Source organism: Argiope bruennichi, chromosome X1 (genome assembly GCF_947563725.1).
Source record: "Argiope bruennichi chromosome X1, qqArgBrue1.1, whole genome shotgun sequence".
NCBI classification, from domain to species: domain Eukaryota; kingdom Metazoa; phylum Arthropoda; class Arachnida; order Araneae; family Araneidae; genus Argiope; species Argiope bruennichi.
In genome coordinates, this window is record NC_079162.1 from 13,636,998 (window position 1) to 13,901,831 (window position 264,834).

General features: G+C 29.9%; 3 protein-coding genes across 8 annotated transcripts; 1 reads left to right on the forward strand and 2 right to left on the reverse strand.

The window, feature by feature from the left end:
• Nucleotides 1-204: 204 nt before the first annotated feature.
• LOC129958150 (leucine-rich PPR motif-containing protein, mitochondrial-like) lies at nucleotides 205-124,137 on the forward strand. Of its 6 annotated transcripts, none has more exons than XM_056070376.1 (36): nucleotides 205-276; nucleotides 7,555-7,742; nucleotides 10,294-10,413; nucleotides 15,001-15,122; nucleotides 16,779-16,837; nucleotides 20,700-20,786; nucleotides 26,452-26,490; nucleotides 31,291-31,483; nucleotides 33,576-33,749; nucleotides 54,138-54,243; nucleotides 54,521-54,558; nucleotides 60,361-60,424; nucleotides 61,148-61,272; nucleotides 62,676-62,763; nucleotides 67,149-67,246; nucleotides 67,639-67,690; nucleotides 73,075-73,154; nucleotides 76,451-76,522; nucleotides 77,142-77,192; nucleotides 80,326-80,373; nucleotides 80,837-80,899; nucleotides 84,023-84,162; nucleotides 84,392-84,477; nucleotides 98,365-98,581; nucleotides 101,881-102,005; nucleotides 103,753-103,859; nucleotides 105,175-105,243; nucleotides 111,155-111,245; nucleotides 112,433-112,643; nucleotides 112,731-112,816; nucleotides 112,906-113,211; nucleotides 113,738-113,850; nucleotides 115,467-115,532; nucleotides 115,646-115,742; nucleotides 120,399-120,553; nucleotides 123,927-124,137. In XM_056070376.1, the coding sequence occupies exons 1-36, from the start codon at nucleotides 242-244 to the stop codon at nucleotides 123,945-123,947; spliced, it is 3,792 nt and encodes a 1,263-aa protein (XP_055926351.1). In that variant the 5' UTR covers nucleotides 205-241; the 3' UTR covers nucleotides 123,948-124,137. The 6 variants fall into 6 exon arrangements, with proteins under 6 accessions (XP_055926351.1, XP_055926352.1, XP_055926354.1 ...); XM_056070377.1 differs by lacking the exon at nucleotides 205-276 and adding an exon at nucleotides 320-571; XM_056070379.1 differs by lacking the exon at nucleotides 205-276 and adding an exon at nucleotides 5,172-5,190.
• Nucleotides 124,138-144,501: 20,364 nt separating this feature from the next.
• On the reverse strand, nucleotides 144,502-192,798 carry LOC129959065 (inner centromere protein A-like). Its single transcript, XM_056071861.1, has 10 exons — nucleotides 192,573-192,798; nucleotides 177,816-177,964; nucleotides 175,446-175,977; nucleotides 174,313-174,503; nucleotides 171,223-171,412; nucleotides 167,916-168,028; nucleotides 164,411-164,474; nucleotides 148,705-148,901; nucleotides 148,494-148,612; nucleotides 144,502-144,764 (listed from the first exon to the last, which is right to left on the reverse strand). The coding sequence occupies exons 1-10, from the start codon at nucleotides 192,576-192,578 to the stop codon at nucleotides 144,595-144,597; spliced, it is 1,731 nt and encodes a 576-aa protein (XP_055927836.1). The 5' UTR covers nucleotides 192,579-192,798; the 3' UTR covers nucleotides 144,502-144,594.
• A 35,581-nt stretch (nucleotides 192,799-228,379) lies between these two features.
• LOC129958060 (ubiquitin carboxyl-terminal hydrolase 22-A-like) lies at nucleotides 228,380-231,957 on the reverse strand. Its single transcript, XM_056070225.1, has 2 exons — nucleotides 229,777-231,957; nucleotides 228,380-229,224 (listed from the first exon to the last, which is right to left on the reverse strand). Exon 1 carries the CDS (start codon nucleotides 231,808-231,810, stop codon nucleotides 230,269-230,271), a length of 1,542 nt encoding a protein of 513 aa, XP_055926200.1. The 5' UTR covers nucleotides 231,811-231,957; the 3' UTR covers nucleotides 228,380-229,224; nucleotides 229,777-230,268.
• Between the last annotated feature and the right edge of the window lie 32,877 nt (nucleotides 231,958-264,834).

The window sequence follows — 264,834 nt, forward strand, 5'->3', positions numbered from 1 at the left end:
TAAATCTTCAACGTAACAGTATCAGAAATGAAACAATTGCGTCAGATGTTTTAGGTACTGTATCGTGAATAGTTACGAATTTTGTTACGACTGTAGTTAGGATTTTTGTCACTAAAACGTGCGAGCGCTGCTAAAGTTTTGAGTGTCTATATTGATATTATCTCTTATTTATTTCAGATTTGTTTTTTGTGTGTATTAGTCTTCTCTACTAGCGTCTCAATCGCAACGTAATCCCTATGGGATGGGCGAATCCATCATGAACCGTACTTTTCACAGGTAGGTACGTTTGCCCGAGAGGGGCAGCAGGGATAAACGTTGGCTTTTAAATGTTGAGTTGTAGCTCAACGCTTATCCCGTTTCAGTTGAATCGTTTTTCGTTGATCACGAGGGAATTCGTTGTCATTACTTTAGCATGTGAATGTGGATATAGTTTTCCTCTCTATTAATGTCTATTTTTAAATCACTATTTTTTATCTTTGAAAATGTTTACAAACTTGTTCTTGTGTTGCATTTCATAAACGGATCATATATAATTTTTAGGAATGTATAAAATTACATTGTGAATGAAGAGGTAATGTGATATTGATATTTAAGTTTCATAGTATATAATATGTAAATAAAGCAAATCATTAACCATTTCATTATCATACTTGTTGATTTTTTTTTTTTTTTCATTATATTACTCTCGTGCTTTGTAGTTTTAAGTAAATGCATGTTAAATTCTTGTAAAGATAATAAACTAACAGGAATGAAATAACTTATTGAATTTAAATAACACGTTTTGTGAGTAGAAGACATATAACCAAAACTTAATGATCTAGGTCATCTTTATTCTTAAAAAAATAAGTAAAACAACTTTTACATAAATTTAGAAAAATAATTTTATAAAGTGCTTACTGTAAAAACAACTTTGTCACAAAGTTTATTTCCTACTCGGGCTTCATAGAGTAATAATAGACATAGCATGTTGAGTAGGTATATATTGTAATATTTATTGTATATCAAGTCAAGCCTTTATTCAAGAAACAGTTTTCTTAAAAGGATTCTGATTTTATTAATGTTTGATTGAGATTTATTTTACTATATTATAAATTTCTAAAATTTTTATTATCACAAGTTATTTTCCTCTTCTCAATAAATAAAACAAATTGAGTTTTATTACTTAACAGATAAATCTCATTAAATGAGCTATAAAAATATGAACCTTTTTAATGCATGAAATAAAACTATTTTCAATTCATGTTTTATTGATAATTTAAGTTCTTTTGTAACAACTTAGTCCTACATAAATGACACAATTGTAAATATATTTAAAATATTTTCATTTGATGAAGTTATTTTATTAGTTCAATTAGTATTATTTGAAAAATAACATTTTAATAATGTCTGTTAGCAATTTAAAGTTGCAAAGAATTGTATTTTATAGTGATTTTTTTTAAGCATAGGACTATTTAAATTTAATTTTCTTATGACAAGTATAAGATTATATTCAATTACATAAAAGTATTAAAATGTAACTCCCTGCGAATGCTTCGGAGGATATAAGTTTTTTTTTAATACTGGTTTTCTTTAAATTAGGGTTTGTTTTTCTAGTTATTAAGAAATCATGTTATATAGAGTTTCATGTTCATACTTGCAGCTTCCTCAGTATATTTCAAAATATAAATATTCTTGAAAGATTAATATAATGGTCTTTTAAAAGATGTTCAGAATATTCTCAATATTGCAGCCTGTTACTGACATTCTGAATATAGGAAAGGAATAAATCTCTATTTTTAAAAAATGAAACTACTAAATTTTCCACTTAATAACTGAAAAAGAAGTGATATTGAACTAATATATTATACAAATATAGAAAGCCTGAATGTTCAGCATGTCACATGTTCTATTTCTAGTAGCACCAATATGTTTCCATGTGAAAACTTTTTTAAAGAGGGTTAGTGGAATTTGGCTTCATTCTATTTAGTTGTAGATGCCTCCAAATGGGGAAAGTTATTTTATGGTCACCCTGTAGTTTAATTGCACAAAATTATTGAAATATGGCAAAATGAAGTTTTAAAAATTCATTTAAAAAAAGTAAAAATTGGAGCAAAAAAATTATAGTTAGGAAAGAATTAATTTTACCTGCTAAATCATGCAGCAGTTATTTTTCTCATGTTTAGGAGTATGAATATAATATCCTGAAAATTCTACAATTAAATAACAAGCTAATATTGAATTAAGCAATAACACTTGGAAAAATAGAAATATAGTCAAATATCAAATTCTTATTGGTTTAACAGTATAATATAAACAAATTAACATATAAAATAAAAACTAAAGAAAATAAATAATATATAGCACTGTATTACACAATTTTTTGACTAAACTTTAATAAGTTAATGTCATAACTAGGCAGTTTTTAGAGTGATGAAAAATATAATGTATCGATTGTTAGCTTTATACAGCTATAAAATGTAAATAAATGTGTTCATGGTAATTTTTTTCAGATTGTTGTTCTGTGACATAAAATCATATTTACAGTGTTTGGGAATGAAGTAATCGTGTTATCTTCCTTTTGTGAATAATTGCAATACTTATTAATTTATTTGAAAAATCTTGGTTGATTTCATTATAAGAGTCATAAAAAGAAATAGCTATAATATATATAATCCTTATGATGAGAAAGGTTTTATTTGATTTGTCAAAATTTTTCTCATCTCATCTCATCTTAATGCTTATCTTATTGAAATGATAGTGCAAGTTTACACATTACTAAAGTTTCTACTATTTTAATAACAAAACAATGACAAAATGAGATTCTCATCTTACTGTTTATCAAATAAAATACAAAGATATCCTTACCAAATATGAAATCATGATAAAAAGAATTAAATAATAATTAGCAAGTTCACTTGAATCACAACAAGGAAAACTAAAAGCTAAATTTAGAAGAGCCTACAGAAGCAAATTGTTTTTTGAGATGTAATCTAACTGACATTGCTCACAAATGGTAAAATGTTTAGTATGTAATAAAGTTAAATATAATAAAAACGCAATATATATTTATTACGAAAACATTGTGTAATGAAACAAACAGAAAATGGATTAATATTAGTATGAAAGAGAATACTATGCAATATTGAAACATGACATTGTTTTCATATTTGTTATAGTCTGTTCCATCATTCTGTTATGCATTTCATAGTATATATATTCATACTTGTCACATCAGGTGACCAGTTTGTTCATCAGGAACATTGGTTGTATTTGTTTTTAGATAAATTGTTTAGATATAACTTCATATCAATGAGTCTTATCAAATAGTTTAGCATTAAAATTGTGATTTTAACTGACTTACTTAAATATTCTTATTTACTATGTGTATTGTGATCATAAACTTTTCTGATTGAGACTGTTACTTGACATCATGGCACTGTTGAAAATGTAAATAACCCTTTCATCTATCTTCTAAATTTGAGGTATTGTAACTTCACTTTTTCTATTTGTTTTATAAATTGCTCAGATATTAAATATAATACTTCTTTACTTGACTTTCAATAATGGGCAAAAACCATGCGATTAATTACATGATGAAAAAATGAAAACGATTTGGATTTCAGGGTAATAATGTAACATGAAATGTGGGGAGGGGGATATTTTTAAAAAAAGCAAATATTCGTTCTACAATTCAATTGATATAATTAAAAAAATTTCAAACAATGTAAAATTTATGTTTGTGCAGTGATATTTTCAGAAATTATCATGGAAAAATGGCAAATTTCAGCTTAAAATATTATTTAAAATTTCTAAAAAATCGATCCAAGGTGCACACATCCACCATTCTACATATGTGTCACATTTGATACATGTAGGTCAAATATTTGGCTTGTAGAGCACCAAAACACACACATTCAACTTTATTATTAGTATATAAATATATTTGTTCCACTTTTTTTATAATTAAATGTTTCATTATTCGTTTGTTGAAGCAAGTTATGTATGGGGTGGATTAAAAAAATGATTCCGTTTTTATCTTTATAATGTATTAAAATAAAATAGATAAATATAATAATACTAAATATATATATATATGCAAGTGATACAATAAATGAGTTTGTCTGCATTATCTAACCAATAAAAAAAAAGATATTTACATAAATACTACAGACAACAATTCTGTGCACGATGACTTGCAATTCTGTTATTTGGTTAAATGTTACAAACTGTATTTTGGTTTATATATTATAATTATGCTAAAAACTAGTGAATCTGTAGAACTTCAGCTCTCAAGAATTGAATAAATTTGATGATAGTTAATAGATATTTTATAGAAACTTTTAATTTAATAAATTTAAATAATAATATTTTATAAACTTTCTATAGCAAACAACTTTTTTTTTATTATCTTTATTGAATATAGAATAAGAAATGAAATACTTTTTTCACTTAATATACAAATGAATCTAAATTTTTCAAGGCAGATTTTTTAAAAATTTCAAATGCAATTTAGTTTCTCCATTGGTATATTGTATCTAATTATTAAAATATAGCATTGTAGTTTTATTAGAAACAAAGAATTTTTCAAAAGCATAAAATATATTTCATCATTTGAAGAACTTATTGTGCTATTTGACTTTAAGTGGCAGAAAAAAAACTTAACACAAATTAAAATAATATAATGAAAATAGTTATTTCCATTTTTTTATTATTATTTATATAAAAATATGTTATTTTCTATGAGAAGAAATATTATATTTCTATAATTTTATATTATTTATTTTATTGTTTTACAATAAAAAAAATAATAAACACAAAATAAAGTTGGATGGACACTAGAAACAAAGTCAAGGAAACAAAGTAAACAGAATGAAAGTAATTTGATTAAAACTTGTTTTAAATATTTACATAACAGCTCATTTTTGTGAGGCAGTTAAGAAAATAATATATTTGTTTTCATTAGGTTTACTTCAAAATCATTAAGGAAACCAAAATATGAATGGCTGATAAACATAGATAATATACTCTCAATTAGCATTGGAACCATTGTGCATTATATATGTAATTTTCATAATTGTGCTATAGATATAGGAAAAATATTTATTCACTTAAAATATAGAAATGTTACAGTGTTAAAGAATATAGTAAAAATATTTACAGATTGGTTACAGAAGGCTACACTTAGCTGAATGCCTGCCAAAAATGTCTTTGGTAAGTGGTTAGTGATTAAAAAAAAATAACTATAATTGGTTATTTATTTATGGAATTATATAGGTAATTCTCATAATTTATAAGACTAACAATGAAAAACATTTATACATGAATATTTGACCGAGTTAGTCCAACAAACATTGATATTGCATAATAGGAGATGCTTTGGATGTAGAATATTTTACTATATAACTTTCAAAAATCAAATAATAAAAACAGCAAATTATTTAGCCTGTAACTAAATTGAAATACTAATATGAATTTTTTTTTTGTCTATTGAATTGATATATTTGGCTCTAATTTACAATGTAAAATTTTAATGAAAGGAATTAACATTATCAAGAGGGTTTTGCAATGAATAGACACATATTAAATGCACAAACTACATATAAAATGCTAAGCAAAATGTGTAAACTTTATTAAGAATGAGAACAACGCATAATATAAAAAAAATATTACAACTGAAAAACATAGATACCATAATTACAGTTTCAGGATCAATAAAGTAAAGAAAGCAACAAGAAGGAAAAATTTACCTAAGTATTTTAAACACTAGTATATCTTCTCACAAATCATGTGATGTGTCGCATTTTATCGTTAAAAAACGTTCCAAGATTCAAATTGCCAATACTACAATTGATTTTGAATACTTAGTACATTCTAAAAGAGACACTATGAATCTATGTGTGCAATATTTTACTTGGATTTTTTCTTTTTAAAAAGAATTTATCAAAGCATAATTATTTTTAGAAACTATATAACTGCAACTGGCTAATGGAAAATAAATGTAAAACTTATGAAGTTCCCAAATAATGTCTTAAATTGTGTTTTTATTATATGAGAACACGATATAGTTTTGGGAATGAAATTTTTATTTCAGAAAAAAAATTGGCCAGCTATATCTTTAAATTGGGACTGCAGAAAATGCAAAATATCAGAAAACATTCTAAATCCATTCCAAATTTATTCTTTTTGAGTTTATATTCTGAATTAACAACATTCTAATCATATTATAGAAAATACTTCTACAGAAAGATTATATCAGGAAGCGTATTCTATTTAAAGTATATATATTTCAGATGCTTCAATTTGTCAATGCCTTTTGTGACTATCTATGGTTTAAAAATCCAAATTTTAGTTTATATTACAAAATTGAAATGTTCTCACGTCATATTTTAAATTTAAAAATAGCAGTATACATTTTTTTTTTTCAGTTCATGGTAACATATTAAGACAAATAGAAATGTGAAGTTTAGGAATTATAAAAAAAATAGATATACACTGTTCTGGGAATGTAAAGGCAAATATAACCATTGGCAGAATATTTTTTTTCTCAGACTATAAAGATATTATATCCATACAATCATATAATAGGCACATCTTTTTTATTTACTGCAGAAATAGTACATGTTAGATGTAAATGAAAAATATGTTTCCATATTATTCAGAAATTTTTCTGTAAAGGAATGTTATATTACAATTAAATTTTTTTCAAAATCAGTAAATTACCAGTTTTGAAGATGATGTATTAATGGAAACATTCGTCGGGTCAAATGTACTTTTAAATGATTTCAAGATTCATTAATATCAGGAAATTCAGAACCCTATAAAAACAGAATTAGTAATAATAATAATAAAAACAGTAGAAAACAAGTAAAAGCCACCTGAAAATGAATTGTCTGAAATATTGCTTTTGGTAAAATAAATGGTATTTGTATTAAATATCCATTGAATAAGATGAAGGTCACTGAAAAATATGTTTAAAGCTAATATGTCGACAGCTTGCTTGGAAAACGCATCCTTCCCCTCCAGCGGAAAACGATTCAATTGAAGCGGGATAAGCGTTGAGCTACAACTCAACATTTAAAAGACAACGTTTATCCCTGCTGCCCCTCTCGGTCAAACGTCCCTACCTTTCGAAAGTATGGTTTGGGATGGATTCGCCCATCCCATAGGGATAGACGTTGCGATTGAGACGCTAGTTTTGACCGGTCAAACAATCTCGTCCTTAAAAAAGGAGAAATTCTTCAGTAAGAACTAATCAATTATGTCAACGATTTTTCGAAAAAATCTAAGTTTGAAAAATATTCGTCGGCTTAAAATTTTATTTCGAAATATAAACCATGAATGCCGTATTTCTCCTCCTAATTCATTTTTGACCAGCTCTGTCTCCCGTCATCAGTAATGTCTATTTAATAAACATTCTTTGTTATAAATACGAAATTTTTGTATTGAAACATAATTATTCTTAAAAGTAAATGTAGTTGCTTAAGATTATAACTTTATTTGATATTAATTTGTGATAATATTAATAATTATAATTTTTTTTCGTGATAAATAAATGCATCTTTTTTTATCACACAGATGTTTTGTCACTGCTGCTCTCCCTCAGCATTATGAAATTAAAGATAATTTTGAAGAAGTAAGCCTGGATAATGTAACTCTGCAGGATGTGGACAAAGCATTCGTGGAGATGGATTATGCCGTTAAACGAACGGGACGATGCTCCAAAATAAATGTAAAAAACATATTATCTTTGATCGAAAAACTTCGTAAGTCGAATTCCTGTTTTATTAATTATAATTAGTATTGTAAAAGTAGCCTTTTTATGCTTGCTACAAAGCATCTGTTTTTTCTTCAAATGCTTTAATAGAAATTCAAAGAAAAACATCTTTGTAGCAAAACGTGTCTTATGTCATTATATCCTCTATATTCTCTAATATTACTATTCTATTTTTCTAATTATATATTGTGTAATATTTGGATTTCCTGAGGACTAAAATGCATGTTTATTTCTTGTAAAGAAGTAGTTTACAAACTTCTATCTTTTTATGCACTTTATTAAAGCATTGAATTATGTCTATTAATTTATTGAATTTGTTTGTAATTTATAAATGTTATGCTAATAAATAAAAGTAAACTCTTGAATGGTAAAAAGTTAAAGTATTGCCTTGCATATCATCCTGTATTAATGTTCTTTTTTATCATCTTTTGGTATCACTAGTCTCAAATCAAAGTTCTGTGCTGGAACATAATTGTCAAAATTTTTCATCTGGGAAAAATCAATTTTATTTATTACATATTATGTGAATAATTTTATTGTTCCTATTGATCTAAAGATTTTTAAAATTTGTATCACATTTATATTATGTTTATGTCTCACTAATTCCTCTTTTACTTAGGATTAAGGAATATATTCTTTATAATTTAGATTTATTAATGTATAGCACTCGATTTAAATGCTAAACTTTAAAAAAATGTAATCCAAATTTTTGGTGTAAAATAAAAATCTATAAACTATGACTTTATAAGATAAAAAATGAGAGAGTATCTAATTATGTTACTAAATTAGTTTGTTTATTGGTAACCATCCACAAAGTATATTGACCATCTTTTCTTTCATTTTTATCATTTAAATTTTATTAAATTTATCAAGAAAGGTTATAAATGCTGTTCTTTGTGACAATTGTATGCATGTTAGATAACTTTAAAGTTGAAGAGCAGTCTAAATTTTTTAATATTTTATTATATCCATTAAAATTATTTTCAAAATCCACATATGACCATTAAAGAAGTTAACAGAAGATACCATCTGATCTGCATCTTTAAAGAGAATATTACCTCTTATAATTTCCAGACAAAAGTTTGATGGATTGCTTTAACAAGTTTAGTTTGCAGATTGAAGCTAGCAATTGAAACATATAATGCTTACATCAGCAAGAGAAGAAAAAAAAAAAATCAATGCATACGTTAACAGCTAATGTAGTATTTCATGATATTTGTTTTACAGCAATAAAAGAATAAATGATTCTTATATAAAAGATTGAAAAAGATATTTGTTGAAAAAATTTTGAAGCAGGCCTGTTATTGAATTTTTCTGAAATGAAAAGAATTATGTAAAGCTCAATTTTTCTGTATTTATTTAATGTCTCGTGCTTTGTACGTCAAAACTTTTATCAGAAATTCTGCTTGATTTGTTATTATTAAAATATTTTCCAATTAATTAGCATATTGAAACATTTTGTATTGGAATCTAACATTGTGTCTGTTTTTTCTGCTTTGAGTAATCCTAGAAAGTATATCTTCTACAGTCAGTATTAGTATTCTTATAGTATTATATTCATTTAAAGTCTAATAGAAATGTTATTCTATGTATATGCAAATTTCATTCTAGTCTCCTTTTGTTTTAAGAAATTGAATAATATTTTTGTTGTTGTTTGTTTGAACGTACAATGAATGATAACAAAATAAGGAGAGATCCTTCAGTCTTTTTTTATATGCTGTCACTATACAGAAATTTAGTGACAACAAATTTAGGTTAAATTCTATATACTTTTAATAATAACTTTTAAAATATGCCCTTTCAGTAATTTTTATTTGTGAATATAATTGTGAAAAAGTTGGAAGCTGCTATTTTAAAATTTTGTAGTTGATACTATTTAAAATATTTATGCTGAAATAATGCACTTAATGAATTGTTATAAATTGATTTTTTTTTAATATGCATACTGAAAAAAAGCTGCCTCATTTTCTTAAATATTTTCCAGTCTGTATAAATATTTCCACAACAATAATTTGTTTTCTCTTGTTTACAATAAGTTTGTATTAGTATTTGCATAAAAGCTAAAATGACATTGGTATATTGATATGGAAAATTAAAATAGATCTTAAGCAATTAAGATTTTTTTTTATTCTATAAAATTTTAAATATTTTTTAAACAGTTTATTTACTAATACTGTTACATGTAGAATAAATCAATAATTACAGCCAATTATATAAAATGTTATGTAAAATTACTAAGTATGAAATGACAAGACCAAAATTTGCGAAAGGATATTAAAAAAATATTTAATTGAATTGTCTTGAAATGGTACAGCGAAAGAATATATAAACTTTTACAGATGAATGAATTTTTACTTTCTTTTTTTAACTTTTTAACTTAAACTTTTTGGCTAAATATTTCAAATATGCAAATTTTTCCTTACTTCATGTGTTTTATTTTTCCTGTGAATACTCTGTCCATGCTATACTTTATATGGGTATGAATTTTTTCAAACTTTTATTGTTCTCCAATTGTGATATTAAAAATTTTTTGTCCTTAGATTCTTTTTCTGAAGTTCATGGTCTTTATCTTTTGCGATGTTGTGGATTGATGTATATGGAAAAACCTGCTGAGCGAGTGCAACTTGCCAATGAAATTTGGGAGAAACTTCATAAATTAGGTACAAAGATAATTTCTTTTTGTTGAAAAATTGCTACTAATATATTAAGTTCTTTATAAAACAGAACTTCTTAAACTGTTGTTCATAATCTTTAGAGTTACAAAGAAAGGTGGTGGACTTATGAAAACTCTTTTCTAAAAATTTCTTCTCTAAAGAACATCATCGTGACTAAATGTATTTCATTTGAATTTCTGCAGTGAATGTTTATATTATATAATAGTTTTCTTATTTATTTTCCATTCTCTCTGAGATCACTTCTGAATTTTATATTTCAAAATGTAGGAAAAACTAAAAAGAAAATAAATAAAAATAAAATAAATAGAAAAAAAAAGATTATAAATAGAGAAAGTTTAAGAGAGCCTTGCATATAGAGTGTCCCCACCAAATGGAACAAGTATTTATTTCCTTTACTATTGCAATTAGACAGATAGTTCCAGTTACGAAGTTTCTCAAAAAAGTACCCAAATGTATGAAAATACTTTGGCTTCTGTATAGAATGATTATTAAAAAAAAACAAAAAAACTGCTGGCTGGAAGGAAAAGACAGATTGCTTTCTATCTAAGTTACTGTTTTCTAATCCCCTTCAATCTTTTAGACAAAAACCAATGGAAATGATTTTCCCAAAGCATTCCCACATACCTTCCAATTATTCTCCCCTCCCCCCACATAAAATTATGGACATTGGATGAGACTGCAAATACCTTGCATGTTGTTCACCAATCAATACAGATTTTGTAATAGTTACAAAATGCAGATCATGGGCATGAATCTAACAGTTTACTGAATCTATTTTCAGAATGTGTGTTTAGGTGCCTTTTTACAGACCAATTTACACCAAAATTTGACACAGAACTATGATTGTAGTCACAAGGCAACATGTTGAATTTCACTGATTGAAGTCATTGCATTTATTTTCATGCATGAGAAAATATGAACCGACGGATGGTCCACTACTTGACAAATTAGGTTCGAACTTGATCAAAACGGATAACAGTCTATATTTTAGATGCTATACCTATGTATTAAATTGTATTTACATAGTTCCTTGCATTTTGCAATTATTGAGTTCATTTGTACTCAAGCAGCCAGACATTCTTAGAATGGATTTTGCTCAACATTTGATAGAAATCTACAAATTTGGTGAAAAGATCGTATTTGAAGTTGCATCCATCTATCTCAAATTGTTTTTGAATTATCTTTGTCACAGACAGCAATAATGCTAATATGTTTTTCGAACACAGGGATCATCAAAACCTCGAGTTTGAATTTTTTGACGATTACAATATTTTCTCTATACTTTGTATATGATAAAGTAACCAGCAGGAGTGGTCTTCCCAAAACTTTTTTGCATACTCTCTAATAAATTTGTCATGCCAGAGAATGTCTTGCATGGCATTGGCATACAATTATGAAGTATTAACTTTTGGCATGAATATAACATTTCACTGAATTTATTGTGTCATCCTCAGCAAGTGTTTTGACGATTAATCCCTGGCATACAGTTAATAGCATCTGAAAATCGAATTTGTGTTTTCTCTACCGATTAAAATAAAAATTTGATACAAAACTGCACTTGTAATCATAAAATACTATACCATAATTATATATTTTAGTCATTGCAACTTTGAGTTATTGCATTTACAGGTTTCTAGTTGTACAGACTGGCAGATAGTCAATCCCTCATTGGATTTGACTCAGAATTTGACAGGTGTCTACCATATAAATGTTAAATCTGTGTACGAAAATTTAATCATCTAGCTATCTTCAATTTGCAGTTAACTGTTTTAACATATATTTAAACAGACAGACTTCCTCAGATATAGATTTTGCTCAGAATTTAATGGAAATCTACAAATTTGATGTAAAGACCATATACCAAATTTCATTTGTGTAACTTGAAGTATTTTTGAGTTATTCTTACCACAGACAGATAAACATTTTCCAAACATGTGTTTTGCGAGCTCAGGGAATTCTAAAATGTGGATATTCTCCAAACTCTCAAGTTTGAAATTTTTGTCAGTTACAATACTTTCTCTATAATTCATACGCAAGAAAGTAAGAATAAAATATTACATAATGAAACAACATAGGTAATGTTTTTATTGCTATCGAACAATTTAGTATTCATTAGAAAATAAATAATATCAAAGTACAAATATTATAAAGATAATGTACAAATCTAAACTTATTACAAATTTTATTTCACTGAAAGCTAGCAGTTTTAGCTAGTGCCAAAAGTTTACAGTAGTTTCCAAGAACTGAAAGTTTATCTCTATTTTAAACATATCTGAAGGAATTAACCATCATTTGCAAATAATCATTTTTCAATTAAATGCAAACAATAATATTTTATGATAGAAAGCATGAATTTATTGTTTAATTTGTCATTTATATTGATTGTACATTATTTTTTTTATCTTCCTCTACATATTAATCCAAGAGGAAGAAAATATCTTCCTCTTTTCTTAATTAATAGTAGAATTAGAATCTTATATGTTGTGCATTGAAATGTTTCATTTATAACTATTAATCGGATTAAAGGAAAGTTATCCTTGATTTTTAAATAAATATATTATTCGGCACTTATGTATTAACTACATGCTATTGGCAAATTTCTGGCTTAATTGCATGTCATTGGCGAACATAGTCAATAAACTAATATGATCTCCTTGTCGATCTTTTTTTGCAAATTAATTGCTATTAGTCGATTAATAAAAGTACTTATACTTGGGTTGGACTCATAACTGTTGTCTTTTATCTTTGTAATATTTTTAATACTTTTATATTCTCAGTAACATAGAGATATCCAAACAAAAGGCCATCAAATGAACAAAAGCTCCATAATAAAGAAGTTCATTAAAAAAATGTATTCAAAAGAACAGGGAAAAAATGCAGATTGTTGAAATTAAGCAATCATTTTCGCATAATGTTGCTATTAAATCATTCTCCTCCTTTATTTTTATTTAATTAGTTTTATACAAGCTTTTAATCTTTCGTCCATGTGCATTTAAACAACTTTAAAGCATGGAAATTGTATATAGATAGAAGTTTTATTTCATTTTTTTTAAAGCTGACAGTATAAATTGTTGATGTTAGAAACAGTCAAAATTGGAGGTTAGATCATGCTCACTATGTCATAGACTCCTTAGACTCCTCTCCTTGTTGGTTTTGGAACCAACAGCATAAAGATTCGTTTGAGCATGGTTTGGTTCTGAACCAAATGTTTGTACAGGAGCCTAAAGGTAGCTTGAAAAATAAACCAAAATGTCAATTTCTATATCACATGTATAAAGTCGTATCCTCCCTATTCCTTTCTTTGAAAGTAAGGAACCTGTAGTTTGTAAACATCTAAACCACTCTGAGTAGACACTTTCTAGAAGGATGCCAGGTATTTAGAAAACAACATTTGTATTCTTATACAGATAATTAGCATTACATACCACATGAATCATTGACATTTCCAAACATTTGTTACTGAGTTAAATCATTCTTATAGAAAGCACACAATTACAAGTTAAGAGTTTTATTTTTTTCTTCAGCATTCCATTACTTCTCCAAGATATCTTAAATGCTCAGTCTCCCTTGCCTTTTTTATAAAATTAAAGTTGCAACTGTCGATTAATCAAAGTGAACAACATTATGTGTGATGAGCAAATATCTTTTAAGTCACAATGATTGGATGATGTACTCTTAAACAAATATTTGCATATGACTGTTCGCTGAATAAATTTGCACTTCTAAAATAAATATCACTTAACTTTGTAATAAGTCTCTCTAAATTTAAAAATAGCCATATTTCTGCAAATTTTATTGGTAGAAATTTGAAACTTAATGTATGAATAGATGATGAATATAAGAGAAAAATATATTGCATATTAACATTTGTAAACAAATGGGAGTCATACAAAAAATTTAATTTTTTACTATCATCCCTCACAGAAGCCAGAATGATTTCATACAATTGCTCACTTTATTTAATGAAACTTTATAATTGAAAGTATGTGCCTGGATGCAATATTCAAGGAAATAAATGGGATATCCTGTATAGGCATGTTTTTTTAAACTAACATGAAATAAAATTTATGTTTCGTTTTAAGCTCTTGATAAAACTATGACTTCTCAGAAATGAAAGTACATTTGCTGTTTTTAGAATTTAATGAAGCGAAGAAATCTTGGTGAAACTGTATAGTAACATAGTATCAAATATGGAGTTTTGCACCCTATGGCACATCTAAAATTTTAATGAACTGGAATCGCCTGAAATTTCAACTAAATACATTAAATGTGTTGTTTTAAATCATTGTCTCTTTCATCTTATAAAAACTATAGCAGAATACTTGCAGTTCTTTTCATATTTCATTCTTTTCATAGAATTATTTATGCCAATTGCATTATAAAGTAATTGTTTATAAATTGATTGCTTTATTCTGTTTAGCTTTTAATGCTCAGATTACTGATTTCAGCGAATTTAATTTATTTGCTTTATATGAAGTTTTTCATACTTTGTGTATTTAATCAGCTAATAAAGTATTTGCTATAACAATGTTTATCTCTGCCTTGTTTTAATGTTTAATCATTTATTTCTAGATGTACATTTAGATGTCAAGCATTATAATTCACTTTTAAAAGTCTTTGTGGACTGTGACCATCAGTTTCTAACTTCTGAATTTTTAGCATCAATGGAGAGTTCAAAAATTGAACCAAATAAGGTAAATCAATAAATAGATAAAAACATTTTAAATTTTATTAAAATTATTTAATTATTGATTACATTTGGGTAGAGTTCCAGCTTATCTATGCATCAAATTAACTTTTAAATTGGCTAAAGTTATTCTTAGAAAACTAAGGAAAATTTATACTGTTTATAAATAATGAAAGTTGTATTGATTATGAATTGAGGAAGAAACAAGGGGAGTTATGTTTGCTTTAAATGGATGAGTAAAAAATTTTAAAAATAACTAGTATCAAATGGTAAGCCAACTTTTAAAAAGAAAGAATTGTATTTGCTTTGGAATAGATGGAAAAGAATATATTTTGCTGTGAAATTTTCACTGTTATTAAGTGCTTGCATTCACAGCAAATAGAAAGAAAAAAAATTGTAGGAAATAAAATTTTGCTTCTCTAAGAAACCTTAACAGCAATCCCAATGGCTCAGTTGGTAGAATATTCGTTAATCAATATGTCTGGGAAATGATAATGTCAGGGAAAATTTCTTTAAAATCCTGGAAATGTCGGGGAAATTCAAACAGCAGAAATGCTGGCCACCCTGACATTGCTACAAGTATTCTAATCTAAGAAACAGGAAATCACCATTCTTTTTTTAGATTTGAAAGTTATTGTAAAATACAAACGCTGTACAAATTTTGTTCCAAAAAAGGGGTCAAGAAAATTGGCCATTGAAAAGTGTTTGATATGAGGAAAACTCACATTTGCAAATTTCAGGGTAGTGAAATTATTTAAATTACATTGCATTCTTTTTTTTCTTTTTTTTTTCTGAAGTTCTGTAAACAAGCAGAAATTGAATTAAGCATATATGAAATATCAATTGATTACTTTGTGTTTAGTGAAGAATTTATTTTTTTTATTTACATTGATATCTGAATGCATTATTATTGATGGAAAATTGTTGTTATCCATCGCACGTCATTAGTATAGCATAACCTTCCTCCCAAGAATCAGAATCTTGAAGATTTAAATTTCTATTTAAACCTGTTTTTGAAAAAAATACTACTGCCCCTTGTGGCATAATTGCAACTTCATGTTTTAAAGTATCTTTGTCTGAAGACCTGACTCTTCCACAGAAACCACAATGTATGCAAGTCCTGTGCCCATTGAATCGCTCGAAAGCATAGGTCAGGACCACTAGTATGATGTAGAAGTGTGGAGAGCAGGCATTATCATCATTTGACTGTGGTTCAGAATTCTAGATCTGTCCTCATGTCGTTTCAAAACAAGACTTTAATTTTCGTGAAGTAATTCCATTTAATGAATTGCATAATATCAACTGTGATACAACATCTGGCATTAATAAAGGTTAACTGGTACTTGTGAAAAGGGTTGAGAAAGGGAATGACATTAAAATTTTTTTTGAACATCCATTAAAATATCTTGAGATTGATCAAGTGTTGCTATATTTATTTGTCTTTCTGTATGACAACACTAATTGACTGAAAGGGAATTTCCCTTTCAGTTCTGTCTCAAATTTAACAAACTTTATTCAGATTTTCAACATGCCAATGACATTATCTTTGAAGATGAAAACAATATTTATCCCCCTCCCCACCCATTGAGATTTCTTTTGGATTTTTTGAGATTTCTAGAAAATACATTTATGTTGATGAATAATTGTCTTTTTATATTTATAGGCTACATACCTCCTTTTATTACAAAAATACTGTAATGACGGTAATTTGAGCGGGGCAGGGTAAGTTGTATTTATTCAGGAAATTTGTCTGGTATGTGTTTATAATTATTTATCATGCATTATCTAAATTGTCATAAATTGTTATTTGCTAAGTTGTCATATGACTTGAAAATAACGCCATTAAGGTTTTTTTTTTTTTTTTTTTTTCATCTTTTTATAAGTGTTAGTTCTTCTGGCCATTTGCTTGATGTATTTAATAAATGAGATATCTTGTTAAGTATATTGAAATGCAGTTAAACCATAATGTTCACATTATATAATTTGTACTTTTACTGCACAAATTATCATATAGAGATAACTTGAGCTTGTGGTTGCCACACTGAGTTTTATACTATTATACATTTTCAGTTTTCCATGTATGATATGCAAGTCTTAATAAGTCTTCAGGCTGAGATTCTATACTGCACTTGTTTTATATTTGTTTCTTTGGTTTCCTCAATCAGGAATATTTTATAGTTCACTTGTATTAGTAAAAGCGATATTTAAAATTCAACTATGGCCTATCTTACCTAGACGGTGAAAGTATATTTGGATTTGATCCAGATTATACTTGCAATCGTTACTTTTACTTACTCATTACTTTTAAATTTTTACTAAGAAGTATTTACTTTTCTTAATCATGTTATTAAATTTTAATAACATAAATTACTACTGTGATATTTAGTGTTTCATAAATTTGGAAAGGTGTTAATTCTGATATCCCAAAAGTGGTGTCCCATGAACTCTAAATATAGTAGTGCTACAAAAGATTATTTCGACAGTGCTGAAGTTCATCCTTTCTTTAAAAAGTGATATCATCCTTTTTCAAACACAGGATGTGTAGTGTCATGAAAAGTGCTTAATTTTGGGAAAAGGTCCTGAAAATTTGAGGAAAATTTGAAAATAGAGGATAGTGAATAAAAATACAAATCAAGATCAAAGATATTGGAGATCAATAATTTGTGATTTTCCCTTTGATTTGAGATGTATTGTGTTCTTTGCATTTCCATGCTATCTTTATTTAACGATCCTTTTGTCATGCTCACTAAAGCATATTGGGTATTGATTCAAACTATAGCATATTGGTTCTCAAGTAATTAATGCTTTTAATTTCTATTTGCGACTTTGCTTTTACTTGCATTTTGATTTTCTTGGTTGTGATCAATAATTAGTTTAATGTATGTAATACAAATGTTATGAAATATACAAATAAGTAAAATTTTCCAATAAATGCAGATGGATGTTCAAACTTAATAAATACTACATTCTTGTTTTCTAACTTGGATTTAATGTCAACAGGTATCTTGAGTTCAAAGACAATAAGGCATGTGAATAATTATGCAGATTTTCAGTTTCCCTCCAGGCACATCCATGCTACTGTGACTAATTAACAAGTCCATTTCTGATTTTGTGACATATCCAGTTTGTGAGAGTTTGCACCATGATATATTCATTGTGGGATCTATTTTGTTTGCTTCAAATTTTCTGTATTACTGTCTAAAGTTGTCCAATCATTCTAATGCACCCTACATCGAATGAAAATGGAATGGGATGATTATTCTTTAGGGTAGAGTGAAAAAAAAATCAATTGTTCAAGTATTGTATTCAAATATAGCTCCAAAGTTGAGTCTTGAAATGCTAATCAACGGAAAAATATTGAAAACATTATTTTTTGATTATTTTCGGTTTGTGCAAAGAGCCAAATTTTGAGAAATAGGGCGGGGAAAAAAACAAAAAACAAAAACCCTAAGATTATCACTCTAAATATAAAGTTCTGAAATGGGGGAAAAAAAATTCAAAGATTAAATTCTAATTGGAATAACTCTGAGAAATCGCGTCCTTGCATGTTCTGTAATAAAAAAAAAAAAAAAAAACATTTTCTAAGTGTATCTTGAATTTTCAGTTTCAGCAAAAGGCATAAAATCTGGAGGAAAAAAAAAAAAAACACATCCTTAAATTTGCCTTTAACCAAAAAATATGCAGACTTTAGTTTTTGATTTCTACTTGCTTCTAAATATTTCATTTCCGTTGCGTATTGACAAAAAATATATTCTTGCATTAATGTTAAGATGTTCAAACTTGTGTAAAAAATCTGGGATTTACCGATATTCAGATTTACAGATTATTTTATTAAACAACAGGTTATATGAAGGGATATTAATTTTCAAGAAAAATAAGGAAAACCAAAACTGGTGACCAATATATCGGTTTTGTTACATCAGCATATGAAAAGATAATGAAATAGCCAAGTGCAAATGAAGTAGCTAAAATATTATAATATTTATGTTAGTGACTTGGAAAAACTATTAGCAACAAACAAAGATGGAGAAATGGTATTACCTGCAACATAGAGGTTAACATTCAGCACCCATTGCATTGATTCATTTGTTTGTTATTTGTTCCACTTCAATGAACTGCCATTCACATATTTGAATGATTGGGTAGAGAGATGATGAAAACAATGTCATTCTCTTAGAAATTTAACTAGCAATTGCAATGAATTAGCAACATAGAGCTTGCATATAGGTTCTTTTTTAAAGATTCTTAAACAATTATTTACCATTGTTTGATGGAAACAACCTGAAATTCACACATTTATTACTCACAGTTGTAAATTATAGTAGAATTTGATGATAAATCATTTTGTCTTGTACCCTGCAATCCTTTACTATGTTATGGAATTTTTCATTTCTGAGCGATGTTCTTTCACCTGATTTTTTTTATTTGCATAATTCTAAAAACAGCCCTCTTTTGGACATATTTTTGTTTTCGTTTGGTATTTACATGACATCCAAAGAATAAAGGATTTACAAGCAAAACTACCAGAAGAACTATTATAAAATATAATCATATTCCAACGATTTGTTTTCCTTTTATAAACAGTGTGGCAACCAAACCAGAAATCATGGAAAAATTGGCTAATTTTATCGATCAGGAAAAGTCAGGAAATTCGTAACAGTATCTAAAAATCAAGGAAAATTGCCGACGAGAGCATTTTGCGACAAGCATGCGTGCGAGTGGCGATTTCGCGCTATCATTTCTCTGCCTCCGGACCCTAATGTCGCCAAAGCGATGATAGTAACAGCAACCCAGGGCATCATTATTTCGAGGGTATGGTGACTTTTTAGAATTCCATTTCTTAATTAAAGTGATAAACTGATGAATTTCGCTTATAGCAATCCTATTGAAATTTTCGGAAAGGTCGGTTTTCACAGAGAGAGAGAATAAATTTTGGTTCAATCTACTTACAACTGAAAGTTGGATTGATGCCATATCAATGCGGAAGATGATAATGATACTTTCTTATGGAAAGAGTAATGTTGAAAGAGGATTTTTGATTAAAATAATATTCTATGGGAGAATATATAAGAACAAACACTCGTTACAAGAAGAATTGTTTATGACAGCATTCAAGCAAATAGTAGACTAATAACGGGAGGACACGAGGTTGAAAATTGAGTTCGGGATGAGACTTCGTACAATGGTAGTAAACATATATAATGTTCATTCATGAAAATATTAAATCCAGTCAATTTTGAGAAAATGGCTCTCAAACTGTTAGCATAGCTTATATACTAATAAAGTGTAGCTGGGGCCGAGACTAGAAAAGTATGGTGGATGACTGGCATTGCATTCATGAGACCCGAGTTTGATACTGGGCTAATATTTTTCACTTTTTTACTATTTTTTTTCTTCCTAAATTATTTTAAACTGATTTAAAAATTTACAAACAAATTTAATTAATATGTTTTTTCTTTTTTTATACAAAAATAAATATTTATTCTTCCAATTCTCGATTATAATTTAATTTTTAGAAGAAGTATAATTATAAATATTCAGAATTACTTAAATTAAATTAAATAGTTTTTTGTGTTACTTTCAGAGAAATACTTCAGTGTTTAAAGGAGAAAGGACTTCCCATTAATGAATCTGTGTTTACTATACTTATTAAAGGACATATGAGAGCAAAGTAAGATTTAATAAGTTTTATATCTTTCTTTCAAATTAAGTCCCCCCCCCTCAAGCAAGGCTACCTATTTTATAGATTGGTAAGCTATTAGTAGGTATTTCAGGTATAACAGGTAAGACAGAAGTTTGAATTGAAATTACGCACATGTTCCAATCAACATGTATTTTATATGCTGTTTTTATGAACAATTGTATATTTTAATAAAGTATTGTCCTTGCCATTTGCTAATATAGATACTGTTAATTGCATCATGCATTTTATCATAAAATTATTAATAAATTTTTGTAATACACATTTTAGTTTAATATATCACATTTGGTCGCAATATAAATATTGGATCTTTTATACTTTACTAAAATTAGTTTTATCTAAAAACAAGCATTTGATGTAAGTTTTTTTTAATCTTTTTATTTTTTACTTATTAAAAACGTCAAATGCAGATAAGTTAAATGAATTCCGAGGATGAAGAAAGATAAAAGATGCCAGTTTTCAACATCTGGGAATGTTGAACACTGCAGTATCCTGATTACTTATGTTCATACCTAAACTGAAAGTCTATTGTTGGAATTGACTGTGGGTGTAGCTAACATTTGTAATATCGTGTTTCTTTTTTGAAATGAACCGTGCGGAGTAGCTAAATCAGGAGAAAAGCTCATTTGGTTTTGTGGGGGGGGGAGAGGCAGAAAGAGGTGATATGCTGGGATACCAAATTAAACAGGAGATTGCTTAAGCACCTCCTGTTGAAAAATTACAGGTTGCGTCACAACCATATTTTGAGCATACAATCTCTAGAGTGTGCGGTCTTGATTTCAGAAGAAAAAAAAAGTTAATATTTTAACCTATAGAAAGGGAATGGTGCTGCTATACTAATAAGATATTCATTTTTAACAGGTATCAACAACAACTATTATTGTTCGTGTTTGCACAGTTCTCTTTAGAACATTGCCAATCAAGAAACGTAATTAGTTCTGTTAAATATTAATTTATTAAACAGGATAAACAGCAGACATTTTAGCATTACATAAATAATAATTTTTAACAATAAAATGGAATTCTATATACATTGCACAGTTACTATAACAGTTATAACAATTTACATCACAATTATTGTTTTCATGACATCCCTCTTTTATGTTATAAATTATGCAACATAATCATTTAAATAAGATGGTAATATACGGACATGGTTACTTCTTCTTTGGACTTTATAATCTTTCCTGTTACTATCTTCTTTGGATGGTATAATCCTGGATTTTGAGAATTTAAGAGTACTTCTGAGTACTCTTCTGAGTACTCTTAAAGTATTCATTATATCATCATTAGTATTTGCTTCTATATTAAAAGGTATCTTTGATTTTTTTTTATGCTTCCTATTACATCTTAGAATTTTACCAGACTGGTATCTAACAACCTGGAACCTATGATGCAATTTATACTCTGAAATTATTTCAGCAGGTTCCCATATTTTGTTTTTAAAATTCAGTATTCTAACATTTTCTTTTAGCTTCACTCTCTGACTCTTGAAGGTAATCAAAATCTAGTAGTTAAGGCCAGATTGGGCCAGTTAGTAGTGAATGGGTTAAGCTCAGACAATGGACGAACAATTTTGACGTAAAAGAATTTTGGAATGTTCCGTCTCTTAGCTAACTTTTCCTGATTATTATTAAATAATTCAGGTTTTAATATTTTATTAGATATTGATAATCTAATTTAATAAGTGAGGGCTAATAAAAGCATAATTAAAGTTCCCGTCTTCTGCTGGTTTCTTATAAATATAACTATTAAATGGTATGTTATCACAGTTATACAATGTTATGAACTCTAAATCTTAAAAAAACTAAAGTTTATTTATTACCTCTTCTGCACTTTTATTTGCAAGTTCATTCATTTTTATTCATTTTGAGTAATAAGCCATTACAGTCAGATCCTTTACATCCATATACAAAATTAAAATATTGCTAATTGATTGAAAAAAATATTGCTAATAATATTTCTTTCTCAGTCTGTGCATAGTTTTTTTCATGATTTATTAAACTTTGTGAAATAAATGACACATGTTGCCTTTTTGGATTAAACAAGATTTCAGTCCATCTTTTGAAATATTATATTGTATCATTATTTCAGTATTAGCACTGAAAACTTAAAATTGGGGGTTTAGACAACAATTTGTTTTCAAATCACACTTTCTGTTCTTTTTCCCGATAAAATCTTTTTCGTGAATGATCTTTTAATTTAGTGGTAACTTTAGATACATTGGGTGTAAATTTTTAAAGAAAATTTGTCATGCCTAACAATCTTCTAACTTTAATTTTTAATTTTGATGTTGTCATTTCAACTGTTGCCTTTATGTGATCTGGATCAGATTTCATTCCTGATTTTGAAATAATTTGGTCAACATATTTAACTTTTGATACACTGTATTGTAGTTTATCTGTTTTAAACTTTATATTTACATATTTAGCTCTTTTGAGAATCTTTAACATGATTACATTGTGTGAGTTATCTTTCCCTACAACTATAATGTTATCAAATTGAATCTACTCCCTCATTATCTCTAAAAAGCTTTTGACATCTTTTCCGAAAAATCTCAAGTGCAGAAGCTATGCCATATGACATTTGATCCAATTTTCATCTTTCAAATGATGTGTTAAATGGACTAATTTCAATGCTAAAATCTTTAGTTGAGTCATTCATAGCATTCAATCGTTTATTCCTCATGCTGGATGTATGAAAAAAATTTGTCATTCGTATACGACATTCTACCGTAATGAATAGAATTATTCGAATTTCTTTAGAATTTAGTTTATTTATCTGTATTATCAGAAGGTTTAAATTTAAACGTATTAACGATTTCCAGTCCTTCACTGCCAAGTAAATTTTGATTTTATCTATGCGCTTAACTTTCTCAATGGTGAAAAGATAATTTTCAGTTTCTGTTTCATTTTTCTTTCACGTTCTAAAAAGTAGATAGTCTGAATGCATCCATCATATACGTTATTCAAAGAATGTAGATTGCACTCATTAGAAATCCAGTTTCGCCGAAAATCTCTATGACAACTTGTTATTGCTAGTGTTTGTGTTGTGCTTTTCAGAACACTACCAATGAAGAAACATCACTTCCATTAAATATTAATGTATTAATAGGATATACAGCAGGAATTTTATGTACAGTATACAGTTACAGATATAACAGTTTTTAAATAGCACATGCAATGCTGCTGTTATTTGTAATCTCAATTGTTTCTTCATCAAGTACTGTTGCAATTTTTTCACTTCTCTCAAACTCAATTGGTTTCACTGCAAAAGTTCATCTCTTCAAAATGCAATATTTTTTATTGAAGATTTTTAATGGTAAGAAAAATCTGATGCAAACCTTTTGCCTACCACAATGCCTAGAGTGCAGCAGTAGATTATTATTTCTCTGGCCAAAGAGTTTTTACGAGTAACAGTTATTAATCTTGTAAAGTTGAGATCATAGTTACTAAAATCGTAGTTAATGACAAAATATCTTCATATATTCATTATGTAGACTGAAGAATTACTATCATCACACAATTATTTTACTTCTATTAAATAACGCATGCACTTTTTGAAATCGAAACTGCATACTTAGAAGACTGTGAGTAAAATTTGGTTGTGATCCTGCAGTGCTTTTTGCAAAGATGTTGCCTTAATCATTGTTAAATCTGTTTAAATTGGATCACCTTGTATTATGAATTCCTGCAAGATAAATATTACCAACAACATTTAATGCTTTTTTGCTAAACATTAAGGCAAAGACGTTTGAAGTATTTCAAATCACTTAGGAAGACAATATTAAGCTGCATTTTGGAAAACTTATTAAAAAACATTGAGCATTTGTTTAGAATCTCATTTGCTCTATTCACAAGATGTTTCTTCTTCTTGCAAGCTGTAAGGTACAACATTACAGAGCTGCACTTTTGTTCTTACAAAAATTATATAGAGATTGTCTGCTCTTATCATGACTCAGTAGTTAATTTCTAAATTATTAGAGATAGAAATTAGAAGAATGGTAAAAAGAACTATTATTTGTGCTGTTTGAATCAAGGAATATATTTCTCAAAATAATATGAAATCTAACTTTTTCTTTTGCTGTTCCTCAATCCTATCAATCATATTTAGAAAAATATTATTGACATTATAACAACTTATGTATTATAAAACCCCTCATTCTTGTGCAAATAAAACCAATCAAGTTATGAAATGTTGAAAATCACCATTTTAGACGAATTCTATTGATAAATTCGTGATTTTTTTTATTTGTGATTACAAATTAAAATTCCATGGAATTTTAATTTGTTGAAATAGCTTTTTCTCCATAAATGGAGAAATACCCTCATCTCTTCTTGGATATGTTTCATTAAGTAAAATAAAAAATTATATGAAAATTACTCTTAATTTGAATCAATGTTTTTGATTTTTAGATTATAACAAATATGGAAAACCTTCCAAAAAATTCTATGGCAGTATGGCTATAGTTTTTAATCATAAAATGTTAATATAGATCATTTTCTCTTATGTGCATCAATCAAGTAAGGTCAGAATATCTTTAAAGATAGCATATATATTTTTACGGAACTTAATTTCCACTAGTGCGTAAAGTCACTGGGTTTGTTTGTAGTGGATGTATGGTGTGAAAACAATGAACAGGCCTCAGTAACGAACGACGACTTTTATTAAACGCGAATACAATAATACAAAGATAACAAATACACAGTCGAGACTAATACATGACAGCACACTACAACACACAGTAGCCCACAATTAGTAATATGTAGCAATAACAAACACATCAGACAAAGCGGTCCGACAGAATTCAGCAGATGAGGGAATCTTTGTAGCCTCACTTTACGGTCTCTCCAAATGGCTGCTATTCCCCACTGTCTGCTCGCTTTAGCTGTATCCAACTGTCGACACACTATTACATGACTAGCTACTCCTCAGAGGACTCGATGCTGCTTCCACAATAAACACCAGGACTCGGCACACAGCTCAGTTCGGTAGTCGCTTGTGCTCCACATGACGCTTACTCTTCGCTATCCTCTCGATACTTGACTGATTACGACTCCAACTCACTGCAGCTTGAGATTGCCGGCCTTTTATAGTTCAGAGAAGGTTCTGGACCAATCAGGCGTATCTCGGTTCCTATTGGCTGGATTGTTAAAATTCTGGAAGTTTCCAGTAATATCTATTTTGTCGCCAAGCTGTGAGATCAGAAATCACTGACGCTGTACCCGATCAGCACCCAACAGAACCGATCGTAAAATGGTCTTTCCAGTGATTGAACTAATTGTGCTGGGAAGCAACATTACAGGTTTATAACAACATGTTATGTTAAAAAGATAAGGATATTGCCTGAGAAAATTACTAAAATGGACATGTTTGTTTATTGTTGTGTATTGATTTTGATAGAGTAGAGTTCTTTCAGTGTTTTAATTCTTTTCAGAATAAATTGTTTTGCCAATGTGTGAGAAAATTTTAATGCATAATTTTTGATCAAGTGATTATACTGTCCTTCTCTTTTACTATCTTTTTAAACTTATCATTTTCTTTAAAATTGTGTATGAAATATATTTAATTTATAAATTTGATTAATTCTTTAAATACAGTAAATAGTTGAAAAATCTTCTAATTTTTTTTCCAGTGATGTCTCTGGAGCTAAAGATATTTTAGAAGTTATGAGGTGTGTAATTTTTTTTTTTTTTTTTCGTTTCTAAGCATGTGATTATTTTAAAAAAAATTAAGATAAATCTTAATTTTTTATGTAAAATTACTGCTGCCAAACAAATTGTCTAAACTAATAATTTTTAACTGCTTTACTCAATTCGATTATAATGTTTGTCATGCATTTTATGCAAATATTTGTGTTTAGCATTACATGGATTGATAAAAGGTTTTTCTAATCAACTGTTGAATTTAATAAGACGCAGATTTGATTCAAATAATGTATTTAAAAATTAAGTAGCTTTGTTTTTATGCATTTCTTTAATTAACTTCAGTTGTTTCATGTTTATAAAGAATGAAATAAAATTTACTTAATTCCTAATGTGCTAAAATTTTGCAATTTTGTACACCTGTGTGTTTTTAATGTGTTATTTTAATATTTTCAAAATTCAGTAAATTGATTCATTTTATTTTATTTTGAATAATGAATTGTAATAATGAATTAGAGAAATAACTGATTTCATGATTTCACTATAGTTATAATAATGAACTATAAATTAAAGCCTAAAAAGAAGAAAGTAATAATATATTTTTTTTAAATCTACTTTTTAGCTCACTAGTAAAATTTTGTTTATAAAAAATTTTTATTACACATTTTGTACATAGTAGATGCAGTAGTAAAATTTTATTTGAGGAAAATTTTTGATTTTAACATAAGATTAATTATCTCAACTAGTGAAAAATACTGAGGTGTGAGCTCCTTCGGAATTACTCCATTTGTTTACGGCACTCTTCTACGTACCTTCATATAATTTCTGAAAACTGTCTTTTGCAATTTCCTGTGGTGTTTCATGAGATGTTGCTTTTACTTAATCGTATGATGCAGAAACATTTAACTCCAAAATTAGTTTAAAAGCATTATGCCCCCCCCCCCCATGCAGGATGTGAGGTGCACTCTTAAACATACTTTCTGTTTTCTTTGTACTGTATACTATACCTACTTTATCTCACTGGCACAGAAGTTGTTAAAATGTTTTGTGCTAAAATAATCTAACCCTCTTTGCTATATTTCAAACTGCTCTGGGACGAATGGAATCTAAATTGTATAGACAGTACTTGTTCACACTTCTAATCTTGTGAAAATATTTTGAGGGAAAAAACAATTCCTAAATCCATTAATGCCTTGACCTACAAATTTATTTAATTTCCTAATTGGATGAACATTTCCTATTTGAGATATTTAATATTATTTTAATTCCTATAATAATATAAGAGCATTTGAAATATTAAAGCGTTTAAATGCGATTTTTCAATTATAAATTATTTAATAATTTTGCTTAACTGCAGATTTAAAATTAAAAATTCAGTAATTCGATGCACAAGTCAAAACTTGTCATTGCATGTGAAGAGGCTAACCCTTCTACTGGGTTTCCCTTTCCTGAATTTTTTGTAGCTTTATATTAAACAAATAATATTAGTAATAATTTTAATGAAAATTGTCTTTGTCAGTTATTTCACATAATATCTTGTAGCGTTTTCCCTCTTTCCCTTACCTGGTTAATGGCATTCAGACCATATGTAACGTCTCCCATTTTTCCACATATAGTTAAGTGCACGTGCACATCTAGATATGGATCCTTTACACTAGGAGAGTCATTGTGTCTGGTCTACTGTTACTATATCCAGGTGTAGGAAAACAAATGTGTCTGCTGTCGTTTCAAATAGATTCATCATGTCTTCAAGGGAGAGGAACGTCAAAACATCTAGATGCTAAACTTTTTTTCCTGTATGAAGAGACTCCTCAGTTATCAAGAACCGATCAATTACCACCAATCATGGTCATTAAGTGTCAAACCTAGCTGCATTTCTGCCGGCGTTAGCTGCGAATTGATTGTAATTGACATATTCTCAAGAGGAGGTTGGTCATAAAGATAGTTCCTGAACAGACACTCCCTCGGTTGTGTTTAAACTAATGAGGAAACGTTGCTGAGCTACTATTGGGTGATAGGGAACTGAAGTTCACTAATGGGAAATCCGGAGGTGGATATATAATGAAAATAAAATGCGTTTTTTTTCCCCTCCCTCTAGAGAAGGGGGAGATAAAGGCTTTGAATTAGAATTCGGAGAGACTTCAGAATGCGGAAAAGTTGTTCCTGATTTTTTAAGAAGCTCCGTGTGATTCGGCATTCTATGTTAGGATTCACCCGATAAAGATCGGTGGATTTCTGGAGCGGCCCTTGAGTAGCCATTTAGAGCTAACAACCTGTTAGCGGTATTTTGGTGACTTATTTTATGATTTGATCGAGGAACTATTTCTTGATTGAACTGTTATATGATTTTTGTGAATAATATTAACCTAGATGAGAACAAATTGTTGCAAATATATAGGGCTGTAAATAAAATAATTATTTGATCGGTCTTGATCAAGATATTATAGCCTTATATTAATTGGTGGCAGCGGTAAAAGATAGAACTTTGTGTTGTACCTATCATTAGATAACTGGACTTGCGTTTGGGACCCAGAAGATTTCTAGACCGAGAAAACTGTTACAACATCTAAGTTGGAAAAAGTTATAAGAATTTGCGCAGTATCTGCATATATATAACTGGACTTGCGTTCCGGACCTAAAAGATTTCTAGTCCGAAAAACTTCTACAGTGCCTACGTTGGAAAGAATCTACGGAAACGACTAGCCCAGAGCATCCATCTCTTTCAAAAGAAACCAGCCCCAAGGAAGCCAGTAGAAGACCGAGTAGCTTAGAAAACGATGAGATTGGTTATTTTCTTCTTCCACAGGCAATTATCAGGTTTTAGAAAAAAATATAGTGAAAAAATATTTCTAAAAATTCAGGAAATTTTTATCACTTTGGTGAAATTAAATTTAAAAGTTAAATTTCGATTTGTCGATTAATTGTTTATTTATTCTCTACTGAGCTTTGCAAAATTGTTTGATTGCTCTATGGATTTAAGTACTAGGTTTAAAAGTTCACGATTCTGAGAGTATTTTTGTCGGTGACATATTATCGAGTTTAAGCAAAACTTTATTGAGAAATTATTTATTGTGTTTAATTGAATTGAAATTAATAGTAAAATATTTTCATGCAGATTAGGATAAAATTTGATAGTGATTTATTTTTTTGAATTGTACTGTGTATTTTTGTCTAGTTGAATAAGAAAGTAAATTTAAGTATGCAATGTATGTGGTAAATTAACATTAAAAACTTCAGATTTAAAGATATTTTAGTTGTAGGTTTTTGTATTGAAATAGATTTTGAAGAGGAGTTTGTTAAAAATCAGTTAGAAGTTATTGTTCAGGAACGTGAAACCACTGAAGCTAAAGAAAGTCCTAGGGCCAGAGAAGCTGTAGCTGAAGAAAATGCTAGAGCTAGTGTTAGAGAAGAACTGACGTACGAATTAAAAAATTATAAATAAATAGTGCCTCGGCAACGGTTACTGAAGCTTCGAACCGAAACGAAAGTAGTAAAAACCGACCCTGACTAAAAAATCTTACGCAAAAATTTGATGCACGAGTCATCGATATTTCTTTATATCTGGCTTTATTTGAGTGCCAAGCTCGCATGGCAGAACTTGAGGAATCTGAATGTTTGCCGTAACTTATTTCACTTTTGCCATTAGATCTGGCACAAATTGTCGTTAAAGAGCCGGAAGAAAAAATGCAGAATTATTAAAACGTAAATGAAATTTTGCTAGATAGAAACCAGAAACCCTTATATTAAAATTCATTCAGAATCAGAAAAAAACCGGCACATTATGGAAATAATTAGTTTTCAAACTTCGAAACTATTTAGAAGGTTGGTTAGATGGAACGGAAGTTAGAGATTTTGTAAGTTTAAAAAAATCTAAGGATCCTTGATCAGATTAAACGTCGCGTACGGAGTGAGGCGAAAGACCATTTGCTGGTCGAATAGGGAAAGTTGGTGATCCCAAAAATTGATCAATACGTATCGGTCAGGATTAACGTCAAACCGAATAACTTTAAAATTCCCAAGTGGAAACCATTAGAAAGGGGTAGGTCGGTTTCACGGAAGAAGAAAATTAAAAATAAGTAGAGAAATCCGAACCGCAATTTTGGAAAAAGTCAACCTTCAAAGGAACAATTATTAACTCAGTTTACATAGTAGAAAATTGGTCACTTTGAGTAAAGTATTTACCGCAAATTCAAAGCTATCATCTGGCCTATGTAGAATCTTCTATGATTTATGGGGAAAGAGTAAAAGAGATATATATATATAATATAATATGGTTAATAAAGATTAGAGAGATGTTAAAAGGGACACCATTTTGTATTCATTTAAATCCTGTGTAACTGTCATAGTTTGAGAAATTCTGCTATAATTCCTTTCCTTATTTCTTAAATCAGTATATTTAAAACTAAATCTTTCACTAATTCCTTTAATTCAAAAAGTTAATGAATAGTTTTTCGTCTACAGAAGAAAACATGATTTAAGCATTTAAAGCATTGGCAACAAACTTAATTCAGCAGTAAAACTCATAATAAGAATGTGTTTGTTTCGTTCCACTTGTAACAAGAGCAGAAGTAGTATAAGCAAACATTGAACACTACAAAAACTTCAAATTGATGTGTTGTGTACTTGAATTGCCATAATTTTTTTTTATTATTATTATAATTTGCCCGTTTTCCTTTATGGCAAATTGCTGTCATTTGCTGGGAAAAAATAACTGCCCCAAGCCATGCGTTTTTGATTGCTACTGCCTTTGTATATGCACCCTTTATAGAATCAAGCCTGATCACATCACATCATTGAAATTCATTGTTTAATACTGAGTTATTCTATAGGTCAGCGAATTTATCTCCAACTGCTGAATCATATGCAACTCTTTCCTGTGGCTTTGCAGAGAGAGGGGATATAGATGGCTTAAATTCTGTTTTGGCTGAAGCAAAAGACAATAATATTGTATTATCCAATAAACATTATCTTGATATAATATCTTCTTGGTCTAATGCTGAAAATATGAAAATCGTTGATGAAGTAAGTAAACCTTTCCCTTAATATATCATGTTTGTCAGGTGATTAAAATGAGAAATGGTTATTATAATTGTGTGTTTAGAGGTTAAGAAAAGAATATGAATTTTCAGTATTGATTGAAGATTATAAGCCAACACAGCTGAAACTGGAACCATATTCCATCGCTTCTCATTAGATTAAAAGGGAAAGCAGGTCTAAATAATACATGAGCACTGCTGCTCAAAAAAGGTTGTTTTATTTAAGTGAGCTTATAAACTATCTTGAAAAAGTGACAAGAACTAATTTAGAACTCTAGTCCTTTTATGTTAAAAATGCTTATTTTCCTAGACATGGTATTTATTATTTATTCAAACAAACAAACAAAAACATGAATTGGACGAACACATGAACAGAACAGACACAAAAGAATTTACAAATAAGATGCATGCATGTTATTGGGGAAATTCTGATGCTTGAAATACTCTTAATTGATTTCAAATTCTGAGATAACATTATTTGAACTTTGGAATATTTTAACTGTGATCAGAATTTTTTTTTAGATTTTGGAAAACAGCAACATGAATAATATTTGTCATAAAATCTATTGCAGAATTTTCCAACCTTTTGTAAAACCATCTTTGCTAAGAAAACAAAATTCTTACAGCCCTTTCTTCCTTAGTATATAATCATACCAAGTATTAAATTATTGTTGCACAATATCTCTAGCTATTTTATTTGCCTTATCTATTAATAATCACGAAATAGAAATATGTATCATATGTAATAAAAAATTGTTTATTAAAAATCAATCAGAAAATAAATTTTAAAAAATTAATGAGATGATTGATGCTTGTAAAGATCAAGCAGTTTCTTAATACTGAGTTCCAATTTCATTAATATCAGTTGCAAATTGCCAATCAATGATGCAAATTGCTAATCAATGATGTACAATCTATTCCTTTTCTTAGACAGTAAATAAACTTTTGAATTGAACTCACACTCAGCCAAATACAATGAAAAAGGAGCAATTAAGCATATCCAATTCCCAGGTAGAGAGATGGTATTGATTTTTAAGGCCAGAATTCTTTGCATCCTTTTCCAAGTTTTTCTCTTAGTTATTCGTTGATTATGAATTCTATGAATTCATCTTCTAAATTTGACTAATTTACAGTATCTGTATTTGTGATAGAATCTGAAATCTAACTCAGTCATTTAACTGCAGCTGATATTTAGATCTACTAATTCAGGTATACTAGATTACCGTGTATGTTATTTAATGTGATTGTGGTTAATGTTACCATTTGCTTTATGAAAATCCTAGTTTTGAACTGATGTATTAAAATATATACAAAAATATTAATTAATGTGATAGCTACATGGTTTAATTTTATCAGTTTTGAAGTAGATAATTAATCGATCCTTCATTCTTAACCAACATTAATAATTGACATTTGTGGAATTTTTTGCATAGCGCCCTCGTAAATAAACATTTGAAAGTTATCTTGCATATGTCATGGGCTTCAATTCCCTTGTCGAGATTAGAGCAGGTGGTCTAGAATGGTCTGAACGGATAGCTTAGCTGTCAGATCTGATTAGAAACTGTTAAACTTCCATAAATCTCTAACTATATTATGGTGCCAAAATGGATAAAAAAACACATTTGAATTTTAAAAACAAAATTGAAGTTCGTAACAGGTATAAAAGCTTTACCTAAAATATGTAAAGGCAATACTGCAGCGCATTTGAAAATTTCACAAGCTGTTATTTGTTAAATTTTAAAAAATCGCGAACTTTTTGTGAACAAAGTTAAATAATAAACGTTGATTCCGACGAGGACGTATGTGTTGAAGAAAACCTGCCAACGAATGCAAGAAATAAATCAAGCACTTAATATTTTGAAACCCAGAGTGTAATACTTCTCTGCCTGATATATTTAGACCTTCTTGATTATCAACCATTCCAAAAACACATATTCTGATAGACCATCCTCAGAAAAACTATCTTCTAAATGTTACTTAAAATATCATGAATGATATTCTAAGCTCAGCAATCTCACTTGCAAATATTAAAAATTGTTAAGCATTTTTTATATGTTATGTTTTATTCTTTCCATAAGATGCTGGAAAATATTGTTGATGTCAATGATTGGCGACAAGAAATAATAAATGCCATGTTGGGTTTGGTATACAAAGGTATGGATGCCAGTGCTTTCAAGTTGCTTCTCAGAATAGCAAATCCAGAAAACAACTTTACCAATGTTTTTTTGAAGGCACTGCTGAAATGTGACACAGTAAGTATACCATTTTTTAAATTGGTATTTACTAAACTAAGGAAAAGAAGTTTTTTAAGTTTATAAGATTTCCTAACTAGTTTTAGCATATCAATATTGGTGATTGTACCCATTCACAAGAATTATGTTGCAAAAGAGCAAATTGTAGGAAGAGTTTTTTTTATCTCCAAAAATTTTTCATCGAATCTCTTGCTGTTCATACTTTGATAATATCTATGCAAATTTTGGAAATCTTTTCTCAATTTCTCAATTATATTAAAAAGCTTGTAATACATTTTCCACTTCTTTTAATTACTATAGAAATCAAGTTGCAGTTGGTTTCATATTCGCCATATTCAGTATTGTAATTCTGTTCCATTTTGTATATATTGTTTTAAAAAATGGCATTAAAGTTTACAATATTGCTTTATTATGTAAGGTTTTTGAAATTATGAAAAGTTCTTCTCATTATAACCAGTTTAATCTGTTTTTGGAGAGTTGGGGAAAACGCCTGGCTTCGGAAATAAATTAGAGCAAAGCTAGAAATTCTTTTGAACCCTTCAGTTTAACTGAATGTACTAAGTCCTCATCTCCCTCACATGCACACCTCCTCTTGTTAGGTAGCCTTTGTAGGCAAATTTGTAGTTAAAAAAACAGTTTAGAAAAGCGATTAATATTGCAGTATCTCAAAAATTTAAAAAAAAAAAGTTATAAAAATTTTACTTGTGCAAATGTTGTAGATCGTGAAATTCCGAGTAAAATGAATATTGACACAAATTTTGTTTTAATTCAGCTACCTGCAAATTTTAAAAAAATGCATCTTTTTTGGATAGTATTAAACTTATTTAAAGATAATTGGTAAAAAATGGGAAAAGTTTATTATTTCTGATATTGTATTAGAAATGAAAATAGAAGTACTGATGAAAGAGATTAAAGAAAGGGGAAAGATATAGAAAAGTATACCAAGTCATCTGCGGAAACACAAGTCAACCAATTACTGACTCCCGAAGCCAGAATGAAATGGATTGACAGTTAAACTGTGTGCTCAGTACAATTGTATGATAACTGTAATGAAGCAATTTATATATGCAAAAAAGGGGCAGTGGCGATTTCTTTCTAAAGTGCTTATAAATGATGCTCCTTTATTTTCTCGCTATTGATTAATTCTTATATTCTAAATCCTGCTACCGTCGTTTACAAGATCTAATTGGTCTGAAATGATGATTTAATCTGAGTGAATACAACAAATTTGAAAGATTTTTCGCAATTTGGATCTTCCGTTACGTTTTGGTCCGGTCTGTGATTACAGAGACGACAGAAAGATGGCATCTGAAGCCTACAAAGTGTTAGGGCATTTCCGACAGTATTACGTTTAAGTGGATTCTTCGATTACTGTTTTTGTAAAGATTGTTCTAAAAATTGAAGAATTTTGTAATTAATCATTAGCTTCACGAACATGTTGGTAAGGATCCTAGAATTTCAATAATTAGTAAACTTGTTCTCATCTTGTGACCCATTTCCATAATATGAATGCCTTACATTCAAAGCAAGTGGTATTGTGATAGATGAAAGTATAAATTTCCATAATGCTCTTAAAATTGTAGTTGATGGTTTGTCAAAAATTTTTGATAAACTTTGTTGCTGTTATGTTTAAATGGAAAAGCAAGTAATGTCTATTTGGGGTTTCACTTCCAATGTCCTTGGTAAATTAATTCTAATACCATTTTCAGATGAATCCTTCTTCTTTTCCATTGTAATTGTTTGATGAAGACGGATTGTCCAAGCTTCACAAATCAATATTTTATGATCAATTTTCTACTGTAATATTTTCAAAGACACCCAGGGCATATATTAAATGAGCATCCCTTTTCTTCTGTTTTTTATAAACTGCTGTCTGCGTACTTCCGAATGAATTGTTATGAAAAAAAAAGTTAATACAAAAACTAGAATTAAGCTTGTATAATAATAAAACATTTTTGAACTAATTTTATTGTTTGTTACAAACTGGGTGCCTTTAGTGATCTGCTGATTCTCACGTCTAATTACCTATGTGGATTTCATAATGTCAACTTTTAATTTATTTATTCAATCCATTTAATTTTTGTTTGTTAATTGTAACTATTTACCAAGCAATCAATTGGAAACTACTCGAGAGGGGGGGACTATTCGAAAAATGCATTATTTTTTATCTAAATTTTGATGCTTAAGAAATGAAAATGTTTGCAGTTTTGTATTGCATTTAATTGTAATAAAAGAGTTAGACAAAATGGCATTTTAAAAAGATGTGAAATTATTAAGATTATTTAACATTGGTCAAAGATAATTAAATTAAATTTAAGTTTCAATTATTGTAAATTATATTGTTAATTATAAAATATATATTTAAGCAAATTATAAAACACATCTGTACAGAAAATTAAATTATTTAGATTCTTTTATCCAGAAAATAAATGAAATAACTATCTTATAAAATGTACAACTAAATATATCTTAAAAATTTTTTTTAAAGGATTGGAACCATCTAAATTACTCATATCCATATTATTTACATTTTATGCCAAATATAAATTGTTGTAAGCTAATAATAATAACTGAACATTTATAAGCTTTAAAATATCTAAAACATATTTAATCTATTGGTATTGCATAAATGAATAGTATAATTAAATACATACAGATGTTTTTTTTTTTTTTTTTTTTTTACATTAGGTTGCCTTTTTTTTAATGAAATGCACAATAAAACGCATTCATTGCTTTAGGTGTTATAAAAATCTCTTAAATAATTCATACAAATTTAATAAATTGCACATAACAAATCCAATCCTGGATTATAATTTTCAATTCGTTTTATTTAAATTGTCATAAATTCATTTGATTTGCAAAAATCATGTACTGGAATTTATTTAAATTCAGATCAAGTATCATTTAAATTTCAAGATGTTATTCTCAAGATTTTTGTTTTCGTGTTTTCAAATTTTAATATGGATTGCTTCATTAATTTCATAGATATTATAGAATATTTTATCAAAATATTTAAAAATAAATTTTATATTAAAAAGTTTGGAAGTTTTTAATAAAAGTTCGCTATAAAATTTTTAAAGATTTTATGCATTCTAATTTTAAACGCTTTGTCAGTTTTGCCGTGTGCATTGATTTATCTCATTTACAGGGTGCGACAGAAAAACCCGGACGAACAATTTTTAATATAACTTGATTAAAAATAAGTAAATTCACAAAATATAATAAATAATAAAAAGAGTAGACTACTAATAAATAAATTTAATTTGTTTCAAAGTGGCCGCCTTGTGCTGCGATACAGAGGCGAAAACGCTTATTAAAATTTTCAGCAAAGGCCCACAAGTCTTCTACCTGTAATCTATCCCATTCCCGCCGAAGCCATTGCTTTAGAGAGTCCAAACTTTTATGCTGTTTAGTGCAAGCCCTAGACTCCAAAATGGACTATATACTGTAATCATTAGATTGAGATTCGGCGAGTGTGCCCATTCTCCAGATGATATAAGGTCCATAAAATGCGCCTTGCACCACTCTGCTGCCTTTTTCGCCTTTTGAGCTGACGAGGAGTCTTGTTGAAACTCCCACTTTACATTGCCGAAGTGCCCTAGGAAATACAATAGCTTTTAGAATGTCCCGTTGGTTCATTTTCCGATTTATTTTAACGCCCTCATCCACAAAAACCAGAGATGTTTTGCCTTTTGCCCAAATTCCGCCCCAGTCCATGAACGTCTTTGGATTTTTGCGATGTTCACCAATTGCTGAAGCCCTCGGAGCGTCTACAGATTAATTCCTATAGTTCTAGGAGTTATGAGCTTTTGGACGGTAAAGAACTTCTCATTTGTGAAAAGAAATCTCTCAGCGCTGACTTACGGTCCGTCTTAAAAGTTTTCGGTATCTTTGGAGCCACACGTGTTTCTTTTCTTCAGTCAGAAACTGAACTTCTTGGAACTTGTAGGCCCAAGCTCTGTTTTTGCCATTCGCCGCATTAATCGGTTACTTATTTCCATTTCACGAGCGATCTTTCCCATGAGAACCTACGGATTATGCTGAGAATACTCAGCACTGCCACTGTAGTGAAAGGCTCTTTTTAAAGCGTAAAATTGAATTCTACAAAATTAAAACCGAAGGGTTATTAAATGCAATCCAATTTTATTTGGAAAGTAGATTAGACACAGAAAGCCAGGATTACCACATCATGCGGCAAAACCACCAGGAGTCCCTTGAACAGAAAGGAGCACTAGAGGGTGAGTTGGACATTCTACCTAATTGTTGTGGCAAAGGTAGAGCTAAGATAGTAAACCAGAAGAAATTTACCCTGTCCCCAAAAAGAAAAACAGCTCGCCCAGCCCAGGAAAGCAAAATTAATCTTATTGAAACTACAAACAAATTTAAACCCCTAGAAAAAATCAACTCACAAACTGAGGAAACAGTCATCCCAGTTAAAAAACTATCCCCAATAATGCTTAAATACTGCCCAGAATACGCTGAAATACTTGTACAAATTAGGAGAGTCTGTGGTCCAACAGACAACAAACTAGCTAGCGGTTATGTTAAAATCTTCCCCACCGATGCAGAACAGCATAGAAGAATAACAAACTTCTGTAAATCCCAGGGCTACGATTTCTACATCATTAAGCCAAGAGATGAGAGGCCACTCAATGTAGTGATCAAAGGAGTACCCCATGAACATAACTCTGAAGAGCTAAAACAAGTCCTATTAATCGAACACAATCTACCTGTCACTAAAGTATCACAACTTACGCAACTTAAATCAAGACGCCCCCTCCCATTCTTCCTTATTGAGTTAAGAAGAAATAATGAGGTGCAAAGAGTTTTTGATATTGAGCATATAAACTACCTAAAGATCACGGTGGAACCCTTTAGGGGTAGGAGAACTATCAACCAATGCTTCAAATGTAATCTTTTTCACAGAATGTTGTGAATGCAGAATGTTATGAGATCAAGCCCAGATGCTTAAAATGTAACCAAGAACACCTCACAAACCCGTGCTCTATTAAAGAAAAACTGGAGGAACCTATATGCATCAATTGTAAAAAAGTAGGTCATGTTGCATCATATAGGGGCTGTGTAGTCTTCCCCAAGCTACCTAATAACAACAATATCCGTGATAACTACTACTCCTAAACCAGAAAAAATATAAACAACCAGCAGGCATATATTCAGGAAAATAAATCTTTCGCTGATCTCTTTAATGGCAACGCTCCTCAACAGAGGGTGCCAAGAGACTACCCTCCTGTTATTGTAAACAAAAACAATAGTCCAGACAGCATCAATCTTACAACAATGCTAGGCGATAGTTTCATTAGAGACATCGCTGAAGCAACACATGAGTTAAGAAAATTAGTTAAAACCTATCCCAATCTTTTCACAGCACTAAAGCAACTAAAATATACAAACTCAATAAAAGATAAACTTAATAGAAGATAAAGCCACCATTAAACCAATTATTAATGATGGCTTTTGAAAGCCCTGAAACTCATACAACTAACTTAATTCAGTCTAAATAGTTTAAGCATTGTGTACTGGAGCACAAACGGGATCAAGAATAAAATAAACGAATTCAGACTGTTTGTAAATAAGTATAACCCTGATGTTATCCTAATTCAGGAAACACACCTGAGACCACAAAAGAAAATCTTTCTAGCAAATTACATGGCTTACTATAGTTATCGCCAAATTACAAACCCCAACCAAAACGCAAAAACTATATCCCCCACTATGAATTAATTACCCCAACTCTTTATCATGTAGAAGCTACAGTAATAGTAATTAATTTTAAAAATAAAGAACCTATAACACTAACCTCCATTTACATTCCCCCCAAGTTGACACTTCCCTCTTTACATTTGACATTGAAACACTAATACAAATTAGCCCCAATCAAATAATAGCAGGAGATTTTAATGCTTATCACAAAAACTGGGGTTGTCAATATAATTCAGCCAGAGGAATTTCTCTCAACACCTTTTGCAATAGAGCTGGCATAGATATTATTGCACCCACCACCCCCACAAGATTTGGTATTTACTCTGCAAGTACAATAGACCTCACCCTTGTTAAAGACTTCATTTATCCATATGAAATAATCTCCATCCCAGAATTAAGCTCTGACCACAATCCCATATTATTAAATTTCTTTATTAAATACACCCTACCAGACAAAACAGTCAAAATTAAAACCAATTGGACCCTATTTAAAAACAACCTAGCTAAAACTAAAAATCTTAATTTTATAAATATTGACACAGAAAACAAAATAGATAAGCAGTTAATACATTGGAACAACTAATTAACCAAAATAAAATCACCGCATGTAAACCCATCACTCCAACCAAATTATACTTTGACCCAAAAATTAAGAATCTGAATAAAGAACGTAATTATGCTAGAAAGATGTTTCAACAAACTAGGGACCCAGCCTTCAAGAAAAAATCACAAATAAACTAAATAAAGAAATTGCTAAACTAAACAAAACAATTGAACAAAATAATTTCATTGAAAAAATAGTTAATGTCAATACAGAAAACAACATTATATGGGAGCTAGTGAAACCATTTAAAAAGAAATACAAAAACATCCCTCCACTAACAGACACCTATACACTTGCACTTACAGATGAAGACAAAGCAGAATTGATAGCCACTAGCTTAGAAAAACAATTCCAAAACAATGACACAATTGACATAGAAACGGATAGAATTGGGCTACTGTTTCATGGTTAATGAAACAGTAGCCCAATTTAAAATTCTATAAAATTCCCCTCAAAGAAATCAAAACACCTCCCACCCCTAGTGAAATTAAAATAGCAATTAAAAAACTTAAAACAAATCCTCCGGTCATGATGGAATAAATAATAAAATGCTCAAAAATCTCCCAGACAACACTATCTTCGAAATTACAATACTAATTTACAAAATATTAATTATTGGATATTTCCCCAATAGATGGAAAACAGCAACTGTTGTGCCGATACACAAACCCGGTAAAGACCCAACCAACCCCACAAATTACAGACCCATCTCCCTACTACCATCAATAAGCAAACTAACAGAACACATAATACTTAAAAGACTAAACACTTTCCTAGGATAAAATAAAATTCTCATACCCGAACAATTTGGTTTCAGGAAAAATCTCTCTACAACACATCAACTTTACCGTGTTACCGAATTCATCGAAGAAGCTTTCCATAATAAAGAAAAATCAGCAGCAGTGTTCCTAGACATACAAAAAGCATTCGATAGAGTTTGGCAACATGGTTTAATCTATAAATTAATTAATTACAGCACCCCCAACTATCTAATTCAAATAATTTATTCTCATCTCTTAAACCATAAATTTAAAGTCAAAAATGCAATTTCCTCAGAAAAAAATTATACAAGCTGGTGTAGCCCAAGGCTCTAAAATTGGCCCAGTTTTGTTTTCCATCTTCATTAACGACATTCCCAAACAGTTCAATACCATGTTATGGATCTTCGCGGACGACACAGCAATACTTGCAAAAAAATAAAAGCCCCAACTACATACAAATAGCACTAAACAGGCACCTCAAAAAACTTGAAGGCTGGTTTGAAAAAGGGAAAATTACAATCAATGTCACGAAAACAGAAGCTATTATTTTTCACAAATCACCTGTAAATAAATCTTACTCCCAGCTAAAAATTAACGTCAAAATTATCCCGTGGTCTCAGAATTGCAAATACCTCGGAGTAATTATAGACAGGAAATTAACATGGAAACCCCACTTTATCTACATCAAAAATAAATTCCATGAACTAGCGCGAAAATTCTACCCCCTAATATCATGGAATTCCAAAATGAAGAGGGAAAATAAATTACTTATTTACGCAGCCTATTTGCGTCCAGTACTCACTTATGCCTGCCCAGTGTGGGGGTATGCTGCCAAAAGTAACTTCAAAATTTTAGATCAACAACAAAATCAAATAATAAAAAATATCTGTAAAGCACCCAGATTCTTCTCCAACTCTGAAATTTATAAAGCAATTGAATATCCCCCACTCAAAAAATTCGTTCTAACTTTTATAATAACCTTGCAAATATAGATAACGAAGCAATAGAACTAATCCCTAAATATGAGCCCAATCCACTAACTAAAAGACCCAAAAACGTATTCCTGTAAACCCATAACCCTTTCGCTAACAATCCTAACCCTTTAACATCACTTGTCCAAATTAATGTAAACAGACAATGCCCACGGCGCCATCTAGTGCTATAAAAATAACCCTGTAAATCACCCTACACTAAATTCATATCGCTTACCTCTGGCAGCATACCCACTCCACCAGTAACAACCAATAGCATTCCGCCATTCAATAATCCTCCTCATCCCAGCCAATCACAACGCTAGCACCACCCAGAAACACAACTAAAGAGAATTCCCCAATAATCCAACAAACTCATGGCAATATAATAAAAGTAAAGCTCTATCAGTCACATCAATAAGGGGATAGTCTTTCTCCAAGGACGGGAGTCCCGACAAGCCTATCATCGAACTCGAAATACGGATTTTGTTGAACTCGCTTTTTGATGGCCTTACGAATGTTGGAAGTGTTCACCATACGTTTTCGTGCACTTCCTGGACGTGGACCATCTTTGCCAGCTTTTTGAAACGACAGACGTTGTTTGCCGAGGCACATTAAGCAAACGAACGACTCATTTTCTTTGCTTAAACAATTCTGAAATTGCAGATCTTTTGCTTGACTTCGTAAAAATGCCAAAAAAACGTATGTAAACTAAAAGATACATTATAAAATGTTATAATTGAAGTGGTAGACAAAATGAAATAAACAAAAATTAAAATGAAAGTAATTTAACTTCTAGTCTATGATGTAATGACTTTATCCGAGTTTTTTTGTCGCACATTTTATACCTTCAAATAACAATTATGTCATTCATAAATGTTTTTTCCATGAAGTTTTTGTCTTGAATTATAAATTTCTCAAATATTCTGTGAATTCTCATTTGAATCAAAATGATAGAACATGCCCATAATAGAAAATGCCATCTAATTATATAATGGAAAAAGTAAACCAGTTAAAAGGTTAATCAAGTAAGAAAAACATTTGTTAAAATTTTGATATATTATAAAATTAAGATGTATTTTTTCAAAGTTAAATCTCGTACGTATAATCTCTTCTCGTATAAAGAGAGAAAAAAATTAAATGAGTATAAACCACGGAATCCTTTAGCAAATGCCATGCATATTGAATAAAAATGAAAGAATTGTATGGACTGCTTCATCGATGATTCTTCCTCCCCCCCCCCACACACACAAATATTATAAAAATTTTAGGTACTAAAATAAATATTTTGTTAACATAGATAAAAAAAAATGTAAATACAAAAGTACAAATGTAAAAAAACTTGTTAACCAAGTTAATATATATTGTAATATACACAGATATTTCACATATATCTTTGTTAAAATGTGTACCTAATAATTAATTTCCTGCATGAAATTAACTAAAGTCAGGAAATCTCAAAACGTTGATTGAATTTTAAATTAAATCTATTGCATGATAAATTTGACTGTGAGCTGTAAAATCTTACTTTCTCATTATTTTAATAGACATTATTTATGTTCATGAAAAAGGATATATTATTTCTGAAAAATTTCGAAATGTTAAAGACTAAAAATTTAGGGTTAATAATTTCATCTTCCTGTCTTTTCACACATCTGAATAATTTCATTTAATTTAGTTTTTCCTGTTCTGCTTTTGATATACATCAAAGAGTAAATCGCATCCTATTTCAGTTATAAGGTTGCTTTGTTGTCACTTTCAAGTCAATTTAAATGAAGGGAAAAAATCTGCTCTAAATATAAAAGAGCATTTAAGATCTACTGTGAACTTGAAAACTTACTCTTTTAATTAATTCTTTCACATTTTAACAGTACATTCTTTAAAAAATAGCTGCTATTTTAAAGAAAATTTATTAAAAAAGGTTTTTATTATGTTCTATTTGTAATCCATCAATTCTCCTAAAATTAAACTCGCTCGAGCTAGAGATCCATTTCAACTTTTTTTTTCAAGATATCTCATTCCTGAATACAAACAATGCTTTTCTACTACAATTATTTAATACATTAAATTCACTTAAAAAATATTTACCAAATTTAAATAGTTTAATCTTTTGACAGTACAAGCAGATTGTAATGTGATTGCTAATTATAAATTTTCTTGGTGATGATAATCAACGTTGTGTTTTGGCTGGCAAAGGAATAATTATCCTCCAACTTAAAGAAATATGTTTAATATGTTAAAAATCACTTCAGGGGAGGAATCACACAAGTTTCTAATCGGTATCCAGATAATGCAGTAAAAAGTACAAAATCAGTAGAACATACCAAATGAGCAAAGAAATACATGATTGGTCATTTTACGTCTGATGAGTTAATGTCAGCCGGCTTTGTTCCAAGAGAAAGTTTTGTCAAATAATAAGAACACATAGCAAAATGAAGTTTCAAAAGAAGGTCTTGTGTCAAAGGAAGGTCAAAAGAAGGCAAGTGAATAGACTAATTTTCGAAAGTGCTTTGGAATTAGAATGTTGGTGTTTTAGTGGTTGCTGACAATATTGACCCCTTTGTAATAATTGCAAAATTTTGTTATGGAAAAAATAAGTGAGTTGGTATTTTATGTTATGCTGCAGCTCTGAACATTGCTGCACACATAAGGGATAAACATGGAGGTGACGAAGAGTGTGTGTTCCCCCTCCCCCGAATTGGCATCTTGGTCACCAGATTGCAAAATTTGAAGGCATATTCGAATATATTATTTTATTCTTCGCATCGATGACATTAGATAGGCACGATTGCAATGTTATAAAAACAATATTTTATTTCTCAAGTTGGTTGGTATTTTTTTTCAAAATAATAACTATGTTTTCTTCTTGGATAAATTGTCTTTTCTGTTTCTTGTGAACATGATACGCCGAAATAACTTTTTACTCATAGGTTCAAAAATAGGTTGTTTTTGAATAGATGATCAAATAGTTCATTTATTGCTTTGAGTGTCTATCGATTCTCTCGAGATCGCTTAATAAATGGAATTAATCGGATAAATAAGACATGCAAATAATATGAAAATGAGTTGCTTGAAAATTCGAAATCTTAACAAAGAAACAAATGCCGACAGAAAAATAACAATCGAGAAATTTTTAAAATATATTATACTTAATTATCAACGAACAAATGCTTTTCATTATTTTTAGACTACAACAAAATTTCGAATTTTATATGTACTGCTTGATGTAAAAAAAAAAAAAAAAATCCGATTAATTAACTAACTACGTTTTTAACAAGTTATTTAACTTTAGCTCGAAAATAACACAAATAACCAGCTAAACTTATTGAACTTAATGAAAATGTTAATCCTGGAAATAACAAAAAGGGTACACAATTTGTTAGAGGGATTACAGATGCAATGGAGGCCAGTCTTGAGAAGCGCCATGATAGAAATATTTTAATGTCGGACAACAAAAATGCCATTGATACTATCTTCCTCAGATTGTTAAAACTTACCCAGGTATATTTTACAGTTTTTACAAACTATTCAAAGAAATCTGTTTTCAGTGATACTTGACTAACTGAAATGTTTTTAACTCGCATTCGTTGGTAATTAGAATTTTTCTCTAGCACCTTGAATTTCCCATTGAAATAATAAATGTACAAGTATTGTATATATGATTAATTTCTTAATTCATTCTAGAAACCAAAATACGTACTCTTTTCTGAATTGCTTTCATAATTTAAATACAGGGTGCCCCACAAAGTATGCAGCGTCAAATATTTACAGATTCGAATAGAACACGTCATGACGATTATTTTGATGTGGTAATAATGTAACATGTGGTGTCCCCGAATATAGCATCATAGTCTAATAAAAGTTTGAAACTGTGTGTCATAAAAACTTCAAGAAAGGATTTAAAAAAAAAAAAAAAAAAAAACAAGTGCAAATCAATATTGAGAACTTTCCATAGAGCTGATATAAATGGAGGAAGCTAGTCGCTTGTTTCTAGTCTAAACAAGTGTACGCAACATGAGCCAAGTCACGTGTGAGAAATCTGGCCATTTTTGGCGCCATATCGCAAATCTTGGCATACTCAAAAGCTGCCGCGCAACGTTTTGTTTCCCGGCATTGGGTCCGGTCGGTTTTCATTTCCGGTTAACATTTCCTAAATAATTTATATATATATATATATATATATATATATATATATATATATATATATATATTCATTCTTTGAAAACTAAGCAAACTGGTTTCGAAAATAATGTTTTCTTTTTTACATCAGTAGCCAAGTTTATTGATTTAAATTATGTTTAGTCTTTGTGCATTAATTAAAAGTGAGTATTTTTCTTCTTTAAGTAAACATTTTATTTCTTTTCTTTACCTAAAAACATCTTTTAATTTTACATTACATGTTCAAATACTTTTATCATTATCTCATACAGATAAAAAAAACTTTTTATAATAAAAGCATATTATAAAAGCGACCCAAGTATTTTTTTTTCTTGAATATTCTCAATAATATTTATTTTTGCATAAAAAATGACAAAGATATTAAATAAAACTGTTAAATTATTTAGAAAGAAAAAAAAAAAAAAAAAACCACTAGCTCAGAATCGAACCCAGGTTTCCTGAATGCTACGCCAGTGCCATAACCACTACACTACTCGAGCGCTCGTTCTTTTAACCCATTATTAGTATATAAGCTAATTTGAAAGTTTTAAGGTTGACTATTGAGTCTTAATATTTTCATTAATAAACATTCTAAATGTATACTATCAATATACAAAATCTCATTCCGAACTAAATTTTAAACCTCGTGCCTTCTCCTTGTTAATAGTTTTAAATATTTCGCTTCTGGTAATAGTGTTGGAGGTAAATATGCTTCTAACTACCGCAGAAACAAAATTAAATCATTTTTGGAATATTAAATGTGTTGATTTAATACAAAATAATAAGGAAATTCGAAATTTTTACGAAAACGGTGATTTTAGGGTATGTGCATATCGCAAGTTATTAATAAAGTTAACATTCACACAAAATTTTTATCTGTAAAAATAGCATTTCTTTCTTTAATAGTTTATCTTTAGAAAATCCACTAGTTTCTTATTAGATCTTAATTAAAATTTATAAAAACATGCAATTACTGCTAGCACATTTATGAAATTTTTCTATATAACATTTTCAATAAAACGTTTTAGTTTCACGATTTCATTCACAATGATGATTTAATATCTTTTACGGTATAATACGATTCGAATATTTATGGTAAAAAAAAAACATATTGGAAATAATAGGGAACTTTATTTGCACTAAAATAAATACACAATTATTAATCGGTCAATAGTGTGTTTTTACCATTACCAATACCAATTACCAATAGTGTTTTTATGTAAACACTTGTATTGGCTAGAAAAAATCAAGCCAAGCTTGCAGCCAAGCACTTGCAACACATTCGAGATTAAAATAAAGCAAGTAACAAAATGTAATGCAGTTACATCAGTTTAAATGAAGCTTAATAACAAATTAAATAAATTTAATACAATAACTAAACCAAACTATGAAATATTATTCAGTTTTAATACCAAAATCACTGAGTGATGGAGGTTACCTGTATCATTTCACAGGTACGTTTATATCCATGACTTAAAATGGATATAAACAGAATATGTTTATTGTACATACCTGTGAAATGATACAGAACTATCCTTAGAAGCTTTTTCTTTGTATCCAATTGCACAGCAATAGTTAACCATGGCTTAAATAAGTTTTAATTTCCAACAGTTAAAAGCGAGAAAAAATCTGCCATTGAAATATAATGGGGAACGGAGAATGCGGTTACAGTGAAAACAAATTCTGTCCACAAGTCACGTGATTTTATCTTGTCCTACACCAAAGTAGGGTTGCACTCCCTCTATTAGTATCTGAGCTCTATGGAACTTTCAATACAACAGATTTTCGACATGTCGTCCTTTTGAACAAATAAAATTTCGAAGTTTGGAAGTTCCCAATTGTTTTCTGCAAAACATCTGTTCCAATCTCCTTGATCTCGGTTTAAATAGCTGCTCTCAAGGCCTCCACAATCTTGAGGGCTGTGTGAGATACACTGTGTCTTTCAGACGTGGTCATAAAAAGTCTCATGGGTTAAGATCCGGGGAGTAAGGGGAACACCCTGTATATATATGCGATATATCTTCAGTGATTCGAGTAGAAAATTTTTTTTTAAATCCTATATTTCATTCGAAAGGTCACATAAGATTTATAAACGATTAGCGGGAACAAAAATTTATTGAGTGGAAAACCTGTGAATCACCCCCCCCCCCCGCCTTCTTTATCTTAAGTTTTCTTATTTTCACCTATAAACCTATCACCTTTTCACTTTCACCTATAAAACTTTCACCTTTCACCTATTTTGCTGAATCAATACCCAGTTAAACTAAATGCTTTCTTGCTTATGTTATTAATGCATACTTATGATAGTAATTTTCTGTATGTTATTTTTGCATTCATGCTTGTGCAAGAATTTTACTATGCTTGTTATGCATTAGGAGCTGCATAATATTTGAGATGAGGAATTTTTGAGGAGTTTGAAATTACTTTGTAACTAGAGTGAGTTCCATTTTTGTGGAATTAATTGCTTTTATTGCAATATATCATAATATGGTTTTGTACAGATTATTTTTTGAATGTGAATATTTTATGAAGAACGTCAGTTTCAAATTAATGAAAGCGAATGATTGGAACTGAAAAGAAAAATTTCAAATTTAAATAATGAAGTATATGTTGCATGTTCTCTTACGTTTTCAGTAAGTTTATACAAATAAAACATTTTTTCCAAGTAAAATAATTCAAAAAAGTCTTATACTTTTTTTCATTTGTAAGTTGCTGTATAAGTTATTATCATGATTTTATAGTCGTTGTTCTCTATTTTTTTTATCATATGCAATCTTGAAATTCTTTCAGATATAGACTGATAATAATCGGAAAATAATAAATATTTTTAACATTACTCGATGAAAATTTTTAATTTTGAAGTTTGCTGTTACTGCCTTTTTCTATCTCATTTCTAATATAATTTGTAATTTTTATTTGTATCATTAAAATGCTAATAAAGGGAAAAGAAACATTTTGTAGTATTATTTCTGAGTTTTATTAGTTAAATTAAATTAATTATTTAATGTAATTACAGCTTTAGGTGTCAACTTTTGGCTCAATATCCAAAATTGTGTGTTTTTCTTTTGAAAAATTAATACCAGATATATTAACGTGCTGATTTTTGATACAGGAAATACAAAAAGAATTGAATAAAACAAGGTTTTCTTCACTTGGTGTAAGCTTTCACATTATGCTGGATTCTGATTTTTTTATTTTTCTCTTCCATTTTCCTCCCCATTCTGCCAAACTCTGATGAAAAGAAATTCTGAAATTAATATTTTTTTTAATGAATTTTGTTTTAACTAAATTGTGAATGTGTGTGAGAAGTGAACTCCTTTTAGTAGTTTTTGCGAAATTAACACATAATAGTTGCTATGTGGTGGCAAGCGCCAAATGCGCTTGTAATCATGAAACCTACTTTAAGTTGCTTGTTTTAGCTTATTAACTGAAAATGAGTATAACAAGTCTCCTTAACGGTTTTTCCGTTAAGCACATAAAAGTAGTAAGCAAGAAAGTAATCTTGCATTTTAAAATTGATACTGAAAATATTTTATTTAAATTTATCCTTTGCAGTTCTCTATCTAAAGGATGTAAATTTATGGTTCTTAAAAGTCCTTGGATTTTTTTCCCCTTTAATAAGAGAACCCTGTCGAGAAATAGTTGTAATTTTTTTTTTCTTTGGAATTATGATGGACAATGATTCTCTCATAAAAACTTTATTGTTTTTTATACACTGAATGCATTAAGAAAGCATGTATATAAAAGTATACTATCAAAATAGTGGTAGAATAATAGAATACTTACTATGATTCAGACAAATCTATTTTATATCTTCAGTGTTCGAACTCTGTTAGAAAAATGCCATTTCATATGTCAAACGTTTTCAAAAAAAAATTTCAAATGTCATATCATAGAAATAATTATTTCTACGATAATTTTTGTCAGAATATTCAATGGTAGAGTCTCATTCAGACATTTTTTCAAAATAATGAAATGTTTACATTTTGTGGATGTTTCAAAATTATCAAAATCAAATTACATATTGTTCTTTCTTTAAAATCTTTCATATTAATCTAACATTATTGTTTTCAAAATCTTGTGAAAGATAATTTCATGCATTGAAATTGTTTTTCAATCATATTCAAATGAACAAGAGTGATGAATGCTTTTGTTAATTAATGTTCTGTCTCTTTTAATAGAAAATATAACAGACTTCATATTTGCGATATTGTAAATAAATTATCTCATGATTTCATAAATTAAAGCTGTAGAATAAAATTTGTTTCAAAGAAAGTCCTATTAAGATATATTATTATTCATTAAAATAAGTTGTATCTTGATAGAATTTTTTGTTTTTACTCATTTTATTATTCTTTTCCATTGATTTTTCTGTATTCATGTTGAGCTCTTCGATCTTATGGTCTATGATTACTTTCTAAGCACTTAGATTGTATATTGTACAGCAATAGTTTTTGTATACAACATAATTTCTGAATTTTTCAGTTAAAAATGAAGTAACTGAAAATGATAAATTTCACAATATGAACACTTTATTAACTAGACACCAATGAAAATATTTGTTTTTTAATCTAACTGCGTTCATCTCTAGAGTTGGTATTTTTACTGCCCCTCTCCCCTTAAAATGGGATATCCGACATGACCCTAAGGATAGCGTCTTGTTTCTATTTGCATTTCGTTGTTGCAATATCACATTAACTTTTTTCAGAAAAAGAAGAAATGTGTCTATAATCCGATAGTGCAGTAATTTGGAAGCATTTTCTATGGTGAAAAATTATACTCGTATGACATTAATTAGGAAGAACATCAAATTTCGATAGCCTTTTATGACAGAAAAGGACAGTGAAGAAACATCGATTCTTTGAGATTTAATTTTTTTCAAAATAATAATAATAATAATTTAGTGTCTCTGATCCCTGTACAGCAGTTGCACATGGATGTTCTCTCCATGTATAACTGCACGTTCAATTTTGAAATGTATTTACTAGGGTTTGACGGTTTTAAAAAAACGGTTTTTTAAAGTAAATTTGTCACATTCAAAAACCGGTTTTTGAATTAAGAAAACCGGTTTTAAGAATTCATATTATTATGTAAAAATTAATTTTGAACTTATTTAATTTGCTATTCATTCTATGCAACAGGCAGCAAATACATTTTTTCAACGTTGCAAGTTGCGTTGGCCAGTGCTTGTGCACTGCACAGTTGCGCCTCGAATTCGTCAATTTATGTTTTTCATGAACATCCCTTTTCATTTTTTTTTCTAGGCGAAACAAAAGTTTGATAAAGTTCATCTCTCGCTTCTCGTCGGATGTTTTGTCTATCGGTATGAAGTCGGTGCTAATAGAAACGTCAGCAATTTGACTGGCTCGTTTCGAAGAAAGTGTGAAAGGAATAAATAATTCCCCGTTTTCTGCTTCTTGATTACAGTATTTAATGATATCATATGAAATTTTCTTCGTACCACTCCTGAAAGCTTTTTTACACCACTTGAACTAGCCATATCAATACGAAATATTCAATTAAAATAAAATGCTGTCAGAAATCACATAACACTCACATACATCGCTCATCGTTCCGCGTCTCACCCCTTAATGAAATGGAATTGTCGAAATGGGGTCTCAGAATCCGATCCGTCTCGAGTCATGACAGGTTTGCTTAATATTGTGAAGGTGAAAACTGGAAACAAAAATATAAAGTTGTTAAATTTGGTAAAAATAACGTAAATATTAAGTATGTTTAATTTTTATGTTTATATTTTCTATTTTACATTTTAAAATTTAAATTTTATCATATAAATTTCTTCTATCAAAAATTAGTGTAAAATAAGAAGTTCTGGCTTCTGTTTAATGGAATTTTAAATAAAACACAGGTTGTTAAAATACTCCATATTTTCTTTCGCAACGTTTTCACATAAATTATGTCTTTAGCAAGCATTGGAATTAGATTAAAAAGTGTTTTTTTTTCCTTCAAAATTCCTAGAAAATGTATAGATTAGTTTATTTTAAAATGCATTAATATTAATAGTTAAAATAATAAAATTATAAAATAAACGTCAAAAATACTTATTCAATAACTTTAATTTCATTTTTAGATAAAAGTGTGCAAGTCGGAAGTTTGGGATAGTTTCAAAAAGTTCGGGATAGACAAGGCAATCCAAAATCATTGTAATAAAATGTTAAGCTGCAAAGGACCATCTGCGAACAATCTACATAATCATTTGAAAGCAGTTCATAAAATAATTGTCGGAAATAATATAATTGTTTAGTTTCTTGAAGATCCTGAAGAAAAACTTGTAAATCCAAAGACACCGAAAGCTGAATTTTCATTATTTGAACAAACGAATAAAAGAACAAAAAACTTAGATTTGTAATTTGATGCAAAACTCAGTAACTAGTGAACGAGTATTTTCGATTTCAGGCAATATTGTGTCCAAAATAAGAACGAGACTTAGCCATCGTTCAGTGGATATTTTATATTTTTTAAAATCCTATTTTCTTAGGAAAAATTAAAATTAGTGAAAATAATATAAATATCATTTGAAATTTTTGTTTGAGTTTCCGTTATTTTGTGTAATATGTATATGTAATCTTTAATTTTGTATTTTAATTTTTATATTTTAACTTCGATATTGATTTGTTTTTTTTGTTATTTTATATAAATTAAAATAAAATTTAAAAAAATAGAATAGGGAAAAATATTTTATTTTTCCCTATTTAATTTGTTTTGACAAAAATTCGAAAACCGGCTAAAATCGGTTTTTTTGGAAATAGCGGAATTCGAAAACCGGTTTTTCAAAAAGTCGGTTTTTGTATAAACCCTGGTATTTACCAAAAGCCCCTTGGATTGATGTTGGAAAAAATCAAACATGGGCTGTTCCCTGTAACCACCTACAAGGGAACAAGATCTTAAAAAAATATACTCATACAAATATACAAATTTGGTTTACAGTTGTAGAGAATCTGGCACCAGTTATTCAACAACTTTTTTTTTTATCACTGCAAATTATCAATCCAGGTCAAGGGTGTACCAAATCTCAAGAGGATAAAGACATTACAAAATCGTCTAACCCAGAGACTGAGGTCGATACGAGGGAGGAGGCAATTTCAGGTGTTGTCATGAAGCAAAAGTGTAATATAATGCATGCAGAAGAAAGTGACAGTGAACAAATCGACAAACATGATTATGATACTCTTTCAGCATATTCAAACTTATCTAAAAAAGTTTTTTTTTTTAATGAATCATAATTATTTTTATTATTTGTTTGTTTCACCATTGGGATATCCAATATAAAACCCTGAAATCAAAATAAATAAATAAAAAAAACATTATGGTAAAATTTAGAATATATCTATGGTAATTGGAGACAGGATGAACTGATGACTTGGTCCATTCTTCCCTGAAGCATTTGATTAGTGATTAAGGTAGAATTTTAAAATAGAATGAAAAGTTAATGAGGATTAATCTTCAGTGTGGAATTTGCAGTTTTACTCAGAATTCTTCAGTTCTTTATAATTTGTTCAAGCAATGTTTTTAAGACATTATGTTAATTTTAAAAATTTCTTGTTCTCTCATTATAAATTTCTATGCAGCAGCTAAAACTCACCTTGAAAGAAGGAGGGGGGGGGACTTATATATGTATAAGTATGTATATGTAATATGTATATGTGTTAATGTTCATTCCTGATCTAACTGAAAAGATTAAAACAATCCCTAGCTTTACCCTAATTCTGAATTCAATCCACAACCAAGTGTTTAGTCAAATTCTTTTCCATCGAAAAATTATTCTTTTCCAATTAAAAAACATGCTCTCTCTTTTTTTTTAATCAGTGAAATTTTATAATAGCTGAATTTCTCTCCTCTGTTCAGAAATTTTGGAAAAATGTTGTAACCCTGTCTCTTATTTAATAAAAATTGATATTTGAAATTAAATATATATGTATTAATAGAAAATATGACAGACTTTTCCCAACATATTTAAAGTAACAGAATCATTGCCTGTGAAGGGAGGATATACTATTCACTTATTGTTGGTCTACTCGTTTATAATGATTCTAGTACAGAAAAGAAAAGCAAAAAGAAAGAGTTTGAATTAATTTTCATTTTAATTGATGATCACATTTTATATATTGTATATTTAATTCTAATTATAACTAACCACTAAATTATTTTTCAGCCAAAGGAGAAAATTATTAGCTATTGTGAAGAAATCTCAGATCGAAGATTGCACAATTATATTTTTATGAATGCAACAAAAGCAGCTATAGATTTTGGGAAATTTGGTAATAATTAATTTTGTATAATAATTCTGTTTTGATTTATATAAAATGTTTTTTATCTATTTATAATGTATTTTTTTTATCTTTAAATTATATTTTATATTTTTTCATTGTGATTTCTAGGTGCAAATCATCTCCTTTTGATTAATTGATCTATATTTTCTTTGTTTTATTGTATTTAATTTCATTCATAGTCATTCAAAATTAACATAAATGTTTTTGCAATTAAAAAATTATGTAAATTACTATTTTCATATATTTATTCTTTGTTTCTCTTTAGAACTTGCTCTGACATTGTTCGAAGCATTGCAGAAAAAGGTTAGGTTATTTGTTATATGTGTTTTATTTCGTATGCACTGCAACTGATATTATTTTTAAATTGTGTAAGCTATGTTTTTCATATAAAATTTATTTATTTGAATTTTCTTGCATAAAAGGGAATGCATGTTTTTATGTCTATAAATTTGCATCTGGAATAATCTTGTGTAGCTTTCTGGAATAATGCTGTGTAGCTTCTTCTTCTTCTTCTTTTTTTTTTTTTTTTTTTTTGCAATGAGCAATTTTAAATTTTATTCAGTTTTCCTTTTTAGATCATTATGCTTTTTCTGAAATGTAATTAATATTTTCACTCATCACAGTAATAATATGTGAGAAAATATTTTCTAGTGTCTTGTTCTGAAATAAACCTTCATTAGCAACAGTAGGTGTTCAGCAATTCCGAATTATTTCCCAAGACATAAAATATCTACCAAAACCATTGGAAATAACACATTACGCTAAAACCCGCCATTGGGAATCGATTCTCTTTGCTATATTATGAAATTAAACACAAAGCATGTAAGTACTTTCTTTTGTATTTAATGCTTTGTGTTTGACTGCGTATTATAATTTTGAAAAATTCGACTATGTTTTTTTTCATTGGCCTTTTTTTAATTTTACAGTTTTAGACACATATCAAAATTCATTTTCCCTGCTTTCGTGTTTTGGAATTTCCTGGATCAAGTACACATAGAAAGTCTGTTCAATGGCGAATGAATTACAATTTTGAAACTATAAAATTCTTTCATCTAGCCTGTTGCGATTTTGAGTTATGTTCATCTTAAAGGTAATAGATAGATCGGCATTTGTTTGACCTTTTCATAGGTTTGATCGAAAATTTATTACATATGTGGAATTTTGGTAATACAACCATTTGCCGAATTGCATGCATCTAGCCTGTTGTGTTTTTGATTTATTGTGTTCAAATGAATTGTAAAACGATCATTATCTAAATTGTTATTATTCATTTATGTGGGAGAGATGGTGACTTATCTTAAGAGCAAATCACTGGCTACATGGTGTCTAGAGTCAAATAATATATTTGCAAATAAATATATAGTCAAATAATATATTTACATCTTTAAAGTACAGGTATAGGCCTCAATACAACGACTCACAATCGCTCTACAAAAACAAACCTGGATGAATTAAAAGTTAAGAGTTTTTAAATGCACGTTATTTCCTGACGCCACACGCGCCATCTTGTAAGCAGCTGAGTAACCACTGCTGAAGTTGAGTTGAAGGAGGATCTTCTAAGAACGGCTCCCACAGATTCAGAAAACCTGCGCGACCAGCGTCCTCAGTCGTCAAAAGGTTCTGAAACACAGAATTCTGGAAAGAAAATCTTTCTATCTGTCTATTTACTCTGGGTATCTCTGTTGTAATGCTTAAGTGTTCGATTTTCTCATTTCTCTCTTCAAATTCGCTAGATGTAAATTCTGAACCTTTCTCTGTAATGATCTGAGACCGATTACCAAACCAAGTTTGCTGTTGATTTAATTTTTGTATTGCCTCGGCAGTTTATATAGACTTAACAGGGTAAAAAAAAAAAAAAAAAAAAAAAATTAGTAAAAGCATCTACCATAAGGAAAATATGCTTGTAATTCTTATTAGTGGAGGGTAAAGGTCCGATAAAATCTATATGATATGTCCCAACTGGTACATTTTCTTGCAGATTGGGTTTAAAAATACCTTTTTCTTTTCCTGTTTATTAAAATACATTTAGTGACTACATCCGCAACACTTTTTTTAATATTAGGAAAAAAGTAAGTCTCTTGTACTAAATTTTCAGTTTTTCCTATAGCATATTGTCCTAATTCTTGACTTTGTTTGACGATTTCTACTAGCATAGCTCTAGGGACTACTAATTTTTCTCTATCCTCTTCAATTTTATAGGGTACGTCATTTTTAAGTGAGTAATTTTCAGTTTTACCAGATTCAAAGAGTTCCCTAGCTTTGATAAATATATTTAATATCTTTTAATTGAGCAGCTACAATTTTAGGAGTAACTTCATCACAGTCGAGCATGTGTAACTGCTTAATACATCGACGTGACGCATTTGAGTCCCTCAACGATGTTATATTCGAATTCCTCAAGAGCAAGAGCCCATCTAACAATTTTGGGAGTATTTCTTTTTTCTCCATGGTTTGTTTGAATCATGGGGAATTTAGTGACAATTTTGAATTTATTTCCTAATAGATAATTGCGAAAATTTTTTAATGCCTGAATTATTGCTTGGACCACCAAACTGATGTTTTGCGGTTCATAAAATGTACAGGGTGAAGCTTCCCATCATCCGATTCCTGCAATAAAATTGCACCATATCTAAATTTAGAAGCATCAATGTGCAATTCAGTTTTTGCTCCCTGTTTAAAAATATGAAAGACTGGTTTAAAGGAGCGAATGTCCTTGAGATTTTTAAAGGATTTTTTTCTCCAAATTTAAAGTCACTATTATTGCGCAGCAAGTCACTTAGGGGTTTTGCTATACTAGCTTAGCCCTGAATAAATTTTCTGAAATAACCGGTAAGCCCCAAGAAACTTTGAACTTGTTTGATATTTTTTGGTTGTGAAAATTTTTGTATTATCTTAGTTTTTCCTGGTGAGGGAGTTACAGTTCCATTGTGAATCACATGGCCCAAAAATTCAACTGTAATTTCAAGAAATTGACAAATGTCTCACCCGTACTCTGAGGCAGTCTTTAGCACCTTTACAAAACGTTGTATGCCTTTAGATTCACTGTTCGATGGGATTATTGTATCATCCATGTATATCACTATTATACCTTCATTAATTAAGTCACAGAATACAGTGTAAACAAATTTCTGAAATACACTTGGACTGTTAGCTAAGCCAAAAGGGACATTTAAAAATTCGTATTGTCCTGTACTTGTGATAAAGGCTGTGTACTTCCTACTGTCCGGATGGACTTCTACATGGAAAAACCTATTTCTTAGGTCTATGGTTGAAAAAAACGGTAATTCCCTGCAATTGATCTAATACATCATCAACAATTGGCAATGGAAACCGTTCTCTTATCATTATCTTACTAATTAAACGAAAATCCAGCACGCCCGTGTGGATCTGTCTTTTTTCTTACACAGAACTATCGGGGATGAATATTCAGAGTTACTAGTTTGTACCACTTTTTCCTCTATTCACGCTTTAATCTGTTTATCAACTAAGTTTTTTTCATAAAATCCTAACCTTCTTGGTTTTGAATAAATTGGGTCGTCTTTCAATAAATTTATTTTCATATTCAAGTTATTTGTTTTTATTTTATTCGGAGAGGAGCTATTTACAAGTTCCTTAATTTTATTCTTAACGCAAGCATCTGTGATATGCGATGAATCAACAATATATTTTCATCATTAGAACAATAAGTTTACACAATAAAAAAATCATTTTCATTCAATAAAAACGGATCTTCAAATATACTTTTTGCACCATGTATTTCATTTATATTTTGCTCTGAAAATAAATAAGAAAGAAAGCTTTTTTCTATTTTTTCTTCCGATAGTAAAAACGAGTTGGAAAGAACTTCGTTTGGGTTCATCTTTTCTTTTTTTCATTTCCGGTGTATTACAAATAATTCTGTCAGAGGATTCATCGTGTTTTAATTTTGATATTTCATTGCCTTCGGGCAGGTGTTCATAATTTTTTTTTTCTGTTAAGATGCGATCAAGAGAAAATTGATCAATTATGACGAACGGAAGTTTAAGCGTTTTTCTGTTTGGTTTTATCGCAGCTTCAAAATAATGGATTCCTGCTTTAACAGTCTGCCCACAGCAAATATTCAATTCGATAAATCGCTCAGGCAGTTTATGTACGTTCACCAGCTATCTTTTTATACAATGAATTCTAGCACCACTGTTAATCACCGTTTTAATCATTAATAACGAGATTAATGAATTCCAAATCTTGAATAAAATCGTCTTCCAATAACTTTTTTTTTTCTGCGCGACAATTTGATGTAGGGCAGACGATTCAGTAACGTTTTCTCGCTGCTTTACTTCATTTGGTTTAAAGCGTTTATCGCAAAACTTGGCAAAACGGGAAAGTCTGTCCTCAATTGAAACAACTGGATTGTTTTTCGGTATGTCTATAGTTATTTTTACGATTCGGTTCATGATAGTTCGGTTTCGACTGACGATTGTCTTGCCAATTTTACTAACTTGCAAGGTCCGTATATGGTACTTTCGTTTCATGCAGCGATTTTTTGTTTAGAAGCAAAATATATATCGCATTCCTTTGCGAGCTTTAATGGCTTAACCCATGAATCTGATTGCTGAATAGCAGTATAGGCAGCAGTATCTTTGTGTAGGGAATTCGAATATTTTATCAGAAATAATCAAATCACAAATCGATTTAAAATCACTGAAATTTCACACTTTCGGATAATACTCAAAGTTAGATCTTATTCTTGTTTGAAATTGGACATGTGTTTCTACTGACTTTCATTTTGCAACTTTTTTGCAAACACTTCTGCGGAGAAAGTCGGAATTTATGCAAAAGCAGCGATTTTAATTTGTCATAATCCTGTAATTCCTCTTTGCTAATATACAACAGCGCGTTATTTGCCTTTTCAAGAATTGCGATCAATATATCGGATTTCAAATTTTCAGGTAGGGTTTTTTTTTTTTTTTGTTTGTTTTAAATGCTCATTCGAGCGTTTTGAAAAATAATGCGAAATTTCCTGGCCTTGAAAGAACTGATAGTGATAAAGTTTTAGTAGATTTAATTAAAGTTTCCAGGTGTTTGAGCACACTTTGCTTTACACCTTCCATTACTTTACCTTTGCTGCAGACCTTTCATTACTGGTATAAGTATTTCGAGCGTTTTGAAGTTCTATTTCGGCTTGAATTTTACGAAGTTTAGTCTTCTCTAACTGAATCAAATAATTTTCGCTCCGTTTTTCTTAATCAGTTTTCGCTTTTCTCTCCTCGAATACAGTATTTAATAAATCTTTCACGCACTCGGAATAATTTTTATAAATGCCACAGCTTTCTATTTGCGCTTTAATTGTTGATATAGTGACAGATTCCTCCACCTCAATGTTTAATTATTCGGTCAAATTGCAAAGGTCTTTTCTCGCTTCGTTTAAACTCTCCATGCTTAGAATTGAAAAGTTCTTACTATTTTATTATCCGCTTGACATCAGTACAATCTTTCCATATGGGTAATCCAAGCTGTCGACAAATAGCATCACGTTGCGGCACCAACTGCCATTTCCAGTACTCCAAATAAATCTTCGGCTTTTACAAGACCACAAAAATAAAATTTTACATCCTAGTTTTGTGAATCGCCGAATACTTTCGGTTTCCTATCCCGGCCGAACCCCCAAATTGTGGGAAAGTTGATGACTTATCTTTAAAGCAAATCACTGGCTACACGGTGTCTATTATTAAATAGTATATTATTTACAAATATTTACATCTTTTAAGTACAGGTATAGGCTAAACACCTCATCATGCTCACAGCCGCTCAACACAGAACAAACCGGAATGAATTAAGAGCTCTTAAATGCACGTTATCTCCTGGCGCTTTACGCGCCATCTAGTGTGCAGCTCAGTAACCACTGCTGAAGTAGAGTTGGAGGATTTTCTGAGACACGGCTCCCGCATTTATTAGTACTTCATATTCATTTACATTTAATGACTTGTTAATCTGTCACTTCTAGTATTGTATCATACATTTTACGCACAATATTATTTTTGCTGAAATCGTTTTCTTTCTTTTCTTTGTACCTCTAAATCTGAATTAAAACACTGCAAAAGTGATAAGATCGAATTTCATTTTCAGGGTGTGCCTGTGAGAACTTACAATTTGCATCTTCTTTTATCGAGTTTTAAAGATCAGGAAGAAGGTAAAGACATTGATACTTCTCAACTATAAGAAAAAAGCTGATGAATATTTAACATTTTGTTTAGATTTAGATCTCGTGAATTCTTTTCTTTAAGTGTTGAATTCCAATTAATTACTTTACGAAAATATATTGAAGTCAAAATACTAAAGATACTTTATGGCCTAATTTAAGAATTTTTGTTATCATTGCTGACAAAAATTTTGCAATTGATAAACCATTTATCAAAAAGTTCCCCTCTTTTTAAGTTGTTTTTTAAATGGCCCATGTTTAATTTCTGTTTCCTTTTTTTAATTTTATTATTAATCAGTTATTAATACTCCTGAAATCCAATGCTAATAATGATTATAAAAATTTGGAATCAAGAAAAAATAGACTAGAGAAATCTTATTTTAATATTAGTTTATTCTCTGTATAAAAGCAGAATGCATTATTTTTGTTTTAATTACCTTTATATATTCAGTATAAAAATATATTCTTTTATGTTTCTGTATTTTTGCTAAATTTTGGCTGAATGTTTTTGATTAGAAGTCGAAAATAAGTTAAGCACTGTTCATAATGTGTCTAATGTAATTTTATATCTTATAAGGTACTCTGAAATAATACTTTTTGCTTAATATCCTACTTGTGTCTCATTTTAAACTGTTTAATTTGTTAAATTTTTAGAACTATATATATTTTATTGAAAACACTAAATTATTGCAGTTGAAAATTTCTTCATTACAGGGATTTGGTTGACTCTTAAGAAAATGTTTGAATTAGGTGTGCCAGCAGAATTTTTTACTTATTTTGAATATGTGTTCCCTTCAGTTTCTGTTTCAAATCCTGATGCAGTTATTTCTAAAATTCAGGTAAATTTTTTAAAAAATTTTCTGTGATATCCAAATAAAATGTGATCTTGAACACAATCGAGTGTGAATACTGAATTTTGTTTAATTCAGCTTTGTTTATCATTTAGGAAAATGAAACTAGCTTGATGATAAGACAATAAATAGAAATGTGTAAATTTATTTTTATGAGGGAAAAGAATGCATAATTAGAAAAAAATCACAGCAATAAGCTTAGTATGCACAGCATAAACCTCTAGTTTTCAAACATTAATATTGTTCATTGTTCCTGAAAGCTGTTCACAGTTTTTGGAGCTAGACATGGAAAAAAATATTGGCTCAAACTACATTTTCAAACATATATTTAATATGTAAATTCATGGAAACTATTATACATTCAAGGAAACTTTAACCTCATTAAATTATTCGGTTAGATTTATATCTTACTATATTTTGATGTCTAAATGCTACAGTTGAAGTATATAAAAAGAAGCTTGTGTAAAATTTTTTACTTATCAAAATTTCATGTAAATTGCTTCAAGAATTTCTTGAACCAAAAAACTATAAAATAATTGACATTTTCAACAATCATTTGAAGTCCTTTGTTTTTTGGATTTCAGTGTCTGTTTCCCTGAATTCTGTCAAGTGGCACTGTGTTAGGCAAAAATAGTACATATTATGAGATCCTCTTTTAGTAACTGATTAATTTAGTTTCACATTTTAATGCTTTATTTTAGCTTAATTTTTTATTTCAGTAACTTTTGAAAATTCGTATGTTTTTAATTATTTGTTAATATGTAAATCATGGAAAAAACTGGCTAAAATAATAAAATTATTAATTTATTATTATTATTTTCTTAAGTATTGTGCAATGATTCCTTTCTTTACATATAAAAGTATTTAATTATCGTTATGAATTATAAGAAAATAACTAATTTCAAAATAATATAATGTTAAAAAATATTATTTTGCCGGGTTTCTCAAATAAAATTTAACAGGTTAAATGAATAATTAATGTAAAGATGTATAATAAATAAGCAATTAATTATTTATGTAATAATAATTTTAATGCCTCAGGGGGAACATATGTTTCCATACATGCAATAGTTGTAATATTTTATTATTCATGGAATTTATATCTTTTAATTTTTTTTTTAACTTGGCAAATACCATTTTTAATCCCCTAACTGCACCCACCCACTCAGCCTAATGAACCTAGGAAAAGGCTTAGTTCAGCTGTTTTATCTTTTTCTTTTCTTAAATATTTAATAAAGAACTTTGGATAATGGTAGAAATCATAAATAGTTATTTTTGCCATTAATGATTTCTTTCTTAATGAGAGTGTTATAAATGTGTTAAAGAATAAAATGTTTCTTCCTTAAAATCTATTTTAGGATATTCTCTTCTCACAAATAATTTTATTTCAGGAAACTGGTCATTCATTTACAGCAGCAATTGATCCCTTATTCCAGTTTTATTGCTATCATGGCGAATTTGATAATGCTTTGTATCTCAGTAAGATTTTTCATAATTTCTTATTTAAATATTTTATCAAATGTATCATTAGTACATTTTCATGACTTTTAATTAAATTAGTTTTATATTTGCATCAAAAAACAAGTTTTTTCACCTTGAAAATAAATTTAACAACTTGAAATTACTGATATACATCAGTAATAAAATGTGTCGTATGTATACATTTTCATCATAATTAAGTGCTATTTCATTTGATAACGTGTATTGCAAAGACTTCTTTAAATCTTCGATAAAAATAATTTGCCTGTTTTCAAAAGGAAACAAATATATTGTGCAATCAAAATCTAAAATTCATTAAGAAATTTTCATTGTTCAAAAATATTCCTGTTTTCTTTTTTTCCATATAAAACTCTCTTTACGGTGCATCTTAATTAACAGAACTAAATTAATATATATATGACATGTCGTATAATTTACTAGTAAAAATAATATATGTCTGCCTTCCTTTTTCATAGGTAGGTAATTTGGCTTTGCTTTACTTGAATTCAATTTGTACTGTTGGGCCTTTATATTTTATATCAACATTCGCGCATATGAAATTAGCATTTTTTTTTTAAGTTGCAGTGTCTTATCTGTTTTTTTTATATCATAATGATATACTTATACCGTTGAATATATACTCTGTTTAAAAGCAGTTTTATATAATCATTATTTTGTAATTATTGTATATCTGAATTTTTATTGTTATTACTCAGTTCTGTGAATTTTTCATAAAAATAATGTAATGGCACATATTTTATTTAAAATACAAAAATATTAATAAACTTTGGCTAAAAAATAAGTAGATTGATCAACTTTAAATTTTGTGCTCTACATTACCAAGCTTGATAATTAATTTTCAAAAGAGCATTCCGGTTTTTTGTATATATTCGTATGAAAAATTCAAAAATCCGGGAAATTCAGAAGGCTGGTGTAATGGGTGTACGGCAAACAGCCCAACAAGCTCACTAACTAATAACACATTATTCAACACGAACATACCAATAACAAAACACCCAAGTATACACAAGAAACCGCTCAAAGAAATCTTCGCGTAACTATTCTTACCTCTCGAACATCTGCTATTCTCTACTGATTGCTCGCTACTTTCCTGCCGACTCTTTACTGACTCAATACTGATTACACAACTCGTCAATTAACTCAATACTGATCGACTTCAATTCTGTCTCAAGGTTTTTCGTAATTTCCGGGATTGGGCATAGAAGGTTCTTGTAAGATTCTCATGATTTGCGTCCTAATGAATTTAACGCCAACATTCTTGCGATTTCTAGTATGTTCGGTTTTGTTGCCAAATGGTAAGCCAAGATCGCGAATCGTTGACTTGGAATCCAATATATCTATTTGCAAAACTGTCTTCCTTATTAGGAGACTTGTGCCTGTGAAGTAGCATTGGACATTTTTTACAATATATATATATAAAGAGAGAGCATACATCAGCTATAGAAACATAGGAAGGAGGCTAATTTATATGTATATAAGAAATTTTGTGGCAGAAAAACAGGTGAAACAGTTCTTTTATGTAGGAAATTTAGTTCAAGATTTAATTGAATATTATTATACATTTAAGCAGTGGAAAAGATGTGGGAATGGGTTTTCGGAAATTTGTTTGTGGAAATTTTTGAAAGAAAAGATCAAATGTTATTAGTGTTTGAATTTGAAAGGTTAATTTGTTATCTATAGATCGATCAAAAGATTGTTAATAATTTTATAAAATACCCGATGAAGTATTTTATATATGCCACATTATTTGTAACATTAAGTGTATTGGTCTAGTAACGGAAGGGAGAAAAAACATTTATTGGGAAATTTTTTTTAACTTAATATCATTGCTTTAATCATTTTAAACTATCGTTCTTCCAAAAGACGATGCATGCAATCAAAAAAATTGTCTTAGTAAAGATTGTTTGTAGTGATTTATTTTAGATTAATTTTTAATTTTAGTAATTTTGTGAAATGTACAGGCTTTTATTGATTTTTTTTATGATTCACGATATCCACGTTTTCACACAATGTTCTTTAATAATATGCAATACACTTTATAAATACTGTCAGAATTACTTCAATGTAATAGATTGGAACCCGAGCATTTATACTTGACTAAATGCTAATATTATCCCACTATTTTATAATTCATAGAATTTGTATTTTTTACATTTTTTTTTAAATTTATCTAAAGTCGGCTCCTATGAAGCCCGACGATTCCTAAGTAGTTGCCTAGTCGGTAATTAACATTTTGTGTTATTCTTTTAGTTTACTAAATTAATGCAAAATCCTTGTAAATCCATAATTTTTGCTTGCTATAAGGGGATCCAGAAAGTTGGCCAAATAGTGGTATGATATTGGCCATTTGTTCCGCATATTTCTTATTTTTCAATATAATTTTATTTAATACTAGCCACCAGTTCGCCAATCTTAATGTTCGTTTAAATTTTAATAATTAAATATTTTACGCAATTCCTACTTTAATAGATTCTTCATCAAAATATTTTAAAACTTCAAATTTTGATAGTCATATAATTCACTCATAATATTATAAAGACCTTCAGTCATAACGTAATATGTATTTCTCTAATTTTCTGTTAGCTCCCGTAGAATTTATGCTTTAAATTAAAGTGGAAAGAATTAATCTGCAATTAATATAATATTTTTTACTGAAACAAAGCATTTTTTTATAATATGATTACTGATAACAGAGTCACTGAGCGTTTAAACTTTATGGGCACTAAAGAATATCTTTCTTAATTTATGTAATATCTCAAGAATTTGGCAACAGAATTTTCTCAGATTCATCATGAACAGATCGATTAATTAACAATGTTTAATTTTAAATGCATAAAACATTAAGAAAATAAATAGAATCGTTTGAAATAATCGGCCGAAAAATTTTAACCCTAACCTCATTACTGTTGGGGGAAAAAATTGAAGCCTTACTCATTTGGCGGCGGGGAAAATGAAAGATTTTTTGGCGGAAAAGTTAGTTTTTAATTAATAATTAAAATTCTAATTAAAAATTCAAAAAAAGGGACCACACACACACATTGGGCTTTATCTAAGTATATATTAATATGTTTCACCCAGTGGTGCTCTAGTACTATTACATCGTCTTTTCGTGTTACTCCAGAATGATTGCAAAATACTTATCTGTAGCCACAATCACTCCTTGACTAGACGAAAAACGTTGGCCAGGTATTGGAGGTGCATATAAACCTGTAAACCACATCTGTTCCTCTGAAATTTTGCATTCATTTCGTCAGAAGGTCAGCATTGTATTCGTTAGCTGTTGTTTATCCTTTTTTCAAGATATTCTGTCAATAAAATTCCAATCGCATTCGAAAAAATCGACATCATGATATTTTCCGTCCATGGCACCATCTTTGGAACTGAAGAAACTGCTTCTACCCACTGATGTATAACGGTGCATCCATGTTTCGTCATTGTTACATTTCGATGCAGAATCGCTCTTCTTAACGTGCCAAGTGTTGTTTAAAAGGAATACTCACGAATTCATTTTTGCAAAGCATGTGTGGCACTTCTCTTGTTTAAAGTTTTTTCATTGCAATTCTTTATCCAAAATGTAACTAATGCATACTTTTAATATCCTTATACTATTAGCAGTTCCATGTAACTTCGTCCGCCGACCTTCCAACATTGTATTGTGCATTTCTCAGTGACATCCAATGTGGTTGCACTCATGGATGTCTTTCTTAATAAATTAAATGTTTTTACGACCACGTTAAACTTGGTCGCCCATTTCTGTGTTCTGGATATTGAAGAATCACCGTACACATTTACGATCCACGAATGAATTTCTGTTGGCGTTATTAAAACTTTTATGACGAATTTTATCACTACACGAATCGCGTTTTCCCAACAACACATGCGGCACAGTTGAGGTAAACGAATACTTATAGCCGAATGAATTGCAATTTCACATTGCTTCTACTGTAAATTAATAACACCGTCAAGGGGAGATCATGCGAACACTGCTTCTCTCATATTTTGCTAAATTAGTATGTCGTTTGAAATACACCTAATATCTGGGGAATTTTGCATTGTCCTACGACCTACTATGAGATTTTCTCTAAATTAAGCTACTTATTTTTAATTTTTCGTAATTTCTATAACTCTTCTACGATATTATGTTGCTAACCTTCTGTAAATTTTGCTATTGCATTTTAAAATTTTGAGCGGCGTACATTAATATGTCTATAATGCATTGGTGAAATTATTTATTATTAAAACTTTAAAATAAAAATTTTATTTCATTCTTATTGGAAAGGAGAAAACATACTGATAAGGAAATAATCAATACAGTTCATGATTAATCGCCATGTAATTGAAGTTATTCTTTTTTCACCATGCAGTTGAAAAATACCCAGTGAGTGTTCATCCAAGCTTCTCATTAGAAAATTATCTCAACATTTGCAAAAACATCAAGAATTATTCAAAAGCATGTCTTAAGGTATTGTGTTTCCTTTCAACATTTTACCTTCTATTTGTTTAATTAAAATATCTAAGTTTTAGAACCTATGGATGCTGTGCTTCATGATTTATCTGTGGAATTTTTGTATAAGCTATGATCTACTAACCATGGATTATAATTGTTTAATTGCAGTATCATTAAAATGGGCAGTTGCTATTTAAGTTAATTTTTGAAGGAATGATATGAATTTCAAAGCTCATTTTAAAAATTGAATGCATGCTATTGCTTTGATTGAAATTTTAATGAGTAAATTTTTGATATTCTGAAAAATGTGCTATATGACTGATGTAAATATGTAATTTGGAAACTTTTTCTTTGAAAAGACGAAAAAGAAAAGTAAATGTTTCTCTCCTTTTTATATATATATATAGGTTTTAAACCATCTCCTGCAAAATGTTGGAGTACCTGCTCAGGATCCTGAAGGTATTTTTTTTTTTGATTAAAACAATTTTTTTGCATTCTTTTAATTCTTTATTTGTAGCCTAAACAATTTAAGATATTAACTTTTAAGAAATTTTATATTGACAGATTTTATTTGTATGTATCGAAATCAGCTATGTCGAAAGTAAAAATTATCTTAAATGTCTTAAAATTTATATAATTTTATTTTCTTCTATGCCTGTAATCTAATTGCAGTTTAGGTATTTTATTGCCATCTATTAAATGCAGTAGTATGTCTAATAGTATGACATGTTAAAAGACACTATATTCTACTTACATATTAATTTCTTTAATCAAATATTTTCCTGAGTATTAGTTGTTTAATGGAGTTACTTGTCAAATTTATTAAAAACCTCAAATTCACACCAATATGTAATGTCGTAAAGTTTACTTCATTTTAATTTAAAAGAGTCAGGAAAAAGTGAATGGAATTCATATAACGTTTCCCCTCTTTTTTCCTGTGTTAATTGGCATTCAGACCAGTTGTAATATCTCCCGTTTCCCAAACATAGTTAAGTGCATACGGACCTCCAGATGTGGATCCTTTTCACAAGGAGAGTCATTGTGTCTAGCCAATTGTTACTATATCCAGGTGTAGGAAAACAAGTGTGTAGCCCGTCGTTTCAAATAGATCCATCATGTCTTAAAGGAAGAGGAACGCCAAAACATCCAGATGCTAAGCTTTTTTCCTTATGAAGAGGCTCCTCAAATCAACTAGAAACGATCAAACATCAGCAAGTGTTGTAATTAAGTGTCAAACCCATGTGCTCTTCAGTCGGTGTGCTGCAAATTGATTGTAATTAACATGTGCTCAAGAGGCGGTCGACCATGAAGATGGATCCTTAAGAAACACTGTCTCCATCAAGTTGAGACCATTGAGGAAGCGTTGCTGAAGGCTATTGGATGATAGGGAACTCTAGTTCACCAATCAGAAACCGGAGACGGATGGAAATAAAATGCGGTATTTTTTTTCCCCCAGAGAAGAGGAGAGAAAGGCTTCGAATTGGAATTCGGAGAGACGTGGGTGTGGTGAGACGTTCCTGATTTTTTTAGATGCCTTGATTTGTGTTTCTGTGTTATTTTCCACGGGATAAAGATCTGTGGATTTCTGGAGCGGCTTTGGAGTTGTCGTTTACAGCTAACAGTCTGTTAACTTTTTTTTTTGGCGACTTATTTTTCGATTTGATCGAGGAACTATTTCATGATTGAACTGTTATTTGATTTTTGTAAATAATATTATCCTAGCTGAGAACAAGTTGTTTTTTATACATATATAAGGCTGTAAATAAAAGATTTATCTTGTTACACTATTTTCTTATGTGATCAGTCTTGATCAAGATATTACAATATAAAGATTGGAGGATGGAATTAAATTCATGTCTGATCTACATATATGTGGTGGTTGATACGATATTTAAAGAGAAATATTATGATACTTTGGAGATTTAGAAAGTTTTTGAATATCCTTAGGTGTTATTTTTTGTTCTTTATATTGCAAATTAATGTTACTGTTTTATAATTAAGGCTTTTATCTGATGCAAGTATTTTTCTAGATGTATTCTTTCTGAATTCTAATAGCTATATAATATTCATAATACCAGATAACCAAAATTTCTTGCTTTCATATCTCTTAGGTTTATAGTTTAAAAAGCATGAACTCTATGAATTATATGTTAATACTAATTTGCATTGTACATTCATGGGAGTAAGTATATGAATAAAATTGCGAAATTGAATGAGTAAAAGAATTATTAAAGTTTTGAACGTCAGTTGCATTAATAATGTTTTGAACATCATTCGCATCATGTGCTACGAGTTTAAAATCTGAATTTGTGGATCATTTCACATCCTTTGAGGTGACATCTGTTGAAAACAGATTCTGAATAAATTTGGCTAGAGTAATTTGGCATCCATTAGAATTATTACTAAGAATTTGGGTGTCTGTGACCCAACAAAATACCTACATTATAAAATAACTATGTGGCAAAAAAAAAAAAAAAGCCATTAATTTTTGTAGTTTAATACCTTACAATTTTCCAAGCCAACTTCTGCCATCGCTGCACATAAATATTATTAATTTTATATTTATATTCATTAAAAAAATAGCACTTTTTCTATTCATTGCTATGTATTAAAGTTTTGTTATGTTTGATACTTATATCACTTAAATAATTTACAGGGTGTTGCTGAATTCGACCGACAAACTCAGAGGGGTGATGGTAGGCATCAAGAGGATAAAGAATCGCCATACAACATGGGATCCCAAACGTCATTTATGGGGTGAAAATCGCAAAAATATAGAAAGTCAGAGAACTGTTGGAAACTGTAAAAAATTAATATAAAAAACAACGAATGGTGTTTCAATAATGATTTTTTTAAAAGTGGAAGCACATTCTTAAAGGCAATTTTTCATATAAGTAACATGCCAATTTGATGAACCAGGGGGGGTCGTAAATTATTAAAAACGAAAAAGTAATTTAGAAGCCTTTTCTTCACAAACATTTAAACTTTAAGAAAAATAAAAGCTTGAAAATATAAAGAATTTTATACTCCTTAATTTGATATGTAGTGTGAAAACTGAGGAGGGTTTAAGACATTCAAGAAAAATTAAAATGTTTGCCAGGAAACATTGTTGCAACATCAGCACCGATGTTTACAAGAGGGTATTGCCAAATTCGAAAGGTAAATTTAGAGAAGTGATAGTAGGCATTAAGGAGGTGAAAAATTATTATAAAACATAGGGTCGCAAGAGACGTTTATTCTGTGAAACTCGCAAGAACAGACATCTAAGAGACAATTAGCCTGGCGAAGAGAATGGCCCTATGAATGCGAGGATTTGGAACAAGGTTGTCGAGAAGAAGAAGCTTTCTAGTATGTAAATTTTCAATGCGTTCGAGGATTATAAAAGCAGCGATCATTGCAGAATTGATGGTTCGATGAGTATAAAAGCAGCTTATATTCATTAAAGAGCAGTAAAGAATTGATAGTCGATAAGTTTCATTCGTAAACAATATGTCAGATTTCACGAATGACGAATATGTGGATATACATTTAATTTACGGCCGAGCGGATGGTAATGGACGCCTAGCACAAAGAATATACCAAGAGCAATATCCAAGTATTCGTTGTCCACACCACAGCAACTTTGCAAATATTGATCGACGGTTGCTGGAGACAGGATCCGTGAAAATAACGAGGCCAAATGCAGGGTAAGAACGCAGTGTGCGCACACCTGAAACAGAAAACCGAGTTTTGCAGCACTTTGCCGATACCCCATCGACAAGCACAGCAGTTGCAGCTGAATTGTGGTGCCACACATGAAGATGCACTCTTTCCTGCAAGAATTTTATTCTCAGATTTTATCTCAGACCTGTTGATTGGCCTCCACGTTCCCCGGACATCAATCCCTTGGATTTCTTCTTCTGGGCCACATGAAATCCCTTGTTTATCAGACACCTTTGGATACAGTGGAAGATCTCGTAGCACGGATCGTCGTCGCTGCTGGAGAAATCGCAAGCACACTTAGTATGTTTGAGCGCGTCCGGCGGTCCTTTAAACATCGGTATCGGTTGTGTGATGACCTTTGCGGCCGCAGCATTGAATAATTTTTATAAAAGTTTCCCATCGTCTCCTTTCTTATATTAAAATGTCTGCGCTGTAAATGCATGCTGTATCTGTATTTCAGCAAATAAATTTTCACCATCGTTTGCGGCTTTATATTAATTTCTTTGGAAATTCTTGTCGTTTTTTTTTGCATACTTTCACCCCTCAGAATTTTTCGGTAGAATTTTGCAATACCTTCTATAAACATCGGTGCCGATGTTGCATCGGTTTTTACCGGCAAACATTTAAATTTTTCTTGAATATTTTAAAACCTCTTCAGTTTTCACACTATAGACTTATATCAAATTAAAGAGTATAAAATTCCTTATATTTTCAAGCATTTATTTTTCTTAAAGTTTTTATATTTTTGAAGATAAGGGTTTCAAGCTACTTTTTCGTTTTCTATAAATTACGACCCTCTGGTTCATCAAATCGGCATGTTACTTACATGAAAAATAGCCTTTAAAATATGCTTTCACTTAAAAAATAATTGATATTTGAAACACCATTTATTATTATTTATTATTTTTTTACAGTTTCTAACAGATGTCCGACTCCTTATATTTTTGCAATTTTCACCCCCTAAAAGTCGTTTGGGACCCCAAGTTGTATGGTGATTCTTTATCCTCTTGATGCCTACTATCACCCCTCTGAGTTTGTCGGTCGAATTCGGCAACACCCTGTATATATAAATTTGAATTTAGTTTAAATTTTTAAATTATTTATTTAATTGGTGCAAAAGTAGGCCTTTTTAAATTTATATTATAAGAAAAATAATATTCAGATTCATTTTAGATAATCTTAATACATAAATTGTATCAGTAATATGTTTATAAACAAGTTTTATTTAACATTTCTGTAATTATTTATTTCATTAATTTGTTTTAATTCTTAAATTTTTCTGTCATATTTTTGACAGTCAATTATTTTGGTTCTATCTATTTTTTAATATCATATTCTGTGGACAAGATAATTTATTTAAAACTATCCTAATGATAATCTTATATAGTTGTTATCCTTTTCTTTGTTATTATTTGTATTACTTATGTGCATTCTTAATACAGTAGTTATGTGGAAAACTACTATTTTTGATTGAATAATTATTTAAAAATTCTTTCGAGTTTTGACAACTGTTTTGCCTAATTAAATTTTTCTATTTAACATTCGTGCATAATAGTGCTTGAAATTGACGTAACGCGAAGTCAAGTTTGTTTTGATTGGATTTATTTTAATAAAAAGAAAAACACCTCTCTAAGTTACTCCTACTGTACGAACATGCGCAAAGAATAATAAGTTACCATAAACTATTGCCGAACATTAGGATTGCATCATTGGTAAATTATATTCACAGTAAAATTGCATTGCTCATATTTCACATTCTATGAAAAGTATTAGAGGAATGAAGAAAATATATGCAATCTAAACAACGTAGATGTTGTTGTATTTATGTATATATAGTATTTATATTATGAAAAAGAAATAAATATTAATTAAAAGGTTTTCTATTTCTGCTTTATAAGTAAGTTATTTTTACATTTATTTATTTTTAAAAAGCTAGTGTTGTAGGCTTGGGACATCTAAGCTAATGCAACTTTTAATTTGTCTTTCTTTTCTGTCACAAGGTTACCTCCTAAGGAAACAAACTGCTGAGCATGAGTAAAATCTCATCCTAAAATCTGTTTAAATTGTCCATATTTATGAAGATTATATAAATGTATCCTACTGCAGATTATTTAAATCCCCCCCCCCTTTTTTTTTTTCAGTTGCAGCAGGTGTGAATCTTGCATCTTTGATTCAGAAAGATCGTTCATTATTTGAAGCTTTACTTAGGATTCCTGATGAGGTAAGAGTAGCTTTAATATTTCATTAAGGGATTTTATTTTATATTTTCACATATTTTATTAATTTGCTGATATTAATGCTTTTGAAGTTAATTGTTTTTCCTAATCTATGTAAAGGGTTTAGTTTGTAAGATGGATAATTTCTTATCATTAAATCTTTCGAAAAATATCAATTAATTCTATCATGTTTCAATAATAAATTTATGGCAAAACTGTCTGCATGTTTTTAATGTGAATTTGGTTTTTAAAGGTGTATTCTTAGTTATATTTTAAAATAAAATGCACAATATTATTGACATTTTCCTTTTTTATCAGTTAAATTTTTGATAGTGTTGAAATTTCATATTTTTAAATTGAGACCTTAAAATCAATATGAAGCGTTGCTCCAATATATAGCATATCAGAGTACTCTTAGTAGACAAATGGCAATGATAAATCAATAGTCCACTTTTAATTGTTTCGTTGACGACGGATTGAAGGTAGTGCAGTAATGAAAATGAATATGATTGTGTTAGAAAATTGCAATGAGAAAAAAAAAAGGCGTTCTTCTGCCTTTCTTATTATCAGTTAAGTTATATTATAAGCTAAATAACACGACATTGGTGACCATTTGAACTGATTTGGAATATTATTCATCAAGAATATGTTCGCATCTAAAAAGCTCATGTTTAAGGTGCAAGATAATCCCACAGATTAGTGCACCTTAACTTGCAACTGATTTAATATTTGATTACAACATTAAAGTCACACCTCAAATGTTGAGAAATGTCACCAAAAATAAAAAGATTATAATGGACGTCCGGCCCGTAAGAAGCCTGTTATAAGTCTCTGCAATAGAAAAAGGTGTCTCGAGTTTGGAAATAAGTATGTAAGCAAGCCTCTATCTTTTTGGGAATCGGGCGTCTTTAGTGATGAATCAAAATTTAATATCCATGGGTCAGATGGTCGAGTTATGGTCTGTGGGAAATCAAAGCAGCATTTGTTAATTATGAATTTATGTGGAACTGTGAAGCACGGTGATGACGGGAACATAGTATGGGGGTTTGTGAGCGCTGCTGGTGTGAAGGAAATATGGATAAGTACATATATCTTGACATTTAAAAATAAACTTTTAACCAGTGCAGGAAAACTGTTCCTTGGAACTGACTTTACTTTTCAACAGGACAACGATCCTAAGCACACCTCCAAGTTTTGTCAAGAGTGATTCCTCTATAATGTTAAACAACTGCTTCATAGCCCTCCCCAGTTTCCCAATTTAAACCCTATAGGACATTTATAGAAAGAAATCAATCGTGAACTAAAAAAACCTGACACAAAGAACAAGGTTGAACTCAAAACGGCCATTCAAGACATTTGGAGCAGTTTTTCTCCAGGGGAAAAAAGAAGTAAAAAAAAAAAAAAAAACCTTGCGGGGTTGTGTTACGACGTTTAAGAGAAGTGATACAGGCCAAAGGAAGGCCTACCGATCATTAAATGCAAACTGATCTGCATGCAAAAGATCTTTCATGTGCTATGTAAATACCGTACGGAAACTTTTTTTTGTTCCTTATTAGTGGCATTTTTTGTTTCTTTTAATACGCAAACGTATTTAATTTTCTCCATAGTTTTTTTATAATATTCATAAATAATATATGAAATTTCGTTAAACCAATTTTCATTTTCATAAAAAATATTTTGTGTCAAAATTTAAGCTTTCATTAACAGTCATAGCTGCGCACAAAAACTTTTTTTACCCACTGTATATTTAAGCTCTTGAAATAAAAGGGTTTTTTTTTTCTGTTTTGAATGTATAGCGTAATCTATAAGTTTTATTTGCTAACAGATTCAAAACAACATTTATTTTTTAAAATTTTTATTTATTTATTAGAAAACGTAAAGCGATGCTTAAGTTTAATCTTCATATACATGATTTTTAAAAATAATTATCAACATAAATTACTCTTACAGAATAGGTTATTGATTTTTTATTTAAAGTATAGGAATCAGCAACTTCCCAAATGGAGCATCACATAATATTTTCTTTGTGTGTCCATTTATCTATTCTTTTTGTCTATAATTATTTTTATACTCTTGTTATGAAACAAATTTCTGTGTTATGATTTTCTCATCTGATGAAGTTATGAATGTAAATGTATCAGAAATTTTGAAGACTTGCCAATGAATTGCAAATGATTCACATTCTCAAAGATGATGTAATGAAAAATATCAATGGGATTCAGCAGCAAAATGGGTGAAATTAAATTCTCCAGTGGTATTTTATACACAAAAACATAAAGCAAATATAAAATTTGAAATACAATATTTGCAGTTAATTGTGAATGTTTAAAAAATATGTTCCTTCATAAAAAGAGAGTTTCAGCACAAAATATCCAGTTATTTGAAAATGGGTCACAAAGTCTTTGATATGTAAATGTTCAGCAACCACTGGTTTTTTATTGTTTGCCAGTGTACAGCTTCATTTTTTTCTGTTCATGTCAAAACCACCATCACTGCATTTGGTGAAAATCTTTTAGCGGTTCTAGTTTTCTTCCACAAATAAATTGATTTTTTAAGGCTGCAACCTCAATAATTTGTTGTTGTTTATGTATAGTGTTTGTTCATGTTTCTTTCATTGAAAGTACTGTGCTGTTGAAAAAATTGATAGGATGTTACAAATGTTTTCTTCACTTTTCCTTCTGTATACTAACATATATTCATTGGAATTTAAATTTTAGTGGGTAATTTTCTTGAAAATTTGTATATCAGAAAATCTGTAGTGCAAAACAGTCAAATAAATTTATATAGCCGTGATGTTTTGTGCTTTATTGTAATTTCAAATGGTAAGTTAGAAAATACAGGTATCTGAAAAAAAAAATGTTTTTTTAAAAAAAAAATCATAATTTATTAACAGTATTTTCTGAAAAATCTCATTTTGATAAATATGAAATATTTAATAACTGTATGAATATGCTAAATATGGAACAGATTGGAAAATTCTCTTGAGTGGTTAAACCTTTGTGGAATATTAGAAAAAGAAAATGTTTTGAAATGACGAGCTGCTGTTTAGAATCATAAAATTTTAGAAAGGTAATTTATTTCAATAATTTTTCTTTCTGATGTCTCTTGTTATATTAATATAAAGAGGGATTTTTTATCCTTAAAATAAATCCAAATTAAATTCAAAAGATTTTTGGAAGTCATTTAATTTATCCTTTTAATGTGATGGTAATATTTTTTATTTGACTTGTATTTTTTTTTAAAAAAAGAGAGAGCTGTATGTATGTTAACATATTTAAATTAATATATCTTTGTTTTTCAGCAAATTCAGTTAAGCAAGAAAAGTCTTGACATTTGTTCTACTGTTTTAAGAAGAAATAATCCAGATTCATTGGTTGGTATTTCTTAGTTATTTTAATTGGAATGTGTTAAATTTTTCGCACTGAAGTTTGTAACATCAAGATTTGGCATTTATATGAGAATTAAATTTTTTGCAAAAATAATCGGAATTTTGCTTTTTGGAATTTGCTTTAGTTCCAACTACTCTCTCTCTCTCTCTCTCTCTCTCTGTGTGTGTGTGTGTGTGTGTGTATGTTCGTGCGTGCGTACGTATGTACGCGTCATAAGTTTTTATTAAAATAAAGACAATAATTCAATCATTAATTTCTAATTCATTCATATCTTGAATCTTAACTTTCTGTTGAAATAAAAATTCATCATGCTATCTCAATCGGAGATATAAATTTAATCTCTTCGCTTATCGAAACTCCTAAACTACTACCATTGGCGTGAATAAATATTTGCTGTAAGTGTTGGTTATGTCTGTTTCATTTCTGACTTCCATGGAAGTAGCATCTATGTTTTTGCTGAAATATAACACTTTCTGCAATATAAACTTTATAAATTAGTTTATTTGGAAATACTGGCCTTTACTTTAACTTCAATATTCTTTAAATTTATTAATTGTATTACATATCTAAAAATTTAAATTACTTTTTCTCCTGTATTTATAGAAATATCTCAGAAGGCTAAAATATTTTAGAAATCATCCCAGTGAAAAAAAGGTAAATGAATTTTTTGCTTTTATTCGTTTGTATATTGCTTAGGTTGCAATTAAAATTTTTTTTTTCAATCTTACAAACTGCTGTATTTCCTTGTAATAGGTTGAATAAAGTTTATTTTTTATCTTTTGGGAATAAGTAATTTAGTTACGTTCCAAAGAATTTAATTCTTGTTTTGAATATAAAATTTTTTATTTTGTATCAAAGAAAGGAGAAAAGCAATGAGGAGATCCAACATTGAATGGCTTGAATCTGAAAAAGAAAACGCTTATTCCCCATGCCAAAATATCTTTTTAATGAAGGAAGGAATAATAGCGTTTTTAATCTATAGTGGCGTTACCTAATTGTATCAGTCTTTTTTTTTTTCAGTCTACCCCCTCGTTCCGCCCTTTACCTACCTAAACTGCTTTGTTTCCTTTTATTTTTAATTTTCCTTTCTTCCCACAAAGGCAATGCTTATGGGTCCCCCCCTCCCCAATTATTATCAGTAAATTATTCAGATAATGAATCATTTCTCATATTCAGGGAAAATAAACCAATTTTATTGTACTTTTTATTAGACATCCTGCATTACGGAAAGCAGGCATAATTTATTTATATGTTTGTAAAAAAATATTCTTCTCCATACCCTTGCTTAAGTAAAAAAAAAAAAAAGAAGAAGAAGAAAAAGAAATGTATTGATAGGAAATAAACAGTATGGTGTACTTTGTCAATAAGAAAATCATTGAGCATATTCAGCTATGAGATATCAGGTAAATATTTATCTACATAAAAAATGAATATTATTTATAATTGCCAAATATGGGTGCATCATATTCAGGGATTTGATTGCATGGAAAAATTCATTACTCAATGCCTGTTGAATACATGACTGATCAGAGTTTCTGCCAAAAGCAATTTGAGTAATCAGTGTCCAGTCATAATAATTATTAAGGAGAGTCTAAGCATTTCAGAATTCCTTCTTACCCTCTTAATGCATTGCAGCCACATCTGTGCATTTCACCACAAATGTCCTCCTTTGCACTTGAAACACGCCTATAAAAGCAATAAACGTGCTTTGCCGCCTGCACCGAATCAAATAAGTTACGCCAGCATATTGATTTTTGTTAAAAGACTGACATTGAATATCATACCCTAAATGTAAGAATTTTCTTTAATAAAAACTATGAATAACTTTTAAAACGTTGCATCTTTTTTTATATTACTTTTTTTTTTTTTTTCGAATCAACTTTTTCACATTAAATTATTCTGTTCAAAGCAAGTGTAGAGTCAAGGAAAGAAAAGGTCAGTAATAGTCTAGGGGGATTTTACTATTTCCACAGCGCTTCCAAGGGAATTTAAAGTTTCTTTTATGACTTTTAATGAGTGAAAAGCGACTTTTCATTTGTTCCATTTCTTTATCTACCATGATTTCAATATCTAGTTATTAAAACATGCGTTAATTACTTGAGTAATATATTTTTCTACTTGATCAATTATGTAAAAAAGAATTTTCAACTTCAATTTATTGGACATTCTCAGTCGTAAATATGTGAATGGGGAAGCTGGGGATAGGATCTTTCATTATATATTTCCTCAGCTGATTAATTTTTTTGACTCTGAATCAACTTTAATCTCTTCAAAGTCAACATTGGTGAATATTTCTTTAATGACCACTTTAATAGGTTTTTCACCTCTTCAAGCGATCAAAAAGTATTCTCGTCTGAATCGCTTGAGCCCCTGTCATCTAAATAAATCGTCAGCATTAATTTTTATGAATTAACTCGCGTCCTAGCTCTATACTTCATTTGCTGATTGACAATAAATACTGTTAAGATTAATGCAGAATCTTCTGTAGACTTAAACATATTTAGCGGTATAGTAGTTGAGGGAGGGGCTCGGATGGAAACGGATCTTCGTCGCTAATTTTTAGGAAGACAAATTCTCTGCTCATGGAACTTCTGAATCTAATTTCTTAGAGGTTACTTGACCTGTTAATTTACTACAGCGTTTTGCCTTTGAAGGAGAAAACTCACATGTTTTCTTATAGTGTTCAACTTTTACTGATTTGTGGTCATTTTGATTATCATCCGTATTCTGAAATTCTTTTCCTTAAGGGGTTGCATTTTGGTAACTTTTTCGTACTTGGCTGATTTCATACTTGCTTTTATCCTTGCTCCCACTAACTAGTTCATTCACATACTCGATTTCAAAATTTGATGTTTCACCGTTATTTTGCCTGTTTGTCATTTATGTTAATTTTTCTACCTCTCTCAATATGTGTTACATCACTATCTCTCTCGCTTTTTCTTGCTCGAATTTCACTTTTACATTATCTACAATAACATGTCACTTACTTTCAGAAAGTGTTAAGTCTTTGATAACTACAAATAGCTTCCTCTCTGAATCCTGGAACTCCCTCATCTATAAACGGAATGTACATCAGCATTTTATAGCATATTAGAACATCTGTCTGGTATTTATTCGCTTCTTCACTAAATTTGTAATTTTATTTTCCATTGATTCATCAACCATATCCAAACGGGGGTTGCTCGCCTTTAACGCCAAATTGGCATCAAGAGTCGGGGTCTGCCCTTCTGCTAGTATTCTGAAAAGAACTAGTCAGATTAGGAATCAAAGAAATATTGCAGCTGCTTCCCAGCAATCCTATCTATTGATGAAGTGTAGTTATCTCGTAGGTTGATGATGTTGTTCCGTTATCTCCGATATTGCAGAGCTGGTACACAGTCACGAAGGTGATTATCTAAGGAGCAGGTTTAAAACACAGCCCTCTCGTTTGAAATCTCAAATACGAATTTTCACGTGCCAGGACATAAATTGCAGTAATTAAACAAAGGTCATCTAAAAGAGAATTGTTTGCTCTTTCAGATGGTATATAAATCATTTGTGTTTGATTATTATTTCAGAAATTAATATCGAAAAATTGAACAAAAACACCAAAATTTGATTTGATTATTGTTAATTAATATTATTATTAATTATTGTTATTGTTAGGATTTAAAATTAAACAATGTCAATTAATATAGTGCTGTAATATTATTGATATGTTATTTCTGTTTCTGTTTTAGCACTTGCAAATCATGTATGATATTTTTCCAATAAATTTTTCCTGAAATTTATTTATTTTTTTCTGCAGATATCAAGCTCAATAACAGAAGAAAAGGAAGAACTGAAATTATTAAAAGTAATGTTCTATTTGGTTTTATTTATCAGATTTTTAAGTTGTATTTTACTCTCCCCCCCCCCCCAGAAAAGTAATATGCAATAAGGGAATTCTGTTGACATATAAGTAAATTGATTTGTTTATTTAAAATTGCATGGCTCATGACAGAAGAACTAGACGTTTCTATTTAAAGGCTATCAAAACGAATGGGATGTTTTTAAATTTTTCCATTGGAAGATAATGTCTTTGATATATATAATATAAATTTCGTTAATGATTTTTGAAGTCAACTTTATAGCACTAAATTCAGAATTGTATATTTATTTTAGATTTATTTGCTTTTTAATTCAGTTTTGCTTATGTTTAAATAGGCATTTTGCTGTACAGCTTTCCTGAGCGATTGTATAGTATTGATAACTAACAACTGCTTATATATTTTATTTATTTTTATTTTCACTGTATTGATATTTTATTCTTTATGAAGGAAAAGGGTTTATCTGCTCAGCGATACCTTTTGGAGTGTCTCTCTTCTCACCTGAAAGAAAGGGTAATGTTTAGAATTACTATTTTTGTTGAATATGTGTTATTTAGACGTAATTGCCTTTTTTAATTGCTGATGGCCCTGTAGCTTTTGTTAGAAATATTAATGTAGTTTAAAATTAATTTTAAAGTTGTAGCATTATATATTTGGCATTCTGTGGAGTATTTGCAATTTTCATTACTTGCTCATTTTGTAATACTTAGTGTCTGTATCCTAAAGGGTTCTTACGATGAATGAAAATTCCTTCACTTTTATTTTGCTGTACTCGGGATTCTAGAGAAGTACTTGATTTTTTTTTGTCAGGTCCTTGAAAAGTCGTAGAAAAAGGCACGAAAGGTGCATCCATCTTCGATTCGCAGACCAAAGGGGGGGAAAAACCCTATTCTAAAAAGGTTACTCTGTGATTTTATGACAATTATAATAGTCAATTTTCTGAAAAAAGAAATGGAAATTAAATACAAAATCAACATTCAGTCTAATCACATTTTTCGATGACCGTTACGCTAGAGGACACTACTGTTTAATGATTTTGAAAAATTGTCGCCACTGTGTAAGATTTTTTTCTTTTTCAAATTCTATTTCATCACATTTTTATGACAATCAACTTTATTATACCATCTTAAATCGTAGAACTATTTTGAATATAATTTTTTTCTCACTGAATTTGGAAAGATAGAAAAGTACTTGTAGTCATTTTTTGAAAAATATTGCAGGTATCCATCTAATGTTTTTGTTAGTTATTTCCTCTTATCTCACATTTCTTTAAATGGAATTTAAAAACTTTCACTCAAATTCAAAAAAAAAATATATATCCAAATTTAAACTTTTCCCTGGTTTATTTAAGCTATCTAAACATCCAGTAATTCATTGTATAGGCTATTTAATCAACCTATATCATTTTAATTTTTCTCTCTTAGATTAAGAGCCTTTTATTCAAATGGAGAAAACCGATGCTCCGAATTTGTAATTTTACCTTTAATCCGGTAACGTATTCCTATGCAAACTTAGAAACTTCGTTTGGATAGCCAACTCAACACTTGAACCAATAAAATTCTGCTATGTAATTTTTCTACGTTTTACCACTTTTCATAGCAATTCTACTGGACTATTGGTTTTGTCTTGAGAATTTCACCAAGAGAAAAGAGGTGTTGATTGGGAAAGTTATCAATCTCCAATCTTTTCTCTCTATGTAATTTGAAGGAAAAATACAAGGAGCACAACAAGCAGGATTGTCACGTAAGATATCTTCAACAGGCCCAGCAGTTGGAAATAATATTAGTTTACCATTCATTGTATCATCAGAATTCTTAGCTGTAGAACTGAAATTTTCTTTGGGATGTAGTTATTATTCATAAAGTAAATATGAGGATGTATTTGTATTTAGTATTGTCCCATACATTCAAGGTGTTATATTTAAGAGTCTGGCTGATTAGAATTTGTATAGTGTTTATCTCCTTGATAAACATTCAATGAATCCTTCAAAAAAAAAAAAAAAAAAAAAAAGCAAATGAAAAGTCAGTAATGTAATGAAAGAAAAAAAAAATAACTAGGAGACTCAATAGAGATGAAACAATAACTTTAATAAGTCATTTCGCAACTGAAGATATTTTACGAAAATTTCGTGTTCTATGAAAAAATTGCATTTGAGAGAGATTTTATATATCTGAATTATCCATCAGTAAATTGGAAAATTTTTGACTTATTGATTGATGAAATGCAAGAAGAATTTGCAACTTTGTTAATAACTGTGAGTAATTGTAACCTGCATGGATTTTGATCTTCTTTTTATCTAATGTGTATTATTTATGAAAAAATTCGGCAGTGTGAAGACAGGATTATGCTTCATACTTTAGGGAATGGGAAACTTCCTAAGAATTTTTGGAGATGTCTGTTGGAAAGGGCATATTACTAACAACAAAATCCAAATCATATAAATTTGTTGCTGAATACAACAGAGATCTTACTTGTCAGTCAGAGATGTTTTTTTTTTTTTTTTTAATCATTGACCAAAATCATCCTACCGTTTTTCACTTACTTCTTTATAGATTGTTCTCTTTTTGCCTTTTAAGGACAGGATATGAAAAAGATGGTCACTGGCATTTCTTCGATTTTTTTAAATAAAGGTTCGAATACCGATATCAGAAAAATTAATACTGGATTCTTTGAGGACAAAATGCTAAAAAGACTTTCTGATAAGAAAAACAGCCAACAGATTTAAGACGTAAATGTTGAGATATGTATTTCATTCATATAGTTTTTAATAAGATCTCTCTCAATTGCATGCTTGCCAACATTATGTTTAAATCGGAGGAGAGTAGCAAAGCAGGCTTTGCTGTAACAAGATGTATGCCATTCTTTCTGTTCTTATGAATTGTAAGCACCTATTAGAAAAAGACTGATTCTATTTTAATAAAATTGAACAGCTTTTTGAATGATGTGGTGTGGCTTAAAGTACAAGGCACATCAATCATCATCATACTAGTTAAGAGTAACTTATTTAAAATCTATGTAAACTAAGTTATATAAATTTATCTAAATTAGTATTAACATTTAAAATAACTAAAGCTCTCTACCGACCAACACAACTTAGTTGTGTATGAACATTTATATCTGACCTTTTCAACTGCAATAATTGATAAGGAAATGGCATTTTTGATTACTGAACGTGTCTTTAATAGATTCTTTCAAGCTTAGATTTCTTTTGCATCTAACATTTTTCAAGAAAACCCTTTTCTTTCCCTATATGAAAGAAAGTTTCAACATCAGAAAAAGCACGAATTTAAATTTATTTCTAAACCATTCTAATCGATTTCCAGTGATGCTGTATTTTTTTTTAATATTAGAAACATGCGAATGTCATTAAAAAAATTTGTCGCAAAATGAGTAGAAGCAATTTTATAAAAAATCTGGAAAAAGATGGAACAAATAATTTCCCTCTTGCCCTCTCAAAGTCTCATTTTTTTTGTGTGTGTGTTAATGTACTCGAATCATTGATTAAAATTTTATAGAATTTTTATTTGGTTGTTTATAGCTTTTTATCTTTCAGCAGCCTGAATCACATTATAACTGATCAATTGATTTTGTGATTGATTAGAAATATGTTTTAATACTTAAATTATTTTTCTGTAGAATATTACGAGAATAAACCAGCTAACAGAAGAATTAGATAAACAAGGAGCCCAATATCCTCCAACTGTACTTGCACAATTGCTGAGTTTCTATTGTCAAAACAATGATCTAGAAAAGGCAGAAAAATATTTCAAAGTTTTGTAAGCATGTTCTTGGTAATTTAATTAAAAATTTGAAATAAATTAATTATTATTATTAAAATCAATTGCATGTGTATAATTTTTAGATGATAGAGAAATTGTTTTCATTATTTATTTCTATATTGTTATATTTATAGAAATGATATGTTATAAACTTTTTTAATAGTTGTTGATAGAACATTCTACTCAATTTGTGAATTCTTTAAATAATTTTATTATTCTTTTAAAGGAAAAATGATTGTCCCACGTTTAACATAGATTCTCTAAAAGTCATAGATTATGCTACTTTGCTGATCAAATATTCAAAACTTGATGGTAAGCTGATTTTCATATCTATATTAAAATTATTTTTCTAAAATATTTTATCCATTGAATCTTTGTTGTATTAAGTGTTAAGTTTATATCATTTTTCAAATTAATTTTCTGACAAATAATTCAATTTTTCAAGCTTTTAGAGGTATTAATTATTCATTTACATCCAAAGCATTGCCTTTTTTTTTTCTAGTGAAAACTTAAATTTGTTAAATTAAAGATAAACTTTTAGTTTATTGGTGATTAGATTGCTCTTAATAAAGGTTATACTTATCAAAAATGTAATATTCTTTAACTTCAGTACTAAGGTTTTCATCAATCCAGTAAATTTTTAACATATAATACTGAATTATAAAAAACAATATTAAATATAATTCTGTAGTTAAATGTTATTCTATATGAAAAATTCTTATCACTAAAGAAGGAATAATTAAAATCTTTAAAGACTCCTTTCAGTAAAACTGCATTAATTAACAATATTTTTAAGAATAAAGTTTTTAAAGTAAGTGTATGCAAGGTAATTAAATTATACAGGGAGTCCATGAACTCGTGAAACATCAAAAGATTTATAATGTTACACTAAAGATACTGTTTAGAACTTCAGTTAGCAGTATCTAATAGTGGCAAAGAAGAGGAAAATAAAACATTAATCATTTCCTAGAAGGAAGAAAACTAATAAAAAATGCATACAAAACATTATTTTCTTCACAGAGATATGTAAAGGGAATGCTTAAAATAATGTCCGTGACTTTTTTATGCAGTGAAAATTGGCAATGGAATGGCTCTTTTGAAAACATATTGTATTTTATTAATCTTGGTCACAAAAATCAATTCAGAAATGGGTAGTTTATGAATTCATTAATGTCTTCTGTACGAAATGTTTCAAGTGTCTCCAAATGATCTAGTGAGTACAGGACAAGATAAGATCGCTTTGTCCTTTTTCGCTGTGTATGTGTGTGTGCGCGCGCGCGCACCTCCCTTATTGGTAGCCGTGCTAAGCAAACTGACACGATAATTATGTAGTGGTAGAAGGAGTATTTCCTTGCCATAAACATTTTGTGTATTAAAAATTCCATCTTGATTGATTAAATAAACTGAATAACCCTATTGTGGGAGGTAATAATTAAAGCTGCTCATCTGCAGCATGTGTTTTTGGAAGGAATTCTCTAAAATTGCTACAAAATGAAATATAATTAAACTAAACACATATGCTGAAACACTGTTTTCTAGTGTACATTGAAGTCACATAATTGTTGCACCACTCAAAAAATTGCAAACAAGGGTGCCTTCTGCAGTCGCTGGTCAATAAAGACGAGCATCAAATAGAGCGGGATATATCGATAAAATTCTTTCCTACTCTACATTTTCTTGCTATGAATGAGATTTATGGCTGAAATTCCTTGTATGTGCACTACTACATGCCGAATGCAGTTTGTTTAGCATTTAATATTATTTCAGTGTGTTATTCATGTTATTTTTTTTTCCTACTGTAGAAAAGCTGTTATATGATTGAATTTTCTGTTATTTGAACTGCCTTTCTTTTAATTTCATCTTTGAAAATATTCTAGTAGTTTGCTCTAAGAACTTTGTTTAATTTCAAAGCAATTCTCTTATACATCATTTCAGTAAATAACAGTCTTTGCGTGTTGTGACCTGCTGGTCTGAATGACTTTCAGTGCGAGTTCTATAGCAATTTCTATGTTTCTTGCCCTGTATTCTTAACCCTCCTTCCCTCCCCTCCCTAACCCCCGGGGGCACCTAGAAATGAGGATGAGAGGCTTCCGGCATGGTGGTTGGATCTCGTCACCCTGGAGGGTACACTAATATGTGGGGGATCTGACTCCTCCCATTGATGACTGGACGTACTTCCTTCGGGGAGGGTTGTACCGTGGCCGGTGACGGCCCTTAGGACTCAACCACAGTTCCCGCCAATGTTGCTGTTGCGGCGGTCCGGTCATTCAGTTTTATGGTTTAAATCCGTGTGCCTTCGTGGCGTGTCGGAGAGTTAGATGATTGACTTCCCTCCCCTCCCTAGCGAAAATTTGCCGATTAGTACACAAATATTCTTTTTTTGCACAGTAAATATTAGAAGGTTATTATTTATGAAATTTATTTTGAATGTTCTCTTTTTGCAGCAAAGCTAAAAGGCACATGCATCAATGTTTTGTAGTTATAAGTGTCATATGTATAATTTGTGTAAGGAAATTAATATTTAATTTTTTTTTAATTCAGAGAAGTGAAGTATCAAATATAACCTAATGTGACATTAAAGTTAATTTAAGAAATTTTTACTATTTACAAAGAAAAAACTGACATTTGAAAATATCTAAACATTTTTAATATTGAAATTTGTCTAAATTATAGACTTTTTAGTAGGATAAAATAGTACATTTCAGCAAGATACTCTATAAATCAATATCATCAGTTCAGTATTTCTTATGAAATCTTTTTGAACTGGAAAGCAGTGTCTAGCAATGAATGGGTTAAAAACTGCAATCTTGAATATTTCTAAGAATTTTTTCTGGGTTCATGGAAAATATGTGTGGGTTTGATTTCTAAAGATTTTGTCTAGGGATATTTAATAACCAGTCAGTGCAATATACCTATTTTTATTTGGGCATTATTTATTGTGATCAATTAGTATTACTAAGAGTTTTAAAAAATTGCACTTATAACTGCTGCCATCTCATCACCATTTTCTCAGTGAACAAGACTCCCTCTTCAAAACTACCTTCTTCAGCTTTAGTATGTTGAGTGCTCAGCATTCAGAATTTTGCCAACACACACATACATATATATTCAAACAGATTATTGAACAGTCAATTTACAGTAAATTTTGCTGTTCTCATGGTCATGATAGACCCATTGCACTGCATATAAAATATGTTATGCATTCAAAGCTCAATTCCTGAATATATTGTGCGTAGTTAAAACTCATATTAAGTAACAGATTGCTGTTAGAATACAATAGAATATCAATAATAGATATTTTTTATTTTGGCATCAAATTAATTTTAAAATATTATTTCAAGTAATTTTAACTTTTGAAAGCAGCTATGTCTTCTTTAAACAAAAACTACTTGATTAAACAATTTTATAATTTATAGAATTCTATGAAGCTCTTTAATGTGTATGTGAATAGAATTTTTCAGTATTTCTAAAAGATATAAACTTTCAAGTTGCACTTTATTGTAAAGGGTGTTTGAGCGCAATGCTGAGCAAACTTGTAGGATAATTGGTTAAACCCAAGTGACTCAGAATCCTGTAGTCAAAAATGCTTTCGTAATGCAGTAGATAATATTGTATGCGCATAAGATTTTGTCTCTAGCAGGAATTCTTAATTTCAACTTCAGAGTCAGAAAAGTGACATTGGTGATTGTAATAACATGAGTATGACAGTATGCATCTGTCTTTATGGGGCTGCAGTATGATGGATTAGCTTCATTGTGCCTGTGTGAATAACATTGTGCAATGAATTGTGCTTTATTGTTATGTGATATCTGCATGCCTGTAACAGAAATTATGCAAAAGAAGGTCATTTTGAAAAAACTGGCACGAATTCTGAACATTGAGATGAATGTATTTAGTCATTTATTGGATATTTTAAATCTGAGTGCATGAATTATAATGCAAGAAGTAAATTTATCGCTTCAATATATAAAAAGTTTTAATGTAAATAAAAATACATACATGTAGTCAGGGAGCATAGCATCATTAAAAGCCCTTAAAATCTCCTTGTTTTTAATGATTCTTATACATACCCTCTAATATTAGCTACTCAGTCATCCGTAGTATTTTTTATAGATATATTACATATAACGAATATCCTTAAATTATTGAAGAATAGATATTTCCAAAAATTTTTAATTAAAACATTACTCTAAATTATTTAACAGATATTTATTATTGATTAAATAAATAAATGAAATAATGTTATTTAAAAAATGTTACACATGTTATGTCCTTATATAAGGGCCATAATAGTGCTTATTTTTCTTTCTGAGAAAAAAAATTGATAGTAAAGGATCTATCATGCCGCTTCTATCCAAATGTATGACTGTATTTTCTTTGCGATCTCTGATTTTTCATCCCTGAAAAGGTCTCAATGAATCCAGAAGTTTGGGAAAAGTTTTTTCTCATTTTAGGGAAATACTGATAATAAGTAGAAAATATATTTCTTTCGTTTATTTATTTATTTTTCTTTCATCTCATTTTACTTGTTTCGATAAGGAAAAAATAATTTCCTTTTTAGGATAATTTTATGTATTCTTGTAAAACTACATGAGTTAATATTTAACAGTGACTTTTGCAAGTTGTGTTCTTTTCTACTCTAGTTAATTTTTAGTGAGCATTTGTTAGTTATATTTCAACATCATTTAGTAAATCACCAATTGTAATTTATTTAAATGCTTTTAGTGTAAGAAATGTTTGTTCTTCGAAAATTTTAGAAATTTTTAGCCATATGTAGAAGAAATTTATGTAGACATTCAAAAGTGCATACATTGAATGGTTTAAGGCTTCCAAATTCAGAGTGCTCATGGTGTCCCAAAATTACTTGTAGACCATTACTTGTTACTTTTGTTAAAGATATCAAAAATAAATTAATGCTAATAAAATTTCTGCTTTACTTTCTCGTATACGAAGTACTCAAAGAGAAAGAATTGTGATCGTCAAAAATTTCCAGCTTGAAATGTTTTCCTATCTTCACGACTTGAATCTCTGAAAAAAAGTTTTGGATTCTGTATCTGTCTGTGAGCATGGTGACTCGAATGGAATGATTCGAGGATTTCGGAATTAAAAGTGAAGCAAAATATTTGATACCCCAAATGTATTTGAAGGTCATTCGTTATTTTTGCCAAAAATACCAAAACTAAATTAATACCAATAAAATTATTTTTTTACTTTCTTGTATACAAAGTTTTTAAGGAGAAAAAATTTGAGTCCGAGCTTTTGCCCAATCTTCGCGATTTAAACCTCCGAAAGACAAATTTTAAATTGCCTGTGAACATGATAGCTCAAAAAGAAGAATTTTTTAACACCAAAAAAGGATAGAATTTTTTAACACTAAATTCACCAGATTTCTATCAAATTTCAAGCAAAATTGATTTTTAGTGCAAGAAAAGGCGATACCTTTAAAACGCAGAGCTACATCGGTGAAATGTGGTACACAGTTTTAGCATATAAAGTATAGATTTCTGTCAAATTTTGAATCGAATTCATCAACAAGTTGATAACTGTCGGTATAATATTCGCCCGCATGTAAACACTTGATTTAAAAAAATCCATCAATTTAGATAAATGAAATTTGGTAGTTTATCTTCTTTCTAAAATGTTTGTTTAGAAACTCTGTTGCATTTTTGGATTCATTTGACCACCCAGAAAGCTTCCAAAATGAATACTCGATAGTTTTTTTACTATTCTTCATAGCACAAAATTGTCGTGTGTGGGATTCTGAAAAACAAAATTCTGCATATTCCTGGCTTTCATGATCTTGGCCAAGATCCCTAAATTTTAAGCCGGAGGAAAGAGTGATAATATTTTTATTGAGGAGCATGCAAGAAAGTTTCGGGGAATGTATTTCAGCTGCTGTCTTATGAGTTGCAGACTGTATTAAGCATTTCTTCAAATTTAGGAAAGTGATGAACCACTTTTGTCTCTTTATGCATCTGATATATAAGATTTCGATTATTTTTTAAGTTCTGAAAGAAAGTTTCTCAGTTGAAATTCTTTCTTCAGTTTCTTTCTAATACCAATTTAATTTTTCTAATAAGGCACAACTGATAAGTGAGTGCAGGTATAAAAAGGAACAAATTATTGCATGTCATACACTTTGCAAAAGAAATATCCTATAAAATTATATATATTGTTTTGGTAGAGAACAAGTAAGTGGGGGGGGGGGCAAAGTAAGGAAACTTGTTTTGTATTTCATAAGAAAGAATAGAAAGATGCTATTCTTGAGGGTTTTTTATTTATCTTTATTTGATTTCTATAATTTTAATGTCAGGAAAATGGATTAAATAAGTTTTTTTTTTTTTTTTTTTTAAATTTTTATTTAAAGACCATAAATGAAAAAATTGTGGAGAATTTTGAAAAATATTTTCATTCTTTCTGATGAACAAGAAAGAATGAAAAGCAGTTTCTGCATTTATTCAAAGCAGTTTCAGCATTAATAAAAATATTAAATGAAAAGTATCATATGTTTCACAACATGTAGTCTATGACCACTTAAAGCAATCTGGCAGAATGCACTTAGTAAATATTGCTAAAGAATTGAACTTGTTAGCAACATCAATCCATTTAAAATATCCCTTGTTTTTTAAGGGAACAGAAGGCGAAAGAAATAGCTACTAATGACATGAAGAAAATAAAGACTGATTTCTTGATCTCTTTATGATACAAGAAATTTCTCTTAGAAAAGGAAATTTCTGAAAGTGAATGTAACTTGTTTGACCAGTTAGAAATTTGAACGCATTGAAAGAATTTGGAAGAAACTCTAATTTACTTATTTATTAAAATTAACAGGATTTTTATATTCCAGATTTATTTATGTTCTTAACCTTTTTTTCTTTGTGTGTGTGTGAAATTGAATTGTCATTAAAGTAGCAGTATAACCTTTTATCCCCTTAATACAACTAATTGTACTGTAATTAAATAATTTAAGATATGCAATGAAAATCCTTCAATAAATTTTTCAAATGAAACTTGCATTAAAAAAAAACATTTCAAATAACTGAAGCACTTACTTATTTAATGTTGAATTTAAATTATTTCAATGAACTCGTAGTTCTATAATCGCAAATGCTGGCTAAGTTTGGCTGTTATTTTTTCTCTTAAGATGCTTAACAAATACTTATAAAGTTCTAATTTTTTAAGATAAAATTTATGCAACCTAATGTCGTTTTGGAGCAATCCCTTGAATGACCTACTAAAGGAATTTTACTGTAGTATATTAAATCGCAATTAATTGTATGTAATTACATTAGCTGATTGTGTAAATTCTAGTATGGTGAGATTTTTAACTTAAAGCCATAAATTTTCAATGATGACATTTCTTTCTCTGTTTTTTTGTTAATGTCTCCATCCATTTAAAAATTATTATTTCATGGACCAATCTTGCCAAATTTTAGTTTTTACTAAGGAAGAAGGAAAAAAAAAAAAAAAAACTGCTGGATCTGGTGTTTAAAATTTTGAAGGAAGGGAAAAAAGGTATTTCAAAACTTTTATTCTTCAGATTCTATCATTTTAGGACAATTTTTGCTTTTTTACTCTTATAGTAAAATGTTTTCCTATTAAATCTCTCTTTATATATAAAGATTTGTCTTGATTGACAGAGCAACATGTTTATGCTGTATGTTGAAGTGGAACATGAAATCTGGAGATCTTAATTTTTGGCGTATTTGATGAAGAACAGATTCTTCAAAATTTAAATTCAAAGTTTAATTATAAAATAAAAATAGAATTTTTTTTTCTGGTCGTAACATTAAAGCATATTATTGCACAAAAATTATTTTCACACAGTTTTAAAGATTAAAGAAATAGCTCTTTATTGATACCAATTTTGTTTGAATGCATTTTTAGTTTTAGTTTTTGAAAAATTAGTTTTAGACACTATTTGTAACAGTTATTTTTATTATAATAAATTTCAAAACAGCATTATTGCTTCTTCAAACCATTGAGTCACATTATTTTACTGCTTTTAAAGTCATGATTTTTTTTTTAAAAAGGAAGGCTTTCTTTATTTTTATTTAAATTTTTTAAAAATTAAGCAGTTTATTGTATAATTTTTTTTATTTGTTAAATTTATTTTGAAGCAATGATATATATCGTTTCGCCCCGGCTTCAAAAAATTCTTTTAAATAGGGGTTCAACAGCCATTTTTTATTTTCATTTTGCTTCTAATTACAAAGGACTTTTTTTTAACTCCATGAATTAGTTTCCATTATTTATAGAAACTAGGACTTGTTAAAATATTTTCATTTCTTCGCAAAATATATAATAACGCTTTTCTGCAATTTTTTAAAGCTAAAGTAAGATTTTTTTAAAAATTGCATATAGATTAAAAAACAAGTTTTTATTAAATTTTAGTGAGTTAAACTTTCATAAAAGGCCTTTACTAGATTTCAGAAGTAAAAATCGAGAAGAAGATTTTTTATAGTCTGACCATTTATAAACGCTGCTATTCTTTTTTATTCAAATTAAAAAAAAAAAAAAACTGAAAGACTCATTTAAAATATGACATTGTTCTGTCGTCAATTTCATGGCAGTTTTAACAGTCTTGTGATGACAGACATTCTGGAATGCTTTAGTTCTTAGCGTTTTAGGACTGGAATTAAAATTATTAACCCAAGAGAGGTCGCGCGGAGCAGGGAGTCATCCCACTCTTAGAAAAACTTTCAGTCCAGGAAAAAATTATTTCTCTGAAATCAATAATCCTTTCAGTATCTTTCTGTCTGACCCTTTCCTTGGCAAGTGTAATATTATTTTTACTTTTTTGTGCGTGTGATATCTGTTTTTTGGAAATCCATGTGGTAATGGAGTGACTCAGTTACCCCACGCGACACTTATTCCTAAGAAATTTTTTATTCTAAGCAGCGTAACTTTGCATTCTAGAGTGTTTATATTGTTTGGTTTGTTGAATTGTTCGATAAATAGCAACGTGGAAGCATAAATTGATAAGTTATGAAAAGGAAATTTAGAATTTTTTTAGATGAGATGAAGAGAAAATTAAAACTGTTGGTGAATATGTCGCTATCGACGAAAAATTAGTGAAGTTTCAAGGTCGGCGGTATTTTTTTCGTCAATACATACACAAAAAACTATCAATTACGGAATAGAAATCTTTAACTTAGTAGATTTAAAAACAATTACAGCTGCCATATGAAAATATATTAAGGTGAAACTTCGAAAATCGTTCAAAATATCGAATATTTTTTTATTGCTTAATAATGTTCTCTGATCCTTTAGCTTTCAAACGATACCAAGATGTTGTCAATATTCGAAATATTTCTCGAGTATTTTTCTTGAGATGCTTTTATTAAAAACTCTAGTTACGGTTTTTGTAAAACTCATTTTATGACGAATGATATTTTTCCACTATGTTGCTTCATTCAAACAATCATAACTCAACAAGAAATTAACCAAATACAATGATTTATATATCAAAATAATCTGTATGAAATAGCGATTGTTTTGTGCGTCAATCAAAGTTATATTTATAGAAATAAATTTTTAATATCTATTTAAAAGTTAAAATTACAGGAAAAATCTCGCTTTTTCTATTCATCGTTGATGAAAAAATTGTTGAAAAAAAAACTATATATTTTTCTAACTTGATTGAGGCAGACAACATGAAGACTAATATTAGTCATAATTTCCAACTAGAATTGTGTGTCTGTACAAATTAGAATTTAAGATATCATGTTTCAAAAAATATGCTAATTAGCTCATTAAATATTATTTAAATAATTAATAATTACTGTAATATGGTTTTTTCTCACTGAAATGAGTTTAAGCATATATTAATGACCTACTGTGAAAAAACTGGATTTTTAAAGTTAAAATTTAAAAAAAAAAATCTTCTAGTGTGTACGTACACCTTAAGACTAATCGAAAGTCTTTCAAATTTGGAAATTCGAAATTTGAAAGGAGAAAACGCTTGTGAATTCTCATCGAATCAGAAATATTGAAATCTAGCATATGAATTATCTTCTAGACAAAACACTTTTATCATATATTTTTCCCAGTGGTTTTATACTACGAGATTCTGATAGGAATTTCTTTATACGTATCGATTTAGGTAAGGGAATTTCAGCATCTATAAAAAGAATTTGCTTAGAATGACAGATTTTTATCTCTTCACTTGGAGCGTTTGAAAGTGCTGATTAAAGCAGTTTTACTGAGCTCGTGTGGCATTAATTATATAAAAGGTGGAATCGAATTGGGAAATAAGAAAACATTTTAGAACGAATATAGATTAAATTCAGATAAAAATTAGGAAATTAAGTTTAATTTAGATTTAAAAATATCATTACAAAAACACGCACATATTCTAGTCCAACACCATCTTTTTTTTATTTAATTAATGCTACACGAGCTCTGTAAAATTGCTTTAATCAGCACTTTCACACGCTCCAAATGAAGGGATAAAAATTTGTCATTCTAAGCAAATTATTTTCAAAGATGCCTAAATTCCCTTTTCTAAATCCACACTTGTAAAGGAATCCCTATCAGAATCTCATAGTATAAAACTACTGGGAAGAATATTTCGCTCTCATTTGTTCTTGTGTCGCGCTGTAGATTGATGTATTTCGTCGCTTCTTTCTTGTACATACTATGACTACCGAGATGGAATAAAATCGTTAAAAAATTCAAAAAAGTATATATATATATATATATATATATATATATATATATATATATATATATATATATATATATATATGCACCCCATAAATTCGCGAATTGCTCTAATGTCAATAAAGAGTCCTTGCAATATACAAGCAGACGAAAATTTCTGAAACAGCTGTCATTATTACAAAGACACAAAGCTTTTGAAAAATATGCAAATGCTGCCTAAAACACACCGTAAAAGCAAGAATGAAGCCACTTTTAGTGAATCACATGAGATCTCATGAAAAAGACGAAAACGCCAGAAAGACTAATATGTCACATGCCCAAGATCTAAACGCAATAAGGCTGTAATTTCTTGCGGAAAATGTTATACTTTTACGTGTAAAGATCATTTTGCTTATGTTTGCCAGAAGTGTAGCAAGATTTAAAACCCCTAATAATGGTAAACAAATCTTTTGATTGCGTAGATTCATTAAACACGAAACACAGTTTTCTGAAATAAAGGATCATACTTTCTTAATGATTTAATGCACTTATTTTTTATAATGAAATAGTTTTTTTATAGCACGTTTTCCTGCTGAAACTAATTAAACCCCGCGCTATCTCCAATGTTAGTGTTGGGTGCGCTCCTTCTGCCTGGTTAAATACAGTGAGTTAGTGTAGGAGGAAATATACAATTTCCATTCCAGCCATGTCGAATTTTATTTGTTGTTGCAGATATAAAAATCAGATGCAGAATTGTTGGCCTGGCTGTGCTTCTGCATCACTGTCAACATTTTCAGAAAATATGTATCCATTTAAATAAGCTGGTAATTTGTTAGTTTTAAGAAATGTTGAAAAAAGATCACACATCTTCATTGTTAATCTTGTAAAAAGTAAAAATTGGCTTAATTTTTTGTTATTAATAGTTTTTTCATTTCTATATTTTTATCAAAACCAGAAAGACATAATTCATTTTACAGTAGAAAACGTTGTGGAAGCACAGATATAAATATTAAAATTTAAAGAAAACATTTAAAATTAATTAACAGAAATTTTCACTCAACACTATGCATTACTATAAAAGAGAAAACATCCTATGCTTAGAAATTATGCAGGTTTATGTATATTACGTATTACAAAGGTGATTAATTTTTTTTGTTGAAAGTACTGAAAAAATTTTAAAGTACATTATTTTTTAAGCAATTTTTCACTCTCACCCTGATATTTCGATTTATTTCGTGGAGTATATAGATAGATGATAGTCAAATTATATTTATTCAATTTCAGGAATTTTAATGTTAGAAAAATACGATTGGATGTTTTTTTTAAATCATTTTTTTTTAGACAAATTTACAAAACTATGAAGAGTTTTCGATATTAATCTCGTTATTTCTCATGAATTAACTTCTGTTGAAAGAACCGCCATTGATAAAAATATTGATGAGGGAAACTTAAGTGAAATATTTTGTTTCACAGCATATTATCGATGACTACGCAAACAATTTGGTGGAGTCCACTCAATAGACATTACTAAAGGATTTAATTTCTAAAAAATGTGAACACCTGCCCGTTAACAAGGTCGCATATTTTTTGAGGAACAATTGGCTAAAAAAGTACATACCAATGACAAAAATAAAGTAATATTATTGCTTTAAGTCTTTACGGAAAATGAAATTTCTTTTAGGAAAGGAAATAATTAAAATTGAATATAAAGTTGATGCATTTGTTCAACAAGCTAGAGACTTTTCATCACTGTCAAAATCTAATGATTTGGAAAAATCTATTAGTGAGAAATCGAAAAGTTTACAGTGTTAAGAAAAAATTTCTAGGAAGAAACAAATTTTTCCTGTGCATTTAATAAAATTAGCATGATTTTTATATCCAAATTTTCTTTAATTATTTTTGCGTCCATTTTTTTCAAAGGATTTAAATATCTGTGATGTAGTATAACAATTTTTCTTAGTAATGTTAACTATTATGTGATGAAATAATTTTAGATATGTAGTGAAAGTGATTTAATAAAATTTTTCAAACAAAACGTACATAAAAAGATCATTTTAAATAATTTAGTTTCAGTTTTATTGAAATATATTCATCAACTTTTGGTGGTATTTTTTATTTACAATTGGATACTCATTTAGTTAATACTTTATTTACTTCGTTTCCTAACACATAGTTCGATCATCAAAAACTCGAATGTTGGTTCTTATTTTTCTCTAAAAGTGCTGATAAAGGGTTTATTTTTAAAAATAAAATTTGACTATGCACTGGCAGCACATTTAAGCACTTCAACCAAAAGTTCAAGCCCCCCCCCCCCCCGTTTTGTAATATATCCTTTTTTCCTGTTTTTGTATTATTCCATAATGAGACATACTTCACAAGGGACGTAATCTTCCTATTCAGATAGAATCCATTTGTGAACACCTACATGCAGCTTCATATCATTCAGCACTTATCTATTTAGTAATAAATGTTGAGCTTATGTTGTGGTAAACCATCTTATTACTTTCATTTGTCACGTGTTTTCAAAATTTTTGGAGTAAGTGTCGTTGCATTATTTGAATGACAACAGCTTTCTGCATTGATATAGCCTTTATTTTTGCTCATGTTCATTGTACTCATGATACTAGGGATAATTAGGATCTCACATTTCGTATACAGTGAATTGGATTTAATAGTTCAGTACATTTTCCTGATTGATCAATTCTGCACGTTATATTTGAAAATTTTTTCCCAGAGGTATATTAAAATATCATTGTCATGATATCCCGTCTCACAGCACTGAGGAACTATTTGCATGCATCACAGCAGCTGTGAAGGATGTTCAAGACATGGCGAGAATTCTTGCTGCATTTCCTCAATTTTGTGTTCCAGTCAAGTGAAGTCCGCATTAGATTCTGCAACACTTCAGAAATTTTTTACACTTGTTAACTTTTATCTATATTATGAAAATACATATTCACGTGCATAATGAACTTTCATTTCTGGGGTTTTCTATTTCTACTACCGCCTGCACAAGTCATCTCTAATCATACATTGCAGCATGATGTTGAAACATCTTATATATTTAATGCTCTTAGTTTTAAAAGGTTGTGTGCAATTTATAGGCAGATGTAACAATGCTTTTTATTTGGAATTGACTATAATCGGCATATTATGATTTGTTTGTAACATTTAAAAAATTTGAATGGTGAGCTTAAATATTAAATGTAGTCTGTGAAAACATACATCAGCGCAGTATTTGAGATAGAAAAGTTTTGCTAAAATGATGCATATCATTTGTTAAAAAATTGTTTTAGACAGGTAATAATGCTTAAATTTGTATACATTGTACATCATATTTTCTGGTTTAAGAGAAGGTTTCGCAACAATTTTTGTATAAAGCAGATTTTGAGGGAAAAGGTTTTACACTTTAAAATGTGATGTTCAAGAAATATACTTTAAGAATGAATAAATTTCTGATCCAAAAATATGAAGTTATTATTCAGTAAAACTAAAGTTGCATATTATTATGTCTTGTTTACACTTAGCATAATACAAGTCATTGTGTATTTTTAGATGCAGTAAATGCAATCAAGATGGAATGTCAAGAATTACATCTCTTTGGTTATGCTGATGCTGCATTTAGAAAAGGCGTGAGGAACTTATTAAATATTGCAATTGAAACTGGGAATAGTGATTTAGTCAAATCTTTACAGGATTCGTTTTCATTTCATGCTGAAACCTTGCAGGCGAATGTTTTGTATGAACCTCTTATTAAAATGCATTTATACAAGTAAGTATTTTTCTACTACTGCATTTATTTTATGGTTGCTTATAAAAATAATTTTTAATAAAATAAATATAATTTAACCCTGCTATTCTGTTCGGGTCTATATGACCCAAAATAAAATTTATACGTTCATAAAAAATATAGTGCAGGGTTATTTTCATGAAACGTTTTGACATCTATGGTAAATAATATAAATAAATAAATGCTCCTAGAGGAATTTATGCTTATTTGTATTTCAAAGGAATATTTTTCAATTTATGCCTAATGTATCGTTCGGGTCAATATGACCCAATGCAAAAATCATTCGTTTTTACTCAGACATGTTCACTTTTGTTTGGAATAATTCAAAGAAACGAATAGTAATAGTTTCTCTAATTTATCCGTTTTCAAAATCTGCTTCACTGACGTATGTGTTTGGTCACATGACAAGACAGTGCGTACAAGATCAAAAAGTTGATACTATTAACAGGGGGCCAAGCGATTTGCTTTTATTGTAACGTTCCTTTTTTTTTTCTGCTGTATTTCACTTTCTGATATACTGTAAGAGAGTTGTGCCTATGAATGTGAGAAAAAAAAATGGAGAATTGCATAAATTTGAGTCACTCTGATGTAGCTAAACTAATAGAAGCTTCTGATAGCGAAGAAGTATCCGAGTATAAAAATCATACAAGTGATGAAATTGAAAGTGAAAGATCCGATTTTGATACCAATATTCAACAAATGAACTATAAAGGGAATATTCAGTCTAACAATCGTGAAACAAAGTTAGATCCACTGCCACATTTTTCTCAATCAACAGCTGCTAATATTATAAAAACTGCTTCAGGGGTCACAAGATATGCAAGGATAACAGACATAAAAGGTGCATTTGAGGTAGTATTCAATTCTACAATTGAAAACGAAATCATAAAAATGATAAAACTGAACGAGAAAAGGTTAATGGAAAAAAGTAGAAAAATATCGAAAGTGAAACTTTTGAAGCATATATTGGATTATTATTGTTAGCTGGTGTGTATAAATCATATGGAAAATCAACAAAAAGCTTATGGGATAAAGAAACTGGCAGAAATTTATTTCGTGCGACAATGTCCCTCGAAACATTTTGCACCATATCGAGAGTTATTCGTTTTCATAATAAATCTACTCTTGAAGGAAGAAGAAATTTGGATAAATTAGCTGCAGTGCGAGATATCGGAAAAAAGTGGATAGGAATTCTACCAAAATTATATAATCCGAATGAAAATATAACTAGATGATTAATTAGTAGGATTTCCTGACCGGTGTCCTTTCAAACAGTATATACCAAGTAAGCCATCAAAATATAGATTTTATGCCACAGTAAAACTTCGCATGTACTGAAAACACACATTTACACTGGAAAAGAACAAGGGTCAAAGCCAGTGAAAAATCAAGGGATGCGAGTAGTGTGTGATCTTTCTTATGGGTATTCGGGACGCAATATTACATGTGATAATTTTTTCACATCTTCAAATTTAGGACAATTTCTAAAACGGAGAATTTACTATGCTTGGCACCATTAGAAAAAATAAATGAAAACTTCTTGAAGAAATGCCAAACAAAGAAGTTCACAGCTCATTATTTTATTTTACAGAAGACACAACAGTTGTAAACTACATCCCAAAAAAGAAAAAGAATGTTATTTTTATGATCATTTTGCATTTAAAAAAAACGAAATTAACAACAGACTTGACAAAAACCCATTAATGATCTTAGATTATAATTCAACTAAAGGGTTGTGAATACTTTTGATCAACTTTTAAATACATACTTGTAAAAGAAAAACAAATCGCTGGCCCATAATAGTATTCTATAACATGCTGGGTGCGTTTGCGTACAATGCATTTGTTCTATGGACTTCAATACATAGTGAATGGAACGAAAACAAATTGACTAAACGAAGGCTATTTTTGGAAGAACCGGGAAAACCACTAAATGTGTGACCTTGCTTCACACATTGAAGCAAGGCCACACCTACCAAGAATTGAACAACTCAATAAAAAAAGGAAACGAATACAGAGAAAAAGGAAAAACGTATCATCGGGATCTGCTGAGAATACATCAATATGTGTCAAACATGCAACGGCAACAAAACTATTATGTTATACTACAATTGTAAGAATCACATTTCCAAATCTCATATAAAATATTATTGTTCCCAAATTGTAAATAAAGGTAAGTTTCAATTTCGAATATTTTTCTGTTATTTTTATAGATGCTTTATATTATTATTGTAAGTTTCAATTTAAACTATTTTTCTTTTATTTAAAGGTGCTTTATATTGTTAGATTTATTTTTAAATTTGTATTATTATTGTTTCCATTTCTTAAATGACACTTGTCATTTACTACAAGAAAGGTTAATTTTCTGAATTGGGTCATATTGACCCGAATGCTACATACGTGGAGTAAATAAGAACAAAACAGCAGATTTAAATCATAACTATTATTTAAAATATTATTACAATACAAAATAATTTTATTTTGTGGAAATTTTAAGTATCATGTATATAGTAATCAAGGCATATTATCTCCTACAATTTATTAATTACCGTTATTAAAGCATAAACCTAATAAAATGTTTTTTTTAATGTTCCGTTATGTTATGTTAAAACTGGAACAATGCATTTTCTATGGAATAAAAATTGTGCATGTAAACTGTTTTGTTCATTATCTTTGCTTTTTACTTTTCATAACTTGAGAAAAAGTTCGATGAATCTGATTATTGGAATTCTTAAGTGTGTTTAAAATTACTTGATGGTTTGTTTGTATTTTGGTAACTTAAATTAGGTATTATGGTATTGTTTATTCATTTCAACTTATTCGTAAATTTCTTTTAGAGGTTGTGTCCTTTTTTAAGCAGAAAAACAATAATAAATACAATACTCTCTGAATCAAAGTCTAGTGTAGAAAATTATGATATTCAGAGCAAAATAACTTTTAAATTTTAGACTGGCACCTTTGCTTTCTAGCAAAACAATCATAAAACTAAATGCTTGCATCTTATTGAACACTTGTTAAACACTTCATTACTCATATTGCTTGAAGCTCTCTTTTTTAAGAGTTTTTATTATTTCTTTTCAAAAAGATATTGCAGGGATTTGTGCACAGGTGTTTCCTTCCTTGCTCTAGTCTTATTAATTTTTTTTTTAAATTCGATTATAAAATAAAAATTAGTTTAACACTTAATTGTACAAAAAGATAGATGTACGAAATTGCCATTTTGACTTTAAACTGTCTGAAAATTTGTTAAATTAAATATGTATTTCTGCCTTTTTTTTCCAGAAATGATTTGGATAGTGCTATAAATGAATTTGAAAAATGTGTTAAAAATCATCGTGTTGCTCCTTGTCTAAAATTGCTGATGAAAAAGTGTATCGTGACTGAAAATCCTACAAAACTTCAGATTGGTAATGTCATATTTAAATAAAATAATTTATGGAATGAATGGTTTGCTTAATCTCTGCAATTGTTGTTTATCAATTTCAAATACTAGTTTACATTGCGTGATTATTTGCATTATAAAACAAAAATCATAAAAAATTAATTTCTAGATTTTAATCATATATATAATATGTATGTAAACTTTATTTCATCTTATACTTACATTTTATTTTATTTAAACATGCTTTTTATATAATAATGAAAAAAGAAACTCATGGTGAAGCCAAATGTGACATTATCTTTTTTTTTAAATTGCTTTTCCAATCAAATGCGTATCTTGTTTTTTAGAAATAGTTTTCTCTAAATTGGAACTCATATTACTCGGTTTATATGACTCTTTTGAAGTAATAAGCTCACGTTTAATCATGAAAGAAAGTGATTATTTTCTACTCACCCTTTATTTGGCTTGAAATAATTCGCGAAATTTAAGCAATTTTTTCCAGAATTTCATGTAAGATAATAAGATGTTTGATCTCTAATCAGATATAATATATTAACTTTCTTAGTTGCAAAAGAAATTTTGTGTAATATTCAAAAAGTACAGGGGTGTTTGTGCTCCGGGGAAACCCCGGAATTCCGGGGATTTTGAACTTCGATACCCGGAAATTCCGGGGATCGTCGTTCAAAAGGAAGTAGGAATAATAATGAATTATTTATTTTGATCTGGGTAATTTTGTTTGCTTTGAAAGCAGAAAACGCAAGGTCAGTGTGTGTGGTGAAAACTTTTCCTTTCTTTCTCCAAAGACAGTGATAATGCGTGAAAAAAACTTCTTTTTTGTTCTTTCCTTATTGCGAGTTATGACTCATTCCCCCGGTTCTCGGACATTCTCTTCTGGATTCTTTTCGGCAAGTAGGCGCGGCAGAAAAAAAAGGGAGAGACTTCGTTCGACCAGATGTGCGATCACGTGACCTGGGTTCAAAGGTCTTAATTTTGCAAAATTAATGGTTATTAATTTTGCAAAAAAAGTAATTCATTGAACTTTTATAATTAGGTCATTCAATACTTCATAATCGCAATTTTTCATTTCTCCCCCCCCCCCCTTCTCGAAACTCCAAAATGTCGGTAGTAAGTCCGTAAAAGTTTCCGGGGATTTTTTGGGGTCCCACTTGCAAGATTAATGGAATATGATGGAAAAAATATATAACATTGATTATGAAGACTGACTGATAGTAGTAGGTTCTTGTGACTCCTTCTACCTAATAAATTCGTAAGTTTAGCTCAGACAGTGGCTCTAGCTTTCTCACTTTTTAGATACATTAGTATACATCTTTCTTTAAAATATTTATCTGTGAATCTTTCTAACAAAACTGCTCAGTTTTCAAAGTGTTGGATAAATTTGCTTGGCATTTGATGAGCATTGTAAGGAAGCAATTTCCAAAATAACTTTATTCTTAAGAATGATTGAAATTTGATAAAATAATTTAATTAAATTATGAGTTTGTACAAAGAATCTTAAAGTATATTTTTCCTTTTTGCTCTCAATTTCGGTTAAAAATTTTATTCGACCTCAGAATTAGAAAATAAAGTATTAATTTAATGATAAATGAAAAGAAATTCAACTTGAAACTATTAATTTGAAAATTAATGAAATTTAGTAAATTTTATTAGATGAAATAAGTTTCTTATTTCTAACAAGTTTGTAAATAATATATTCGTTGATATTATTTTTAAATAGCATGTAGCTTAATCGTGTTTTTCTTCTTTTTTTTCAGTTATCAAGACTGCATCTACTTTATCTAGGAAACAAGTTGTGTTGTATGATCTTGTTATAGCACTTTTAGAAACAGGCCGAAGATCAGAAGCCAAGAAAATAATGGGGGTTTGTTTGCGATAATTTTGAATATTTAATGTCGAAACTCTTAATGAAACAAATCCAGAATTTTTTTGTAAAAGTGATAAAATTGGAACAACCTTTTATTTTTCTAATTTACATTAAATATTATCGTCACCAAAGTTTTTAGTTATTCTCTTTACAAAAAAAATAAAGCAGCTTATTATTTTTGTTGTCATATTTTTCAGTCTTTCAACTCTTAATTTATAAATAAATAGTGTGGACCTTGAAATCATTGTAAATTTTTTTTCCATATAATAGGTGAGAGATAAAATGTTAGTAGAAAAAAAATGTCTTGTTTATTACAAAAATATTTTGTTGAAATTCACTTAATTTTTAATAGATAAGTTTTCTTCATTTTTGTTTATAAATTAAGGCTTCAGGGATTACATTATATTATGTAAAATATTTATAAATGATTCTTGAAAAAAATTTGTAGATGTTAATGCCATAAACATCTGCTCCATTCTTTCAACAGTCATTATTTACATTTATACTTTAATACTTGCATGCAAAAGTTTGCAACAAAAGCATTGTGATGTTTAGAAAAAGGTTGCTCCATGAAATTGAAATCTAAATACATAATCAGTCAGTGAGCAATTATTAAAACAGTAAACTGTGAAAGTGTACTTGATATATAATTTCTTTTAATATTACCAAAACAGATAGTTGACATGTGCTGCACATTTAATTAATTTGAAATGAAAAACATGTAATAATTCTTATTCATTTAGAATATGCTGCAAAATATGATTGTTGGTATAAATAAATCAAACATCAAAATGTTAAGAAAAATGTTAAGATTGGGTAAATATTAACATCAAGAGTTATACATCAGAAAAAGAAGAGGTAAAGTTCAAATTTTTATCCTGCTACTTTTGTTTCACTTATAACTCAGTCATTCTGAAGTATTAAAAAAAAGCTCTAAATTGAAGAACTACTAATATTTCAAAAAAAAAAAAAAGCATGCTTTTATCATAAATTTGAATTCATCTTTTTTTATTCACTTTTTGCATTCAATTAAATACAGCTTTTGTTTTTAGCTAGAGAAGTAGTAAATGGTAGAAAGCCATATATTGAAAGTGTAATAGAATGAGATCAAATTCTGAGATCTTAAGAAGATGCGTTGTGAACAGTATTCAGACAAATTGCTTAAACTGTTCCTTCTCTTTCTGTCCAATACAAAATATTTTTTTAATGTTGGTTTAAATGTATTCTTGCATTTAGTATATACATGGAACTTTTTTATTGTATTTTTTTTATTTTAATACAAAATCTTAATTACCTTTTTCTTTCTTTTAAGAATTTGAAAGATAAATCATATTCCAGTTATTTGGAAGACATTTGCACCCAGATGTACAATCAGAATAGAGTAAGTATATTGTATAAGATAAAATAAATGTGCATTTTCTTTAAGTATTGTATTATTATACTTCTAACAATTAGTGACTTTACCTTGGATTTTACGAAGGCTATCCTTCCACCCTTTTATTTTGATTTTGTGACTAGCTCCCTTTTCTTCATATTGAGGTATCCTTTAAAACACTTAAACACTTGAATCATCTGGTTCATTATCCAATGCTTTATGGAGCAGGCCTCTTGCATTCATCTTTTCAATGAAAGGGCTAAATTTCTTTTACTGCTAAGTTCAAAAATTTATTTTATTTTGTAAAAATGAATGCGGATAAAATCTGTTTTCTTCAAAATAACTAACCTATACGCCTTACGCCTTTGCATTTTTGTCATCATTCCTACAAAAATGTAAATGAGTGTTACAGGCTCCGTTTTCAACATAGGTTTTATAGTGTGAGAATCGTTGCACTTTTTAAGTGAATTCTTCATCTAAGGAAAAAGTAACTTGGTGCAAGATCAGGGGAATAATGGGATTATGGAAGAACCAGAATGTTGTTTTCTCAAATAATTTAACACCAAGGGGAATTTATGACTGGATGTATTACGTTGTTCGACCATCTATGATATAGACTAATGACGATCTGGTATCATGCGTCTTACTGCATCAGACTCGTACCTATTCTTTAGTGACCTTACAATCATACTGGAATCTTTGCATATTACTCCCATGCAGTGGAAGAAAACTATCAGTACTTTTTTTTTTTCGGACATTCAGTCTGATCTTTTTTGATCACAGAGATGATGGAAGTTTCCACACTTTTGCTTATTGATTAGACCGAGGGCTCTGCAGAAAGCGCAAACGTCACTTTTTGTCAATATATTCATGATACCTGGTCTGAATCCATTGTACAGATGATGTTTGTGCAAATTTGAATGCACTCGACCATTTTTCTTTCTTTCTTTTTCTTTCTTTTGGCAGGAGTTCGGGAACAATTTCTCAACAGATGTGATACTATCTGAGCTTCTTATATTTGCATGGAAATTTATAGCTCAGATGTAATAAGTTCGGCAACAGTTTTTTCCTGGTAATTTTTATCGATTTCTTTTTATTAAGTATTCATTCTTTATGGATACATGTAACTATGTATCATCATCGCTATGATGAAACCTTTTTTAAAACCATCGATGCCATTGATTACTCCAGAGTGTCACGGCACCAGAAAAATACAGGGAATTTAAAAATAATCTAAAAATCAGAGGAAATGCAGGAAGATTTGAAATTTTCCTTGGTAACCGGTAAAGTACTGAGAATTTTTAATTTTTTAATTCCTTTTTTTTTTTTTTCCCATCTAAAAAGTTTTGCTCTAAACATTGTAAGAATAAATATCGTAGCCAATAGTTTCAAAAACGAAACAACGCCATTTGCGATTGTGTAATCGCGGAAACTCGTCCCTTTTCTACTCACCACACCTTCTTTATATAGATCAGTCTGTTTTAGTTTTAAGAAGCAGTTCATTTTCCATGAGATTCCTGAATTGCAGTTAATTCAGCTTACCGCTGAAACTACGTGAGAGAATAAATTTCTTTGGCAGGAATAGCAACGTTATGTTTGCGGAAGCAGACATAACGCTGTGGTGGTTTGTCGCTTACACGAGTTTATTGAGTGGTTTATTTATTGTTTGAGAAATTGTGAACTAATTCAGAGTAGACGAGAGATTTTTTCAAAGAAACAATGAACTACCCCGAATCCATATTTAACACGGATTGGACGGATGAAAATGTCAATCCTCACTTCCCTGAATGGGTTAGAAAAGTTCCGCAAAATCCGTTTGCTACATACTGCTTATTTTGTAAGAAGATAATAAGCTTAAGTAATATGGCAACACATGCACTTGCTAGTCATACCAAAAGCGGAAAACATACAAAATTACATGTCAGTTCAAAAAAAGTCATCATTGATATTGGACTGTGTATCTAAAAGGGATACTGAAGAAGATGACTCATCATATCTGAAAACGACAAACTTGATTTCTGAAAATAAGATGATCTCGATTTTTTTAGTTCAAATACAATCATTTAAAGCTGTATTTTTATGGGCATTAAAACTTGTTGTTCCTTTAATGCGTTTCCAATGATATATCGGAAATATTTTCACATTCATTGATAGTGAAATAGCCAAAAATAAATGTACGTTAGGTCTTACAAAATTATTATACATTATTTGTTACGGGGATTAGCTCAATTTTTTGAATAATCTCTTAAGAAATCTTTTATCGTTTTAAAATTTGTAATACGCTGGGAAGAAGCTTTGAACCGCATTTCACAAAAATGCTCAACGAATCTGGTATGTTATTGATGTGAATCAACCAATACAGACTCCGCAAAATATTGGAATTCAATATCTTTAAGGCATGCCACTGCTCAAGAACTGTTGAGAATTTTATCTTATCTGAAATTATTTGAATTTTATCTGAAATCATATCAAGTTTGGATATACAATTACTTTTAAAAATTAGTATAGATGGACCAAATTAAAATTTTTAAACCAGTCAATGAAGAACTTTCGTGTGAAAATTACTGTAAAATGTTAGATCTGGGTACCTGTAAACTACACATGATCCATGAAGCATTTCAGTATGGACATAAATCTACTGGATGGAAAGTAGATGCTTCTCTTAGAGCAACGTATTGAATATTTAAAGATGGTCCAGCTAGACTTGCCGATTTCCTGGAAGTTATAGGTACTTTTTGAATTTCATTAAAGTTTTGTTCTATCCGCTGAATAGAAAATGTCAGTGTTTGCGACAGTGTTCTAAAAGTTATTTATAACATAAAGAAATATATAGAATTCAGTTTTTAAAAAACTTAGCCTAGATCTGTTACTAGTGATAATATTACAAATACTTGTCGGGATAAATTGATTCTGCCTAAAATCAGCTTCTTTTCTTATACTGGTAATATTCTTCAGGCATTTCTTAAAAATTTTAGACATCTGAATCAATGGTGTCTTCCTTATATGAAAATCTCTTTAATTTTGTTAAACAGTTAATAAAATATATTGCCAAAAGAAGCGTAATTGAAGAAACAGAAACATTCGACATCTAATTTTTGATAGAGCTAGATGATCTTACAAATCTTAAACTGAGAAAAAATACCGATGTTGGCATTGTAATTACAAGCTACTTGATTACTAGTGAAGCTACTAAAACTGAAGGAAAGAGGCTTTTTAGCAGAGTATTAGCAGATATTTGTGAAAAATACTATAAAAAATTATTTGAATGCATGCCCAAAAATTTTGCTGTTTTAAAAGCTACATCTTGTTTAAATCCACATTTATTGAGGAATATTGCATTATTAGCTGAAAATCGAATGGCTGATTTACTTCAACTTCTTTATTTAAAAGCACAAATTTCCCCAGCATATGCTAAACGTACAACGATCCAATTCGAAATTTTCTTTCAATAGCAAAACCCCTATCTATTTATAAACAGTATTTTTTTTTTTCTGTATGTAAATATAAACATTCTTTTAAAATACAAGTTTTTCGAGTAATGTTAAATTGTTGCTTCCTTTCATTATTTCACTCATTAAAATTATGGAGTATTGTTATTCTATTATAACTAGCACATGAGTGCTAGTCGTGCATTTCATCTTATATTGCTTATACGTACAGGAAAAACACAAGGATTTTTTTTTCCGGATTTGAGTGATAACCTTGTTGCTGTTTCGTTTTATACTAACTTAATCATTTATTAAATCAACGTAATTTTTTTTTTTTTTTTTTTTTTTTTTTGTTATTTGACTAGTATTTGAAATTCGACACCTTTTCTTCGTGACCGGAAATTTTGAATGTCTGTAATTACAAACTATATACATGCACTGTGCCGATTTGAATTGGATAAAATTAGTCACATGATACTCTTTGCTTCTTCGGTAGAAAATGGCATAACATTTTTAATATTAAAAAAAATTTCAGAACTTTTAGAATATAGTACTATATGATTCAGAACTTAATGATGCATTTATTCTGCTGTCTACTTTCTTTTTATTTAACTTTATGAGATATGTTAAAATTTTCAATTTGAATTCTTTTTTTCGGATTTGTTAAATTCACAAGTTCACCAATGAACTTCGTCTAAATTAATTTCTGAAGTTAGGGCGATTCTTTTTGTGTGCTCTATATAGAATTTCGCCTAATACTTAGTATATGTATGTAGTATAGAGATGCATAATCCCCGATTTTTTTAATAACAAATAATTTTGCTATTGTTATTTTTAAATATTTGTTCCAAATATCTGTTATTTCAATCATATTATTATTTAAAAATTATTATTTAATATTAAATATAAAATTTATTAATTGTAATTAATACTTAATTTGCTAATTTAAGTAACGTGTGATTGAATTAATTTATCTATTTCAGCTTACTTCTTAAATTTGATTTTTTTTCAAAACAATTTATTTAATTTCTTTAGTGGAGTAAACCATTTTCTCAAAAAATGTGAATAAAATATGTATGTCGTTTCTTTAAATTGTTTGCTTTAGTTCTATATTTTACCAATAGATGGCGCCAGCAGTAAATGGAATATATGCAAAATCAAGTCACAAGCAATTAAAAAGGATTTGTATGGAATAGTGCATCATCATGCGAATATCGGAAAGTCAAGGTTACTCTCATGAAGCGGAGTGGCGACTTCACACTTTCCAGTGAAGTCACCGCTCCGATAAATTTCAGTGATATGCAATTCAATGATACGATAATTCTAATAGCCGATCCGTTCACTTTTCAATCCATTCACAGATATCTCCTTTTTAGTTTTGTTCGAGAGCTTCCATTGGACAGATCGTATCGATTGTTACTTTCTATCGTGATCCAAAACCTGTAATCGAAATATCACCAGTAAGATCGTATCAAGGATTTGAATCACACCCCTCTTTGAAAAGTATTGATAACTGGTATTTGTGATTTTATGATATTGGTTACGTAATAACCGCTCGTAAAATATTCGTCATTCCTAATGTAGTATACTGATAACATGAATGCTTTGGAGACATGCTCCCATTTTAATTATTAAATTGAGCCAATTATGATAGAAATTTTGTTTCGTTCAAAATGATAACATTTTTGTTTTGTGTTCTAAGTCATATCAGAATTGTAAATAATAAACTATAGATATCGGATCAAAATTTGTCTCTATTCTGCAATGAGAGTTCTCATTTTACTGTAAAAATAAATTATTTATTAATCATATGATCTCACTTTGTCAAGAATCATGTTGTAAGAAGATTGTCAATAAACGCTATTTCATTAAACCAGTTTTCTTGTGGCCTTTTGTCCCAATGCATGGACTAAATGGCAAGTTTGACTTGATAGGATTAATTGTTCCTCTTTCACTCGTAAGCATCTTCCCTGTAATAAACAAAGTCTAACTTGTATGATATGCCATATAGATTTCATGTTGCAATTGAAAGCGGTTTTTGAACGCCATTATTTGCATATTTTTAGTTAGATATTTTGGATTTGGTGGATCAACATTCCTATGAAATTCTTTTAGATTTTTTTATGGATAATCGAACGTTACCATTTTATTTAATTTTTGTCTATTAATATGTGATATTTTCCTCTTCTAAGTTTAATTTTAAGAATCTTTTTGAAGTTATAATTTTAGCAATATGATTTATGAAAGTTTAAAACGACTTTCATTTTGATGAACCATATTTATGGTTCAGCAATACGAAGCTTGGCTTTTGCGCCATTATTTATAACAGAATCATTCTGTCCCTGCCTGTCTTGTATTTTTCATTTATTTATTTCCAAAAATTGATTTAGCCTTTTCTTTTTTCTTTAAAGAATACTCCATTGAAGTATTCATTAAATTTGTGAGGTTTTCATTCTCGGTTTTACTATTCTATTCTCTTCTATTTATAGGTTTGTGATATCTTAGAACTTGTAAATCTCTTGTGGCTTGTGGATCATATTGACAGAGAGAAGATAGTGCAGTATATATTCAAATTAAGCAGTATGTATATACTACCTTACTTTTTATTTTATTTTTGCATTTTTAACATACAGTTTTTTTTACTACTGTAAGTAAAATTCTAATGAAGTGCATTCAAAATTTTTATTATTGTTATACTATATTTTTTAAAACATAAATTTAAAGACATTTAACAATCTAACTGCAGAAATAATTTTTCATTGGTCTGGGGATTTAACTCTCAATGGATTGCATTTGATTGATCAGATTTATAATAAATTTTCAATCATCTTAACTTATGCATCTTTCTAAATGAAACAGCAGGAGCGTTTTCCCCACAATATGCTCATATTCTAACAGAACATGATGCGCTATGTGGTTAATATTATATAAATGAAAATTGCTTACTTTCTTTCTTTTCCATAATTAGATCTAGGGCTAGGTGAAGACTAGATTATTTAGGAAGGGCTTAATTTTCTCGAAAAGGGCAAAGAAAGCATTTTGTTTTGCTTCCCCAATACTGAATGCGATAATTCGAAAACATGGTCGTAAAGATTTGTTTAGCAGATGTATCAAGAAAAAAAACTAACAAAAGAGAAGAATTCAAAGAAAGAATCCAGAGTGAAATATATCCAGGGGCCACAGCTCATATTTAGATAGCGCTTAATAGTCCCCCCCCCTTTTTTTTTTTCCCCCAACTCCTCTTTCTTCAACAGTGTGCATTTTTTATGATTATCATGCAGAATGACAGTGACTTTGTTTCACTTTATGACTTGATGCTTCACTTATTCTAATAAAATTTCTTGTGGAGTGTATTGTGGTTCTTTTCCTTCGGAAAAAAAATTTATTGATTGACAGTGTTTATTTTAAATTAATTGACCATTTCTTTCATATGATTGATCCACTGAAAATACATCTTAGTCTTTTATTATTTCTTAGAAATGACTTGAATGTTTTTTTGAAATGAATAAAACGTCTATTATGGAAAATTTGTAATTTCAGTACAGATCTTTTCCTGTCTTGTCATTTAAAATAAATTGCTAAAGAACCCGAGACTGCTTTTTCTGTCTTATTCATAAACTGGATCATTAATACTTTTCACTATTTTTTTGTAGCCTTTTAACTAACGTTAGAAAAGTCTTAACATCTGATAGCTAAAATTCTATACATTTTAAGTGGTTAAAATCATTCATTGGAGTAATGTATTTCTTTTGTATTTTTTTTTTCAGGTGAAAGAAATGACTTGAAGACTGCCCAAGATCTTTATAATTTTATATCAAAATCATTTAAATTAAATGATGAAATCATAGAAATTTTTTCAAATCTTCTATCAAAAAATAGACAACAAGCTCCTTTCACTGTTTCCAAAAGTGATGTCTCAGATTTCCTTCAGTGTCTACAGGTAAAAGATGCTCATCTAGCCTTGAAAAATCTGCAACGGTAAGACTTTAGCCTCTCTCTTCCCTCATCCTACCTGAATTGAAGCACAGTAAATGTATATTTTTATATGAAAATTCTTTCTGCCAGGATGAAGAAAGGCATTGTGCGCACTCTCGGATTCAATGATATGACAAATTGTCTGGATTTGTTGCTTAAAAATAAGCTATTAAATGGTAAGATGTTGACCAGATATTTTCAAAATTTATTTTATTTCATTTTTCTCTATTTTAATTTACTTACCTGTTTCTTTTAATATTTACAGATTTTTCTCAAAATGTCAATGCTATGAGCTATGTGATTGAAAATGCCAATGAAATATTGAAACCTTTATTGGAAAAATATTCTAGTTGTGGTGATATTGATTCTTTGGTTGAAATAGCCAATTTTTTTCCTGACTTTGCTTTAAAAAAATGTTCCTTCAATAACTACCTTTCAAAAGGATATATTTCAAGTGAAAAACATGAAGACTTACTTTTTGAATTAGAAAAATGTTGCGATAAAAGGAACAAATTATTTTCAGTATTTGCCTTTGAAGAATTGCTGAAGAGGCCAGATTTGGAAGAGAGAGGTTTGTTGAACTGTATTTAAAAATCTAATAATTTTCTAGCTTAAAAAATGTTATTTTTACCAGTTTTCGCAAATTGATAAGAAAAATCATTTTATTTAAAAACTTATTTTAAAAAAATTCTCTTGATATTTCCATGGTATTTTTTAAACAAATGCAGACATATGCTCAATATCATTTTCATATATTCATAAGAGGCTTCTAACAATTAAAAAAAAGTTGCTTGTTTTTATCATTGAACTATAATTGTAAATGCAGGAAAATTGAATAAGGAGGAAAAGTTAGCGAAACTTGAAATTCTTGTGTTCAATTGTCAGTCCCAACAGTTTTTGATGAGGAAAAAACTGTTTTCTTTTAGCAGAAATTAATAAGTGTTTAATTTTTGTTTCTGTGAGAAATATGCTTTTTAATATAGGGGTAAAAGTTTCAGATTTTTCACTATTATATACAATGTTTTTAATTTATATTTAATTAGCAAAACAGTTTTACAAAAGTTGCTTTTTACGCTATTAATATTTATTATTTTCAGTTATAAATTTGGCCAAAAAATATTTAAAATCGAATTTTGACATGCCCATTGCTGTGGTATGGGCTCATTATTTGATTCAAGGTCGTTATGAAGAAGCTGAAGCATTGTACAAGGTATGAAATTAAATCATTTTAGAAAGCAGTTTTAACTTTACCAGAAGGTATTTTACCTTGCTCATTTTTTTAAATAATAAATATTTAAGTTTTTCTTTTTGATTAAATTATTCGGTTTCTTTAGTTTACCAATTAAAAATATCAAAGCTAACGAGTTTAAATAAAATTTGATGGGAAGTTTACATGTAATTTGCACTGTATTTGTATTAAAACTCTTTAAATTGTTAAATCGGACGCTTCACTTGTATCTTTCTATTAACCCCTTCAGGATGAGCGAGTAGAGAAGCGCTCTCACGGGACCAAACACTCTGAATTGGAGCGTCATCACGGACCCGCGCAGTTTTCGCATTTAAGTCTAAGTTTACGACAAAATTCATATAAAATCTTCGTTTTAATATAATGACTTCAATTTTACAAGCAATTAATGTAATACACCACTACTGTATTAATATAAAGACTATACTATTATTAGAAATGAATAAAATAAGCAAAACACTCAAATTTTAACTTTTCCCACGAAAACAAATGTTATACGCGTGAAAACAAAGTCATAAATATAAATGTCGTGTAATATTTCTTTCTCACCCCGTCAACAGTCAGCTGAACACATATTCCCATATTCTCCTAACAAAAAAAAGCAGCTAACAATAAGGCCGGAGTCCATGTAAATCACACGTAAAATTTTAGAGAGCCATTTGTTTTACTAATAAATCTATCAAATTTAAAAACTCAGAACAGAAACCAATGCTCGCAATAAGAAGGTCAAAAGTCATACGATTCTATTGTTAAGTATTCGTCATGGCAAGCAAAATAAAACTCATCAAAAACATACAGAATACTATCTAGCGAACCCGAAATTGCAAAAGATAAATATATTCCTACATAAACCAACAAGCATTTCATCCTTTTCCCACTCAGTCAAAATATAAACAAAAACCCAGAGCAATATAAATCAGCCCTTTAAGAGCCGAACATTTGCAGTTGTTTACATGTTAAAATACCGCAGATCAAGTAAAAAAAGCTCAGAACCGAAAGCGCATAGTGAAGTTCAACACTCTGTGAGATATTCTTTGAAATTATAACGGACTTTAACCGCCATCTAACGTTGCATAAATATTTAAATAAAACGTTCCAAATAGAAATCACACAAACGTGATCATGGCCGATGGAGACGGCTAGGCTCGTCTCTTATACGATACTGTGGGCCATGAAGGGAGAATCGCGTGATCATGGTCCTCAACGGGTTAAGTCTCTAATTATAAATATAGGATATATAGTTTTTCAGAAACCAATAAATATTTTTATATTATAAAATCTGTGCTATTTGGTTTATGAATTGTACAGTTTGTTTCATTTTGTGCTTAACAAAATAAATGCGCTGTTAATCTATCATATCAAAAACCTAAATGTGTTTTAGATTTTTTTAATTTGATGATTTTAATAAGAACAAACTTAATAATCCAAATTTTTCTACTTTAAATTATATAGAAATAAATAAGGTTATATGTTCAACAGTTTTATAAAAGATTTGGTTACTTCATAATTGATTGTTACGATTAAAAAGATATTTTAATCAGCATTCCTTTTTTATCCTTTGGTTCTTTTCTTAATTTCAGTTGCACTCTGTACCTGCAGATAAAATAGATACTCTAGTGTTAAGAACAGTACGTCAACAAGAAAATGTGAGATTTTTTGTTGTTTTCCCTTATAAATTTCTGGCTAATATCATCAATTTTTAAATGGGTTAAATTATTTGATGAACATATATATTAATTTTTTGAATATATTTCCTTAGGTAATTTTGGGAAAAGCTTACATTTCTGTAATAAATAGTATTGATGCCCCGAAAAGATGCAAGGAGAGAACTTATGGAACGGTTTTAGATGTCTTAGGTATAGTTCTTTGTCTTTTGAAAACGTAATGTTTTTTAAAAATACTGAAATATTGGAAATGCTGTTTAGATATAAATAATGTGTAAAAAAATATAGCATATAATTATTAAATAAACAAAATGCCTGTAGTTATGGTCCAGTGTATTATTATCATTTTTTTTTTTTTTTGTCGTGAAAAGTAGTTCCAAATAAATAATATTGAAAATTTTTGCTATATGATCAGATTTGTGATTTTATTCTAAACTGCATTTATAACCATGATCAAGTTTCCATGTCATCTTTATATATGTTTGTTGGATAATCTTAAAGATTTCAAAAAAGATGTGATGGTCTAGTATTAATGTTGAAATCAGATTATTGGTACTCAGTTCCATTGCAAATCTTTTGTGAATGTGGACTTGTGTCTAATTATCTGTATAATAAATCTGCCATCGAGGTCAAGTTTCCTCACAGTAATATGTGCTGGAAGTTTGGGAGTTTCATCATCTGATCATTTTTTTTTTTTAAGTAAATAAGTTACTAAATTGGCTCTTGTGTGACTTTAAAATGGTCTACTGATTGAACTAAATATGAAATTCAAATAAATTTGTTAGTTCTTTTTTACATTCTTTGCATATTAGATTTGTCAAAAATACGTTTAAATCGATATCAAAAGGAATAGTGCAGTTCAAAAATATTTCAATTATATGCTATATATAACTTGTTACAATTTTATGCTTATGATTCATCATTCATACAGTAAATCCTTAAGTAACTACAATTTTTTTTTCGGTATATTAAAGACAGAGTTCTTACATCTAAGGCTGTGCCGATTTTCGATTTATTCGAAAAATCGATTTTTCGATATCAATTTTCATTCGGCATTTTTTTTATCTTTGCATTGTTTGTCTAGGCAGCCTAGAAGACGGAGGATCCACTTCAGTAAATAAATATTCTTATTAAATGAATTTCAAAGTAAAATGCTACTTCCATTAGTAAGATAATACTCTATTAACTACTAAATACAGCAAAGATTTAAAGAGTGATTGCTCCACAGTGAAAAAAAAAAAGCTTTGCTGAAAATTAGTATCACATAATTTTCGAATTCTGTGTTCAAGATGTAAATAAACAGCAGCGCAAAATTGAAAACTAGTAAGCACTTTCAAAAACTAGTTCGAGTGCTCGAACTTCCGATAATGATCGAATCGACAACTATCGAGAATCAATCATGGCAATATTTTTAGACTGGATTTCAAGATACTTTTTTGTATATTAATAGAAAGTACGATACTGTTGTTGCTCTTTAACCGCGTACTTTTTCTAAAGTATGCACTTTTACACTGAAGCGACAAAAGTCATGGGATAGCAATATGCAAATGTATAGATAGTAGTAGTATCCCGTACAAAATGTATAAATGGACAGTGTATCGGCAGTGCTTTCATTTGTATTCAACTGATTCAAGTGAAAAGCTTTCTGGCCTGATTATGGCTGCATGACGATAATTAACGGACATTGAACAACTATCACAAATGTGAAGTGGGCTGCTAGTACTATCATTAGTAATGAAAATTCGCTTTTTCCATCATCAATAGTTATCATCAATCAATAGTTTTTTAATTATTCCAAAAATAACAAATTCTGTGGCATCAACTGCAAACGTGCCTCTTAATGCAAACTTAAATATACCGAAATGTTCGGAAGATCCTAATTTTATAAACCAGGAATGCTATTCTTATAGGGTCTGAAAATTTTTTTAAGTAACTAAGGATGAAAAATTTGACTCGTCTTCCAACTTATTTCAAAATTCAGTGTTTGTCTTTATAACAACTGGAACCACCGCATCGGATACATCCGAACATCTTTGCGGTTTAATTTTCCAAAGACAAAATATTGAAGATAGTTTGCAAAATTTTGAAAAATGGAAGATTTATTTGTTGAACATCCATTAGACAAAGAAACAGAATTATGCGAAACATATTTTCAAAAAATTATCGTCGAAGTGGTCGATTCATTGTACAAATGCCCATGAAGGAAGAAGATATAATTTCCTTAGGGGATTCGAGAAGAATAGCACGAAAAAAGTTACAAGTTAGTATTAGAAAACTTGGTAAAAATTCAACAAAAAAAACTGTATAATGCATTCTTAGGAGAATATATAGATTCGAACCATATGGAAAAAAATAAAAGACGAAGATCTATTTGCAGTGAATTACTACATGCCTGGTCATGATGTGTATAAACCAGATAGCACTTTTACCAAACTCAAAGTGGTTTATAACTCCTCTGCACTAACAACTGTTAAAAGCTTAAATGATGTCTCACTCATTGACGAAATAAACGAAGACGTTGTTGATATAATGATACGATATCGTAAACAGCTGATAATATTAATAGCAAATATTCGTCAAATACTTAATAACCCTTCCTAAAGATATTTTCTCAAAATTCTTTGAGGAAGAAGAAATAGCATATAGACTGAAAACTGTTATTTACGGAACTATGCACTCTTTCTCTCAAGTAGAGTCTTAAGATAGCTGGCTATGAACTAAACTGAACACTTCCCAATAGCATCTCAAATCGTTCATTCGTTTATATGAGCAATACAGTGACTAGCTCTTCGGAACCACTAAAGAATTAAATGGCCAATTAATGAATTCATTACCTGTAACATGATCTTTCATAAAAGGAATTCGAACGTAAGAGAAGTTTTAGGTCTCAAGAATGAAGATTCCGAAATTGCATTTAATTAAAAGGAAGACCATAGTGAAAACCTGGGAATGGTTTGGAAATCAAATAAAGATCAACTCATCTTTAAGGTTTTCAATCTATACCAAACAAGAATGTCTTGTCAATCATAAACAAACTCTACGGCCCACTTGGATTTATAGGTCTAATTATCAGTAAGGCAAAAATATTTCTTCAGAGGCTTTGGTTAGAAAAATTAAACTGGGTTGATTCTCTTCCAGAGGAACTTGCCAGCTATTAATCTCAATTTGTTGACCAATCAAAGGAAAAAGAAAAAATTAAAATTGGTAGGTATGCACTAAGGTGAAAAAGGTTATGGGATAGCAATATGCAAATACACAGATAGCAATAGTATCGCGCACGAAATGTGTATATTGGGAAGTCTTATTTGTATTCCAGTGAAACATTTAAAAAGTTTCTGACGTGAGTATGGCCGCAGGATGGGAATTAACAGATTTTGAACGCAGAATGGTAATTGGAATTAGACACATGGAACATTCCATTTCGGGAATCGTTAGTGAATTAATTGCGATATCCACAGTGTTAGATGTGTGCCAAGAATACCTAATTTCAGGATTCAAAGATTACCTAATTTTCCTTTTATCCGGGACAACGCGGTGCTGATCGCCTGCACTTAATGATCGAGACCAGCGACATCTGCGTAGAATTGCCATTGTTAACAGGCAAGCAATGCTGCGTGATATAACCGCAGATATCAAAGTGAGACGTACGATGGACGGGTCCATTAAGATAGTGCGGCAAAATTCGGCTTTAATGGGCAAAATACCGACTCGAGTGCCCTTATTAGCTGCACGACATGGCATGCAGCGCCTCTCCTGGGCTCGTGACCATATCGAGTGGTAGGGTTCGAGTGTGACGTAGACCCCATGGAGCCGTGGACCTAAGTTGCCAACAGGGCTCTGTGCAAGCTGGTGGTGGCTCAGTAATGGTATGGGCTGGGTCCTCTGTTCCTGATAAACCTATAATTGTCTAGAAATGTTTATGTTCAGCTATTTGGAGACCACTTGCAGCCATTCATAAACTTCATGTACCCAAACAACGATAGATTTTTTATGGAGGGCAGTACGCTCTGTCAGTGGGCCACAACCGTTCGCCATTGGTTTGAAGAACATTCTGGATAATTCCAGCTAATGATTTGGATACCTATATCGACCCGACGTGAATTCAATCGAACATTTGTGGGACAAAATCGAGAGATTAGTTCGTGCACAAAATCTTGCACCGGCAACACTTTCGGAATTATGGACGTCTATAGGGGCAACCTGACCCGATATTTTTGGTGGAGACATGTTTAGTCCATGCCATGTCCAGTTGCTGCACTTTAACGGTCAAAAAGAGGTCCGACACGTTATTAGGAGGTATCCCATGACTTTTATCATTGGATATATTTTGTCAGTGTATATTTTTAAAAATGTATAATTTTTCTAATTTTATACCTTTAAAAATGTCCTTTTTAAATTTCATAATACATATTTTATTTTGTATTTGAATTTAAGAATATTTGTAATAGTAGAACGGCTCACCTTCATTCGTGTAGCTATTCAAATTTTGATGCTCATCGAATTTAATTGATTGGTTCGAGCTTAGCGGACTTATTCAAAACTTTATCGAACTTTCAATAATGATCAAATTTTCATAAATTCATTTTCAAATTTAATTTATTACTTTTGTGTGTATGTCTAAATGTGTAAATTAGATTGCGTATATGTGAACATATCTATAAAAAGATTTTTAAAGACATTCTCAAATTGCCAATTTTTCCCCTTTGAAATGAAACAAATTTGACAAGGTCAGTTACCATGATTTAACCATATAATCTAATCATTAAGATCATTAAGCATGTATACTTTACAATATTCGATTTTGTATTCTCACCTATTTTGCATACAAAATTTCTACATTCGTTTCAGTTTTAAAAGAAATGTATGATGATGCAGCAGGACTGGTGGCTGAAGCTCAGGCAAAAGATATTGACCTTGAAAAGCATTACCAGTCAACTCTAATAACACTCAAGAATGCTCTAGAAAGAGAAAAGAAAAAAGTTCAATTTTTTACTCCAATTGAAGTAAGATTGTGTGAAACAATTATTTTCACATTTCATAACATTCAGATTATAAAATGAATATATCTTGCTTTTAAAGTGTTTCTAAAATACGTTTTTTGATGTGTCACTGAGTAATTCCATTAACTCTTTCTACTAATTAAGGCCAAATTAATTAATAAATGAATTGAATAAATTGTCGCCTTAATTTAATAATTTAATCGCCTTAAATTATGAAAATTATATAACCTTGATTGAAACAATATTGACTTTTCATTGAAAGCCATACCGTAGATTAACATTACAGTATGGCATTTTTTTCAGGCGATAACTCGACAAATATGTGATGATATAAATACCATCATTTGCTATCTTACAGGACAAAAACTGAATCTTTCTATAGCGAAACTTCGTTTTTTACTAATATCTCAATTAGCAAACATTTAAGCTGTCGACAAACACTTTGTGAGCGTGGACGTGAGATCGAGTCGTACGAACGATTGCTACTAACGGAGAGTTCGTTAAGACTCATTGGCAGAACTAAAATATTTGATGATGTCATCATTTTGCCTTATACTCATTTTCCAATTGCAATAAATTTTTTTAATATATGAAAATTGTAATAAACAAGAAAAAATATGCATTTTTGATATATTCTCAAACTTAATCAACAGTTCCCAGTTTAAGAAACTTGTCAAAAGAAATCAAACATAAATGCAGTAAAGAAAAGTTTTGAATCGTGTCTATGTTTATTTAAAGTATTATGCACAGAATTTGGAGCCTGTGATGATTTCTTGTAAACAAAAATTTTGCAACGTAAGATTTAATAAACTGATTAATACATTAATTTTTTAATTTAATATAATAAATATTATGGAATTTTGAAATCACTTTTTTATAGTATGTGGGCCAAGTGTATGGAATCAAGATTTATTTGAATAAATCAATTAACTGATCATTATTTCATATGATATTAAAATAATGTCTTGCTATAGAAAACACAAGTGTACAGAATTTAAAAATTAGCAGATTAGGAAGTGAGTACCAAATGAGAGTATTGTGAAAGTTCAAATACATAAGTTTTGTTTCATGAATAATGAAAAATTGAAATGAGCACTGCAATTGAAAACCTATTGAATGTGAGTGCATAGGTATATTGCTAATTATGATGCTGTTCTCTTTTTAAATATGTTCACTCCCTTTTATTTCCGTTCAAACTATTTACGCATACAAGGTGGTAATAATTAAATTTTTATTCAGAGCATCCTGTAACAGAATCGAAACAGTGGATTGGTATCAAAATTAGTTTATGGACTATACATCAGTTACACTGGAGATATTTCTAAAAAAATTAGTCTAAAAATATCTGGCACTGTGCAACACAATAAGAGAAATTGAACGTAGGGAATGGCAAAGGTGAAAAAAAAATAACAATTTCAGTATTTATTGACTAATTATTGATCAGAGTGTCCTTAAGCCATTTCAAATTAGGATAGAAGATGGTTATGTGTTGCAAGAATGAAAGAAAAAAAAACTCATTTTGCACAAACAAACAAATTATGAAGAAATGTAACAAATGAAGTAGTTAATTATTAATGAAGCATTAATTATGTGCACATGGATGTAATGAATGGAGCTCAATTTGACTGGTATCATGCCCTTGTAAATTTAAATTCAACAACACATCTCAATTGATCTGATGTGACGTTACACATGTACTCAATCAATGAAGCAACTCTTCCTCCACTAATCACATTTCTTAAGTGGCGCAGTAATCAGATATTGCCCGAAGTCAGATCTAGAAAATCCTTTGGATAATCCAAGAAGTTTCTATAAGGAGAAATGTTGGGACAAAAGATTCTATATGGATTAATGCAACATTAACAAGTTCACTATTTAGCATGAAAATGGCCGATATTTGCTGTATTTATAACACAACAAACATCTGCAGTATGTGATGCTACTGATATACCATCACAGAAATATTTTGATTGATGAAGGATGAATTTTGCCATGAACTCCCCTATTTAACTTTGGAAAATTTCATGTAATCTGCGGAGTTTTTTCCCGCACCAAAGCGGAAATTTTGTATTTCCATTGACCCATTAAGGAAGAATTGTGTCTCATATTCAAGAATCATGATAGATCAACAGTCATTTTATTCTGTTAAGAAACCTTATTGGGAATTTGAGCCATGGTGGATTATCTGTCTTAGACAGTTATTAGGTGTAACGAATTTTGTTTGAGAAAGAATACATTGTTTCAAAGCACCCTCTGTATGGATATGAAATGAAATTATATGAAACCTATCTGTTAGAATAATGTGTATTTACTGTTGGCACCAGTTCAACTATCTTGGCTTTTTCAATAAACTGCAGAGTAAAACTTTTACATATTCTGTAAGTTGAACTAATTTTTTTGGTCCTTTCAAATTTCAATATCATGGCCCAGATACCTTTTTCAGGTATTAGTCAACATCATAGTTTTTTGCCAAAATTCCTAGATGTAGCAGTAGCCTTCCAGTTGTTTTTGTAGAACAACTTTTCTAGTAATGCATATTCAACTAATAACACCGTCATCTTTACAGTTTGGAATGCAAAATTAAATGATTACTCTCACCTTTTATACCAAGATCTGTTTTGCATCACCTTTCTATAATATAAATTTAGATCAATTATCTTTTTCATTTCTGAAAAAGGAATATTTAATTGTATTAATTAATTTTTAATGCTTATTAATTTTGTGCTTAAAGGTTCAAATTGTTATTTTTATTATGTGATCATTTTCTATGTTGAATTACTTGTATTGCTGTGAAGAATGCCTTAGTTCATATTTTTTTAGATTTCTTTAGTGTATCTATATTCTAATTTTGGAGTGAATTCCCTGACTAGTTTCAGCTACGGTATACTCTAAGGGATGTTTACTTATAACCACCTTGCATTTGTTTCAGTTTTAACATCTTATTTTTGAAATTCTCTTAATTTCTTAGTTTAAATATATTTATTTTTTAATAAAATAAATCTAATCCCTATATAGAACTGCCTTAACAATTTTAATGCATACTAATTACTTATTTTGCAATTCACCGATTTTTTATATAGGTCTCTAAGAACGGTAGATAACACAAATGAAATATGTTAAATAAAGCTTTTGCTTTTCATTAAATTTTAAAGAATAAGATCCCATCGGCAGAAAGATGCCCATTTACATTATGAAAATGTATCAAGTCTCTAAAGAGTAACTTGACTTGAGTCAGTGTGAATTTAATTCCTTTAATTGAAACGAAACTCACCATGGAAACATTAAATAACATTTAAAATGAAGAAAACTTTTTGCAACAACTTGCATAATAATTCATAAATAATGAAATATTACAAATACTTACTTTTTTTTTTAGGGTCATGTGATTTCTGAATGAGAGTAATAGCTGAATGCTTTGAAATTTCTGTAACATAATCATCTGCATCATCATTTGTTGTCTGTCAAACATGTTGACACATTTTATATATCTTTGCTGATATTCAGAAGAATGTGGAAGCATTGAATATATATTGTTAAAAAAATATTTTATGTAGTAAAGATTATAAACTGAGATTGTGGATATGTGATATGAATTCTCTTCTTTTCTTACATGCCGAAATTTACATTGTGCAACACGTGAAATTCCCTAAAAAAATATGAGTAATAAAACTTTGTGAATTCAAATATCTGGAAATCAAAGAAAGGTCACTATCTCCCCCCCCCCCATCTGAATATCACCAATCATCAAAAAAGGAGTACAGAATGCGAATTTCACTTTACCATTTGTACATTTACTATTGCAAGATAACTCATAATCATTAAAGAATCTGTAACATAAAAATTTTTTAAAAAATAAGGTTTGCATTTATCAAAATATAATCTGGAATCACTGTTAAAAGAAAAATAATTTTTCATGATATGGGAGAAAGCCTTATTCTCTTAAAGTATTTTTAATATAACGTGTAAAAGCGCGTTATAATTCTAAACAAATTCTGAATGAGATTCTACCATAGATTAAATTTATTTCAACTCATTGCACATAATCTTTACCAGAATAGTATTATGTATATTTTCTAATGAGGCCGTTAGTTATAGATTATTTACATTGTGCAACACGTGAAATTCCCTAAAAAAATATGAGTAATAAAACTTTGTGAATTCAAATATCTGGAAATCAAAGAAAGGTCACTATCTCCCCCCCCCCATCTGAATATCACCGATCATCAAAAAAGGAGTACAGAATGCGAATTTCACTTTACCATTTGTACATTTACTATTGCAAGATAACTCATAATCATTAAAGAATCTGTAACATAAAAATTTTTTAAAAAATAAGGTTTGCATTTATCAAAATATAATCTGGAATCACTGTTAAAAGAAAAATAATTTTTCATGATATGGGAGAAAGCCTTATTCTCTTAAAGTATTTTTAATATAACGTGTAAAAGCGCGTTATAATTCTAAACAAATTCTGAATGAGATTCTACCATAGATTAAATTTATTTCAACTCATTGCACATAATCTTTACCAGAATAGTATTTTGTATATTTTCTAATGAGGCCGTTAGTTATAGATTATTTTCTGACAGAATTTTTCTGCTCCCAACCACTTGTGGTTGTTTTTTTAATTGATTAGAAAAATATAAGTTGTACAAAATTTCACTTGGATTGGACAACAACCCACAAACGTCTTGAAGTTGGAATAATCCATGAAATAAAATTCTGTAAAATATTTTTTAATAGCACAACAATTTCTATAAGGAAAACACGTTTCTATATAGAGCAATAATTTCTAAAAAATCAAAAAATATGAAAGAATGAGAGTTGTTACTGTTGAATATTTCTTATTGTCTTCGGCTATGGTCTGTAAAATAAATTGCTTCCCATTTTCATATTTTTGTTTGAATGTTTTTGTATTCCTGAATTAGTTCGGTGCCCCTTCCTCCAGCATCATTCACAAGAATTCTCTTATCAAATTTTTCATTTCCACTTTTTTTTTTTTAAGATCTCCTTCCATGTTGTAGGGTCTTTGTTGAGGAAATTGATGCTGATAAGAAATCTCTTGAAGAAACTTTTTGTAACGTTAGTTGCAAAAGACGAAAACTCATTATTTGTAAAGGAAGAAAAATCATTTTTTGTAGAACGTAGATCTTTAGTTGATTTTTTCCCCCTTCTTCCAATTCTTCCCCTTTGTCAGCATCCATCGTAATTGAGACATATTTGTCTTAACCGTGGTTAGAACATTATCATCAAATAAGGATAGACGCAATTTCGGGAGCTAAGTACCAGAGATAATTTGAAAACTTGTTACAGTTGTCTTACTGATTTCCGGGTCAGTAGTCTAATAATTTATCAATTAAGGCATAAATAAGTAATCACGATAAGGTGCTTTAATTGCTTCCGATGATAGAAACCCAGCTCCAACGTACATTTAAGCTAGAAAAATATATAAACTTTTAAGTTCTTTACTTTATCAGATAACTGAAACTTATCGATCTTGAGTACATAAATTGCTTTTGCCATTCACCTAGCATGACTTACAGCTCCTGGTATACAAAATGGATATTATTCTTCGGAATGCCGCTACAAAACTCCAATAATTCTTGGTAATCATCTCTCTGTTTCTGCACAGAAATGTAGTGTTCAAGAATGGTACAGTAAGCATCATTGGGTTGTTCATTGCAGCCATTTATGTAAATGTTCTTGTCGAATTTTGTCCAGCCTTTTCTAAGCTGGAGAAGTTGCACTCCATGAGTGAATTGAAACTCACTCTCTGAAAATTAATTAAAAAATAAAGGAAGTTACAAAAAATTATGATTGATCCATTTTTCTAGATTTTGATAGGTATCGTTTATTTAGGCTGTGTTCTGAATTGGTAAAAAAAGATGGCTTGTTCTTTTCCTAAAAATATTGCCATTTCAATGAATTCCCAACAACTACTCCGTGCCTTGAAAAGTTAATATTATTGTTAATCTTTTGAATATCTACGAATGCCGGAAGCAACTTTCCACCCCCGCCCATCACTAATTTTTAACAGTCTTTGAGATAAAATGTGTACTGAATTTCTGCGTGTCTCAAAACTCTACATTTACAAAAGCGTTTAAAAGGCATTAGATTTATTACTTCTTGTTTCGCAGCCATCAACATATAAACACCATTTCTATCAAAAAAAGTGCAGTATACCTCGAATTTCTGAAACTATTGCTGCTGCTGAGGTAGCTTTGATATTTGCTTATCGATGATAGAAAAATGTTCACTGCCGTCATCAGTATCATTGCTGGATATTAAATCATTAGTTTTTAATATAACAAATTCTCATTCCATTTCTTCATAAGCCCTTTTTTCCCCTAGTAGCTTCCATTGCAGAGTGTTTAGTGTTCATTCTTCCATGTGCTAATGTTTTTGATTGACAACAATCATGGAAGCCGATCGTTCTTTAAGACGCTGAAGCATTAAAAAATTCTTATCCTCTTTATTTTACACCTGTCCGAAAGCATCTGCATGAACTATATCAAAATGAGTGCCCGTATCCTCAACCATAAATGGTTGTAATAAAATTCGGTAATAAATAAAACTCGGTACAGGAATGAAAGTCGTCAATATAATAACTAAAAAATTAATTTATGAGAAAGAAATTTCAGCATTTCATGGTCTATGAGAGTCGTCTCGCAGTTGCCCGATTGAGATAAAAATTTTGCACATATTTTGTTGATTGAAACAAGAATGAGGTGGGAGTTAAGTAGTTGGAAAACATGGGCCAATTTTCATCTAATTCTTCCCCTAATATAATATAGTTAAAAATAAATTTTGTTGGTAACATGCAATATTCATTGCGTTATAATTACCTATAGATAGTTTTTTAAAATAATTATTATTCGAGAAGGTTTAATTATTGGGCTTTTGTCCAGAAAAATTTCAGCTATCATAGGCAAAAAAAAAAAAAAAAAAAAACTAATACAAAAATTAAACTATAAATTTTGCAAATGCTATATTTTCAAGTGACAGCTTTTGTTGATACTCACAGTGATTATAAAAATTATATCTCGTTATGAAAAATCATTTGATTATTGTGTTTGTTTCTATACTGTGCTGTCTATGTCCTCAATAAAAGTGTATTGTGAAAACCAGAGTATTTGCTAGACTCGCATATTCATAAGCACTAGGCCACGAATGTTACAGTGGCGCTGTCCACAGGATACGATCTAATGTGATTAAGGATTAACAAAGAAGTCGTTCAGATGGATACCTGGAAATGCTCATTGGAGGTAAGCACCTTTCCTTTTGCGTGTATTGCTTGGACATTTTCAAAGCTTTGTGTGATTAAATTTATTGTGTGAAAAAATTAAATTAGAGTTAGGTATTATGATTCATCACGCGAGGAAAAACGAACTTAAAATTATCACCGAAGAAATCGGAGGCATGGTAACTAATACTATTTTAGGTAGCGACCCTTTAAATATGATCCGAAATTTGTCGAATATTTTGTGAATTCGATAGCAAATGCGAAAAAACAAAGAGAAGAACAACAAGATCAGTTGGAATTGGAAAAATTAAAATTAGAAAAAGCCAAACTTGAGCAAGCAAAACTAGATTCCGAATCTCAGTTAAAACAAGAAAGAATAGAAAAAGAGAAACTCAAAAAGAATTAAAAAAACTGAACGCATTATCTCAGAGAAAATAAAAGGGTGATTCAAAACTTATCACTCAAAATTTGGGGGGAGGTAGAAGATAGTCAGGAAATCGATTTCATATAGGAAAGTATGTCCACAAACGTCATCTGCATGGACAAAAGGGACAAGTGAGGTGAACGTAATGAAACAGTACAGTTAAGTGGTAACGAATGTGACTTTTATTCCAACAAGGTAAAGTACAGATTCACAGTAAGTACTCAAAATTGCAGCCATTTACACGAACACAGGATTCACTGCACCGTTGCATTGGCCACCGAACATTTTCATGGCATATCACGGACAGTGCCTGTGGTGGCCAATATTCGTGCAACAAGGTCCATTTCACTGCCGACGGGAGTCTCGGGCACATGGTTATTCATGCCCCACTCCCTACAAAATGAAATCCATGGGCAATAAATCAGGTGACCTGGGTGGCCAAGCGATCGGTCCACCTCTGTCGATCCATCTAACTCCGACTGTTCGATTTAGATAATCACGCGCAACAATTGTCCTAAGAGCTGGGGTCCCCGTCATGTTGATATCACATATTTCAGCGCATATGCGCAGGAACAGCGCCAAGAAAAGTCCGTAACACTGTCTCGAGAAAGATTCGATATTTCCGGAAGTCCAATCGGGAATGTAGCAAATAACATCCCAAAAAACATTCACCAATGATTCTAACCCACACATTTATGGCCGAACGATATTGCGCAACGTCACTTCTCGTACCATGCAGGTTGTCGTAAGCCTACACATGTGAATTGTGTGTACGGAACACACCTTCACGACTGAATGGAACTTCATCTGTAAAAAGGACAGAAGCTGGAAAATTTGGGTCCAGGGCAGCTTTCTGCATGAATCATTGTGCTAATTCCACACACTTTGGATAATCCTTAGAATGCAGTAACTGTACCCCTTGCAGATGGTAAGGATGCACATGTTCTTCGTGCATTAACTTCCACATTGCTGACTGGGAGACCTCAAGCTGCTGAGCAATAGCACGTGTGCTGGTATTCAGACTTTCTTCGAGGGACTGTAAGACTTGTTCTGCGACGTTGACAGTCCACATCAGTCATCTTCTCCCCGTATCTTGCATATTTCTGCTCAGTAAACCACGCTCGCACAGATTTCGATGAACACATGCAAATATTTGATGCTGCGATATTCTTCTGTTGGAGTATCAGTCATCGCAAATTTGGCTTGCTCAGTAGCCGCTTTCGCCAGCTGCCGCATATGCGAGATGCATATCCGCTAACTTTTGATGCATAAAACGATTCATCTTATCATTAGTAAGTCACCTCTTACACTGATGACAGCGGGAGAGTTATACAATGGTTGGGTATTTACAGCGCCTTCTACATACGCATGCGTACATTTGCAAACATACTTCCCTAAGTGAAATTGGTTTCCTAACTATCCCCCCCCCCACACACACACACGAAATTCGAACGATAAGTTTGAATCATCCTGTGTAAACTAGTGTTATAATATTTCAAACTATCGAACTTTCAAAATTTTGTCAAACAACTGCAAATGCGAAATATTTTGCGTAGTTTATTTTTAATTTTTTATACTTATAAATAATTTTGTTAGTTACTTATTTTGATTAATTTAAAACTCCATAAAATACTTGCTTTTGATAGAATGACGTTTTACATGGTTTCCTTTTGAACTTTTTAAAACTATTATTATAGCATATATTTTACCATATTCTTATCCTATACCATTTTTAAATGACAATGGAAAAAAAATTTGTTTTTTAGAAAAATAAATTAATATTAAAATTATCAGAAATAATTTTAAATTTGATCATCTACACACCTATCTATATATAAGATTTATTTCCTTCATTTATATTTCCTATTTATTTTATTTTATTCTTTAATGCATAGAAAAAATATCAACACATATTTCAATTTTATAATTAATCAGTATAATTTTACTGATATATATACTTTTAAATTTCTAATATTGCCCATATAATCTGTTATTTCATGAAAATTCAAAACGGAAAAATATAATTCTTATAAAAATATTTTCTTTACTATATACTTTCATATTGCTTAACGTGAGCAATAAACAAACAATTACTAAAAAACAATGAATGAAATGAGTAAAAAACTGAAACTCCTATTTTAAAATATTTAGCAACCCCTTCCTCCTTTTTAATGCATTAATTAAAAATTGTGTAAAACTCTCAATTATATAACTCCCATTATATATTTCTTCAACAGATAACATTTTATAAGAACAAATTAATAATTTACTTCAAATTTTTAATATTTTCTTGATCTATGATTAACTCTGGATACTTCAAAAATATATTTCATAAAAATTCCATACACAAAAATGCAACACTTCTTTAAATTATACGAAATTTCTTATACTCTGCTATTTACTATTAATTTATAAATTCATGTTGTGGAAACTTTATACTTCTTTATAAATGCTAGTGTTATCTAATGTTCAATAGGCAACATTTTACAAACACAAATTAATAATTTACTTCAAATTTCTAATATTTTCTTGAAAACTTCCATACACAAAAATGCAATTTCTTATATTCTTGCTATTAACTTATAAAGTTACTTCATGTTATAGAAATTTTACACTTCATTATAAACGTAAAACAAGAATTTACTGTTGCTCTTAATTTGAGTTATAGACAAATATATATATATATATATATATATATATATATATATATATATATATATATATATATATATATATATATAAACCTAAAATTCTCTCTGTATTTTTTGGAGATTGTAAAAATAACTATGCAGAACAATTTATTTATAGACCTTTATGAAATAATATTTTACAAATATGACAATAATTTACTTCAAAATTTTGACTGAATTTTCTGTAATGACTTAAAACACCGAAACAGTATCCTGAAACTATGACTTTTAAGAATATTGTCACAAAGTCATTTATAAACAAAATTTATTTACAATATTTGTAATGAAAAGTCTGAAATTTCTAAAAAACCACACACACATATTACAGTGAAAACCCGAAATCAGTCAAAACGCGAATTAACTGGGGGAAACGCGTTCAAACTGACAGCGCTAAGGAGAACCCGTTTTATTTGTGTTTTGACTAATTTGTTAGACAGTATATTTTAATCCAAAATTATTGTATTAAACTATACTTACTAATACAGTGTTTAAGGAAAAAAACCGGTAATTGAAAAAAAAATACTTTACTTGAATATTATTTAATACAGTACCGTTATTACAAATTACTTATTTCGACATGGCAAACAAATGTGACACTTAAAATTTCAGAACAGAAACATCTCTTTGAAGAAGAATCTTTTTTACAAGAACAGCGGGCGAACCCTTGTCCAATTCCTACAGTTACTTTTCTTGCTGCTGTTCTCAGTGAAATGTCCTGATTCGGTAGTCGTTCTTGAGTCAAGAAAATTTGCTGACTCAAGAAACAAAGAAGATCAAATATCTAAGAACAAAAAAAGATCTGAAAATCAGTGAATATATTAAATTTTTGCATGAAACTTATATCCTGATTAACTGTAATCTACTGTATAAATACTTATAAAATTAATAAAATAAAAACCATATATTTATTGAGTAAATACTGAATTAATTGTTTAAATATCATTTCTTACTTCGAATAAAATTTGTTCAGAACTCCTATCTTTCATGTCAATTTTGTACAGGTCATCTTAACTTTTTTTTTTTTTTTTTTTTTTTTTTTTTTACGCACTATACCGATGAGATTTCACAAATCAGCTTTTACTCTATCAACGTCTGGAATGGGAACAATGACATTACCTCCAATATCAAACTCAAGTTGTGTTGCATGGGAGATCTTTTCATTTGTTTGGCTTCCTCTCTAATCAGAAATCGACTTACTAGCAAGCATATGCTCCCTTGATTGTGCTTGTTCAGTTTCTTGCTTTTCTCCATTCATGTCCTCAAACATTTACTGAAGTTCAGCCACATCTTCGATATCTTTTTTATAATATCTGATGGCAAGGTTGTGACTCTCATTATAACTTTTGGTTCAATCCCAAACATAGGTTTGTATGGTGATTGTTTTATTCTTCAATATAGAACTCTGTTTTTCATGAAGTGGACAAAACGAAAACTATTGGACCATTTTGTAGTTTGATTATTCTTCATCCATGAAGCCAACATATTTTCTACGTCTTGGTTGACCCTCTCAACTGAACCCTTCGACTGGCTGTGCCGAGGTTTCCCATGAACAATCTTCAATTCTGACCAATACGTACATAACTGCTCTATAACGGAATTTAAAAACTCTCTTCCATTATCAAAGCAACCTTTTCCGTTCTTTTGCTCTGAAGTGGTCGTAGTAACACAAACTTTGTTAAATGTTCCTACCATAATAAACCTAAATTCATTATCTGCCTGAGATTATAAGTCAATCAAATCCACTTGGCAGTGTGTATTCATTTCTGAGTAAATAATATGTTTAGAAGTCAAACCTTTCCTTTTTTTATTTTTTTCTGTTGACATGTTTTATACATCGATAAAAAAAATATTGTATCATTTCAGTAGATATATTAGCAAATTTTCTAGAATTTTCAATTTTAAGTCTGTCTCTAACCCATGTCCTATGGCCATACGTGCAAATTCGCGAGCATCAAAAATTTCTTCAACTGGTAAATAGTGTTTTATGGGCTCATTTGAAGAAACCAACTTTTTTACTCAACTGATTTTGAAAATATCAAACGTTTTTAATCTGCGCTATTGAACTGAAATCTTGCTAACGGCAGATTTTGTTTCGTCAACCTCAGATAAGAGAGTGTTGTATTCATCATGTGTAATAGCTTTAAAGTTATTCTGTTTTTTTATGTAAAAAACTGTAATTGTCCAAGAAATTTATTTTTCCAATTTTTGGCGCAAAAAGTTAACATTTTCTTCATTCCCTAGCACAGTCAGTTAGAACACGTTTTCCTTAGTTAATTCGGGTTCTCCCTAGCGCTGTCAGTTAAAACGCGTTTTCCCTAGTTAATTCGCGCTTTGTTTGATTTCGGGTTTTCACTGTAACATATATAATTACTAATAAATATCAAGTTAATAAAGTAAAAAGGAGAAATAGAAACAAGATTAAACCAAAATAAAAAGAATCCGGCCTGAAGACTTTCTCAAGGGTCACCCTCAGACAAGGATTCAAAACAAGGGATTTTTTTCTGTAAGGGGTCAGACTTCTAATCCAACAAATATTGACCCCTCGTGACCCGAAAATTATTCCAATTATTTATTACCTTGAATGACGAAAGCAGAAACAAAATGAAGCGGGAAGCAAGACAAAACACAATGGGACACTTTTGTAGAAATAAATTTTTTTGCCTGCTTATGGTATGTCCTTTCCTTTTTGTTTTAATAATTGGTTGTGAGAGTTCTTGTATAGTTTGTATTATTTTATTGTATTTTTCTCTTAAAAATGGAGATTCTATTCTTTTGTGATTTATTGCTTTATTTTTGTATAAAATGGTGTATCTCTTAGGCCTTAATTTCAGGGGATTTTCGGATCACGAGGGTTCAATATTGTTGGACTAAAAGTCTGACCCCTTACAGAAAGAAACCCTTATTTTGAATCCTTGCCTGAGGGTGGCCCTTGAGAAAGTCTTCAGGCCGAATTCTTTTTATTTTGTTTCTATTTCTCCTTTTTACTTTATTAACTTGATATTTATTACTAATTAGATTAGGTTCATCTGTGTTTTAGTAGCAGCTGCATTGGCGCTCTCTAAATACAATGGTGCTTTTTTAGTTTGATTCAAAAGTAATTTTAATTTTAGATTGTTTTGGAAATAGGTTTTAATTTGGAACTTCATAATGCTTATATTTTTTATTACTTCTTATATAATATATAACAATATTTTGGTTGAAGCAGAATGTAGGTTGGACAAGCAGTGAAGAGACTTTGTATTTTTAATTTCGTTTTATTCTCTCTCGGTAGGCAAATATGATTATCTACAAGAAGGCGCAGCGCGGCACAAAAGGCAGAAGTATAGAAGGGACGAAACAAATGATCACTAGTCTTATATAACATTTAATTTCCGGTCACGCGCCAATTCAATACACGTGGTGACCTTTGAAAAGGGCAACGGAAGTATCACTTTCACTCGATAAGTAGAATTGATTGCGCAGTAATTTTTAAACAGCTTCACACGTGGAATGAGATCAGGAAATCAGAGAATATTTTAATATGGGCTAAATTAAGATAAAGTTTTGGAAATTAATTTGGATTAAATTAAGAGTTTAAAATATCATTACATATACATATATATATATATTCAAAATACGTAAAGAAAAATGAAAGATGAACATAACAAAATTTATGCCTTTCTTATTAAGGAAAACGAAATTTTCATATAAAAAAATAAGGAATTAAAGTTAACCTACTTGTTTCAACATTGTAGGCATGTATGATATTTTAATTACATTATTCACGCAAGGATATTTCATATTTTGGGACTTTGTTTAATATATCCATTTGACGAACCCATAGCCTATTCCACTGGACTGAGCAATTGCAACTGACCAGAGAGGAATTATGTGGTCAGGAATATCTTCTAAGCAAGTTCTTAGGGCATAAAGTGAACTGTAATCTCGCATATAATTGTTTTAAGTTTCCTTCCAAAGTTCCAAGTCGGTAGAAATAATGTCGAAAAGCTTCAGAGAAGAGAAATGAAGAGTCGGTCATACTCTGTCACATTCATTACAACTGCAATATATTGTCCGAATCACCTTGCCCCTTGTCGACGTCAGGAATAGGTACTCGCACAGTACTTTCCCAAAGAAGCAGTGGGAAATTATTTTTGGCTTATATTTCCAGATTGATTTTAGAATTTATTTTACCTTCAATAACATTTTCAGTTTTGACACAGAAGCCGCTCAAAATATCAATTTCATCGAATCGGAGATGTATTTCATATTTTCCCGGGTTGCCATTGACATTCTATGAAATGCATAGAAAATGTGTGTAATATGAATTGTTTCATTCATTGCCGGCTAGTTTTAGGCGTTATATACAATGCCCAGGCATTCTATAGAATGCCGGATTTCATACTTTGCCGATAACATATTTAATGAATTATATACATACTTTTCTTCAGATTCACTTTCTCTTTTTCATCAGATTTGATGAACCTAGAAAACATATTTCTCAATTAGAATAATGATTGAGCTTTCGCTTTTAAAAGTTCAAATAAAATATTTGTTGACAATTGGAGATGTGTAATTAACGAGTAAAAGTCTTATAAAACTTCATAAGCATGATAATATTTTCGATCTGATAATGGACTGCGGAGACAAATTTTATAATAACATTTAGGATAATAGAGAAAAATAAAAATAAATGAACCTAATGGCAGTAAAATTTATGTTATTATTTTATGAAATGTGAAATAATTATAAATTATTCATATAAGAGCATTCAAATACACCTACATAAATCGCAAGTTTTAAAGAATTTTTTTTTCGAAGTTTACAGTAACTATGTTCTGCTAAGCTTTTTTAGTCTCATGTCAAAATAAAAAATATTTACACAAATGTATTGTAAAACCAAACAAAAGAACGTCATTTAATACTTTTTCAAATTTCTTTTGTTTGAAATTATTGTTAACAAAAAAAAAGAAATGTTAAATGAAGAGGAAAAATAACTGCAATAATTTAAGAACATGCGAAATAAAAAGCTAACAAGAATTAAAATCACTTGAAAAAAACACGAACAAGAAAAGAAATGACGATAACTCAATTAACCAAGTAAAGTTTTAACACTTAATGAAATATAGAGATTAACAGTGGATCGTTAGTTTAAATATTTATTCCGTTTTATGGTCACTTACACCTAATGCTAATATCACTTGCAACTCCATGTTCCAGGTAATCAACAAGTCCGAACGGCTTTAACAAAAATAATCTTTTTTATTTACTATTTAGAAAAAATACTATACTATTTACAAATATATAATAATAAATAATTTGCACTTACCACATTTCTTGAAATGATAGCACTTGTTGCTGGAAGAATTCCAACACCCAATACACACCAGGTGATTCATGGGAAATTCCTAATATATTCGCACAGCACTACCCAGGAACAAGAGATTTTCCAGACATCGAGGTGATTATTTGAAACGATCGTTTGCACACAATCGCTGTAGGATTTCGCCCCAATGGAAAGGTGACAGAAAAAAAGTAGTCAAAATCCGATATCGCCTGGATGCAATGCCGGCGTCTTAGAAATACGGGTGAGTTTGACCCGACCATTGCGATCATTGGCCAATCATCAGCTCATCAATCAGAGCTGACATCTTTCAAGACTCATCTTCAACAATACCAGTTCAAGGTAATGAGCTATAGTAAGAAGAATGCCTCAGCAACATTTCAGCGAGTGATTAACAAAGCCATGTCACAATATAGAGAATTTTCCCTTGCTTTAACTGCTGTGTACTCAGATAACTGGGAAGAACATATTTTTTTTATCTGGAAACCAACTCCAAGATTAAACTTCAGTGATTAAACTTCAACGTGTTCGTCTTCGCAGTCGACAACGCATTGCATTCGGGAGATTGTGGACAACAATGCCGAACGTAACATGCAAGGAGGAATCTGCATAACTTCACGTGTAATCGCATCTTGCAATTCTGACACAGTTGCAGAATTCCGTTATTCCTGAATTGCAGCAACGAAATGTCATTAGGGACATTGTATGGATGCAAGATGGGGCTCCTCCACACGTCGTCCAATGTGTTCGACCAGTGCTGCAACAACACTTTGGTGATAAAGTCATCTCTAGTAACTTTGCAGTTTCATGGCCACCGCGATCCCCCGACTCACTCCTATGGATTTCTGGTTCTGGGGTTATCTGAAATCTAAGGTGTACACGCCTGGTCCACGAGATGTGTCAGAATTGCAAGATGCGATAACACGTGAAGTTATGCAGATTCCTCCTTGCATGTTACGTTCGGCATTGTTGTCCACAATCTCCCGAATGCAATGCGTTGTCGACTGCGAAGACGAACACGTTGAAAACCTGTAATTATAACTTTCCATTCCAATAAAAACTTTTTTTCTCTTTCCTCTCTGTGTTGTCATTAGTCCTTTATAATGCTCTTCTGTGCATATGCTTTAAGGCGGCAATTTTCGTCACACGCTAATCGTTCCAACGCCATTTGTGGTTTTTCAATATGCTGATCAATTTGCGAAAGGAAAAAGTGGGTGTTGCCATTCGAAAATTTCAAAATTCTCTCACTGTAACCGTAACCATGAGTTCTGCGTTGTTTAGAATCATCACAATCTCCAGCGCATACCTTCAAACTACCATGTCTGAAATTTTAGTTCGATTGGTTGAGCGGATAGGCCGCTAGGGTTTCATATATAGGGGAAGTTTTTTTTGGACCACCCTGTATATATATATGTGTGTGTGTGGGGAAAGGTCTCAACATTAACTTTGAAAAGGCACACACTAATAATAAAAGAAACAGCATACAACTGATGGTTGGGTTGACGCCTAACCCCGGCAGGGGCTTATCCTCGGTAAGGAGAGAGTTCACAGAGCTTTACTGTCAATACTTTGCCGTGGCCGTCTTCGACGAGATTTGGAGATGGCGAGTGTCAGGACTCATTGTGATTGTCTGATAGAAGGGTGAGTTTGCGGGGGTACGCTGCCGTTGAACTTATTGAGTTTTTGCTGCTTGTGAGCTAGAATTGGCTATTGAGATACAGTTTAATTTGAGTTTGAAATAATAAAAGTTAGGAAGAAAAAACTAGAGGGGTAATATAAATTAAAGTAGTATATTACGGGGTCTTCTAGTTAGCAGTTGGTTTATATTAGGGACTTTTAACTATTGCTTCATTTTCATTCTTATCCATGTTTTTAAAGAAGTTTGTGGCTAGTTTTTTAATGAATTTTTTAAGAGGGGGATAGTCTAAGCAGAGGTACATATTTGTATTGGGCATGTAGTATTTCATATTGCAGAAATTTCTAATTAAGTTATTTTGCTGGCGTTCAATAAGTCTAAGATTAGTCTTGGCAGCATATCCCCACACAGGGCAGGCATAAGTTAATACTGGACGCAAGTAGGCAGAGTAAATAAGCATTTTATTTTGTCAACTCATTTTAGAGTTTCGAGAAATTAATGGATAAAATTTACGAGTTAGGTCTCGAAACTTTTTAGCTGTGTAAATAAAGTGGGGTTTCCAAGTTAATTTACTGTCTAGAATAACGCCTAAATATTTGCATTCCTTAGACCACGGCACAATTTGATTTTTAATTTTAACTGGCCGGGGGGGGGATTCTTTTTAAAATTATTTTTATTAAAAACTATAGCTTCAGTTTTACTAGCATTTATTTCAATTTTCCATTCAACGAACCAGTCCTCAAGAGATTTAATATGTCTGTTTAAAGCTATGGTGATGAAATTTTGATTTTTGTTTCTAGCTAGTATTGCAGTGTCATCAGCGTACATGCACAACATAGTGTTAAATTGCTTGGGAATATCATTAATAAACAAGAAAAATAAAATTGACCCTAGTTTAGATCCTTGAGGTACACCTGCAAGAATAGGTTTAATATCAGAAAGTTCATTGTTTATTTTGATTTTGAAGGATCTGTAACTAAGGTAAGAAATTATAATTTTAATAAGGTATGGGGGGATTGTAATTAATTAGTTTGTAAATAAGGCCATCTTGCCAAACTCTGCCAAAGGCTTTCTGAATGTCAAGGAAAACTGCTGCAGTTTTTTATTTAGTTTCAAAACCTTCCTCAATGAAATCTACTGATCTAATTAATTGGTGGGTTGTAGATAGGTTACGGCGAAATCCAAATTGTTCTGGTGTTAGTATATTATGTTCTTCTAGGTAATTATTTAGTCTATTGAGAATTATCTGTTCAGCAATTTTGCTGACAGAGGGGAGTAGGGATATGGGTCTATAACTGCAGGGATCAGTTGGGTCTTTTCCTGGTTTTAATATGGAGATAACTGCAGCTGTTTTCCATAACATGGGAAATTGTCCTAATTTGAGAATGCTATGAATTATATTTTTAAAAAATTTTAGGTAATTGTCCGGAAGTGTTTTTAACATTTTGTTGTTAATACTGTCAAGGCCAGGGGCTTTTTTAATATTAAGTTTTTTAATATGATCTTTTAATTCATCAGTTGAGGGAGGGGGAATATCAATAAATTTTTGTTGCAGTGAGTCAAGAAAGCTTTTGACTGTATTATTTACATTATTTTCTGTGGTGAAATCGCTCAATTCATTAAGTTGAAATTGTTTCTCAAGGCTAGCCGCCATCAGTTTGCTTTTTCTTTATCAGTTATTGCAATACTAGAAGGGCCTTTAAGGGCCAGAATTTTTTGTTTTTTACTTTTAAAAGTTTTGACAAGTTTCCAGATTGATCCGTCTTCTGTGTTAACACTAATTAATTTGTTTATATATTCATTGTTTTGGATTTTATTGTTAAGTTTTTCAATTTCCTTATTAAGTTGGTTCATTAGTCTCTTGAAGACTCTGTCTCTGGTTTTTTGAAAATTTTTCCTGGCAAAGTTCCTGTCCCTGATTAGGTCTCTAATTTTAGGGTCAATAAAATTTTGACTATTTATAATGGGGGAGGAGGCTAGATTTTTTGCGTTAATAATTTGCGATTCGAAAATGATCAAGTTTATCTGGATTTGTAAATTCATCAATGTTTGGGGTTTCTGATTGACTGGGGGTTAATTTAAAATTATTCCAGTTTGTTTTATATTTATTAAGATTATTGGGCAGGGAATATTTAAAGAAAAAATTTAGTAAGATGGGATTATGGTCAGAGCTAAGTTCAGGTAAAGAGTGAATTTCATATGGGTACAGGAAGTCTTTAATTAAGGTTAGGTCTATTGTATTGGCTGACTGGGTCCAAATCTAGTGGAGGTGGAGGGTGCTATAATGTCTAATCCGGCCTGAAGGCGAATGATTTTAGGGAATTACCTTTTGGTCAGTTATACTTACAATCCCAGCTAACGTGGTGAGCGTTAAAGTCTCCGCATATTGTTTGATTAGGTCCTGTTTGCATTAGGTTTTCGATGTCGAAAATAAAATTGGAATTATCTGCACTGGGGGGGGGATGTAAATAGAGATTAGGGTTATTGGATTTTGATTTTTAAAATTTAATTTTACCACACTAGCTTCTACATGTTGTAGTAAAGGTGGGGAGACCTCACTGTGAGGTAAACCGTTTTTAATTAAAATTGCAGTACTGCCGCCAGCCTAGTTAGCTCTGTAACTGTAATATGAGAAATAGTTTGCCAGGAAAATTTTTCTTTGTGGTCTAAGGTGGGTTTCTTGCAGTAGGATTACATCGAGGTTATACTTATTTACAAAATTACGAAGGTCAATTATTTTATTGTTAATGCCATTTGCGTTCCAGTAGACTATGCGAAGGCTATTGCAGGAGAAAACTAGTTACTGACAGGTTGAATTGGGTTATCGAATGCCTTCATAAGCATATCCAGTTTTTCCATAACAGTGTTTGCGGTTTTTAGTTTTTTAAGCTGTGAGAAGAGTAACGGGTACTCGATCGTTAGCTTTTTGAGTTCTTTCATTGCTTCTACAATGTCAGCGAAATCATTACCTTCTAAAGCGGTGTTGTCAGCTTGTTTGTAAGCATAGGTTTGTGGCGCCAGCTCTGGTGGACTTGTGTCGTAAGGGTGTAATCGAGGCGCCATCTCATGATGGCTTGTATTTTTAAAAAGACCTGCAAAGCTGGCCTGATCATAGCTTGGTTTTTGTGAAAATCCATTGTCCCTATTTTTCCTCGTAGACTGAATTTTTGGGAAGGCCTCGCAGCCACAGTAAGAAGCTATGTGCCCTTGTTTGACGCAATCGATACATGTTGGTGTTTCAATTTTTTCTTTAATCGCGCAAGCATTAGTTTCGTGGCTTTCGCCACACTTCAAACATCTAGGTTTTATGTTGCAGTTGTTCTCTGCGTGGTGAAAAAAGTTGCAACGATAGCATTGCGAGACTAGATTGCGACCTCTATAGGGCTCAACTGTAATGCTAAGATAATCCAGATGTTCAAGTTTGAAAATTTCCTCGGCTTTTTCAGTTTTATTTAGTTCAAACATATAAAATGGAAGAGGTCTCTTTGCTCTTAGTTAGACTACCCTAGTCACTGGAAAACCACTATCAACTAGGTTTTGTGCTATAATTTTAGTGTCGTATTCGTGGGGGGAGGCCTTTGATGACTGCTTTTAGTGGTCTTTTGTTTTTGGGAGTTATGATATAACAGCATAAAACCCTTCCTTCATGTCAATTTATACTCTTGTGTCTTCACACATCAAGATAATGATGGCTTTAAAAACTGATAAAAATTAGAAAAAGTATCTTGTATCATTGTAGGAATAATTTTGTCCTCTTTAAAATGATATAACATTTTTGGAAGTTATTGTTGAAAAAGTGAATGACTTAATTTTTAGGTAATTAAAATGTGAAAAAAAATGGGCTTCAAGGTGCATATTTTCAGCATCCAAAGAATATCTATGCCAAATTTGGTAGTTCTAATTTTTGCAGCTGGTTCCGTAGGATGCCATCAGACAGATACTTCCATCTTTATTACTCTCTTTATTATAAAAAGATAACCACAATCAATTAGACATGACAGATGAAAGCCGATTTTCAACATAAAAACTTTCACTGTTAATGGCAATAATTTTTTTTTTATCTTTTTTTTTTTTTTTTGGATATTATCAGCTCCATATCCAAAAGAATTTGATACCACTTGCTAATAACAATTACCGAAAATAAAATCACTATAATAGCACACTCAAAATTAACTTTTATAACAATACACAAATAATTAAAGTAAAATAAATGGGCAAACAGTTTTGATTATATAAATTTCTTATTTTGTTCTGCTTAATTTTAAACTGAAGTTTATATTGAACACGTTTTATATAATTTAAAAAAGTTCAATTCAAAAATAATCCTTCTAAAATCAGTTTAGGGTTATGTTGATAATAAAAATTCTACAATGATAAATTCACTCTATTTATAAAGCTATTTCAAACTTCTTCAAAAATCTATCAAAAATTATGCTGCACTGTAGAGCATAATAGTGATACTCTGAAATTTCTGAACAAGCATTAAACGTAAGAATGACATATAAGCAAATGACTGCCATCAATATGCGAAAATTATACTTAAACTGCTATACTGAAAATCAAGAAAGTCATAATCATTAAAATTCATAGCATTGTGAGTAAATTAGCTTCAGATGAAGAAGAGAGGAGTGAAAAATTCCTTAGTTTTAACAGTGAAACACATTGGTAATTGTTATCAAAGCTTTCTGTGCTCTTTTGTGTGAATATGGGTGTTAAAAAGATTATTTTCTTACGATTTCTAAAAACATAAAATATGGTGCATTTAGGTAATGAAAACAATTCAGAAATAAATATAATTTTTAGGTTTTACATTCAAATTAACCAAAAATTGTTCTTTTAATCGACAATATTTAAGTATAGGTTTAAAAATAAACTCTTGAAGGCTGTACTAAAATTTTGATTAAAAATGTTCAACCCAGCCAAGTTCCACTATAAATAGGATCCTTTGAATGATTCCCAGGAATTGAAACAAATCTGTATAATTTTTTAACTACATGAGAAATATATAGTAGCAATGACATTTTTGTTTTCCAAACTTGAAATTCGTAACTACTTATTTGGCATAAAGATGCTTTTCAAAACTAACACCCAGTTGCATCAGTACCCCTTTGCCACATCACTGATTGATAATATGGATCTGCTTCAAAACAAGGTGAGCATTTTGAATGTGTTGAATCTGGGCAGTTTGATTAATTTTGTTATGAAGGAACCCTAGTTTAATAATGGAACATTTGTCCCGCTTTTTTTTTATTTGGCATTAAATTCAAAATTAATTTTTACAATATAAAAAAAATTTTTATCTGTAGACAGTAAAAGGGTTTGTTAATTGTAGATTATGCATTTCATATATATTTTAAAAAAATATAGAACGACTTTTTCAATTGACACATCTTACACATAAGATTACGGATATTCGTTATAACTGATTTCCATACAACTGTTTGTTTAATGCATCATTATTTGTCGACTAATTGCATTGCTTATGTAATCTGATATGTGATGACTCCAAAGAATTGACAGATAATAAAATCAGTACACAATATGAATTATATATTCATATGAAGTAGAATCGATATTTTCCCCCAAACTGAAAACTTAGTTTCAGTTTGGGGAAAATATAGATTTTCTGGGGAAGCATATCTTTTTCTTCGATAAAAAAGTATTTTAGCTAAATTTTGATAAATATTTTGTGAAAATACTGACAAAAAGGAAACAAATTTCCCAACATTGCAATCATATTTATCCAAATGTCGTCAATGTGCAGAACAAAATATATTTGATTTATTGTTTCAAAATTTTCAAAGTTATTTGATCTAAATGGGGACTTGAAAATAATCTGAAGATGAGAAGTAATGCAATATTTTTAATATTATTTCCTATTTGTATGATTCGTTACGAGTTAGCTTAACATTCTGTTTTGAAGATACAGGTGGACAACTCGGATATGGCGCCCTTGAATCCAACAGGAGAATAACATGCCCAAAGCAGGTTTTCAGTGGAATAATATTCCAAACCCATATTTATAGAGCCAGGGACCGAAGTTGTATCACCCCTTATTCTGTTAATTCATTTTCGAAAAACAAGAATACTAAGTCAGATAGTACATTGTCTTATGCTGGAGTGAAGGTAATTACTTTGATAGCTATATTCCTGTTTTGTTTTATTATTTTATTTCAGATTATTAATTGTCATCATTGAAACTTTAGTTTAGTTATATTAATGTCCCGTTTTAAAGAAATACTAGGGCTATTTTGGGGCGGGCCTCAGACGACATTTGAGCTGGCATCCCCTCTCCAAACTTCCCCACTATACCAACGGGAGGACGTTTGACCCATACGGATTTAAATTGCACCAGACCCGCTTACACGACGGTTCTTAGGTGGAATCGGGTCTCGAACTTGAAACCCTCCAGTTCCAAAGCGAGACCTTACCACCAGGAAGCATTTTAAAATGATAAAATATATAATTCTCACAAACTTGGAGATAAGAATATATAAAAATGAATTAATAATGATAGAAAATTGTTTTTTACGTTTCCTTTACAGGATAATTTGATTTTAAAATTAATAATGATAGAAAATTGTTTTTTACGTTTACTTTACAGGATAATTTGATTTTAAAAAAAGACACACTACTTTAATTATAATATGCATTTATTTACTGAGAATCGATACAAATATGGAAAGCAAATATAAACATAATTTACAATACAATATCAGTCATGTATATTATGAAAAAGAAGAATTCCAAACAGCAGAACTTGTGCGCTTGTTATAATGTTTTTTCTTAATACCCATGATCAGAGCCAAATCTGGGGGATCAAAGAAATTGCCAAATAATTCATCTGTATCAATAGGATGATGGTGCTGTTGTAATAACGCATTTCGCAAACGCACTCCTAAAATAAACGAATAAATGAACAAACATGTGAACTAGCTCCAATCAGATCAGACATGCTATTTATCAAACATTTACAAGACATTGAAAACTCGAAAAACTTCATACGGGGAGGAGAAAACTTCAAAATAGCAGTCCACATGGTTAAAAAAAATTCATATTATATAACTGGTGCACTGATGAGCAGGTGAAATTTAAAGTAAATACAAGTAATTTCAAACAAATTTATCATATCCTTTCAGAGGAATTATAAAAACCTCTCAGCCCAGAGAATATTATAAAGAATTTCTATGTTTGTGTTTGTCATTTTTTTAAAAAGTTGTGTTGTTTCAGAAAACTTTACTTTAAGAGCGCCAGATGCCATGTATCGCAATAAGGATAGACAAAAACTATAAACAGTTTCCTTTTCAAGGATCAGTTTTCTTTCAGCGATCTCGAACGTTTATGAAAATTTGGTTTAATGCTCATTAAGTTATATTGCCCCTGAACAAGGGTTTACAATAAATCCAAACCTTAATTTAAAAAAACAAAGGAGACATTTCAATAGTGTTATCCAATCAGATCATATAAGTCATTCATAGTAATTGAATCCAGGGGCAAGTTGTTTCGATTTTTTTGAGGGAGGGTGTAAAATTTTAGACTAACAAATCAAAATTAATACAGTTGTTGCCTTTTCAGCAAAACTGTGATGATGATGAGCTAAGTGAACTCATTTAGCTTGAGGAAAAAAAACATACAAAACAATAGGATAGTCAGTCAAAATCGCTTTCAATGAAGCTCATTCTTTTCATTTGAATAAGTCAATTATTTTATAACACTAGCATTCAGCTTCTTCAAAAAGTTTAAATATTTCAATTCATTTCATGCATACAAATCCAGATTTTTTAAATGAATGCTTCGATTATTGATGGGACAGCTAATTGTCAAACATTTCAGGATTGAGAAAAAAACAGCCAGAAGAGTGTAAAATTAAATCAAGACTTTAATATAAGCATTACAAAAGATGAAGGGCAGCATATTTTGCAATTACTTAAAGAATGACAAAAATAATTCCCAAATACCAAGAATTGTTTGTTTGTTTGTTTGGGGTTTTCTGGCGATGTTGACCATGGCGTGCCAAGCAATAGGCAAAATTATATCATTTTAAAGCAGTCATCAAAGGAAATATGAGGGGACACTCTAAAATGTAATTGAAATTTAAATAAATGAATAAAACATTATGGACTTTAAAAATACAAAGAGTTGGACATGAGGTATCTTATCAAGAAAGAAAGATAATGGAGTACAAGACTTTAAAAAAAATGTAAACAATGGGCATTGAAATTTGGGCAATCAGACAATATATGTTGGACAGGCATTTGACAATGACATCGTGAACACAGTGGTGGTTGTTCACCTAACAAGTGAATATGAGTGAATCTAGCGTGTCCAATGCGTAAACGAGTTAAAATAGTATCTGCTTTTCTGTTCGTTAATGAAGGTCAAGGTTGCACATGGATTTGATAATATGAAATTTGTTGTTTGCCTCCAGGTGCCACTGTCTTACCTAAAATTCCAATATGGGATGGTACCCAACAGAATGAAATAGTATAATTACGAAAAATTAGTTTATCAAAAATATATAAGACCATCAAAACAGAAGGATGAGAACAATGTAATTTTAGAGAAAATTAAAACGCTCAGGTAGTAAGTGTTGATAATAAAATTTTTATCCAGGCTATTAGAAATTTCTTCTAAAGCATGCAAAGTATTATTTTTCAAGAGTTATTTCTGCAATAAAAACTGAACAGGGTGGAAGAAGTTTAAAAGAAACTGTGAATAAGGATGAGGGAAAACATCAGTAAAAGACATGAGCATCTGATTATGATCCGTCTGTATAAACTGGAATAAAATTTTGATAACGCTGCCTGTGTTCTTCAAAATTTTCTTGAAAAATAATATCTGCTGTATCAGACTTGATAAAAGGGGACTTCTAAAGACTTCTTCAGGGAGTTTTCAAGCTGAAAAGTACTTTCTGGCTGAGGAGCTGCAGTATAAATGATTTCCTGGCAAGCGCACTAAAAAAGGACGAAGTTTAAAATCATGAAATGGATGATTAATGTTTGATTGTATTCTAAAATAATAATTAAGAGACAAAGATTGTCTTCTTAATTCAAAAGCCGGTTCACAGATTTCAACATACAAGCTTTTAACAAGGGATCTCCTGAAAGCTCCTTAACGGACAGAAAGCTATGTGGTGAACTGGGTCCAATTTTTGTAAAATGCTTTTCCTAGAAGGACGGTACATTGAGCAACCATAGTCCAGCTTGGAAAGTACAATGGCCTTTTACACTTTAACCATAGAATTTCTATCGACTCCCCAAGCTGTAGTTGATAAGACTCTTAAAATATTTATTCACACTTCTATAAAAGTTTTATATGAGTGTGAAAGGCGAGCTTTACCCAAAAATGGAATTTCACCTAAAAAACGGTACTTATCATTCAGTTTCAGATCAGGATCAAAATTAAGGTTATGTTTTCGACAGAAATGGACACCAGCCGTTTTCAATGTTGAGATTGTAAAACCATTACCATTAATCCATTGGGTAATATTATTGATTGACTGCAACAGTCTTTGTATAAAATTCATATACATCCCAGTACAAGAGATGTACAAGTCGTCAACATATAAAAAAAACTTCTCAAAAATTGGAAGTTGTTTTAAAAATTTTAAAATAAACAGAGTCACGTTTAAAATACTGCTTTGGGGAACACCTTCCTCTTATATAAAAGAATCTGAAAGTTCAGATTCCACCTTGATACGGAATTTTCTAAGTTAAGAAAAAAAATCTGATAAACTTCACTGACTCTATTAAGTTTTTGATCATAGAGTAACTAATGTTGTCTCAAATACTAAGAAATCCACATTCACAAAAATCTACCACCTTCTTGTTTCTAGTGACTCAACTGACATTTACCTAATAAGAAACCGTTTATTACAGAATTTTGAAAACATACAATCTGCTTTATAAGTGCTATGAGCTAATTCTTGTTTTTGTAATAACTAAGATCATTTTTCTAAATTTATTGTGGTAGGATTATAACAATAATTGGAAAAACTTGCTAAGTTACTTGACAGGATAAGTTGACACAAATTACATAATGTTACAATTCTAATATTTAGTAAAAAATGTGATTAATGTTTATTGCTATTTAAAATATTTCAGGTAATTTAGTGCAGTTTAAATTATGTACTTAAATTCATAAGCATGAATTGGTATTCAGTATATTTCTACTCATTATAAAATGTAATATAAATAGCCAAAAATTGAAATTTTAAAAATATCTGCTAGTGGATAACTGTTATCATTTAGATTTCCATGAAGAGCTGTTGGAATTCCGCTTATTATGATGCTAATATCTTCTTGAATTTGTCATCAGAAATTTTTATATAGGAAAAAATAAGCAGAAAATTTTAAGTTAAAAAAATCACTATATCATCTTGAACAAAAGTGAGATTTTTGCAAAAATGCATGCAAGTATTGGACAGAACAAACCAAACTGATGAAATTTCTATGAAATGGAATGAAACCAAATCATTTTAATTTTTTTATAACTTTTTGGTTAATACCAAACTCCTGACCAAATCTTCACTGTAAAATACAAATTCCCGCAATTCTCCACAACTGATTGCAAGCTATTGTATCTATAGATGTTTGTAAACTTTTTAGAAAAAGTAAATGATGAATACCTGTAGCCCAAGGGGGTATAGGTTTTGAACTAGTTTCTTGTTCTTCCTCTTCTGAATCAGACCGGATTTCACTAATATCGTAGCTAACAAAAGATGAGCGAGCAGGTGTTATAGCATAGCTGTACATAAAAAAAAAAAGTCAATAATACAATAAAAAATTATTTGCACTTCAAAAAAATTATATCGGACAGTCAAAAAGAACTATAATAACCTTTCAGGGCCCTTTCTGTGCATTGGCGTATTAGAGTTAGTAGAATTAGCTAGCTGCTTTTGCTGCTCAAACAACGGCTTCATAGTTTTTGATAGAGTTTTAATACCTTTAGTATGCGTCTGGGGTTTATTATCATTTGAGACACCCTTCAAAGTTTCTGAATTGGTACCAATATTTGTCTCGCTTATAAAGTTCCCCTGCAAAACAATAGATGAAAATGATTGTTAAATCAAAAGAACAGTCCTATTCTGATCGTTTATTGAAAAACAAATTAGATTAGTATAGATTACAGAGGAAATATTTTCAAATTTACATTTGCTTACAAATAATTATCTACAAAATTTTAAAAATAATGTATATTCAAAAAGTTTTTTTTTTCACTTCTCAGTTGATCCTAAGTCTGCTGAACTAGAAAAAGAAAGTAGATCACATGGTATAAAAATAATTGCGTCTTCTGGTTCAAGATATTGAGGATATTCTAGTTTTAGCAAGAGGTTTTAATCTCTATTAAAATAATCAGAGTAAAAAATGTTTATTACAAAAAGCACAAAAAATTATGAAAAAAATTAATATGAAATGGGGGGGGGATTTAGTAATTCAATCAAATAAATCCTGTTAAAATGAAATGTAACATCTCAGTATTTTCAACAATAAACACAGCAAATAAATTTCTTCCATGAAATTAGTCTTTATTTATTTTATATTCAGAGTCCATTAATTGTACTCTCACTGATTCAAAAAACATTAAAGTTGCCTTATCTATCTAACAATTAGTGGATTACTTTATTAATATATACTATACAGTTTAGTGTCTTACTTTATTTTAAAACTGACAGAACTAGTTCTTTTAGCTTAATTAGAAATCCCTCCGTATCTTGCCACTTTTAACTTTTTCAGAATAATAAGCTTATTACATCCCAGGGAAGCCATCATTTCTGCTGTTTGATTTTCTCTGATATCTCCAGGTTTGTTTTTTTTAAATAAATTTTCATGATTTTTTTTTTTTTTTTGTGTGTGTGTATCTAAAATCTCCAGTATGAACTAACTCTTTTTCTTCCTCTAATAATTAAGAACGCATCTATGCAATAAATATGTAAAAAAAAAAAAAAAAAAAAAAGGTTCTACTCTTCCAAACTAAAATCAGTATTTAGTAAACAAAATTGAATGCTCAGAAAACAAAACAAAGTTTCACGACTTTCTTTTTTGCACATATTTCCCCATTTATTGCAAATATACTAATCAATATATACAAAACCTGTCTAGGTGGGTAAGATGTACAAAATCACATGCATATTGATAAAATGCTTCAGACGAAACAATCTGTTTCCTTTGAATGGAGTCTTTCCTATTCATAATGTTTACGAACACCTAAATCAACACCGAATAGAAATTCTATTCAAGCAGGAAAATAAATAAATGAATCATTTACAGATATAACATGAAAAACGGCTGAAAGAAACCATTTAGCAATAATCTGATGCACTTTTAAACTACAGTGTGTCCTGAAACAGACTGGCGAATTTCAAAAATGTATGTAGAAGCTGTAGCGACAGCCTCCAAACTCCTCACGAGATGGCGCAGGCGGCGACAAGGAGGACGCTAAGAATTTTCGAATGAATATTCAAGGAGACTAAAGATCCAGTGCTGTACTGTGCGGCGTTGGACGGTTGGAATCAGTTAAAACTTTAGTACTAGCAGTTCCTTCAAGGCCAGAGAATTTCGCATCATTTTTCAAAACGCACGAACAAGCATTTAAAACAAAAAATGTGCCGGAAAATTTGAAATCCAAAATATTGATTGCAATTCTTGAAGAAAACGTCAATAATGCGCTGCTGTATATTGGCGAAGAGGAGTTACAGGATTATGAGAAATTAAAATCTCTGATTTTGTATGAATTCCAACTTTCTCCACAGGAGTGTTTGCAAAATTTTCAACGTGCAAAACGAAAGTCCAATTAAACACATGTCCGATTTCAAACAAGAATAAGATCTAATTTTGAGTATTATCTAAAACTGCGAAATGTCAGCGAGTTTAAATTGCTTTGTGATTTGATTATTTCTGATAAAATATTCGAATTCCTAGATAAAGACACTGCCGCCCATATGGCAATTCCTCATTCATATTCGTGGTTTGAGCCATTAAATTTCGCAAAAGAGTGCGACCTATATTTTGCTAATAAAGAAAAATCATTGCATGAAACGAAAGTGCCATATTCAGTCCCTGCAAGTCGGCAAATAAATCGTCAGTCAAAACTGAACTATCGTGAACCTAATAATAAAGATAACTTTAGGCATTCCGAAAAAAAATATTGCCACATTGAAAAGAGGCAGTCGACTCTCCATGGTCGAATGGTCATAGCACATGTCTCATAATCAAGAGATCGTAAGTTCTAATCCCGCTAGAGACAGTTTGTGTAAATATTTAATTCCTTGATTTTAGGTTTTCCTTTATTTCATGTTCCAGCAGATTCTGGACCTTTTTTTAGTTTACCAGATAAGTGTTCTGGACTTTTCTTTCTGTCTCCAGAAAAGTATTCTGGAACTTTTCCTGATAGTATAAAAGCAGAAGATCTGTCAGTCATTGTGTTCTGAGTTCAGAATTGAGTTAATAAATTGGTTTAGCTCTACTTGTGTGTGTCTTTGCGTTCTACACTAAAGTACCTACCTGACAATATGGTTATTTCATTTGCGGCGAGACTTCCCATTTCACAAAGTTTTGTGATAAACGTTTAAAATCAGACGAAGTAAAACAGCGAGAAAATGTTACGGATTTGTCAGCCATACATCAAATTGGCGCGCAGAAGAAAAAGTTTTCGGAAGGGAAGCTTATTCAAGATTTGGAATTCGCTAATCTGGTTATTAAGGTAACAACTATTGAAACGTTGATCGACAGTGGTACTAGAATAAATTGTATAAATAGATCGTTGATAAACGTACATAAACAACCGGACCGATTTATCGAACTGAAAAGTTGTTTCGGATAAACCAGACTGTAATCCTCCGACAGAATTATTTCCAATACGCCGGAAAAGAAAAAATAAATCCAAACGAAATTCTTTTTTTTTATCGTCGGACGAAAAAAAATAGAAAAAGATTTTCTTTCTGATTTATTTTCAGAACAAAATGTAAATAAAAAACATGGTGTAAAGAGTATTAGTAAAGATTCGTTTTTACTGAGTGAAAATGTTTTATTGTGTGATCTTGATTGTTTTACTGAAAATATGAGTAATGTTGATTTATCGGATATCACAGATGCTTGCGTTAAAAACAAAATTAAGGAGCTTGTAAATAGCTCCTCTCCGAATAAAATAAAAACAAACAACTTGAATATGAAAATAAATTTATTGAAAGACGATCCAATTTATTCAAAACCAAGAAGGTTAGGATTTTATGAAAAAAACTTAGTTGATAAACAGATTAAAGCGTGAATAGAGGAAAAAGTGGTACAAACTAGTAACTCTGAATATTCATCCCCGATAGTTCTGTGTAAGAAAAAAAAAGACAGATCCACACGGGTGTGCTGGATTTTCGTTTAATTAGTAAGATAATGATAAGAGAACGTTTTCCATTGCCAATTGTGGATGATGTATTAGATCAATTGCAGGAAATTATCGTTTTTTTCAACCATAGACCGAAGAAATAGGTTTTTCCATGTAGAAGTCCATCCGGACAGTGGGAAGTACACAGCCTTTGTCACAAGTACAGGACAATATGAATTTTTAAAAGTCCCTTTTGGCTTAGCCAAAAGTATTTGGCCAAGTGTATTTCAGAGATTTGTTTACACTATATTCTGTGATTTAATTAATGAGGGTATAGTAGTGATATACGTGGATGACATAATCATCCCATCAAACAATAAATTTGAAGGCATACAACATTTAGCAAAGGTGCTAAAGACTGCCTAAGAGTAGGGGTTAGACATTATTTTCAAAAAATGTCAGTTTCTTAAAACTGCAGTTGAATTTTTAGGCCATGTCTTTCAGAATGGAACTATAACCCCCTCACCAGAGAGAATTAAGGCTGTACAAAAATTTCCAGAACCTAAAAATATCAAACAAGTTCCAAGTTTCTTGGGGCTTAACGGTTATTTCAGAAAATTTATTCAGGGCTATGCTATTATAGCAAAACCCCTAAGTGACTTTTTGCGCAATAATAGTGATTTTAAATTTGGCAAGGAACAAAAACAAGTCTTTAAAAACCTCAAGGACATTCTTTCTATTAAACCAGTCCTTCATATTTTTAAACAGGGAATAAAAACGGAATTGCACACTGATGCATTCAAACTAGGAATCGGATGACGGAAAGCTTCAACCTGTACACTTTATGAGCCGCAAAACATCGGTTCAAGTATTCCAGCTATGAACTGGAGGTCCTAGCAATAATTCAGGCATTAAAAAAAGTTCACAGTTATCCATTTAAACCAACTCAAAATTGTCACAGACTGTTCGGCATTCCAAAAAACCATGGGTAAAAAGAAATCTCCCAAAACTGCTAGATAAGCTCTTGCTCTTATGTAATTCGAGTATGACATCATTCATCGTTCAGGAACTCAAATGTGTCATGTCGATGCATTAAGTCGTTACCCAGTAACTATGCTCGACTGTGACGAAGTAAAACCAAAAATTGTGGCCAAATAGTTTTGATATATTCTTCTTCAATTAAAAGATGAATATATCAAAACTATTAAGGAACTCCTTGAATTAGGTAAAGATTGAAAATTATTCACTTAAAAATAACGTACTCTATAAAATCGAAGAGGATAGAGAAAAATTAGTAGTCCCTAGAGCTATGCAAGTAGAAATTGTCAAACAAAGTCAAGAATTAGGACAATATGCTATAGGAAAAACTGAAAATTTAGTAAAAGAGACTTACTTCTTCCCTAAAATTAGAAAATGCGTCGAGGAAGTAGTGTCTAATTGTGTTAAATGTATTTTAATAAACAGAAAAAAAGGGAAAGGGAGAAGGGTTTTAAACCACATCCCTAAAGAGAATGTTCCACTTACAACATACCACATGGATTTTATCGGGCCATTACCTTCCACTAATAAGAATTACAAGCATAATTTCACTGTGGTAGATGCATTCACTAAACTTGTGTGGTTTTACCCGGTTAAGTCTACATCAGCTAGAGAAGCAATACAAAAATTAAATCAACAACAAACGTGTTTTGGGAACCCATCTCGGATCATTACATATAAAGGTTTGGTATTTACGTCAAGTGAATTTGAAGAATATTGTAAAAATGAGAAAATCGAACATTTAAGCATTACAACAGGGATACAGAGAGGAAATGGACAAATAGAAAGGATGCGCGAAACCTTGATCCCTATTCTCTCCAAACTATCAATCGAAGATCCAACCAAATGGTTTAAATGGATAAATGTATTGCAAAAGACCATGAACTCTAATACTTCAAGAAGCACAAAATTTTCTCCGTTCAAGCTGCTGACTGGTGTGGAAACGAAGATCAAGGATGAGCAACGAATCCTCGAAATCCTGGAAGAGGAGTACACCAACAACCTCATAAACTGTCGTGAAATGCTTCGAGATGAAGCGAAGGACAACATCCGGCAGATCCAAGAAGTGAACAAGAGGATTTATAATAAGAAAAGAAAGAAAGCTCATTTATACAAGAAAGATGAGCTGGTGGCTATCAGAGGACACAGTATGGAACTGGTCTCAAACTGGGAGCTAAATTATATGGTCCTTACGACGTGGTAGATGTCAAACGCCATGATCGTTATGATGTTCGCAAAGTTGGTAACCATGAGAGTCCAATTTCACTTCAACGGCAGCTGATCACATGAAGAAATGGGGAAGTAACTCCTAAACATAAACTGTCGGCTGCATATTCAAAACTGCGACCCAGAAACTGTATATAGCTTATATTGTGCAAAGTACTGTTTTATGTTTTCCCCCTCATTTTCTCTTCCGAATTCTTGTATTCCATGTAGGGTGATGCCTCTGTAGACCACCGCGGCTGGTGGTCACAAAGGATGGCCGAGCTGTAGAAGCGGTAGTGACAGCCTCCAAACTCCTCACCAGATGGCGCTCAGGAAGAACGCTAAGAACTCGAAAGAATATTCAAGGAGACTAGAGATCCAGTGCTGTACTGTTCGGCGTTGAACGGCTGTGAGCCATTATACTGTAGCACGCTGAGGTGCCTCAACCATTGTTTGACAAAACTGTAAATAAGTACCATAGAATATAATATTTAACCCCTAGACACCGTTTAGAAGTGAATTCTTTCTTAGGATAAACACATTATCTCCTACATGTATAAAAGTAAAGCGGTTAAGGTTTAAAAAAAAACAATTCTTGCAGCAAATTTATATGACAGGTTATAAATTTTTCATCGCACTGTTTTTTTATTTTAGTTCAAAAAGTTGTCGATAGATGGCGATGCAAGTCCCTTTTATCGTTTTTCCTGCATGCAAATTGTCAAAATACGCAGCCTCAGAAGAGGTCACTGTTTCGACTTTAAATTCAAACGAACAGGTAGTGTTGCGGATGAAAACGTCGGAACTACTGGACAATATCGTTCGGCTATTGCAGAATCAAATGCACAGGTCGTTGAGGAAACAACTGAAGCTCCCCTAGAAAATCAATATTCATCCGTCTAGCTCAAACCATTAGCAAAACTGCAGTCGCATCTCAAATGAGCAAAACGGCGACGCATATGATAATGCGTGACTGATTAGCCTCGTTATCGTTAAAAATTCAAACACAGCAACCACTTCATACCATATCCAGAGGAAAAGGAACATGTTTGCGAACAAATTGCTGAACCTAATTGACGGTGGCATTAGTGATGTTAATTGATATTTTCAGATGGAAAAACATTTCCATCTCAATAAGTAAAACTGGTGAATTTCGGGAAAAGAAAACCCTTATGTGTGTTTCCAAAATCACTCCATTCTCAAAAAGTGGCTGTATGGGCAGCTGTTTCCAGTAGAGGTGTAACTGGATTCATGTTTCCATATTCATGTTACCCAAGACTCAAGAGAAAAACACACACAAAACAAATGAAAACTAGTAGGAGTGGTCTTTCTCAAATTTTCTTGCATACTCTTTAATGTAGATATTATTCCCCATCACTTCCAGAAAAAATTAAAAAGCTTGGACAAGACCGTGAACGCAGCAAGTGCATAGATTTTTATTTTCCGAGTCCCATATATGACAGTTGTGTGCTTCATAGAATAGTAAAGAAAAAAAAATGTTATTTTTATATATTACAGGGCATTAGCGAACAGTAGTTAAGGAATATCAATCCATGGTCTGAATCTAACATTTTTACTTAATCTAATATGAAATCTTTTATTCTTCAACCTCAGCATGCTATTAATACACATATACCAGAAAATCGGATGAATATTGACATTTTTTTCCGACCAACTGAAATTAAAATTCGACACAGAACTAAGTTGCAATCATATTATCACATTTTAAAATACATTTATTTAAATCATTGCATCTACATGCAGGTGAAAGTAAAAAAAAAAAAAATCAAGTCCCGACAGATTTGATTATAAATTTGATATGGATCTCTATTTTAGATGTTAATATTGTATACAATATTTTACCTAATTCTATATATTTTGTAGTTAACATATTCACATGTACTTGGATAACTAGACGGACTTCCTTTAAATGGATTTCGTTCAAAATTTGATAGAAGTTTACGAATTTGGTATAAAATTCATACACAAAATTTCATCCGTCTAGCTCAAAGCGTTTTTCAGTTATCATGTTCACAGACAGACATAACTCTAAAAATGTGCTTTTTGAACTCGGAAATCTGAATTGTGGAGATTCGTCAAAATCTGTTCTAATTTTTTGACGATTACAACACTTCCTAATTAAACATACAAATCTCAGAAAAGTATAATAATAATAATTTTGGTACCAAACTTATTTACAAATTAAAGTGAAATTATTTATTTTATATTATAAACCATCTAGTTTAAAACAACTTTGAATACTCACACTTTTATTTTTGAAACACATCATATGATGAACTTGATGTTCAAAGAAGTAAAATATAACAATTGTTTTTCTTTCTTTTCAATAAGAGGGCGATTTCAGTTGAAAATCATATAGGTAATGGAAATTGAGCCTTATTTAATCTGTCTTTCCCATATAGGAAAGAAAAACTACTTTCACTAATTACGCCAAGCAACTTGACTTTCTTGAAGGAGGGGAAAAGCAAATGAATGAATGAATGAATGTATATATATATATATATATATATAGTGTGAATTTTATACCAAATTTGTAAACTTCTATCAAATTTTGAACGAAATCCATTTAAAGGAAGTCCGTCTAGTTATCCAAGTACATGTGAATATGTTAACTACAATATATATATATAATGATATTTTAAACTTTTAATTTCAATTTAATTAATTTCCAAGATTTTATCTTAATTTAGCCCATGGTAACTTCATTCTAAAAATATTCTCTTATTTCGTGATCCAATTCCACTTTCTCCACTTAATTAATTCAAGATAAGCTTTATAAAACTGCTGAACGGCTAAACGCCGATAATTTCACACGCTTGGCGTGAAGGGGTAAAAAATGCCCAGTAAGCACATTCTTTTTAAAAGATCCCTGTTTCCCTTACATGTGATTGACATGCGTCAGAAATCCCTATCAGAATCTTATTAATATTTTAGCACTATGAAGAAATATTATCCCTATCAAAATCTAAGGTTATATGAGGCGAGGGCTAATTTATTTCGGCCTTCTTCCCCACTTTCGCTTGTGAGCTGCGCTGTGGCGGACGTCTTGTCCGCGTTTCTGCTTGTAAATAATTATGCTTTCCCGATGGATTAAAAAGAATTTAAAAAGATAAAAAGTCTCTTCATTGTCTTCAAACTGCATCATGCTTCACAACAAATAATGTTATATATTAGGGTCGCCACTCAAATCTGGAAAATAAATTCCCTCTGTTTTCCCTGTACGTATATTCAATGCGCGGAATAAGGAAATGAGCGAATAGCGCTCATGTGCTAGTTATAATTAAATATTATTTGCTATATATCACTGAGTGAATTAAAGTATGAATGTCCACAAAAATTCAGCTTTAAATGATAGTTCTTGAACTGAAAAGTACGAAATCGGTCGAACATTGAATTTGACGTATCATCTTTTCCTGTATTCTTTTTAGATATAAAGTCCAACATCAAAGAACACTTTTGAACTGGCACAGTTTTGTATGTTTCTTCTTTTGGCATGTCTAGTAAGTGTATTACTCAGGTTTATTATCTTACAAAGCGAAGAGTACACAATAAATGGATTTTATAGAACTTCTCGAACCCATTTAACAAAATCAGGATTTACTTTTTAATCCGTCCAATTCGTATTAAATACGGATTTTGAGCATTTCATTGTTTAAAAAAAAAAAATCTTTAATCTATTTTGAATAAGCTCACAGTTTCTCAAATAATTATCAAACCATTCAATAAACTCAAGTATCGTAGATTAAACACCACCATGCTCTGCAGATTGAAATGTTCCCTCCAGAGAAATGTATTCTACTTTTTCACGTAGTTACTGAAGTCTCTCGCATGCTCATTAGCTGCAATTTGGGAATCTCATGGAAAAAGAATAACTGTCGAGCAAATCGAAACTGGATTAATCTATACAGAAAAAAAGGGGAGCGTTTCCGTATTACACAATTGCAAATGGTATTGTTTCATTTTTAAAAGTTATGATTACGATCTTTTATTCTTGAAATCTTTAGCGATCGGCATTTTTTAGATGCGGGGAAAAAAAAAAAAAAAAAAAAAAAAAAAAAAACCCTTAAAATTCCTTGTTTTTAAGAAATTTTTTAAATTCTCCTAGCTTTTTTCCGATTCTCTTGGTGGCGTGACAACCCTGACACACACACACACACACACACACACACACACACACACACACACACACACACACACACACACACACACACACACACACACACACACACACACACACACACACACACACACACACACACACACACACATATATATATAAATACACAATATTATAAATTTTATAGAAACTATGCCTATTATTTGTTTCGTGACTCGTAGATAACGAGTCACCTGACCCACGACGTTTGTTTTGCCAGTATTATTTGAAATACTTAATGTACGGCTTAGTAAACATTTATGTTGCACTTGACGATGAAATAGAGACAAAAAAGGAAAAGAAGAGTTTCAGTTAATACCAAATGAGTTTAAAACTATATTATTTATTAATTCTGCTTTTAGACACACTATTTGTGGCAAAACTAACGAATAACATTCCGGTTTTGCTTACCTTTTTTGAGTATGGAAATTTTTCGTCTCTCGGCTAGCAATCATCTTAATATCTACATATGCTAGCCTTCCATTGTTTTTTAAATACTAATGGGGCGTCCAGAAATATCAGATTAAGGGGGAAATGCGAAGACCAAGCGAGAATCGGCCAATTTGGAAGGAAAAGCAGACCGCGAAGTTGCTACATTGTCGACAAAACGTGAAAAAATAAAACAATATTTATATATTAGAGATTTCAACAAAGAATGTTCTCATTGTGCAGCTTTGAGTTTTGAATTTGAAGTAGAAATTGGAAAACGTATTTCTCATCATGGAAAGATTAATCACTGGAAAGACCGTTTTACGATCAGCTCTGATGCCGAATCAGTGATCTCAAGGGTTGGGGACAAACTTGGCGGCAAAATAGATAATATTGGAAACTTCCAGAATTTTAACGACTGTCACCAATAAGAACCGAGATATGCCTGATTGTTCCAAAACCTTCTCTGCTCGCCTCCGGGAACTATAAAAGGCCGGCAGTTTCAAGCCGAAGTCAGGCGTGTATAGAGTCGTAATCGTGGAAAGAGCCAAAGGCGAATATTGGATCAGTCCAGCGAAAAGCAAGCGTTCTCTGGAGTACAAGCGATTGCTGAACTGAGCTGCGTGCCGAGTCCTGGTGTTAATTGTAGAAGCAGTATTGAGTCGTGTGTGGAGTAGCCAGTCGTGTAGTAGTGAGTTGGCAGTTGGATACAGCTAAAGCGAGGAGACAGCGGAGAATTGCAAGCGTTTGAAGAGACCGTAGAGAGTAGCTACGAAGATCCCCTCCTCCTGCTGAATTCTCTCTGGCTGCTTTGTATCTTGTGGTTATCATTACTACCGATTACTACTTGTGGACTATTGTTTGTTGTAGTGTGCTGCTGTGTGTTGTCTGTGTTCGTCTCGGCTGTATATTTGTTGTCTGCATATTCTTGTCTTTGTGTTTAACAAAAGTTGTTATTCATTATTGAAGACTGCTGATCGTCTTCACACCATACACCCACTACCAGCGAACCCGGTGACTTTACAAACTTAGTGGAATTGAAGTTCTGTAACAATATTTAATGAAAATTAGCATGACGTCGTAGAAAGTATTTATATAGCGTTTAACAGTAAAATGATGACAAAAAAAAAAGAGAGAGAGAGAGAGAGAAAGTAGAGCCTTAATTAATACCAAATGAGTTTTAAACGATATCATTTGTTAATTCTACTTTTTGAACACTATTTGTGACAACACTAACGAATAGCATTCCGATTTCGATTACCTTTTTCGAGATTCGAGTACGCAATACAAGTGTTAGCCTTGTATTGAATTTAAATAATAATAGAGCGCTCGGTAATATCAGATGAAGGGAGGGGGAATGCGAAGACCGAGCAAGAATCGGCCAATCTGGAAGGAAAAGCTGATGGTGAAGCTGCTACGTGGTGATGGATCATGAAAAAATAAAATAATATTTAGATATTGGAGATATGAGCAAAGAATATTCTCATTGTGGGGCTCTGAGTTTTGAATCAGAAGTAGTCCGATCGGTGAACGTATACTGTTATAATGGAAAGATTAAGTTTTCAACATTGAACGATTAGCCAGTGAAATTTAAAAACTTGCTAACTGAAATGGACGAGCATCGAGTATAGTATCGGACAACATCAGGGTTGGCAAGCGAAAGTGAGCAGGGGTTGTAGCCCCCTAGAAAAGATAAAATATTGTAAAATATCATTCATTTAATGGGGTGTTAAATAATTTAAATGGGGACATTTTTTTAAACCATTCAAAAGACTGAATGTTTGAAAGGGAAAATATTTTAAAATTGTGAAGAGTGCAGAAGACATACAAAATATTATTTAATCATACAATTTGAATTCAGTCTAAGAAAAGACATTAATCATTCTCCACTGCATATTCTCATTGACATTTCATATTTTATCAGCATAGAACCAAACACAATGTCATGCTACCAAAAGGAAAAGATGCCAGGATCATCTTCTTGCCATCTTATATGACCTTGAAATTTCGCTCAGCACTGAACGCTTGATTAAATTCGAAAAATAACAAAATAAGTTATCAAATGACAGGTAAACCGATCTATCACTAAAAATAATCTTTATCATAAATGTAGAGTTAAATATATTAACAAACAATATACAGTACACTCCCGAGTATTCGGCCTAGTTTTGTTTATCTTAATCAATTGAGAAAGACAAAACATTACATTAGCAACATTTCCAAGACATTGGAAGCAGGCGTCTGCTACGATCCTCCTACGTGTCTAGTGAAAAATACAAGTTGTAACAGGAAAAGAGCAGCGTTCTGTTCGTTCATTGTTCCATCAGTGTGTAACGGTCCTCAACTGTTGCCGCTATTCCTGATTATAACAGCACAGTACGTACAGGATTCGTAAATTGTTCTTGAGGAATGCTTAGTGTTTTTTAAGCATACCACAGTGAAGTGTACAGAATTCATTGTTAAAACGTGAATAGTTTATAACCGTTAACTTACTTTTTCTCAAATAAATTTTTGCAGTGCAGTATAAAAAACAACCAGTACAGAGCGTTGTATTTTAATTCTACATGTTACCAGTAATTGCTTTATGTTTCACCGAGTAGTGGCCGGGTTCACATTTTACGAAGCTTGAGATAAAGGGGGGAAGGTTAGCTCTCAATAAGAAATGACAAAATACGTATTATAATAGCGAGTTTTAGTATAAAAACTTAGTCTTCTGGTATTAGTGGGAAAAGTTCTTAGAAATCCGGCTTTTTTGTTATCCGGACTGTCCTTCCGCTACATTAGGCCAGATATTCGGGAGTGTACTGTATTATGAAACAATATTTTTAGAAGTATGAAATTCTGACAAAGATATTTCGGAAATACATTAAAAGTATATGAAACTATGGATAAAAAAATATAAACATACTAACACATACTCAATCCGAAATAAATCCAAATAATCAATCAATCCATGAACAAATCGACGATAATCCAATAATCAATCTATGAACGTAACACTTCCCGAAGTGCAGCCAAAGCGATGCCTTCAAATCCAAATGGAAGATATTATCAGACTTATTCTCGACAGTATGAATATTCGGTCAATATCAAAAATTCCGTAACTATCGAAAGTTGAATAGGTTTTGGAAATACGATAAATATCGAAGGTTCGCTAAACATCAAACGTTTGATCATGATAGAGCATCAAAATTTAGATACAGATCAAATGACAGTTAAACAGATCTGCTGCTAAAAATAATTTTTAACATACATATAAAACAATGTAATTTGATGAAAAATATACATGAAATCGAAATAAATAATATTTTTAGAGGTAAAAAGTACAGAAAACGACATATTTTTTAAACAATAAAGGCAGTACTATAAAAAAGCAGATTCATTAAAAAGTGAAAAAGAAAAATATCTGTACATCAAAACACATATTTCACTCATATATAATCTCAAGAATTAAAAGTCTATCAATGTAACAACATATATAGCCCTTCTTGAAGTGTATCCAGAGCGGTGCCCCAGAATTCCAATCGGTATATATTACCAGAATTATTCTCATAGAATTAATTTTCAAATCAAATGGTCGACCTCTATCAAAAATTCGATAAATTTTGAAAGTTTGATCAAGATTAATGAGCATCAAAATTTATTTAATAATCAAATGATTGGTGAACCGATATGTCGTTAAAATAATCTTCATTTAATATATAAAAATGAATTTTTGTTGATTTATAACTTATGCGCTGTCATACCGTTGATTCGATTTCGATGAAACTGATAACTTATTACTTGCACTAGCGCGATGTTTATACGCATAGTACAATTAATTTATCTAATATATAAAAATGAATGATTGTTCGTATTTTATGCGCTAATGCACCGTATTGCAGTAAGACAATGTATCGCCAGTTGTATGTTGAATACTCACGAGTCGGACAACCAAGAAACTTATTTGTTTTTGCTGAAGACGGAAAAATAAAAAATATTGTCTACCCAAAAGCATTTGAATAAATGATTTCAAATAATAAAAATAATATAATTTAAATTTTTTAAAATATGGATATTAAAATTTGTAGAATATGGTAAATATTTAAATAAAAGAAGAAAGAATAAAAGAACTAAATTTAGTACAAAAAAGTGTAATGATATTTGCTGAATATGTTTGAAATTTATTTTATAATAATATGATTATATGCATGGATTATATGCAATTAAATCTTTCAATGAGCAATAAATACTATAAAAAGAAAAATTTTTGATTGATTCAACTAATTTTACGAACTTAAAAATAAAAATGAAATCCGTATAAATGTCATTTTAAATGCTTGACATAATTTGGGCAGAATTTTACAATAAGCTTCCGACCACTAACTTATTGAATTTTGATTTCATTAGTGAGAATTGTGAGTTGGTGCAGTTTACTGGTGCAAACTATTTTGTTGCACTAAACTTTACATAAAGTGAAATAATTGCATCTGAATAATAATAATAAAAAAAACATGTATATAAATTCTGATTATAGTTTATCATTTCATGTTTTCATTTCGAGTTGGTTCTTTAAAGGATTATTAAATTCAAAGGGATTTTAGAAGGACAGTGCGACAGTATAGCATACAACTGTAAAAACTCTGCGAACAGTTGTAAAATGTACCAATGTTAAATTTAGAGTAAATATCTGAAAAGCAGTGAAAGCAGAAATCAATTGTGCGCATTGACTCATTGGATTACAATTTATCTTGGTCCGTGATATCGATAGATCGATTTTTCAAAAATTGTTATCAAAAAATTGATTTCTAAAATACTCACCGTTTTCGATATACCGAAAATCTACACAGCTCTATTACAAAGCTGCTGAGTTGAAAGGAGTGACAGAGCAATAAAGAAATATTATTAGTTAAGTTGCCAAATAAATTGGTAAAAAATATTAGGACTACAATGTGTGCTTACACTGACTTATTTACCTTTATGAAATAAATCAAAATATAATTACTTAATAATATATACAAATATTAATTTTCATTTAACTGGTTATGCAGCATTCCACCTGAAAGATCTGGTAAAATGATAATTTGAATTGTTATATTTATCTTAACCTTAGTATTTCCTTACTATTTATCATAATAATTAATTGCTTTTATTTATAAGGGGAGCATTAATTAATAATTACAGTTAATATTTCTAGAATTTTATTAATTTAGTCATTTTTCCAATAGTCCACATATAAAAAAAAATTATTTCCGAAAAGTTAGTAAAATAAAAATAAAAAAAGGTAAAATGAGTTATTAACATGTTGATTAAGTTAAAATTCTAAAGAATGTAAAACTTAATTGGCCACAATATCTTGAAATCTGCATCTGAGCTGGGATTAGTAAAATAAACAGACTCACTTTATTACTTGTAGGTTGTTCGGTGGCAATGTAGGTAACATTCATCATCTTTTCTGTTTCATGTCTAAAAACAGTAAAAAGTTAAAATAAGTCCTCAAATAAAGTTCACATTTATAAAAGTCCTGTTATGTTAAAAAATGAGCGAAAAGCTGTAGTAAATTTGTAATACATGGAATAACAAATGCTAGCAGGGATGTATCCCATGTTCAGATATATATTAAGTATATAAAAACAAGCTTGATCTAGTCATTTCTGATATTAATTGGATATATTCCAAATAAATTCTATTTTCCTGAACAAACCAGGTTATTACAAGTACATTTTTAGATTTATATTTCTTTTTTAAAAAATCCATCAGAAGATGTCACTCTATAAAGAAAAAAAAAAGGGGGGGGGGCATACCAAAATCTAAAGTTAGACCAATTTTTTGAGAGAATTTTAATTATATTTTCTACACACATATTTTCAATCTGACAGAATAACATAAAAACCAATAGAATAAAAATTTTACACAAAATATGAATCTGTCTCCAACTTCAATCTTAAAAAAATACATCAAGATAGGAAATGCCATTAGAACTATCAAATATTTATGTCATAAAGAACATTGAAATAACAAGCATATCAAAATTTAAAGAAAACATTAGTTCATAACCATTGCACTAAAAATCTAAATATATAATTATACAAATATCATTAAGTGTATGTATTCATTGATGTTGGCCTTAAACAACTGAAAATATTCTTTACATACCAATGAAAGTTATTTATGGACATCTTTACTAATAGAGAAAATTTGCTAATTTCCCCCCCCCCCATCAGAACATACTGACAATCCAATTTTTAAAAAAAGTAGTCATTAACTACATAGAGGGATTTCGACCTAATCCGCCACATGAAAGAGGGTGACAGAAAACCTGGATGGAACATAAAACACCCTATACCATCTCTAACCTTTTTATAATAGAGAAAGCGTGAAACCTTTAAAAAAATTTTATGTAGTTTCTGAGAGATTTAAAAAAAAATTAGAAAGGAAAAAACATACAAAGTAACATTATTTTTCATTAGAATATCTTGATTTCATGGCACGTTACAAGCATAAAAATGCTGGTAAAACGAAAATTGAATTGTAGCCCAAATCTTTTGCTAAGAACATCCCAAACACTATACTAGCTCAAATTTACCAAAAACTTATCTATTCAATCAAGTTCCAAATGAGATTAAAGAAAGCATATTGTTGCTCTTTGAGAGAATGAAGAGCATACTACTCCATAACGGAAACCGATGTTTGGCAAATGAAGCAATGGTGTTTAAATGAAACTCGCGCAATTCCATGACTCTCCATATATAGATGGATATTGATAAATGCGGATGTCTTACAAACTACCTGCATCCCACTTGTGAAAACAAAAGCCAAACCAATGACCCAATATTTAGCTTGGAGTGATCAGCAATCACCTAATAGATCCACATGCGTTGCAGGAACCTGTGAAAAGCACAATATATTGTATTTCTAGATCATCATGTGCAAAGTTATGTGATATCATTGCTACACCCTAACCAGAGCAAATAATTTTGCAGAGCTTCTGCACATTCTTCATATGTCATTCAGGACTGGGCAGTATCTATTATGGGTTGGCTGAATAGAACCAATCCTTTGGCTATCTCGATCGCCAGATCTAATTCCAGAGTACTTCTTTAATTGGGATTTATGGAGTAAGAGGTTTACATCACGGAAGTTACTGATATGCACGACTTGAGCAACCAATTAGCTGAAAAAATACTTAAACATTTTATTTATGGATGGCACAAATATTGCACAAGAAAAATTTTACCTTTCCTTGTGGGTTGATACAACAGATGTACTAGGGAAAAAAATTTCATTCCCCATATTGAATTAATCTATTTCTGACTTAATCAATCATTTCACAAAAAGTATTTGATTACAAACACGAGATAACAAGAATAGTGACTCCACGGGCATTCAAGTGAAATTGTACATCTAATTTTCCAATTTTTTGGAGAAAAAAAATCCTGCTTTTTCATCAAAATCCTCGTAAAAAGAGGTTTCTGGGTTTTCCTTTCACCTGTAAACTGAGAGATGAGCTTTCACTAAGCACTAGGTGGTTTCAATTTGTAAGCTAGACAAGGCACGTATTAGGTGTAAAATCTCAGGAGATATAAAATTATTTAACCAGGGAATGGGATGAACCACTCATATTGCCTTTATTATATATTAATTTATGAAAGACATGTTAAATGTCATAATTTTACCATATCTTATAAAGTTAAATAAATCTACTTCCCTTAGTTAAAACATTTGATCTTACACCTGGCAGAACTATAGGTTGAAGGCAAACAGGAAATCGAAATCAACTGATCAATGTACGTATTGTGTTCTAAAAATATCTTTTGTAAATGAATCCCCATTTTGGTAATGTATTGCATACTGAAAAATTTCTCTTGAACTGAGCATCACTATAGTTTATTGCCGGTTGATTCAAAAGCCGATGGAGTACACAAACTGGTAAATTTGATGGGTTGCATCTGGGGGGAGGGGGGTGAAATACTGTCGATTACAATTTTTGGCGACAGTTCAATATGTATTTTGCCAATGTTTCAATGCTTGTAAGTCACCACTAAATCTAGAAATACCGATGAAAGTAGAATTACCTTGTAGAAATTTTTCTAAACTAAACTAAACTCAGTGGCACGACAGCCCATGTGGGCAAAGGCCTACAGAGCCCATATCTGCTTTCTTGACCGAGGGCTCTGGGGTGCAAGGCATATGTCCCGGTTAAGTGGTCAGCCTAGCGCGGAACCCCCAGTGTTTAGTTCCCAAATATGCTTGGTCGTCAGTTTATTGACCCACTGAAGGGATGAAAGGCCGAGTCGACCTTGCTTAGCCCGAGGATCGAACCTCGGACCTGTGCGTTGGGATTGCCAAGCGCTACCACTACACCACCGGGCCTAGAAATTTTTCTGCTCTTTCAAAATATTTTTTTTAATTTAATTTATTTATTATTATTATTATTTGTGCAGGTGCCTTGGATTCTTTTTCAAGTTCGGGTTTCTTATCTAGTATAAATTAGTTTATGAAGTTTTGCTGCTTTATACAAGGTCATTTTAAGAATGAATCTTAAATCAATCAATCTTTTGAGCTGTTGCCTTTTTAAACTAGGTATCATATGTACCAAATACTAAAGAAATATTAATAGTGAAATTTATTTTAATACTAGATTATCTAGCAACATGAATACATAAACATAAGGAATATTTCACAAAAAACAAATCAGAACAAGGAAAAAAATAACCAATTTATCCTCAACAGAAAGCAACATTACAGAAGAAGTTTTGATGGTTTAAAAAAAGTTCAACTAATCAATAAAATACTACATTCTAAACATCATCATGATTCAATATATTAGAAATTACATGTAATAATGCCAGCAATGAAATTATGTGCTTTAAAAATGTGAGCCGAAACAAAAAGTAAATTAATTACTTTGGATTTTTCTTAATTGGAGTCTTCTCATTGCTTTTCAAAACAGAAGTGCCAGTTTTTTTTGCATTCATCTGCAGTTTCTTTACAGAAGTATGCTTTTCTTTTTCTTTGCTCTACAAAAAAATTACATTACTATTAACATTTTCCAATTTTGTACACAAATAATATATATGTATTGATATTTTTAAACTTAATTAATTTCTTAACTTTCAGTTTAATTTAGCCTATATCAACTTCATTCTAAAATATTCTCTTATACCCTGATCCCATTCCACTTTTTTCTATTTAATTAATGCAGCAGAAAGCTCTGTAAAAATACTTTAGTCAGCGGTTTCCACGCTCCGAGTGAAGGAATAAAAAACTGTCAGCCAAGCGAATTCTTTTTAAAATATCCCTATGATTCCTTTACCTGGGTCGACATGTGTTGAGAAATCCCTATAGGAATCTCATGGTATATAAGACCAGGTATAAATAATTTCTCCCTCCTTTACGCTCTTCTGCTCTTGTATCGCTGGGGAACGGACGCTAGTCCATCGTCGCTTCTTGTACATAAATCATGCCTCCCGGGATGGAATAGATGTGAACTTTTAATTTACAAAAGTTTCTTCTCTATCTTCGGCCAAGACTTTGCTCGAAAAATTATATATATATATATATATATGAGCCAGATTTTTATAAATGGCACCACACATTAAATATAAATATTTCCATATTTAGTTTTTTGTCGTTCAATTTATAAAAACATTTAAAATAAGAAACAAAATTTTGAGTTTTGGATTCATGAAATAAATATGGTTAAATAACATAACAAATCATGGATGTTTGAAAATTAAATTGGCAGAAATTATGCTAAATGAGAATGTAATGAAGTACTCAGAGAGGCAATTAAAGTCTATCTTTTAGATATAAAACTAGTTTTAACAAACAGTTTTAAGGTCTTCAAGAACATCAATTTTCATGTCACGTATAATTTTCAAAAACTCGGTGATTTTTTTTATTTTTTTTTCTGATTCTGAGCTAAAAATGGATAGTTTGTATAAAAGATTGTAAAAAATGATTGGATATTTTTAGTCAAAGGTGAGAACAACCTTTGTCTGACGTGTTTCTTTCATTTAGACTTTGATGTATTTAATTGCCCTGTTCGAAGTGTAATGCCAAATTCTTCCTCATCTCGATTGCTAGTTCAACAATAGCTGCATTTTCTAGATACTTGGTTCTCCAAAAATTTTTTAGGAAGTTTCCCATTCTTTTAAAATTTTAATAATCTTCTTTATAATCTTTGTATATGTAAGAATAATCTTTTCTTTCTGGAGAACATTCGAATAAATAATAAATATTAGATAAATAGATTAAAATTTCCATGCAAGCTTCAGCTAATTACATTTATTAAACAAGCTGAAAATTTTTTTTGAACTTCATCATTTAATGTGTCAAACATTTCAAATTTATTGATGGATGATCAATATATATAAAATCTCTCTCAAATCCATTTTTTTCATAGAACATGAAAGCCTAGTAAAATATCTTGGGTTGTGTAATGGCCCTTTAAAGCTGAAGCCATATATCATGTTTCAACTTCTTGTCTTTTCATTCCAAAACAGAAACAGTAACTTATTTGTCTTGTTTTAATGATGGGTTGAATGTTCATTACGTATTAGACATATAAACATTATGTTTAACCAGGTTTTTAAATAGAGCACTCTGAATGTATGGAACAATGCCACATATAAATGTAACCTTACAAGAGCTGTTCAGATAATAACTCACTCCCCATGCCAAAAACCATTTTAGTTCTGCATCTAAGGTGTAATATCTCCATCTAATAGACCTGTTGAAAAATCCCTCCGTCTGTGGTAAAGCCCTCTTTCTCATTGATTCACATTACATAGAGAAAAGATTGAGATTAATATTTCTGGCATATCAACCAAAATTTCAGCCAACTTGTTATAAAAAGAGTGAAAATAGGGGGAAAAACATGACCATTTTACTGTTTTAAATTGTTGAATTGCTCTTTAAAACATGCCTGATTATTAGTCTGCTATTAATCCGAGAGGAAAAAAATAAATTGGAAAGATATAGATTTTAAAGAATCCAATCGAATGTTAAAATAGCTTAATTATACCAGATTTTTTTTTTTTTTAAATTTTGGAAAAATATAAATATTTTTTTTTTTTTTTTTTTTTTCTCAAATTGGAAGGATTTTTATGCTTCCATTTCAAAATGTGTTAAACAGAAGAAATTGACCTTCCCCCCCCCCCCAAAAAAAATATTTTTTAAAATTGATATCTGCATAATTTCTTAAAAAATTCACCTTCGTCAAAAGAAACGTGTGTGTGTGTGTGCGCATGCGCGTGTAATCGTAATCGTGGTCGAAGACAAAGAGAGGACACTTACACTTCGCTTTTATTCCATCTCGGAAGGCATGATTTATGTACAAGCAGAAGCGACGAGCACATTAACACAGAACGACACAAGAACGAAAAGAGGAAAAGCTAATGAAAATGTTATCCTCGTGATTATATTCTGTGAGATTTTGATTGGAATTTCTCTACACGTATCGATTTTGGTAAGGAATAGGGATCTTTTAAAAGAATGTCTTAGCTAGATGATTTTTTGTCTCTTCACTCTGAGTGTGGGAATGTGTCGATGTCAGCAATTTTACAGAGCTTCCGTTGCATTAATTAAATTTTTTAAAAAAAGGTGGAATTGGATCAGGAAAGAACATTATAGAATGAAGTTAATATGGGCTAAATTAAGCTAAAAATTAGGAAATTAATTAAGTTTAAATTAGATTTTAAAACATCATATTATATATATATATATATATATATATATATATATATATATATATATATATATATATATATATATATATATATAACGATTTCAGATGGTATAACAATCCTCAGAAAAAAATGGTGAAAATAAAATTTAAATTAAAAAAAAACTATTGGTAAAAAACGTTAAAATAGTAATGTTTCCGAGTGTACCGGTCATCGAAAAATGCGTTTAGATTTACTATTTAAAAATTTCACTAATCTTTCAAGGACTCGAAGAAAAATTAAGTACTTTTCTGGGGGTTCGAATACACTAAAATAATATTCAAAGAGTTTTCAAAAATCTTTAAGGATCGTAGGACCCTATCCTATTTTTTATAAAGTCGTTTTAAAATACATAGATTTAGAGAAATAACATTTATCTTGCTTATGAACGTTGGAAATCATCAAAGGATACAATATATTCTAATGTACTTAAATACTAACTTTTTCTTTAACTATAAAGAAAATAATTTAAAAATATTCATTACTTTTGTAGAATTAGAGGTTTCTCCGAGAGTTTCATTCTCTGCAACAATTTTATGCATAGCTCTTGGAGTTGCTTCTTTGTTGGAATTGGTACAGTCTTTTTTTCGTGTTCCAGATCTTAATTTACTCAGCTTTTCTTTTTCCAATTTCATGCGCTGTTGAAGAGTTTTTTCCATTTTCTCTTCCCTTGTTCTGTATATAAAAACATTCGGTTTTAACATAGATAACGCTAAAATGTTTTGAACAATTTTCTTTGAGGTATCATTCTAAGTGAACATGTCTTAGAAACATCAGGCATTTACGAAAAATAGTTTTACCTGTATTTTATATTTGTCTGTAAATATTACTGCAATATGGCAGATAAATATTACAATAGTTATATTTTTGACAAAAAAAAAAAAAAAAAAAAAAAAAAAACCATGAAAACATGTCTCTTCTCTTGAAAAGCTACATAATAATTCCACATACTGATTAAATATATACAGGGTTGCCACTGAAATATGGAAAATAAATTCTCTGTGTTTTCCCTGTATGTATATTCAAGATACGAGGAAATGATCGCACTCGTGTGCCATACTCTGTATATTCTACACATGCCGAATAGCAGTCGTTGTCAGGGGAACTGGGTTACTTTACAGATCACTGGCGAAACTTTATCTCGTAAATTCTTCGCCAAATAGTAATTATTTATTAACTTTATTATATTACCATTTTAAATCATAGAATTAATTCTTTCTTTATTTTCATTATTTTGTTCAATATTATTGATACGTTATTTTAATAAATCTTTAAAATTATTTCATTTCGTTTCACCGTTTTTCAAAAACCCAAATCTTTAAATATTCTGTAAAGCAGTGCTCAGCTAATGATTTTCGAAAAGATATCTTTATCATTGTGCACACCTTTTAAAACTTTATCCAATGTTGGGATCTCATTTCCACGAAAAAATGCATGGATTTTTCGTCGAATACAGGATAATGTAAAGTCATTATAGGGGTCATTTCCAAGGGTACTTAAATGACTGGATGCCTTTATTTTCAAGCGGAAAACAGTTCTTTGCGAAATACCTGTAGGATGCGAAACTTTATCAACGATTTGATAACACTTTTTCAGATATTTTAGAAATGAATAGAAAGGATGACTAGAATAAATATTCAACAATCGAAACTAATAACTACAATGTGATTAACAGTATCAAAAATATCAGCTGGTAAAAAGACGGGAATAAAAAAGTACGAATGATGATAATAACGGTTGCGAACTAAATGAAGCAAAGTTGGCGGTGACGACAAGAAATGCGCGCCAAATATCTGACCTTGAAGACCAGTTCCAGCCAAAGTGGAAATCATTATGTCAATCTTCCGGTTTTATTCGTTCGCTTTATTTACAAAATACTTAACAGGTAAGCACTTGTAACTTGAAAATAATTTTAAGTACATGCACTGATAAAAAAAAAAAAAAAGATTTCTGTAATTTGTGATATTATTTGAAAAATTTCTGTACATTTTAATCATTTTAAAGTCAAAATTGATGAGGAACTCTTTCCCAACGCGGAACGTAACATTTTCTACCTTTTACAGTACTGCCAAATTAGGGTGAAAGAGAATATAGTTATAATGCAATATGATTTTAAGGAGTGGAAAAAGCAACAATTTAACATTATTCGAAATAATAGCATATCAAAATAAAATTTATATATTAAGGAGGGATATATTACTTCTCATGCTTTTTAAATGTAAGTGACACAAAATTAAGGACTCGAGGGAAATAAAATACAAAACAATTTTGTTATCATGATACAAATCATTTAATGATTCCTTTAAAAAACATAACAAAGCAAAGTTACTTTAAAATAAAGTAATTTTGCTTTATGTGTTTTTTTTTGTGTGTGTTCATTGGGGGGGGGGGGTATTTTATTTATTTTCGTCAATTTATGTATTTGGGCATCCATTTCAGCAGATTTTTCAGCCATTAGTTCCATACAGCTTATCCTTACCAAATAAGGTACAACATTTTTGTATGGCTTAACGCACATTTTTAAGTTTCACTCTCGGTGAACACATGTGAAAATATTTCCGATATCATTGCATGCATTAAAGGACAAATGTGACACCACAAGTTTTAAAATCCAGAAAAATCTAGCTTTATATTATTATTCTTGAACTAAAACGTTCGAAATCGGTCGAACATTCAATCTGACGTTTCCAGATTTCGCATATCATATTTTCTTGTATTCCTTTTAGATACTAAGTCGAACATTAATGATCACTCTTAGGAATTTGCATGCAGCCTTGTTTGTTTTCCTTTTTTGGCATGACTAGTAAGTGCCTGTTTGCCAATATTACTTAGGATTCTTATTTTCTTACAAAGCGAGCAGTACACAACAAATGGATTTTTTGCAGAACTTTTCGAACTAATTCTGCAAAATCAGTTTTGATGGGTTTTTTATTCGTCCCTTTTATTTTAAATATGGATTTTGAGCAGCTCATCGTTAAAAAAAAATCTCTAATCTTCTTTGAACAAGCTCACAGTTTCCCAAATAATACGTAAACCAATCAATAACTCAAGTATGGTAGACTAAACAACACCACGCTGCCACCGCAGATTGAAATGTTCCCGCCAGAGAAATGTATTCTAGTTTTGCACACAGTAACAGAAGTCCCTCGCATGCTCATTAGCAGCAATTTGGAAATATCAAGGAAAAAGAATAACTATCGAGCAAATTGAAACTGGACTGATCTATACAAAAAAAAAAGGGGGGGGGGTAGATATTACACAATTGCGAATGATATTGTTTTATTTTTAGATGTAATGACTGCAATCTTTTATTCTTGGAATCTTTAGAGATCGGCATTTTTTAATTGGGGAAAAAATGCCTAAGAAACTTAAAATTCCCTGCACTTTCTGGTTTTCACGACAATTTTCAAATTTCGCTGCATTTTCCTGGTGACAGTTTTTAAATTCGCAATGTTTTCCAGGTTTTCCCGGCTACATGGCAACCCTCCCTGATATATATCAACAACTACAGATATCAGAAGTTAAATGAAATGCACTGATAAGGAAATTAAGAATTTCACTGTTTACAAAATTACCTTTTGTTTTGTTGTAGTTTCTGCTGTCGAAGAGCCAAGATATTTTTACGATTTTCAACAGCTTTCTCTTGTTTTGTTTCTATTTTAGATCGCAATACACGGTTTTCTTTGAGGACTACAGCATTTGCAACAACAGATGACTTGATATTAGCATTATTAGGCAACAGCGATGAATTTTTTGATTTCATCAGCTAATGAGAAATAAAATTATAAGGATATATACAAAAATTGTACAATTACGGTTAAAACATCTAGATGTAATATATTAATACTTATGCAAACGTAGAAAAGAATAATAATCCCTCAATAATTCTTCAGTGACCAAACAATTATTTTTTCAGGTCGAAAGGGAAAACTTTGTTATTTGTACCTTATCAGCATACAAATTACATATGAGCAAATAAATATCAGTGCAATATATTTTAAGTAATAATGGGAAAAAACAACTTAAAATTAATAAGCTAAGCAATTAGTAAAGTAGATCATAAACAAATTGAATTCTGAAAAAGCAATCATAATAAAAATTCACCTCGAAGATTAACCTTGGACCCTTGTATATTTTACACGTTCTCATAGCAACAAATTATTGGAATGGAATATTCTACTTCATATGCATTAAAAGAATCAGAACCCAAAATGGATCATCTAAGGTACATAAGTGGTTTTTAAGATTGATCCGATTTTGTTATACTAACTTCTCAATTATTTTGAGATGGACATAATTTTGAAATTTAATAAAATGACAAGAACAATACCCCACTCTCCATGTCATACCATGATTTTTTCAATCTACTTAAAGTTATTTTAATTAAATTTTCCATAAATTTAAATATATTTAAATAAAGCTTAAATATTTAAAAATCCAACCAATTTTTAAATATTTCATAAAATAATTATTTTGCAGATAGTAACTGTACATTCCTCTCAAAACAGAGCCCCGTCCCGTTCTCTCTACTTAAAATAAGTTTTGTTAAAAAATCAGCATAAATTTTACATCATAAATAATAGTTAATATATTTCTTAATTAATGAGTAAGAATCTCATTCAATCATTTAAAAATTGCAATCTATTCTATTGATCAGCTGATACTTTAACTTATAATATTAATATCCTAAAACAAGAAAAATTAATACCTCTTCTACATTAGAATTCTGCATTGACTTCTCTCTCTCTCTGAGGTCATTTACCTCATCAATACTCACTTTAGATTTTTTAACCTTTTCTAGTGAGAGCTCTGATGATGATTTTCTCTTGGAATTTCTGTCCTTTATCTTAGAAGTACTTTTTCCACTTGCAGGAGTAAATGTTGCAAGAGGAGTTTCTTCCTTTCTTTCACTTGATGATGCTGAACTATTAACATTTTGACTGTAACTAATTCCATCTATTTTAGTAACTGGAGGTGGTATTTTCAATTTTGGTGTATCATTTTCTGAACGAATAAAGAAAGTCTCATTAGTGCCTTTTATATCAGACTTCCGTTGCAATGGAGTCTTTACTGAAAACCGTCGTGATTTACGACTTTTTACATTATCTTTTCCTCTCTTATGTAGATGTAACTTCTGAATTTCTGTCAACACTGTAGAAACTCTAGGACCTTTCTTACTAGAACCTTTTAAAAAGGGCATTAAGCTTGGTACCACTCCAGATTCAGAGTCCACACTTTCACTAAATTAAAACAAATATACATAAAAATACATGCTAACAGAAAAGTAAAAACATACATATCAACAGAAAATACAAACTAAAATTAGTTAATAGTTAGTTAAAAACAAATTAGTTAAAGGACATATAACAGAATACACTATTATATATTTCAACTTTTTAATTGTTACACATAGCTGACAATAAATGACAATATAAAACTGATATTTTACTTGAATGCCCAGTCTTAAAATTAATCTTTTATCTCAATATGAAATCCTACAATGTATTAAAAAAATAACTGATAGTTATATAAAAATAAATCACAAGTTTTTATCACTTCAAATAACATTAATTTTTTTCAGAAATTATGAATTTAAATTTAAAACATAAGATTATAAATTATGTTATAACAACTTCTGTGTTCCTTTGTTTTTTGAGGTTGAATGGAATAAGAGAAACAAATAATTAAGAACAGTTCCTATGACAATGTTACAATACTTTCATGTGTGAAAATGTTCAGCCAAATATTCAAAGCCATTCAATCTTGCCATTCAAATATTCAAAGCCATTCAATTTGAAAATTAATCAAATGATTTTGACCAGAAAGAAGTCAAGTTATAGTTTTCAAAATTTTAACTCTTCATTTATATACTTTTGTGACACAAAATTTGTATTAAAAATAATTGTATAGTAAAACAATAAACACTAAATATACAAGCAATTCTAGTCTTTTTTTATTATCTGAAAAATTATTAAATCAATTAACCAGTTATTATTATGATATACAGGAATATATACCCTATTCATCACTTTCATTGCTTAAAAATCTAGATAACTATGCAACTTGTTTCACAGTAAAATGCTCATTTTTTTCCTTTCTTTGAAAAACACATCAAGCTGAATATTAAAATAAAAGAAATGTACTTATATTTATTTTTAAGATAACAGAAGATGGTAAAAACAGAGTGAAATCAAATATTTCACTAATATTCAAACTTTTTAATACCTTAGCAAAACGTGTCTGAGTACAACATTATACTATAGTATAATAATATATTAATATTCTCTCCTAAAAAATACATACAGTTGATATGTTTATTTCTTAATAATTTGAAGGTCAAAATCAAGAACTTACATATTTATTATTTATCACATCATGATAGCTTGATTAAACTGTATTAAATATTTACTGGCTGTTAACAGATATTGCAGTTTTACAAATCAAATGAAAGCAATTGTTCTACTAAACTTATTTTCTTGCAAGTTCAATCTTCAAAAATACATGTCATAAATTTTAATAAAGAAAATGCATAATGATAATTCTATAGAAAATCAATGAACTACAACTAATTCTCTTGTATTGCAGATTTAAGTCATAAAAAACTATATAACAGCAAATCATACATTTATTGATATATATACTGCAGTTTTGAAGATAAATCCACTTCAATAAGTTTAAAGAAAAAACATTAAATAAACTGAAAGTGTAGGCCAACTTTTAGATTTTTTTTTTTTTTTCACATTACGGAACACAATAAAAATATAACTGATAAGCATCCTTTATTGTTACATTTTTTAATCAGCAATTCTTAATTTCCTAGTCCTACAATATTTTGAATTCCTATTTTGCAAAAGAGTAATTTTTATTAAAAGAATGTATCCTTTTTAATATTCTTGCAATGATTAGTTTCAAGAATTTTTTTTTTAATTCTCTTCATATCATCATACCATGTTCAACAGGTTGGGAATCACTATTTTAGAGAAATAAATATCAAGAAAGTAATGTGTTAATATATTATATTAATTAAACTGCTTTGATTTGATTTATAATGTTTAAAATGTATTACAATATTAGTTACCTTTCTACAATGCTACGAGCTTTGTTTTTGACCAGAGATATCCATTCTGAAATACGAGGAAGCATGAATTCTGATGCATTTTCTTCAACAATCTTGTCAGAAGAAGATGATAAATCACTAAGTAATTTCAAAATGCTATTAGTTGCAACCTAAAACAGAGAGAAGTTATGTTAAGAATAATTTAGAGAAAAAGTTAGAAAAAAAAAAAAGTCAAATTTTAAAAGAAGAGATTTAATAGAAATAGTTTCACATAGCAAATGTCTAGTACAATTATTACATTTTTTTATATTAATATTTTCAATTGATTTTTACATCAGAATTCCATATTTCAACTTCTTATTTGTAATAATGATTATTCCCATGTTTTTTCCATTTATTTCATTTAAGACTACTGACAAACACATATGATCGATTCAAGAAAATGAAATGATAGCTAATAATGAGTTAATTACAGTTCAGGAAGTGCTTCTGATATCATATACTTCATATCAAACAAGGATAGCCTGGCATAAAATTGGCAGTTTTATAACACATCCTTCAAAGAATACAGTAAGTTCATATATAGATTGTTAGATGAATGACAAAATGTCTTGCCTTTTCTTTGGGATCATCTTATTATACTACCATAAATTTTTCATCTGATTAAGGTAAAAAGAAATCAGTTTGAAGTAAATTATGATATAAAATTTAATTAACAAATTCTGCAAAAAAGATCATTGAATATCTTAAATAAGCAATTTTATGAAAAGTTTCATTAATACTAATAATTTAATAATATATATATATATATATATATATATATATATATATATATATATATATATATATATATATATATAGGCAAAATATTAAAATATGCTTTAAGGAGGAATGCTTGCAACCATAAATACATCAATAACATTTAGGTTTCATATCTAAATTTAAACAATTAATCATAAAAATTGTTAAACAAATTAACCATGTCTTTGAAATTTAAACACTAAAAGGTCATTCCATGTCAACTCTGCACAGGGTGTAAACCTCATCATCTCGGATTTGCTTGAAATTTGGCAGATATACTACTGATATAGACTTGGAAAAGTATGAAAATTTATAGAGATATGTCAAAGTCATTTTTTTAATTATAAATCTCTAAAGGGGCTAAAAACAGTAAACTGCAATTTTTTGAATTGCTATAGGAGCTTTCCTACTTGAATTAGATACCTGGTATAGATGCCATTTTACAGCAGTTTTCATGCTCTTTGATATGGTATGCAACACTATATAGGTTCAAATAAGAAAAATTTCTTAAAATCTAATTTAAAATCTTATTTTTTTTTCTTTAAAAAAAATACATATTTTCAAATCTTCAAATTAATTAAAACAACTAGTTTGCAATGTAAATTACAAGGCAAAATAAAAATTTTGGATGATAATTCACTGTTGAAAAAAAATAAAAACTACAGATTCTTTTCTATGAATTCAACTTTGAATTCATTTCACTCGATACAATAATGCTAATATTGACATTTTTATAAAAATAAACATGAACATTGATATAAAGATTCCACTAATGTATCTAACAAAATTTACTATTAAATAATAGGATCTGTTTATCATTTTAAGCTTGAAAAAGTTTCATTTGCTTGATCTACATCACTGTCAAGAACACAAGTTCTTCCAATAGGAGTCGCAGGATTTACTTTTGCCAGAACATCCATATTTGAGATCCACAGAATATCAGAATTTCATGGATAGGAAAAGGATGCAGAAAAGTAACATTTACTTTACTGAAGTATTCATTTTTCTCTAAAACATAATCAAGAAACCAATTTTCTTCATAGATAGCAGTTATATATCTTGAAATGCATGTTAATTTAAGTTTATCAGGAGATTTTGACAAATCCTTTTCAAACACTTTTGAATCCAAAGAAACGTTTTTCACTAATATTTTAGATATAGATATGGGAATGAATGTATGGTACTGCACTGTTCCATTGATGGACAATACTTGATCAAAAGGATATTTAAAAAAACATTCTGATTCAGCATAGTCTTGTTGAGTTGAACAAAAAAAATCTATATTGGTAATATTTTGAACCAACCATTCAAAAAGTTGTAGTGGCATTTAAATTTGGTTTCCATTGTGTCTTTTCAAACTAGATTGAGCTGTCAGTCTCTTTGCAGAACCTTGTAGTCCATCACAAGGTCCTTTACCATCAGCTGTGGCAAAAAAAATGCCACCTTCCTCCCATTTTAAAATCATTTTGATACAATCAGAAGATCCCCCCCCCCCCCCCGTATTGAGCCATATACGTCTGAAAAACAAATAATCTTTCTTGGAAAATTTTCAAATTTGAATGTCAAAGAAGGATAAGTTTCTTTTGAAAGGTGTATACAGCAATTGAATTGTGCTCTAAGGAATCAGAAATAATTGTGTAACTGACATGCTGAACTTGGTTTTCCTCTTTGAAATATATAATCAAAGGATGGATTGTGACCTGCTGGCTTTCCCAGTGGAAACTCTGTGCTTCATCTTGTAGGATAAAGTTGCAATTTTTAAAAAATCAAAGATGACAACCAATTCTGATTCTTTCAGATTTGTATTAAGGAAAGATCTCTGCTGCTTGGCAATGAAATCATGCTGAACCAAAGAAGATAACCTGATGTAGAACAAATCAATAAAATCTTCTGAATCCTTCTCCAAAATTTGTAGGTTACAATGATCAACTGTAAACCATTGGCAGAATTGTTAGTATTTAATTGAATTTTCACCAAAGGATTCTTCCAAAATTTTACATACCTTAGTTCCATTTGGACAGCAAGCACATTTTCCCATGTTACAATCAATGGATGATGGATTCCAAAGCATTTTTGCAATATACTGCTTATAATTTTGCATTTTACCATTACAATAATCAACTTAGTATTTTCATTCCTTTTTTTCATTTTAGTTGAATAGTGCACACACAAACAGAGTGTGTGCCACTTTGACTGGCTAACACATGATGCTTAGGTCTTTATTCAGCAAATTTAGAGAAACTTATTTTTAAGTTGATAAACTTGTCCTTAAAATATTTATATGCTTCTATAAGGTTACATAGTACGAGTCTTTTCGAAATGATTTACTTCCATCTGCTTCCATATCTTTAATATCCAGCATTGCCCTACTAATTTCATCATGCTTATAAAATCAACGTTCTATTAGCAAACTTTTCCCTGGTTTCTAGAAACCTTTTTCTTTAAGAATTCTTTTTGATTGCCTGACAGTGTAGTTTGCAGCATTAAATCCATGCATTATCTTTCTAATGCTCCAATTTTCAGATAAACATGTTAGAAGCATTAACTTTTTTATCCAACTTGTACAACTGGAAAATTTAATTTTCAGATTTTTAACAATTTCTGATTTCTCAGTGTCATTATCACTTTCTGATGAAGAGCTTTCAGCAGCAGCAACTAAAAGTTCATGCTTCATAGTTGAAATTCTTTTTACTTTCGATGTGCCATAATTCTAGCATTTTAATCAACTATTTCTATTGATTATCACTATATCTACTATTTTCCACTATTTCATTTAAACAAATTTATTATAAACTATACACTAACTATTATATATCTACTAGTTTATAATACTAGTGCATAGTATTATAAACATACACTAAACTATTTATTATAAACTAATTATTGTAATTATTAGTTTAATTAAATTTATTATTTAAATTTCTTTAAAAACATTACTTCATGAAAAAGAGATTCAGTTTTCATTTTTTTAACAAATCATCCAAATTTATATTTTGCCCTGTGATTTTTAATAATTCACACTATTCATGGAATTAATTTGAAACTTTTAAAACATGTACTTTTTGAAAAAATGAAATTATTAAATTGATTTTTGAGACATTTTTTCTTATCTGAACCTATATGGTGTTGCATATCATAGGAAAGATTATGCAAAATGCTGTTCCTTACTTTTAGCACCATTTATGAGAAATTTTGAGATCTACAATTCATAAACAACTAGACATATCTAAGCAAAATTTCATATTTTTCTAAGTATATACCAATAGTACACCTGTGCCAAGTTTCAAGAAAATCAGAGTTGGTGAGGATAAAAATTGTCTTTTTCTGTGTTGAATTTATGTAGAATGACCTTTAACCATAAACCAAATAATAGGCACTTCAAATGTATAGTGTAATAACATTTGTCTATATTTATATGATGCAAGCAACTTTAGAACCAATACAATCATATTCACTGATCAGTTTATTGTTAAATATCACTTTCTAAAATGTTAAAATATTTAAGTTAGTGATGTTTGATATTAAGCTGACACACTAAAAAGATCCCAACAAATAAGTAAAATAATTCCAAATTTCATAATTAACAAAAACATTCAAGCAGACATTAAGCCAAAACACAGACATTACTTTAATAAGAAAGCTTTATATCTGTTATAAAATTGACTATACTTGATTTTCAGTCAAATTCGACAAACATGCAATAAGAAAATAAATACTGACCCAACTTTTTAGCATGCCTGAAAATAATAAATTATATCCCCTAGATAACAATGGATGATTTCAAGAAATAGTTCCCTTTTCATTTAATTCAGTAAAAAGAAATATTTGATTTAGAGAATTTTATTTATTAAATAATAACCTTATTATTCATATTTATAGGGTTATAAATGCCAATATCATCAAGCAGTTCCAACAGAACCATCCCAACAAAATACTTTAAAGATTTTCTTTAACTACAGTATGAGCAGAGAACATTGAATAGATGAAGGTACACTTGCTTTTAAGATGAAGTTTTGGCTATTTGAGAAGCTAAATTTCTGTATAACCTAACATTTGTAAAAAAAAAAAAAATTGTTTGTCATAGCAGCAGTATGAAATAAAGAAATAGTATAAACAGTATAGCAGTATGAATTAAAGAAATAGATATTAAACACAAAAATATAAATATATTCTATGGCATAAATCTTAAAAAGTAGTAGCACATTTGATGGAAATGTAGCAAAATTCAGAAGACATTTGGGGCTTAGAAAATGAAATCAAAGAACTCATAAGATATCTATTATTTATAAATAATATTAATATAATTTGTGAGCCATTACTTCAACTTAAAAAAGACTGAAAAAACAATGGCACATGGCAAAGCACAGCAAGCTACCTGAACATACACAAAATATATGCCTTGGTTTATGCTTATACTTGATGTCATAGCAAAATGGAAGGTTAGTATATAAGTTGCAACATCATGCGCATAAGAAAAAAGAAACAATTTGTATGAATGCATAAAAATTTAATTGCAGAAATGAAGTCTGCAATGTTTTTGCTTTAGAGACTTTTTTTCTTTTTCTTTTTGGCTATACAATAATACATTTGTCTTAAAAGATAACATCAGATTCTTCTCACTGTTCTAACCACTTCACAACAATATCAAGGCAATGAAAAACTTCTTTACCAGATCATCTTTTTCCAGCAGGGTTGTTTTCAATGCATTTTTCCTTGCCACTGCAAAGGTCATTAGCGACATTGGCAAGGATTTAGTGTTCATCACAAAACTTGATATCCAAATTCATCAATATCACATTCGAGACAATTTTGAATATATCATTAGTTGTATTCTTCAAATCCTAAAGATTCTTTAATTAATCCAGCCAGATCGGATACAAATTAGTTTTGTAGTGGCTCTTCAAGTGCAGTAATACATTCATTTGATGGAAGATGCTTATTACAAGTGCTTGCTATCATAAAGTTCTTGATAGAAGCCCAAGCATCTGCTGTCATATACACAACATTCAAATTAATATTGGTGTATATACTAGCTGAATTGTTTTTTTCATATTCTTCCCCATTTATAACCATTAACCATAATACCTTTCGGCATCCTCCTGGTAGATCAGTTGGGGGACTAACATCAGAAAGTAGCATCAGCAGAGGAACCCTTCACACCCCACCCTAGTTCAGAGAAATGAATTGGGGTGTTATCAATCAGCAACAAACTATTTTCAGAATGCCTAGTTGTAAGTTAATGCTTGATGATTTCAGAAAAGAAGAAGGGAATATATATTATACAATTCAATAAAAATTATTGTATCTATCTATGAATTCTTCAGGTTTATGTAAGAGATTTGCAATTAAGAGACATTTACTGGTCTTTTAATTATACACTTTCATGAACCATGTGTAAATAACATAACCTAAATACTGATTTTCTACCATTTTCATAATTTTTCTATGAAAGATTCCATATCCACCATCAAGTACATTCATAAATTTTGTAATACCATCACTGCTCTTTTTAATGCTCTTTTTCTCCATATTCACAAGCTAAGTTTGATCCACTAGTTATTTTTCAACGGGTTTTTTACTTTAAGTTTACCAGAAATACTGAAACAATGCATTAACATTTAATCACCATTGCAAACAGTACAAAATTACAATACTGTCTGTTACAAATGAATATTCACATGCTATTGAAGATGTGAGATTTGCCACATAGGCCAGTTGGCATGAAGAGGAATAGTACTGCAGTACAATAGCATTAGTAAAACTAGAAGACATGATAATTTAAATTTGCTGACAAGAACATTTTTGTTTTTCCTAATGTTTTGGTTGATTATTATTCAGATAACTGATGCCCTATTAAATTATAAATACTTTAATATAAGTAGATGTTACTTAAAAATCAAAAGGATTTCTAATGCACAATATTAGTTCTGAATAGATACATATATTTTGCTTCATGTAGACCAACACATCCAATTTTGAATTTTGATAAATACATCGATTTAAGAACAATTTTTATACTATTTATTCTTAAAAGAATAACTGATTTTAAAAGTTAAAAAAAATAATACAAAAACTTTGAAATAATAAACACTATGCATTATTTTCATCAACCAGCCAAGGGGCTAGACCAGCCTTTTTTTCGTTCAAAGGAGATTGCAAGAAATCAATGTGTGAATTTCTTCAACAAGGACCCTTAAAATGCAGCAAATTGATGTAAAGATGAGATCGAGAAATTTTCAGCATAATTGAATAATGCCAAGCCTGCTCTAAAATATTAAAAACATGATTTTTTAAAGAAATTGGAGATGTGCAGTCTTAAAATTAGAACATTTAGTCATTGGAACAGGAGGTTTTCCCCATGACCCCATTTTTGCAGGAATTATCATGGATCCATTTTCACTCAGCCAGTTTCTATGACAAATACACAGAACAGATAATATATGAATTTATACATAGACTAATTTTTTTTTCAAAAACTGCAAAAAATTGTGCAAGCTGATAATTTTTTTTAACATTTTTCTATTATTTTTGGGATATTAAGCATAAAAAATTCGAGTAATATCCCTTTTAATAAATAAGTTTGGAACAAATGTGGAGGGCAAGAAAAAGGAAATACTGATGCAAAAATCAATTATTAATTAAAACATATTAAGTTTAAAATGTTAAACTAAATTATTACAAGAGAGAGAAAAGAAATAGTGCCCAATAACAAGAGAACAGATTATAAACTTAAATTTCCAGAACCTACTAAGTAAGTAGGGTTGAATCACCACAATCACAGGGGGCATAGTGAGAGACTGCTGCAAAAATTATATACTTTAAGGTGCCTTAGTCAAAAAAAAAAAAAAAAAAAATTAAGCACCTTTGCACATGTAAATCTATTTTTTTTTCTAAGCAAAGGATGTTTTCTAATTTATAATAATATACAGTTTTTACTTTAAAAAACTTTTTTAATTAATTTTAAATGTGTTCTTTAAATTTTATTATTTACTTCAATGTCCAAATTAAGCCCAACGTTTTCTAATGTAAAACAATTATGCCTTTTTGGTTTTGACAAAAACATAAAAATAGCTGTAAAAATGAAAGGGGGGAAAAAAACTATCAATACCAAAAAATTAAGCCAACTTTTATAAGATTAACAATAAAGATCTCTGCTCTCTTTCAACATTTCTTAAAATTAACAAATCTTTTAGATGTATATATCATTTATGAAAATGTTGATAATAATGTAGAAGCATAGCAAGACCAAAAATTTTGTATTTGATTTTTATATATGCGACAGAAAATAAGATTCAAATTGGCTGGGATGGAATGTGTAACTTTCCTCGTGCATTAATTCACTACATTTAGTAATTTTATTTCCAGTCTTTTAAAACAAAGAACTAAAACATTCCAGAATGGCTACCATCATAAGACTGGCAAAACTGCCATGAAATTGAGGACAGAACAAAGCTATATTCTAAATGTGATTTTAGACCATTTTTTTTTTTTTAAATACAAAAGAATAGTAGAATTCAGAAATGATCAGATTATATAAAAACTGTCTAACTGTTTTTTACTTCTTAAGTTTAGTAAAGGCCTTTATTGAATGGTATAACCATTTAATAAAAGCCTACTTTCTAACCTATATGCAATATAATTTTAACTTTTAAAAAATTACAAAAAAATGTGAATATATACTTTACAAAGAAATTAAAATACTTTAAGTCCTAGTTTTCATAAACAATGGAAATAAATTCATGAAACTAAAAATTTTTTTAAAAAGTCAGCTCCGTAGTTAGATGAAAAAATTTTTTTTTTAAAAAATGCCAGTTGAAGCATTTTTTAAAAGGAATTTAAGCAGCAGACAATATATAGCATTACTTCAAAATTTAACAAAACTCATATTCAATGAACTGCTTAAAATTTTTTAAAGTTTAAATTAAAGCAAAGAAAGGATGTTATTAATCACATCTTTAACAGCTTTGAAATAATGCGACTCAATAATTCGAAGAAGTAATGATATTGTTTTGAATTTCATTATAATAAAAGTTATTGTTACAAATTGTGTTAAAAACTGATTTTTCAACAATTATTAAAACCAAAGAAAAAAATGCATTCATTCAAACAAAATTCATATAGTTAAAAAGCTTTATTTTATTTATTTATTGAAAAATCTTTAAAATGATGAAGAAATAACTTTTGTGTGATAATATGCTTTGATGTTATGGTGAAAACACGATAAAATACTGTTTTTATGCTGTGCTTTTATCAGGATAAACGTTTACATGTAAAGAGATATTTCACTAAGAACAACTTTTTTCTAAAAGTTGTAAAAAGAAGAGGGGAAAAAAAGAAAAATAAATTTTAAAATATAAACCTAAAAGAATAAAAGTTTTGAAAAAACTTTTTTTTTTATTTTAAAAAATTTCAAGTATCAGATCCAGAAGTTTCTTTTTCTTTAGTAAAAACTAAAATTTGAAAACAAACTGGTCCAACAAACTATAATTTGCAAATGAATGGGGACATTCATAAAACATGAAAAAATTGCGATGATTGAAAATTTATGACTTCAAATTATAATCTCATCATATTAGATTTTACGTAATGGACTGATGTAATTGCATACTCCAATGAATTGCATTTCAATATAGTACAGTAAAATCTTTTTAATAGGTTCTTCAATCGATTATTCCAAAATAAGAATGATGATCAAATGTGTAATGTACTTTATAAAGTGACTTCACTGTAAATGTCTTTAGAGCAACTTCTTCAATGTTTAATATATCTCCTTCGTGTTTCCAATTCATTTTGCTGTATTATTATTTTCTGTTGATCGGATCAATCTATGTTTTCTTTTTTACAAATGAATAAAAGATTACATATATTCATCAGGCATAATTTAAACAAATTCTTCAAAATCGAAAACAATCAAAATTGAAGTTCGAATGTTTTTCGCATTGCCAGAAGTATGGCACAGTAAGCATTTCATACTGCCGTTTCCGGATAACTTTTCCAGCATTTCAATGAACGGTAACGCACAGAAAGAGGGATTTGGACGAAAAAAGGCTCATTAAGTATTATTTTAATATACGTTGGAGCATGTGTACCTATAATGTATCAAACAAACTTATTTCTCATGTTTAATATTATTTTTAAATAATAAAGCTTTCTGTTGAATGTATGGAGAATTTTAAACAAACTCAAAATAAAAAAAAAACATGTTACAAGAAAATGTTAGCAAAAACATCCATTTCATGTCATCCATATGAAGAATTTAATAATTCATGTTCATAATGTTTAAAATTAAACACACACACACACAAAAAAAAAATGTTTTATGGAAATAATAGCAATAATATCCATGTTTCATAGTTCAACAAAAAGATCTCTAAGAAGAGGGGGAAAACTTCTATTCTAAAATACTTATTTAATTAAAATAAATTGTTTTGGAATTATAATAATGTATCAATATTTTATAACCAGTTTTGAATATTAATACCTAAAATGTAATACCCATACTTGAATATTAATACCCAAATTTGAATATTAATATCCATACTTTCACTCTCATAACTCACGGTATGATCGATTTGATGGAAGAAAAAGGGGAGGGGGAATAGCTCCATATATATCTTTTTAAATAAACGAGACCATTAAAACTTAAAATCATAATAGTAAAAGGAGCTGGACTTTAATTTGATTGCCTTTTCCCACACTACACAAAACCATTTTCACTAATAACGTCGATAACTTTTCGTTTTGAAAAAAAAATAAAATCAAAACTTTTAGTGAAAATATTATATATTTATACATATATGCAATAAATTAGATATGGTGGTTAATCTTTCTCTTCCATAGTTTATTTTAGACTATCAGTAAAAGTTTGATTTTCATTAGTTGCCAATGTTTCATTCCACTTATGAAAAAACACCAGCGAATTATCATCTAATATATAAAATTAATTTTTGTTTGCTCGTATTTTATGCACTGCTGTACTGTTTCTCCGATTGCGATAAAACTTTCCCCATTTATTGTTTGCACTTGTGATGGTTACAGGCATAGTACAATTATTATATCTATTATATAAAAATAAATTTTTGTTAGTTCATATTTTATGCGTGTCAACCGTTCCTTTGCCAACTTATCACTTGCACTTGCACTAAAGTTACAGGCATAGTAGAAATATTAGCATTTATTTTGAACACAAAATTTACAAACGAATTGTTTCATACATTTCTATTATTCAACATTATTTTAAAATTGACAAAAGACAAACAGTAAACGGCACATGTCATTCGGGGTTAATCACACTTATATCATACAAAATTATCATCATCAATGCCAATCAATGTGAATGAAATGAAATCGAAAATATTAAGTGAAAGCACTAATTTTTTCTCTTTTCGTTAAATAATAGTCATCTACACAAGATATTTTCACTCAACGGGAAATTATTTTGGGTGTGTCAAACCGCACATATTATTCCGAGTTTATCTTGCATGCTTAAAATAGAATTATTATTATCGATGCCGATCAAGGTAAGTTATACATATATAGTTATATCAAGGTAAGTTTTCCAATGCAGACAGTAATTTTTCTGTTTATTCAGTGAAACGATAAACGATATTTCGGTTATACAAGCATATACAATGTTAATTGTTTCGTCAAAAAATATACCTCCCAAACGTTCATCACTTAGATCAACCGGGCAAGCACGTAGAAATAAGCAAATTCAAGTTACTCAAATAAAAGAGGAACAATGAAGCAAATTGTTTATGAATTGCAAATTGTTTATGAATTGCAAATTCACGTGCTTTAGAATCTCAAGATCAGCATGCAGCAAAAATCAGCAGACAACGTTTTTATGCTAAACAATAACGCACATCAGAATCAGAAGACCAACATCCAGCAAAAATCAAGGCAACTATCCTTAACAGAAAGTCGAACGGAGATGATGTGCACATTCCACACATTCCCATTATTCCCAAAGAGCCCCATTATTCCACAAGCCTTTTGATTTTAAATGACTGCAGTTCCCAATCTGACTTGCATTCTCGATGACCATCAACCAGGCACAAGGTCAATCACTTCAAGTGTGAACTGAACCTAGAAGATCCACGTTTTTCACATGGCCTTGTTGTATGTTGGATGCTCATGAGTTGGACAGCCAAGAAATTTATTTGTTTTTGTGAAGACGGGAAAGACCAAAAATAATGTCTACCCTAAAGCACTTGAATAATAAATTATAAAAAAAATATTATTTATACTTCTCCTTTATATATCATTCATTTTCAATGAATGTATTCATTGTCAACAAGAAAATAAATAATAAATAACATTCTTTCTATTATTCCTAATTAAACAAGACAGCTACTTCAAATTTCAAACGACATTTCCAAAATTATTTTTTCTGCAGCTGCTACGTGCCAGATACCACCTAGTGTTCAATAAAAATTATAAAAAAAAAAAAAAAAAAATCCAGTTTTATAATAAATTTCCCAACCTCCCAGAATACCCGATGATTCCTGGTCTGCTGGCCACCCTGAACTACCCACATATAGCATTCATCATTTCAAAAATGAATATGTTCTAATATATTTCTAATATGAAATGGTTAATTCTATCTTCTATCTATCAATACCATCTTTATAAATACAAGCACTATCCTGAGGGAATTATCCATCCCTGGCAAAGTGTACCATTAAAATAACAGGACATACTACATCTGCAATAACACTTAAATATCCTTCAATATTGCAATATTGAGAAACTGTTCCCCACTAATCAAAGGATCCACAGAATATCCAAAAAACATCTCCCAAACCATAATATTGCTACCAATAGCTTGTTGCAATGCAGTTTGTGCTGTTTTCTCCATATTCACAGTCTATGTGTGCATGATATGATTGAAAACACCTCACTGGACCAAATGACACTTTTTCAATAATCTACTGTCCAATTGTTGTGCTCTTTTGGAAAATGGAAACATATGCTCTTGTTCAAGGCAGACAAAGGCTTTCAAACATGTTGTTGTCCAAATCACAGGGTAAAGTGTGGTGAACAGACTGTTTAAAGATCTTTGCAGTTGTCCTTTGATTAAGATTTCTCACAATTTGACATATTGTAGCTCTTCTGTTGGACTGCACAACTATGACAAGTCTTCTTTCAGATCGAGCATTCAGTAACCTATGACAACCATCCCAAGCATGATGCAAAAATCTGGTTTTCTACTTGACAGTCCACTTTCTGTAAACATTAATAATCGCTGCTCCCAACCACTTCAAGAGTGCAGCCATTTTGTTGATACTTGTTCTAACATTTCGCTACTTTCATCCCATGTTCAGACTCATTGAAATCATATATTTTGCCCATTTCTTCCCATGCAACACAGCGTAACTGATGCTTCACTTACCCTGCATTCCCTTTTTATAACTATCTCATTCTCTAATGGAAACTATGGCCATTCTACATATAAGTACCAACTGGTCATAATAATTTGGCTTCTTGGTGCATGGGCCTAGCTTTGTAATTAAACTGTTCATTTAATAAATTATTTGTTTTAAAACTCTGTTTCTTGAAGCCAAGTTTGTATTCTTGATTGCAGTACATAATTACAGTGACTTTTCATATCTTTTAAAATAAAAATAGTTGTATTTAAACGAAACGAAATTTCAATTTAATATACTATAATTTTAAAAATCAGTGCTTTTTAAAAAAAATTTCTGTAAAGTAAAAAAAAATTATTAAAATTTCAAAAATCGTTTATTTGAATTTTTTAGATTATACAGAATATTATAAGAACAATATATATGTATTCTTTTCTTTTGAAAGATACTCCAGTAGGCATAGAACTCCACACATTATTTAAAAAATATATATAAATAACCCTTCAAAAGTTTTTATGGCCATATTTACAGATTTTCTGGTTTATCTTTATTGATTCCTTCTTGAAAATTGCCTTGGACAGAATTTATTTTTAAGATTTGATAAGCATCAATGCATATTCATAAAATTCTCATTTAAGTTAAGTCATAAAAAAAGATAATTTTTCATCTTAACATAAATTTAGCTTTCTCCATCAAATCAGTAGAAACTGTGAAATTCCTAACAACCTATAAAACCTGAACCATATTTGATATACAAAAATAATTTATACATTATTCACATCAATGAGAGGAATAAATACACAATGTTTAAAAATCTGAATCATTGCAGATGTACAAAATAATTTATACATTCATGTCCATTAAAGAAAGAAAAAGGCAAATTTTCACCAAAATTAGAAATCATGGAAAACAAATCTTATTTTTTTTAGTTCATTTGATGTGGAATGATCCAACTTTGACATCATTTCTTTGGTCAAAATAGATGCAACATACACTGGAATATGATAACTTAGTAATAACAAGATCAATAGGTTTAAAAAAGGTCCCAAAGACAATTTTTATCTCACCAAGATGTTCATCCATTAAGATATATTCTTTCAACTCTTTACCAGCTGAGATTTTCAACTAATTACCAATAAGAATGCGTTACAATAACATTTGTCAGCAGTTATCTTACTGCAAAATACTTCTAGAATGTCATTATACATAATAGGAAATTACAAAGGAGCAAAAAAAATTTTTTTTTTACTAGGGAATATCATCAGAAAAAAAAGATATAACTTTAATTATCTCAATTAAACAATCAGAACAAGACTGGCATACAGCAGGTATGAGTCTCAAACGGTATGTCATATTAAACAAAAATTAACTAAATTGCAGTAAAAATTTTGAAATTCTGCTTCAAGTAAAATAATTAAATAATTTTCGGTTCCAATATCTGATTAAATTATGCCAGCAAACCATTAAAGATTAACTTTATATACATAAATAGTTAAACTGTCATCATCATTTGATTTCAAGCAAATATTGATAAATATCTAAAACGTTTCTTTTGTCTGATACTACACATTTACAAAGCATAATCGATATTAAGCAAAATCAAACTTACCGACATTCTGATGTCAATAAAATCGTTTCCACATCCAAAGAAATTCGTTATATGTAAACACACAACACAGAAAATCAGAATATTCCCGCCGTCTTGTTACTAGTCAACTGGTAGATACTGGTTTCAAATCTTCTTCTGCTGCTTTTACCAAATGCTTCAGCTTTCATTTATGTATTTTCTGCTCGCTTCTAAAATTTGCATGAGAAATAAAGAATAATACTAAAAATTAATCATAACATTATGGAAGAAATTTATTTTTGAAAGATCATCGCACCTGCATAAATGCTGAGATAATTTTAGTTCTGAATAAGTTGAATTCATATCGCACTATAACAGTAAACCAATTCTGGATAGTCTCGGACCTGAGGTGGATGCTATCGGCCGTATTCACCAAACCGGTTGCTAAACATCGGATCGTTCAACCCATGATCAACGACAAATCATCAACCAATGATCATTGGTATTCACGAACGTTAATTTTACGACTAAGCATCAAGGCAGCTTTTTCTGCCTTTTTCAACCGGAAATGGATTTTCACAGATATATCACATGATTATCAGCTGATGGTTGGACCTTTTTCATGTTTTTATTGTTATTTTGTTTCTTTCCGAGATGTGTGTGAGAAATGTGGGACGATCAAGCGAGAAAACAATGTGATGTTGTCTAGTGATAAAACTCATCGACTTTCTTACATGATATTATTAAGCTTTTCGTGGGATTGTTTCTCTGAATATACATTATTAAGCAAGCATATTTTAAATTTCCACTGTATTATGTTACTAAACATTTGAGCATTTGCTGACTTTTGAATTGAGAATATGCATATTAGCTGCTTTTCGAATAGTTTTCTAATGAATTGAACTTTTACAAAAGGTCTATCTTAAAATTAAATTTCTAAAAGAAATGCAGATTAACCAAATTGAGTTCATTTACATATGGAAATATTTTATATATAATAATAGAATATATACATAAACAATACAAATAACAAACTGCTGCAAACTGATTTTGAAAGTGAAGAATTCACTGTAGTTTCTTCTAAACAATGAATTTAACAAAATTTGAATTTCTAGTAAATTATCATTAACTGTAAATTATATTTCTGAGAAATGTGACGAATATTTGAACAAGTAAAAAAAAAAAGCATAACTTTCTTTATTTATTAATTATAAACTAGTTAAAAATTTGAAGCTAGGTAGATTTTTTTTCAGACCTCAGCATTTTTTACAAAATATGGCATTTTTTTTTTTTTTTTTTTGATTTGTTAACATCAAAATTTTATTAGTTGAATCATATTACCAGGAAATCATAATATTGATCTTTGTTCTTTTTTATGATCTTTCCATGTTCTTTAATATATATTGTAATGAATTATAATCATACAAATTGTTAAAACACAGCAACTTCCTTGTCTTTGGCAAGGAATTCACAAAATGTTTATAACATTTTTGTTTAAAATGTTTATTTTGTTAGAATGCATTTTAATGAGCAATGGATTAGTATCCTGAATTTTTAATATAATAAAGAGGGGGGGATTTAGTGTATAAATAATTGCTTACAAAGTATTATGACTTTCATATTAGTAAATTATTTTCATTTACACAAAACATTTAAATTTCCAAAGGCTATTTTAATTGCAATTAAAAGCAGTGATATCTCTGACAATCCCATATAATTGTTTGTATGAAGTTTATAACGTATTTTACAAATTTCTCTTTATTTGACTTTGAGCATTTATTTGTAAACAAATAAGTTTTAAACTTCCACAATATGTATAAGCTTCCAATATGTATTATTTTAGCAATATGTATTATATTTCCACAATATGCTATATTTGAAAAAAATAGTAATATTACTTTTGGTGTCAATATTTAAATATGTATTAGCTGTCTAAATCTTCAGTAGTTTTCAAAATAACATTTTTTTTTTTTTTTTTTTTTTTTTTTGTTCTTTTCTCAAAGCAGAAAAAAATGCTTATTCTGTGCTATGCTTTTATTTCTGTAGAAAAGCAAATATGGAAAAATATGCTTATTAATTATCAAAATATTAAATTTTTACATATATCATTGTTAAAAAAATTTACAGATATTAATGTCAGAATATATACATATTAGAAGAATATATACTGCAAATCAGAAGATTCAAATTCTAAACAAAAGTCAGTGAAAATTGTATATGAATATTGAAGACCAACAGCTATTTCACCAAAATAAATATTCATGCAATAAATTTGTATAGTATATTGTTATTGTGGAAGTGAAGAAGCTCATTTATACCTCATATCTAAAACTTTTTGTAAACAATGAATTTAACAACTCTTTAAATTTCAATGGGATAATTGTTAGCTTGACAACATGTATTTGACTACCTTGACATTACAAATCAGTATAAAAATAATGTAAATATTGATGAAAACCATACTTATTTTAGAATTGATATCCCTGAATAAAATAAATGGTAATTTGCACATCATAAACATTCACTTTTGTTCAAATAAATTGAGTGACAAAACATCTACAATCTTTCTACATCTACATCTTTCTGCTTGATGATTCAAACTTAATCAAAAAACAACACATGTTAACTTGACTAGCCTGTCAGAAACTAGTAATGATATTTTAATTCTTGCAAGAAAATGTGATATAAATGTGATATATTTCCATTTGTTTCAACAAGCTCTTGCCTTTTTTCCCCCCAGAATTTTGTACCAAATAAGTTATTAATTTTTTGATATTTTAGCATTTAGTTTCTACTAATACTTGAATAATATCTGTAACTTTATTATATTAATTTCCACTGATGTTTTTAATTATTCATATCTTCATGACAATCGTTACTTCCTGAAATCATAAACCTATGAGCACAACCATCTAACTAAATACTGTTAAGTTTCCTTTGTTTAATTGTCAAATTTTTCAACACAGGATCTTGTGTATTTAAACAAGGAATCTCTTTCTATATTTAAAATATGATGGAAGATGATCCAAATTGAAATGTTTTGAGAAAGTAAAAGAATTTTTCACAAATTTTTTTTTCTTAAAATCATCTTAAATATTATTCTAATAGGTTACATTAAACTGTCAGTTAAGTTGAATTTTTAAAATAAAAACCTCTTTTTTAAAATTTTATATTTGCATCATAATTTGTAGAAATTTGAATTAACTCGGATAAGTTATTATGTATACTTGTTTTTCAAATCCCAATTAATCTATTTTCTTTGTTTTTCACACACTTCTCAGAATGTCTTAAAATATGCAAAATTAAAAAAGGACTTCTGTATACAAAAATCTATTTTATTCAAATTTGACTCGAAAAGTAACATATATGAATTACAAAAGAAAATTCTGACAAAGTTACAGCTTCTACAAGCATTAAAACAAAGTTCCATTAAAGGTACTTTAAAATATAACATTCATGCTGATTATTAATTCAAAATTCTTCTACAAGAATTACAAGAAAGTGTCAATAGAGGTGCAACATTAATGCTGATTCTTAATACAAAATTCTTCTATATGTGTCTTTTTATTTTTCTAATACATATACATATTGTAATAAGATAATGAGCACATAAAACCACTAAAAAATAACTACACTGATATAAGCCATACATGCATGTCATTTTCTATAAATCATAAAAAGAACAACATCAAATTAAAAATACATTTGATTTTCAAAGATGGGAATAAGAAATTATTTAGTCATTTCTATACAGATAAATTCAAAAAATAATCAGGTAGAGAATACATTAGAAATAATGTTAAAATTTGTTATGTAATGAGAAGGAAAACATTAATAAAAATTGGGAATCATTTTCAGCAGATAGCAAAGGTCAAAATTTGATTTCTTTAAAAAATGTTAATTTTATACACATTGTTGAAGATTAAAGCTGAAGTAAACTGATATTGTAAAAGAGATTAGCTATATTGAGTGACTAAGCACATTATTATATCACACAATTTATAAGTAACAAAAGTAATTTCTTTAAATTTCTAATTATTAATCATAATAAAAACTGCAATAATTCTTTTTCTATAAAATAAATAATAACATAAAAAATCAATTTACTAAAAAAAAAAAAAAACTTATATACCCATGTGAAAACAGTGTACAATCATGGAAATGAGTCATACAGGAAAGTTTCAAAAATACAAAAAGCAATCCTGTATAATCATCACCAGACAGATGAAAAAGATTTTTTTGTTTGTTGCTTTTCTTTCTTTTCTTTTTTTTTTTTTTCAGGAGGAAAAGGCTGACTCCTTATTTCTTCCATATCTTTGCAAGTCTTTAATCTGAGAAATGTGAAATAAGAATTAATTATAATATTATAAATAACTAATGAAAAAAATTGCTAATTTAACAATAATACTTCCATGACATACTTAAAAATTGATAGTATAAACACAAATATTATAATTTATTTGATTATAATATTAAATATTTTAAATATTATAAGATTTGATACAAGTCAAAAATTCCATTTTTTGTAACTAAATTTAGAATTCATTTATACAGTACTTTTTAAAACTTTTTTATATATGTATAAAAAAAAGACATAAGATATTCTATTCTCAATCACTAGAAATGTGCATTCTAAAATATTTGTAAGTGATTTCAGATAACTTTGGAAAATATTCTACAGAAATAATATTTTTTTTCCTAATCTTAAAATATTATTTGTTCAACAAAAACATATTTATTATTTAGGTGGTTGTTTAACAAAAACCCTTCTTGCTTTATTCATACAAAAATCTGCCATAATCTTTGATATACAGTGGTATAATGGTAGGGGTAGAAGAATAAGATTTTTCAATATGGAATAAAGCATAATTAAAATGTTAAGTTTATATTGCAAATAATCTTTAATACTTGAATTCTTTATTATATTTTTACAGATTTACAAAATTGAAAAATAAAAGGAGCAAGGTTAAATTTGATTAACATGTACACTGTCTATGTAAAGAATGGGAAAATTTTCTTATAGCATAACAAATGCAAAAACTGTTACAGATGAATTCTAGTTATAAAAGTAATATTAAAAGTTAATTAAAAATGATTTGAAAAAATATTACATACATACATTATCAATTTTTAATAACTTATATCGCCATAATAACATAATTAAAAAAACTATAAGACTACACAAATGATATGAATATGTATAGATATGAAATAACTTATTTTATTAGCAAGTCATTAGATTAACCAAATAGAAAATATGCAATAAAATGTTTTTAATGGAAGCATTTTAAGGAACAAAAAACTGTAAAACAGTATTGACAAAAAACAGTATAATCGTACTAAACTTGATGAGTTTTCTAAAAGGTATTAATAAGTTTAGAAAATTCTTTTAATTATAATTCCTTTGCTTCAAAAATTTGAATGTTCACGGAATTATACAAATGACAGATTCTAATTTTAATTCCAGAAAATAATAATCAAAAATCAACTCGGATATAATAACAATAAAAAGGGATTCCCATATGAACGATGTAAAAGGGATAAATGTAAACATACCTCAAGTCGCCCAGATTCATTATTTGGTAGGTAAATGAATCTTGGCCTCATTTCAGCTATACATCTAGATACTTCATTTATAGTCCGGCAACATGATGACTGGCTAGTTTGATTGAAATCACCAATTATTTGTTGATGACTTCCTGAAGCAAAAAAACGTAAGGCAATACACAATTTCTCTTCAGTAGTTACAGCACTGTTTCGTAAGATATTGGTGCTTAATTTCTCCTTCTCAAAGATAAAATGCATTGGAAACAAAATCACATTCATCTAACAAATCCACATCAGAAACTCTGTCAGTGTAAATTATTCACCTCCAATCTGATATCAACTGCAATAATTCCAATGTATCTAAATCCTCCATGTTTGTTTGAAAACTAATGTAACAGTTGTCCTTCTTGAGAACTGCGCATGCGGAAAACCGTTGATCAAATTTGATCATCGGAAGTCCGTGAATCAAAAAATGGGGCAAAACAGGTGGAAATCGTCAACCGATTTGGTGTGGTGAATACCGATTTGACTGCTGATCAGCGTTTATTCATCAACTGATGTTTAACAACGGTTGGTGAATACGGCCGTCACACGCTCACAAATTTAACGGATTGGGATGTGCGAGGATAGAACCAGGGACCTTGTGGTTCGCAGTCCAGTAACATGACCATGATACCAAAACAATTGCTCGGGTAGCAGGGCTGTTAACTGGCTTATATGTTATCACCACAAAGAACATTATTTTTAAATGATCCCTGTGTTTCCTATACATGTGATTGACATGCGCCAGATATCCTTATCAGAATCTTAATTATATATTAGCACTGTGAAGAAATATTTTCCCTATCAAAATCTCAGGTTATATAAGACGAGGGATAGTTTATTTCGCTCTTTTTCCCCACTTCTGCTTTTGTGGCGCGCTGTGGAGGACGTGGTTTGTCCACGTCTCTGCTTGTAAATAATTATGCTTTCCCGATGGATTAAAATGAATTTTAAAAAGATAAAATGTATCTTCAATGTCTTCGAAACTGCCTTCTGCTTCACATAAAATAATGCTTACATATATAAGTTTTGTAAGTACACAACATTTAGTTAAGTATAAAAATGCAAGAGAATTGATTACTAAGCAAGATTATATGAATTCTGATTTCAGTGGAATACATTCTGCTTCTTCCCAGACTATTACTTTTTCTGAAATATTCGACAAGATCAGCAATTTGCTAAATGACTGCAAGAATTTCAGGATTCTGTGAGAAAGAAAGAGAGATTCCTTCTAGAGAATACTGTTGACGACATTAAAATGAGGGCATTGACAGTTTCACTAAAGAATGGTTTTTCTCTATATATATACTCTTTTTTTTTTTTTTTAATTCTGAAGTAGATTTTTAAGAATTGAATTTATTGAAGCATCCAGTTAATTTATATGTTCTGTTCCTTATTAAATTAAGGACTGGGATTTCAGATGATTTTTTTTTTGTTTAAAATTTCAGATTCAATTGTTTTAAGTTATTTTAATTTTGTAACAACAGCTTTTTATGAAAAGTTGAAATTGTTACCTATATTTCCTCCAAACTCATTAGTTATTGAAACATGACAAAACAGTTTTATTCTGATAATAAAGACTCCAGAGTCATTATTGACAGCACTGAATTTCCGACGCTGCGGTTTCTTACGCATATACAATTGAACAGTTATAAATAAAATAAATAAACTAATAATAAAAAATGAAATCTGCTATCCCAAATTTCAAGTTCTCATGCAAGAAAATTTTTTCGATGAATTGCTTAGAGCCAAAAAGCAATATTTGAAACTCAGAATCGAAATGGAGACGTTTTGAGTTGAACGTTGACGGTTGTGATTCAGAATTCAAATGGACACGTTCTATGTTTGAAGTTGAGCGTTGCGATTGAGAATCTGCAACACACTGCATACGTTTACTCTTTCTTCGTTTCCACTGTAAAGCTATTTTACGGTCAGCTTTTAATTTTCATCATTCGTTTTTGTTGATTGAAGGTTTTGTCTCTGAAGGTTTGATTGAAGGTATTGTTCCGGCCTCTGTTTGCTCTTTCGTTCCTTTTCTGTTTTTCTTTGCAAGAAAACTTAGGACGCCCCATGCATGTTTTATTCCTTACCTCCTCAATTTCGAGCTTCAACCCACCTGTTGCCACTCACCATTAAGTTTTGTATTTCCTGTTTCTTTAATTCTACTCTTAACTTATTCCAACTTGGAAACTGGCAATTTCTTTTTAGTTTAGGTTATGGGAAAATTGGAATAAGAATGTTCTTTTGATGTGATTACGTTAACTTACGCTTTTTAATAGTATTTATATAAGTTTTCATCAATATTAAGTACGTATTCTATGCAGAATAACTTTCTCTACTGTAAATAGCCTCATTATCTCTGTGTCGTGTTGTGAAAATAAATATATTTAAAACGAAAGGAGAATTTGCATTGAGTCATAACAAATTGGCGTCCGCGACAGGACATTGTGCTCTGCATTACGTAGAATCGTAGAAGCAGAAATCGTCAAATTTACGATCTGGATATTATTTTGTTCAGAATAAACCAGGTAATTAATGATTTTTGATTTTTGACTGTTTCTGTTTTATTTATATACGAAGTTCCGTTTTCTTGTAGAGACAGGATAAATAGTAGGCATTACGTAGTGAGATAGAAGTAAATTTATATACGAATTGGATATCACTTCCAATTACTGAACTGGAAGGTAATTAATTCGTGGATCTTTTTCTCATTCATTCTGAGTTGTTTTATTCAAAGTGGTTCATATTTTATTTCATTGTTTATAATTGTAAGTGAACTATTTTCAAATTGAAGATATTCGTGTCGATTCATTCACATTTAAAATAAGTAAAATGACTCAAAAGGCAGAACAAGCAGAGATTGAGCCTAAATTAAAGGCTGAAAAATTAAAGGTTGAAAATAAATTAAGAATTGAAAGAACGAATTTAAGACGTCTTTTTACTGTATCGGCAAACACGTTCGATGATATTCATCATAAGATTGATAAAGTAAATGACAATCACGTTCAATATAACAAAGTTGTCGAGAAAGCTGAGCGTTTATTTAAAGTTGATGATGAAATTAAAGAATGTATTGTTTTTACTGATGAAGAATATGATACGACGACGGAATCATACAGAGACAGATTTACCGAAATAAGAGTTGTTTATGAAAAACAATACACACAAGATGAAAGTAGCTCTGTAGTTTCCAGTAAATACTCACATGACAATTTAAAATTGCCAAAAATTACGTATGAAAGAGTATGATCTAATTCTAGCAACTCTGTTTTTGGTTTAAGTATAATATGCTGTGTTTGCTCTAAGTATGGAATTTATACGTTACGTTATTTCATCTCTTCGATGTTACGGATCATTCGATCAATTTAAGTCTTCGTCATATGTAAATACACTCATCAGTTTCTATCTTTGTGTAATTACTGCTCGTGGAGTTACGACTACTGGTCGTGGAGTTACGACTACTTCTCCTAGAGTTAGGAGTCTGTGGAAGTTGGAATTGTAAATTAAATTAATGACTTTATTATCATTATCTATTATTAGTTAAGCTGTAATTTCGCACTAATAACTTCGGAGTGATTGCTGACATTAAGCAGGCTTTTTTACAATTACGTGTCAAACCAGGGGATTGTGATTTTTTGAGATTTTTGTGGTGGGATTCCAAAGATAGTTCGAAATTGGAATTTTTCAGACATTGTAGAGTTGTCTTCGGAGTTGCATCAAGCCCTTTTCTTTTGAATGCTAGCATTCGCCATCACTTGGATTTAACTGAATTCCAAAATGAGTCTCTTCAACCGACAGTCCAGAAACTTAAACGAGGATTTTATGTGGACAATTTAACAGTCAGTGTTGAAAACAAAGAAGAATTATTACGGTTCAAGAAACAAGCCATGCAAATAATGAATGCAGCGTCCTTTGAATTACGGAGTTGAGCTCACACAGGAATTAAACATCTAGAAAGTCAAAATGTGCTCGGACTTAAATGGGATACTGAGACCGATGAGCTCTACTGTGTTCATCCTGAAGCTGATATGGGAATAAGTGATACTATTTCTAAGAGGAAATTACTTTCAATTGTAAATAGTATATATGATCCTATTGGTCTCACCTCACCTGCGACTTTATTACCAAAATTATTGTTGCAAGAAGCCTGGCGTAATAAATTGGACTGGGACGAGGAGTTAACACCTGATATGCAAAAACGGTATCAACGATGGGCTAAACATTTAGATCTTATTGAAAGATGTAGAATTCCTCGCAAGCTATTTTATGGAAGTTTCGAAAAGGCTACCTTGCACATATATTTACGGATGCTTCTGCTCATGGGTATGCGTGTTGTGCTTTTTTACGGTGTGAAGAAGAGGGAGAAGTGAAAATCTCATTGGTTTCTGCAAAAGCTAGAGTAGCACCTGTACCGAGATCTACAATTCCCCGATTAGAACTATTAGGAGCAGCCATTGGAGCTAGAATTGCTTCAACAATTAAAGAAGCGCTTGACTTATCTTTGGAGACATATTTTTGGACGGATTCTATGGTAGTTCTGGGATTGATTACTAACTCAGAACCATGGAATACATTTGTGGGTAACAAAGTAAAAGAAATAAGAGAACTCACAAATGTTGAAGATTGGAGATTTGTCCCTGGAGATGTCAATCCTACAGATATACCTTCAAGACCATGCGATTGGTTTGAACTTTTTCGAAGCCAGAAGCCAGTGGTGGGAGTGTCCAAAATGGCTCTACGAACCTCCGGAGTTTTGGCCCTATGCTGCAATAACTCTACCAGAAGAGGCATTAGTAGAAAGACGAAAGTCTGTTGCTGTAAATCTTAATATCAATACCAAAGAATGTCTTGGAAGTAGATTTTTATACTTTCCCAGTTATCCAAGAATTATCCGAGTGACAGCTTGGGTATTGAAATTTTATCGGAACATAAAAGTGAATTCAGACAAGCTGACAAAAGAGCTGTTATACGAAGAAATTCAAAGAGCCGAAGAAGCGTTGATCCGATTAATATAATGGGGTCAATTCACGGTCACGTGTCAGGTACCAAACAAACCGCTTCTGTTCAATTTTCAACCGTTCTGCGCATGTCGTGATGTCTGCCGATAACGTTGACACTGTTTACATTGTTGTTGACATTGTTTAGTAAATATTAAGCTAGCCGATCAATTATTAAAAACTTCTGTGTTTTTTTTAAAGATATTATTTTGAATTATTTTCTCCAAATTTTCTTAGTTATATATTTTTATTTCTTATATTAAAATTTTAATTAATATTTTCAATAGAATTATTGTTTATGCAAAATTAACTAACATCGCTTTTTCATTCGTCTGGTGCCGCTTTATTCTTTCCTTTCCCATATCCCCCACCCCCATTTTTTCATCCGAAGGATACATTTTGACAAATGACTATGGCAGTGTTTTTGAAAAATTACATATGTTCTTTTTTACATATTATTTAAATAGTATTGAATGTTGAATTTTATGAATATAGTTCCCCCAGTTAGTTCTTTTTAAAAATAATTATTACTCTTAGATAAGTTAATATTTTAAAGCTTACAATGAAATTATTGTATTTTTTTCTTATGTAATTACTTTTATAAATATTGAGAGTTAGTTATTTGATGTTTTCAGTTTGCTTAAAAGAAAGAACATGAAACTCAAATTAGTATATATTGAATAAATTATGTTTACAATTTCAAATTATGAAATATAAAAGGTATGGATACCTTTTTTTAAATCTATGCAACTTATGAATAAATAATTTCATTTTAATTTGTAGAAATCATTAAAGGAAAACAAACAAAATCACGCTTTCATAATTTTTATTTACACATTACAAATATATATATATATATATATATATATATATATATATATATATATATATATATATATATATATATATATATATAAAGAGAGAGAGATATATAAAATATATGTCATAATTATTTGAAAAAATATGATCCAATGTATGTTTCAATGTACTCACTAATACAAAAAACTAAAAAAAAAACTATTAACTATTTATCAACGTTTATTTTTCTAGACACTTAGAAATAATATAAACACAGTATGACAAGAATGTCTATGTAAATGATGAAATCAATTTTATTCAACAGAAACATCCTAGATACTAAAGAACAGTTTGTTTTATCACTAATAAAAACATAATGTTGAACAGTATACTTTTAAAGCAGAACATTTATGAAATTTTTTTAAATGCTAAAGTTACATTGATAAAAATTAAATTGAATGAATATCATAAAATAAAACAAAAACATATAATAGAGTAAATTTAATAAACAACAAGGTCATGATATATATACATATATAGAGAGAGAGAAGTTAAATAGGATATAAAGAGGAGTTGAAAGAAACACTTTTATGCTTTCACAGAATTTTATAATTCAAAATTGATATGTTAAAGAAATAGAAAAAAAAAAGTGAAACATGCATGTAGCAATGAAGTTGGGAATAAAAATTATATAATAAATGCTGATATGGAAATTGATTTTCAATGAAAAGACCTTTATTTATTAAAACAGAAATCACTGAGGTGCACAGTGTTATAACAGGATATTATGATAACAGTGAATTTCAGTTTAAATACAATAAACTATTGACATTTCATTTTGAACAATAGAAAAGATGTTTGATATAAATTCACTTTGAATCCATCACAAATCTGCAAATGTAATTAGAAAGCTAGTAATATTCACTTCCACCTAAGTTTAGTATTATAGCAATTGTTATTTTTGCAATAGGAGTTTGTTTACTTACGTTAATTAAATTTAGATAAGATTTTGTAAAAAAATGCAATGTAATACTCATGTAAACATTTTAAAACCTTCTAAGCATATTCAAAATTATCAGAAATTTCATCAAATGTGAATGAAGTAAATTAGAAATGCACTCATGATTTTGTTTGATTGTTTTTGGTGGCAAATCGCTTACCGATTTCTTTTTCTTCGAAGAGTTTTTCTAACAAATTACTGGAACAGCTATTTTTAATAAATGGACACAAACTGAAGGAATTCTTCAAAATGATCGGAGCATATCATTGACTTCGAAGGCTTGAAAAAATCTATACCAAAGCTATCAACCCAAGTCAGGTTTGTTGAAAGGAAAATAAAAAAAAAACATTTTATCATGACAGTCACTCTTGTATTTCGCATTAAAGCATGCATCCATCAGCACACCAGTATTTCCTCTGTTAACACATAATAAGAGGAAAGAAAATGACTCAAAAATTATAACTTCAAATATAAACAAAAAATCCGCTTCATACTTGGCGGAGAACGTTAATGGCAGACTGATCGACGAGAGCGGCGCGGATGAAACTTAAATGCCATGCGCAAGAGGTGCATGACATGTGACTTTTACGTCACATGAATTGACCCCATAAGAATGGCCGTCTGATATTCGTGAAAAATGCACGCAGACAATTCAGTTCTACGAAGAGAATAAGATTTTGAAAGTTCGTTCGAGACTAATACTTGGAGAAGATTTTGTATGACCTACAGTTTTACCAGATCACCCAATTGCCAGGAGACTTATTGATTATATTCATTAGAAGCTTCACCATGCTGGTGTGCAAACTACTCTGTCTCATTTATGCAAACGGTTTTGGATTCCTCGAGGCCGTAGGGTAGTCAGAGAAGTTTTGAAAAGATGCATTACATGCAAGAGATATACATCAAAGCCTGTGCTACCAGATAGTCCAGCTCCTCTTCCTCCCGACAGAATAAATCGCGTTGCTGCGTTTCAAGTGATTGGTGCTGATCTAGCAGTTCCCTTATTCTTGAAAGGAGGTCAAAAGGCTTGGATTGTGATATTTACGTGCGCAATTTATCGTGGTATTCACTTGGAATTAGTAACCTCTCTGTCAACTGAAGCTTTCATGCAAGCTTTAAGAAGATTTTTTGCTCGAAGAGGACGTTTCTCAGTGATATACATTGATAACGGCACACATTTTTTGGGAACGTCAAGAGCGTTCAACTCACTCAATTGGCAAGAAATAACAGCTGAATGTGCCATAGAGAAGATCAATGGCACTTCAATCCTCCTACTGCACCTTGGTATGGAGGTTGGTGGGAGAGAATGATAAATACCATCAAATAACTTTTAAGGAAAGTTCTTGGTCGTGCTTCTGTATCTTACGAAGAAATGCTGACTTTGCTATGTAAGTGTGAGAGCATACTTACTTACATATATGATGATCCTAATGAATTGAAGGCTATCAAACCATCAGACTTCATCCAAGACATTAAAGGCACTGAAGTTTTGGACTCGGACATTGTAGACGCTAAGCATTTGCGTAAGCGTATACGTTATCTTCAAAATCTGCGCTATCAATTACGTCAACGGTTCCAAAAAGAATATTTATCAGAGCTTATTCAGAATCCACAGTTAGCTCCCAAGCGATGTGACTTATCAGTAGGAGATATTGTTCTCGTGGGCTCGGACAATGTTAAACGCTTAAACTGGCCTTTGGGACGCGTCATCGAAATGTTTCAAGGAAAGGACAACATCGAACGAGTCGTCAAATTGCGCGTGTCTAATAGAGAAATTATCCTACCTATTCAGAGAATTTATCCCTTAGAATTGAGCTCTTCTCTCTCAGGGTCCCCTGGTGGGACACTGAACTGGAGAAACAAAGAAAACTGACAAGAGCCTTGCGGCATAGATACCAACGATGTAAAAACACTGAAGAGAGAATGAAGAGAAGACAAATTTATAAAAAGAATGAATCTATATACAGAGGGATGTTAAGAAAGAAAAGTATTGAATGCTTTGAAAAGTTATGTAGCGAAATAACGAGAATGAACCCTTTTGAGCTACCTTATAAATTAGCGGCAGATAAAATGAAAAGGAAAACAGTTTTGCACGGTGTCAAAAAACAGGATGGTACAAAAACCAATAATACAAAAGAAACTATAGAAACTATTGTGGGATGCCTTTTCAAAGAGGAACAATCCCAACAAGAAAGTAAAAAGCAGAAGAAAATGAGGAAAAGTATTGAGTTATATAAAACAAAAGAAAAAGATAAAATATTTACAATAAATGAAATAAGAACAACGATTAATAAAATGGCCAAAAAGAAAACACCTGGATTAGACAACATCCCAATGGAGATGCTTGCTGAAATTAACAGAAAGAATCCATTCATACTTTTAGAGTTATACAACAAGTGCCTAGAATTAGGTGCGTTCCCTAATCAGTGGAAGGTAGCAAAACTGATTTTAATTCCTAAAACTAATAGAGACTTAGAGGATCCTAAATCCTATAGACCAATTTGTTTGCTAACCACAGCAAGTAAAATCTTGGATAAACTGATAACTCAAAGAGTACAGCACTTATTAACGGCACAAAATAGACTGCATCATGATCAATATGGTTTTAGATATAACCACTCTTGTGAAACAGCACAAAATGCACTATGGAGTAAAATAAAAGGTGCGATGAATCAAAAACTAAAAACAACAGTTATATCTTTGGATGTAGCTGGAGCATTTGATTCCGTATGGAGGAAAAGCATTTTATATGTCCTTATAAAAATGAATTGCCCGAGCAATCTTTTTGAATTGATTAAAGATTACTTAAATGAAAGGAAATGTATTTACCAAGATGGAGAGAATAATTGGGAATTTATAATGGATAGAGGAGTGCCACAGGGCTCGTGCAGCGGACCGTTATTCTGGAACTTGGTTATGAATTCTGCATTTAAAATCAATCTTCCAGTGAACTGCTTTATGCAGGCGTATGCCGATGATGTGCTACTAATAATCTCGGGAAGAACAAAAGATGAACTGGAAATTAAAGGAAAACAAATAATTCATAGGCTAGTAAAATGGGGCAAAATTCATAAACTTGAGTTTAATGAAAGGAAAACAATTCAAATGCCTATTACATTTGGAGAACGTTTAAAATTAACAGATCCGCCTAACATAAAAATAGGCAATAACAACATAAATGTGTCAAATCAAATTAAGTACTTGGGAGTTACATGGGACAGTAAATTAACATTTACGTCACATTTTAATAAGGTCAAGAAAAAAGTGGATGTATTAACATATAAACTAGTGACAGTTGCGGATAAATTTTATGGAAAAAGGAAATACCATCTAAGAAGAATCTACACTGGGGCCATTGAGCCATTTGTTCTTTTCGGGCACGGAGCATGGGGACATCGGCTAAATCTAAAGAAAATCAGAGAAACATTAAATTCAATCCAACGGCGCCCTCTCATCATTATGTCTGGGGCTTATAGAACCATTTCTACAGAAGCGCTTCAAGTGATAACGGGAATTTTGCCAATGGACCTCAGAGCAACGGAAATTTTCACTAAATTTCAAATAAGAACTTCTAGTAATAAAGTTAATATAGGAAACAAATGCTTCAGCAAAAATGATTATGAGATGTATTTTGACAAATTCGAACAACATCCTACAGAATGGTTTAGTCACGGTTTTCAAGTTAAAATCCCAGATATGGATGGAATAGAAATTTTTACAGATGGTTCAAAAGATGAAAATAAAGTAGGAGCTGCAATAGTAGTATACTACTATGGGAAAGAGATCGATAAAAGTCTTGTGAAATTATCGAACCATGCCACAAGTTTCCAGGCAGAAGTGCAAGCTTTAAAGATGGCCATTGAATATTGTGAAAGGGTGGAGGACGGACAGAAGTGCTCAATTTTTTCAGATTCTCTCTCAGTCCTACAAGCCATACAATCTTCTCACAATTGTAATAAGGAAATATGGACGATAAAAGAAAAGATAAAAAGTGTAAAAACTAACAAGTGGATAGAGTTGAATTGGGTTAAGGCCCATATTGGGATCTATGGTAATGAAAAGGCGGATCAATATGCAAAGTTGGCGGCACAGAAAGAGGGTGTTGATATGGTTGTCCCCAAATCAAATGGCGTCTTAAAATGGGAAATAAGAGAAGAAATAAAGCTGCAATGGTTTGACAGATGGTATATGTCCAAGAACGGAAGAGTAACTTTCGATTTTATTCCTAATCCAGAAATAAAAATAAGAAGATACCATCCACTGATAATTCAAATTATATCAGGACATGGGAGATTTCCTGCATATTTCCAAAGATTTGGAAGAATGCAGGACAATAAATGCATTTGTGGAGGAATCGGTACTGTTTACCACTATTTAAAGGAATGTATTGAAATTTCGGAGTTAAGAAAAAATCTGAAAATTATAAATAATGACTTAAGTACAGTACTGATGGTACCAGGTAATCTTAAAACTCTGAAGGACATGATGTCAAAAATTGTCAGTTTTTTACCAACTATTTGAGAGTTTGTAGATAAGGCAGAAGGACAATAATTGACCACTTTGTGGCCAATTACCTAGAGGAGAATGTCAGTTTGACAAATCGGTCAATGGAAGGATGGACAATACTCAAGATAGCAGTCGGCCACAACAAATCCTGTCGATACTGCTACGTTCAGTGGTGGCGGGGTGGTCGGCTGTACGCAAGAAGAAGAAGAATTGAGCTCTTCTGAGATTTTCGAGGATGTACCTGCAATAGTTGAAAGTGCTCCCGATACCTCTTATAGTGCTAAACAGTGTTCTACTTCAAATGACCAATCTTTTCAATCTGAAGATCTTTCTAAAGAACAAGAAGAAACTCTGAAGAAAACGCGACTTGGTCGTCAAATTGTCCCTCCGAAAAGATTGGACTTATAGACTGAACTTCAACTTTAATTTCAGTACATTTTATATAATCTGTTTAGTATTTTAGTTTATTCATTAACAATTATTAATTAAGATTTCTGTAGTATTTATATTTTGTTTGTATTGCTTTAAGCAAGTTGTGCCCGCAATACAAAAGGTGGGAGGATGTTGCCACTCACCATTAAGTTTTGTATTTCCTGTTTCTTTAATTCTACTCTTAGCTTATTCCAACTTGGAATCTGGCAATTTCTTTTTAGTTTAGGTTATGGGAAAATTGGAATAAGAATGTTCTTTTGATGTGATTACGTTAACTTACGCTTTTTAATAGTATTTATATAAGTTTTCATCAATATTATGTACGTATTCTATGCAGAATAACTTTCTCTACTGTAAATAGCCTCATTATTTCTGTGTCGTGTTGTGAAAATAAATATATTTAAAACGAAAGGAGAATTTGCATTGAGTCATAACAAATTGGCATCCGCGACAGGATTCCCTGATTCTGTCGGCAGATTGCATTGAGTCATAACACCACCCCTAACCAAATCAACATCATACTCTTTTACCGTTCTCGGTTTCTAATAACGTAAGCGATGTAACTGTGGTATCGTTCGATAGAAGACATCGAGTACAGTGTATCGATGCCAGTCGTAAAGGAAGTTTTTGCAAAAACGATGTCGAAAACTTCGATCGAAAATTCAAATTTTCACATCTTTGAGAGCCCATATCTCACGAATCACTTGGAGTAGCAACGTGAAACTCATATCGTTACGTGCATTTCGGCGAGTACTATCCAACGATATAAGCAAATGCAATCTAACTCGAATTTGTAAATTTTGAGAAGCGATTGCGGACACTATCGAGACACGAGTTGCGGTAAAAATGTCATTGGACTCTATTTATCGAGATGAGTGTTTAGACAGGTCGCACTCGTCCATAAGTTGCATAGAAACCGAGATATAACAACTTCCGGTCTGACCAGAAGTTGACGTCATCGACATCCAGAGACCCATAGGAACTCTATGGTATCGATCCGACATTGATTTGACAAATATTAAGCAAAATCCGTACCGCACATGCTCAATGGATCCAAAATTTTGGGGGCTTAGAGGACCCCCGGGGGTACTTCTAAGTGAAAACCCCATGTCTCTAACATATGTAGTTTACGAGATATAAGGAAAATAATCTGCGCATGCGTAGTAGATGACTCTATGGGGGGGGGGTTCTATAATCCCATAGGATTACTATGGTGAAAACCCATTGTCTTTAACATATATAATTTACGAGATATAACGAAAACCATCTGTTCATGCGCAGTAGATGACTCCATGGTGAGTCTTCTATAGCCCAATTCTACAACCCCGTAGGATTACTATGGTGGAAACCCATTGTCTCTAACATATGTAGTTTACGAGATATAACGAAAACCATCTGCGCATGCGCAGTAGATGACTCCATTGGGGGGGGGGTCTTCTATAGCTCCGTAAGACTACTGTGGTGAAAACCCCATGTCTCTAACAGCAGGTCAACCTTTTAAAAACGCACCTGCTTCCTAAGAAGCATACATTATAACAATGCAATGCTGGTAAAAGCATTTAAAGCAGCTGAAGATGAAAATTGCAATTTATGCTTTATTCATTGCCTACGCGATTTCAAGCTTCAATTATTCGCTGAGTACGCGAGCTTCAAAACTCTCTAATCAAAAACAGTATCATGTTCTCACATGATAATAAATAATTCTTTCTCAACTTAAACAATAAAGCAGAATAACTTTTTTATTACATATTTTGCAAATTAACTAAAGGAATTCTTAGTGTTCAGTATATATGACATAAATTTTTAACAGTCCAGCGGATAGTATCATAACAGACAATTGTTAAATAGGAGGATTTTCATTAATAAAAATGCATTTAAACAAGCACCCGTGATTGTTTTTGCTCAATATATAACAGAAAATATAATATACAGCATTGATTCCAAATTCTAATTTATAACTGACAATGCCCTATGAAAACCCTTACGCAGTATTTTACAACCACGCCATGTTTTACATTACGCCATCTCGCTTTTAATTGATGCATCTGAGGAACTTTTTTTTTCATTATACTCGCTGTTTCATTACTGAAATATTATGCTAGGTTTCCACATTCAACGCTTACGAATGTTTGGATCTGTAAATTTATATGGAACTTTAATTTTATTATAGCGGTGTGCCACTTTAGACTCAGTAACTTTCTTGCGTCACATGAATAACCCCCTCCTCCTTAAAATGCAATATAACTCATAGCGAATGTGTTACTGAAATCGTCCAACTAACTCGCTCATGTTTGAAAAGTGCGCAAGCCAAGCAAATAGCCGTACCTTACAACTTGCTAGCTTACGCTTAGTAGAGGGTAACGTAATAAATCATCAGTGACTTTCCGCAAAGATGACAACGATTGATGGAGTACCCGCCCGAGATGGGCTACCTCCAAACCTTGCAAATGAGTGGACTTGGCTTTACATAAACTGCTCTAAGCTGTGAACGTCAGCTGGTAAGGGTGGAAGAAGAAGAACTGAACAAAGTCCTCTGGAGAAAATTCACATGGCAGGTGAGGGAGAGTGAAAGTGATGTCTTGGCAAATAGGAAAGCAGCTGTGAAGGGAGTAGAAGAGGGTGATGCAGGAAGGTTTTCTGAGTTCGGTGAGGGATAAACTATTGTTCGTAAGTGACCAATCAGGATGTCGGGTTATTGCAGAGGGATGACTTTACTTTTAATGGAACTTAGCCGATCAGAGCGTTGAGGACTGTCATCCTTTTCTCTTCTCTGTTATCTTTGCTAACTTGGTTGCTTCTATTAATTTAGGGAATTCTTTAAGTACTTCTCTTAGTTCTTTTAATGTTAAAGGAGAGTGACTTTCCACAATGTAGAGGATAGAGGATAGTATTAAAATAAAAAATTTTAATATATTAGTGGTATATTCTTACAACTTTTTTTAAATAATTGTAGACTGTTATGAAAGTCAATTTGAATCAGTTAAACATACAAAATTATGTCATACGACGACTCCAAATTTTATTTCGTCACATATTTTAAACAGTCATTCTGAATCTTGTAAGGACACAAGTAGATGTTAGGAATTCGTTAAAATTCTGTCTGATAAGCTATGCGGTTAGCGGAATCTCAGTATTTTATATTATAAAAAAATAAAAAAAGCAGCAACTTTATTTATCTGATGTATATCACAGAAAAAAAAATTGCAAAGAATTTGTTTTCATCTAACTAATAAGTCCACTTGAATTTTTTTTTTTCCTTTGGAATTTCTTAAGCTATCACAGCGCCACTCATGCATTAAACCGTTACTTTAACTAATTACCAAAACCTAAATAATGGTTAAATAACTTCTTATAAATTGTTTTTACTCATTTTTTGTGCAGAGTAATTATTCGGCAAATTAAATCGTTACTTTAACGAATTTTCCTAAACCTACGTAACGTGAAGCGATAGGTGAATGAGCTAGGATAGGGTCACCAATGAACCGATATGGGAATGCGCGCAGGATTGAACCTGGGACCTTCTGGTTAGCAGTCCAGTAACTTAACAATACTACCAAAACAATCGTTCGGGTAGAAGAGTTGTTACTGGCTTATATGCTATTCCCCACAGTACTCTCCCTCCAGTGAGTCGGAGGTGAGACTAACGATACGGCTGTTGAGTGGTGAAGTATTTTATTAGCTGTTGTCTAAATGGGCCGGTACCCAATTGAATAGCGCAAAGCGTTATGGCGAGCGTGTGTGGGTGCTGATGCGCCAAGTGTGTCTGGCGACTTTGGGTTGCTGCGTCACGTGAGTCTGACGACTTTGGTTGCGGGTAGATGGAGCCACAACAGCTGTATGAAGGTTAACATTTCATCGTCCGAGGTCACCAATTTAGCGGTATGTGATGCGCGAGGATAGGGTCACCAATGAAGCGACATGGGAATGCGCGCAGGATAGAACCTGGGGCCTTGTGGTTAGCAGTCCAGTAACTTAAAAATTCTACCAAAACAATCCTTCGGATAGAAGAGTTGTTACTGGCTTATATGCTATTCACCACAAACGGAACACCATCGTATAGATTGTTCTTGCTAATTTTTAATCATAGTATCGTGGATCACACAAGAATACAAATTATTTCAAAAATTCAAATCCAAATCTAAACAAGCGAAGCTGAATACAAACACAGCAAAATACTATTTGCAAAAAGGACAAGACATTAGCATCAAACCTTAAACACCAATAAGTTTTAAAATCAAGAATAAATGAAAGAATAAATGGCCAGTTAAATGTAAATATCTTCCAATAGGATTTGTACTAAATTATAAGGAAAAAAGAAAACTAATTCTTGAAGATAGGTAGAACTATTAAATTAAAAACTTTCTTCTACTGAAAGCAAAACTAGCTCACAACGTTTGGTTAAAACGTTTTGTCATCATATGAATTAAATCGAAGTGTCTCAGCACCAGATAAATAAAATCCAAATAGAATAAACCATATCCTTTGTTGTAAAAATATTAGTACATAGATAAATCCTCCTTAATAAAACTTCAATATTGCAATAGCTTTTAGAAAAATCATTAACGATAAATTTTTAATTTTATTGTTGCCTCAATTTGTTAATTCAGTTGTGAGAAAACCCAGTTTTTGCAAATTTTAGAGTTTAGATTAGAATGGTAATTACTTTAAAGTCAAACTCATTCCTTTTATCAAAATACCTACCAAAGTTTTTCCTTTCGAAATTTCTATTTTTAAATCCAAATATGTAGCTTTTCATTGATTTCAATGAAATTTAAATCTTTTAGATAACAATTAATTATAATATGAGGATTATTTATATTAAAAAATAGTAAATTATCAACTGTACCCATTTTAATTTCCTTTATAAATACATGGAATTTAAAAATTGAAAGTTGAGAGACCTGTCTTCTATAGCGTTACTTTCTCATAGGAAACTTGCAAATAAATTAATGAATATTTAAAGTCAAATCAATTTGGAGGTTAAGTTTCATTTAATTTGTCAATCAAGTTCTGATACAAACGAGCTCATATTATTTGAAATAAGAAATTTTGCATTGTAATAAACAAATAGATTAATAAAAATTTGTATTATAGCAAAAATAATGTATTCCATTCAAAAAAGCATATTAATGGCTAAAAGAGTAACTGTTTGAAATGATTTTACATTTGAGTAAAGCCTCTTCAAAATACCTATTGAAAAGGAAGGCTACAAAAAATTTCTTCGAAATAATGTGAGATGGCAGACCCCCTCCCCCAATCTAATGATAGTTTTCAAATGAATCATTAAATTGTAAAACAAAAACATTTAATAGGCGACATTTTAAAAGCTGAACAATTCTTTTCTTATCTGAAACATTTTCGAATAATTTGCTTGTGTTCAAAAGTCCGATATTTTTCTGTTGCAGAAAAATTTCAGTATTACTCATATTTCACGCCATGCGGTGCAGCAGAATATATAATGTATAACATAAATTCCAAATTCTAATTTATCACAGAGCAACACCCAATTAAAACCCGTACTCAGTGTTTTACATTCACAAATCACTGCAATACGTAAATATGATGGTGTCACGCTATGAAAAATTGCGGCGGGCCATCAACTTCCTTCGAATTTAGCGCTGTTTCCTCCGCTTTCAGGATATTTTATTTCATATATTTTATAGTCTTCGACAGTTTATTTAGAAAATGCATGCGTAACGTAACCATAGGAAAGGATGATATTTATAAAAACCTTTTTAACATTTTAGTGGTAAGTAACTTCTAATGTCTCAGAATCGTATGAAATTATTTCATACGTCGACTCACAATTTTATTTCCTCACATATTTTAAACAGTCAGGCTTCTGAATCTTGTAAGAACACAAGTGGTGACTAGGAATTCGTTGAAATTCTATCTCATAATCTATATAGTTAGCGGAATCTCAGGATTTTATATTGTAAAAAAAAAAAAAAAAAAAAAAGAATAAAAACAAAAGCAGCAACTTAATTTATTCGACATGTATCACATAAACAAAATTGTGAAGAATTTGTTTTCATCCAAATAACAAGTTCACTTAATACGATTAAAGAAACCCCCCCCCCCAAAAAAAAAAAACCTTGTGCTTTTTTTTTTTTTTCTCCTTTGGCATTTCTGAAGCGATCACAGCGCCACCCATAAATGAAATCGTTACTTTAGCTAATTTCCTAGTCCTATGTAATGGTTAAATAATATCTTATAAATTGTTCTTACTAATTTATAGTGAACATTAATTATTCGACAAATTAAATCGCTACTTTAACTGATTTTCCTAAACCTATGTAACGGAACGGCATCGTATAGATTGCTCTTGCTAATTTTTAATCATAGTATCATGGATCATACAAAATACTAAACGAATAAACAAGTTATTTCAAAAATTCAAATCCAAATCTGAACATGCGAAACGGAATTTTACCACGGCAAAATACTACAAGAAAAAAAAAAAAAAAATGAGATTAGCATCAAACCATAAACATCAATAAGTTTGAAAATAAAGAATAAATGCAATGAAAACATAAGGGGGATTCTCCAACCCCTCCATATAATGACAGCTTTTAAAAGAATTATCGCATTGTAAAACAAAAACATTTAATAAAGAAGTGACATTTTATAAATTAAAATCTTCTTTCCTAATCTAAAATAATTTTTAATAATTCGCTTGCATTCTTGACATTTTTCTATTCCATAAAACATCAGTATTACTCATATTTCACAGCATGCGGCTTTGCGATTACTTACTAATTTTTATATTGAAACTTCTGTTCATTCATTTGATGTATATAGCTTTGAATAATAATAAATAAATAAACCTTGCTCAACTAAAACAATATAGCAGAAAAATTTTCTTTTTACATATTTCGTAAAATGACGAAATGAATGCTTAGTGTTTAGCAAATATGACAGAAATTTTTAACAGTCCAGCAGATAGTATCATAACAGACAATTGTTAGATTAGAGGAATTTTCATTAATAAAAAAATGCATTTAAACAAAAACCTACGTTTGTTTTTGCTCAATATCTAACAGTAAATATAATGTATAACATAAATTCCAAATAATAATTTATCACTGAGCAACGCCCTAATAATATTATTAAAACCCGAAAGCAGTGCTTTAATTCTTTAACATCCAAGCACTTTTCAATCGCTGAGGGTGTCTCTGGGAGACATGGACTTCTTCCAAGTGGAGGGGCAGTTACCCCCCGCACTCCGAAGTAATAAATCTGTCGACGCTCTATCTTGAATAATTAATTGCCTTGCGGTTTTCGACAACGAGATTCATTTTCTATCAGCTTAAGAGTTTTATTCTAATGTACTCATATTTTTTAGTTTGAAGCGTTTCGTTCATCGTCTATGTGGGGTATTTATTTTTTACAAAAAATTTGAAATTTATTCTATAATTTAGAAAATAGTTTGCTTTTTTTGTAAGTTTTATGTTAGGCTTCGAAATCATTTAAATAAAAACTGGCTTTACTGGCAAGTTCAAAAACATCTTTATGTTGCATCTAATTTTTAATAGGCTTTTACATTTAATTTAATTTTTTTTTTGCCAAAATGAAATAATATGTCATATATTATCATGTAAAATTTTTTTACATAGTAATGTAGAACATACATTGTGCATATATCAATGCAATTAGTGCATTTTTTACATAATATAGATGTCAATGCAATTCAGTGATAGACGAGATAATGTTTTAAATCTTCATTTAATACCGAAATACAAACATTCGTTAAATAAAAAAAAAAAAAAAAAAATGTTATTGCACTTTATGAAAGACATTTCAAAAATAATACGTTCTTTCAACACTCAGCTAAGATTTTTTTTTATTGTCTTTAGCATTTTCTTTTTTAGTATAAACTGTTATCGTTATTGAATTTTTAAATATAAAATATTATTTAGCATCTTCGATACTAACACTAAGAGAAAATTTTTAGAAACTTAATTAAATTTTTAAAGAAGTTTTCACATTTTGTTTCCAAAACCTTGCGCATTCTTGCTTTTACATTAAATAATCGAAAATGAATGTGGGGTAAATATACATTCCAAAAATATCTTTATTTTGCCATTCATTTTTACGAATCTTTTAAAATATAACTTTTAAAATTTTTGTCTAACCAAGGCAATATATTACGTCAAACGTTATATATCTCATCTATCGAAATAATTCAATAGATGAGATAACATATTTTTAAAACTTCATTTAATACTGAAATACGAAAATTTATGAAATAAAATTCGGGGGAAAAAATTACTCATATATTTCGAATTATATGAGCGAAATATATTTCGAAAATACATTCCTTCAGTTTTCAGTTTGAACATTTTACTAAAACATTCATCACTATTACATTCTTCATAAACTAAATATGAAGATTTAACACATTTACTATTACAATCATCATAAATATTACTTTTTAGTATAAACTGTCATGCTGAATTTCTGATTTTAAAATGTTATGTGAAGTTTTCTATAGTATTATTAAGACAAGATAAATTGTTGAACGAAAGTTTCATAGTAAATTTCCACAAATGAGGGAATCATTTACAAATTTTTGATAATAATTAAATTATATAATATTTTTTGATTCCTTGTCTCTATCTCTCTCGTTCATCTAATCTTTTTTTAGAATAAACGAGAGATCAGCTAAAGTGTCATTTTTTGGCCAACCATCATCTTTGCTGATAGATCACTTTCACTTTCATCAGAAGCAAGTAAAATTGCTTTAATTTCTTCTTCAATATATTCACGATTTCTTTTACTCATAATGAAGAAATAATAAGCGTTTCTATGCAAAAATTACTCTGATAATCCAAAAACCCGATTCATAGTACCTAAAATAAAGAGAAGAAATTCGCAACTGAAGAGAAATTTTCAGAATGGCATTCGAAAAAGAAACTCAGTATTTATATAACTTATCTCACTCTGTGAAGGGGGCGATAAAGAATACTCCCAATCTTTTTTTGGTCTTTTAATGCTATTTTGAAAGCGGTAGTTTGTACGCGGCCTCAGAAATTCCGACAGTCCTTTGATGACAGAATAAGAAGCTTAGAGTGTAAAACGACTTACATCTACAGTAACAAGAATTGCTACATATTTTCTGAGAAAACTGCGATGTGAATAGCCGCAGTGACAGTGCAATAGTTTGTCTTTATATCATTACAATAGTCTCAATACTGAAAAGAGCTTCTGATTGTTATCCGAAAAATAAACAATTTGTCGGTATCCTTATATATCATTCACCGTTAACAGAGCACTTCAGTGGAAACATTTTTATAAATGGCCATAAAATCTTTCCAATTTTGAGCTAACAACACATGAACATAGAAACTAAAACCCTTTCAAAATACGAAATATACGCCAACAACCTATTTAGTGAATCCCTCCTCAACCTCTACCGCCCTAAGGCACAGGGAAACTACTGTGAAAAAGTCGCGATTGTACTCCTCAGTACAATCCTTAGTAGAGTCTCCCCTAAAACGGCTGGCAGGAGCCCGAAACCGACCGACTTGGAAGTTATAAGGTAAATTTTTAAACAGCCCGGCAGGAATTGAGAGGGTTAATTTTACAAACCATCGCAATACGTAAATATGATGGTGTCACACCACGAATGATTCAAGTAAGCCATCAACTTTTTTTTAATAATTATTATTATTATTATTATTATTACGCTGTTATACAACCAGCGTTTTGGAGAAATTATCGCGAAAAAATATTTCCCACAGAATAGGATCAGTAGTTTTATATAAATAACTTATCTCATTCTTTTTAGTGGTAATTTCATTTTAGTTTCATAAAACGAGTTATATAAGTCGAATAAGTTCTAATGTTTCAGAACCATGTAAAATTATTTCATATACCGACTCAAAATTTTATTTCCTCATAATATTTAAACAGTTAGACTTTCCTTCGTGAAATTCGATATTGTCATTAACCCTTTGCTTTCAAATGGTGCCTCTCAGTCACCATTCAAGACGATGCATCATTCTGCAATTTTATTTATTTATTTTTTAATTTTAATTGTTAAAAATATCTACAGAATGTTAAAAAGATGTAGATTTATTTTTCAGGGAAACTCAACTTAATACAGTTGCATGTATTTATTTTTTGGTGTAATAAACAGGTCCATGTATTAAGTGAATAATTATGCATCAAATTATCTTTCCGAGTGTAAAGGGTTAATTCATCATCGCTATGGAGGTTTACTGCAGTTCATTTGCCACTGGTCGGGGCCTTCAGCAGTATTCATCGAAAAATTTTGGCTCATCGAAAAATTTGTCGAATTCATCGAAAAATTTGTGTGAAATTCCGGGGAGTGCAGAAAAACATACGCAAAGTGGAAATCAGAAATTAATTTTAAATAGAATGACTGAAATGTTATTAAGAAAGTAAAAGGGAAAAAATTAAAAATAAAATTAAAATAATAGTATAGAGAATTTATTATAAAAATGATAGTTTGGGTGATAAAAGTTATGAATTTTTTTTTTTTTTTTTTTTTTTTTTTTTTTTTTATTGAAAGGGCGAGGCTTTTGGAGTCCGACGAAATCAGAACTGTAGCTAGGATCGAACTTAGGAGAAAAAGTTAGAAGGACAAATCATTCAGATATCAATTGACATGTAGAGATAATTTTTAAGGCAAATGTTGCATTTCAATATACGTATTAAGATGAAAGTATTGACACATAATATTTTAATTTCAACATAAAAAAATTATACATTGTTATTATTTTACAACAGATATTTATAATTATATAAGTGTTATTGTTATTTAATTTTGCAACTCTTAAATGAAAACAATGGCTAGTCAAATCCTGAAAAGGTTTACAATTTAATATAATTTTTTCCAGAAAGGCTAAGTCATGCATGAACCTTTATATTTGTTAAGATTCTTTAGCCTTACCATACTAAAATGAATATGTTGAATACAAATGTTATGTTGAATTTGCCATGAAATGCGCCCTTGTTAAGATATTACTGAAACTAAAATGTTAATATATTTTTTCCAAAAATATGTCTGTCGTTTGTTTATATTTTATTTATAATTTCACACTATATTGTAGCGAAAATTGCTCCTTTTGATCAATCGCCGGTGGCTCAGTCGGCTGAATGACGCATTTCATAGCGGAGCGGAAGGCTGCGGGTTCGAGTACAAGCGAGGAGAACAGTCTAAAGTTGATTTTTAATTTCAATTTGCTTTATGTCAAACTTATGTTAATTATGCAAATTTATGTTAATTATTCTAATATGTTATTTATGTAAATTCCTAATTTTCTGCGGGCCTTCAAATTCTAGAAGGTTCTTGAACTGGATATACGCAATTTCCCAATCGGTTAGATTGGTATTAAAACTCTTCAGTTGATCTTGAGTGTGTTCATTTCTATTGGATTTACTACATTCACTTCATCTACGTGACAATATTAAAAATAAGTTTTCCTGAAGTATTCAAGGGGATAGCAACTTTTCACATTTATTAAGCCATTATGTACTGCTGAAAGCAGTGCTGTAGCTACTTCAAAAGAGTGAAAAGTTTTTATCCCCAAGAATTTGATTTTTTTTTTTTTTTCTTTCTTTTCATGAAGTATGACATTTGTTACAGGTTGTACATTTATTGGATAAGCCACTGATAGAAAGATCTTATAATATTTTCATAAAATACAAAGTAACAACCAGAAAAATAGCCACCTTAATAATACCTATGTTTTAGTGGTTATTAAGAGAAGAAATATATTCTGTTCTCTTATAAGAGAAAGAGTTCCTTTTCAGCAAGCAAATAAAAACTTTAAAGTATAAAATGTTTTTATTTTCATTTATTATATATATATAGTCAATTATATGTATATAGTCAATTGTTTTTCAATAGTCCAATGTAATTTATTATTTACTTAAACCAATCATTTAGTGTATATTAGTAGGTTGTTTATGAAGCTTTTTTTACATCATTTATGAACATTTAATCACTGGAAGAGTAAGAAAAAAAATTGTATTAAAACTCTCATACCTCTTAATAAAAATGAATAATGGAAACATAACTGAAAGCATTCTAACCAATGAAAATACAAAAACTTTTTTAGAAACATATGTTTACATTAGATAAGGTTTGAGCAGTAAGTGAAAAGCTACAGAAGCATTACTTTTACTCATGAATATTCAACTAATAATTACAAGATTTTAAGCAAAAAATGTAAATATTACTATAAAGCAAAAGGGTACTTGTGTATTAATCGCGTGCCATTGGCAAATTTTAGACTCAACTGCATAGAATTGGTGAACATAATCAAATTTTAGCTATGACTAATATTACATCTTCGGTGAAATTATTTTTGGTGATTTATTGCTGGAATGCAATTAATACACAAATATCAGTGTAAGTTACACCCTTCTGTACCTTTATATTTAATACATACAGTTTATCTATAAATTAGCAACTCTTTTTGCACCTTATTTATAATATTACCACCACCATATTCTAAATTTACAACTGTTTGATAATAAAATCAACAGTCAAATTTGTATTAAAGAAATTGTGAGAAGCTTAATTCTATCATGTTTAATATAGATCTGTATAAGTATGATAATTTATCTGGTTATTTAAAATTAATCCTTTTTTCCTCGAATCTAATTACTATACTTTTAACTGTCATATTGATTTTTCGTTGAAATCCAATAAATGGCTGGCTTAACAGTTCTGCAGTTCTGTTTTCCCAAATTAGAATCCCTGCCTGAACTGATGAAACCTGTGGGTGTACATTCAATACTCTGCTGCCTTTGAAAATTCGTAGGTGACATGTATTGCTCATTGCAAGAAATGGAAATTTTAATACAGAATGAGTTACTAAGAAGGTAAGACTTTTATTGGCTTTTTGTACTTATGTGGAATTTACAAAGCATCTAAAGTAAATGAGAGGTTACTGGTTGGGAATATTTCCTTAAATGATCAGTCACATTTGTTTTCTTTTTCTGGTAAGATGTCTTTAATTTGAAAATATATAAAATATTAAACCTGGATAAACTGGGGCCCATTTGAAATTCTTTTTAAATTGCAGAAACTTATCTTCTTTCTCAAAATCTATTGGAGGAGAAGCTTACAGTTGTGAGAACAAATTCAGAAAAATAACTGAATCATTTAATGAGTTTATTTGCTTAAAAGAAAAAGCCCCACACAACTTTGTATTTGAATTTTAAAAAGATACAACTACAATAAAGAGAAGTTTTATTGCATTGTTCCCGTTGCACAATGATAATAAGAATATAGAAGTTTTCAGATAGCCAAAAATAACATCTTTTACATGCTGATTAAAAGTATAGTAGGCAGTTTTAATGTAATAGGAGCAGTGTATTTCAATCTAGAATTTCAAATGGATAACCTAACGTGGTATTTTTCTTCACTTTCAAACAATGCTATTGCTTATTCTTCTATGTTCATTTAGTGTAGAAAAGAGCCTCCATAAAATTTGAAAACAAAACAATTAAAAATTTAGTCTTTTATCTAATATGAGCTTTAGCCATTCACAGAAAGAAGGCTGCTGAAGATCATTTAAAAAAAAAAATTAAGGCAAGAGAATTTCTAAAAGTCAATTCAAAAGAAACTAAAAATCTTATGCAAACATTGTTTTCTATGAAACCACACTAACAGCTAATATATATATATATATTGTAAAAAATATATGTCTAATAAAACTTCTTTTTCTGTGTATTCAAACTCCACTAAATAATATAATGCAAGTATTATTTATTAAACTGAAATGATTTAAAAATCATGATATTAAATCATATTTGCTTGAATAAGAAAACAGAATACTATATACACCCTTATGCATCTTCATAGCACACTTTCTCTAAAGTTAAAATGAAATACATATTCACATTTTGTGTAAAAATAAATTTACTTATTCTTTTTCTGGAATGGTTAAAACTTTTCATTTATTTGTATCATTAACCAATGCACATTTAATTGTGGTGAATATCAACAGCTTTTTATTCATACATCTGAAATCATTTGCAGCTTGCTTTCTTGTACAAATATTCATTAATTTTTTATAAAGTTGATGTCAACCTTTAAAATTTTACATATCTTTATAATTAACTAAATAAAAGAATCTTCCAACCTACTGAAATTTAACCAATTATTATTTCATTTGAAAATATTTTTTTAAAAAATGATGGTATAACTAGAGTTTATTATTGTTAGATAGTTGTAAGCAAAGAGATATAAAAAAAGTTTCAAATATGGTAACTGAGATGATATATAGATAAAACTAATAACCATGCACAAAATAGATTGGTTTTTGACATTGTCTTAGATCTAAATGTTGAAAATATCTTTACATATTGCTCTAGTAATTACAAATTGTTATATGAAATATATATTAGAAATTCATACATTAGTATAACTTGACATGAATGGATATTAAATTTAAGAATATTATTCAACACATAGATGCACAGTAGACCATCTGCATTTTATAACTGTACATCAAGTCTGAAACCCAATAATCATAAAGTATACTGCAGTCAGAAGAGCTGTTACTGTCAAGTATTTTTACAGTGTTATCAAAATTTATCAATCAGAAACTATAATGTCTTAAGCTAGATGCAAAATTTAAAATATAAGCAAAATTATTGATTTTGAATCTTTACTTGCCTTTAATTACCAAATTTGATTTTTACACGGAATTTATCTATTGTCTTGCTTTAATGACTTTTTGTATCTTCACAAATTTATTTACACTTTTCAAATAAAATAGGGAACAAACAAATGTAAAATTTTGTTTAAGTCAGTCTTTTGATTAATTTGTTGAAATTAAATAATAGGACATCAAAAACTTGTACATAAACAGACATTTTATTGACAGTTACAAAAGTTAGTGATAAAAAATTTACAAAATGTAAAGACAAAAAATGACTAACAGAATTTGGTGATTTTCTCTCCCCCCCCCTCCTCCATACACGTGTAGAGAAATTTGTCCCATTTTTCATTATCTATAGAAAATGTGAGTCCCGATATATAAAGAATTGAAATGAAAAAAAAAAAAAAATAAATTATTTGATGAGTAAAAGAAATGGCTAGACCAAAGATTCAAATTCACCACTACTCGTGTTTGTGATACCGCCCAACTTGTAAATAAGATGATTACGATGATGGCTAAAAATCAGTTCAAAATATACCAAAAAACTGCTGAACTTGAGAGACCATATGAGTTACCACATTGTGTACTTTAAAAAGTTTCTAATTTGGAGTTATTAACGACTCTGAAATTGCAAAACAATTTTTAGTTACACTCATTGCTTCGAGAGTAGCTTTTATTATAGTCTTACAAGCAGCAAAACTTTGGAAAAAATAGTGGAAAAATATGATTTCATCGTCATTTGATAAAGAAAGCACAGAATTCATTCCTCTAGGCTCGTTAGATAATTTAGGTGCATCGTATTTTCCTTTCTCACTACTATGGTTGCATACATTTTTTTGAGTCGGTAGTAGTATCTTGTGTTTGAGTCGGACAATCAGCCATTTTATGATTTCGTTTTCTCACGTTTCAAGAAATATTTCTGCGACGAATTTCCTTAATCGCTGCTAAAAGTGTTTTATGAATGTAGTAAGATCTTCTCAAATTAACTAAATAAATTTTAAATTTCAGGGCTAATATGTAGAAGAGGAGAGTTGAGTTGAGTTGAGTTGTGCAGGCTGAAACCAGTGGCACAGCTGAAGCTTGGTGGTAGGTTTCGGTAGGCGGCGTGTGAGATAATATTTTCAGAAGTTATCTTTGTTAAGTTCAAATTTTGATTAATTAAAACCAGTGTCGAAAATTTGCTTTCAGGCACATATTCTCTTCCTCCAAAGTATATATGTGTCAAATTTGATAACATTAAACCTAACAATTTGACCTCTAATGCTCCAATATAAAGACAGACAAGACTCAATTTCTGCCTTTAATATTTACAGATATAACTGTATAATGAAATTTAAATATATAAGAATAAATATAGCGCTTTCATCTGAAAGGCACCGCAGTCATAATTTTTAAAAAATCGTTTCGAAAGTTTTTCTAGCCTTTTTCAGGAAATGTTTAACATATTAATAGTTTAAATTAGGAAAAAAAAAAAAAAAAATGGCTATTTGTGTAAAATTTTCATATATCAGAAAAATAGAAATCAATATGGATTCGATAATCTTATTACCGACGGAATAAGCTTACTGAGGTCCATAGCATTGATAAATTCGAGTAGCACCCTTTTCTAAAACACTCACATATAATGTACATTTTGATAACTCAATCATTTAAAATTCATTTTAAATTACTGAATTATCTCATTTTAAAATATAATTTCAAGATGCTTTTACACATTTTACCTATATTTTTGTTAATAATTGTCTTTAAAACTACCATATAGTTTACTCAATTTTATAAATAGGTTAATTAATTTGTTTGAATAATTAAAATGTAGATCGTACTAATTCAAATATTATTTAAGCTGAACTTCAACTCCTAATCTGGCAGAATATTTTTTTGGGTAAAATAAGAAAATTGCCTTTTAAAAAATTGGAATGGGGCGCTGTTTCGGTATTTACCCTGAAAAGTGCACCTCTAGTTACATAATATAAGTAACAGAAAATTTAAGCGATCATTAATTGTAGCGAACCAATCGGTTCAAAGAGGCGGCTAGTTTAAAACAATATTCACAAATAATACATAATAAACAATACTTTACCAAAATAACAATAACTAAAGACTTTTGTACTTTGATGAACAATCCAAATTTAATTTCGAAAAGTTCTTTAACATTTGAATTGATATGGTTTCATTTCATACAGCTTTAATTAAATTAGGAATATTTCATTTAATTAATATAAAATATCATTCAACACTCAAGTTTAATAAAAAGTAAATGAATATTTTTAATATAAATTAATAATTGTTTTCAGAGTTAATAATTATTTCACTTGTATCAGTTATTATTTTATTTTGCTATAAGATTTACAAATTGTGAAAATTTCCTTTCATTATTAGTGAGATATACTCCATTTTAGATTACCTTCTAATTTGTTCATTTTCTTTTATTGCTTTTTACTCCACCAAGCAATTTTTACTGTCAGACACCATATAAATTGTTAATTACTGAAAACAACTAATTATAAATGAATTAGCTATTAAATGCTTAGTTACCTTTAATTAAATATAAAATTAATTAATGTGTTTTATTTTAAAGTCAATTTAGAGAATTTTTCCTTCAATAAAGTCTGAGAATTGTTACTGCTACCTCTTGTAAAGTCACCAATATACCGTGAAAAGCGGTAACTTTAAAGCTGATTGAAGGGAATTTGTCTCTTTACATTCTACTGGAAGATGGTTCAGTTTGAATGTCAGATAGAGAAATGGTTAGATTATCAAACTGCCAACTGCCTAAGGGCTTCAAAATTTTTATATATTCTTTTCCGATAATTTCCAATTATATTAATTTTATGTTTCCATTTAATTTAGTAGGAAATTGCTTTCCTTGCACTTGAAATGATTCAAACTAGTACTGATTAAATGCTAAAACATTATTCTTAATTAATTATCTTTTAAAAGTTTTATATTGTTTAAAAACTTGAATTTATGTATGTTATATATATGAGAAATACTGCGACTAACTCTCTCAAAAGAGCTCTATAATTAAATGTTTTATTAGAATCTGTTACTTAAAACTATATACACAAATAATTAAAATCAATGAATGAAATGAGAGATTGAAAAAGACTTGCACTGCTTCATGGCATCCTGTAACAAGGTCATAGAGCTTCCTTTTAATAAGGATAAAAATTTCAACTATGTGCAGAAAATAAAAATGATACAATCACAGTAAAAATTTCTATAAGCCTTTTTATACACAGCTTTTATCTTATTTTTTTTTCATAAAAATGAGTAGTCAAAAGTAAATAAAATGAAAGATTATTTCATCTAATACTCAATTCTAATTTTAATCCCCTCTCCCATTTTTTTAAGCATTCAGTGTAATTGCTGAAAAGAAAGATACACAAATATTACTGTACAGCACAAATGAAGTCTGAAAAACAATATAGTTATAAGTATGATTAATAATTTAATCACAATTTTACATTTTTACAATATTTTATTTTCACATAATTTTTTAACTTTTTTGAAATAAATATTGATGCCACTTTTATAGTGAAATTTGAGGTGAAAAGAAATAACTATTAATCCTAAAATTAAAAGTTTGAAATCAATACAGGCAAAAATGATCAGTTACAATTTTAAGAATAATACATGACAAAAGTATCTGATATTGAATTAAATACAATAAAAGAATCATTCATATTTTTAAAAAACAGTAAAATATTATTGAAGTAATTATTACTCAAAAAATAAATTAGCATTGTAAATATAATTATTTTAAATTACATTATTAATCAATTTACTACTTACTTTGAGGTGTGAATTATACAGAAAATAAAAAATAAACAATTTTGTCATTCAGAGTTTTGCATATTCGATGCATATTTGTCTGTTTCATTGATATTCTTTTTTAATCATATTATTTATAATATATATTATTAATCATATTATTTTAATCATTTAATCATATTATATAAGTAGAATTTTTTTGTTAAAGCAAAAGCACACAAATATATTATATCTAGGAGAAGGGAGAATTAGGAACTATTTACTAAAAGAGATGAATAGAACATTAAACACCTAATAGATCTATGGACCATAACACTCAATTGTAATAAACTCTAGCATCACTTTTATGATGAAATATCAATTGAAACAGAAGAAAAAAATATTAACTATAAAAAAATGGAAACAATACAGGTAAACACGATCAGATACAATTTTAAAAATAGCACATGACTAAAGTAACCAAAATTTATTGTGTCAAACATATTAAAAGATTTATTGATTATTAAATAATAGTAAAATGTTATTGTAGTAATTATTATTAAAAGAATAAATCAGTATGATAAAAAATTATTTTTAACTACATTAAAAATTAATTTAATATTTACTGGGGCCTATTAATACACAAAAATGTGTAGATGAAATTGTTATTCAGAATTTTATATATTTCTTAATTCATATTATTTTAGATTTATTAATATTTTTCTAAATGGGATTTTACATTAAAGTAGAAAGACACAACTGCATCAAACTGGCAAGGGGTGAAGGAATAGGGAACTATTTTGTAAAGCAGATGTAAAAAACCATTAAAAAGATACATAGATCAAACATCAAAGAGAATAAACAAGTAGGTGCCCTATACCAACGAGCTATAGCTCACTTTGTTTTAACTTGGCAACCATCAAGAGTTTACATAATGTCCCCCAAAGAATCGTCAACTGTAGGAAACTTCTAAGCTGCAAGACAATAAATATCGAAAATTTCGGTTTGTATATAATGAATACATGAAACATTTTTTTAAAATGTAATTGAAGAATGGCAATTTTATGACATTAAAATTTCATTGTCAACCATGACAAAAATGAAAGATTTTAATTTTTCGTTGAATCGTCAATCACAATTTTGAAAATATGGAATGGATATTTCTCTTTTTATTCTGAACAATATCTTCACTCTAATACTTAGTAATAAAAATAATGCATTTAAAATTATAAACAATTTATATTTACGATTAATTTTAGAATAAGATTAGAGATGCTGGTTTCACAGAATTCAATTAAATCTAAGTCTGAAAAAGCAACTCAATAATTAATAATTATCAGTTAACATTACAAGAGTAATGAATTAATAACATAAATAAAAGGATTCAAATGTTTTGCAGAAAACATTTTAAATTGTGCATAATCACATGAGCATTTATAACTGTTTGCAATAAAAAAAAAAAGGTTCACATTATAGAACTTCTTACAAGATTCATTCCCTAATAAAAACTGTCATCACATTCATACCATTTATCACTCTGCAGCCGAGCATAAGTTGAATAGTGCCCATTTTGTAAATCCCCTTTATGAAATATAAAAGCAAACAATCGATGTCTATTCTCAACTGTATTAAAACCAAAAGCATAAGATTCACTACATAGTTCAGTTATTACCTTTTGCATTTAAATATAATGACAGTTCTATCCATTCTTCAAATGCAAAAGCAAGTTGGTTTTTTTAAAAAAAAACTGTCTGGTTCTTGAGTCTTTGGAGTCCCACATGAAGCAATTCATGTGAAAGCAAATAACAGCTGGAAGTTTTTTAATACTTTGGTATAAATATGTTGTACTGATCTGTTTACATTCTGAGCGTGTATAGTCAGATTACAGTTGTAGCTCAAAATATTTTCTAATTAAAATTAATTATTTGTTGTTATTAAAAAAGTAATGAATTAATAACATAAATAAAAGAATTCGACCATTTTGCAGAAAACATTTAAAATTATGCATATACGAACATTTATAAATTCTTGCAATAAAACAAAAGGAAAGGTTCACATTTAAGAACTTCTTCCAAACTTCGTTCACTAATAAAACTGTCATCACATTCATACCATTTATCACTCTGCAGCCGAACATACGTTGAATAGTGCCCATTTTGTAAATCCCCTTTATGAAATATAACTGCAAACAACCGATATCTATTCTCATTTGTATTAAAACCTAACGCACAAGCTTCACTTGATAGTTCAATATCACCTTTTGCATTTAAATAGAATGACATATCTATCCATTCTTCAAATGCAAAAGCAGTTGATTTCTTTTGAAACTGTCTGATTCCGGAGTCTTCAGAATCCCACATGAAGCAATTCATGCGAAAGCAAATAACAGCTGGTAGTTTTTTAATACTTTGGTATAAATATGTTGTATTGATTTGTTTACATTCTGAGCAAGTATAGTCAGATAACAATTGTGGCTCAAAATATTTTCTATTTAAAATTTTCAAGAGAGAATCATCTTTTCCATCTAAATCTAGTAGGATATCCATGAAATGATCAAGAGGTAAAAATGATGAAGATTTACACTGTGAGCATTCTTTAGAACTTTGATTGATTCCATAAAATATCTGATGAATTACACAGTTACAATCTGTTATATCCATTTTATGTGTTTTTTGACAACTAGCATGCAATCCTATTAAAATTTCCTGAAATAATTCAAAACAGTCTTGTTGTTGCAATCCAAGAGGTGTATTACAAAACTTTTGCAATACCTGAAAGAATTTTTTTGAAGGATCATAAGGATCTGATATTCCACAATGAAACTCCTGAAACAAGTTATACATCTCACATGTGAGACAAGAATCTGGTAAGAAACACATATGCTTTTCAGAAAGGAAAAAATCTTTTAGTATGGGAGTGTGTACAAGTACTTGGATAATACAGTTAATGTAGCAACTATTTCCTGTATTTATTATACCTCTTAAACCAGTAAATAAATCTTGTGAGATTTCTTCAACCGTGTCCTCCGTCTCTGTGAGCACTGTTTCCTCTGTTTTAGGCTCCCAAGGAATGTCAAACTCACTGTCAGGAGTAATTCTTCTTGCTTTAGGTTCAGAAGGTAAATCAGACTCACTATCATCAATTCTTCTTGCTTTAGGTTCAGGAGGTAAATCAGACTCACTGTCAGAATCTTTACTTGCTTCTAACTTAAAATTAGATAGTATATCATCAAAGGTTTCATTATAGATATAATCATCACAAATGAAGCAAAATATAAAGCCATGATTAACAGTAATAGCAAAATAATGTTCATTTTTAATGGCATGATCTTTTATATGACTGAATACTCCATTTTCATAATCAAGGCAACCAAAGAATGTACAATTTAAACATGCATGTAGTCTTTTGTCGGCTGCTTTGCAGAGATAACAATGCACGTTAGACGATTTTCTTTTAAGCGTTTCATCGGAATTATACTCCACATAAGAGGCGAGTATAACAAAATAATTAGTTACAGCATCAGGGACTGTGCACAAATGTGGGCAAGTATCTGCGTTCATACTTTCCTCTAAAAACTTATTATCAATGATATGCTCTCTTTACAGCTGCTATTTGTTAATTCTCCATTTCTGCTTCTGACAATTTACACTCTTTTGCGCATGCGTCAGGAGACTAGTTAAAATAAGGAGGAAAGATGTTCAGCTCTAAAGGGAATTCGGAGGCGTAATAACCGCGGATAGCCCGCAATATTGCCGAAAAAGCATAGAAATTTAAAATAAAATACTTAAGAACAATTTTAATTTTCTGTGAGGACCTAATAGAATTATGAGATAATAATCGGTAGGGACCTAATAGAGTTATGAGACAATCCAGATTTTTGTATATAAAATTCTTTAATTCAATAAAAACAATGATTTTTTTTTACGTTAAAAAGCTTCTTTATTTAAAAATGTTATTGAATTTTTCAATAACATTTTAAAATCAAGAACATCAAATAATCGGGAGTTTATTCTATACAAAAAATTTCATTTTCAGTTGTAGATTTGCCGTAAATATGGAATGTCTTAAAAATATTGTAAATTACTTTTTAAAAAAATATAACATGAAATAATTAGTTAATTTTTACTCTTAAATATTATTTTCCTCTCTTTCTGCTGAAATGGTTAATTCGCTATCATATTCACTTTTCTGCTGATATCCTGCTTTCATCAAGATGACGTCGCAGTTTAAGCTGTGTGCTCGTGCAAGCGGATTAATCATGCGATGAAAGAGTAGACTAATAAAGTGTCTAATATCATTGTTTTCCTGTACTTAAATTAAAATTGATCGTTTTTGTTCATTACAAGAAAAAAATTATTATTATTATTAAAATGTAATATTATTTTGATGAAAATAAATATTACGTTTGGATTCTATCTAAGGTAATCTATTAAATATTCTTGTTCTGAAGAGAAATTCAGAATTTTACTATCAGTACGTTGTCAATTATAGTATGATTTTTAAAAGTAAGATTGATCTATAAAAATGTTGGAAAGTTTTGTTCAATTCTCCAAAATTTTGCTGTTATGTTTTATTTAAAATTAATTTAATTATCTATCACTAAGAGTTGATATTTTTGAATTATATAAATAATTGATCATAAATTTCAGAGTTATATATCATCATTAAATACAGATATACGTGGAATATGTGTGTTATAAAGTTGTTATATAACAACAAATCACCAATTGCTCTATATAAACAAAGCATGAAGTCATATTTATTTATTCAAAACTTTTTAAAATATTATTTTGTAGTACTGGATACTTCAGCTATAAAATTTATTAAATATTTATCTTGCTTTCAGTATAATTTTAAATTTATCAATGATAGTGAGATGATAAATCAATTTGTTTGGTGATGGGTTTACAGGATTGATTTTTACGTATAAAACTCTCCTTAATGATCTGTTTCTATGGCTATCTCTAATTATAGTCTTTCTGTTATTAATTAATAAATTCTTTGAATTAAATATCATATTACATTCTGGTGCATTTCATCGATTAGTATTGTAAAAAATTATGTAGGTCATTTTATGCAAAAACAATTTCTGTATTAGTTTTATTATGTATTTTTCATTCTCAGTTCTTATAAAATTGCAAGGATTTTTTTATTTTCAACTTTGGTGTTACATGGATATTTTAGCTTAGCGGTTTTCTATTACGTATTTGAAGAAATTAATATATGTTATATACAGTAGTATCATATATTAAATATATTGTATTCATTATGCTCTTTACTGTGGGAATTAGACTTTTTAATTGTTGGTCGAGAGGAAAAAAAATATGCTTATTATTTATATTTAATGTACCAAAAAGATAAAAATACTACTCAAGAAAATGTGCAATCATTTACAAGGGAAGGAGATAGCATAGGAAAAGTTAATTCATGTAAGTTGTCTGAAATTCAAACTGTTAATTGTGAAATGTGAATTTCATTCAGATTAATGTTTAAACCATAACCTAAGAATCCCAAAAGAATTATGAGCAATTCTTTAATTTTAGTTTTCATTATCAGCTCTTTATTATTTAAAAACCAAATTCAACATTTTCTTTTTTTTATTTATTTAAAATGATTCATTTCTTTACAAAATCTGCAAATACATTATTATTAATTTAATCCTTGTAAACTAAAAGGATTAGTATTTAAATTAAAATTTCTATGCAAAATACATAGTTGCATTTATTTTTTCTGGTTAATTTTGCAAAAAAGTTCGTAAAATTAAAACTGTATAGCGGCTTATTTTTGAACTCATTACAAATAAATATCCAAGTACATCACTATTTATTATTGTTTTTAAAATGGATATTTTTTATATTACTTTCATTTTCAATCTAAACAGTTTATATTGATATTTTAAGCCCTTCATTTACTAACATTGCATTATTATTATACGTGAACCGTTCACAAAATATTTTGATACTAATTAGGGTATGAAAAATTTAATAAAAATTAAATTTAATGTGATGATTTTGTTAATGTAAATTTTTGAATCAGTATGTTCCAGCAAATTTATTTTTAGTTACAACCATACTAATGCATGAGCAAAAGTTTTAACAGAAAAATCTCCTTACAATATTAATTAACAGTAACTGAAATTAAAAATCAGAAAATAAATATTTCACAAACACATTCATGAAGTAACAGGATGTGAAATATAATTGATTTATTTATGCAAAGTCATATGAAATAAAATATATTCATTTGAAAGAAAGAAATGAAAATATTAGAAAACTGACAGGAGAAAAAAAAAAATTGAGATAGTTTTGGTCAAAACAATTTACTGTCATAAAAATTATTTTAATTTACAAACAAGATTTCCTTTCCTCCAGTATTTTAAATACAGGTTTCTAATGCATTGTGCAGTGCACAAAACATGTGCACAAAACATTCTAAACTAAAATATTTTCTAAATATTGGTAAATACAGCTGTAATTGCAATTATCGTCCGTATTTACCAAACCGATTGCTAAACAACAGATCATTCAAACAATAATTAAAGACAGATCATCAACCAAAGATCATTGGTATGCACCAACATTAGTTTTATGATCAAACCAACAGGAGGCGCTGATGTTGCCAGCTTTTCCTCCAGTTTCGATCCGGTAGTGGATGATCATTGATCCAAATATGTCTCATGATTATCACCTGAAAGTTGGCACCTTATGTTTTTGTTATTATATATTAGCTTTTTTTTTGTTCATTGATTTTATTTACAAGAAATCAAATTTCCATTTATAATGGATTAATTGTACTAATGTCTAATGACAACCCTTAGAAATGCTTGTACGTTATCAACTAGGCTTCTTTTGGGATTGTTTCTCTGACTTGATTTAGTAAGCAGGTAGGCTATAAATTCTTGCAGCATTTTGTTTTTTATATTAATATCAATAGTTTTCTAATGAAATTAAATTTTTATATTCTATTTAATTTCTAAAAGAAATGTATTTTATTAATATAAAATAATTTGTGCCTTTTGTTTATGAGAATATCCAAATAAGAAGTTGCAACTGTATAAATTATCATTTAAAATCAATCAAAACTGTGCATGAAAATGGGAGAATTTTTATGAAAACCAATATCTATTTAAGCAAAGCAAATAATAATATGTAAATTTAAATAATATTATAATACTGAATTTTACTGTGCAAGAAAAGAGTATCTCATATCTAAAATTTATTGGAATGACAGGAGTGGAATGAATTTTATTGGAATGACCGGAATTATTTTATGGAAACAGTTGTTAACTTGAAAATATATTGTTCTAATAAACTTGAATAAGAGTGATACTAATTATGGTTATTTTAGAGTCGATATCTTTATATCAAATATATGCATGATTCATGAATAGTAAACTACCAGATCTTTATGACAATGCTGTACAAAGATTGCTGGGGGGGGGGAATCAAGATTCATTTTTATTTCATGAAACTTAATTTTCCTAATACTTGTATAAAATTTTATATATAAGACCAATTTTTTACTTAGCTCCCTGTTGAAAGTATTTGTTATTTTGGATTGAATAGAATAAAAATATACTCCATTATAAATAAGCAATGAATTATGATAACTAAAACTAAACAGAAAAAAATATATGCTGTGATTGCTTGAAACATTTCTATAATTATCAAAAAAATAAATTTCTTTGTTCAATCCTTAGTATTTGAATGCAAAATAACATACTTATTTTATATATATGTTAACATTAAAACTTTCTGTTTCATAGCATTATTAAAATAGTGATGCTTCATATTTATTCATTCTCAAGATCTACTATGTTTTTCATGAATCATTATTTCATGATAAATTTTACATCTTCCAAACTATTAAGTAAACTGATTCTATTGGTTTTACCAACAAATTCTTAGAATATTTAGAAAATATTTTAGTGTAGAATGTTTTGTACACTTAACAATGTATTAGAAAACCTGCATTTAAAATATTGGAGGAAAAGGAAAGTTGTTAGTAAATTAAACCAACTTTTATGACAGTAAATTGTTTTGACAAAAACTATATTAAAAATTTTTCTCTTGTCAGTTTTCTAATATCATTTTCATTTATTTCTTTCAAATGAAGATGCTTTATTTCAAATGAGTTTGCACAAATAAAACAATTATATTTCAAATCCTGTTACTTCATGAATGTGTTTGAAATGATTTGAATTTAATAAATAAAAAATGAATTTTAATAGGAATAGAATAAATAGAAAATGAATTTTCAATTTTCTGATTTGTAATTTAAGTTAGTGTTAATTAATATTATAGAGAATTTTTTTCTATTCTTGAAAACTTTTGCTAATGCATTTGTATTTTGTAACTAAACTCTATGGAAATTTATTACTTCCTTTCAAAAAAGTAATATCCAATTAAAAAATATATAAAACATGTATTTGTTAAATTTCAAGATGATAAACTATCTTTTAATATTTTTTTTACAAACTTTGATACATATCTTCGTATACTTAAAATTATGAATCAAATTATGATCGCAATTATTATGTTCTGAGAGACAACAAATGATCATAGCCTGATTTCATAGAATAGCTATGAAAATTAAGATTATATGAATACTATTTCTATCTGCATTTTTTAATCCAAATACAAATATGTTTGTAATTCAGCATTATTAAAAATAAATTTACCAGAGCTGGTTGATTGAAAAATTTACAATTAAGCATATTATTATCACATAAAATTTTTCCTACCCTAACACATATCAAAATATTTTGAATGGTTATAAAAAATTATAATTATAATTAGAGATATTATAATTAGAAAAATTATAATTAGAGGTAGCCATAGAAACAGATCATACAGGAAAGTTTTTATAGTGCAAAAATCAATCCTGTTATGGGTATGATTAAAGCGAAAGAAGTCGTGCTGTCATACATTTGGTGTGTTCTTGTTAAAATAATTCAATCCAAAGTAAGACGACATAAACATTTAATTTACTTTTAAACATAACGATCGTAGAATAACAGAGGTAACGCTAGGAAGGAATGAAGGTGTGTTCTCCGGCGTATGCTCTAGAATCGTAGTTCTTAGCTTTTGCCCGGTTAACAATAATCGAAATTCACGAATACCACAATAGAGGTAACGCTAATGCGTATTTCAAATCTTTAGAACACAAGATAATAATCAAGGTAGAGGTGAGTTGTTACACAATTTCTAAGTTCAATAACAAATTGTTTTAAGTTGCGTGTGAGTTTATTTTTGTTTCTTCGTTTCCTCACACTGTAAACCCATCACCAGACAAATTCATTTATCGCTTACAAAATAATGGAAATCCACAAAATTTACTATTGATAAACTAAAAATTATTCTGAAAGCAATATATATATATATATATATATATTTAATAAATTTTATAGCTGAAGTATACAGTACTACAAAATGATATTTTAAAAAGTTTTGAATAAATAAATATGACTTCATGTTTTGTTTATATATAGCAATTGATGATTTGTTTTTATATAACAGCTTTACAACATAAACATTCCATGTATACCAATTTTTAATGATATATAACTCTGAAATTTATTATCAATTATTTATATAATTCAAAAATATCAACTCTTAGTGATAGATAATTAAATTAATTTTAAATAAAACATAACAGCAAAATTTTGTAGAATTGAACAAAACTTTTCAACATTTTTATGCATCAATCTTACTTTTTAAAAAATCATACCATAATTTATAAAATAAAGATAATAAAATTCTGGATTTTCATTCAAAGCAAGAATGTTTAACAAATTACCTTAAATAAAATCAAAACATAGCAAACATAATTTTTTATTTTCTTCAAACTACTATTCTAATACTTTTCTTGTAATGAACAAAAACGATCGATTTCAGTTTAAATACACGAAAACAATGATATTAGATTCTTTATTAGTCTAAACGTCACTAACTTCTCCATCTCGAAATCATCATAAGTCGGCAAATGTGTCCGAAAAACAGTTGATCAAAATGTGATCATCCGTTATCGGATGATCAAAGAATGGGGCAAAACAGGGGAAATATGACTACTGATTTGGTCTGGAGAATACCGATTTGACCACTGATTAATCATCAGCTGATGTTGAACTATGGTTGGTAAATACGGCCCTATATCTTTTGTTTCCCCCGAGATTTATTTGTATTCCATTAACTAACAAAAACTTCTTCTTAATGTTTCCTCTAAGTAAAAATGTTATTTTTTTACGCGGTCATCGAATTAAATATTATGGACAACATCCACACGTTCTTCATCGTCCATTAAAGAAAGTTGAAGGGTTTCGCATACGCACAGTGCTTCAATAAAAGCGTCTTTATCCTAATATTTCAAAGTTTTTAAATGTGCTTGCAATGAGACTGCGATTTGTTGCTAGACTTTTTATTTATGGTGTCTTCCGTTTCTCCGAGTAATTTACTCGCATCTTTGTTAGCAGTGGGACTTATATTTCGAATCTCCCTTCTATTATTTGAACAAATATACTCAATTGCTTTAAAATCGTAATGGCTCCATGTAGCATACAATATTGTAAGATTTTTGAAAACAAAATTGTTTTACAATATCGCAAAAGAGTAAAATATAAGTTCCAATATTGTACATCCCTAGTTGCGCCACAGTATTTTATAATATTCGGGAACTATTAAACAATATTGTGAATGCCAAATACGATATGTAACAATATTCTAAAGGCACTGAAATTTTCAAAAGTATTGATACAGTAAAATTCTGGCTCAAAAATATTAGATATTATTTAATAATTCATTTAATTTGAAATTATTTTCCAAAATGTAAACAAGAACAATTTTTTTTTTAAAGACGAATATTGTGAAAACTATATTGAAAACTCTATATTGAACAATATTGTGAAATCGATATTGTGAATTATACATATATCTACGGTGATTGACGTTATAATGGTACTATTGAGAGTTATGCATTTAAAAATAGGATATAAATTATTCTTAGTTTTTAAGTTTTCACTTTAATCGATAAGACTGCATGAATACATTCTTTGATAACTTATTTTTGATTGATTCATTTATTTAAAGTGAAATAAATTAATCTTAGATAATGAAAGTAAAGTAAAGGGGATTAAAATAAAAACAATTACGCATTAAAATGTTTTTGAAAAATTCTTCATCCAACTTTTACCATAAATAGAACAGACCAGAATTATTATGCTTAGACAAACTATCAAAAATTTTGGTGATCAGTCCTTGTTTTACAGAAAACATTATTTCACCTTTTCTTAACACTGAATTTGTAATTTTCATAAACTAAAAAACAGTAAATAATTTCGGAATAATAATAATTTTTTATTTCCTATATATTTAAAAATTATTAGACTTGAATCTAACTTTTATAATTTATTGTAATAGGAAATCTTAGTTCCAAGCGAAATCTCTTCCTCATTGACTTCAAATCTAAAATAAATTTTAAATTTAAAAAAATTCAAAATTATTTAAAGAAAGGAATGATATTCCTATCGAGCCAAGCACCCAATGACCATAATCGATGCTCGCTTTTCACGATCTAAAATTTCATTAATTAATTGATCAAATATTTAATTTTTTTATGAATTAAAATCTGTTTCCATAAATAGAGAATATTTTAACATTAGTGTTGTCATTTCTAATTATACTAGTTATTAAAATATCAGAGATATTTTAAATCATTTGATTTCTTTCTTTTTCTAAGTTATAATAATTGATTAATATGCGCAAAACATTAAAAAAAAATTATTAATCATTAATGGGGAAAATATGGTCTTCGACGTTTTTTAAATATCATAATACAATATGTAATTTTCAAAGAAGGATTTTAAAAATTGTTTAGTGCAATTATTTTCATTTTAGCTTAAAATAAAAATATCAGAAAGATTTTGTTTATAGATATATTTTAAATATAAAATATTTTTTATGCTAAAAATATTATGAAAAATGCGTATTTTCATGCTATACGCATGAGCATTCCGTCCAATTATGATATGAAAATTATTTGAACTTTCTCCCCTCCTATTCTAATGTGTGGTGTTGTAGCCTTGCATACATTTTGCAGATTCGGATGCCTGTCAATTGCATCTTTTAGATTTATGACCAATTCCGGTGTTTCTACCTGAATCAGGATTTCATTTCTCATTGCCGACTTCAGACCCATAATTTTAATTTCCGTCTTCCTTGGGCTGATATTGGCTTCCAATCTCCTTTTCATCTTAATCGGTGAGTCTATTGTCTCTGTTTTTGGTCTAACCACCAGTATACGTAGGTTTGCGATAGTTCTTAGTGTGGATTATTTTTATCTTTTTCATTCAGGTTTATCATTTTTTATTGTATTTGATTCCTTTATGTAACCTCAAGCATTTTCTTGGTTTCTTGGATCATTCTAAGAAAAGTCAAACCTGATTTAATGAATATCTTTTTATTTTCCAATATACCACAACTGTTTTGTTTTTTAAACACTTTTGCGAATGTTGGTCTATAATTATCGTCCGGTGAATTTATTTTGACTCCTGAAAAATTTGAAAAAACCCTTCAAAAATAAATCTCTCGGATCTTCAGCCGTATTGCCTTCAATCTTATTTTTATTAATAATATTTTCAGATGTTTCCATTACTCCCTAAGGTCCTGATGGTTGTTTATTTTCCTCTCGTATTATTTCATTTTCACTTTCATTCACATTCTTTACCTTCTTAATATTTGCAACTCCATCATTCATTTCTTCCTACTTGTTCTTACTAGGAATGCATGGCCTTTTTAGGGCAATCTTCCCCCTTTTCCTCTTTTAAATTTATTTTCTTTTCCCTTTTTGTAGCCATTTGCATTTTGCTAACAGTCTGCATTGACGGTTCAATTATCTTATTTGAATTAGATTCTATTGATTTTTTGAAGTCTTTATACGCCAATTCTTTAAATCCTTTTATTGGGTTGGTGTAGCAAAGATAATCATCATCCCATTTTTTGGCGAGTAAAATAAACTCTCACCATCAGTCAAAATATAACTATCATCCGCTTATTACCGCCCTTACTATCTTGTTTTTGAACTGGAAATGTGTAGAAGAAGGCATCGAACGTTTTACTTGAAGTACTGTCTTTAGGTACTAAGTTGAACTACTAATCTTTACTCATTTTAAAATGTGTTTATAAATCTTAAATATCTCCTTCTCGCGTCTCATAATATCCAGTTCTTTTATTTTTATTAACACTAAATCTATCGCTAGCGGTCAAATGACCGTTTTCTAATAACAGTTCCAATGTATCATTGAAATGCCGGTACGTTTAGTGTTAAAATTCATCGCCGACTTTCCCACACAAAATTAGGGATAAAATTATTATAAATTACTCCATACTGAAGGTACTAAATTGATGAAATGATTTATATGTGATATTCCACAAAATACATTATATTTTCATTGAAAAACAATACTTTAGTGTTACATTAATTGAATTAGTAAGTACATTGAAACATCCATTTGATCATATTTTCAAATCATTATCATATATATTTTATCTATATTTTTTTCTTTTTGTAATGTGTAAATAAAAAATATGAAAGTGTAATTTTGTTTGTTTTCCTTTAATGATCTCTACAAATTTAAATGAAATAACTGATTCATAAGTTCCATAGATTTAAAAAAAGGTATCTATACCTTTTATATTACATAATTTATACCTTTTATGTATACTAATTTGAATTTCATGTTCTTTCCTCTGAGCAAACTGAAAACATCAAAGTCTCAATATTAATAAAAATCATTACATAAGAAAAAAAAAATGTAATAATTTTATTAGTAAGCTTTAAAATGTTAACTTATCTATGAGTAATAATTTATTTTTAAAAAGAACAATATTTATAAGATTCAACATTCAATAATATTTAAATAATATGTAAAAAAAAGAACACATGTAATTTTTCAAAAACACTGCCATAGTCATTTGTCAAAATGTATCCTTTGAATAAAAAAAGGATATGGGAAAGGAAAGAATAAAGCAGCATCAAACGAATTAAAAAGCGAAGTTAATTAATTATGCAAAAACAATAATTCCATTGAAAATACTAATTAAAATTGTAATATAAGAAATAAAATTATATAATTACGAAGATTTGGAGGAAATAATTCAAAATAATATCTTTAAAAAAAATCAGAAGTTTTTAATAATTGATATTTACTACACAATGGTTTCATCAACGTTATCGGCAGACATCCCGACATGCGCAGAACGGTTGAAAATTGAACAGAAACGGTTTGTTTGGTACCTGACACGTGACTGTTAATTGACCCCATTGGGAATGGGCAGTACCCAAGGTAATATGCAATAATTTCTAATCATTTCAAATATATTCTCTCCAAATCGGTTTATTACTGTGATCGAATGCCAAAATAAGCGTACGCCATTCCTTTGGGGTAATTAGGGACAGATCGGATGAATTATCAGCGTTGTTATACTGGCTGATTATTTAATAAATTAATTTGGTAAAAAGTAGCATTTAATGAGCTCTCTAGGACATCATTACACACTCACATAAATTATAGAATTTTTTTCCTTCTCATATGATAATTTTAAATCGAAAAAAAGCAAAGTCTGCAAAATTTCTTTCCAATTTCCTTAATATGACCCTATAATATATATATATATATATATATATATATATATATATATTATCAAGATTATGGTACACAAGTGCCACACTTGCAAGAACTGCATTTTGTATCTAATGTAAATATGTTTGAATTACTATGGAAACTCTTAAATTACTTATATACAAAGGATACAAATTCAAGCTCCTATCCAACTGAGAAAAATTCTATAGTTAGTAGAAAGCGATTTGAGCTGCTTTCAAATGTATAAACTATCTCTATGATATATTCAGCAATATGTTTCAGATATGAAGACAGAAATATATATATATATATATATATATATATATATATATATATATATATATATATATATATATATATATATATATATATATATATATATTATTAGGCACTGATATACTACTTTCCCCAAAAGATGAAGATTTCGAAAATCGATTGTTTTCGTATAGAAATATAATTTTTCTTCAAACTTTCCTTTTGAAATATGGTACCTGAAATTCTTGTTGAAGTCATCTTGTGAAGTTGTTCATTTGTATGTCAGCTTTCTAATGTATTAGGGACTATTTTTTATAGCTACTTACCAAATGCAAAAAGTCTCCAATTTTATTATCATTTGAAAACCTTACTTAATTAAAATATCTGTAAAATAATTCCACAGATTTCAAATAAATGTGAAAATATTTAGCTCATTTCATAGACCAGATTTTTTTTTATGCCAATATAATTATAACATGAAATGTAAAGTTTGAAATGTTAGACTTTATGAAAAAAAGTACTTAACTGACAAATGGATTGGATTGGATTGTATAGTTGGGTTTACTGGCGCAAGAGCCAAATTTGGCCATGCTGCGCCAAACATAGGTTGAACGTATAAATACATGTTAAAAGTGGGACATAAAATTATTTAAAACCTAATTTATAATGAGAAATATGCACAATATAGTAATAAAAATTCACACAAGTATGAAGAAAAGCACGAAGAGTAAAATTTAAAATTACTATATAAAAACTAGTGTAAAATTATTCAGTAAAAGACAAAAAGTTTTAAAGTAAAAGAATAAAGCAAAACAGGTCAAGAATAGAAGAAATGAAATGCTTTCAATGTTTATATTTTGTTGGTGTAATGGTATGTGAATAACCAGTTAACATGCCAGGCGAAAGTTTCTTTCCTTTTGAAGAAATATTAGCTCCCAGCTTAAAATTTGAAGACTGGGGATTATTGACTCCTGATTTTTTCAAGAATGGTTTTTTTTGTCAGCTTATTTCTTGTATCTCCAGGGGTATCCTCAAGTGATTCAGTCATATTATATTCGAGAATGCCGTTACTATCTGAAACACTCGAAGTGCTCTAATTGCTTCCAATATTGGAATGCGGAATTTCATCTATCGCTGGAACGATGTTAGATTTAAGGTCAGCACTTACTGGACACGACGATTTCACTTTGCCAGCATTAACTTCGTAATCAGTTCCACCTAATGCTATATCAAATGTAAGTTTCGAAAGGTTCGTTTCTTTACAAACGGGAGACATTTTACATTCCGTTTTTTTAGTTCTCTCTTTATATTTTGATTTTTCTTTTTTCTTAAGATCCTTTGTAATTCGTGAAGGAAAGTTTTGAGGAGTTGTAGTAATAAAGGGAGTACAGGGATTAGTATCTGGCTGCGATTTATTAGTTGTTAAAGGTTGTAATTTTGTAAGTGGAGGACAAACAACTGGAGTTAATTTTTCATCTGTCTGGGTACAACCAGAAATAGATTTTTGACTACTTGTGAGTATGATAACGAAGCTGATGCATTAGAAGGTTGGGGATACACAAGTTTCCTTGCTTCAGAATATGAAAATTTTTTAGTTACTTTGAACTCTTGAATTTTATTTTCCATTTTCCAATTATTGCACTCCTTGGAATCTGAGGTGTGTGATTTATCACAATTAGCACATTTGGGCAGAGGCGGCGGTAGCATGGAGGCAATTGCCCCCTATCGGCAGTGTCTTGCCCTCCATCGGCGAGAGATTAAGAGTTTCGTCGGTAAAAGTGTTTACCAATTCAGGATGGTTGTAGAGAGATGCGCATTATCGAATATGATTATTTAAAAACTGCCTTGAAGTTAATATATTGTAAACAGTTGAAATATCCAAGTAACAATTAAAGTGTTTTGTCTATATTTGGCAAAATAATCGATAGAGTGGTAGGTCAATAATGACGTATTTTGCGGATAATTTTTGATAGACCAACTGAATGCAATGGATGTCGGAGATGTTAAGTTCGCAGATTTTCAGACATTTGATTGAAATGTTCATTTAATTTATAATTTGCATTAGTTTTGGCAATATATCCGACTGAATAAGATATCGGATTTTGCCGACAATTTTAAGGCGGCCGACTGTGAACTGAATGTGATGAATGTCGAAAACTATACCTGTAGATTTTCAGTCATTTGATTCAAATGTCGTTCATCAAGCTTTTAATTTTCACTACTTTTGGCAATGTATAACCGACAAGGTGACTTATGAATAAGACATAAAATATGTCGCATTTTGCCAAAAAAGGTCGATCGACTGACTAAGACTTCAATGCGGTGATTGTCAACGACGTTAAATCCAAATTCTCAGTCATCTGATTTAAATGTTATAATGTTCATTCAGCATATTCTTCATATTATCTTAAGCAGAATAATCATAAGCTGGCAAGTGAATAAGACGTCACATTTTTCTCGACTAATCTTTTTCCCTTCGGCTAAGATTTTATCATAGATTATGGGAAAAAAATTATTTTCATCGAACACTTCAATTACCTGCCAGTGGAATCATTCAAATTCAAGTTCTAAAGTTAATCGTCGTCTTATTCGACTAATTGTTATTTCCTCGGTAACGAATTGGTAAATTTATTTTATTCATTTCACTATGACAATTGCCTGACTAAAATCTAGTTAATGGTTAAACTAAATTTCAATAAACACTCTTTCTTCTTTTTTTTGACACGGTTGTACATATGCATGCTAAAAAAAGTTAATTTACTATAGCGAAATTATGCGACTTCATTATAAATTACTGAAGTAAGTAAATTGTACGATTGCAAATTATGTTTATTTACAGTAAAATATCTGTTTTCTTTCGCGATCTAATTTATCAAGCTATAATTATTACACTAAAAAGGAATTACCGACTACTACTGACGTCAAAAAATATATTTGTGGTATGATAGTTTTTTAGCTACAGTAAAAGAGTTTTAACCAAGTATGCACTAAATTTGTTAAATAAATTACTTCCTAAATTATTCAAACTCTGCATTCAATATTATGACTATGTAATCGGGGAACGTATCATTTTTATTTTTTTCTTCTTTCAATTACTATCCGCTGCAAAAAGTATATGATTTCAGGTATGTCTAAATTTTTAATAGACTTTATATAAAGATGTCTTGATAAAAGGATGATTAAAATTGTTATACATAGAATATTCATATATAACACATCGATATATAACACAACCCTTGACATACGAATTTATTTAACTTCCTAATTAGATGGCAGATCTTATTTGGGATAATTATGTGTCTGTTTTATTTTAATCCATAGAATAATATAAGGGCAATTGAGGTAATGATGCGTTTTCAATTGATTTTTGCATTTTAAATTACTTAATACTTTCCCTTAATTGCAGATTCAAAGTTAAAAATTAAGTAATACCATAGCGAATCAAACTTGTCATTGTATACGAAGGGATTAAGAAAAACCAATGCATGCAATTGAGGGGATAAAACTCATTTTTTGGGAGGAATACTAGCTTGCAATAACTTTAAATCAAAATAGTACTTAACCATAAGAACGCATGCCTAAAAATGAAGATAGGTGAATTCATATTCAAGATTTAATTGTTTTTAATAAAATTCCCTGGTTTTTTAAGCCTAAATTTATATTGAAAAATAAATACATGGGGGATCTAATGTTTAAGGGTGCCGTATACACGCCACCTACAATTTTCAAACGTAATGTTATCCTATGGAGAAATATTTTTAGACTATTAAGTTTTCTATTGCGGTTTCTTTCTTATGAAGTCAACTGCAATCAGTAGAAAGAATAAAAATACAGGTTTCAGCCAAACGAATTTTTTCTCGGACTTCTCAAAGTATTTTTAAATATTTATTAAAAGTCTCAAAACTTCAACTTCGGACATTTAAATAATTCTATACAAAATTCTATCGTAAATAAAATAAAAATAGCATAATAGCAAAATCACTATTGGTATATTCTTTCCGATGCATATTTAATTTTTTTTTTAAAAAATGTGTAAAAGCAGTATTTTAGTCCTAAAATTGGAAAAATAATTTGCACTCCCCTCCAATGCTCCTTTAACCCCTCCCATTCGCGGAGGAATACACTATAAACCCACCCTTTACAATCTGATTTATTATCTGGTCTTCACTAGGTCTTAAAATCTCCCCCTCAGCATTCTCTTCTTTCCTCCTTTCTTTTTATTTTGTTTACCATCACAGCTGTGGTCTTCACAACCCATACTTGTTTCTGCGAATGCTACTGCATCCTTGTAAACAAATTTAGTAGACTATTTTCAAGTATATGATTATATCTATCTGTAAATTTGCAAATCGTTTATTTTTCTTACTCACATGTTTGAAATATTGAGGGGAAATTAACTGAATATGGATTATCGAAGAGGTAAAAAGACAAGATTGTTCTCGTCGGCAAATTGGAAAAAGCGAATGGGACAAAACTTAGCATCCTGCAAAAATATTTCTCCAGATGAGGCAATAAAAGCAAAAAAATTCCCATTCTGGAAATTAAACAAAGATGGAACAACAATTGTAAATAAAAACCATAAGTATTATTTTCAAGTGCAGAGCCAGCTGCATATTACACAAAGATGCTTTTGTTTATTTGCAATGTGGACGGAGAAGGGGCAAAAAACAGAGAAAATAATTCGTGATCCAATATTTTGGCATAAAAAAAATGGAGAAAAAATTGACCTAATTTTATTTTGACTGTTTGTTGCCAGAACTTGTTGATCCCAGATATCCGAGATCAATGAAAATTCGGGATCTTCTGCTATTATAGAGGTCCAAAAGAAAAAAAAAGGAGAAAGCACAATAAGAATGTTTTTGAAGCTTTTTGTTCTCTGGTCACTTTTAGAACTGTACTTTTTTGTATATAATTCGTTGCTATTTTGCCTACGTTTTTTTTATCAATGTTTTATATATTTTGTAATAAATGATAGTAAATTTTATTCTAAATGGAAAAGTAATATTGATTTCATCAGAAAAATAATTACAGGAATTAAATTCATTTAAAGGGTGGTAAGATATAAGAAAATCTATATCCTCTTGTATTTACTAATATTTGAATATTCTCATATTTCTGAATACGTTTTCTTCAAAATCGCTATAATCTTTTCTCATAAAAGGAAATGTATGTGTATGTATGCATATTACATTTGTTCACTAAGCAATATCTTTATAAAAAATAATAATAATAATAATAAAAAATAAACGTGTAAAATTGTTTTTTTCTTGTTACCGATTAATATAATTTAATAGCTTTATTTTATGTTTCTGGTTCTGATTTTGCTAATATTTATCAAGTTACGAGCTATGCAAGTACTCCTAATTATATTAGTGGTTTGGGAGCTAGTTTAGAAATCTTAAATAAAGCTTTCAGAGAAATTTTCACGCATCGTTATCATTAAATTAAAATTTCAACAGCAACATGACAACAAAGTAATGTTGTTGTTTTTTTTAATCTATATTAGTATTTCTGTACCAATATATTTTACTATCGATCTTTCCTCCTATTCATGTATCTACATTGCTTATATTTGGATAATGAGAAAATAATTGTTTAATGGAACAAGGAAATGTCCTTAATGTAATAAGTTATTGGATGTATAAGGATCAATGTTAGTGAAATTAATTAATATTAGATAAGAATATTATCTGTAATGCTCATAAACAATGCTGAATGAGAAAATTTTTGCATTAGTTGAACTTTAAATACTTTCGTTTTTCAAGTTCCCATTTTAGTTGAGATTATTGAAAATTAGAAAGATGCCTTGCACAAAATGTGGAACAGTATAAGTTTTTTAAACTAGTAGTAAATGTTGCATGTCTGTCGAATTTGAAGTTCAATATACACTTATGAGTATGAGTTTTATGAGTTTATCAATCATAAATTTTTTCTTTTTAATATGGTACAAATGAGTCATTTAATTAAAATTTAGGATATTCTCTTTTTTGCGAAAATCAGGCAGAAATTAGGAACATCCCAGCTACACAGAAACACCAGGTCATATCAAATACGTCTCATAAATTGAAAAATTCACCTTAATTTTATTCGTTTCCTTCCTCATTTAAGCTTATTTAATATTTTTTTAAATAAATAATTTACTTATAAAATTTTAAAGAAAATCTAGGGACATTTTATTAGAATTATCTGTAAGTACTAAAACTATTGAGAGAAAGGATTGAACCCATTCTTTGGGGGTGAGTAAGGTGACCATTCGTACTGATTTTACCACTGCAGTACTGGTTTTCAGGGCATAAGTCCTGGTTAGTCATTAAACAAAACCAGTACACGAAAAGTACTGGTTTTAGATTAGAAAACATTAAAACAAAAAAAAGTAATAAAATAAAAATAATAAAATTAGAACTGGCAACCCTGATAATTCCATGTGATATCGTCAGGTGTCGCATGAGCAGGACCGCCACGACGTCATACAAGCCAGTGGTGGTCTGATGTACTAAGTTCTGTGATGTACCTGCCTTATTATTATCATGGCGGCAACACGACGAAAGTGCGTATTTAATGATGATTTAAAATTAAAATATACATTTATTAAAGAAAGTAATAATATTAATCCTAGTGAAGTATATTGTAGAAAAATGTAGAAGTACGTTTTCTATTGCAAATAGTGGAAAAAGCGACATTGAAAACCACATAAAAACAGTTTAACACAAACGAGCAGTGTCAGCAGCAATTGCAAGTTCGAGTATGACATCATATTTTAAGAAAAAAAGAATTTGAAACTGCCGAGAAGAAAATAGCTGCAGCTGAAGATTTGTGGGCATATCATTCAGTTATGCATAATGAATCTTTTCGATCAATGGACTGTACCTGTAAACTTATTAAGGCATATTTTGATGCTAAATTCACATGCTCTAGGACCAAATGCAAAGCTATGATCACCGATGTACTTGTCCCTTATGCAAATCAAATATTGGATGAAGATTTGAGAAACGTAAGTTTTATATCAGTGTATTCAGACGCCTCAAATCACAAAGAAATTAAACTTATTCCTTTACTTGTCAGATATTTTTCATACAAGAATGGAATACAAGTAAAAATTATTGAAGTAAAGGATTTGCCAGGACAAACGTCTGACATAGTTACCGAATATATTGTACAGGTCTTAAAAAAACATAATTTAGAAAGCAAGATATTAGGGTTTTGTGCCGACAACACCAACACTAACTTTGGAGGCAAGCGAAGAGCAGGGAAAAATAATATTTTTACCAAGCTAAAAGCTACTTTGGACGGACGGGAGTTTGTGGGAATTGGTTGCTCAGCGCATATTTTAAACAATTCTATAAAAACCGCGGCGGACTGCCTTCCAATTGATATACAAACTTTAATTACCAAGATTTACTCTTACTTTTACATTTATACTGTGAGCGTCAGTGAATTAAAAGAATTTTGTAATTTTGTAGACATAGAATATTAAAAACCTTTGGGTTACAGGGATACGCGGTAATTAGCGTTACGACCAGCTATTGAGCGCGTGTTGGAAATATTTCCTGCATTAAAATCGTATTTTGCGTCTAATGAAAAAACTCCGACAATTATTAAAAATTATTTTGAGAATCCTGAAACCGAATCTTGGCTTTTCTTTCTCCATAATGTGTCGTCAATGTTTCATAGCACCGTTTTAAAGATAGAAGGACAGGATATTTCTATGTTGGAAACAAATATCATTTATAAGGACCTTAAAACCAAAATTGATGACAGGATAGCAAGTGTGTTTCTGCCCCTGCAAGTTCGACAAAATTTAAAAAGTCTAGAAGACGGCTTAGTTCAATCGAATATTTTCAAAGAAAAAGTGGTGGAATTTTACAGCACATGTTTTCAGTATCTGGAAGAATGGGAAGGCCATTTTGAGGGAATCGAGAAGTTTAATTGGATTACATTAAACAGGAAACCTACGCATCAAATGGTTCAAGTATGCAGTGACTATTTAATTCAACATTATCCGGAAATAAATTTAATTGAAGATGAGCTCTTTGATGAAATCTGTTTCGTTCAGCGCTACAGCACAGATGAGAAACTTGGGCATTGGAAACAAAATTGTGTTTCGGTATCAGATAGGTGGATTCAAATTTTTAAAGCCTTTAAAGAAAATGATGTGTCTAATAATATTGGCAAATTGGTAGAGTATTGCCTCTGTATGCCAAGAACTAATGCACCGACCGAACGGTTTTTTTTCTTTATTAAACAACATCTGGACTAGCGAGAAAACCCAATTGAAAGGGGAAACTTTGAAATCCTTGTTGATTGTCAAAAATAATTTAAATGCAACCTGTATGGAATTCTATGAAAATATACAGAAAAACAAAAATTTGTTAAAAGCAATTCACTCCTCAGAAAAATATAAAAAAACAAACTAAATTAAATAACTCCTTATATTTTATTATGTTATTATATTAGGTATGGCTTATCATGTTATGTTATGTTTATTATGTTTTATTTTTATATTGTAAAATCATATTTTAGTTTTCGCATTTCTTGTGTTTAAATAAACGCAACATTTTTTGATATCTAAAAGTTTTTTATTTACTTAGGTATACAGGTTGGCCGTTGGGTGAATTTTTGATAAAAATTTATAAAATTTGAGCGTGGCTGGTCAAAATTCATATTGTCCTGGTTTCAGGTTAAAAAAAAAATGGTCACCTTAGGGATGAGTTCGTGGTCTTATATTTTCATAGGCGCATAGATCTTGTCCGATCCTCCTGGATTGAAAAATTAATGAACGCATTTTTTGTTAAAAGTAAAGTCGCGTCAAACGAAATACTATAAATATTAAAATATTCAATTACTCCTTCTAAATTTCAGGATTCTCTAATATTAATTAACAGAATTATGAAGAGCAATTAAATGTCCCAAAATCGAAGTACTTCAATAATTAACCAGTGCTGAGTTCTGTGTTCCAAGAGTCCTTCTAACATTCACGCTGCCCTCGGTACGATTTTCTGTGAAAGCAGAGAAAATCTAAAATATCCAACTCAAAGAGTATCTTTTCCAAACAAGTTTGGGTGGGTCATGAACCCCACTAAACCCCTCTCGTGATGTACAAAGACAGTGTCGGTTTTCGGAAAAGAGTAAGGGAAAGTTTTATTGGGGCCAGTTCGGTGGGTCGGTTGACCTTCTGAGTGTCACTCTCTTCACACAGCAATATCTCCTGGGGACTAGAAATTCTTTTTTTGTTGGGTGTTATTCGGCTTGTCAATCAAACCTTTTAAGCCTCTTCTGTCATTAGTTTGGTCACCGCCTTATCCCCCCCATCGATAGGTGGCGCTTTCATCGACATCGGGTTTCTTTCTCTGTATATGGCACTCTTAAGCCGTCCATTTTTCATAAGAATATTTTTCATATCTTACATAAAATAGTAAGTTTGTACATATATTTACAAAATATTTTCTCCAGTATTCTTAAGAAACGACATCATTGTATCTTTGTATATTCCGTGTCAAAACTATAGTAAATTTTTTGTTCTATTAAATGTAATATGTTGTATTTGTGTTGCGCACTTATTATCCTCGGACTCGAAACACATCTGAATTCCTGCAATCCTGATTTAACAAATATTTTAGGTAGGGGGAACTACGCTGAAAAATCGATTTTTGGTGAAAACATCCAATATTTTTTATTTATTATTTTAGATTTCTGAAAAAGTTCCTTCTATAAAACTTTTTCTTTGAACTTTTTTTATATAGCTTCTGATATAAAATAAGAGCATGCATTATTTGTTCATTTAGAATGACACGTCATTCTGGCGCAATCTGTGTTTCTATCTATATTCGGCAATTTAGAAAGGAATATAACATATTTTTTTCTAATTTTAGATCTCAGAGAAATTAAATCTCAACAGTTTCATAAAGATATGAATTCAAATACTGACAAATTTTTGATGGTAATTAAAGAAACTGAAAACATTTTTTTACAGATTCCTTTGTAAAGTTTTAACAATGAAAGAAAGGATCAGCATCTGAATAAAAAAGAAGCTAAATAACACTTTATTTTTTTTAATTAAATGTAAAATTAATTATTATGAGTTATTTTGAAGAAAAATGAGAGATACTGTGCTTCCCCCCTGTCGGCTTTGTCTTGCCTCTGCGTCAGCAAATCTCTGCCGCCGCCTCTGATCTCCTTTGATATGATGTGGAAGTTTGAAGAAATCGTAATGCTTGAAAACCACTGATAAGACTTTATATTAATACTTTAAATTGACTTTCATGCAAATATTTGTCTCTTCAGAAAAAGATTTCACTTTCCATTTGACAGGTTATGAAGATAAAATTTGCAAATTTTCTTAATTTTCTCATCTTTAGTTCTGCAAAATTTCAGTCAGTAAACCGGAAGGCGTAGAAAAATTTTGTTTACTAAGCAATAAAGTAATAAAAAATGCAGTTCTTCTGTCATTTTCCCACCAACTATATAAAAATAGAGCTACGAAAATGAAAGAAGATGTGAGCGAATGTAACCAGCATGAGTATTCTAAAGAATTGTCACAAGCAGTGCTTAGAAAATTTAAAGAATATTCATACTTCTAATTCAAAAACTCAGTGCATGACAATGTATTAAACTTGATTAGTTATTATTTTGGAAATTTTCTCCTAATTAAAATAAATAGCAATGAATATGTACGAAAATAAATGTATTTAGTATAGTCACTAAATGCCTGAAATAATAAAAAGTATTACTATAACATTAAAATCTAGAATTGACTGGAAATGAAATTGATTTCACTGAAAGGTACAGGTGAACACGATATTTTCAAAACATAAAAAGCTAGATGGATAGAATGTGATTTAGCATCCAAAATATAGATACGTATCATATTTAGAACCATCAGGAAACTAACTCTCTGTCTTTACGTTAACATACATATAAATGCAATAAGTTAAGTCGCAACAATTTAAATTTGGTAAGTCATTTTATTACTAAAATTGTAATCCTTTTTTTTTTTTTTTTTTACCTGTTATAGTTCGAATTCTGGTTTTAATCGTTTGAAGAAATTATCTCCAAAAAATGCATATACGGTTTTTTATTCCTCTCATATACGGGACTATGAAAATAAAAATCTAAGTTTTCGTGATGTTTGTTCAGTACTTTGCTACCAACGCGCCAAGTTGGCAAGCGCCCATTCTAGGGTTGCTCCTTTTTTGTAACTGCGCGGGGTCATGACCCGCCAGAACGGTTAAGAACTCTGAACGCGATGCTTACCGTTGGTAGCGGGGTGACTCCATGCCCCTTCTCATAGAAATAAACCGCATTTTATAGAAGCATCGTTTTCATCCTTATAGCTACACCGCAATTCCTTAGTTAGTTTTAATTAGTTACACCGCAAGATTTAGTTCTCAATCTCAATTGTGGAGCCATCATAGACCTCCACAACATTTTTTGGTCCGTCGGAGCCTGAGCGCACTGGATTTCTATTTGATATCCATTCAAATTAGTTATGGCAAGTGATTTAGTTGTCTTGAATAGAAGAAAGGGGAGTATTAGAGGACAGTTGACAAAACTGCGAACATTCATTGAAAAAGGAGAACATTTAACTGAATCGACAGTGATAACCCAACTGGATATTCTTTCGAGAACAAGTACAAGATTTGAAGAACTGAGAAACGAATATTATAGGACTGTGTCGGACAATGACTTTGATCAAGTGGAATCCAATCTATCCGAACTCGAGGATGAAATTTTGAAAATAGAGGTAAGCCTCAAATCCATTTTACATGATCTCAAATCTACTTCTGTTTCTAATTCTACAAATGGTGCTATTATTAAAGAGTCCATAGATAAAATTACTTCAATTAGATTACCGGAAATACCTCTTCCATTGTTTAACGGTAAAATAGAAGAATGGAATTCCTTTAAGCAACAATTCCTAAATTTAATAAATGATAATCCCAATTTAACTGAAAACCAAAAGTGCTACTATTTACGCTCATGTTTGAGAAACGATGCAAAATTGATAGAAACGTCTGAAGATACATATGATTCCCTTCTGAAAGCTTTAGTAGAAAGATTCGAAAATAAACGTGTAATCGTAGACACTCATATCAAAAATATAATTAATCAAGAAAAAATTGCTCATGAATCCGCGAAGGAATTACGCAATTTAATAGATTGTATTCTTAAAAATTTAAGAGCATTAAATGTTTTAAAATATGAACGTAATGAATTGTCAGATGCTATTTTAATAAATATAATTTTGCAAAAATTAGACCGCGAATCTCGAAAGCAGTTTGAACTTTCCTTAGTAAACAAGGAAGTTCCTGATTTTGATGATTTCATAGAATTTTTAGAAAGAAGATATCAAGTTTTAAATGCCATTGGGCACAATATTCCATACAAATCTAAATATTCGGATGTTAGTGAACAGAAAAATAAAGCACGAACTCTATTTGTTAAGCCATCGAATAATCCCAAGTATTGTATACTGTGTAGAAACGCTGATCATCCATTGCATAAATGCGATCAGTTTTTGCAATTCTCCCCGCAAAAGCGATATGAAACTGTTCGAGAAAAACATTTATGTTTAAATTGTTTCGGATCTCACAAAATCGCTCAATGTAAATCGAAATACACTTGTTTCACTTGCAAAGAAAAGCATCATACTCTATTACACCGGATGCAGGTGTCCACAGTAAGCGATGACTCATCCACAATGAATTCAAGGCAGACTCCCTCAGTTGCTGACCCCTGTTCGTTGTGCAACCCTTCCCCCCTGACTTCCTGTTTCGTTACGCAGAAGAAAAGAGTGATTCTAGCTACGGCTTTTGTTTATGTTTTGGATAGTTTCGGAACTGTCAGAAAGGGTAGGGCTTTATTAGATTCTGGAAGCATGTGTAATTTGATGACATCTGATTTCGCCAATGCACTTGGTTTAAAGAAAGAAAAAATAAATGTTCCAATATCAGGGATTTCCGATACTACTCTTAATGTGAAAAGAAAAAGTACCTCCATTATTTTGAACTCGGATGCTTCTTTTACTGCAACACTAGATTTTTTGGTCATTCCGAAAATCACAGATCTAATGCCATCCACATTTATTGATTTAGAAGGAATAAAAATTCCGCCTTACGTCCAATTAGCAGATCCGGAATTCTTTTCCCCCAAAAAAGTGGATATATTAATAGGGGCAGAAATATTCTTAAGTATCTTAAAAGAAAATAGATTTGATATAAATAATTCCTTAATTTTGCAAGAAACTACATTTGGACATATACTAAGTGGAACAATTCAAGGTAAACAGGAATCACAGCACTGTGGTTTAATCTCTCAAATAGATAACTTAGATAATTTGTTAAAGAAATTTTGGGAAGTTGAAAATATTTTAGATACACCTACATCTAAAAACAAAGAAGAATTAGAATGCGAAGAAAATTTCGTGCAAACTTATCGTAGGGATGAGCAAGGTAAATATATTGTGAACCTTCCTCTTAAGAAAAATCTGCAATTGGGCAATTCCATTCAAACTGCAAAACAAAGATTAGATAGTCTCTGGAAGCGATTAAATAATGATCCGAATTTTTCTAATCTTTATTGTAATTTTATGAAAGAATATGAGCAATTGGGTCATATGCAAAAATTAGATAGTATTGAGAATGTAAAATATGTCATGCCTCATCACGGCGTTTACAAGGCTGATAGTAGTACAACAAAGTTACGCGTAGTTTTTGATGCCTCAGCTGCATCTACTTCAGGTGTATCTTTGAATAACTGTTTGCTAAAAGGAGGTGTTGTTCAAGATGACTTGTTTTCAATCTTATTGAGATTCCGAAAGCACAAGATTGCATTTACTGCTGATGTCAAGAAAATGTACAGACAGATTTGGGTTAATCCTGAGCAGTGTAATTTTCAATGCATTCTTTGGAAAACCAGGAGTTCTGAGGAACCTTCATTTTATAAGCTTCTTACAGTTACATACGGCACCAAATCTGCTCCCTACTTAGCTACGAGAGAGCTAAACCAATTAGCAATAGATGAGCAACACAAATTTCCTTTAGCATCTGCTGTAACCTTAAAAGATTTTTATGTTGATGATGTTCTCTCTGGTGCAGATGACATTTCTACTGCAATAAAATTACAGCAAGAATTGATTTCTCTTCTAAAAGCTGGTGGCATGGATTTGCACAAATGGTGTGCAAACAATGAAATGCTTTTAGAATCTGTTCCCTCTGAAGATCAAGGTTATCAGTTTGGTGATTCTGATAAAAATACAATTAAAACACTTGGCTTAAAATGGAACCCAAAAGAAGACTGCTTTGGTTTCAATGTCACTCCATCAACTAGCATTCCCACAAAGCGAACTGTTTTGACTGATATAGCTAAACTTTTTGACCCACTTGGTCTTCTAGGACCAGTGACAGTAAAGGCAAAGATCTTCCTCCAGAGATTGTGGCTACACAAAATTGAATGGGATCAAGTGTTACCACATCAGGAAAAGCACGAATGGGAAATATTCAGATATTGTTTAGGGGATATTACAAAGATGCAAATTCCTCGTTGCATTCTAACTGACTCCATCAAGGTAGTTGAACTACATAGCTTTGCTGACACATCGAAAGATGCTTATGGTGCAGTCATCTATCTTCGTTGTGTTACTATATTGAATCATGTGAAAGTTTCTCTACTATGCAGCAAATCTAAAGTTGCTCCAATTAAGGTGATGACAATACCCCGTCTTGAGCTATGCGCTGCTGAGCTTCTTGCTAAGCTCGCTTCTAAAACTGTGTCATCTCTTAACCTGAAAATAGATAAAATTTGCCTCTACTCAGATTCGACTATAGTGCTGGCCTGGATTAATACTTCATCGCATCTGCTTAAGGTGTTTGTCTCAAATAGAATTTCCCGCATCCAAGAGCTGACGAAAGAATTTTCCTGGCATCATGTAAAAACTTGTGAAAATCCTGCTGATATTATTTCACGTGGTATGACTCCTCATCAACTTATGAACAATCATTTGTGGTGGAATGGTCCACAGTTTCTTCAACAAGTTACTGTTGAACTTAGTGATGAAAGTAACATTCCTACTGATGACGAATATTTTCATGAACTGAAAGGAGAGACTACTAAGACTCTAACTTTAAGTGTGGATGCTACATTTTTAGATTTACTTTTATGTATTACTAACAAATATTCTAAATTAATTCGTATTGTAAGTTTTCTTTTTAGGTTTTGTAACAATTTAAGAAATCCTAAAAATAGGTTGTATGGACCTCTTTCTACAGTAGAATTACAAAGGGGTAAATCATTCTTGGTAAAATCTGTGCAAGAAATTGCATTTCAGAGTGATATAAATTTACTTCTTCATGGAAAACAACCCACAGGTAAGATTAAAAATCTAAATCCTTTTCTTGATGAAGATGGAATTTTGAGAGTAGGAGGTCGTATTCAACACAGCAGTGTAAATTTTGACCAGAGACACCCAGTTATCTTACCTGACAAAAGTAATTTAACAAAAATTATTGTTATGTATTTTCATTTGAAAAATTTGCATATTGGACCACAAAATTTATTGTATTGTGTTCGTAGAGAATTCTGGCCCTTAAATGGAAGGAATGTTTGTAGAAAAATTGTCCACAGTTGTATTACCTGTTTCAAAGCAAAACCTTTGACTAATGAACAAATTATGGGCAATTTGCCAAAAGAACGTGTGAATGCAAATTCTCCTTTTAACTGTACAGGCATCGACTTCTGTGGACCGTTTTTCATAAAGTATAAAGGTCAAAGGAAAGGTTTATATCATAAAATTTATGTTTGTATATTTATCTGTATGGTTACTAAATGTATTCACTTAGATATTGTTTCTGATCTAACTTCTGAAGCATTCATTGCATGCCTCAAAAGGTTCTTTTCAAGACGAGGTAAATCGCAATTTATTTTTAGTGATAATGGTAAGAATTTTGTAAGTGGTAATTCTGAATTAAAGAGATTAGCTCTTAGGGTAACTAAACATGATGAATATTTATCAAATTTTTTATCTGAAGAGGGCATTCAATGGAAATTTCTTCCACCCAGAGCACCTAACTTTGGTGGCTTATGGGAGGCAGGTGTCAAATCCTTCAAATACCATCTCAAACGTGTTGTTGGAGTTTCAAAGTTAACATATGAGGAATTTTTTACTATTCTGCATCAGATCGAAGGAATTTTGAATTCCCGTCCTATTACTCCTTTGTCTAGTGACATGGACGATCTGGAAATTCTGACACCTGGACATTTTCTCATTGGTAGGCCAATCACATCCATTGTTGAACCAAAATTAACAAACACGGAAAATAATAGATTGAATTTATGGCAAAGAACCTCAAAAATGGTACAAGTCATATGGAAAAGATGGCAAAATAATTATTTAAGTACTTTGCAACAAAGACATAAATGGATAATTAAGAACCAAAATTTAAAAATTGGTGACATGGTTTTGCTCAAAGAAGAAAATCTTCCATGTTGTAAATGGATTTTAGGAAGAATTGTAAATGTATTCTATGGTAAAGACAATGTAGTAAGAGTAGTAAATGTTAAAACTCATTCTGGTATATATAAACGATCCATTTCTAAAATTGCACTTTTGCCATTGGAAGTCTAATTTCACCTTACATAATTCATTTCTAAATGTGTACCTTGAAATCTGTAAAATTCTCTTTAATATTTGTAGCGAATATTATATCTAAAAACTGCAATATTCATTGTTATTTATCTTTATTTGTATTTTCTTTTCAGTGCTAGTGCAACTATTTGTATTTCTTAAGAATTATTAATGTCATTTTGTTATTTTCATATATTTACTGCATTAATTGTCTCCGTTGTTTTTACAAAAAATGTAATTGATGTAATTATTGAAATATATATTTCAACGGGGGCGGCATGTTCAGTACTTTGCTACCAACGCGCCAAGTTGGCAAGCGCCCATTCTAGGGTTGCTCCTTTTTTGTAACTGCGCGGGGTCATGACCCGCCAGAACGGTTAAGAACTCTGAACGCGATGCTTACCGTTGGTAGCGGGGTGACTCCATGCCCCTTCTCATAGAAATAAACCGCATTTTATAGAAGCATCGTTTTCATCCTTATAGCTACACCGCAATTCCTTAGTTAGTTTTAATTAGTTACACCGCAAGATTTAGTTCTCAATCTCAATTGTGGAGCCATCATAGACCTCCACAACAATGTTTATGAATTTTCGTGTTATGTTTGGTGTCGATGAAAATTACTCAAGAAAACAAGTTTAAATAGGTCGAAAAAGTAATTAATTAACATAGTATCACGGAATTTTGCTATTACGGAAACAGATTTTTTCTTACAATCTGCTTTTACCCTATGAGCCCTGACAGCCTGATATCGCCCCATTCGACAGGGCACTTTGGGGCGGTTAAATGAGTTTAAGGGAAGAAAGGTATTTCTCGATGAGTGCTACTTTAAACTCATTTAACCGCCCCAAAGCGCCTGCAGCAGGAGCCTATCGAACATGTCGATATCCAGCTGCCAGGGCTTATATGGTTAAATATCTCTTTGGAATCAACATTCAAAAATTTTACCTTGTACATAATAAAAAACAATTAAATATGTAATTAGCTGACATTAAATTATCAGTATCAATTAGGTGGCATCAAATTATAGGTATCACCAAACCAACATTTATTTAATTAAAAGGATTCTTGATTTATGGTTTCAATAATTTATTTTAAATATTTATACAAAATCTTGTTCCAATTGAATTTTAAATTAATTAACTCTTTCATAAATTCCTCTCATTCTTTATAGCAAAGATATCAAACTCATTTTAAACAAGGTTTATACAAAAGACAAAATGTTTTTCTGTCTGGAGATGTTGGCCTATTTCAAAAATGTCATATAAAAGAAGAAAGACAGACTGATATCAATGCCTCCTTCTTTGCACGAGGCATCTTCAATTACCCTCATTCCTATTTCAGCAAATATGTTGTCAATAGTATTAATTTCAAAATGATACAAGGTGAATATCAGTAATTCTGTATCTGACAGCGAACGTATTTCATGTCATGTGAAAATAATTGCTCATATCTATAATTACTTCAAAAGAGAGAAATAATTTTATATTTCAATTTTCAAATCTGTCTGGGAAATATGCATTCTATATCTATGGAAAAAATTTCAAGAAATGAATAAAACTATAATTCCAAGGATTTTAAATCCTAAAACTTGTTCCATATACAACTCTTAGCCTTAAAATGTTTTTTCCCCATGTATAGTTTTGATACCATGCAGTTTCTACTGAACTTGATCTGTAAAGAGTTTAATAATGAATTTTAAAAATTACAGTAAAAATGTATTATTATTTACAATTTTATTATATACTGTTATGGCAACTGGACCATTAACATATTTACTGTGGCTCAGACTGTTGTTTTGAGGAATAAGATATGTGATGGCTTAAAAATGAATAATTTGTTCACATTTTTACACTCAAATTTCTAAAACCATTCAATAACAGAATTCACAAACTTGTATGATAAGTGTGTATACTTGCATACTTCTAAAAATTCTCATCAAAAACGGTATACAATGCAAATAAAATTATTCTAATCAGTATCACTAACACAGTTTTTGCCATACACGAAAATTGTTATTAAGAATAATGTTCTATATTATTTAATTGGGTTTCTCACCCTGAGTGTTGAAAGAAATTATAAATTAATGAGCATATATATATGTGTAGTCTCTTTCTTTGTGATTTTATTAAAATTTTGTGTTATTATTATAAGCATTTGTACAGGACAATTATTGACAGATGTGTTTATAAGAACATATTTTCTAAAATTAAGTCACATTTCTTAGAATGCGTGCAGAAGTCTTCTCTAATCATTTCACCTTTCTTATTCCATGCCATACCATTTAAATTAGTACAGTACATATAAATTTAATTACATTATATAGAAATAAACAAATATTAAAAGTAAAGAATCTTTTTAATAAAACAAAATCATTTTTAATATTTGCTTATTTTTGTATAATGCTTTTGAAATGGCTAACATAATTTGAAGAGGAGTAATGATTTTTTGTCAATATTCCTTGTATACTTCAAGTAACAAAACATATACTGATACAAATCTTTAAATAAAGTATTTTTTAAATTTTAAATTTAAAAAAAAACACCTTATATAATCATAAAAATACATTTCTTTTTTTTTATTGGTTCTTATATAATATATAACTAAGTATCATTTGATCTAAAGTAAACATTTTTTTTCATTTAATATTTTATTTATTTACATATTATTAAAATTATTTTACTGTCAGAAACGGAGAAAGCATATCACTTCTGATGCATTTTTTTTAAAAAAATAATCTCTATTATAATAATAATAATAAAGATGAATGTATGTGTGTTGACTCTCTACAGGCCACATCATTTGACCTACATTGTCAAATTTGGGACATAATTGAAATTAAGTACAACCAATATCCTGACAAACCAGTCATGTTGGCAAAGACATCTAATAAAATTGATAATTTTAAATTCTAAAATAATTATTTTATTGGTTATATTTCTGTATTAAACTTAGATGAATAAAATCACAGCTTTTGGCATTTATACTTTATTTAGATGTGCTTGATTTGACAATGATGGAATTCTGATTAATATATAGAGTTCCAAAACATCATAAAATCCTATGATTTACAAATTTTTTCAACAAATAATAAAAATAATTTTTAATATTTTTAATAACTAACATTTTCATTTCAAATCATAAAATATATATAGATGTATATATAACTATTGGATAAATAAAAGGCATTTTAAGTTACAGAAATCCTTTTCTTGTAATTGTTCTTCGTAAATAATATCGTGTTTCATATTTTATTTCATAGATACATGTTAAGAATTACATTTTCCTAGATTTAGTTTTTTTTGTGAGCCTATTAGTTTTAGCTTTTTTTGTAGTCTATTAATTTGATCTTTTGTTAACATGATAGCAAAACATTGAAACATCATTTTTTTTCTTCATACAAGCATAACGCATTTCTGCACGTTATACGTCTTGTGTGTGTATGTATGTATACAAACATATTATTGAAACACATGTTTAAATTATTTAAAAAGTGACTAAAAATAGAAAACAATTATTTTTTGTTATTGTAATATTTAAAGTTTATTGCCAAAAACAAAGACAACAATAACAACAAAAAAAGATGTAGAAATAAGATAAAGAAAGTGAATATGGTTTTTAAGTTGGCTGTTAATTAATAAGTTTATAAGTATCAAGAAAATGTAACAATTTTAATAAAAAATGATTACATTTTCAATTCCTATTAAAGGATTATTTCAGATGCAAATGAAAACCACATTAATTGAATTTTCATTTCCGATTACTCAAAAAATTTTCAGTTCATTTCAGTTAACATTAAATAAAGCTTCCCACATTTAAAAAGGTTCTTGAAAATTCATGAAAATTAGTCCTCCATTTCAATTTCAATGTGGAATTGATTACTTCAACTGAATCTAAAATACTTAAAAGGAACTTTCCTAAAAGTTAAAAGATTAAGAGAAAGCCTGAAAATATCTAGACAATTACCTAAACCCAATTCCTTTATTAGAAGACAGAATAAATAAAATGGGATTTTTAATAATGCAAGCAACAACATGAATACTTAACAATTTTTTCAACCCTTCAAGCACATAAAAAAGCACACACTTCAATATCTAGAATTCACACATTATCTTTTAATTTATATTACAGATTAAAATTCCATATACTTACTAGGAAGTTGGGTTCTCCATTCTCACATCAATGCAACACTGATAATTCGCATTTGATTATTACTGAAACAAACAAGGATTTTTCCTAAAAGTTAAAAGCTTAAGTGAAAGCCAGAAAATGTCTGGACAATCACCTAAACGCAACCATTGGGAATTTTATTAATTTAAAGTTTAAAATATTAATGGTGTACAGTCCAATTCCCATTATTTTTAATTACTTAAAGAAATGTAGTGAGCATACAATGCTGAAAATGTGTGTTCAAAACAAAACTAGCATTTTAAAAATTTAAGCTTCCAGTGATTTGTACAAACATTAATGCTCTAAAAGCAACTATATTAAAATTTTCAGTCAATGATAAATTGTTTAATTTTTGATACACATAGTAACTAATATAGATACCACAATTAAAATCATTTCTTTGTTTTACATGACGTGGAAAAACAATCTGCCAGTGGCTATTTGAATCGAGCGAATAATTTAATACTATACACCAACAGTTTATTAATGTTGAGGTATCCTTATCTGGTTTATAACAAAATGGGTCAAAATATTCAAATATTTTATTTTTCAAATCAGCTATAATTAATGTCCAATGGGAATTTAAATTTACAGAAATTATAAGAAAATCAAAATTTGCTATTTCTCGAATCCAAGGAAATTGAAGAATGTTTTTTTGACTAAATATCAAAAGAGAGTGTAAAGATTCTATAGCTTTGACATTTGTGAATCTTCTAGTTAATACAAAATTAAATGCATCAATAACTGAATCGTATAGCCAACCTTGGATGATATTGATTGAAGATAGTTTTCTTCTTTGACAGCAACATATGGACCTAAAGATTTTAACATATAAAATGAAAGATCAATATTATTAATTAGTAAATATTGTAGCAGTAGGATTTGTGACATTAAACTTATGAAATCTAT

Coding starts and splice junctions, on each gene's coding strand:
- LOC129958060 (XM_056070225.1), bottom strand. CDS start 231,810: ATGAACGCAGATACTTGCCCACATTTGTGCACAGTCCCTGATGCTGTA.
- LOC129959065 (XM_056071861.1), bottom strand. Junction 171,413..174,312: donor AAACTACAACAAAACAAAAG/GTAATTTTGTAA, acceptor TTTTATATACAG/AACAAGGGAAGAGAAAATGG. Junction 148,613..148,704: donor CACAGAAAGGGCCCTGAAAG/GTTATTATAGTT, acceptor TTTTATGTACAG/CTATGCTATAACACCTGCTC.
- LOC129958150 (XM_056070375.1), top strand. CDS start 7,238: ATGTCAACGATTTTTCGAAAAAATCTAAGTTTGAAAAATATTCGTCGG. Junction 80,374..80,836: donor AAGAACTGAAATTATTAAAA/GTAATGTTCTAT, acceptor TTCTTTATGAAG/GAAAAGGGTTTATCTGCTCA. Junction 98,582..101,880: donor ATTAAAATGCATTTATACAA/GTAAGTATTTTT, acceptor TTTTTTTTCCAG/AAATGATTTGGATAGTGCTA.